This window comes from Erinaceus europaeus, chromosome 12 (assembly GCF_950295315.1).
Source record: "Erinaceus europaeus chromosome 12, mEriEur2.1, whole genome shotgun sequence".
Classification (NCBI taxonomy): domain Eukaryota; kingdom Metazoa; phylum Chordata; class Mammalia; order Eulipotyphla; family Erinaceidae; genus Erinaceus; species Erinaceus europaeus.
Window position 1 is genome coordinate 47,144,087 of NC_080173.1, and position 283,473 is coordinate 47,427,559.

Here is a 283,473-nt window from a genome sequence, read left to right on the forward strand (position 1 = left end):
GGCTACTGCTACCTACCCCCCACATCCCCCCACACACACAGTGAGTGGTGATAATTCACTAAAGGCAGCAGCTCCACTCTGCCTGCCTCTTCCCCTCCTCCCCTTGCTCAGAGCACCCTTGCTCAGATGCGTGCTTTCCCAGCGATGGAAGGGGAGATTAGCACTCGGCATCAAGCAGGCTGCTGCCTGCCTTCCCTCCCTCCCCACCCCCACCCCACCACCCCCGCCCTGCTCTGGGCCCCTGTGCCTCCTGAGGCAGACTGAGTACACCTTTTTCTTTGCTTTGAGCTCTGTCAGCAGGTTCTCCCTCCTTCCCCTCCCCCAAGGGCACCAGAACAACCCCTGAACTAGAGGCACTTTAGTGCCCAGGGTCCAACTGGGGCGAGATGGCCTCTCTTTCCCAGTGGTCAGGGCACGGAGCATTTGAAAGTGCAGCAGTGGGATGGTGCCACCTGCTGGTCTCTGGGAAGAGGCCTCAGAGCCGGGGCCTCCAGACCTAATACGGGCAGCTGGCTGCTGAGGAGCGGGAAGTGGTTTCCCCCATCCTCCTGCCCAGGCCCCTAGGTCTCTCTTCCCTCAATGCCCCTCAGGCCCCTGCTCTCTCTTCCCTCAATGCCTCTAGTCCTAGTTTTTTAGATTCTAAAAAGCATGAATTTTCCTGGGGGTTGGCTGGCAGTCTTTAAAAACCACAGGCTAAGGGAGCAGAGTTGTAGCTTCAGGCAGCACAGGGCATCAGCCACACAGGAGGGAAGGAACACGGCAGCTCCAGCTCCAGAGACCCCTATAACCTAGGGAGCTCACCACTGGTTCTCCAGACCATAAATCACATGAGCAAATTTATGAAAAAAAATTTATTCAAAACATGGTTTACACAAATTGCACGCCCATGTACAAAGTACAAAAGAGCCCTTTTCACCCCTACCTTCCTTCAGAGATGTTTAAATCAAGGATTTCCCTACTTCCTGCCAGCAGCTGCCCCTGGCTACCTGTCACAGAATCGCAGTGTGTGTGAAGTTGGGAGGCTTCTCAGATCACAGCTGGTTGGTTATGTAACTGCAGTGAGGCCTAGTCCAGCTTTAGCCTCCCATAGTGGAGCAAGATCAGTTTTTACAACCCTCACTCCAGATTCCACAGGCATGCCATTAGAGGCTGATCTGCTTTTTTTTTTTTTTTTTTCTTTCCCAGGAGGAGAGGAGATCAGCCCTGCTAGTCTTTGGTCCCCTGTTCATTCACCCTGTCCTAGACCAGCACAAGATCACCCCCCAACCCCCTGTAAGAGGGTGCAGGAAGGCAAGGGCAAAAAAGGCTAGGGCCTTTTTTGATGGAGGGGAAGAGATATTGGGTGGAAAGAGTTGCAGGAACACAGGCAGCAACATCAGATTGGAAGCTTAAGCCCCCTGGCTGGAGGCCAAGAGGTTAAGAAACTACAGACTTGGCAGCTCTGACAAACCTTACTCATGACCCATTTCTGCTGTGTTGAACAGCACAGCCAATCTCGATGAGCTCTTATTTTACACAAAGCCTGAAGTCCATAGTTATTATTAACGTATAAAATATTACTTTACACAAACCCCGGCCTCCCTCCTGAGGAAAACAGACACATGTGCATGAGAACAGATGTGCATACATACATGAGCGCGCACACATGGGGGTGAAGCTGCTAAGTCAGAAAGACAGCCTAAGCCTGGAGTCAGTGCCTGTCTTCATCCCCCTTGGAGAATGTCATTCAGATAGCTGCTGAGCAAAGGCCCTGGCAAGGACAGGTCTGTCTGCATTGAGTACCTGCAACAGAAGCAGCTCCATCTCTACCACAGAGACAGACCCGGTGAGCTGTCAGAACGCTTTTATCTGGAGAAGGTGGCGGCTGTAGCTGCCACAGCCACACACCCAAGCACACCTCATGCAGACACACACACACACACACACACACACACACGCACACACGCTTACATGTGCACAGACATGTGCTGCCCGCAGAAGGGGCACCGATATGCACAGCAATATTAGAATGACAATGAATATGAATCCTTGGTGCTGAGTATGTTCCCAGAGAGGAAGCGTCGTATTCACACATTCAGGAGAGTGAGCCGCGGGCAGAAGTGAAGAGCCCAGTGGGCGGGGAGAGCCGGGGGTCCAGACTGTCCATCGGGCGGCGTAAGAGTTCCTCCACATGCCTCGCCACGTCCATAGTCTCATCCAGGTCAAATTCTCCATCCTGATCGATGACAGGGTCAGGGCTGGTGGAGAGAGAGGGAGGTGTCAGCAACAGCAGGCTCCCCACGCAGACCAGAAGCTCTCGGGGGCAGGACCCGGCTTGTTCTAGCCTCATCTCCTGCCACCGGGTTGAGTGACCTCAGGGTACTCATTCACTCCTTGTCCTCTCAGCTGTCAGAACCAGGTGGTTGAGTCACTGCCCACCTGTGGTGCTATACCACTGAACCAGGCTCCTTAAGTCCCTCCTTAAGTCATCATAGCCACCTGGAAAGCAAGTATTCACTTTCTAGAGAAGGAAATGAGGTCTGGCCACCAGAGGAAACATGTAAGGGATACCTTACACTCCTTACACAGTCAGGATCAGAATTTTTTTTTCATTTTTTAAAATATTTATTTATTCCTTTTTGTTGCCCTTGTTGTTTTATTGTTGTAGTTATTATTGTTGTCATTGTTATTGGATAGGATAGAGAGAAATGGAGAGAGGAGGGGGAAGAGAGAGAGGGAGAGAAAAACAGACACCTGCAGACCTGCTTCACCACTTGTGAAGCGACTCCCCTGCAGGTGGGGAGCCGGGGCTCGAACCGGGATGCTTGTGCTTTGCACCACCTGCTGCACTTAACCTGCTGCGCTACCACCCAACTCCCTCATTTTGTTTTTAATTGCCACCAGGCTTATTGCTGGGGCTCAGTGCCTACACAGTGAATCTACTCCTTCCAGTGGCCATCTTTTATTTTCTTTGTTTCTTTTTTCTCTTTGCTAGAACAGAGAAATTGAGAGGGGAGGAGGAGATAGGGAAAGGGAAAGAGAGACACTGCAGCCAGCCCTGTTTCACACTCATGCAGGTTCGTTCCTATAGGCAGAGACTAGGAGTTTGAACCTGGGTCCTCGCAAAGAGTAACGCGTGTGCTTAACTGTGTGCACCATCACCTGACCCCAGGATCAAGATTTCAACCCAAGTCAAAATCCAAGCTATGGTCACCCCACCATAGCTTGCCACTGCCAGGCACCCAGACATTCATCCTAAGCCTGTCACACATCAGAAGAAGATTAATGTTCTATCCTGGGAACTCCAGGGGACACCACTGGTAGCCTTTTCCCACCCTGGGATGAGCTACCCTGTATCAAGCCCTTACAACAGCCTCACCCATGCTCAGTGGCTTCCCTGCACTCTCTCCATCCCGTGAGGTAGATATTCTTACTTCTATTTTAAGATAAGGAAACAAGAGTCAGAGGTTTGGTAGTTCTCCGAGTATCACAGAGCTGGTTAGCGCCAGTACAAGGATCACTAGCTCTAATTTCTCTCTCACCTGGGCACACACCTGTGATAGTCTTAGATCTAGAGGAGCTGTGGATTCCTATGCCTGGCAGCCCTCGAGGTCCCCAGTCCAATACAAAATGCCCAGCTCTTCTCCAAGGAGTCCCTGCCCCAGGAGAACACAACTTACTTCTGTGGGAACATGTTATAATGAGTCTGGGGGCACACAGCGGGGGAGGGGGCCTGATCCATGTAGGTGGCGCTGCCCCCGGTAGAGTCCGCAGAGGCATTCACAAACCTGGGGGAGGAGACAGAGCAAGAGCCTCACAGCCTTGGGACAGCAGCTGACTGGGGAAGGGGCTCAGGAGCATCTCTACTTAGGAGGACAGGCTGTGCCACTGGGCCTGGGGCTCCTGCTATAGGAGGAGACCCTGGGGACCAACCCACGGAGACCACACCCAGTTCCCCCCCCCAGGGCTGCCCAGTACAGGAAGGGTGAGAAGAGATATGGGAGGGAGGAGGAAGGAGGCCACTAGACACTCAGGGCTGGACCCTGGACCCTGGACACTTACTCAGGTACCACTTGCTTGATCTGTGGCTTCACGTATCCATCCACTGCTTTAGCTGGTGGGGCAACAATGATGAGAACCCGGGGATCGGGTGGAAACCCACTCCATGCAGTCTCTCTCCCACCCATATCTCCACAAGACTTCAGGAATGAAAATTCACAGGGATCCCAATTAAACGCCTGTGGATGGGCCCAGCCTGAGGCTACTCAGAGTCCTGGCTTAGATCTCAGCCCTTCTACTTCCTTCTCTGGCCATTCACTTTCTCTCTCTTTGTTCCCAACCCCAAGAAACAGAATCATCTAGAAGTAAGCCCAGGAGTTGGGGGGTAGTGCAGTGGGTTAAGCACACGTGACACAAAGCGCAAGGACCGGTTAGGATCCTGGTTCAAGCCCCCGGCTCCCCACCTGCAAAGGAGTCACTTCACAGGTGGTGAAGCAGGTCTGCAGGTGTCTCTCTCTGTCTCTCTTCCTCTCTATCTCCCCCTTCTCTCTCAATTTCTGTCTCTATCCAATAACAAATAAATAAATTAATTAATTTAAAAAAAAAAAAGAAGCCCAACCAATGGAGTGGAACCAGGTAGAGAGTAGAAGCTTCTCCATTTTGTTTCCTACAGTCCTAGTCCACATGGGAAGGGTTTGAGGGCAGCAGTGGGGAAAGCAGCTTGATTAAGATGGGAGCAGCACAACATCTTCTGTGGGTTGCAAGCATCCTGGCTCCTCCCCCAGTGCTGCAGCCTCTTCCTTCAAGGGTACAGAAGTAAGATTGGTGAGTGTCTTGCAGAGAAGACAGCTGGGTTGGAGGTTTCACTTTCCCTTGCCTCAACTGAGTTCTGCAGTCCTCTCCATGTGCTTTCCCCCATCCCATGGTCCAAAATACACAGGGGAACTAGCCCTGGACTCTTCCTGGGGAGAGGGAGCATCCCTGTGGCCTGGCCTCCACACCTTGAGCACAGGGCCTACCGAGCACAGGAGTGTAGTACTTGGAGAAGACCTCATCCTTGGGCCGGTCGGGAAACACATAGATGAGATAGCTCAGGTCCCCCAGCCGATCGGCCAGTGACCGGATGGAAAAATCCCTCGTGGTGAATGGCTTCAGGTTCCACAAGTTTCGGTCAGCTACAAAAAGGACAGCTTGTTTCTCACTGCCACTTGGCAGGGTTCAAGGGTGTGGGGCTTCAGGGCAGCTTGTGCTGGCTTTTACCAGCCTGCGCTTCAGTCCCACGGCTGGGCCCCCTCAGCACAGGGCCTGGAAGTGGACTTCCTACCTAGCAAACCAGGCAAGTGGATACCAGTGGGGCTGGGTCTTATCAGAGAAGGGAGAGCGGGAAACTCTGGGACTGCTAAAGGACTTACCTCACCACCTGGTGGCTCTGGGGTCAGTGGCTTGGGCTTCTCCCAAATGGGAAATGATGGAAAAGGATGCGTCTGAGAGTAATAGTCCTCCCACACCCTGAGCAGAGTTCCTACCCTTCCCACCAGGTAAAGGCCTGATAGAAAATGGGGAACAAGGAAATGGGGGTGGGGGCTGGGTTGGGTGAGAGAGCACTCACGAGAGTCAAACTTCCAGGCAATGGTGATCCCCCCAATTTCTGAGTCACTAAAGCGTAACAAGAAGGTCCCATCTGGCTTGTTGATGAGTAAGTCGTGGGCCTGTTGCTTATTCACAAAACCAAGGATGGCCCTGGATATATGGACACACAGCATCACCACTGGGCTAGCAATAATGGTCCCCAAAGCCCCAGACCACCGCTGTCCCCCTCAACCCCCATTCCTTACCCATCATTCCAGTGGGGCTTGTGATGCTTCTTCAGCACCTCCATGACCCCATCGAACCACTGCCAAAAGGTGTAGTTCCAGCCGGGCAAGTTCTCCTACCCAACCCCCCCAGAAAAACCAGAATCATAGGCAGGCCAGGAAAACAGCACCCTCTCATCCTCACCTGGACCTCCCCATTCCTCACTCAACTTGGCCCAGACTCTGTGCACCCCTAAATGGACACGGCTGCCCACTCACATCCCAGGGAACCCAGAGCAAACTTTCATTGTGTCTCTCAGACCCAGGCATCCAAGACAGCTTTATGGGTTGGGGGCAGAAGAAAAGGGTGGTCCAAGTGGGGGGTGGTTGGTGGCACACCAGGTTAAGTGCACATAATACTAAGCACAAGGATCCTGGTTCGAGCCCCTGGCTCCCCACCTACAGCAGGATCACTTCACAAGCGGTGAAGCAGGTCTACAGGTATCTTTCTCTCTCTTTCTCTCCCCCTCCTCTTTCAAATTCTCTCTGTCTTATCCAATAAAAATTTTAAAAAATGGAAAAAATGGCCACAGGAGCAATGGATTCGTAGTGCAGGCACCGAGCCCAGCAATAACTCTGGAGGCAAAAGGGGGAAAAGAATGGTGTAAGCTGGACAAGTCCTCCAATGCCACAGGGGAGAGAAGGGGCTTGGCACATGAGTTAACAGATGCGGGACTAGAAGGGAAAGATCTTGACCCCCAGGGCCTCTCATCATCTCAACTTAGAGGAATGTCTGCTTCCATTCCTTGGGGTCCTTGTCCCCCATCCCTCCTGGTTGTAGAGGAGGTCATTGAGACTAAAGGGTGGGGTGCTGACCTGGCCAGTAAGTGCCCTCTCTCTGAGGTGGGGACAGGGTGGTAGGACAGGTGGTCCCAGGCAAGCAGCCAGCGGCTGGGGTCCTCACCCTGTTGAACTGGGACCAGGACACGGACATGCTGCTGTAGTCCTCGAGGTGGCTGCTGCTGCTGTTGAACAGTTTCTGCGCCAGGAACACGAGGTTCTCCTTGGTCAGGCCCCGGTTGCTCTGCACCTCAGCCTTGAACTTCATGTTGAGGGCTTCACACAGCTGTGGCCACAGCACTTTGTCAGGCACGGCGAATGGCACCCTGCCCTGGGAGGGAGACCAGGAGGAAAAGGTAGATCAAGGGAACTGGAAATATGTACATGCACTATTTAGACACTAGGAGACAGAGGGGACTGAGGAAGAGTGAGGAGACACAAAACACGGGCTAAGAAAGGGCAGGAGGCAGGGCGGAAGGTAAGCAAACAGGGATAGGAACCAGAGAATGGAGGGTAGAGATCAGGGACCTAAGCCTCAATACAGAGTCTGAAGACCCAGTGCACAGACCTAGGAGCCTGAGCCTGAGTGCTGGGCCTTCACACCAGTTTCCACCTCCTCACCTCACCTCACCTCACCTCGCCTCACCTCGCCTCGCCTCGCCTCGCCTCGCCTCGCTTCGCCTCACCTCACCTCACCTCCGGTCTAGTCTTGGCATGGGAAAGACCCGTTTAGTAGGGGACCAAGGGACTGGGGATGACCCTGGGACAATCCTAAGACCAGGGGCGGGGGGAGATGGGGGGAGAAGGAGAGGGGACGACATGCAAGGTAGGACACTCACCGGTTCAGCAAAGGCATTGTCCCAAAGTACAGTGGCAGTAGCATTGTGGTCCTGACTACCATGAACGATGACAACCACGGGAAGGGACAGGGTCTGTGGGAGTCCAAGGAATTTAGGTTGAGATCATCCTCTACTCTGCTCTCTGCACCTAACCTTCCTTGTCCAAACCGCCAACCAGAAAATCAATGCACAAACAAACACACAAACACACACTATATACATTCCTTCTTGGTCCACTGCCCAAGCACTTAAGTGCTGGTGTCCCACTAGAACCTAGTGAATAAGCACCACTGGAGTGAAAGTGAGGCTTCAGGTGCACCGGGGTAACCTGTCCCAGAGGGGAAGACACAGGTGAGCACTCCCAGCTCTTTGGCTTTCCCACACCATCTGGGCAACCTGGAGTAACAGAAGGAATGAGGGGTGGGGGAGGCTGGCCTCACCTTAACCTGGAACACAAGCTCATTGCTGCCAACGCTGAATTGAGATTCAAACAGGACCGTGAACTTCTCCTCTGTCACTGACTCTGCGCCCCGCCTGTCAGCACGCTTGATCCTCTTTAGTGACTGAAGGGTGGGCAGGCAGGGGGTGCACAGGGAGACAACAGCTGGTTATAGGACTCAGATCTGGGCAGACCTCCCCTCCAGGGGCCAGGGCCCATCCTCACCATGTTTCTGAAGTGGGCACTGAGGGTGCCTGTGGCTTGGTGATACTCCATCACACAGCAGTTGTTCAAGATCTCTCCACTACACTCACTGTGAAGGAGAGGGGGTCCTCAGTTCAACATAGACCTTGGGAGTCAGGTCCTGTCTGGGGCTTGGGCTGGGTCTCGGCTCTAGCAATCCTTTCAGCAGCCCTGGCCCCTATCCCTTACCCCCTAAGGGTATCTATCTATCTATCTATCTATCTATCTATCTATCTATCTATCTATCTATCTACCCTTCTCATCACCTGGCTTCATCATACTAGGCTGACTTTTTTGACAGAGAGAAGACAAGGGCAGACACTACAATACTGAAGCTTCCTTCATTGTCATAAAACCTCCCATGGATAGATAGGGTGTGTTGTGGTGTAGGCAGGGGAGCTAGACTCTGAAGGGCACACATGGCAAAGCAGGTGCTTCCTGGGTTAGGTCTGTCACCAGCCCTCTGAGCTCACGTGCACATCAACCTGGAACACCCAAAGTCTTCAGGGGTGGGATCTGATTGTTAGATTGTTAGATCTTGATTGTTAGATTAAAAATTCCAGGAGGAGACTACCTGGGACCGCAACAAGACAGGACTAGAACTACTTTGGGAACCAAATCACCAGAGCATCCAGAGACCACAACTCTGCCCAGACCTCCAGCTCTACCCAGTTGAGAAACTTCTCCAAATAACAAGGACTATCAAAGATCACCTGAGAATGCAACAGGATGAGACTGGGACTACGTTGGGAACCCACCAAGTCACCAGTGAGTGAAAACACGCATGGCTTGTGGACAGAGACAAACCTAAGGAGAGATTCCTGGGGCTAAAGCCCATATCTACTCCCAAGTGGCTGGTAACAGTCCGTCAGTTTGCAAGTTGAGGAGCCACCTCCAGTCTGTTTAACAACAAAAAGACTGCTGAAGGGAGGAGAGAACCCCCCCCTAAGACTCACCAAATGCAACTGTGAGTCTCCATTTGCTACTGCTCTCAGAGGCTGAAGCAGCAGGGGGAGGCCCCTTGCTGGCATCAGGGAACAGAGAACTGACCAGAAAATTCCAGAGAAGATCTACATGGGTGGTCTAGAAGTGGGGCTCTAGAGTGGGAGCCTTTCCACATTGTTCTCCTGATGACAACATGGTGAATAATTGCCTCAGAACCTACAGACTATAAATGGGACTTGTTTAGAAACTCACTGGGTCCAGCAGTGCTGCCTGCTTAGCAGAGAAGCTGAATTGATCCCAGAGCTTTGGATCCTTAGAGTGTGGGAGTCTCCTTGCATAACCACTGTGCTATCTCTCCCACATAACCATAGTGCTATCTTTGCTTTATCTCTTGGTCAGGAGTGAGTAATTAAGCTAAGAAGCCTACTTATAGTTTAAAAGCCCTCAGGCTCCCATAACCTACAGGGAAGAAAAAGAATAAAAGAGGCTTTAACAGCCACTGTACTTTAACTCAGAAATTGAGATAACATTGAAACAACTGTTATTTCCACAACTGTGAACTCTTTAAGTACCTTACTTAGACACAAGTCAATTCAGGCAAGAGTGATCAGTGGACTGCAAAGTACTGAGCGAAGGACCTCATAACACACAGTAATAATGGATAAACCAAGGAGAAACACTGGAGAAATGAAGCAGGACAAAAGTCCAGCTAAAAGCCCCCCCAAAGGTAGAAACACAGGAAAATGACATCAACATCCAAATGCTAGCTAAGGAATTAGTCACAGGAGTGAGGAAAGAGTTCAAAAGAATTGTCATCAGAAATGCAGAAACGGGAGTTAGGCGGTAGCACAGCAGGTTAAGCACATGTGGAGTGAAGCACAAGGACCAGCATAAGGATCCCAGTTTGAGGCTCCCCACCTCTAGGGTAGTCGCTTCACAAGTGGTGAAACAGGTCTGCAGGTGTCTGTCTTTTGCCCTCTCTGCCTTCCCCTCCTCTCTCCATTTCTCTCTGTTCTATCCAACAACAATGACAATCAGTAACAACAACAATAATAACTACAACAACAATAAACAAGGGCAACAAAAGGGAAAATAAATAAATATAAATTAAAAAAATGCAGAAACAACAAATGAGTCTCTGAAAGAAAGCAATAACTATCTCAAGGTAATTAGAGAGCTGAAAGCTGAAATAGCTGAGCTAAGAGCACAACTAGATGAACAAGCCAATACAGTATCAGAACAGGGTAATAAAATAGCTGAGCTACAGAAACGGGAGAGAGAATAGAATAAATGAGGCAGAAAATAGAATTAGCAAGATTGAGGATGAAGTAGAGACTACTAAAAAAGAAGTAAGAGATCTCAAAAAGAGATTAAGAGATACTGAAAACAACAATGGAGACCTATGGGATGACTTCAAAAGAAGTAATACAGGGAGTTGGGAGGTAGTGGAGCAGGTCAAGCGCAAGGACCCACGTAAGGATTCTGATTTGAGCCCCTGGCTCCTCACCTGCAGGGGAGTCACTTCACAGGCAGTGAAGCAGGTCTGCAAGTGTCTTTCTCTCCCCCTCTGTCTTCCCCTCCTCTCTCCATTTCTCTCTGTCCTAACAAGGACAACATCAATAACAACAACAATAATTACAACAACAATAAAAAAAAGACAACAAGGGCAACAAAAGGTAAAATAAATATAAAAAAGTTTTTAAAAAAGAAAATTATAAAAAAGAAGGAAATAATACATGCACTATAGGCCTACCAGAGGAAGAAAGAGGGGTAGAAAGTATTCTACAGGACATAATAGCTGAGAACTTCCCTACTCTAGACAACATAAAGGACATAAAGGTTCAAGAAGCCCAGAGAGTCCCAAACAGAATTAACCCAGACTTAAAGACACTGAGACACATCATATTTAAAATGAAAGGAATATGGGGGTTGGGCAGTGGTGCAGTGGGTTAAGCACATGTGGCGCAAAGTGCAAGGACCAGCATAAGGATCCTGGTTTGAGCCCCTGGCTCCCCACCTGCAAGGGAGTTGCTTCAGGGGCAGTGAAGCAGGTCTGCAGGTGTCTATCTTTCTCTCCCCCTCTCTGTCTTCTTCTCCTCTCTCCATTTCTCTCTGTCCTATCCAACAATGAACAATATCAACAATGGTAATAATAATAACCACAACGAGGCTACAACAACAAGGGCAACAAAAGGGGGAAAAAATGGCCTCCAGGAGCGGTGGATTCATTTTGCAGGCACCAAGCCCAGCAATAACCCTGGAGGAAAAAAAAAAAATGAAAGGAATAAGGATAAAGAAAGCATCCTGAAGGCTGAACGAGAACAACAAAGAGTCACTTACAGAGGAAAACCCATAAGATTAGCAGCAGATTTCTCTACACAAACACTACAGGCTACAAGAGAATGGCAAGATATCTATTGAGTGCTCAATGAGAAAGGCTTTCAACCAAGACTACTATATCCTGCTAGACTGTCATTCAGACTAGATGGAGGCATCAAAACCTTCTCAGACAAGCAACAGTTGAAAGAATAAACTATCACTAAGCCTGCCCTGAAAGAAGTTCTGAAAGGTCTCCTATAAACAATCAGGTCACCATAAACATGACATATATCAGAACATTCCAAAAATGTATAATAATGGCATTAAAATATCTTCAATCTATGATATCAATAAATGTCAATGGTATGAGTTCTCCTATTAAAAGACACAGAGTAGGAAGATGGATCAGAAAACACAACCCAACCATATGTTGTCTGCAGGAATCCCACCTAACTCAACAAGACAAACACAGGGGAGTCGGGCAGTAGCATAGCAGGTTAAGCGCACATGGTGTGAAGCACAAGGACCAGCGTAAGGATCCCGGTTGGAACTCCTGGCTCCCCACCTGCAGGAGAGTCGCTTCACAGGCTGTGAAGCAGGTCTGCAGGTGTCTCTCTTTCTCTCCCCCTCTATCTTCCCCTCCTCTCTCCATTTCTCTCTGTCCTATCCAACAATGTTGACATTAACTACAACAATAAAACAACAAGGGCAACAATAGGGAAAATAAATAATTTTTAAAAATTAAAAAAAAAAAGACATAGACTCAAGGTGAAAGGATGGAAAACTACCATACAAGCCAATGGACCACAAAAATGGGGCAGGAAAAGCTATGCTCATATCTGACATGATAGACCTTAAAATAAATAAAATTTTAAAAGATAGAGGGAGTCGGGTGGTAGCACAGCAGATTAAGCGCAGATGGCGCAAAGCACAAGGACTGGAGTTAGGATCCTGCAGGGAAGTCGCTTCACAAGCAGTGAAGCAGGTCTGCAGGTGTCTATCTTTCTCTCCCCCTCTCTGTCTTCCCCTCCTTTCTTGATTTCTCTCTGTCTTATCCAACAACAACGACAATAATAATAACTACAAAAAAAAACCAAGGGCAACAAAAGGGAATAAATAAATATTTTTTTAAAACTTAAAAGGTAGGGATTAACATTTCTTAGTGCTCAAAAGATCAATCAATCAAGAGGACTTAATGATTATCAATATCTATGCACCCAAGGAGAGGTCATCTAAATACATCAAACATCTGCTGAAAGAGCTACAGCAATATATTAACAGCAACCCAGTAATAGTAGGGGACTTCAACACCCCACTCTCTCAGCTTGACAGATCACCCAGGCAGAAAATCAATAAAGAAATGAAAGAACTAAATGAAGAGATAGATAAACTAAAACTATTGGACATTTTCAGAGTAGAAATGGTGACTTCACCATTTTCAGCCCATCTTGGATGGAGCTTGAAGAAATCATGTTAAGTGAAATAAGTCAGAAACAGAAGGATGAATATGGGATGATCTCATTCATAGGAAGACGTTGAAAAACAAGATCAGAAGAGAAAACACTTAGCAGAACTTCAACTGGAGTTAGTGTATTGCACAGAAAAAAAAGACTCTGGGTTGGGTAGTTTAGAGCCTGGAGCAGGATGGCAAAGGACCTAGTGGGGGTTGTATTGTGTGGAAAAATGAGAAATGTTATGTATGTACAATACAATACAATAGTTATTGTATTTACTGTTGACTGTAAAACATTAATTCCCCAATAAAAAAAAATTTTTTTAAGTCCCAGTGACAAAAAGAGAAAAAAAGTAAGGGGATTTCACTCGTATGTAGAATTGAGAGAATTGAAACACATGAACTTGCAAAAACAAACAAACAAACAAAGCAGAAGTAGCCAAACTTTCTAAGGCTTTGTGAGAACTACAGTGGTTATCACAGGTGTGTGTTGGGGGGAGGGGGAAGCAGATATGGAATGCAACCAAACTTCTTCGGTTGTGGGTACGCTGTGGAACTATATGTATACCTTATCATCTTAGAAACTACTACTAAATCACTAATAAAAAATTATTAAGGGGGTCGGTGATGACGCACCTGGCTGAGCGCACATGTTGCAGTGCACAAGGACCTGGGTTCGAGTCCCTGGCCCCCACCTGCAGGAGGACAGCTTTACAAGTGGTGAAGCAGGGCTGCAGATGTCTGTCTCCCTCCCTACCATCCCCTTCACTCTCGATTTCTGGCTGTCTCTATCCAAATAAATAAATAAAGATAATTTAAAAAATTTTTTAAAAAAATTCCAAGGACTGGGGGGCTGGGTTAAGCACACGTGGCACAAAGCACAAGGACCAGAGTAAGGATACCGGTTCAAGCCCCTGGTTCCCCACCTGCAGGGAAGTTGCTTCACGAGCGGTGAAGTAGGTCTGCAGGTGTCTGTCTTTGTCTCCCCCTCTCTGTCTTCCCCTCCTCTCTTGATTTTTCTCTGTCCTATCCAACAACAACGATAGCAATATCAACAATAGTAACAGCAACAAAAATAGTAACAACAACAATAAACAACAAGGGCAACAAAAGGGGGAAAATGGCCTCCAGGAGCATTGCATTCGTAGTGCAGGCACTGAGCCCCAGGAATAACCATGGAGGCAAAAAAAAAAAAAAAAAATTCCAGGGACTACGAGGTGGCTTAAGCAGTAGAGCACCTTATTACATGTGAGAATCTGAGTTCAAGCTCCCGGCCACCCTATGGGGGCACCTGCAAGGGGAAGCTTAAGGGCAAGTGGAGCAGTGCTACAGCATCTTTTCCTGTTCTCCCTCTGTCTCCCTCACTATCTCTTTCTGTCTTTCACTGACGCTGAGGAATTATTCTGATGCAGTCTCCGCCCCCAGGTTTTACCACTACCCAGGAAATCCTAGCAATGCCCCCTTCAACCAATCCTGGCCCCACACATCACCCCTGGTTGTCGCCCAATAAAAGCCCCCTCACCCCCCCCCTCCCCGCTCTTGGCTCCCCCCCCTCTCTCGGCCCCTCCGGCTCTCTCTCAGATCTCTCTCCCTTCTCTCGCCCCGTGGTCAGGTGGTGGGGACGGCCATTGTCGGCTGACTCCACGTGGCCTGAGCCACCCCCCCCATCCTATAATAAAGATTTGTGTACCCCACTTGCTCTGGACTTCTCTCTTCTCAGCGGTGCAGCCCGACACCTGACCACAACAACAACATTTCACCCTTTATCTAAACAAACAAACAAACAAAAATGTCACTAGGAGCCATGGAATTATGGAGTTGGGCAGGCACCAAACCCCAGTGATAACCCTTGTTGCAAAAAAAAAAAAAAAAAAAAGAACTTTCGGGAGGTGTGGCTATGGAGTAACACCAAAGACCCTCCCCCCAGGGGCTGGGTGGTTGTGCAGCAGGTTAAGTGCACATGGCATGAAATTTAAGGACTGGTGAAAAGATCCTGATTCAAGCCCCTGGCTCCCCACCAGCAGGGGGGTTGCTTTACAAGCGATGAAGCAGGTCTGCAGGTATCTATCATTCTTTCCCCCTCTGTCTTCCCCTTCTCTCTCCATTTCCCTCTGTCCTATCTGATAACAATAACAACAACAAGGGCAACAAAATGGAAAAAATGGCCTCCAGGTGGAGGGTATTCATAGCGCAGACACTGAGCCCCAGCAATAATCGTGGTGGCAAAAAAAAAAAAAGACTCTCCCCCAAACAATAAATATTTACAACTATCAAATTTAACAACCTCAACAAACTACAGGTGAGACATCAGCAGAAGCACTGCAGTCTCAGCCACCAAGTTCCAGATGCTACTATGATTCCTGATTTCCCTTCACAGATGACCTCACCAATATGTCCTAGAATCTCACCTCTCCAGAGCTCTACCCTACTAGGGAAAGACAGAAACAGGCTGGGGTATGGATCAACCTGTCAATGCCCATGTCCAGCTGAGAAGCAATTACAGAAGAAAAACATTCCACCTTCTGCATCCCAAAATAATTTTTGGCCCATACTCTCAGAAGGGTTAAGAAGGCTGGGCTCTAACCTGGGTCACATATATGGCAAAGCAACACATTATCCAAGTGACATATTTCTTTATTATTATTATTATTATTATTATTATTATTATTATTATTATTATTATTATTGGATAGAGACAAAGAGAAATTGAGAGGGGCCAGAGACACCTACAGCCCTGCTTCACCACTCTGACGCTTTCCCCTTGAAGGTGGGGACCAGCGGCTTGACCCAGGTCCTTGTGCACTATAATGTGTGCAGTTAACCAGGTGTGCCACTGCCTGGACCCCCAAGTGAAATATTTTACCAGCCCTTGTAGTGCATTTAAAAATCGTGTGACTGGGAGTCAGGTGGCAGCACAGCAGGTTAAGCCAGGTGGCGCAAAGCTCAAGGACCAGCATAAGGATCCTGGTTCAAGCCCCCGGCTCCACATCTGCAGGAGAATCGCTTCACAAGCGATGAAACAGGTCTGCAGGTGTTTATGTTTCTCTCCCCCTCTCTGTCTTCCCCTCCTCTCTCCATTTCTCTCTGTCCTATCCAACAACGACAACATCAATAATAACTACAACAATAAAATAACAAGGGCAACAAAAGGGAATAAATAAATATTTTTAAAAATCATGTGACTGTGGTCTACAAGGATCTTGGGAACCAAGCTTTGCTTTGCTCCCTGGCCTCACTGGGCTTCTCTCCCCTCGCTCAATGCCAGTGAGCCACTGTGTCTACCTGCAGAACACACAAGCCTGGTACCCACCATGGAACTCTGACACTTACTCTTCATTCAGGTCTCAACTCAATCGCGTGCTCAGAGAGGCCTTCTTCCACCACCCATGTGGTGTTGCTATGATATGTCATGTAATATCACTCAGAACAAATTTGCTTCTTCAAGTCTAACCTTTCCTGACATTGGCTTCTTTCTTTATATAATGCCTTCAGACCTGGGACTTCATATATGTGGAGCATGTGCCCTAACACTGAGGCACCATTATGGGAACAGTCTTATTTTTTAAAAGTATATAATGGTGCGTCTCCCCAACCAAATGGTAACAAAGTGCAATAAGAACTCCTTTGTTGGGAATCGGGCAGTAGTGCAGCGGGTTAAGCGCATGTGGTGCAAAGCGCAAGGACCAGTTAGGAGCCCAGGGCTGCAGGGGAGTCGCTTCACAGGCGGTGAAGCAGGTCTGCAGGTGTCTATCTTTCTCTTCCCATCTTTGTCTTCCCCTCCTCTCTCCATTTCTCTCTGTCCTATCCAACAACGATAACATCAATAACAACAGCAACAATAAAAACAAGGGCAACAAAAGGGAAAATAAATAAATATAATTTAAAAAAAAGAAAAAAAAAGAACTCCTTTGCCTTCACTGTCCCAGCCCTAGTCTACAGTATAGGCAGTAATTCACTCCCTCACTCATTTATTCCTTAGACTTTGGGTGGCCTGTCCTGAGCCTTAGACCTCACCCTGGGTTATTCCATCTACAAAGGACTTCCAGACAAAGCCCACATTCCCCAGAAAGTCTTTTTTCTCTACACCCCATTCACAGCTACCTTACATTCCTTTAGCAACTGAGAATTTAGTTGCTTCTGACACACCCACACCAGGACCATCTTTACTCCAGAAAACAGTAGTAATCAATATCAATTCTCATGTCAGTTCCATTCAAATCACAGGTGTGTCCTCATATTAAACACAAGCCCTAGATACCCCAGCAATGGTAAGCCAGTGGACCTACTATGTGGAGACAGGGGGTGGTGGAGGCACAGAGTAGGAGCATAATTCACACAAGAACAGAGTGATTCGGAATAACATGCATGTGTGCAATGCCAGGACAAAAGGCTGCAGAGAGGGAGGCCTCTAAGTACACATGACACAGAAAATCAGTTGCACCTTAAGAGGGGACTCGGGTTAAGTGCACGTGGTGCAAAGCACAAGGACCGGCGCAAGGATCCCGGTTTGAGGCCCCAGGCTCCCCACCTGCAGGGAAGTTGCTTCACAGGCAGTGAGGCAGGTCGGCAGGTGTCTGACTTTTTCTCCTCCTCTCTGTCTTCCCCTCCTCTATCCATTTCTCTCTGTCCTATCTAACAACAATGACATCAATAACAACAGTAATAATAACCATAACAATGGTAAAACAACCAGGGTAACAAAAGGAAAAAAATGGCATTCAGGAGCAGTGGATTCGTAGTGCAGGCACCAAGCCCCGGCAATAACCCTGGAGGTAAAAAAAAAAAAAAAAAAAAAAAAGAGGGGACTCGAACTCTTGAGACTGGGGAGGCACAGATGGTGGAGAGGGCGCTTACTTGCGGGTGTTCTCATTCTTGAGCAGCGACTTGGCTTGCTGCTCGCTGATGATGGTGGCCTTCACCTGGGGGGGATTCATGTGCACATTGAGCTTCCCGCCCACCAGCAGGCGCACTGTGGCCGCAAACTTGGTCTGCGTCTTCAGGACCTGGGGGGGCTGCTTCTCGATAATGAAGGTGCTGCAGGGACACAAGGGGGCACACGGGCGACGTGATGCGGGCTCAGGAGATGGGGCCCTGGGCCCTCTGTGTGTGGAGGCTGCCTCCCTAGTGGCTCAGCAGGCAGAGGAAGAGCTGCAGGCACAGACCCCGCTGCCTCTCCCCCACCCCCCAGCTCTGTCCACAGAGTCAGGGAGACAGAGCATGAGGGCATTAGAGACAGCAAGAGGAGCTCAGAGAGCAGGGGACAAGGGCAGCCCCCACAGTGGCCACAAGACACACTGGGCAGGGTCACAGCAGGCAGCCGGAGCAGCTGGGGCAGAGGGGAGAGGGAGTGAGGCAGAGAGAAGCGAGGGAGAGCCCCTGTGCCTTCAGCACCCGCTGCCTCCCACACCAAGCATGTAGGGACTGCCCCCTGCCCCCCAACTGGGCCTGTCCAGTGGCAGCAGTCAGTCACCTGGTCACCAGGGCTGAGATGATGTCTGTGATGGTGGCGTTGACCTCTGCCAGCATCTCCTCCACGGGGCCGGGGATGGGCAGCTGCTGGCAGAGGTGCTCGGCTCTGCGGATCTGCTGCCGGTTCTGCCAGATGATCTCTGCCAACTTCTCACACCTGCGGGGGAGCCCGGGCCAGCATCGAGGTCAGCAGCCACGGGCTGGGAGGTGCCCGGCTGGAGAGAAGCCCCCTCCTGGCCAGGCTGCAGTGAGGAGGCTCTGAGCCTCAGTGGCCTCTCCCTCTAGGAGCACTGGGAAACACGCTGGGGGAGGGGCCCTGGTTTGTGCCTGGCCCCTGGTCCCCATCAAGGCCTGCCCCACACCTCACCCCCCTTACCAGGACTGCAGCACATCCAGGCTGCCCTCGGGGGGGCCCCCATTCCCTGCCAGCTGCTGCCGCCTCTTCCACTGGATCAGCTCATCATCCAGAATGATGGTCTGCTGCTTCCGCAACAGCTGCAAGGTCTTCTGGTGCTTCTCAGCCAGCTCCTGGGGGGCCAGGGGAAGGGGCCTTCAGGGCTCCAGAGAGCAAGCCTGCAGGCCTCACTAGAAGCAGGCGAGGGGAGAGGCCTCCCCACCTGCTCTGCTCAAACGCCCCCAACCTGCCCGATGGCCCCCACCCCCCCACCCCCCCACACACAAGAGCTGAGCTGGCCTCCTGCTGCTCTGGGCCCTGCCCTCCTCTGGTTCCTGCCCTGTCAGGTCCAGGGACAGCTCAGCTCAGGACACGCAGCCTCCCTGCTGGCAGGAGGGAGCCACAGCCTCCACTCACCACGCGGTACTGCTGCAGTGTCTGGGCCTCGCGCTGCAGCCAGGCCTCCAGGGACACCTGCTTCTGCTGGAGGGTCGTCTCCCGGCTCAGGCGCTCCTGGGGGGTCAGCTGAGACAGCTGGGTAAACTGAGCTACAGAAGGGACAAGACACCATGACTATCACCTCCCAGCACCCAGCAGGAAGCCCAGAGGAACCACACTTGCTTTTCTGGGAACACCACCCTCAAAGGGACACCTGTGACCCACAACAAGTGAGGGAGTTCTGCAGCCTGACTGGGGCTACACCCTGACTGCCTGACTCTGACCTCCCCTCTGTGGAGTAGGGAGAAGGAAGCTTGTGGGTGCAACAGAGGTGGGTGCTGCCCCATGGCCAGATCTGCCTGCACGCCACACAGATGGTGCCCAGCCCTGCTTGACTATGCTCTGGTGAGTTGGGCAAATGGCCTTTTGCCTCAGTTTCTCTGTGTAAAACTGAAGGATTATGCTGCCTCTCTCAGCGAGTTTCTCTGGGGGGATAAGTAAAGACTCAGGAAAGATTGCTCAAGAAACTACCAGTGACAAGCTATCTCTGACTGAGACTGAGTCCCCATTGTCAATGGGTGAGGAGAGAGACAAATGGCTGCCCAGTCCCAAGCTCACACAGCACAGCCTCCTGAGGGAAGGGCCCTGCTCTGCTGGCTTTGGAAGGTTTCAGCTTCCTGAGCTACAGGAGGGGACAGTATACCCTGGACTATGCAGTTTTCCTCAGAGGAGGGGAGTTCTCCAGGTGTGGGCAGGTGCCCAAGGTGTTTATCCAGGTGGGTCACTGTGAGCTCAGCAGGTGGGGGGAGGGGGGGAAGACAGAATGAGCTGAGTCCAGGCATCAGGGACACAACAGAAGCAAAAGTCTGAGCAGAGCAAATGGGTGGAGAGGAGGTAGCCATGAGCTGCTAAGAACTTCATCAGTGGCAGGAACAGGAGTCAGATATTATCAAAGTATCTATGACACTTAAATGGGACTGGAAAATAGAACAGTGGTTATGTAAAAAGACTTTCATGCCAAGATTCTATGGTCCTAGGTTCCTTCACAGTACCAGCATAAGATAGAGCTGAACACTGCTATGATTGGGGGAGGGAGGATGCCTAAGTCATATAGAATGTAAATACCTAATACAAGGCACATCAGTGTTATCCCATCTGCAACCTTAGGAAATCCACCCTTTCCACAGTAAAAGCCACCTGTATACTCTTCCTCAAATCACAACCTCTCCTCAAAGGTAGCCAGTACCCCAAATGCTGATTATAACACTTTGCCCAATGACCTTTCTTAACCAGTGACTTTACTCAGCTGAGTTAAGATGTGAGTATCAGCAGGGCTTGGTCAAGTTCCTAGCAGGAATCTGAAGGTGGGTCATACTGACCTCAGTTCTGCCTCATGGACACACCAGCAGGGAAGGACTAAAGCAATACTAGCTTTTCTCAGGATAAGTCCAGGACTAGAAAATATATGAGAGACATGGTTCCAACGCCACTGCAGGCAATTAGCAAGAAGCAAGGGACTGTGCAGGCATAACCACAGCACAATTTTCTTGACAGCCACCCTGGGAATCCTGCCACCTTCAGGAGCCAGTGGAGATCCTGACATACAAGCCCAGCCTTGCCATGCACTTAGGTCTCTCCTAACAATTTTCAGAAGCTTCTGGGAAGGAGGCCAGAGATAGAAGGCAATTGTCTGCCTCACTGGAGGGAGCTGAATCTTCCCTTACACAAATGGATCTGATTGGTGTACTTGATAAATGACACAAAGCTGATATTGCCCAGTGGGCACAAACCCTAACCAGAAGCCTAACACAAACTCCAACCCCTAAACTGGGAATAGAAAACCCAGCAACAGGGCCAGGTGGTGGCACACCTGGTTGAGTGCACATGTTACAATGCTCAAGGACCCAGGTTCAAGCCCCCGGTCCCCACCTGCAGGGGGAAAGCTTCACAAGTGGTGAAGCAGGGCTGCAGGTGTCTCGCCCTCTCTATTGTCATCATCCCTCTCAATTTCTGGCTCTCTCTATCCAATAAATAAATAAAGAATAAAAAAAAACCAGGAATAGAATCATTAATATTGTCAGCTAGTCAGAGGTCTTGAGTAGAAAAGATAATCTTATGTCTTCTGTTCTTCAGACTAGGAACTAGGAGACCTCTCTCTGGGTCAGTGGAGGATGGATTCTGATGGAAGGAAGACATGGTAAAATCATCCCACAAAAGTCACTACTGTGTTTCAGGAAAACTACTGTGTTTCAGGAAACCTACTGTGTTTCAGGAAATGTGCTACTCTTAGGGTAAAGTAAACAAAAGCAAACAAACAAACAAAATAGGGCAGGATTAGGAGGAAAGCTTAAAAAACTAAATTATTATTATGATGATTTAAAGTCTATCTTTTTAAAGGCCATTCATTTATTTATTGGGAGGTTGGTTCATGAGTGTCACAGCACCACTCTGTCACATTTGATGCCAGGGACTGAACTTTGGGACTTCATGTTTGAGAGTCCAACACTGTATCCACTATGCCAATTTCCAGGCCACTAACACGGTTAAGTTAGAACAAATTTCTAAGAAAAAAAAATTTGGATAATATTAATCAAAATGGAAAAAGGAACAAAAACTGAAAAGGAATAAAATAAATATAAAATTGTAGACCTCGAGGCAACCTTACTAATAATTTCATTAAATGCTAATGGGGTAAGTACCTCAATTAAAAACAGAGAACACGGGGGAGTCGGGTGGTAGCACAGCAGGTTAAACACACATGGTACAAAGCGCAAGGACCGGCATAAGGATCCCGGTTCGAGCCCCCAGCTCCACACCTGCAGGGGAGTCGCTTCACAGGCAGTGAGGCAGGTCTGCAGGTGTGTATCTTTCTCACCCCCCCACCCCCCGTCTTCCCCTCCTCTCTCCATTTCTCTCTGTCCTATCTAACAACGATGACATCAATAACAACAACAATAATAACTACAACAACAGTAAAAAGACAAGGGCAACAAAAGGGTAAATAAATAAATAAATAAAATAATAAAAAAACAGAGAATAGGGGGCCACGTGGTGGCACACCTGGTTGAGTGCACATGTTACAGCGCGCAAAGACCTAGGTTCAAGCCCCTGGTTCCCACCTACAGGGGGAAAGCTTTGCAAGTAGTAAAGCAGAGCTACAGGTGTCTCTCTCTCTCCCCTTCTACCAACCACTACCCTCTCAATTTCTGGCTGTCTCTATCCAATAAATAAAATAAAGATAATTTAAAAAAATATAAAAGCAGAGAACAGTGGCCTTTGAGGTAACACAAATAATAAATTAAGGTCCTGAGTTTGATCACCAGCTAGGCACAGATCAGAGTGATGCTCTGGTTCTCTTTCTTTCTCTCTCTTCCTCATTGATAAATAATTCAGGGGGCTGGGTGGTAGCTCAGCAGGTTAAGCGCACATGGCAAAGCACAAGGGCCGGAGTAAGGATCCTGATTCAAGCCCCTGGCTCCCCACCTCAGGGGTCTCTTCGCAAGCAGTGAAGCAAGTCTGCAGGTATCTTATCTTTCTCTCCTCCTCTCTGTCTTCCCCTCCTCTCTTGATTTCTCTCTCTCTTATCCAACAGCAACAACAACAACAGCTATGACAACAATAACAACTAAACAAGCACAACAATAAGGGCAACAAAATGGGAAAAGTGGCCTCCAGGAGCAGTGGCTTCATAGTACAGGCACCGAGCCCCAGAGATAACCCTGGAGGCAAAAATATAAAAATAAAAATAAATAAATAATTCAGTCATTTTTAAAAGTTATTGTTTGGGGAGTCGGGCTGTAGCGCAGCGGGTTAAGCGCAGGTGGCACAAAGCACAAGGACCGGCATAAGGATCCCGGTTTGAAGCCCGGCTCCCCACCTGCAGGGGAGTCGCTTCACAGGCAGTGAAGCAGGTCTGCAGGTGTCTATCTTTCTCTCCCCCTCTCTGTCTTCCCCTCCTCTCTCCGTTTCTCTCTGTCCTATCCAACAATGACGACAACAACAATAATAACTACAACAATAAAACAACAAGGGCAACAAAAGGGAATAAATAAATAAAATAAAATATTTAAAAAAAATTTTTTTTTTAAGTTATTGTTTTACCAGAGCATTGCTCAGGTCTGGCTTATGGTGGTGTGGGGGATTGAACCTGGGACTTGATGGAGCCTCAGGCTTGAGAGTCTGTTTGCATAATCATTATGCTATCTACCCCCATAAACAATTCAATCTCTAGGAGGTAAAACTCAGAGAATAAATAGAAAAGCAAGACCCAAGTATATGCTTTCTACATTTTCAATCTTAGAAAAACCACAGATACAAATATCAGCTTTGCCAGTAAAGAAAAGAAGACAGGGTCTCCTCTCCCAGGTCAACTACGAATACCAAAGGAGATCACCAGGGACTGCAACAAGACAGGACTAGATTGACTTCGGGAACCCACCAATCCGTGAGTGCAAAAGCCACTCATCAGTGAGTGCAAAAGTGTGGATCGTGGACAGAGAGGAGCCTAAGGAGAGACTGAGAGGCTGGTAACAGTCCAGCAGTTTGCCGGTAAGGCACCATCTCTAGTCTGTTTTAACAACAAAAAGATGGAGGAGAGGACCCCCCTAAGACTCACCAAATGCAACTGTGAGTCTCCACTGCTACTGCTATCAGAGGCTGGAGCAGCAGGGGGAGGCCCTGTGCTGACTTCAGGCAACAAGAGAATTGGCCAGGAAACTCAGGAGAAGATCAACACCCAGGTGGTCTAGCAGTGGGGCTCTATAGTGGGAGCCTTTCCACATTGTTCTCCTGATGACAACATAGTGAATAATTGCCTCAGAACCTACAGACTATAAACGGGACTTGTTTAGAAACTCACAGGGTCCAGCAGTGCTGCCTGGCTTAGCAGAGAAGCTGAATTGATCCCGGAGCTTTGGATCCTTAGGGTGTGGGAGTCTCCTTACATAACCACTGTGCTATTTCTCCCCCACTCTACTTTATCTCTTGGTCAGGAGTGAGTAATTAAGCTAAGAAGCCTACTTATAGTTTAAAAGCCCTCAGGCTACCATAGCCTACAGGGAAGAAAAAGAACAAAACAGGCATTAACAGCCACTGTGCTCCAACTCAGAAATTGAGATAACATTGAAACAACTGTTAATTTCCACAACTATGAACTCTTTTTCTTTTAATATTTATTTATTTATTTTCCCTTTTGTTGCCCTTTTTTTGTTGTTGTTGTTGTTGTTGTTATTGATGTCGTTGTTGTTAAATAGGACTGAGAGAAATGGAGAGAGGAGGGGAAGACAGAGGGGGAGATAAAGACACCTGCAGACCTGCTTCACCACCTGCGAAGCAACTTCCCTGCAGATAGGGAGCTGAGGGCTTGAACTGGGATCTTTATGCCGGTCTGTGCTTTGCACCACATGTGCTTAACCCACTGCACTACCCCCCTGACTCCCAACTCTGAACTCTTTAAGGACCTTACTTAGACCAAGTCAATGCAGGCAAGAGTGATCAGTGGACTGAAAAGTACTGAGAGAGGGACCTCATAACATACTGTATAGAATGGTTAAACCAACAAGAAGAAATATTGGAGAAATGAACCAGGACAAAGGTCCAGCTAAAAGCCCCCCAAAGGTAGAAACACAGAAAAATGAGATCAACACTAGTTAAGGAATTAGTCACAAGTGAGGAAAGAGTTTGAAAGAATTGTCATCAGAAATGTAGAAACAACAAATGAGTTTCTGAAAGAAAAAAATAACTATCTCGAGGTAGTTAGAGAGCTGAAAGCTGAAATAGCTGAGCTAAGAGCACAACTAGCTGAACAAGCTAATACAGTATCAGAACAGGGTAACAAAATAGCTCAGCTACAGAAAACAACAAAGGGGAGAGAGAATAGAATAAATGAGGCTGAAAACAGAATTAGCAAGATTGAGGATCAATGAGAGAAAACTAAGAAAGAAGTAAGAGATCGCAAAAAGAGATTAAGAGACACTGAAAACAACAACAGAAACCTATGGGGTGACTTCAAAAGAAATAATATAGCTGATAACTTCTCTAGTCTAGACAACATAAAAGACATAGAGGTTCAAGAAGCCCAGAGGGTCCCAAACAGAATTAACCCAGACTTAAAGACACTGAGACACGTCATATTTAAAATATAGTTGAAGGAATCAACTATCACCAAACCTGCCCTGAAAGAAGTTCTGAAAGGTCTCCTATAAACAATCAGATCACTATAAATAAGCCATATATCAGAACACTTTTTTTGTAAAAATCTACAATTGGGGGGTCGGGCAGTGGTGCAGCGGGTCAAGTGCATGTGGCACAAAGCGCAAGAACCAGCATAAGGATCCCAGTTCGAGGACCCGGTTCCCCACCAGCAGGGGAGTCGCTTCACAGGCAGTGAAGCAGGTCTGCAGGTGTCTATCTTTCTCTCCCCCTCTCTGTCTTCCCCTCCTCTCTCCATTTCTGTCTGTCCTATCCAACAACGATGACATCAATAACAACAATAATAACTACAACAATAAAACAAGGGCAACAAAAGGAAATGAATAAATAAATAAATATTAAAAAATTTAAATCTACAATAATGGCACTAAAATATCTTCAATCTATAATATCAATAAATGTCAATGGTCTGAATTCACCTGTTAAAAGACACAGAGTAGGAAGATAGATCAGAAAACACAACCCAACCATATGTTGTCTGCAGGAATCCCACCTAATTCAACAAGACAAACACAGAATCAAAGTGAAAGGATGGAAAACTACCATGGTCCAAGCCAATGGACCACAAAAAAGGGGCAGGAACAGCTATGCTCATATCTGACATGATAGACCTTAAAATAAACAAAATTTAAAAAGACAGGGATGGACATTACTTAATACTCAGAGGATCAGTCAATCAAAAGGACTTAACATCTATGCACCCAAGGAGAGGCCATCTAAATACATCAAAGATCTTCTGAAAGGGCTATAGCAATATATTAACAACAACATAGTCATAGTAGGAGACTTCAACACCCCACTCTCTCAACTTGACAGATCATGCAGGCAAAAAGTCAATAAAGGAATGAGGGAGCTAAATGAGGAGATAGATAAACTAGAAGTATTAGACATTTTCAGAATCATTCACCCCAAGAAATTGGAATAAACACGGTGCCAAGTGCAAGGACCGGCATAAGGATCCTGGTTAGAGCCCCTGGCTCCTCACCTGCAGGGAGGTCACTTCACAGGTAGTGAAACAGGTCTGCAGGTGTCTGTCCTTCTCTTCCCCTCTCTGTCTCCCCCTCCTCTCTCCATTATCTCTCTGTCCTATCCAACAACAATGACATCAATGGCAAGAATAATAATAGCCACAACAACTATAAAAAAGAACAAGGGCAACAAAAGGGGGAAAAATAGCCTCCAGGAGCAGTGGATTCGCCTCAGCCATAACCCTTGAGGCAAAAAAAAAAAAGAAGTGAAAGACTTGTATACTTGAAAATTATGAGTCACTACTTAAGGAAATTGAAAAAGACACAAAGAAGTGGAAAGATATTCCATGTTCATGGGTTGAAAGAATTAATATCATCAAAATGTATATACTACCCAGAGCCATATACAGATTTAATGCTATCCCCATCAAGACCTCAACCGCATTTTTTAGGAAAATAGAACAAATGCAACGAATGTTTATCTGAAACCAGAAAAGACCTAGGATTGCCAAAACAATCTTGAGAAGAAAGAACAGAACTGGAGGCATCACACTCCCAGATTGCAAATTGTATTGTAGGGCCATTGTCATCAAAACTGCTTGGTACTGGAACATGAATAGACATACTGACCAGTGGAATAGAATTGAGAGCCCAGAAGTAAGCCCCCACACCTATGGACATCTAATCTTTGATAAAAGTACCCAACTATTAAATGGGAAAGCAGAGTCTCTTCAACAAATGGTGTTGGGAAAAATGGGTTGAAACATGCAGAAGAATAAAACTGAACCACTATATTTTACCAAATACAAAAGTAAATTCCAAGTGGATCAAGGACTTAGATGTTAGACCAAAAACTATCAGATACTTAAGAGGGAAATAGTGGCAGAACTCTTTTCCACATAAATTTTAAAGACATCTTCAATGAAACAAATCCAATTACAAAGAAGACTAAGGCAAGTATAAACCTAAGGGACTACGTCAGATTAAAAAGCTTCTGCACAGCAAAAGAAACCACTACCCAAACCAAGAAACCACTCACAGAATGGGAGAAGATCTTTACATGCCATACCTCAGACAAAAGGCTAATAACCAGAATATATAAAGAGCTCGCCAAACTCAACAACAAGAAAACAAATGACCCCATCCAAAAATGGGGAGAGGACATGGACAGAATATTCACCACAGAAGAGATCCAAAAGGCTGAGAAACACATGAAAAAATGCTCCAAGTCTTTGATGATCAGAAAAATACAAATAAAGACAATAAGGAAATACCACTTTGGGAGTCAGGCGGGTTAAGCGCACGTGGCGCAAAGCATAAGAACTGGCATAAAGATCCCGGTTCAAGCCCCCGGCTCCCCACCTGTAAGGGAGTCACCACAACCGGTGAGGCAGGTCTGCAGGTGTCTGTCTTTCTCTCCCCCTCTCTCTCTTCTCCTCCTCTCTCCTTTTCTTTCTGGTCTATCCAACAACAACGACAGCAATATCAACAATAACTACAACAATAAAACAAGGGCAACAAAAGGGAATAAATAAATACTTTAAAAAATGAAATACCACTTCACACCTGTGAGAATGTCATACATCAGAAAATGTAGCAGCAGCAAATGCTGGAGAGGTTGTGGGGGTTCAAGGAACCCTCCTGCACTGCTGGTGGGAATGTCAATTGGTCCAACCTCTGTGGAGAGCAATCTGGAGAACTCTCAGAAGGCTAGAAATGGACCTACCCTATGATCCCGCAATTCCTCTCCTGGGGATATATCCTAAAGAACCCAACACACCCATCCAAAAAGATTTGTGTACACCTATGTTCATAGCAGCACAATTTGTAATAGCCAAAACCTGGAAGCAACCCAGGTGTCCAACAACAGATGAGTGGCTGAGTAAGTTGTGGTATATATACACAATGGAATACTACTCAGGTATTAAAAATGGTAATTTCACCATTTTCAGCCTATCTTGGATAGAGCTTGAAGAAATCATGTTAAATGAAATAAGTCAGAAACAGAAGGATGAATAGGGAATGATCTCACTCTCAGGCAGAAGTTGAAAAACAAGATCAGAAAAGAAAACACAAGTAGAACCTGAACTGGAATTGGTGTATTGCACCAAAGTAAAAGACTCTGGGTGTGTGTTGGGGGGAAGAGTACAGGCCCTGGAAAATGATGACAGAGGAGCTAGTGGGGGTTGTATTGTTATGTGGAAAACTGAGAAATGCTATGCATGTACAAACTATTGTATTCACTGTCAGCTGTAAAACATTAATCCCCTAATAAAGAAAAAAGACAGGGAAAAGGGGGGATGTTCTCAAGAGATATCACAGTGGTTTATGCAACAGACTTTCATGCTTGAGGCACCAGAGGTTTCAGGTTCAGTCCCTGGCAACACCAAAAGCCAGAACTGAGCAATGATCTGGTTAATAAAAAAGAAGAGTGGGTACTGATATTAATATCAGACAAAAATAGACTTTAAGGCAAAGGGCATTATGAGTTCAATAAATATATTTCCTGGGAGCTGGGCACTGTCTCACCTTAGAGTACCCTCACTACAATGTGCAAGGACCCAGGTTCAAGACCTCAGCACCCACCTATATGGGGGAAGCTTCATGAATGGTAAAGCAGGGCTGCAGTTGCCTGTCTCTCTTCATACCTTTCTGCTCTATTTCTGTCTTAAAAAAAAAAAAAAAACAACTTGTAATCTTTTTTATACTGTATTTATTTATTTTACTGAGAGATACAGAATGAGAGAGAGAGACCAGAGCACCACTCAGCTCTGACTTATGGTGGTGCTGGGGACTGAACCTGGGGCCTTAGAGCCTCAGACAGGAAAGTCTTTTTGAATAACCACTATGCTATCTCCCAAGCCCTATTTCTCTCTCTCTCTTTCTCTCTCTCTCTTTGTGTGTGTCATAATTAGCAAGACATAAATCAGTCAGAAATCTATAATAACCATAAATCTATGTATATCTAATAACAAATCTTCAAAATATATAAAGTATTTACTGAAATTAGACAAGTCATGTTTCAAGACTCCTCAAATTGCACCTGGTTAATTCCTTTTGAGCCAATTTTTCTTTTCCTACACACCATGGCAGGCACTGGCAAACTACAGACCTAGGAGACAGGGAAAATTTCCACTATCACCACCTTTTCCCCAGCCCCACCACTTACCAGTGAGGCTCAAGAAGAGGTATTCATGGAATTCTACCTCTTCCCTGTCAGATTCAGTCAAGATGCTCCCAACTTAATGCCCCCCCTGGCTAGATAACACTTTGTGATTATATACATTCATTCACTAATTGAACTATTGATGATAATACCCACAATTAGGGCAAGAATACTGGGAGTAAAGAATAGAGCTATTATGACATCTCTCTAAGTAGAGCTAGTTCTGCCACTTACAAGCACATAGACCAAGTTATTTGTTCCCTTTGAACCTCAGTTTTACCATTTGCAAAACAGAGGTGATACAACTATCTACTACTTAAGGTTGCTATGGAAATTGAACAGTGCTATGGAAATTGAACAGGCTCAGCCACTGGGAGACATTACCTCCCAGACTCTGGGTAAAGTGCTGGTGAGAGGAACACCAACCCAGTCCCCACTCGAGTAGCTCATAGAGTAACCCTCAGTTCCATGCTCAAGACCACACCACCTCCACCACACCACCCTACCCTGGATCCTCAGGCTCTCCTGATACTGGATGATGAAGTACTCCTGAGTCTGCTGCAGCTTCTTCAGTTCATTTTCCGTGTCCTGCGTGACCAGTCGCAGCTCCTCAAACGTCTGGTTGATCTGAAGGTGTTTCTGGGACATGGCATCAGCAAGGCTGCCAGCTGGAGAAGTGCCCTGGAGACAGAACAGGGGGAGAGTGCAGGCAGCCATGAGCCAAGCAGTGGGGCTGAGAGATGGCCTTGGCCCCAAGAGAAACCAAAGCCAGCACCTAGGACCAGACTGAAGCTCCAAATGCTAACCAGTGAGTCAGAGGAATGCACACAGCAATTGTGAGAGCCGGGGTAGATGGGGAAGGGGAGAAACAGTTAAATGGCTGCTTTAGTACTCTGGGGAAGGAGGGACAGGAAGGGACAGAAGAGAAGTTTGGGGACCTGGTACATAATGGTACTGTACCCATCTGTCTGTGAATACACTGTAAACCATTAACTCCCTCAGTAAAAGGTAAAGAAAAAAAAAAAGCTGCTTCATGAAGTACAACAAAAACTTTACTGCAGAGCTGAACTCCACCAAGTATCCCAAACATTATGCCCATCTACATGCTCTTTGGGGAAAGCAGAACTCAGCACATGGCAGGAGAGCCCTGGGTTTTCCTGCCAATGACGGCAGCCTTTCGCTTTACATCCACTCAGTGGCACAGCACTGTGAAGTGAGCCAGAGGCTGGGGCACAGAGGGGAGCAGGCTGTCTGTGTCCACATTCAATACCTTCCTGTGGCTGAAGGAGAAGGGCGAGCTTCACCTAGGCAGAGTCTAGAAACCTCAAAATGAAGCCACAGTGTTTGCCAGTCCAGTCATCAAAGTGACCTTGCCAGATCCATTCCTTCTGCACCTGGCTGGAAGTGGGCGAAGTCTTTAGGGCCTCTCCAGTGACCTGTTCTCAGAACTTCAGGCTCTTTCCCACAGCCTCTACTACCTTCACCGATAAACTGCCTTCTTCCATCTCCAGCTCCACTGCTGCTCAAATAAATACACTAGCTACTTCTGTCCCTTAAGTACATAATGTGTTCCTGCCTCTGGGCCTTTTCTCTTATTATTTTAGCTCCCTGAAACATTCTGGCACCAAGTCATATTAAAGCTGGCTCTTTGGATGGAATTTTTTTAGAGTCGTCTTCTCTGATGGGTCAATTCTGAAAAAGCACCATCCTTATCTAGAACCCGTCTGCTCTTGCATCATTTTCTTTCTTGTCTCCCTGCACTAGGATGAGAATTCCCTAAGTTCTATGACCTTGCCTTTATTGTGTATCACAAAATTCCTCAAGTCTAGGACATCAGAGGGATTCAAGAACAACTTGATGACGGAGAAGGAATAATATCACCCAGAGCTATATTTCTTCTTTTTTTTTTTTCTTGCCTCCAGGATTTTGTGACTACACTATTCCAGTACTCCAAAGTGAACTCTTTCCCCCCCCCCCCCAAGACAGAAGGCGAGATACAGAGAAGGAGAGAGAGACACAGGTAGTCTGGGAGGTGATGCAGTGGATAAAGCATTGGACTCTCAAGCACGAGATCCTGAGTTCAATGCCTGGCAGCACATGTACCAGAGTGATGTCTGGTTCTCTCTCTCTCTCTCTCTCCTCCTATCCTTCTCATATTTCTCATAAATAAATAAATAAATAAAATATTTAAAAAGAAAAGATAAAGAGAGAGAAAGAAAGAGCGATACCACAGCACTGTTCTGACACTCGAGAAGCTTCCCCCATGCAGTGTGCTCCCATGTGGTGGCTGAGGGTTCAAACCCATGTCCTCATGAATGGCCAAGTGTGTGCTTTACTGGATGAGCTATCTCCCAGTCCCTTAGAAATGTCTTTTTTTTTTTTTTGCCTCCAGGATCATTGCTGGGGCTCAGTGTCTGCACTATGAATCCACTGCTCCTGGAGGGCATTTTTCCTATTTTGTTGCCTTTGTTGTTGTTATTGTTGTCATTGCTGTTGTTGTTGAATAAGACAGAGAGAAATGGAGAGAGGAGGGGAAGACAGAGAAGGGGAGAGAAAGATAGACACCTGCAGACCTGCTTCACCGCCTGTCAAGCAACCCCCCTACAGGTGGGGAGCCGGGGGCTCGAACTGGGATCCCTACACCGGTCCCTGCACTTCGCGCCACATTCACTTAATCCAGTGTGCTACCACTCGGCCACCAGACATGTACTTCTTAACTGGCACCTAGTTTATTTCCTTTGTTTAAATTTTATTTATTTATTATTTATTAGAGACAGAGAGAAATGGATAAGGAAGGAGATAGGAAGGGATGGGGGAGAACTGTAGCACTGCTTCACTGCTTGTGAAGCTTTCTTCCTGTAGATGGGAACCTGAGGCTTGAACTTGGAACCTTGTACATGGTAATATGTGCGCTTAACCAGGTGCACCACCTCCTGGACATTTCTTAGTTTATTTCTGCATTTATAGATAACTCTGCAAAGAAGTCTCTTTGTAACCTGGCTCCTGCCCTCTCTAGCTTTACCTATGAAGGATTCCTAGCTACACTGCTTATTTACAAATCTTCAAATATAATAAGATGGCTCATGCCTTCTTGCCAGCAGATAAGCCTTGGTTGATTTTTTTTTTTTTGGCTTTGTTTTTTGTGTGTGTTTCTAGTGCTGGGGATGGAACACGGGGCCTTACACATGCATACACGCAAAGCTTTTAATCTCCCACTAGGCTACATCTCTGGCCCCATATTCCAAGTGCTATTTTTGACTGGATCTCATCCCTCTTTCTTCCTCCCCATTGCCTCACTGTAGTTCAGACAGCTCCTTCCTCAGGACACACCTGCCAGCCTGCCCCAATCTGAGTTGGTTACTTCTTCGATTTATGTTCTCTTTGTGTACAGCACATCTTTAGTGAATCTGTCACTTTCTGACTGCCTTTTGGGTAGGGAACTCTTATCTGCTTTCTCTAGTCCCAGTCCAGCATCAGAGACACAGCAGGCCATCTGTCAATATTTATTGAATGAACAATGACATTCCTGAAAGAAGTGTCCACAACAATAAATAAGGAATAAACTGACCTGTGCCTCAGCCATGATTCTATGCTCTTTACCTATGTAAAGAGGTATCATTTCACAAAATTCACTTGACTTTTATTGCAGATAAAAGTCACATCTGTACCACTGATGTTCAGTGCCTTTATTTATTTTCAGAACCTTCTGTGTCTCTTTGGCCCTCACTCCTCTGAGTCAGTTCTTCTGTCATATGCTCTCAGTTCCATTCATCCTCACACACACTCTGAAAGATTATATCTCAATTTAGCACCAGTGCCATTTATTGATGACAAGTCTTTTTCCATGGTGATCTGTGATGCCATTTCTGAACCAGCTGGGCTTTCCAGATTGTGTGTGTGCGCGCGCGTGTGCGTGTGTATGTATGTTCACAGCTTCCTCTTCTGTTTCTTTGGTCTGTCTTATTCAACCCACAGAGGATTTCATTGAATCATCATAGTTCCTTACAAGTTAGGTTCTAGCTCAATCCTCATTTATCATCAAAGAAGAAGAGAGGTAAATAAAATAATTTGCTGATAAGAGGTGCAACCACGATCTGATCTGGAGAGTCATGCTACACCTGCATATGATTCTGCCTCCCACACAGGCCCAATTCTCTCTCTCTTTATTTATTTATTTCCTTTTGTTGCCCTTGTTGTTTTATTGTTGTAGTTATTATTGATGTCGTTGTTGTTGGATAGGACAGAAAGAAATGGAGAGAGGAGGGGAAGACAGAGAGGGGGAGAGAAAGACAGATACCTGCTTCACCGCCTGTGAAAAATTTCCCCTACAGATGAGGAGCTGGGGGCTCAAACTGGGATCTTTCCACCAGTGCTTGTGCTTTGCGCCATCTGCACTTAACCGCTGCACTACTGCCCAGCTCCCAGGCCCAGTTATCTTATCTTGCTGACATGTTCCTCATGCCGAATGTTTAGAAAACAGTTGCATCTGGGAGTCAGACGGTAGCACAGCAGGTTAAGCACACATGACGCAAATTTCAAGGACTGGCCTAAGGATCCCGGTTTGAGCCCCCATTTCCCCGCCTGTAGGGGAGTCACTTCACAGACGGTGAAGCAGGTCTGCAGGTGTCTGTCTTTCTCTCCCCCTCTCTGTCTTCCCCTCCTCTCTCCATTTCTCTCTGTCCTATGCAACAACGATGACATCAATAACCACAACAATAATAACTGCAACAATAAAACAAAGGCAACAAAAGGGAATAAATAATTTTTTTTAATTATTAAAAAAAAGAAAAAGAAAACAGTTGCATCTAAAGAGAAATATGCACAGGAGGATCTTGCTTCCTTCCCACCCTGGACACTCACATTGTTGGCTTCTCGGACCAGCCTCTGTTCATTGTACAGAATGTGGCGGATGCAGCGGACCAGCTCCATGGGGCAGCGGTCATACGTGTTCTGCAAGAATCCAAGAGTAAAATAAATAGCAAAAATAAATAGATAAATAAATAACAAGAATCCAAGAGTAGCTACCAGGACCTGTCCTCTTCCCACCATATCCATCTGTTTCTCTCCTCCAACCCCTGCCTTAGTTTTTCCTGGGAAGCCTTTGGAACTATCACCAGACTAATTAATTAAATCAATTAATTAAAAAGCTTTCTCTCTCTCCTATACTTTGTCCCACCCCATTCCTTTCCCCAAAAGCTAAATCTTTTTTTTTCTGACTCTATGTTATCACTGGGGCTCAGTGCCTGCACTATAAATCCACTGCTCCTGGAGGCCGCTTTCTCCATTTTATTGCCCTTGTTGTTATTGTTGCCATTGCTGTTGTTGTTGTTGTTGGATAGGACAGAGAGAAGTCAAGAGAAGAGAGGAAGAGGGGAGACCTGCTTCACCACTTTTGAAGCTACCCCTGTAGGTGGGGAGCCGGAAGCTCGAACTGGGATCTTTATGTGGTCCCTGTGTTTAACCTGTTGCACTACCACCACCACCCCCTTCTTTTTTAAAGCTAGAGACACACAGAGGCTTAGAGAAACACGCACACAGAAACTACAGCACTGAAGTTTCTTTCAATGCAGTGGAGACCAGGCACAAACCTGGGTTGTGCACATAGAAAACAGTGTACTATGAGAATCTCTATCTTTTATCTAGCTCAAGGCTCTTTCATCCAGCTCTTGCCTCCAGGTCAGTTCTGTTCTTCTCCCTCCTGAGTTAGAATGACTCTCTCAGCTTCAAAAGAGTCCTGGGAGGCATGTTTGGTAGTCTCATTCTTTCATTTCTAGAGTCTGTCAATCTTCATTTCTCCAGCAATGAATGCTTGGTTAGTCCACCTCCATTCTTTCTGTCCAGAATGTGATTCTCTTGACGACACACATGTCCCCACTCCTTGCCTCCTAATGTGTTAAAGGAATCTGATGGGTCTGATTAAGAAAGAGGGGGCGGAGGAAATTGATGCACAGAAAAGTTGCCAACAGGCTCAGGGTCACATAATGAGTCAGTGCCTGAGCCAGGAAAAATAACCCAGGGTTCTAATGCTAGAAAGAGATGGTAGACACGGCTTGCCTGCAGATTAGGCTAGGAGCACACACCCACCTGGAGCTGTGTGGCATAGTGCCCCAGCTTGATCTTCAGCAAGAACCCATCTTCCCCCACCTGGTGTTCCGCCTTCTTCTGTAGCTCCTGCACCAGGCCTTCCAGGAGCTGGGTAGCCTGGGCCCGGTCTTGAGGACTGTCCAAGTCAATGGCATCCCTTAGGGCAAAGCAAGGAGAGAAACCCACTGTGGTGCCACCTTGGGCACAGAGGTCTGGCACCAGGGGACGTGGAAATCCCAGGCATGTGACTCCAAAGCCACAAGACTTGTTCCTAGCAGTACCGCAGGCATCAGAGTCTAGAAACATGCCCTGTCCCCTCCCAGACTCCCATTTCCCTGTTCCCCTTTTCCAAGGACACCACCCCTTCCGCACAGAGAGGGGTACACAGGACCAGAATCACACACCAAACTGCAAGGAGACCTAAAGGCAAGTGGGTCTGGATGGTACAAACCCACAGAGGGAGACACCAGCAGGGTCACCTACCACGGCTGGCTCTCGATCCACTGTGCCAAGTAGTGCCGGACCTCGATGGGGAAGTGCTGCCCATACAGCACCTGCATTTGGCGCAGCGCATCTCCCTGCAGCTGCTGGGCCTGGATCCACCCCGCCATGGCCGGGTACCTAGGGAGAGCAGATGGCTCAACAGGCGCCCCAGCAGAGGTGAGGGCTGGGCCTGGCGGTGCCCACCGGTCCCTGGACCGCGGTCAGGTCAGGCCCCACCCCTCCCACAGACACGCTTTCCTGTGCGGGAAGAGAGATGGTGAGGCGGGGAAGGCCGCCCTTCCCTCCAACAAGGAACCCACAGAGGCTTGGGGAGGGGCTCTTGAAAGTCAGGTGCCCTCCCCCTCTTCCTCTCCCCTCACCCCACCGGGGCTTCCCCAGAGGTGGTGGTGGAGGGGCAGTTAGAAACTGAAAGGAAAACTTGGAGGAGCCCCACGGACCCTCTGGGGAGTGCTCCGAAAGACCCCTCCCCTGTCTCAAGAGAACCCCAAGTCTCAATTTCTAAGAAGGGGGCGCGGACATTCCAAGCCAAAGTTAGGGAGACATCACCGACGGCTCCCAGCGGACTGCCGGCCCCCACGGGCACGTGGTTCGGGCAGTGCAGGAGCGAAGGTGGGGGAGACAGCCTCCCCCTAGGGCTGTGCGCCAGCTTGCGCCCCCAGGTCCCTCCTTGTCCAGCCCGACAGCGCCCCCTATCCGGTGCGGGCGGAGCCGGCGCCCACCCAGTGGGTCCCCCGGCGCCCCCAGAGCCCTGGTTCGCGCTCCTCCCCGGCGGGCACGGTCCCTGCGCCCGGCTCGGCGCTGGACTCCGGGCTCTGAGGGTCCGAGAGCGAGGGGAGCGCCCCCTCGGCGCGCCGTGCAGACACCGCGCCCGGCCACCCACCTGCAGGGCCGAGCCGTCCAGCGGCGGGGCCGGCGGTCCGCCCGGCGGCTCTCGCTCGGGCCCGGGCTCCTGGCGGCAGCAGCAGCGGCGGCTGTTACTACAGGAAGGAGCCGAGAGCGATTTCCTCCTCAAAGGTCAGCTGCCTCCGATAGACCATACACAGCGCGCTCCCTCCCGCCGACACCCCTCCCAGCCCGGGAGGGAGCTCCCTCCCTCTCTTCCACCCTCGCCTCCGCCCTCGGTCGCGGGCTCCCCGGGGAGCGCGCGGCGGGCGGCGGGCGGGGCCCCCCGGAGAGTCTGGGCTGCACCGCGCTGGGGGCTGCCCCGACGGCGGGGACCCCCCGGGAGTCCCAGCCAGCCTTCGCCTGCCGCCGCGCCAAGTGCCCATGAGGGTGGCGGGCCTGAGGCTCCAGGGTGGCCGGAGGAGGGGAGTGGGAGGGCCGGGAAAACCCAGGCTCTGGAAGTCCCAAACCTGGGCCTCAATTTTCTCATCTGTCAAGAGGGAGGAGGGGAAGATTGGACTGACTGAGGAGACCTTATAGCTCTGGCATGTATCACCTATAGAGTGTGAAGAAGGAGAAGAGGAAGGAGAAATGCGCCTGTGACTTTATGTGGGTTGGGAATACAGCTTTTGTGACCTCAGGGGCAGAGCCTTAAGGAGGGGGAAAGACTGAGGATTCCAGTGAAGCCAGCTCACCGCCAGGCCCCACCTCCCCTCCTTCCATTACTCCCACCACACTGCAGTAGAAATAGGAAAGAACCTTAGCAGGCTAGAGTCTCAAATCCCCTTGAGTCCTGTAGATAAGATATGGAAGCCCAGAGAGGGAACGGGGCTTGCCCAGGACCACACAGTGGGCACAGAGCCTAGTAGGCTGTCTGTGATCCAACTCAACTGGGAATACACCTGCTTTACCACACTGGTGGCCCAGGTCCCAGTCCTCCCCTCCGCCCCCCAAACACTGGGTAAGCTGTGGTCGTGTGGTGTGTCTCTCTGTCTCTTTATATCTGTAAAAGCCCGAAGTGGTGAAACCCAGGCAAACACAATGGATGAATGAATGAATGAATGAATGAATATAAACCTGACCCTGTAGTACCCCACTACCCCCAAACCAAGCACTTCTGAGACTGGGCCTTTAAGAAGTCCAAGGAGGTCTGATTTGAATTCTCACTAGTCTCTGATTGCCTATAGCCCCGACCACCACAGGAACACCATTTCGGAGCCTTGCCTGGGTCACAGCCCCCTTCACTGAATGCCCCCAGCTAGTCCTGAGTTGTTAGGCAAGGCTGGACTGGAAGCCTTCCATCCCCTTTGCCCGGCTTCCTTCTCCTCTGGGCCTCCCCTCTGCCTGGCAGCTGATGTTGGCAGCCCCTGGGGAGGGGCCAGCCTGGCCACTAACTCACTTCCCAACTGGGCCAAGGCCTTATGTCCTGGGGGAAAAGCTTTCTTCCCTCCCTAATTACTTCTTAGTTCTGCCCTTTTCTCTCCACTGTCTCCTCTCCTCCATCTTCTCACCCCTTACAACCTCCCCTACTTTCATTCTTTTGGCTTCAGAGGAAGACCAAAGTTTACAGCTGAAGGAGCTAGAATGTCAAGGACTCCCCCACCCCCTTCATGTGTGGCCACAGTCTCTTAACTGAAACGCTCACAAGGAAAGGAATTGGAAACTGTAGGAGGTTTTGAGAAGGACTGGAGGAACCTCATATATTCTGCAGAGTCCTAGGGGGTGGTGTGGGGAAGAGTAGTACCTCTTCTCCCTTGTCCCCCCCACTCTGTGCAGTGGACTGGCAGGAAAGGATCACACACACATTACACCTAGAATAAGTCAAGCTCCAAAGCTAGAAATAATCATAATGATGACTTTACAAATGGGAACAGGCACAGGGACTTAACCAGTGTTGTGCACAGCCTGTCAGTGGCAGATTCAAACCCATTTCTGCACCCAACTTGACCTCCACCCTTTGCTTCCACAGAGGGCAGAGGGGAAGGTAAAGCAGTTGGTGGGTGCAGAGTCATTAAGACTTCCAAGTCCTCTGGGCCAGGTCTGGAGGGGAGAGAATCACCGTAGACATGATCTTCCATGTGGACACCTACAGTGGGTGGCATATGGGTTCCCCTGTCCGTGGGGGGGGGGGGGGGGGGAGGCTACAGTTGCCTTTCCAGCTGTTCCCAGGGGCCCCTGAAGGGGCTGCTGCTTCCGAGGCAGCCTCTCTCAACACACATCTGGTTGAGTGGGGCAGGGTTTGGTTGGAGGATGGGTAGTTCTAGCTCCTAAAAGTTAGAACTGGGGCTCTAGGGAACAAAACTGGAGGGCATGGTCTTCTATAAGGATGTGATTCAGTACCCTACCCCAAAGTCCTTATATACCCCCTGAAATCTTGTACTAATAGTCACAGCTAGTCCCCCAGCCCACTTCCCACTCTCTCTCCATTTGACCTCTCTTGTGTAAGAGGCCCTGAATACCAGCATCTTGGTTATGTTTTCTCCTCTTTCTGTTTGATTCTTCTCCTTACTTTAACTCCTCTCTAGGTCTCTGACTTCCACTCTGATTTAGTGTGGGTTTATCTCTGTTTCTTTAGCCTCTCTCCTCCCTTTGAGATGCAGTGCAAGGGGAGGAGCTTTGGAACTTTCCCAGGATGGGTAAAGGCCACCCCAGGGAGTAGGGGAGGGAAGGGTGTCAGAGTTGGGTTGGGGGCAGAGGTGACTGTGGTCATGACTCCGGATAACACAACTACCCGGAAATGTCAAATTTGGGGTTTCTTTTTGCTTTCAGTGCCCTGGTTTGGTCTCTGCTATTTCCCACCACAAAGCACCTTAGTGGTTTTAGGGGCCCAGACTAGAGAGGAGAAAACTGAGGCCTTAGGGGAATGGAGTTCAGGAAGATGAGAAACTGCCAAGTCTTTGGACTGACTGACTGACTGATTTGTGGTCCCCAACTGCCCCTCATCCCCAGTTCCAAGTAGTATTGCAGTGAGGAAGAATTAAAAAACAATGGGCAAGGGGCCAGGTTGTAGTGCTGTGGGTTAAGCACACATGGCGTGAAATGCAAGGACCAGTATAAGGATTCCAGTTCAAATCCCCCGCTCCCCACCTGCAGAGGGGATGCTTTGCAAGTGGTGAAGCAGGTCTGCAGGTGTTTATCTTCCTCCCCCTGTCTTCCCCTCCTCTTTTGACTTCTTTCTGTCCTATCCAACAACAACATCTTATTTATTTATTTATTTTTCTAATTTTTTATTATCTTTATTTATTGAATAGAGACGCTAGAAACCAAGAGGGCAAGGGAGATAGAGAAGGAGAGACAGAGAAACACCTACAGACCGGCTTTACCACTCACAAAGCTTCCCCCCTGCAGGTAAGGCCTGGGGGCTTGAACCTGGGTCCTTGTACACTATAACATGTGCGTTCAACCAGGTGTACCACCACCTGGCTCCCCAACAATAGTATCAATAACAACAACAACAAAGGCAACAAAATGAAAAAAAAAAAAAGGCCTCCAGGAGCAGTGGATTCATAGTGCAGGCACTGAGCCCCAAAGATAACCCTGGAGTAAAAAAAAATGGGTATGCATTCCCCCAAAGAAGACTGACTGTATATTTTTTGAATAATAATAATCCCTAGTCCAGTCTATAACTAGCACACTTTATACTTCTGCACTGAGTGGCGGCACAATATGTGCAGACATGTTCCTTATATCTCTAGTGCAGCCAGTCCTGGCAGTGTCCTTCAAATTAGGCAGGGTCAAATGCAACCCCTTAGATTAGTGTAGGAAGGAGACCTCACCAAAGCTGTCAGACAGGTAAGTGCAGAGCTGGCACCAGGACGCATGCTGCCTGGCCCTGTGTGCTGGAGCTCAGTACAGGTTTTTTTAAAAAATTTATTTATTCGGGAGTCAGGCGGTGGCACAGTGGGTTAAGCGCATGTGGCGCAAAGCGCAGGGACCAGCGTAAGGAGCCCCCCCCCCCCCCCCGCTCCCCACCTGCAGGGGAGTCGCTTCACGGGCGGTGAAGCAGGTCTGCAGGTGTCTATCTTTCTCTCCTCCTCTCTGCCTTCCCCTCCTCTCTCCATTTCTCTCTGTCTTATCCAACAACAAAGCAGCGTCAACAATGGCAATAATAACCACAACGAAGCTGCAACAACTAGGGCAACAAAAAGGGGGAAAAATGGCCTCCAGGAGCGGTGGATTCATGGTGCAGGCACCGAGCCCAGCAATAACCCTGGAGGGAAAAAAAAAATTATTTATTCCCTTTTGTTGCCCTTGTTGTTTTATTGTTGTAGTTATTATTGCTGTCATTGTTGTTGGATAGGACAAAGAGAAATGGAGAGAGGAGGGGAAGACAGAGAGGGGGAGAGAAAGATAGTCACCAGCAGACCTGCTTCACCACCTGTGAAGCGACTCCCCTGCAGATGGGGAGCTGGAGGCTCCAACCGGGATCCTTACGCCGGTCCTTGTGCTTTGCGCCATCTGCACTTAACCCGCCACACTACTGCCCGACCAGTACAGTTTTTCCCCGGCTTCTCTCAATCCCCACACATGCCTGCAAAATGAAGACATCTCTTTGGCTGGACTGTCCCATAATTGTTGTGTGGTTTCAAGCATGGTGCATGGTACATGCCTCTACTTTGCTGAATGAGGCAGTGTAACTTGGGCATGATAGGAAGTTACCCACCTTCAAGTTTATGGAGCAAGGGAAGAATGATCCCAAGTCAAGTTTTTGTCCTGCCCTTCTGGGGTTTACCCAGAAGGCCCTGCTGAAGCCCCTTGCCTGGGGAGAACAGACTGAGGTCACCTTGACCTAACCGTCATGTGGGGGTGGAGGGATGTGGTACAGAGATGCCTTTGTTCCTCTGTTCAGAGTCCCTTCTTCAAGGAGTGTTCCTATTGTGCAGGAGCCAGAGGGGAGGTGGGGGTGAAGAGTCTTCAGAAGAAAGCCAGAGGCATTCCAGGAAGTCTCTGTGCCCAGCAGAGAGGGGGAGAGCCGAGGCCTTGGGCTCTTAAACATCCTGCTTCACCCCACGTTGCCTTTGCTTGAACTGTCCACCTCCACTCCTGCTTCCCCTGAAGATTCCTGGAAGTAGGTCTACAGACCCAAGCTCACTAGCTCAGCATATATTATATCCCAAGACATGTTCCTGCCTCTTCTGTGTCCTCTCATCTGGGTCCCACCTTGGAGAAATGCTGCTTCCATACTTTGTCCACAGAGACAGAGTAGCACCTCTGTAGTGTGTGTGTGTGTGTGTGTGTGTGTGTGTGTGTGTGTGTGTGTGTGTGTGTGTTGAGGAATTCTGTGTGAAGGAGCTGTGGGAGCCTCCAGTGAAGCGTGTCTACCTTTCCTGCCTCTCTCCCCTGTGCTCCACCACTCTTCAGGGAAGTCCATTTACAGTGAAGTTGCCAAGAGAACAAACACATGGCTATCCCGCCTGAGGCAGAGAGACTGTCCTCCATTTCTGGGAAGGGAGTGAGAGGAGGAGTAGGGAGGGACTGGTGGGGACTGGGGAGAGGGAAGTCTGCCCCTTTTGGCCCAGCTGCTCTGTCTACACTTGGGAGAGAGGCTCACAGGATCAGGGGGAGGGGGCCCTGACTGTACCTAGCGCACATCTCTAGCTTCCTCAGGGGAGCTTGGTGGACTTGTTCTCTTTATACCCTCATTATTGAGGAGCTAGCCCCAGGGCCTAGGTCTGGAAGGAGAGAGGAGAGGTGGGCCACCAGTACAGAGCTGGGTAGAGAGTAGCACTGGCCACTGTCCTTGTCCTGGGTAGAGGCTGTCCTCCCTCTACATCCATGATGACCATCAGCCTTCTGTCCCTACTCAGTTAGTTTCTGCTCCTTGTCCAATAAATCTGTTCCAGAGTGTCCGACCTCAAGCCCTCTGGGGTTGTGTAGGGGAGGGCCATGCCTCTCTTCCCAGGCCACCCCCACCACTCTGCCACTTTTCTTTGTTATGACCAGTGGACATTCCTTTTGCCATGTTTCTCATTGTTGCCTGGTTTCTGTAGTGTACAACCTCCCCTCCCACAGTTCCCTTGCTTCACCCAAAAACCACCCTCACTGTGCACCCCACCTTCACCCTGCCTTGCTCCAAGCCTCAGAAACCAACTCCCAGCCTGGAGGAGCAAACTGGGTATGTAAAAATCAGAATAAACAATGGTTCCTTCCCCATTTCCTCCTGGGGGCTCCAGGTCTGGTTTTCATTTACTGCTGAGATGGTCCCAAGCTTGGGCCTCTCCTTTACTCTGTGCTCCAGCCATGCTGTTCCCCACAGCCATGCTGTTCCCCACACATTGGCCTCTTAACCCTGAGCTTTCCCTCTTCCAGTTCACCTTCCTGTAATGCCATCATCCCTTTCTTGGATGCCAAATGGCATCCTCCTCACCTTTCATAGGAATGAAAGAAAACACAAAGGCTTTGGAGTCCTAAGGGCCTGGTACAAATCCTAGCTCTGCTCTGTGCCCCCAGGCACAGGAGTCTGCCTCTCTGAGATGACCCTCACTTTGTAAAAGCATGTCCCACTGCCCAGACTTGCCACAAAGACTCAATGCACACAGTAGGTATTTGGGGGCCTTGGCCAACTGAGCTTCTTAACAATACCTGAGCTGCAAGCCTCTTCTTAGGGCCCTAACTAGTTGTTTAGAGTGCTGTGTCCCACTGCCTTGTTCCTGAGAGAAGTTTCATAAATATTTCTTGGATTAATGAACTTCCCTTCAAGAGCACAGGTGTCAGACCTGTGAGGTGGCTCAGTGGCTAAAGTATTGGGCCCGCAGGTATGAAGGCCTGAGTTCGATCTCTGGCATCCCATGTGCCAGAGTGATGCTCTGGTTCTCTCTCATACATAAGTAAATCTAAAATTTAAAAAAAAATGCAAGGTGCCCCAAGCTCTGACAGTTCAGGGGCTCACCTACGCCAGAGCAGACTCCTGTTTCCCTTTCATGCACCCTGACCCCCAACACCCAGAAGACTCCTCTGTCTCCCCAGCCTCTGCTGGCTCTACTACTGACCTGCTTCTCCACCCATGGCAGTAGCGGCAGCGGCAGCCTCATCTTTGCCTGATGCTGAGCTGACTTTTGAGTTGGAGACACCAGCTGGAGTGGCGATCTGCACCTTCCTCCGTGTCAGCCCCGCCCTCTCAGGAGAAAGCAGTGCCCCAGGACTTTGGGTGTAGAGGGCAAAATGACCCAGTCCTGGAAGGCAGGCAGGGGCCCTCGGGCGTTCCAGAGCTCTGGCTGGAAGGGTGCCCAGACAGGTGAGGTGCACAGAAGCAGGATGACAGCCCAGAATGTGTGAGAACCTCCAGGTGGGGAAATCTGAAAGGTCTTATGCAGCCCAGTCCCCACGCAACTACCATATCAACCCACCCAGCTGGCAGGGAGGAAGGGAAGGAAAGAGGGAGAAGAGAGAGAGAGAGAGAGATTGAAAGAGACAGATGATGCTCATCTAGGCAGTTTCTGCAATTCAGCACAAGGCTTTTCACACACATACCATCTCTCTACATTTTCCTCTTGAAAGGTGTTCATTTTTGAAAGGTGTTCATTTTCTTGTGGGGTCAGAGGGATGGCTTTGCAGCAGAGGACCTACTTGGTGAGACCCTGGCATTGTGTGAAAGTCAGGAAGACCAAACAAGTCAGAATACCATGGATGATGGAACAGTGCAGTGTTATCTTTCCTTTCCTTTCCTTTCCTTTCCTTTTTTTTTTTTTAATTTATTTATAAAAGGAAACACGGTGGTCCGGGAGGTGGCACAGTGGATAAAGCACTGAATTCTCAACCATGAGATCCTGAGTTCAATCCCCGGCAGCACATGTACCAGAGTGATGTCTGGTTCTTTCTCTCCTCCTATCTTTCTCATGAATAAATAAATAAATTATTTTTTTTTTTAAAAAAAAGGAAATACGGACAAAACCATAGTGTTCTCTTTCTCTCACACTCTTGGGAAAATAAGCAGCCTGGGAGGTGGCACAATGCATAAAGTGTAGGACTCTCAATCATAGGACCTCAGTTCAGTCCCCAGTATCACATGTGCCAGAGTGATGCTCTTGTATTCTCTCCCTCTTCTTTGTCATGTTAACACATAAATCTTAAACAAAATATAATAATTTGATCAAGGTTGTGATTCAGCAGTAGAGTGCATGTCTTGAGACTCTCCAGCACCACATTAAAATTTTTTTAAATGTTGTAGTTATTATTGATGTCGTCGTTGTTGGATAGGACAGAGAGAAATGGAGAGAGGAGGGGAAGACAGAGGGGAAGAGAAAAATAGACACCTGCAGACCTGCTTCACCACCTGTGAAGCGACTCCCTTGCAGGTGGGGAGCCAGGTGTTCGAACCGGGATTCTTAGGTAGGTCCTTGCACTCTGCGCCACGGTGCACTTAACCTGCTGCGCTACCGCCCAGCCCCCCAAAAAAATTAAAAAAAAATTTTATTTATACAAAGGGAACACTGACAAAAAAACATAAGAAGGGTACAACTCCACACAATTCCCATCACCAGAACTCTGTATCCTATCCCTTCCCTTGATAGCTTTCCTATTCATGATGCCTCTGGGAGCATGGACCTGGGTCATTATGGGATGCAGAAGGTGGAAGGTCTGGGTTCTGTAATTGCTTTCCTGCTGAACATGGGTGTTGACAGGTCGATCCATACTCCCAGCCTGTCTCTCTCTTTCTCTAGTGGGGCGGGGTTCTGGGGAAGCGGGGCTCCAGGACAAATTGGTGGGGTTGTCTGCCCAGGGAAGTCCAGTTGGCATCATCTTAGCATTTGGAACCTGGTGGCTGAAAAAAGAGTCAACATATAAAGCCAAACAAATTGGTGACTAATTATGAACCTAAAGGCTGGAATGGTTCAGATGATAAGGTGGGGGCGTCTCTGTTTTGTAGACAGTTAGAAGTCCTATTTTAGTTATATTCCAAAGGGCCCATGACTATACTATTTTTGTTTTGTTTTTTTTTCCCTGAGCCTGACATCTGATATGCAGGTGGATCCAAGTTATTGTCTGGGGAGATGATGTCATGGCTGGAAAAAGGACCAGAATGCTGGATCAGGGAAGAGAGTAGCCTCCAAATATGGGAAAGGTGTATAGATATTGTTGACTGTGAATCCCATTGATTTGATCTGATCTGGGGGGCCTATATTTAGCTTAGGAGCCTGTATGACCTCTGCATCCCTGTAGATCTGAGCTCACATTCAGTGGTCATGAGTAGGAACATTCCAAACTGCCTCAGTTTCTGGACCCATCTTCCTCAGGTGGAATAGAGTATGTTGTCCAGCCTCCCTTTGGAAGATGGAACATTCTCTGCTGTTGTTTATCCATGTTGAGGGCAAGGTCCTATGGGGGCCCACAAAGGGGTCTACTGTATTGTTTCTGATAGAAATGACCGGTAACAAAGGAAAGAGGGATTTATTTGAGGTCTAGTCCCATCATGTCTGTTTGGGAATCTCAGGACTCCCCGAATAGGGCCCCAGCTGATGGGGTGGCCTGATAGTTACTAAAGAGTCATTGTTAAAGTATGCCAGTCCCTTGCCCTTATTCAGCTTTTGCAGTCCTTACTTTGATAAGGTTAGCTTTGGAGTGAGTGAGGGAAGTATAATAGGAAGTAGGTGAGGAGGGTATCTAAATCTACATAGACACTCTTTCATTATGAACTTTATGGTGTCTTTTTAGGTCCTTCTACTTGCTTGCTGCATATACTGACTCACTGCAGGCTATTGTGCACTTTTGCTTTCAGGTATATATTTTGCCCTAATTTATGGATACATGTGAACATATGCTCTATCTCATGAGACCTCATCTATATCTAGGTTTTGGGACTTTGATAGGAAGTATGGAATTAGAGAATCCTATGAAAGGAAAGGTCTCACCTGAGTAATGAGGCTGAAGGGTTGATATTCCATGCCTGATGTCTCTGGACACAGTCTGAAGTGAAGCATGCTGAGGTGGTACTTGTTGAGGAGAAAAAAAAAACACAACATTTTTTGGGGGGAGTGGGGTACGCTTTACCATGTATCAGGACCTGGGTTCAAATTTCCTGTCTCCATGGAATTGTGGATTCATCATGCAGGCACTGAGTCCCAGTGATAACCCTGGTGGCAATTTAAAAAAAAAGTATTTAAGCACACATAGTACAAACTGGTACAAGGATCCCAGTTCAAGCCCCAGCTCCCCACCTGCAGGAGGAGGGGTCACTCCACAAGCAGAGAAGCAGGTCTGCAGGTATATATCTTTCTCTCTCCCTCTCTGTCTTTCCCTCTCCTCTCAATTTCTCTTTATCTTATCCAACAGCAGCAGCAGCAGAAACAGCAACAATGGGCAAAAGATGGCCTCCAGGAGCAGTGGATTCCTAGTGCTGGCACCAAGCCCCAGCAATAACCCTGTAGGCAGAAAAAAAAAAATTAAGGGTCAAGAGGCAACTCCTCTGGTAGAGCTCATACTTTACCATGCATGAGAACCTGGCCCCCACATGGGAGTGGCCTGTACAGGGGAATTTAATGAGCAGTGAACAGTGCTGTCATGCCCCCCTTTCTCTCTGTGTGCCCCTCTATGTTTCTCACTCTCTATTCTTTAAAAGATGCATTTATTTATTTTTTAATACTATTTATTTATTACTGGATAAAGACAATGAAACTGAGAGGGGAGGGGAAGATAGAGAGGGAGAGGATGAGAGACCCCTGTAGCCCTGCTGCACCTGAATTCATGAAGTCTTCTCCCTACAGGCGGGGGCTTGAATCTGCGCCTCTGCACACTGTAATGTGAGCACTTAACCAGGTGCGCCAGCAACTGCTCCCCTCCCTTTTTTAAATTCAATTTTATTTCTTTATTTATTCCCTTTAGTTGCCCTTGTTGTTTTTTATCGCTGTAGTTATTATCGTTGTTATTGATGTCGTTGTTGTTGGATAGGACAGAGAGAAATGGAGAGGAGAGGGGAAGACAGAGAGGGGGAGAGAAAGATAGACACCTGCAGACCTGCTTCACCACTTGTGAAATGAACCCCCTGCAGGTGGGGAACCGGGGGCTTGAACCAGGATCCTAGAGCCGGTCCTTGTGTTTTGTGCCACCTGCCCTTAACCCGCTGCGCTACCACCCGACTCCCTCCCCTCCCTTTGTAAAGATTTATTTATGATAGACGTCAGAGCATCACTTTGGCACATGCAATGCTAGGAATCAAACTTGGGCTCACATGGTTGAGACATCAACATATGATACACTTCCCAGGCTACTTACCCCCTATCCAAAAAAAAAAAAAAAAAAAAAAAGGGTGTCCACTTGGATTCGTTGAATTCTTCTTTAGGCACATAGCCCTGGTGGTGTAAAAAAAGTTTTTACTTTTCTCAGTGTTTTAATAGGTACATGGTACAAAGCCCAGAAGATTCAAAGGAACATATTGTGACTTAGTCTCTCCTTTTTCCTGTACCCCGTGTCCCTTGTGCAAGAGTAACCAGTTACTAGGAGCTGATGTGTATACTCCCATAAAGATTCTATGCATTTACAAACATAAACTACTTTATCTCTTATGACTTGTATAAGGGAAACTGAAACCCTCACAAAAGTAAAGTACAATTGGTAAGCTGCAAGAGCTGAGATTTGGAATCATATCTGCCATAAATTTAACTCTTTAGGTTGGGGAGATAGCATAATGGTTATGAAACACTCTCTTATGCCTGAGGCTCTGAGGTGCCAAGTTCAATTTCCTACACCACCATAAGCTAGAGCTGATGAGTACTCCAGTTAAAAAACAAAACAAAACAAAACAACTCTTTTCACTGTCCCACTAGGGTAGTGGAAAGCCCTGGCACTGACAGAGTCCCTCCCAAAGCACTGGCTTTGACAAATCTATATATTGAGGCCCTGGAGGACTGGGGTCTCTCTACCATCCCATCTGTTGAATCTATGATGCCCCATGGTTCCAGAGGACATGGGTACCTTGGTTCTGACTTAACAGGAAGGAACTATCCCCCTATGGAAGAAGAGAAGTTTCATCAATGTTTTTCCTTGGTTGCTGTGTGGCTGGTGGCCCCTGGAGCAAGCCTCATTCCTGGGATCCAGAAAGGTGTGGAGACGGAAATCACATGAGTGTGACTCTCCTGCTAGAGACTACCTTGATTGTAGTTTCAATTACATTTTCAGAAAATGGCCTCCTGATCACCCTGTGGCTAAGCAGGGCTGAGGGAGGCTGTGGGGTTGAGGAACTCTTCACTGTGATAGCCACATGCTTGCACATGGGAACAAGGGGCTGAGGCCAGAACCAATCAGTCCCTAGTCAGAAGTAGAGCACATGTCCATACAGGGGCTGCCCACTAAATTTCCAGGTGCCACCTCATGCCTCTTTCTATGCTGAGTCAGGCCGTAGGGGCTACGAGATTATGCCAACTCTCTCTTAAGTGGACATCTCGACATCTGTAGAGCTTTCTTTGTGTGTTCTCTATAGAGTCCTTCTGAATTCTGCTTTCCTATCTAGCTTCTTTCTAGAACTCTAAGGCTTTGTCATGGTCAGTCTGATGTATTTTCAACTTGGGGAACAATATACCTGGGATTCAGAAAAGGGTTTCACCTTACCAGAAAGAAATGACCAGGAAGGAGAGGTAGGTGTTGGACCTTCCTTCCTGACTCAGGCAGACAACATTCTTATTCTAATGCAGTGGTCATCCAGAACATTCTATTCTTTATGTCCATGCACACAATCAGCCAGATCTATTCTGATGCCTAGTGGCCAGTTAGAGATGGGCTATGAGATGCAAGAATAAAGAAAGGTCCCTACTCTACCCTCCAGGGTATTCAAACCAGCACCCTGCATATAATGCTCAGTGAAATCTCAGAGAAAAACAAATACCATATGATCTCACTTATATATAAAATCTTAAGCAAACAACTCAAAGCTCATAAATACAGGGGACAGAATAGTGGTTACAAGAGGGAGGGGGTTGGGAGTGTACAAAAAAATGAACAAGGGTCAAGAAGTACAAAGTTTCAGTTACAAAATAAATAAGTCATGGGAATGTAATGTACAGCATGGAGACAACAGTTAACAATGTGGTAGTGCATATTTGAAAGTTGCCAGGAGAGTAATTCTTGAAAGTTCTCATCACAGGAAAAAAAATGTAGCTTAAAAACTTGTGTCCTGGAACATGATGGCAGAGGACCTGGTGGGGGTTGTGTTGCTATGTGGAAAACTGAGAAATGTTATGCATGTACAAACTACTGTATTTACTGTCGACTGTAAAACATTAATCCCCCTTTAAGCGCACGTGGCGCAAAGCGCAAGGACCAGCCGGCGGAAGGATCCCGGTTAAAGTCTCCGACTCCTCACTGCTGGGGAGTCACTTCACAGGCTGTGAAGCAGGTCTGCAGGTGTCTGTCTTTCTCTCCCCCTCTGTCTTCCCCTCCTCTCTCCATTTCTCTTTGTCCTATCCAACAACAACGACAGCAATAACAACAATAAAAGATTGTCCTTCAATTCTTTGAGAGTTGTCATACTAGAGGCACGAACAACGTGTGGTGGGAACCAAGGAGAGCAGAGTTTTTACTGCCTGTGACAAGTGTCACAAAAAGGGCAGACATGTAAATAGATAGTCAAGGTAGAGCATTTCAGGCAGAGGGAACAACATAGGTGCCAGTTATGAAAGCTCACAAGAGAGAGAAATGTGGTATATCCATGTGTCAAAACATCATGAAGTGACTGTCCGAGAGGTTGCCAGAGAGCTCAGGGCTCTTGCTTCTGTCCAACTTCCTGCTTCACCCTGCCCTCCTGCTCTGGCCTCCAAGCTCCCTGCACCTGTTCTGAGCAAAACATTGTGCCAGGTGTTGGCCCAGAGTGTGGGATAGAAACAGTAATTGGAGTAGGGGGGAGAAGGACTTTTGATCCCTTGACAGATACAAAGATCTTTGTGACTATTGTTATTTGGGAGGTGAAAGGAAGGCTGTTGGGAAAAACTGCCAAAGGATGATTATGGGAGAACCTGGGAACTTAAAAAAAAGATTTTGGTTGTCTCTGAATGTGAAGATTTGCAGACTTCTGGGATGTGTGTGCTTGTGTGTGTGTTGGGGACTTTCTCCTCTAGCCTCTGCAGCTTCATTTCAGGGGATCTGCCATACCTTGCTTTGGTGCTGGCCCTTGGAGGGTTGCCAGGGAAACCGTTGGCCAGCTCTGGGCAGATGTAGCCAGAGGAGAGTGGGTGACTCAGGCTGCTTTCTCATACACTGTAACCCCCGCCCCATTACACGGGGGAGAGGGCCTCAGAGGCTCCTTCCCCCTGAATCCTAAAGAGGTGATCCTGCTAATTCTTTCTCTTCTGTATTGAGCCGGCTGTCCCTCCTGCAGCTTTCCCTTCTGGGAGCTAGCAAAACTTCCCCAAGGGGGTGGGTGGGCAGATGGTCTCAGCTGTTCCTGGCCCACCCCGATTTCATTCTTAACAGCAGAGCTGTTACGTCCACTCTCGCCTTCTGACTGAAAAAGTCCTCCGGGAAACAAGCCCCAGATAATTATTGATGGGGCAGCGGTGGACTTCTGACCTCTGCCCAGCAGAGCCAGGCCCCAGACTGAGGGCCTCAACCCAGGAGAAGGGAGGTGGGCGGGCCGCCGAGGGGGGCCAATCACCACGGGCACAGCTGTCCGCGCGAGCCCCGCCAGGGGTGGTCGACCAAACCCAAACAAAGCCGCGTGTGCTCGGGGCCCGCAGGACCCCGCGGGACCCCGCCTGGGCAGAGACGGCTCGCGCGGCGCCATCCCCGGGCTGGCCGAGGGCGGGCGGAGGGCGGGCCGGCTCCCTCCCGCACGGGCGCCGAGGGGGCGCGCGGCACCCCGGGCCCGTGAGCGCGCGCCGGGCGGAACCAGGAAGCGGCGCGCCGGCGCGGGGCGCTGCGCTCGGGGATGCGGGCGGCGCGCGCGCCCGGGGCCTCCGCGAGAGCGGCGCGCGCGCCCCCGCGTGAGGAGAGTCGGCGGCGGGAGCCGTCACCCCAGGCGGGGACCCAGCGCAGGCGACTCCGCGCCGCGGCCCGGCCGAGGGAGGCAGAGAGCGAGCGAGCAAGCGGGCGGGAGGCAGCCGCTGGTGCCCGAGGGGCCGAGCGAGGTAGGAGCGGCGGGGCGAGTCCTGGGCTCGGGGCCCCGGGAGAGAGGCAGGGAGCCCGTCCGGGCGGGGCCCCGCGCCCCGGCCGCCGAGACGCCGGGCAGGGCCGCGGCGCCGCCATCGCTCCCGGGGCCGGGAGGCGGCGCGGCAGCTGTGGCGCGAGGCGTCGTGCGGGGCCGTGCGGGGCCGGGCGGGGCCGGGCGGGGCCGGGCGCGAGTCGGGGGCGGGGCGACCTGCGTGCGCGGGGTCCTGCTGGGGCGCGGGAGACCCTCGTGCGGACCCCTAGCGGCCGCCGCGCACCTTGTGTTGCGGCTCGGAAGACCCCTTTCGCCCCCTGCATTCCCCTTCCTCTGTCTCTGTCTCTGTTTTCCCCAGAGACATCCGCGACTCCTGCGGGAGGCTTGAGTCCGGGGTGCCCGGCGGGGTGGGGGTATCAGCCGGGCTGCGAGGACAGTGCCATATAAGGGAGTCAAGGCATCAAACACGAACCTTTCCTTGAAGCTCCGGGGTGTGGGTCCTCCGTCGGGACCCCCGGGCCTGACTCCCTGCAAACAGCGGTGGGTGCAGCTCCCCACCCCGCCCGGGGCTTCAAGAGTAGAAAGGGCTCTTGGTGTGGGGGTCGATAGGAAGAGTGGGAAGGGGAGTGGCGGAGTCACACAGGCTGGTGTGAGGCTGAAGGAATCTGGCAAGGTGGTCAGGCCGATCAAAGAGGAAAGAACTTGTGTGGCGCGAGAGACGTCTGCAAACACTTGTGGCCAGCAGGGATGGAAAAGACAAAGAAGGAGTTAATGAAAGCCACAGAATTTTAAAGGCAAAACAGAGAGAGACCCATGAGACACGCACAGTTCATGTTCTTGTACCCTGTGATCCTTTTATATCTTCGTATGAAATAAACGGTTCTAGAAGCGAGTCGCAGACCCTTAAGAGCTGGAAAGGACCTTGACGATCTTGCTATATTAAGGGGGAAAAAAAAGTACCTGTTAAGGAAAACAGGTCCAGTTAGATGGAGTAAGTGACCTGCTCAATTCACGCTAAATACAATAGTTCAAACACTGAATACCACTTTGAGGGCTCTCAGGTCAGTGCTCTTCCCAAATAATACACAGTGAAGAAATAGATCTTGCCTAAATACAATTCCCTAAGTTGGCTGTGGAAAGTCTTCAGGAAATGCTCTTGAAAGGGCCGATATGTCAACAAATTAAACTGAGCTTGTGTCATTTTTTTTCAGTCTTCAAATGGTGTTTATCATCTGCTTGTGTCTTAGGTTTCCAAAGCGGTTGGATAGCCGCCTGAACCATAATAAGCTTTCAGCTGTTAAGTGTATTATCTCAAATAATCTTGTTATTGTTCAATTAAGATAACAGAATTTTGCCTCTTTCCTCAACAATCTTCTATTAATGTTCATTTGTTTATACTTACTGACTATAGTGTTGAGAAGAGAATTGTTTAACACACTTTTTTATTGCTGTAACTATTTTGTAACATAATGAACATTGGATAGGATGTGATCATTTCAGCTAGTGTAGAATTCTGTTGCTGGACTTTATTTTGAGGTGTTGGGTTTTTGTTTGTTTTGATACCAATTTCCACCTCATGGAAGATCACAGTTGTTGGGTCTGTTAGTGTAAATAGGAGAAAGGACTGCCAATTTTAAGAAAAATTTACTGTGTGACAATTTGTGATGTCTGTTATGCTTAATTAAATCAGTATCACACCTTTGGTGTCAGATAAGTGTCTAATAGAAAAAATGTTATCTAGTAAATTACTTGTTTTCCATATCCATTAGAAGATTAAATTGTAAGCACCTACTTGAGATATTGGAAGCTATCTATCTATCTATCTATCTATATCCACTGGGGGAAAAAGTTGATTTCTGTGACTGGCAGTTTGGTTATTGCATAACTTGGAGCTAACTGCACAAAATCTTCACTGTACACTCAACTAAATAAATTATCCCACTTTTTTTTTTTTTTTTTAACAATTCTTTGCTTTCTCCATACTCACATTTTTTGCTGACAGGATACTAATATGAGTATGTTAAGAAAGTTGAGGTGGTTATGCTCTTTAAGGTAGTTCATAATATATTTGATAGAAGGGAGAAAATGTGCTATCATTGTTTGGAGTGTTACAACATAAATGTTTGGTCAGAACTTCCTATTGTACCCAACTTCTCATTTCATCTTTGTTTTCTTGCTCTCAATTCATTTTTAGAACTTTTATTTACATACGCAGAAAGCATATTAAGACTAGTAAAATTTGTCATTTATTGCTCTTTGGGTACTTGATCATTTTTTAAAATTTACATTAAAGTTAGTGTTCAAATTATTTGTGATTTGTACTTATAAATATGCTCGTGGTACTTCATTTGGCTTGTTTTTATGTAGGTAGATGATACAGTAATCTTATAAAAGGAAGATGGAAAATGGGTAAATAGCTCAAGATTAAATTGAAGGTTAAAGGCAGAATCAAAGAAAATCTAACTTGTCTAGAAGAATATGAATATATATTTCATAAAGTTATTTACAAGTTTCTGGACACTCTTATCATTGACAATTTTTTCCCTTCTGTAGATCACCATATTATTTCCTACAAAAGGAAGCAAAAGGCCTTCAATTTCTATTAATTTCTGTAGAGTTTCAGAAGCTTATACTTTAAAAAGTCATCTGGAAATTCCAGGCTACTGAACTTTTCACATTGTCAAAGTATCTTATATCCGTTTACAGCATAAAGGAATCAATAAGATACTTTGGAATTTTTTTTAATAAAATTAATGTTTAAAAGTTACACTCTAAAGTCTGTTTCCAAATTTGCATAGTGTTTACATGAAAAAAATTTAATCTGAGCTTTGTTATTAGAATTTTTCTAAAGTCAGAAGTGTATTTTCCCCTACATTGTTGGAAACATAACGGTTGTATACTTATTTCTGGGAATAAGAAAGTCAGATTTAACAATCTAGTTTCCATTGTCAGTATCACAGTACAGTTTTTTTTCTGCATTCAGAATATTTTTATTTATCATGTCTTTCTTTCAAGTAGAATACTTAACATTGATTTTTGTTTGTTTGTTTATTTTTACCAGAGCACTATTCAGCTCTGGCTTATGGTGTTGTGAGGGATTGAACCTGAGACTTGCAAAGTCTAAGGCACATGAGTCTTTTGCATAAACATCATGCTATCTCCATGCTGAATGTTTTGTTGTTGTTATTGTTGTTAATGATGTCCCTTTATTACCTAACCTAGTCTGGCAATTTCATGTAACTAAGTATACTCTGTTTTTACTAGTGAAAAAAGAGGGATACTTCGGAGGTACTAGTTGGGTGAATTAGACCCTCGGTTTTGGTGATATCAGATGACGTTTTATTACTTTTGTTAGTTTTGGTCACACCCATGACTTCCTTGGAAGGTATCTTTGAGGTTTGGCTTCCTTTTTAAAAAATGGTAATATTGGGGTGGGGGTGCTTCCTGTTTGTATTTTTAAAATTGGGTTCACATGTTAACCTTCTTGGTTCACATTTTTATTTTAAGTAAGCATCAAGTGCCTTGTACAGTTTCATAACTTTACGAAGCTAATTCTCCATGTCCAATTGAGAGCACAAGACATTCCTGAACCTTTCCCTGACTTTTTTTCAAGGTGTAACAGCCTTGAAAAGAATTTTAACACAATAACAAAGGTGCAATTAGCAGAAAAACAGGGCTGTTGCTCAGTGATTCTTTCCAGGTACCTGGAAAATGTATAGTAATAGGAGTTGACCTGGAAAAGGGTGACAGAGGAACCTGGTGGGGGTTGTATTGTTATGTGGAAAACAGAAATGTTATGCATGTACAAACTGTTGTATTCACTGTCAAAGGTATAACATTAATGCCCCAATAAAGGGGAAAAAAAGAGTTGAAAGGTTACGCAAATGTTGACTGTCAAAGAGTTAAAGAGGAGTTACTGTAGGCTTATATAGTATAGTGTTTTCTTTCTTCTTTCCTTTTTTTTTTTTTTTTCCAAATTATTATTATGATAGGAATAGGGCAAGAGAGAGACACTAGCAGCCTGCTCCACCACTTTGTGAAGCTTACCCAATGCAGGTCGGGCCAGGGGACCCTGTGCTTTACCTGTTGTGTCATGACCCGGCCCATATAGTATAGTTTTAAGCCATGACTATAGCACTTTTTCTGATCTCATTCCAACCTATACAGAATGTAACAGGAGAGTGAAGTAAGAACTAGGAGAAATTTAGTATATTCTAACAGGAAAACTAGAGGAATTACCCTTAGTCATAAGATCAAGTCCCTTGATCTTCCTGAATAATTTTTACATAGTTTGCCTTTTCTTTTTTATTTCCATCTCTCTGTCTCTACCAGAGCACTGCCCAGCTCTAGCTTGTGCTGGTGTCTGGGACTGAGTCTGGGATCTCAAAGTCCAGGCATGAAAGTTAGTATGCCATTAAAAAAAAAAAAAAATATATATATATATATATATATTCCCTTTTGTTGCCCTTGTTATTGTTGTAGTTATTGTTGTTGTTATTGATGTTGTTGTTAGGTAGGACAGAAAGAAATGGAGAGAGGAGGGGGAGAGAAAGACACCTGCAGACCTGCTTCACTGCCTGTGAAGCGACCCTCCTGCATGTGGGGAGCTGGGGGCTTGAACCAGGATCCTTATGGTCCTTGTGCTTCGTGCCACCTGCGCTTAGCCCGCTGCACTACCGCCCAACTCCCACCACTTTTTAATACAAATGTTGATGCATGAATTATGTGGAACCTTGAGAAGTATATCCTTGAAAAAGAAGTTTACATATAATTGTTTCCACAATTGAAACAAATAGTTTTTCACTGGCCTTCCAACTAACTTTATTCTAAGAACTGTAATGACTAGACTCCTATTTAAATTAGCATTCAAATATGTTTGCTGTTTAGGAACAGTTTGTTTCTCTTTTTTAAATTTTTTAAAAATTTTATTTATTTATTTTCCCTTTTGTTGCCCTTGTAGTCTTTCTATTGTTGCTGTAGTTATTATTGTTGTTGTTATTGATGTCGTCATTGTTAGATAGGGCAGAGAGAAATGGAGAGAGGAGGGGAAGACAGGGGGAGAGAAAGACAGACACCTGCAGACCTGCTTCACCACCTGTGAATGGACTCCCCTGCAGGTGGGGAGCTGGAGCTTGAACTGGGATCCTTATGCTGGTCCTTGTGCTTTGCGCCATGCCCACTTAACCCACTGTGCTACCGCCGGACTCCCTCTCCTAAGTTTTTTAAAAGACTATATTACAGGCCTCGGGGGTGGGGAACTATATTACTAAAAGCTGCACTGCATTAACTCATGACAGAGTTTCTGCAATGCAGTTTGCAAGTGAGGATTAATTATAGGCTTCCCCTTTAAACCCCAATATCCAATAAAGGAAAAGTTATAATCTGTCACACATTGGATATTTTTTTCTTTGGGCTTATTCATAATAATACATCCTTTCTGTGTTTATTATAGTACTACTAAGATGAAGAATACATATTGAATATATTCATTAATAAAGAACATTTATCTTTTGTTAGTTACCTTGTAAAAATTATTCCATCATTCACTTTCCATTTATTCTCCCATTGACTTTGACACTCTGACTTCAAGAATTTTTTTTTTTTTTACAAATTTCTATTATGAAGAAAAATATCTCCATATTCTTCTTTTTTAATGTTTTTAAACATTTTTAATGTTTTGTTTATTTATTATTGTATAGAGACAGAGAGAAATTGAGAGGGGAAGATAGAGAGGGAGAGAGACAGACACCTGCAGCACTGCTTCACCACTTGTGAAGCTTTCCCCCTGCAGGTGGGGACCAGGGGCTTGAACCTGGATCCTTGTGCACTGTAATGTGCGCACTTAACCAAGTGCACCACCGCCTGGCCCCAATATCTCCATATTCTATGCACTGCACTAGTTTTTTTGAGGTGCTATGCTGACTCATTTTTTAAAGTATACTAAGATAGAGAGTATGGCTTAAAAGCAGTAATGAGATTCTCAGAAAATATGAAAACTTTCCTTTCTGACTACTTAGAGAAAGAGAGAAAGGTTGGGGAAGACAAGGGGAAACACATCGATGACCCAATCAATTATTGTTATTTGTTGGGATTAATTTGATGACTAATATTTTCAATACCCACCAAGCTAGTAAAAGTGAAATAGACTTTACCCTGCAATGATAATGGGATAAGCCCAAGTGTTTTCAAATTTTTGCCTGTTTTCCCCCAGTAGGGGATTTTTTTTTCTTTTTACATGTGGGAAACCATGCCAAATTTACCAGTAACCACCACATCCATAATTTGTATTAAAAATAACTATCACAAATAACTTGTGGGCTACAGCTCTACTTACCATTGGCTCATCTGAGAAGCTATATCATAATCTACAGAATAATGACTATGGTGTATTTTAAAAAGTAATCAGGAAATTAAAAGTACTTCAATTTATGTCCGTCACCTTTTAGTAGAAGGATAATAAAATTAGTACCTCACACTGTCCACTGACTGTATGTGTTAAGCAGTCTTGCCCAGTTTTAACTCATGATCCTCAGAGGGGTGGGTATTATCCTCAGATGAAAGATGAAGAAATGGCCACGGAGAAGTTAAGTAACTTTTCCGAGGTCACATTGCTAATAATGGCAGACTGGGAGCCAAACTCAGGCCAAGTTGATCCAGAAACCGCATTCCTGGCCATTGTACTGCAGAGCAGAGCAGACAACTGCAACTTTGGAACATTTGGCTTCTTTAAAGGTCTTTAGATCTTTATTTGTGTTCCAAAATGGGCTCTTGCTTTTCTTTTTTTTTTTTCTTAACTTTAAAAAAAAAACTTAAATTGATATGACAGAGAAATTGGGGGAGAAGGGAAATAGAGTAGGAGAGACAGAAAGACACTTGCAGCACTGCTTCATTGCTTGTGAACTTTTCCCTCTGCAGGTGGGGCTGCAGGCTTGAACGGCTGCAGGCTTGAACCCGAGTCCTTGCGCATGGTAACTTGTACACTTAACCAGGTGTGCCCCTGCCCAGCTCTGCTCTTGCTTGTTTTCAAAAGAAAAAGTTTTGTTTGTCCAGAAACTGTCGATGAAGGTGGTCAGTACTTTTCCAAATAATGTGTATGTTCCTGGTAGAGATTTTATCAGCCAGAGAAAAGTCTCTGTGTTAACTGCCAGGTGCTCTTTGTTGTTCTTTCCACCAGCACTACCATATATACCAGTAAGGAGAACCGTCTCCTGCCTCCTTGGCCTGTTTACAAATGAAAGGATCCTTGTGCCAAGCTGGCCTGTATCATACTTATGAGTTTGCTGACTGAAAATGCAAGTATCCAGGTCGTTTTATGTATAGATTTCATTTTCTGAAATAGGACTCACAGTCCTACTTTTTTGTTGGAGGATATATATGGCTATTAAGTGCAATTTATGAGGTAGAGAAGAATTGTACTTGGGAGAGAAGATAATGCTATGAACTAATGTTATGTTTAGAATAATACAAAGGTCACTAGTAGAAATGTATTCCTTTCTACATCTGATGGCACTTTTTTTTTTCTCTCTCCACACTTTTCCTTGAAAGTATATTGTGAAGTTAAATCTAATTATTAAGTAATTTGAATTGGGCAGATCAAGTCATGGATGAGAAAATTTTCAGTTCCCTGAGCAGAGAGTATAAACTTGTTTAAATAAACAGAGGATGTTAGCTTCCAGGATTGTCAAACTGTCACCTTTGACCAGGGTTGAATTTTCTTTGAATGTTGACAGAAGTTACAATGTCAGTGGAAAAAAGCTTAATGTGAAATATCTGTAACTCAGAATTTCCTCATGTTTGTGTCAGTGAGATCCTACAATTAAAACTTTTTTTTCTTTTCTTCTGTCTGGTGACTTTAAAAACCTTCAGTGGGGTTTTCCAGCCTGTAGAGGAAAGTAAATTAGAAAGTTTGTGAAAAGCTATTTTGTGTTGTCTGAAATTTAGTCTTTAGCTGGTGACATGTCATTAATTTTTTTAAGCATAGGATTTTAAACTCCAACCTGAGGGAAATTTTAAAAAGCTACTTTTTGAAATGCCATTGTAGCATATATACAAACTGTAGAGCTCTTGTTAAAGTTTAAAAAATTTTAATTTATTATCTTTATAATATAGCAATCTACATGATAGTCATAGTTTAAGACAAAATATCTCAAAGATAGTGTCATTTTTTTCATTTTCTTTTCATTTTTCAAAAAAAAAAGCTTCAGTTTTTAACCTGACAAAAGTAAAAAACTAAAGATCTGTAGAAATATACAATGTTTACAAAGTGAGGCTATCTGTTTACCTTGTAGATTTATGTTTTTAGGATTTGTGAGCTATTTCTGACAGTAAATGAGGGAGAGTTATTGGACATTGTAGAGCCTTGCCAGAAAGGGTATGGAAGATCTACTATGTAAGGATGTAGGGCAAATATTCCTCTTCTGTATTTTTTCAGTTATGTCATAATATATGGAAAACATGAGTGGGATAATTTTAAATATGATCTTTTTATTGCAACAAGTTTAAATATCAAAAATAGTGATTTTACTGTAATATGTACAGAGATTTGCCTTTCTCCTTCCTTCTGGCTCATCATGATTCTATCACTCCTGGGATGATTTTTTTTCACTCTTCTTATTATTTCAGAGAGACAGAGAAGGGGAGAGAAAGAGAGAGATACTACAGCATCTTTCTACCAGCTTAGAGCTCTCCCACTCACCCATGGTGCTCCAGTGTGGTGGTGGGGCTTAAGCTCAGAACTTCTTTGTGCTTGGTAAGGCACTCACCCTACTGAGTGAGCTATCTCATGCCCCTCTCCCTTAACTCTTTTTAAAGATAATTCTTTTTATAGAGACAGAGCAACTGAGAGGAAAGTGCCAGAGAGAGGGAGGGAGAGAGAAAGAGAGAGAGAGAGAGGGAGAGAGAAAGAGCCCTCCCCCCACAGGTAGGATGTAGGGGCTTGAACCTGGACTCTTGAGCATGATAATGCTCTATGGGGTGTGTCACTCCATGTCCTAACTCCCTTTCTAACTCTTGAATCATCGAGACAAAATATTTGACTCCTTAAATACATTCTTTTTTTTTTTTTGTAAAGATTTTATTTATTTATGAGAAAGATAGGAAAGAGAAAGAACCAGACATCACTCTGGCACATATGCTGCTGGGGATTGAACTTGAGACCTCAGGCTTGAGAGTTCAGAGCTTTACCACTGCACCACCTCCCAGACCACTCCTTAAATACACCCTATAATTAAAATACTTTGTAATGAAGTCTGATCCCTTGCTTTTATAAAACATAATTTTAAAGATATAAGTCCTTTCTTTTTCTTCTCCTCCTCCTAACTTCTTTTAAGATTTATTTATTGATGAGAAAGAGAACCAGAGCATCAACATGCAAATGCATTGCTGGGGATCCAACTCAGCAGTCTGACACTTTATCTACTGTGTCCCCTCATGGGTTGTAAGATATAGGTTCCTAAGTAAGAAACATTACTTAAAACAATTTTTTCTTTTTATTTATTTAGTTTTTAGCCAAAGCACTGCTCAGCTCTGGCATATGGTGGTACTGGGGATTGAACTGGAAATCTTCGAGCCCAGGCATAGAGGTCTTTTGTATAACCATTGCGCTATTTTCTTAGCCTCTTTAGATACACATTTTAAATTTTGTTCTAAAAATGTGGCATCCTTAAAATTTATGGTTTTAAAATTTTACTACTCAAACCCAAGAAGTGTAGTTTGAATGAATTTTAACAGTATGTTCCAACTATATTGATAAATTTGAACGGGTCAAATAAAAATAGTGACTTTTATAGGCTAGTAAAAATATACAGAAGGGCCGGGTGGTGACGCATCTGGTTGAGCGCACATTTTACAATGCGCAAGGACCCAGGTTTGAGCCCCCAGTCCCCACCGGCAGGGGGACAGCTTCACAAGTGGTGAAGCAGTGTTGCAGGTGTCTCTCTGTCTCTTTCCTTCCCTATCAACCCCTTCCCTCTCATTTTCTGGCTGTCTCTATTCAATAAAGTTAATTAAAAATATATACATATTTATATATATTATTTTTATGCTACCAGGGTTATCACTGAGGTTCTTCACCTGAACAATTGGCACAATTTCAATTTCTCCTTAAAATTTTTTATTTTATTTTATTATTATTTTTTTATAATTTATTTATTCATGAGAAAGATAGGAAGAGAGAAAGAACCAGATATCACTCTGGTACATGTGCTGCCAGGGATTGAACTCAGGACCTCCTGCTTGAGAGTCAGTGCTTTATCCACTGCGCCAACTCCTAGACCACTATTTTTTACTTTTATTTTTTATTATTTTATTATTATTTTTATATATTTTATTTATTTGTTTTCCCTTTTGTTGCCCTTGCTGTTTTCCTTATTGTTGTTGTTGATGTCATCGTTGTTGGATAGGACAGAGAGAAATGGAGAGAGGAGGGGAAGACAGAGGGGGAGAGAAAGACAGACACCTGCAGACCTGCTTCACGGCCTGTGAATGGACTCCCCTGCAGGTGGGGAGCCGGGGGCTCAAACTGGGACCCTTATGCTGGTCCTTGTGCTTTACGCGTGCACTTAGCCTGCTGTGCTACCGCCCAACTCCCTGTTTTTTTTTTTTTAGAGAAAGGAAAAGAGACCCTGCAGCACTGCTTCACTGCTTATGTGGCTTCTCCTGTGCTGATACGGTTGCCTCAGTCTCAAACCTGGGTTGTCACATGTGGTAAAGCGAGCACTCTGCTGGGAAGCCATTTCCCAGTCCACATACTTAAATATTAAGCATTTCTGGGGGCCTGAGGAGATAGTTTACTGGATAGAGTAAGAGCCTTGCCATGCTTGAGGGTGGGATTTGAATGATGGCACCACATGGGAATGTCATAGCACCAAAGGGAAGTTCTGGTACTGTGGTGTTTCTTCTCTGTCTCTATCTGAAAAAGAATAAAAAAGGAAGCTGGGAGCATGAAACTACACATGCACAAGGCCCTGGATCCACAGAAAAATAAAAGTAAAATTCTGTATGCTAAAGACCAGAAAACAAAGGTACAAACATTAAAATATTTTAATGAATCCTGGATTCTTACAATCCATTTTATTCTTGGCAAATAAATGTAGTGTGTGTATGTCTGAGTATCTCTGCCCATATATAAAATTTTTTTTATAAAATTCAGGAAAAACCTACCTTAGATTATACCTTGGAATTTGTTATAATGGAATTTGGTGTAAGAAAATTTTACTTTGAGTCAGTTTTGAGAATACTAAAACATAAATATAGTACCTTTTGATGCTTTTTAAACCTACATTTTCTGATTCATGAAACTAAGCATGTATTTTCATATATATTTTTAATTTTTTATTTATAAAAAGGAAACATTGACAAAACCATAGGATAAGACGGATACAGCTTCGCACAATTCCCATCACCATACCTCGGTATACCATCCCCTCCCCTGATAGCTTTCCTATTCTTTAACCCTCTGGGAGTATGGACCCAAGGTCATTGTGGGATGTAGAAGGTTGAAGGTCTGGCTTCTGTAATTGCTTCCCTGCTGAACATGGGTGTTGACAGGTCGATCCATACTCCCTGCCTGTCTCTCTCTTTCCCTAGCGGGGAAGTGGAGCTCCAAGGCACATTGGTGGGGTTGTCTGTCCAGGGAAGTCTGGTAGCATCCTGCTGGCATCTGGAACCTGGTGGCTGAAAAGAGAGTTAACATACAAAGCCAAACAAATTGTTGAACAATCATGAATCTAAAGGCTGGAATAGTGCAGATGAAGTGTTAAGGGGGTATTTTCATATTTTTAAAAAAATATTTATTTATTCCCTTTTGTTGCCCTTGTTTTATTGTTGTTGGATAGGACAGAGAGAAATTGAGAGAGGAGGGGAAGACGGGAAAGAAAGACACCTGCAGACCAGCTTCACCACTTGTTAAGCGACCCCCCCACACACAGGTGGGGAGCCGGGGCTTGAACCAGTATCCTTGTGCGGGTCCTTGTGCTTTGCGCCATGTGTGCTTAACCCGCTGCACTACCGCCTGGCTCCCACATTTTCATATTTAAAGACGAAATTATAAGGGATTAGGAGATAATTCACCTGGTAGAATATGTCTCTGGCCATGCACAAGGTCCTGGGTTGTTTTTGGTTTATTTTGCCCCCAGGGTTATTGCTTGGCTGGGTGCCTACACCATAAATCCACTGCTCCTGGTGATCATTTTTTTCCCTTTTGTTTCCCTTGTTGTTCCATTATTGTTGTGGTTATTATTATTGTTGTTGCTGTGGTTGGATAAGACAGAGAGAAATGGAGAGAGGAAGGGAAGACAGAGAAGGGGAGAGAAAGACACCTGCAGACCTGCTTTACCGCCTGTGAAGCGACTCCCTTGCAGGTGGGAAGCCGAGGGCTCGAACTGGGATCCTTACACTGGTCCTTGTGCTTCGAGCCACTTGCCCATAACCCTCTCACTCCCCCCATCTCTCTGTCTCTCATATAAATTATGGGGGTATTGGCCCACACGACACCTACCACAGAAGTTCTGTGCAACCTCCCCTCCTACCACTGCTGTTTTCACAAAGATTTTATTTTGACACCAAGATTACTACTGAAGGCAGTGGTCGCTTGGTTTCTGCACAAAAACTCCACCATTCCCAGCAATCATTTCTTTTTCATTTTCTTTCTTGATAGAGGGTGAGACAGAATGATAGAAAGGAGAGACATTTGCAGCTGTGATGCTCACAAAGCTTCCCTACCTGCAGGGTGGGTGGTGCAGGGACTTGAACTCAGGTCCTCAAACGTGGTAATGTGTGCACTCTACCAGGCATACCACCACCTAGCACCCCCTCACAAAGTCTTAGAGCGAGTTTAACTCCTTTTTTTTCAAGTTCATATCATTGAGTTATCTATGTTACGTAGATGAGCAAATCATGTGGTAGTTGTCTGTCACCTCCTTCACTAAAGATAATTACCTCTACTACATTTATTTATTTACTTATTTATTTTTTGTTGCACTTGTTTTATTGTTGTAGTTATTATTGTTATTGATGTCGTCGTTGTTGGATAGAACAGAGAGAAATTGAGAGAGGAGGGGAAGATAGACACCTGCAGACCTGCTTCACTGCTTTGTGAGGCGAACAATCTGCAGGTGAGGAACTGGGATCCTTGTGCGGATCCTTGGGCTTCGTGCCATGTGTGCTTAACCTGTTGCGCTACCACGCGGCCACCGACATCTGCTTTTTTTTTTTTTTAATATTTATTTATTTCCCCTTTTGTTGCCCTTGTTGTTTAACATTGTTGTGGTTATTGATGTCGTTATTGTTGGATAGGACAGAGAAATGGAGAGAGGAGGGGAAGACAGAGGGTGAGAAAAAGACAGACACCTCAGATCTGCTTCACCACCTGTGAAGCGACTCCCCTGCAGGTGGGGAGCGGGGGCTGGAACCGGGGTCCTTAGGCAGGACCTTGCGCTTTGCGCCACGTGCCCTTAACCCGCTGCGCCACCGCCCGACTCCCACATAAGCTTTTTTTAAGGCAAAGTTAAACAACTACCTGACCCATTAAGCTTTATATGCCAGTAGTTCCTAACCTTTTTGGGAATAAGAAGATCTTTTGAGAGTCTCATGAAGCCATTGACACTTTTTCTAGTAATGCTCACATATGGGGGGCCAGGTGTAGCGCCGTGGGGTAAGTGCACATGTTGTGAAGCACAAGGACTGGAGTAAGGATCCTGGTTCTGGCCCCCAGCTTCCCTCTTGCAGAGGGGTCGCTTCAGGGGTGGTAAAGCAGGTCTGCAGGTGTCTTTCTCTCCCACTCTCTGTCTTCCCCTCCTCTCTCAATTTCTCTCTGTCCTATCCAACAATAGCAGCAGCAGCAGTGGCAACAATAACAACAAGGGCAACAAAATGGAAAAATGGTGTCCAGGAGCAGTGGATTCGGAGTGCAGAGACACTGAACCTCAGCGATAACCCTGTAGGCAAAAAAAAAAAAAAAAATATATATATATATATATATATATATATATATACATACATATATATATTTGCATGCATTTCAAGAGAGTTTGATGGGTTCAGATTATACACTCCTAATATAACCAACTGTCCATTAACATAGGTAATGGTGATGGGAGGATATGAAGAAGAGATAGCAAATAGTCCAAATTTACAGTTTAAATCTGTCAACTGGTCTTGTTATCTGGTGGGTTAGAAGCAAGTTGTTTCCCTGACATCTCAGTAACTATTTTCAATTTACTTAAACTTTGTCAGGCATTTATTTTTTCTTACTTGAGAGAGAGGAGGACAGACCAAGGAGCACTGCTTCATCATTTTATGTGGTGCTGGAAATTGAACCGAGGATCTCACACCTCTAAGTCCTTATTTCACACCCTGACCCATAGCTACTTCAACTTTTTTTTCCCCCTCCAGGGTTATCGCTGGAACTCAGTACCCACACTATGAATCCGCTGCTCCTGGTAGCCATCTTTTTTTCCATTATTATTGTTGTTGCTGTTATCCTTGCTGCTGTTGTTGTTGGATAGGACAGAGAGAAATGGAGAGAGGAGGGGAAGACAGAGAGGGGGAGAGAAAGATAGACACCTGCAGACCTGCTTCACCACTTGTGAATCGACCCCCCTGCAGGTGGGGGGGGGCTCGAACTGGGATCCTTGCTCTGGTCCTTGCGCTTGGTACTATGTGTGCTTAATCCGGTGCACCACCGCCTGGCCCCTCCTACTTCAACCTTTTTTTTTTTTTGCCATGTCTGCTATATTATTATTTTAATTTATAAAATGGAGATATTGACAAGACCAGAGGACAAGAGGGGTACAATTCCACACAATTCCCACCACCAGAACTCCCTATCCCACCCCCCTTGAAAGCTTCCCTATTCTTTTAAAAAATGTTTATTTATTTATTTATTCCCTTTTGTTGCCCTTGTTGTTGTATGCTTTACATTGGGTTCTAGTTCTCCCCCGCCAAGAGAATTGGATCAGTCCTGTTAGTTTCGCGGCCTGCTTGGCCCCGCCCCTAGGAACCCGGCCAGAGTTCCAGAGTTCCAGAGTTGGAGAGGGTTCCTAAGTTGGAGAGTTAGAGAGAGTGCTTGCGAGAGGGTTCCTGAGTTCCGGAGTAAGAGAGAGTGCTTGCGCTGCCGCAAAGAGACAGCAGAGTTCTGTTTGGTGATTAGTTTGTTTTAGTTTATGAATCGTTGTTCCTGAATAAAGAAATACAGCTTCCCTGCCCAGCCGTTGTCTCCGCGTCTCTGTTACCCGCCCGTGAAGCTAGCCCGGCCGGCTAGAGCCTCCGAATTTTAACAACACCTTGTTTTATTGTTGTAGTAGCTTCTCTGTTCTTTATCCTTCTGGGAGTATAGACCCAGGATTGTTATGGGGTGCAGAAGGTGTGGGAGTATAGACCCAGGATTGTTATGGGGTGCAGAAGGTGGGAGGTCTGGCTTCTGTAATTGCTTCCCCACTGAACATGGGCGCTGGCAGTTCCATCCTGTCTCTCTTTCCCTAGTGGGGCAGGACTCTGGGGAGGCGGGGCTCCGGGACATATTGGCAGGGTTGTCTGCCTAGGTACTTCAACTTTTTAACTCTATAGTATATATACCCCTCCCTTAATTAAACTGTTAGTAATTTATTTATTAGTGGATTTTTAGGTGGTTTCCAGTATTTCAATTTTATTAGCAACATTGTGGTACAGATTCACAGGCTAAGTGGGTATTTCACATTTATCAAACCATCACCTTAATGTACATCCTAGAAGTGGAGGTGCTGAGTCATTTGCATCAAGTGTGCCAAACTGTACCTCTAAAAGACTACTTTAGTCAGGTCGAGTGTACCCACCAGAAAACAGTGCGTCAAAGGGAAGGCTATGTCCCTACATTCTCCATATCTTGAATATTGACAATCTTTATATCTTTGTCAGTACCTCATATGTGTTTAATTTCTAGCAAGGTTGGAGGTTGTTTCATATACTTGTTGACTATTTTATTTCCCCACTGTAATTTGCTTATTTTTTAAAAAATTTTTTCTTAATTTTTTAATTTTCTTTATTTATGGGATAGAGATAGCCAGAAGTCAAGAGGAAGGAGGAAACAGAGAGGCAAAGAGAGGCAGCACTGCTTCACCACTTGCAAAGCTTTCCCCATGCAGGTGGGGACTGGAGACTCGAACTTGGTCCTTGAACATTGCAACATGTGCGCTCAACCAGGTGCGCCACTACCTGGCCCCAAATTTTGCTTTTTCATATAATCAGATTATTATTATTATTTTTCTCTATTACAGATGGTTTTTCCTCCTAGGATTTGGTGGATGAGTAACCTTTTGTTCTGTATAGTATATTTTACAGTACAAAATGGTTAAATTTTCTTTTTTTAAAAAATATTTTCTTTATTCCCTTTTGTTAGCCCTTGTTGTTTTATAGTTGTAGTTATTACTGTTGTTATTGATGTTGTCGTTGTTGGATAGGACAGAGAGAAATGGAGAGAGGAAGGGAAGACAGGGGCAGAGAAAGACAGACACCTGCAGACCTGCTTCACCGCCTGTGAAGTGACTCCCCTGCAGGTGGGGAGCCGGGGGCTCGAACCGGGATCCTTACGCCGGTCCTTGCACTTTGCGCCACCTGAGCTTAACCCGCTGCACTACCGCCCGACTCCTGATATGCTCAGATTTTAAAATCCTTACTCAAAGATTATAAAGTTTTCAGAGTGGTTCTATGAAAAGTTTTCTCTTTTCTATGGTTCCTATGGTTCTCTTTTTTCACTGTTTGTAGGTCTGTCTGAAATCTATTTCTCCATAAGAAATAAGGTGAGACTCAAACTAAATCAGTTTTAACTAAATTAATTAAAAAAAAACTCCCTCTTTTCCTTACTGATTGGGAAGTCCATGTTTTTTATACATTAAATTCTCATGGGTTCAGATCTATTTCTTGTCTGTTTAGGTCCATAGATGAGTATATCTCTAAATATACCTCATTGTCTTAATTATTGAACACGTTACTTGGGACATGAACATTTTTTTCAGGAATAGGAATAGGCCAGGGAGTTGAGACCATTTCATGAACTTCTTTTGATACATGCACTAGGATAGTTTTTTTTTTTTTTTTTTTTTTTTAACCAGAGGACCATTCAGCTCTAGCTTATGGTGGTGTGGGGGATTGAATATAGGACTTCAGAACCTCTGGCATAGGAGTCTCTTTGCAAAACCATTATCTCCTCCACCCAGGATAGATTTTTTAAATGTTTGTTTATTCCTTTTTGTTGTTTTATTGCTATAGTTATTACTGTTGTTGTTATTGATGTCATCGTCATTGGATAAGACAGAGAGAAATGGAGAGATGAGAGGAAGACAGAGAGGGAGAGAGAAAGACACCTGCAGACCTGCTTCACCACCTGTGAAGTAACTCCCCTGCAGGTGGGGAGCTGGGGGCACAAACCAGGGTCCTTAAGCCGGTCCTTGCGCCCAGGATAGATTTTTAACAGGGACTCAAAAGTGCATCTCACATTCTTTAAATAGAAGACACCATAGCACTAAAGCTTCCTTCAGTGTGGGGCCTGGGTTGGAACCTGGGTTGCACACATGGCAAAGCAGCATCCTATCCAAAGGGAGATATTTTGATGGCCATATTTTATTTTTAAATATTTATTTATTATGAGATTGAAGAGAGACACAGAGACAGAGACAGATACTGACTGAGGCACTGTCCAGCTTTGGCATAAGTTGATGCCAAGGATTGAAGCTGTGGCCTCTGGGATCTTAGTCATGTGCTCTTAACTGTCTGAGCTATCAGAAGATAGCCAGAATAGGACAAGAATGGCCATAAATATATATATTTGTAGCCGCCATAAAAAAGCACAAAATTTTTTTGTTTAATTTTTAAAAATATTTATGTATTTCCTTTTGTTGCCCTTTTTCTTTTATTGTTGTTGTTATTGATGTCATTATTCTTGGATAGGAGAGAGAGAAATGGAGAGAGGAGGGGAAGACAGAGGGGGGGAGAGAAAGATAGACACCTGCAGACCTGCTTTACCACCCGTGAAGCGACTCCCCTGCAGGTGGGGAGCCGGGGGCTTGAACCGGGAATAACCCTGGAGGAAAAAAATTGTTTATAAAAAAGTGGGAATGAGAGGGAGGGAGAGAGAGAGAACCAGAGCATCTCTCTGGCATATGCAGTACCAGGCATTGAACCCAGGACCTCAGGCTTGAAGGTCCAGCAACTTATCCACTGTACCACTTCCAGGACAGCCTGTCTCTATCTGAAAACACTTTGGTGGGCACAAGATTAATTGCTTGATTTAGTTTTTTTTATTATTATTTTTTTATGAATGTCCAAATATGTGTTTCTCCTTGCCCTCCCAGATTTGTGTGGCCAGTTGGAAATGTCTGGTTTGTGTTCATCTCTCCCTCATTCCTTGAGCAGGGGCTGAGACCCCCTCCACATCTTTTATGCTCTGCACCCATACCTGTTTCGGAAGGTAAAGGTTGATTGATGCCTGAAGTGGTGAATCAGCCCTTGAGTTAAAAAAAAAAATGCGCTCAAGTACATATATAAACGCTATTATTTGCCAGGAAAACATCTTCATTTGTTTTAAAGATCTACCATATTCTACAAAAGATTGTTGTGCCAAATTGAGAAACCAGTGGTGGTGTTTTCAAGTATTTCAAACTATTTTTTAATGCCTAGATTTTCACTGTGATGTTTTAGTCAAATTTGACCTGTGCTTTATTCCATGGGAAAAAGAAGAAACTGTTTGCTAGCCAACTTTTCTACCTTGTGCTACTATGCATTGGTGGGTACAAGCTGCAGTCCCATTGTGAAGTTTTATATCAAATCCCATGGACGCTGAGGCCATAGATCATCTTTGAAAGTTGAATGGTTACAGATCCTTGTCACTGGGAGATGGGAAATTGTACCCATGTGTCAGCCCCTGTGCTGTGAATGATTAAACCCTCTCCAATGAAATGATTTAAAAAACAAAAAGGGAAATTTTACTTTGGTTTGATTGTGACACAATGAAAATTATCCTTTAAATAAAATTGTGTCATCAAGAGAAAAAAACTAGACTAATACTATACAGAAATGATCTAGACTGTGGAGTGCTTGGTTACACTGGAGTCATTCTGTACATACTATAGCTCCATAAAGATCATCAGGTTTTAGTGATGAGCAGATGTCTTGGTTTCATCAGAGACTGCTTTCTTATTGTCTGTTGTCTTAAAAAAGTCAGGCATCACCCTTGTTAGTCTGATTTTGTAAAATACTTAAAAAACGTTTTTTCTAAATATCATTTTGAATAAATGGATTTTGCTGCTTACCTGTAAGATTTTAATAGTCAGGAGGTATCCTTTTCCTTAAACAGAAATAAAAAGAATAAAATCAGCAGAAATTTGACATAATGTAGGCTGTATTTCTTAAATTTCAAAGTATTTAATATTGGACATTAGAATCCAAATTCCATAAAAGGTAGCTAGGAGATTGCTCACTGACATACTTTACTTTGCATGAGACCTTGGGTTCAGTCCCATCAGGGGAGTTCCATGGGTGGTGGAGCATTGTTGTGGTGCAGTGGTCTCTGTGTGTCTGCACCTTCCCTCATCCCTCATCCCCAGGCCCCACACGGGAAGGTGCATGGCAGGTGCTATGGCACCTCTCCTCTCTCTGTCTCTCTCCCTATCTCTCTCTTAAGATTAAAGGAAGAAGAAGCCTTCCAGAAGCAGGGGAGTCACAGACAAAGGCCCCAGCACATCACAGTTGTTTTTATTCATTTCACTAGAGAAAGGCCAGAGCACTGCTTTGTTATATGTGGTGTTAGGGATCAGACTTGTGGTTTCAGGCATTCAAGTCCTTCACTCTAAAAACTGAGTTACTTCCCTAACCACAAACTTTTTTTTTTTAGATTTGTTTGTTTATTTATGTGAGAGAGATCAGAGCTCTGTTCAGTCACATGTAATACCAGAGATTGAACCCAGGACCGTATGCATACAAGGCCACTACTTGCTGACTCCTTAGATGTGTGTATCCTTCTCCATTTTAACCATTTCTGAGTGTAAAGTTTAGTGGTGTTGAGTACATGCACACTTTCAATGCAACCGCCACCACCATCTATCGCCACAACTTTTTAATCATCCCAAATTGAACCTTTACGTATTAAATAATAATTTTCCTATTCTAGGTATCTCATATAAATAGACTTACATAATATTTTTCTCTTTGTGTCTATCTTAATTTAATTTTCTTGATGACTATATGCTTTTTATTTCTTCCCTTAAAATTTTTTTCTTGGCGGTAGAGCAGTGGATTAAGCGTGCATGGTGCAAAGCGCACGGACTGGTGTAAGGATCCTGGTTCAAGCCCCCGCCTCCCCACCTGTAGGGGAGTCACTTCACAGGTGGTGAAGCAGGTCTACAGGTGTCTGTCTTTCTCTCCCCCTCTCTGTCTTCCCCATCTCTCTCGATTTCTCTCTGTCTTATCCAATAGTGAGCGACATCAACAACAATAATAACCACAATAAGGCTACAACAAGGGCAACAAAAAAGGGGGAAAATGGCCTCCAGGAGCAGTGGATTCATGATACAGACACTGAGCCCCAGCAATAACCCTGGAGGGAAATAAAAAAAAAGAAAGAAAAATTTTTTCTTTTGTTTTTGCTTTGTACTTAGACCTAGCCAGTGTTGGATACACAGTAAATATCTACTGACAAGTTAACCAAACAGCTTGCTGTATGCCACCAGGTGGTTATTAAAGCTTTGAAAATGTGCTTTCTAATTTATGTATCTGTAGGCTTATGCCCTCCAAATCTTGCTGATCAAAATGCATAGACAATAATATCAGAGATTAGTCTCTCTACATGTTTCATAAAGCAAATTGTTCTCCTTCTTGTAACCTGAGTATGAATAGAAAATTATTAGTATAATGTAATTGTTTATACAGACATTAAGACAAACTCTACATAAGGGACTGCAGGGGTTGTCAGAAAAGTCATGGCACATTTTTTCTTTGAAAACCATAGAAAAATACAACATGACTTTTCTGACAATCCAATACAAGAGAGGTTTTCGACTGCAGCTTCATTGGGAAATTGTGTTTGTACTTGTTTCTTTTCAGTTTTCCATTCTCATTATATGTTCTTCCTTTCCTCTCTCTTTTTCCTTTCTCTGCGTCCCTTCCATTCTGGCTTTCTTTCCTATTTGTCATTTCTCTTAGTAGTTGCTACCTGACCCTGTGTTCCAAATAGAAGTAAAATAGTCTGACTCTCTATTAGTCCACCTGCAGGGAGATAGAAAGAGAGGACTAAAACTAAAGAGGAGATATCCTTAACTTATTTTAAAAGACAGAAACAAACTTATGTGGGGGGGGGGATACTGGGAGATCTAATTGATAAAGAAATAGGGGCTGAGAGGGGGCATAGCTCAGGGGCAAGTATTTGACTGCATATCAAGAAATAGGGGACCAGGAGATAACTCACCCAGTAGAGCGCACTTTAGCAGACACGAGGACCCAGATTTGATCCCTCCCACCCCCAGCACCAAGTGGGAAAACAGTGCAGAGGGGAAGCATCCTGGGTGGCCATACTGCACTGTCTCGCCTTCTTTGTCTCTCCCCCTCTGTCTTTTAAAGGGGAAGATTGGGGTTCCACTGCAAATGGTAGAATCATGCAGATATGAAAGCCCTGGTGATGGTGGTGGGGGAATTAGAGAAAAGGACTAAGAGATAGAGCCATATATGCTTGCTTGAGGTCCTGGGTTTGAGCCCCAGCACCACATGGACGGCATGCACAGTAAGGAGCACTGTGGTGCTCACTAGATGATAGGATGATAGAGTAGTGAGGTGGTGTCTCTCTTTTTTAATGTTTTTTATTTTATTTATTTTTTATCTTTATTTATTGGATAGAGACAGCCAGAAATTAAGAGGGGAGAGGGTGATAGCGAGAGAGACAGATATCTGCAGCCCTGCTTTACCGCTCGCAAAGCTTTCCCTCCTGCAGGTGGGGACTGGAGGCTCAAACCCAGGTCCCTGAGCTTTGTAACATGTGTGCTCAACCAGGTGTGCCACCACCCGGCCCTGATGTGGTGTCTCTCTAAAAAAAAAAAAGACAACTTAAGAAGAAAAGGAGGCATGTGCACACCTTGGAGAATGATGATTTGAAAAAGTAATCTGTGGAATTTAGATTTCAGGCAGGCTCTTTGTCTAAGGGCTATTTTAGAGCCTCCTAAAGAGAACCTTGAGCATAGAGCAGTTAAAATGATTTCCTCCCACTGTATACCCTGTGCGCGGACACTGGGCAGGTCACTTCTGCTTTGCTTCATTCCACTTCCTTAACCTGTAATATGTTTTGACTTAGATTTAGAGCTGTCTGAGTCTGGAACTAAGTCATTCAAATACGAAAGATATTTCTTTAAAGTTTGATTTTCACAGTGTCTGTAAAAGCAGATAGTATGACAGAGAAAAAAGTATTAACAATGAAGTTATCCAAAGCCATGATTACTTCTGTTGCAAAGGTGGACATGGTTGTCATAGAACCTAGCAATTTCAGTGTTCTGGAATTTCTGTGACTTTCAGAATGTTAGTAGAATCTTCTAGTTCTTTCTAATGAAATACAATGGACTTGTGTTGCCATTGTTTATCTCCATCCCCCTCCCTTTTTTTAATAAGCGAGAGGGGCCAGAGCACTCACTGCTTAGCTCTCACATATAGTAGTACTGGGGATAGAACCTGGGGCCTTAGGCATGCAAGTCCTTTGCTCTGACGCTGATATATCATCTCCCCAGCCCTCCAAATTCAGATTGATAGTATTTATAAAGTTTGCTAGACTTACATAGATCCTTGCATTTCCCATTCCTTGTCATAGGGCCTTTTTTCAGTTCCATATGCTTTCCTTGGCACTTGAGTTTTCTTTACAGCAACAGCTGCTAATTAGTGACAGCTTTTGAACAAACAGCTTGCCAGTTTTGGCAGAGGTAGAGGACATTCATGGCAAGTCAAGACTTTATTTTCAATAGCTAAATATACTTTGCCACTTGAAAATACATCTTGAACAGCAACAACAACAACAACAATAATAACCACAACAATGATAAAACAGCAAGGGCAACAAAAGGGGGAAAAATGGTCTCCAGGAGCAGTGGATTCGTCGGAGTCCCAGCAATAACCCTGGAGGCAAAACAAACAAACCATCTTGAATAATAATAAAAAATAGCCAGTAGTCAAAGGTGGTTGAATTTACTGAAATATCTTCCTGAGTTGGTGTACCATTCTGTAGTTGAAGAACTCTCAGGAGATTTAAAAAAAAGTTCAGTTTCTACAGTAAAAAAAAAAAGTTCGGTTTCTACAGACTGATGCCAGTATTCCTGAGTCATTTTATGAATGTTGATCTGCATTCTGGATACAGAACCTAATCGTCTTGTTTTGATATAGTGATAAATCTTTCTGAGTTGTATTTGGTAGTAATTGAAGGATAAATTGTTGGTAAATGTACTTTCCACTTATGCCAAAGTTGTTTTTTGAGAATAATTAAAGGAAAGAAACTGTTTAATTTGCATAAAGGAGAAGCCTTCTTTGGAAATTCGGCTTATGATAATATCATCATTTTTTCCCCTCAATATCATCATATTTTATGTAATTCTCTTTAAATTGTTGCTATGGGGTGTTAGCTCTATTTTACAAACTTGTCATAGTGTTTGTGGAATAGTACAACTCGCGATTATATATTTACCTTGATTAGCACCAATGATGAGTCAAAACCTCCGTCACACTTTCTCTAAAGAGTGATTCAGTCCCATTATTCCTGTAATAAGGATTCAAACTAATGACCTCCACAGTGTTAAAAATAACATCTTGAAGGAAATGACTGACCTACCATTCCATTTCGCCTAATTTAGGTTCTTTTTGTAACATGTAGCTCTGCTGAAAATTATCTTTAATTTAACACGGAATTATTGAATTCCTACCGTGTACTAAGAACTGTGTTGAAGAAATAAAAATGAATAAGACATGGTTCCTGCCCTAGGATAATTTACAGTCTGGTAGTTTGACTAACAGATAACTCAGAATTGCTTTGGTTCTTATGCCCACTGTGTCGGGTGAGTTCTTATTCTACAGAGGTTTTTTTTTTTTTTTTTTTTTTTTAGTATGGGTTGATAAAAGTGATAAAGACAGAGTACAGGTATTTTGGTGATTTTTAAAAATTATATTTATTATATATTGGATAGAGACAGAGAAAAGAGCAGGAAGAGGTAGATGGGGAGGAAGAGAGAGAAGGAAGGGGAAGACATCGGTAGCTCTGTTTGACCATTGTGAAGCTTCCCCCTTCCAGGTATGGACTGGGGGCTTGAACCACAGTTCTTACATGTTGTAACATGTACACTCAATAAGGTGTACCGCCATGCCTCCCCTTTGTTGGTCATTTTTTTATTTAATTATATTTATTTATTTATTTATTTGATAGAGACAGAGAAATTGAGAGGAGAGAGATAGATATCTGCAGCCCTGCTTCACCACTCGTGAAGCTTTCCCTCTGCAGGTAGGGACCAGGGGCTTGAACCCGAGACCTTGCACATTATAATGTGTGCACTTAACCAGGTGTGCTACTACCTGGCCCCCTGTTGATCATTTTTAAAACTAAGAGTGTTAAGGATTATATGAGACATGTAGTAACATCAATTTCTGTATTTGTCATATTCCTATATTATTTGTCACAGGGATTTAAAATTTATACCTTGTGCATAATTTCATATGCATATCAGCATTAGGGCAGTTGATATTTAATATTGGTATACTGTGAACATCATACAGATAACAGTATCCTTTACTATCCTGTTTTATCCCCTAAGGTATTTCACAAGTTGTTTTCTCTTTCATATTGTTATTGTGCCTTTAACAAGAAATATTTCCTGGTAATCTTGGGGGTGGATAATACTGTATCTAATGGAGTCTCATTGGGAATTTGGGAACAAAGAAACTAAATGTAACCACTCTGCGTTTTTATAGGAAATGTCATAGTGTTCATTCTGACCACAAGTGGTCAGGATCAAGGCTCTGGCCTCATTGCACAGTTACCACCCTCAGAACAATTCTCGTTATTCTCCTCCCATTCCCTTTAACAGTCTAAAGCTTTGAGCTGGTTTCTGATTGATTTATAGCAATAAAAATGAACAACCAAACCCACAATATGGTTTCCTTTGGTTGTATTTGAAGGGTTGCCATTATTGCTCTTCTCTGGCCTTAAGAGAAGACCCATTTAAAATAATAATAATAATAAGAAGAAGAAGACCCACTTAAAACATTTTTGAATTGTTGAGTAATTTCTTTCTTTCTTTCTTTCTTTCTTTCTTAATTTCTTTCTTTCTTTCTTTCTTCTTTCTTTCTTTCTTTCTTTCTTTCTTTCTTTCTTTCTTTCTTTCTTTCTTTCTTTCTTTCTTGCCTCCAGGGTTATTGCTGGGGTTCGGTGCCTGCACTATGAATCCACTGCTCCTGGAGGCCTCATTTTTGTTGCCCATGTTGTTTATCGTTGCTGTTGCAATTATTATTGTTGTTATTGCTGTTGTTGGATAGGACAGAGAGAAATCAAGAGAAGACGGGAAGACATAGGGGGAGAGAAAGTTAGACACCTGCAGACCTGCTTCACTGCCTGTGAAGCAACACCGCTGCAGGTGGGGCCCCGGGGGCTCAAGCGGGGATCCATATACTGGTCCTTGGTACATTGTGTCGCTGCGCTACCCCCCAGCCCCTAACTTTTACTTTCTGTTGTTAGTTGTATTTTGTGTTGATTCACTTAGTAACTTTTTGCAAAGTAATCATAAACCACAGGTAAGCATTGCCATTTGGTTAGGCGAGGGTTTTGTTGTTTGTTTGTTTTGTTTTGCCTCCGGTGTTATTGCTGGGGCTCCGTGCCTGCACTGCTGAAAATCCACTGCTCTTGGAGGCCATTTCACCCATTTTTTGTTGCCCTTGTTGCCATTGTTATTGTTGTGGTTATTGCTGTTGTTGTTGCTGGATAGAACAGAGAGATATCAAGAGAGGAGGGGAAGACAGGGAGGGGAAGACAGAGAGGGGCGAAGCGACCATTCTGTACATGGGGACCCAGGGGCTCAAACCAGTATCCTTATGCCGGTCCTTGCACTTCACGCCATGTGCGCTTAACCCATTGTGCTAGCACCTGACCCACAGGTGAGAGGTTATTTTTTTTCTTTTTTCCCCAGGGTTATTGTCGAATCCACTGCTTCTAGAGATTTAAAAAAAAAATTTAATTATTTATTTATTCCCTTTTTGTTGCCCTTGTTTTATTGTTGTAGTTATTATTGTCGTTGTTGGATAGGACAGAGAGAAATGGAGAGAGATGGGGGAGACAGAAAGATAGACACCTGCAGACCTGCTTCACTGCCTGTAAAGCGACTCCCCTGAAGTTGGGGATCCGGAGACTCAAACTGGGATCCTTAGGCCTGTCCGTGTGTTTTGCGCCACGTGGGCCTACCCCTCTGCGCTACCATCCGACTCCCCTGGAGGTTATTTTTTCCCTTTGATGCCCTTGTTGTTTTTATTGCCCTTGTTGTTGTTGTTGTGTTTATTATTACTGTTGTTATTGATGTTGTTGTTGGATGGGACAAAGAGAAATGGAGAGAGGAGGGGGAGACAGAGGGGGAGAGAAAGATAGACACCTGTAGACCTGCTTCACCACTTGTGAAGCGACCCCTGGTGGGGAGCCTGGGGCACGAACGGGGATCCTTGCACAGGTCTTTGTGCTTCGCGCCATGTGCACTTAGCCCTTTGCCCTACCGCACGACCCCCCAGGTGAGAGTTTTAAAAAAGTAAAATGCTGGGAGTAGGGCAGTAGCGCAGCGGGTTAAGCGCACGTGGCACAAAGTGCAAGGACCGGCATAAGGATCCTGGTTCAAGCCCCCGGCTCCCCACCTGCAGGGGGGTCACTTCACAGGCGGTGAAGCAGGTCTGCAGGTGTCTATCTTTCTCTCTCCCTCTCTGGTTTCCCCTCCTCTCTCCATTTCTCTCTGTCCTGTCCAACAACAACATAAGTAACAATAACAATAATAACTACAACAACAATTTAAAAAAGGGCAACAAAAGGGAATATATATATTAAAATGTTGGGGTCCAGAGCATTATTCCTGGAGTTAACAACATGGGTACTAAGCGCAGCTCCTTCACTTGTTTGCCACAGAGCTTTGGCAAGTTTCCCAACCTTTAAGTCTACTTTCTTATCTATAGATTGAGATAACAGAGGCTGGAGCAGCAGACCGGGTTGAGTCTACCTGTTACTATACACAAGGACCCATGTTCAAGGCTCCACTCTTCACTTGCAGAGGGTATGCCTCACGAGCAGCTAAGCAGGCCTACAGATATCTTTCTCTCCCTCTCTGTCTCCCCCTCACCTCAGTTCCTGTCTGTCCTATCCATTAGAATAGAAAGAAAAAAAATAGATTGGGGATAATAGTCGCACTACCTTGCATGCTGTCATCATAGTGAAATGGGTGTGTGTGTGCACATACAAGCAGAGTGGCTATGTGAATAATAGCCCTGAGCTCCCAGGTTCAGTCCCCAGCACTGCCTGCCATAGCCAGAGCTGAGCAGCCCTGGAAAACAAAACAAAACAAACAAAAAAAAACCACATGATGGGCCAGATAGCTGGCTCACTAGGTAGAGTGCACACCTTTCCATGCATATGGCCCAGGTTTGAGCCTCATCTCCCCACATGGGAGGTTCCTATGGAGCCAGAGGAAGTTTCATTGTTGTAATGCCTCTCCCTGCCCCTCCCTGCCTCCACCCATCTCTCTATCTGAATTTTTGAAAATCGAGGTGAAATGTATATGCAGAAGATCCTAGTCCCTTTAATGTCTCTCTCAGCTTGAATGTTTGCTATCCCTGTTTTTGCCATTTTCATTACTATGTCTGTTAATCTTTTTTTAAAAATTAATTTATTTAAAAAAGGAGACATTAACAAAACTGTAGGATAGGAGGGGTATAACTCCACACAATTCCCACCACCAGATCTCTGTATCCCATCCCCTCCCCTGATAGTTTACCCATTTCTTATACCTCTGGGAGTATGGACCCAAGGTCATTGTGGGATGCAGAAGGTGGAAGGTCTGGCTTCTGTAATTGCTTCCCCACTGAACATGGACGTTGATAGGTCAATCCATACTCCCAGTCTGCCTCTCTCCCTAGTAGGGTGGGTCTCTGAGGAAGCGGAGCTCCAGGACACATTAGTGGGTCTGTCCAGGGAAGTCTGGTCGGCATCATGCTGATGATTCCTATGCTGATGTTTAAGGTTTGGTGATTAAGTATAAGAAAGGCTTAGAAATTTAGGGGCTGGATGGTGGCATACCCAGTTGAGTACACACATTACTATGCACAAGGACCTAGGTTTGAGTCTCTGCTTCTCTCCAAAAAGGAGACGCCTCATGAGCAATAAAACAGGTCTACAGATGTCTTTTCTTTCTCTCTATCTCCTCCTCCCCTTTCAATTTTTCTCTGTCTTATCAGATGAAAAAGAAAAGAAAAAAGTGATCCTAGAAACTGTGGACTCACAGTGCTAGTACCAAGCCCCAGGCAATAACCCTGGTGACAATAAGACAAACCAACAAACAAAAAAAGTTTAGGGGAGTCAGGCACTAGTGCAGCGGGTTAAGGGCAGGTGGCGCAAAGTGCAAGGACCAGTGTAGGATCCTGGTTTAAGCCCCCAGCTCCCCACCTGCAGGGGAGTCGCTTCACAGGCAGTGAAGCAGGTCTGCAGGTGTCTGTCTTTCTCTCCCCCTCTCTGTCTTCCATTCCTCTCTCCATTTCTCTCTGGCCTATCCAACGACGACATCAATCACAACAACAATAATAACTACAACAATAAAACAAGGTAACAAAAAGAAATAAATAATTTTTAAAAAAGGAAGTTTAGTATATTATTTAGCTTCCAACATGAAACAGCTTCTAGTGTGGTTAGGAGTAGTTAGTTAATCTAGCATATACAGCAAACTAATAAGTTTTTCCTTTATCCCCAAACCAAACTGCATTTCAAACAGTATATTCTTGCAGTGGAGTTACATACTTTCTGCTGTCAAAGCCTAGTCTTTGATGATTGGAGTGCTTACAATAGAACAGCAACTTGCCTCACAAAAAGCCTTGTGTTTCTGTTGCTACCAGGACCTGAAACTAATGAGTTAGAAACCACACAGAACCCTGTAGCATACTGAAGGCACCTTCCAAAGGACCCAACACATCTTTTTTTTTTTGCCTCTAGGGCTTGGTACCTGCACTATGAATCCACTGTTCCTGGAAGCCATTTTTGTTGCCCTTATTGTTGTTATTGCTGCTGCTGTTGTTGGATAGGACAGAGAGAAATGGAGAGAGAGAGGAGGGGAAGACAGAGAGGGGAGAGAGAAAGATAGACACCTGGTCCTTGCACTTCAAGCTATATGCACTTAACCCACTGTGCTACCACCTGGCCCCCAACACATCTTCTTTTTAAAAAATATGTTTTTGTTTTTTTTGTTTGTTTGCTTGCCTCCAGGGTTATTTGCTGGGGCTCGGTGCCTACACCACAAATCCACTGCTCCTGGAGGCTAATTTTCCCCTTTTGTTGCCCTTGTTGTTATTGTTGTTGTTGCTGTCGTTGTTGTTGGATAGGACAGAGAGAAACGGAGAGAGGAGGGGAAGACGGGGAGAGAAAGACAGACACCTGCAGACCTGCTTCACTGCCTGTGAAGTGACCCCCCCTGCGCGTGAGGAGCTGGGGGCTCAAACTGGGATTGTAGTTGTGCTGGTCCTTGCGCTTTGCGCCATGTGCACTTAACCTGCTGCACTACCACCCGGTCCCCCCAACAGATCTTCTAAGATGTATTTAGGTAATGAAGATAGGAACTGATCTGATTGAGAAAACTTGTCTTCATTTTCCCTTCCTTTCTTTTCTACTTTTATTCTCAACAGAATCTATTTTTATTGCTTTTAGGAAGACTGAATTTATGTGTTGGGTAGTGGGGTGGAGTAGTCTTCCATAACCATTCACTTCCTACTTAAATAAGATTCAAAATCATATTTTCTATCCTCTTCACCTTTTTTGTTACTAGTCATACAGTATTTTCTCTACGTCTAATCTAGAAAAGTATATGTATTATGTATATATGTTTCTTTGAGATTTCAGCACTGAACATGCTAGACAACTAATACTTTTAGTTTGAAAAAGATTAAAGTTAAAGATTTATTTACTTATCAGTCAACTAGAGACCTTATATGCTGTCACATTTATTATAGTCAAGATACCTTTTTATTGTTAGGTAGAAACTTTTGGAGCATTTATGAAGTTTAGAATTGGGCCATTCCTGTCCTTTTCCTTTTGTTGAAGTCCACATTAAATCTTGTAGTTCTTAACAGTTTCACTGCTGCTTCTTAGAAAATGCAACACCATGTGTTTCTGTTGTCTTCAATTTAGTCAAGTGAGACTACATTTTATAGGTTTTGGGTCTCACATTTGCTTTGTTTTTCTTTGGAGCTTTACTGGAAACCAAATGCTGTTGCGTACTAGCTGCATAAACAGGAGGGGAAGTTGGCAAGAATTAACTGCTTTCTGTTTGGTCTGTTTGAGGCAGCTGACCTTTTGGAAGGAAATCGCTGCTCTTTGCTTCTTCCTGTAACAGTGTAGCTCATGTAAGAACATACACACAAGGGTTCTGCTGTTATTCTGGCTTTGGGACACAAGCTGTTACAAGGTGGAAGTCTTTCAGTGCTCTGTTGTGTTTTGTAGGAGCCTACATTCTAGATCATGGTGCTATGTTGTGAAGATAGGTTTCTCAGTAGAAATATAGCAGAAAGAATCTGTTTCTAGAGAAAAAATTGTTTTAGCAAAAAGTAATTGTTTTTTATTGCAGTAATCCCCTGGCAAACATGGACAGTTACTTTGTATGCAGTCTTAATGTTGAATATCTTGTTAGCATTGCTTTTGCTTTTGTTTTGCCTCCAGGGTTTGCTAGAGGTCGGTACCTGTACTAGGAATCTACTGCTCTTGATTCCTACTCTTGGGGGACGTCTTTTTTTCCACCGTTGTTGCTGTTATTGCTGCTGCTGCTGCTGCTGCTGCTGCTGGATAGGACAGAGAAATGGAGAGAGGAGGGGGAGAATTTATGTTCATGTAGCTTTATGCAAAAGTGGAGTCAGTTTTTATTGGCCAGTGTAGAGAACATAGCTGCCTAAACATAATGGACAAAGTGCCATGCTCTTCAGTGCTTACTTACTATAGGTGTGTTCTTTTCCAGCTACTGTAGATACGTAGTATTTTATTTCTTTCTAGATTTAGAAAGTAATCTAGTTAAGAGTAATAGTAAAGATTGTTGGGTGATCTTATCTGTAACCTTGGGAGAACTGCTGTAGTTTCCTGTGAAGGAAGTGGAGATATAGAATTCTGGTGGCTATCTCATAATTTTGAGGATCAATATTAAGTCACTAATAAAATTTTTAAAAGTTTGTTGGATGAGTATTAGTGTTGATGTAAGTGTAATGGTGGAACAAGTAATCCAGTGGGTGATTATTTCAAAACTTTTCCAGTAAGATTGTTCTGTAGTACTGATTTTCTGTTCTTGGTAACTAGTTAGATATGTTCAACCTTCCTGAGATATCCGTGCATTCAGAGGGAGTACACACGTTAATTTGGCTTTCAGAGTGAGTTTTTGACACATAGTAAGTAGGTATCGACAAAATAAAAGTTTTTCCTCTAGTTATGTTGGCTTTTGAGTAGGAGCTAAGTAAGAGGTTAATAACAGACTTTCTGGTCTTTTAACTTTAGACTCTTAGAGGTCTTGAATAGTTATCCTTGAATGATCAGTGACCTTTACCTAGGCCAACTGTCTTTGGGTATTTTATTCTGGATAAGGGATGTATAGTTTCTGAAAGGAATTCTTGAAGTATTATGAATTCTTTTCTGTATATTTCATTCTATTTATACTTGATGCAGGTTTGAAGGGACAATTGCTTAGTCATATCAAAGGTGAAAAAAGAGCCGAACACAAGCCTAAATATTATTTTCTATGTTGAAGTATGAGCTTCCCATATATTCTTATGTTCTTTTCTACTTTCTTCAGTAATAGCGATAAAACCTTCTAACTCTGAAACCTCTAATATTCAGCTTGGTTTAAATTCTAGTTTACCTTTTTGTTGGGTTTGATATGAGCATTTGCTTCCCCAAATTTATATATTCGCTTATTTACTTTACTACAACCAAAGAGACCAAAGCACTGCTGCATCATATGTGGTGGTAGGGATCGAACCTGGGACCTTCACACATGAAAGCCGTGCACTCTACCCACCAGATCACCTCCCTGGTCTCAGTATAGACATTTTAAAATACACACAAAATAAGATAGGATAATAGTAGGTGACTAATTTTCATAAATTCATCACTCTAGTTCAAAAAAACCAAAATTTTTGTTAATCTTTTTTCATCTGCTCTTCACAAACACACTTTTTTGTTTCTTTTGGTTTTCAAAATGTATTTTATGCCATTTGCTTTTAAACTATTTCAAAAAAAGGTTTATTAAAATAACATAGAAAGTCGAGTACAATGCATTTTAATGAATTTTAGTAAAATATTGTGTAAATTGTTGCCACAATTACCAATTTTAGCAGCCGAGAAGGTGACTCAGTAAGTGACATAAATTACACGATGTGGGAGTCAGGCAGTAGCAGCGGGTTAAGTGCACATGGCGCAAAGCACAAGGACCGGCATAAGGATCTGGGTTCAAGTCCCCGGCTCCCCACCTGCAGGGAAATCGCTTCACAAGCAGTGAAGCAGGTCTGCAGGTGTCTATCTTTTTCTCCCCCCTCTGTCTTCCCCTCCTCTCTCCATTTCTCTCTGTCCTATCCAACAATGATGACATCAGTAATAATAATAACTACAACAATAAAACAACAAGGGCAACAAAAGGGAATAAATAAATATTTTAAAAAGAAGAAAAAAATTACACGATGAAGCAATGCTTTGATCTCAAAATAAAGAAAATAATATATTGCAAATTATACTTAGTTGTTAATAGTCTTGAACCACTCTTTGAAAGCATATTAAGTTGAAAGTGATAGAGCTGATTTTTAAAAAAATCTTATTTTGGAGAAAATTTCTCAGATTTAAAGGTTTAAAAAAAGTGAGCTTATACTTTGTCCACTGAGTACCTCCCCACTTGCAGATTTATATTGCTGTTTAAAAATATTACAAGACCTTGGGGAATGTTATGCATGTACAAACTGTTGTATTTACTGTTGAATGTAAAACATTAATTCTCCAATAAAGAAATAAAATAAAAAAATATTACAAGACTTATTTTTGCCACCAGGGATATTGCTGGGGCTCTGTGCCTGCACAACAAATATTCTGCCCCTGGTGACCATTCCCCCCTCCTTTTTGATAGAGATCCAGAGAAATTGAAAGGGGGAGATAAAGAGGAAGAGAGAAAGAGATACCCGCAGCACTTCTACATTGCTTATGAAGCTTTCCACATGCAGCTGGGGACCAGCATGAACTCAGGTCCTTGTGCCTGGTAACATGTGCACTCTACTGGGTATACCATTGCCCAGACCCTAAGAGATTTATTTATTAATGAATAAGAGAGAGGAGGAGAGAGAGAGAACTAGAGCATCACTCTGGCATTTGTAATACCAGGGGTTCAGCTCAAGATCTCATGCTTGAGAGTTCAATGCTTTATCTACCTACTGCTCTAACTCCCAGCCAGCCACTATTTTATTAACATTTTAATAATGTTGGAAGAGAGAGAAGCCTTTTTTTTTTTTGCCTCCAGGGTTATCACTGGGGCTCAGTTCCTGCACTAGGAATCCACTGCTCCTGGTGACCATCTTTTTTCCATTGTTGTTGCTGCATAGGACAGAGAGAAATTGAGAGAGGAGGGGAAGACAGAGAGGGGGAGAGAAAAATAGACACCTGCAGACTTGCTTCACCACTTGCAGAGCAACCCCCTACCCCCGCAGGTGGGGAGCTATGGCTCGAACCAGGATCCTTGCATGTCTGCCCTTCGCACTATGTGCGCTTACCAGATGCGCTACTGCTTGCCCCCAGAGAGAAGCCTTTTAAAGTACTACACTTGCACATGTGGTGCTGGAGATGGAACCTAGAGTCTCATCTCAGGTCTTGCAAGTTCTGCATTCTACCAGCAGAGCTATTTCCCTGGTTGCAAGAATTGTATTTCTTTTAAGAAATTTGTATATTTTTTAAAATTTATCTATTACTGGATAGAAGAAGAAATTGAGAGGGGAGGAGAAGGTAGAGAGGAAAAGAGACACATTTGCAGCCCTGCTTCACTTGTGAAGCTTTCTCACTGCAGGTGGGGACTAGGTGTTTGAACTTGAGTCTTTATGCATTGTAATGTGTGTGCTTAACCAGCTGCACCACTGCCTGACCCAAGAGATTTTTATAATTTTGAATTTTTGCTATTTATGCTTTTGCTTGAGGACTACCAAATTTGTTAGAAAGTACCATAATCTAGATACAGGGAAATAATTTCTTCCTGTGCTTTTAGCATGTCCCTTTGTATCTGGCTCCTGTAAGATAGTGAATTTCCTTCACCTAAATTGACAACTTTTTGTAGTTTTCTTTGATCTTCCTCTGATATGTACATATACATGCCACAGGCATATATTGTATATGCTTTTATATTATTTATTTTTTCTCTTTTTTAAAAATATGTATTTATTTATTCCCTTTTGTTGCCCTTATTGTAGTTATTGTTGTTGTCGTTGTTGGATAAGACAGAGAGAAATGGAGAGAGGAGGGGAAGACAGAGAGGGGGAGAAAAAGACAGACACCTGCAGACCCGCTTCACCGCCTGTGAAGTGACTCCCCTGAAGGTGGGGAGTGGGGGGCTCAAACCGGGATCCTGACGCCGGTCCTTGTACTTTACTTTCCTCCACCTGCGCTTAACCCGCTGCACTACGCCCGACTCCCTCTTATTCTTTATTTTTATGTATGCTTGTTTAAAAGTATGCCCATGGGGGCTGGTGGTAGCGCAGCGGGTTAAGCTCACATGGTGCAAAGTGCAAGGGCTGCAGTAAAGATCCTGGTTCAAGCCCCCAGCTCCCTACCTGCAGGGGGTTTGCTTCACAAGTGGTAAAGCAGGTCTGCAGGTGTCTTATCTTTCTTTCTCCCTCTCTGTCTTCCCCTCCTGTCTCGATTTCTCTCTGTCCTATCCAACAACAACAACAATAGTTATGACAACAATAACAGCCACAACAAGGGCAACAAAATGGGAAAAATAGCCTCCAGGAACAGTGGATTCGTACTGAGCCCCAGCAATAACCCTGGAGGCAAAAAAAAAAAAGTGTGCTCACAATGCTTTGTATTTCAACAGTCGTTAGAGTTCATTAAAGTGCACCAAATGGGGGCTGGGTGGTAGCATACCACACCTGGTTAAGTATACATGTTACCACCTGGATTCAAACCCCCAGACCAAATCTGCAGGGGAAAACTTCATGAATAGTGAAGCGATACTATACATGTATCTCTGTTTATCTCTCCCTGTCTATCTCCCTTCCCTCTCAGTTTCTCAGTTCTCTCTGTCCTGTCAAATAAAATAAGTAAATAAAGTTTTTTTTTTTTAATGTGTGACAAGTGTAGCAGAGGTTGAAGTTGTTCCCATGCTATGGTGTGTCCCCATTTCGCTCTCTTTCTCTGTCTCTGAATAAAAAGAAATGGGCCACCTACATGTCAACAACTGCTCTGTAATCATTAACCTGCTAATTAAGTAAAGGAAAAAGATAAAAAGTGGCCCAGAGTGGTGAAAATGATGCATATAAAAGGTCCTGGTTCCACCAAAATGAACAAGTAAAAGCACCTTTCTGTCAGATAGGTGCCATAGTGCAGCCATCCTTTTGCTTTGGACATGTAGGGTTTTTACCCCCTAAACCTCGCTTCTATGTGCCATTTACTAATTATTGTCCCTCAGAATTAACCTTGGGTAAAATGCTCTTTAAAGCAAAATTTTCTAAGTAGAAACTGAGTACTAGATTTTTTTTTTCTTCCCTCCAGGGTTATCACTGGGGCTAAGAGCTCAGTGCCTCCTGCACTACAAATGGCTCTTGATGGCCATTTTTTCCTTTTTTTTTTTTATTTTGTGGCTAGGACAAAGAGAAATTGAGAGGGGAAGAAGGAAGACAGAGAGGGAGAGAGAAGGATAGACACCTACAGACCTGCTTCACCACTTGTGAGGTGACCCCCCTGCAGGTGGGGACCCAGGGGGTGGAACTGGGATCCTTACACGGATTCTTGTGCTTTGTACTATGTGTGCTTAACCCAGTGCTCTACCCACTCGCCCCCTGAGTACTACAGTTCTTAATGCTGTGAACTTTAATGTAGAAAATGTTGGGGATGTGTGTATATTTATTAATAAATGGCCTTTAGAAAATTTCAGGACAGAATTTCATCTAAATGTGTAGAAACCATTATTGTATGGTTTATATTCTTTATATTGTAGCTGAGGGATTTTTATTTCCCAAATAAAGGATTTGAACTGTACAAAATACACATACTAAGGTGAGTTGTTCTTGATTAACAATATAAAATGGATACAGATATACAGCTTCGTTAGAAACTCTGAGCCTTACCAGCGTTCTCTCAATACAGTGACTAGAAAGAAAACAGAAAGAGAAATTTTGAGGCTAACACAGGGCTGCATGCACTGTTCCATAGTGCATATGGACATTATTTGTGGACAAATGTTTGTAGTCATCAGGCAAATGGTATTGATGTAGTTTCTGCCTCCAAGTGAGTTGTTGAAGTTGCTTAATGGGTTTTGACAGTGAGATAATAATAGCACATTTGCTAGTCACTGGCATTGGGGGGACTCAATGTGTATGACAGCCTTCTACAAGCTGCAATACAAAGCCTAAGAAGTCCAGCTACTGTCAGGGGCAATTCAAAGAGGAGACTCAAAGACCAGCAATATAACTCACCTGGGAGGGTTCTTGTTTTGCCATTCACACAACCAGGGTTCCAAACCCCTACTACACCACATAGAAGTGCTGCAGCACTGGCAGAAGCTTGAGTACTGTGGTGTCTCACCTTCCTGTCACTATCTCAAAAAGTCAGCCTGGAGAGAAGTCCTGGTGAGGACAAAAGAGAGAAGAGAGTCAAACGTCTTTCATTGCTGTGCTCTGCTGTGCTGTGTTGTGTTTGTGGAGTCAGGCCTCACATCTGGTTGATTTTATTGCTGGTGATCGCTCCCTCCCACCCCCCTTTGATAGAGACAGAGAAGCAGACAGGCTTAGAGAGAATGAAAAAGATGAGAGCACTGAAGCTTCCTTCATTGTGGGGGAGCTAGGCCGGAACTTGGGTTGTACACATGGCAAGTGAGCTATTTCACAACTCGCTTGTGACCACCTTTGTTCTCTCGGTATAATTTCATACCGTTCCCACCACCAGAGTTCTGAATCCCCAATCCCTTTATTGTAAGCTATAGCAGTCTTCCTAAGGTTGCAGATATCAATGGGTTAACTATTATTTCTACAACTATCTTGTCTATATTTGTGTATAATTGCTCCCTCCCCCCTTTTTTAAGGTACCATCTTTTCTTCCTTTCCAAGCTACACATAATCCTACTACTACATCCAAATGTCCCTCTCTTTTTTCCTCCTCTCTTTCTGGGTTCTGATGGAGTTGGAATTCAGAGCCCTCTTATCTTTTTCCTCCTATCACTTCTCCCCCACTGGAGTGTAAATCAAAATTATTTTTGGTGCAGAAGGTAGGAGTTCTGGCTTCTGTCATTGCTTCTCCACTGGACACGGTCATTGGTGGGTCAATCCATACCCCCAGCCTGTTTCTATCTTCCCTAGTGAGGCAGAGCTCTGGAGAGGCAAGGTTCCAGGACACCTTGGTGAGGTCGTCTGCCCAGAGAAGTCAGGATGGAATCATGGTAGTGTCTGCAATTTGGTGTCTGGAAGGTGGCTGGATATAAAGCAAGACAAAATGGTTAATGAATAGGAACCAAAAAGAAGGAACAGAGCAGATGAGATTAGGGATTTTAGGGTGGAAAGAAGCTAGAAAGTCCTTTTTAAAAAAATTTTTTAAAATTTCTTTTCCCTTTTGCTGCCCTTGTTTATAGTCATCATTGTTGTTACTGCTATTATTATTGAATAGGATAGAGAGAAATCGAGAGAGGTGGGGAAGACAGAGAGGGAGAGAAAGATAGACACCTGCAGACCTGCTTCACCACCTGTGAAGCGACTCCTCAGCACGTGGGGGGGGGGGCTTGAACTGGATCCTGATGCCTGTCTCTGTGCTTTCCGCACTTAACCCACTGCACCATTGCCTAGCTCCCTAGAAAGTCCATTTTAGGCATGTTTCTAAGGGCCCATGACTGGTAGTTTTTGCTTGAGTTTGATAGCTGATATGAAATTCGATAAAAATATTGTCTGAGAGGCCAGGCAGTAGTGCAAATGGTGCAAAGCACAAGGACCTTCATAAGAGTCCCTGGCTCCCCACCTGCAGAGGTCACCTCACAAGCAGTGAAGCAGGTCTGCAGGTGTCTATCTTTCTCTTCCCCTCTCTGTCTTCCCCTCCTCTCTTAGTTTCTCTCTGTCCTATCCAACAATGACAGCAATAATAATAATAATAATAACAACAATAAACAAGGACAACAAAATGGAAGAAATAGCCTCTAGGAGCAGTGCATTCATAGTGCAGGCACTGTGTCCCAGCAAGAACCCTGGAGGGGAAAAAAAAATTGTCTGAGTGGGTGGGGGAGATAGCATAATGGTTATGCAAACAGACTCATGCATAAGGCTCCAAAGTCCCAGGTTCAGTCCCCTGCACCACGATAAGCCAAAGCTGGGCAGTGCTCTGGTGTTTCTCTTTGTGTCTCTATCTGCATTTCTCTCAAAAATAAATAAATAAAAGAATATTTTAAAAATATTGTCTGAGAAAATGGTGTCAGAGTAGAGAAAAGGCTAGAAAGTTGGATTAGGGAAAAGAGCAGCTCCCATTCTTGAAAAAAAAAAATCTATGAATAAAATTAACTGTTTACTCCCACCCACCTGACCCAGGACATATATATATATATATATCACAAGAGCCTGTGTAACCTCTAAGTCCCTATTGGTCTAAGCTCGCAGCTCATGGTCACAGCTGGGAACATTACAGACTGCACTCATTTCAGGACCAGTCGTCCTTGAGTGGCAGGGCAGGATACCCCAGGCTCCCTTTAAAGACTGGGGCAGTCCCTACCATCACTGCTTTATGGTGAAGGCAAGGTCCTAGGAAGGCCCGTAAGAGGGCTTATAATGACATTCCTGATAGGAGTGACCAGTAGTAGTAAAGAGAGAGGGATCCATTAGAGACCTAGGACCATCATATTTGTGTGGGAATCCAAGGATTCCCTGACTAGGGCCCCAGCTGATGAAGTGGTATGATATTGACGAAAAGGCTATTATTAAGTGAGCCAGTCTCTTGCCTTTTGTTGACTCTGCTTTTCTCTTGCTGCTTTCAAAATTATCTAACTTTGATCTTCACCATTTTAAGAATAATGACTCTTGCTTTCTGTTTTTGTTTGTTTGTTTTGTTTTTATTTCTTGAATCTGGGTCTGGGTATCTGCCTCCTTTCCAGGTTTGGGAAAGTTCTTGGCAATTATTTATTCAAGTAAAGTTCTGCCTCTTTTCTTTCTTCTATCTCTAGAGCCCTCTATTATGTAGTTGTTCTCTTGACACATTTCCTTTTAAACTTTTACTGTTGTTTTCATTTGTTTAGTCATCTCATCTGATGTGTTTTTTTTTGTTTTTTTTTCCTCCAGGGTTATTTCTGGGGCTTGGTGCCTGCACCATGAGCCCACTGCTCCCGGAGGCTTTTTTTTTTTTTTTCTTTTTGTTGCCCTGGTTGTTTTATTGTTGTGGTGGTTATTATTGTTGTTGTTTTTGATGCCATTGTTATTGGATAGGATGGAGAGAGGAGGGGGAGGGAGAGAGGAGGGGAAGGCAGAGAGGGAGAGAGGAAGATAGACACCTGAAGACCTGCTTCATCGCCTGTGAAGCAACCACCCTGCAGGTGAGGAGCTGGGAGCTGGAACCGGGATCCTTATGCCAGTCCTTGCTCTTTGTGCCATGTGCACTTAACCTGCTGCACTACCACTTGATCCCCTCATCTGAGCTTTTTATGTTGATTGCCTTGCTCTCTTGAATACTGATTGGACCTTTGGCTTTTACCCCTACATTGGGGTGAGTGTGTGTGTGTGTGTGTGTGTGTGTGTGTGTGTGTGTTCATTCAGCTATTGTAGTCTTTTTTTAAAAAAATTTTTTATTTATGAAAAGGAAACACTACTAAAAACCATAGGATAAGAGGGGTACAATTCCACACAGTTCCCACTACCAGAACTCCGTATCTCATCCCCACCCCCTCCCCTGATAGCTTTCCTATTCTTTATCCTTCTGGGAGTATAGACCCAGGGTCATTATGGGTGCAGAAGTTGGAAGGTTTGTCTTCTGTAATTGCTTCCCTGCTGAACATGGGTGTTGGCAGTTCAGTGCATACTCCCGGCTTGTCTCTCTCTTTCCCTAATGAGGCAGGGTTCTGGGGAATCGGGGCTCCAAGACGCATTGGTGGAGTGTCTGCCCAGAGAAGTCCAGTTGGCATCTTGTTAGCATCTGGAACCTGGTGGCTGAAAAAAGAGTTAACATATAAAGTCAAACAAATTGTTCACTAATCATGAACCTAAAGGCTGGAATAGCTCAGATGAAGATTTGGGGGGGTCTCCATTTTGTAGATAGCTAGTAGGCATATTTTAGTTATATTCCAAAGGGCCCATGACTATAGTAGTTTTTTTTTTTTTTTCTGAGCCTGAAATCTGATATGCAGGTGGATCCAAGTTATTGTCTGGGGAGATGATGTCATGGCTGGAAAAAAGGACCAGAAAGCTAGATGAGGGAAGAGAGTAGCTCCCAAATATGGGAAAGGTGTATAAATATTGCTGGCTTTATTGTAGTCTTTAGCTCTATAAAGACTACAATTTGTTTCACTGTTTCTCTTATTTTCTCTGACCTTGTTGATTTTTTTCTATTGATCTCATTTTGGTAAGCATCATTAGAGCTGTTTCTTCTGTGTCCCTGTATGTTAGCTTACTTGGATCTGTTTTTGACTTATTTTCTAGGCTGTTGTCTTTTTTTGTCATGATTTAATATTGATTTATAAAATTATGAGATAACAAGGGTATAATTTTTCATACCATTCCCACCTCTGAGTTCTGTGTCCCCATACCCTCCATTGGAAACTGCAGTAGTTCTTCCAACGTCACAGATATGGGTTGACTATTATTTCTATAACTATCTATCTATATATATGTGCATTTTTCCTGTGGTCCTGCCTTCTTTTCCTATCTAAATCACACCAACACCTATTGCTATTTCCAAATGTCCTTTCTTTTTTTCCTTTTCTCTCTCAGGGTCTGATGGAATTGAGGTTCAGATCCCTCTAGTCATCTTCCGCTAACATTTCTTACGTTCTGGAATAATTGACTAAAAATTCTTTTTGGGGTGCAGAAGGTAAGAGTTCTGGCTTCTGTAATTGCTTCTCTGCTGGACATGGGTGTTGGCAGGTTGATCCATACTCACAGCCTGTTTCTATCTTTCCCTAGTGGGGTAGGGCTCTGGAGAGGTGAAGTCATCTGTCCAGGGAGGCCAGGATGGAATCATAGTAGCATCTGCAACTTGGTGTTTGAAAGGCAGTAAGATATAAAGCAGGACAAAATGTTTAGTAAACATGAAACAAAAAGTAAGAATAGAGCATATGAGAATTAAGTATTTTAGGGTAGAAAGAAGCTAGGAAGTGTGTTTTAGGTATGTTCCTATGGGCCCATGACTTTAGTAGTTTTTGCTTGAGCTTGATAGCTAACATACAGGTGGACTAAAAATATTGTCTGGGAAGACCTTGTCAGAGCTGAGGATAAAATAGAACTAGAAAGGCCAGGTGGTGGCACACCTGGTTAAGCTCACACATTATAATGCATAAGGTCCTAGGTTCAAGCCCTTGGTCCCCACCTGCAAAGAGGAAGCTTCACAAGTGGACTGCAGGTGTCTCTCCATCCCTTCTTCTCTTTATCTCTCCCTCCCTTTTCAATTTCTCTCTGTCTCTATCTTTAAAAAACAAAAAAGAATAGAACTAGAAACCTGGGTTAGAGCACAGAGTAGCTCCAAAACTTGAAGAAAGTATATAAATACAATTAACTGTTTGCCCCTTCAATCTGACCCAAGACATGTGTATATATATTTATATATATAATTTTTTTTTGCCTCTAGGGTTATTGCAGGGGCTCAGTGCCTACACCACAAATCCACTGCTCCCAGAGGTCATTCCTTTCCATTGTTGCTGCTGCTATTGTTGTTGGATAAACAGAGAAATTGAGAGAGGAGGGGAAGACAGAGAAGGGGAAAGAAAGACACCTGCAGATCTGCTTCACTTCTTGTGAAGCAACCCCCGCCCCTGCAGGCGGGGAGCCAGGGGCTAGAACTGGGGTGTTAAGCATGTGTGCTTAACCCTGTGTGCTACCACCTAGCCCCCACATATTCATATTTAACACAGGAGCTCTTGTCTGTGATTTCTGAGTCCCTGTCACCCTGAGCTTACAGTCCATCATCACAGCTGGAAACATTTTAGGCCACACTCATTTCAGGACCAGTGTTCCTCAAATGGCAGATTTGTATGACTCACCAGATTCTTGTATTCATCCATTGGCGTGACTAGTACAAGTGGATTCCTCTGTCTTCTCATTATATTAGGTGTTGCGTGAGGACCTGGGCTAAGGGTCTGTGTGTGAGCAGACCTGAATGGCCACAGGGATTCACAGTCATGAGTACCTGGCAGCATTTGTGTGCTGTGTTCACAGGAGCCTGGGGAAACTGAGGTTTGTGGTTTTGCTCAGCAGGAGCTGAACAAACTGTACCCCCTAAGTGCAGTTAGCCTGGGTGGTAGCTAAGAGTTCAGGGTTTCAAGTGCATAATAGTAAGTTTGAGCAGGTCTGGGCAAGGTCTGAGTATACAGTTGTGAGTTTCCAGGGTACCAGGCTGGGAAGCTGGGACGCCAGCACTAGGGCAGATCTGAAAGGAGGCTTGGACCTTAGTTCTGACTGGCTATGGAGTATGTACTCTGTCTCTTGTCTATCTGACTCAGCTTTGAGCTGGAGGTAAATAGAACACTCACCTAAGATTTGCACTTAAGGTCTATTACTATGAAAACAGCTCCAGTATGGTATCTGTAGGCTGCTCTCTCTCATTATGGCTGAGAGTGAGAATTAATATAAATATACTCCATAATTTTCTATTCCCAGGCCAGTGTTGTAGGTATAGGATTATGGGCTTGTACTGACTGCTACCTAATAAGTTGTCTTTCTTGACATGCCATTTCACTGCTCCCTGCCTGGACACTATCTCTTTATCTCTTGCTGTAGAAACTGTCCACAGAGGATCTAGAATGGTTTCTGTGCAAATCATTCCATTTTAGTTTGATTTATCTGTGTCCACTAGAGGTGGTAAAAACAGTTCTTACCATTGATTTGATCAACTCACTGGAAGCCTAAAGTCTTTGTTTCTTCGTTTGCTTTAAGAATACTCTATCAGAAATCTTTCTTTGCATGCCTTAATCCATACTTAATCAGAAATTGATATGGAAAGAAGATAGAGAAACACCGGCAGATCTTCTTTACCATTCATGAATCTTCCCCTGTGCTTCCATGTACTACATCAAAATAAAAGACTCTGGGGTGGGTGGGGGGGAAGAGCACAGGTCTTGGAAAAGGATGACAGAGGACCTGGGGGTTGTATTATTATGTGGAAAACTGAGAAATGTTATGCATGTACAAACTATTGTATTTACTGGTGACTGTAAAACATTAATCCCCCAATAAAGGGAAAAAATCATACTCTAGGTAGCTGTCATGTCTTTTTTAGTCTCTTTTAGTCTAAAACTGTTTCACATTTTTCTGTCTTTATACGAAATCCAGAGGACTGGGCAGTTAAGTGCACATGTTGCCATGTGCAAGGATCCAGGTTTGAGTCCCTGTTCCCCACCAGCAGGAAGGATGGATGCTTCACAAGTGGTAAAGCAAGTCTGTAGGTCTCTCTCTCTCTCTCTCACTCTCTGTCTGTCTGTCTGTCTCCCCTTCCCTCTCAATTTCTCTCTATCCTGTCTATTACAAATAGAAAGTGGAAGAAAAAAATAAAGATAAAAAAGGAAAAAATGGCTGCCAGGAGCAGTGGATTCATAGTGCCAGCACTGAGCCCCATCAGTAACCCTGATGACATTAAAAAGAAAGGGGAGGCGGTAAGAAGGAAGAAAGGAAAGAGAAATCCAGTGACCCAGTGCTAGAGTCTCAAGCACGAGGTCCTTAGTTCAGTCTTCAGCACTGTACATACCCAGCATGTACATGTACCAAACATGTACCAAAGTGATGCTCTGATTCACTCTCTCTCATAAATAAATAAATAATCTATTTTCTTTTCTTTTCTTTTCTCCTCTTTTCTTTTTTTAAGAGCGGGAGAAAAACCCACTTGATTAGTGTGTTGATTTGCTGTCTGCTCCACTCTGGTTCAAGCCCAACCCCTATTACATTGAAAGAACTTCATGTCATGCTATCTTTCACTCTCTGTCTATCTGAGGGGGGGGGAGAGTCAGCATAGAGTAGTGAAGCCCTAGAAACAGAAAGAAAAAAGGAAAGGGGGGGGGAGAGGCACAGTTTGAATTTGTTTTTTTATGATTAGAGATAAAATGTTTAGTTTGTATATTCTTTTTGTTTTGTTTTTGCCTTCAGGGTTATTGCTGGGCCTCATGCCTGCACTACGAATCCACTGTTCCTAGTGACTATTTTTCCTCCCTTTTGTTGTCCTGGTTGTTTTATCGTTGTTGTGGTTATTATTATTGTTGTTATTTGTTTGTATATTCTTTTTCATGTATCATACCTGGAGCATATGTGTGTCCCATGAATGGTGATGCTTGACTGTTTGGTTAAGGTATTGTTAAGGTATTGTCCATTAGCTTTTCCCATTGAAAATGTACTTCTTCCCCTTTGAGAATTAGTAACATGTGAGGCAGTTCTTTAAGATTGTGTGAATATCTTGTTTCCTAGCAACTATGGTTGAATGATCCTTATCAGAGCCTACTCTCTTTATTTCTGAGATTGTATGGTTTTGACCAAAACATCTTATATAAGATGTTTAAATATATAATAATCCACAGGATTAAAATTTTGTCTTTAATGAATAGCTTGCCTGCACTTACTTGCCCTTTCCCCCCTCTTCTTCCAAAGTAATATGAAAAGATTTGGCTATGATAGGAAGATTTATGACTGATTGTCTTCCTAGAATATTATCATCACTGTGTTGCCTGGACAAATTTTTCCTTGTTTGTTTCTTTGTGAGCCAAATACTTTTATCCTTTCTGTTCTCTTCCCATCTGTTTAATAATCTGATTTATTAAAGAACTGCCTTCCTGGTTGCTTATAAAGTTGTATTTATAAATCCTTTTTCATGACCAGATGGCTCTGGTATTGACCTATTTCTAGGTGGGATAGTTTCACTCTATCCTTCTTACTTGATGCTAGGCCAATTTTAATATGGACAGAGTCTTAATCCTTTGTTATTACTATTTAATATTTTTTCAGCCCCTGCAGGGTCCTACTACTAAGTCTCCATCATTGAATACAAGTCATAATGCTAGCGTTGATAGTAAATGAGTAAATGAGTAAATGCAAGCAGAAAACTTGTACTTTATAGCCTAGACAAAGTACTTTAGTCATTTAATGGTGGTAGTGTGTTTAGCAGGTTTTTGTCTGTTTTGTTATTTTTTGTTTTTTTTTTTCATTAGAGTACCACTTGGCATTGGTAGTTGGTGGTGCCAGGGATCAAACCTGGAGCTTCGGGTCAGGCGGTAGCACAGCAGGTTAAGTGCAGGTAGTGCAAAGTGCAAGAACCGGAGTAAGGATCCCATTTTGAGCCCCTGGCTCCCCACCTGCAGGGGAGTCACTTCACAAGCGATGAAGCAGGTTTGCAGGTGTCTTTCTCTCCTCCTCTCTGTCTTCCCCTCCTCTCTCCATTTCTCTCTGTCCTATCCAACAACAACGACATCAGTAATAACAGTAAAACAACAAGAGCAACAAAAGGGGGGGTAAAAAAGCAAAAAGAAAAAAAAAAGAAAACCCTGGAACTTCTTCCTTGCGAGTCCTATGCACTCCCTCTATGCAATTCCCTGGCCCCAAATGCTGGTTTTGGCAGGTGAGACTTCTACCACTGAACCACCAATGCCTTGATTGATGGTTTTGAATTCTGGTTCCCTGCTTTACATTTTTCAGCTCAGAAATGATGCTTATACACCTGTTTCATCTGCCAACTAGCCCAAGCCTTTGCTAAAATCAGAACCCTTCAGTATTGGGTTTCTTATCCTAATCTCTTATTATTTTTCTTTAAGTTATGAGATATAACAAACATGCAGGAAAGTACATAAGGATAATATGAGAAATCCTTGGGACAAAGGCAGCATGATGCAGTGGTAGGAGTATAGCTCCCAGGGCCAGACTGTCCGGATCCAACCCTGATAGTGTCCTTCAGTAGTATGGGACTTGGCATACAAATTTCTTCCCCAAAAGAAACCTGTACTCACCAGCAGTCACTCCCTTTTTCCTAGCTCTTGGAAACCACAAGTGTACCTTTTTTTCTGTGAGTTTCCCAGCCTGGGCATTTTGTATAAATGGAATCTATAGTATATTGCCTAGTATATTGCCTATTAAGTCTAGTTTTTTTTTTAACTTTATTGGGAGGCTTGTTGATACATGGGTAAAATTTCTAATCTCCCTGTGATAGATGTCTATAAAACACTTTCACTCCCAGCTTAGGTCCCATTATACCACTGGCTTTTTTTAACCAGTATAATGATTTCAGGTTCATCCATGTAGCATGATACTGATACGTATTTTGTTCCTTTTCATGTCTGTATTTCATTTTTCACATCTGTGTCTCATGAATGTATTTCATGTCTATATTTCATTAATGTAGTTCATGTTATCTATTTTGTTTATTCACTCAGATCCATATTATCTGTTCATCTATTACAGACATTTGGATTATTTCCACTTCTTGGCTATTATGCATAATGCTGCTATGAACATTTGCATATGCATTTTTTATATATTGTTTTCTGTTTTCCTTGCCATATAATTATAAGTGGAATTTGTGGGTCATAGTAATTCATTGTTTAATCTTTTTAAAATAATATTTTATTTATTTATTCCCTTTTGTTGCCCTTGCTGTTTTATTGTTGTAGTTATTATTGTTGTTGTGATTGATATCATTGTTGTTGAATAGGACAGAGAGAAATGGAGCGAGCAGGGGAAGACGGGGGGGAGAGAAAGACAGACACCTGTAGACTTTCTTCACCGCTTGTGAAGCGACTACCCTACAGGTGGGGAGCCAGAGGCTCGAACCAGGATCCTTATGCTGGTCCTTGTGCTTTGCGCCACCTGCACTTAACCCGCTGTGCCACTGCCCAACTCCCATGTTTATTCTTTTGAAGAACTGCCAGGTTGCTTTCCAAATTGCTATACAGTTTTACAATCCTTTTTCGTCTCGCTGATCCTTAATCCCCTGTTTTATAAAATGGGAAAGGTTAAATGAATTGATACATAAAATCACCTATTGTTATAAGTAGGATTGTAAATAAATTCAGCAACAGTAAGTTTGCATAGTAAGCAATAACACTAACAAATGCTATTTAGTTCATTTATCAATCTTTTTTCCTGAGATTTATTTTGATTTCTCAGAAGAATCAGAATGTTTGTTTCCAGTAATTCATGCTATAATTTGTAGGGCCAGATACATCCTTGGAGGACTAGGCTAGCTTAGTTTTTCTGTCAGAAGGGTATATCTGATTGAATAGTCTTCCTCCCTTTGTTGCTTCCTTCTTTCCTTCCTTTCTCACTTTCTGGTATACTTATGGTAGTATTGTTATAGTTATACCACCCTTCACCCTTCTCAGTTCTCTCATTGAGAGGTATGAGAAGAGTCCATCACCCCCTCCACCCATCCTTTCTATAGAAATTTTTGTGGTAGTGAAATGTATTTTAAAAGGGAAATACTATTTTATTTTATTTTATTTTATTTTATTTTATTTTATTTATAAAAAGGAAACACTGACAAAACCATAGAATAAGAGTGGTACAACTCCATACAATTCCCACCACCAGAAATCCGTATCCCATTCCCTCCCTTGATAGCTTTCCTATTCTTTAGCCCTCTGGGAGTACGGACCCAGGGTCATTATGGGATGCAGAAGGTGGAGGGTCTGGCTTCTGTGATTGCTTGCCTGCTGAACATGGGCGTTGACAGGTCGATCCATACTCCCAGCCTGTCTCTCTCTTTCCCTAGTGGGGCGGGGTTCTGGTGAATTGGAGCTCCAAGACACATTGGTGAGGTTGTGTATCCAGGGAAGTCTAGTTGGCATCATGCTAGCATCTGGAACCTGGTGGCTTTAATATATAAAGCCAAACAAGTTGTTGACTAATCATGAACCTAAAGGCTGGAATAGTGCAGATGAAGAGTTGGGGGGAGGTCTCCATTTTGTAAATAGCAAGTAGGCATATTTTAGTTATATTCCAAAGGGCCTGTGGCTATACTAGTTTTTTGTTGTTGTGGTGGTGGTGGTGGTTTTTTCCCTGAGCCTGAAATCTGATATGCAGGTGGATCCAAATTATTGTCTGGGGAGATGATGTCATGGCTGGATAAAGGACCAGAAAGCTGGATGAGGGAAGAGAGTAGCCCCCAAATATGGGAAAGGTGTATAAATATTGTTGACTGTAAACCCCATCGATTTGATCTGATCTGGGGCCCATACTCAGCTTAGGGAGCCTATGTGACCTCTGCATCCCTATAGATCTGAGCTCACATTCTGTGGTCATGAGTAGGAACGTCCCAAGCTGCCCCAATATCAGGACCCATCTTCCTTAGGTGTAGCATAGAGTATGTTGTCCAGCCTCCCTTTGGAGGATGGAATATTCTCTACTGTTGTTAATCCAAGTTGAGGGCAAGGTCCTAGGGGGGCCCACAAAGGGGTCTATTTTGGGAATACAGCTGATAAAAAGGTAGTTATTATTGAGACAAAATTATCCTGAAATTCCACCCACATCTATTATTTATGTTAGTGTTACGATTTTCAGTAAGCCTGTAACATTTGAAGCTATCAGACACTGAAATTCTTTTCAACAAGTTCCTGAGAGTCTGTTGCATTTTGGACTCTTTAGACATGTATGCTTGTTGTAGATACTTTATGCTTTCAGAAAGTACAATAGCTTGCATCCAAATCTGTTTTAAATTATTTGAATGTTATGAACACTGACAGTACAACTTAGCAGAGTTCAAATAGCTCTCATCTTTGGCCTAAAAATAAGATTCTAAATCCTTTTCCCAGCCTTCAGAGAAGGCCCTGTGATGATTTACCAAAGATACAAACCACTTCCCTTGTCAGAACACCATGCATTGAAAATAGAACTGTCTGTAAATAAACAGAAGAGAGCGTGTATTGAGGACAGAAGTGTAGTCACTGTGAGTGTGGAGCAGCATTTGGTGATTTGATAATCACTCATGAGAAAGAACAGAATCACTTATACCAGGTGAAGACATAGCTAGTAGTAGTGAGTGTGAAGACTTTTGACATACGTGACAAAAAGCACCACTTAGATTCTAGGTCTTGCTGATACATTGCAGTGGGAAGTGAGTTTCTTTTTCTAACTGTGTATTTTAAACCATTACATGATAGGAACAGGGACAGAACTCACCATGTAGACCACACACCTTCCTATGTGTAAGAACTGGGATCCAAGCCCAAACACCACGTGGGAGCACTATAGACGACGCCAGGGGAAGCTCTGTAGACAGTGGAGCAGAACTGTGGTCTCTCTCTGTATATATGTATGCTCTATCTACCTATCTGTCTAATCTGTCATTAAAAAGAGGGAGTCGAGTGTTAGTGCAGTGAGTTAAGCGCACGTGGTGCAAAGTGCAAGGACCGACATAAGGATCCCAGTTCAAGGCCCTGTCTCCCTACCTGCAGGGATGTCGCTTCATAGGCAGTGAAGTGGGTCTGCAGGTGTCTTTCTCTCCCCCTCTTTGTCTCCCCCTCCTCCTTCCATTTCTCTCTGTCCTATCTAACAACGACAATAACAACGATAAAAAAAAGCAACAAAAGGGAAAATAAATTTAAAAAAAATTAAAAAATCAATCCAGGAACAGTGGAATATTGAATATGTGAGGCTCCATCACCCCCCTCACACACACACACACACACACACACACACACACACACACACACACGTCCTCAGTCATCTCACATTCCACCTGTATATAATTCTCAGAAAGTAAAATAAAAGTGAGGGGCTGGATAGTGGTGACCTGCCAGAGTGCATGTCACTATACGTGAAGACACAGGTTCAAGCCCCTGCCCCCCCACCCACCCACACAGGAGATTCTTCATGAGTGATGGAGCAATGTTACCAGTGTCTCTTCTCTCCTTCTCTCTCCCTCACCTCTTATCAAAACAGTAAGAAGAAGATTGCATATTGGGAGTCGGGCTGTAGCACAGCGGGTTAAGCGCAGGTGGCACAAAGCACAAGGACCGGCATAAGGATCCCGGTTCGAACCCCGGCTCCCCACCTGCAGAGGAGTCGCTTCACAGGCGGTGAAGCAGGTCTGCAGGTGTCTATCTTTCTCTCCTCCTCTCTGTCTTCCCCTTCTCTCTCCATTTTTCTCTGTCCTATCCAACAACAATAATAACTACAACAATAAAACAACAAGGGCAACAAAAGGGAATAAATAAATAAAATAAATATTAAAAAAAAAAGAAGATTGCATATTGTTTCTTATATTTTCATTTTGCAGCTTTGACTAATAAGAGCCTATATTTTACAATATGTGTAATTTCTAACTATATCAAGGCATTTTTATGTTTTCCTACAATTTTCCTTCTTTTGTTTCAAATCAATTCTGCTAATGAACGCAGGATACAAAATTATGTTTCTGTCTGTTGGTATTATTCACATGTTCACTAAGAGAGTTATTATGAAGTTCTGCTTCTTTTCAGTCCTTTTTTTTTTTTTTTTTTGCCTCCAGGGTTATGGCTGGGGCTTGGTGCCTGCACTAATGAATCCACTGCTCCTGGAGGCCATTTTTTTTTCCTTTTTTGTTGCCCTTGTTGTTTATCGTTGTTGTTATTGTTGTCGTTGTTGGCTAGGACAGAGAGAAATCGAGACAGGAGGGGAAAACAGAGGGGGAGAGAAAGATAGATACCTGCAGACCTGCTTCACTGCTCGTGAGGATACACCCCTGCAGGTGGGGAGCTGGGGGCTCAAACCAGGGTCCTTACTCCAGTCCTTGCACTTTCCACCATGTGCGCTTAACCTGTTGTGCTACCACCCGGACCCCTTCTTTTCAGTTCTTTATCACTGAAAGAGACAAATATCTGAATTTGTTTCGTACTTCCTTTCTTATTCTGTTTTAATTTTTGTTAGTTATTTATTATTGGATGGAGACAGAGAAATTGAGAATGCAGAGCGAGATAGAAAGAAAAGAAACAGAGACACCTGCAGCCCTGATTCACCATGTGAACCTTTCTCCCTGCAGATGGGGACCAAGGGCTCGAACCTGAGTCCTTGTGCACTGTAATATATGCACTTAACCGGGTGCCTGGCACCTTGTTTCTTACTTCGTTTATAGTCCTTTCATATACTTAAGCACCTCACTCATCCATCCCTTTCCCTTTATTTAAAAACAAAACAAACAAACACAAAAAACCAGGAGACCTGCTTTGGTATCTGTTCCAGTTTTTCAGAATCTTGGGAATGATTCACTTGTCTGAAAATTGTATTTTATTTTCCCAATGTTTGACTATAGAGAATTCTTTATTTTGTTTTTTTTCTTCCTACTTTATTGGGGAGGGAGGGGCTAATGGTTTACAGTACAGTTGTTGACACCTAGGTGGAAAGAACTCTTTTATTAAAGTTTTTCTTCTAATAAATTTTCAGCCATGGAAATGTGATACCTTTGGTGATTTTAGTGATTCCAGCCTTAATGCCCATAATCCCCAAATCAAACTGTGCACTGATCGAATGTTCTATAGCATTGCACAAGTCTAAAATAGGTAACTGGCATCCACCCCACACCTCATTGTTGGCTAACTGACTCGTACCATAAATAGCTCAATGTTGCCTGATGGGACACTTAAAAAAAGAGCAACTTTTGTTTCCTAACACACTTGTAAGTGTTGGTTTGCAACAAATTTAAGGTCTAATCCATTGAATCCTAACTGAAACGTTCTTCTTAGGGGGAACTGTATATCAATAGCCAGATCATTTTGAATGGGATTTGAGATAGCCCTTCCTGGTTTCACATTACAGATCATGGATCAAAATTAGATGTTAGAGCAGCATTCAGTTTTAGTCCCCTCTTCTACATTAGGTCAATCCCAGCAAGTTTCTGTGGAATGAGTTAAAATTTTCAGATAGGGTACCAGGGAAATAGCATATCAGTATATATACCATGGATTTTCATGCTTGAGGCACCAGAGGTCCCAGGTTCAATCCCGCCCCCGCCATCCCCCCCCCCCTGCACCATTTTAAAAGCGGTGAGTCAAGAGCAGCCTCCCACCCTCAACCATCCATTATTGGAACATAATGATTCTTGTTTCTGACTCTTAGCTGGAGTATATTGTTTTTATGGTTGAAAGATTTCTTAAAGCTATAATTTAACAGAATATTGCTTCACAAATTCTTTAGCAGTAACTCAGAAGGTGAACCCTAGGGATATTTTTCCAGTTATATCTGTTCCCTTTGTGTGCAAGCGTCACTTCTTAGCTAACTAGTGATAATATATAGGGCTTAACCTATGCTTTAGATATTTCTTTTCTTTTAACAGGCTTTTTTTTTTTAATGACTGTATGTTTGTTGCATTTCTTTCTTTCTTTCTTTATTTTCCTTTTTGTTGCCCTTGTTGTTTAACATTGTTGTGGTTATTAATGTCGTTGTTGTTGGATAGGACAGAGAGAAATGGAGAGAGGAGGGGAAGACAGAGAGGAGGAGAGAAAGACAGACACCTGCAGACCTGCTTCACCACTTGTGAAGCGACTCCCCTGCAGGTGGGGAGCCGGGGGCTCGAACTGGGATCCTTACGCAGGTCCTGGCAATTTGCACCACATGTGCTTAACCTGCTGCGCCACCGCCCGACTCCCTGTTGCATTTCTTAAAATATGAAATCTAAAACAAGTGATTAAAAAAAAAAACCTGGAGAAAAAAAAAACAACCCTGATCCTAGGTACAGAAAGATAGCATAATGATTATGTAAAAAGACTTTCATACTTTAGACTCCAAAGCCCGAGGTTCAATCTCCAGCACCACCATAAACTGGAGCTGAGCAGTGCTCTGACAAAAAATAAAATAAATAAAAATAAAACCTGATAGTAATTACTTATCATTATTGTTGAAATCCTGCCTACACTTTTTTTTTTTTTTGCCTCCAGGGTTATTGCTGGGGCTCAGTGCCTGCACCATGAATCCACTGCTCCTGGAGGCCATTTTTCCCCCTTTTGTTGCCCTTGTTATTATAGCCTTGTTGTGGTTATTATTGTTATTGTTGATGTCGTTGGTTGTTGGATAGGACAGAGAGAAATGGAGAGAGGAGGGGAAGACAGAGAGGGGGAGAGAGAAAGATAGACACCTGTAGACTTGCTTCACTGTCTGTCAAATGACTCCCCTGCAGTTGGGGATCTGGGGGCTGGAACTGGAATCCTCATGCCGGTCCTTGAGTTTGGCACCATGTGCACTTAACCTGCTGCTACCGCCCGACCCCTCCCCCCTTTTTTTTTAAAGTTAGACACAAAGAGGCAGGAAGAGAGACTAGAATACTAAAGTTTTCTTCAATGTAGTGGGACTGGTTCTAGTTCTTATACATGGCAAAACAGCTCACTATTCAACTGAGCTATTTTGCCAGCCCAGAATCTTGCTTGCTCTTACATAAAGCCTGGAATAAAAATTAAGAATATGATTATGGTGGCTGGGAAATTTGCATAGCTGTAGAACATAGGATCACAGGCATGGGGTCCTGGGACCCTGTTTAGCACCACATATGCCAGAGTGATCTCTGGTTTCTCCTCTCTCTCTGACTTACTCAATATATATTTCTGAAAAATGTCTGTGATATCAAAGTTAACCCTAATGGTTTTGTACTTTTGCTTCCAGGATCTCCATACATTTTGTAACCACAGTTCTGTATACTCTATTACACCGCTTTCCATGACCACAGTGAATATTCACATTATAAATATCTTTGAAAGTCAAAATTCAGTTCAAGAATATTGATCTCTTACCTACAGAAGAGGACTTAAAGTATTAGTCTCTAACTTTGATAGTCATGGAATATTCAGTGATTTTAAAGGGAGAAGACAAAAAATCCTATCCAAAACACTGATTTTTTTTTTTCTTAAGCAGATTATAAATCATGGCTGTGTGGATACAAGCCCAGCAGCTCCAAGGAGATGCTCTTCATCAGATGCAAGCATTGTACGGGCAGCATTTCCCTATTGAGGTGCGGCATTACTTATCTCAGTGGATTGAAAGCCAGGCGTGGTGAGTATACTAAATTTTCTCTACATGCTTTTCTGTAAAGTTCATGGATATTGAAATTTGATTAGAAAGAGTTCCTGTAGGGGAATTAGCAGTGGAGAGTTCATAAAAAAAAAAGCATTAAAGTCTGCAACCCAAGCAGTGACATAATAGATAACCCATTTTTTTTTATTCTTTATATGATAGGACAGATAGAAACTGAGAGGGCAGTGGGAGATGGAGAGGGACAGAGAGACACCTGCAGCATTTGCCTTCCTGAGAGCACCCAGTTTGTAAGCATGAGGTCCTGAGCATTGTATCCCCAGCATTGTATGTTCCAGAGTAAAGCTCTGTTTTTCTCTCACTCTAATAAATATATAAATAAGTATTTCCTTTTTCTTTCTTTCTTTCTTTCTTTCTCTCTTCCTTTTTTGGCCTCTAGGGTTATCACTGGGGCTCAGTGCCTCCACTGCTCCTAGAGAACATTTTCCCCCATTTTTGTTGCCCTTGTTGTTGTTATTATTGTTATTGTTGCCATTGCTGTTGTTGGATAGGGCAGAGAGAAATTGAGAGAGGAGGGGAAGACAGAGAGGGGGAGAGAAAGATAGACACCTGCAGACCTGCTTCACTGCCCATGAAGGTGGGGAGCCAGAGGTTCCAACCAGGATTCCTGTGGTGGTCCTTGCGCATTGCGCCATGTGCACTTAACCTGCTATGCTACTGCCCAGCCCCCAAGTTAATCTTTTCTTATTGAAAAATATTGTTAAATCTGGGCTGGGGAGACAGCATATGATTATACAAAAAAAGACTCTGATGCCAGAGGCTCCAAGGTTCCTGGTTCAGTCCTCGGTATTACCATAAGCCAATGCTGAGCAGTGCCCTGGTTTAAAAAAAAAAAAAATTAAGAGGGAGAGGGAGAGGGAGGGAGAGAGAGAGGGAGAGAGGGAGAGAGAGAGAGAGAGAGAAAGAAATTAAGAATATGTATTAGGGAGTCGGGCGGTAGCACAGTGGGTTAAGTGCACGTGGCGCGAAGCAAAAAGACTGGCTAAGGATCCCGGTTTGAGCCCGTGTCTCCCCACCTGCAGGGGAGTCGCTTCACAGGTGGTGAAGCAGGTCTGCAGGTGTCTAACTTTCTCTCCCCCCTGTCTTTCCCTCCTCTCTCCATTTCTCTCTGTCCTATCCAATGATGACAACAACAATAATAACTACAACAATAAAAACAAGGGCAACAAAAGGGAAAATAAATAAATGTTTTTTAAAAAACCTTTTTTAAAAAAATATATATATATATTAAAGCTGCTTTTCCCAGAAATTTCACGCTTACTGGAACAAGTGAGATATATGTGTGTGTATATATATATATATATATATATATATATATTTTTTTTTTTTTTCCCCTCCAGGGTTATTGCTGGGCTCGGTGACTGCAGAATGAATCCACCGCTCCTGGAGGGCATTTTTTTCCCCTTTTGTTGCCCTTGTTGTAGCCTCGTTGTGGTCATTATTATTGCCATTGTTGATGTTGTTCGTTGTTGGATAGGACAGAGAGAAATGGAGAGAGGAGGGGAAGACAGAGAGGGGGAGAGAAAGATAGACAACTGCAGACCTGCTTCACCGCCTGTGAAGCGACTCCCCTGCAGGTGGGGAGCCAGGGGCTCGAACCGGGATCCTTATGCCGGTTGTTGCGCTTTGCGCCACATGCGCTTAACCCACTGCGCCACCGCCTGACCCCCGATATATGTATATTTTAACAAAATGTTATGTTAATAAATGTAACAATGGAGACACTGTTCTTTAACTTATATTTTGTATATATGCCTGAAGAGTAAAAAACAGTGTTCTTATATACAACAGTTTATGTCACAGAATGACTGGATTTAACAGACATGCTTATTTTCTTATTTCCCAGATTTCTGTCTATGGTAGAGGGAGTTTGGTTTTAGGTGATTTTAGAATTAGTGCAGCGCAATAAACTTAACAACAAAGATAGATTGATATATATATATATATATATATGTATATATATATATACACACATGCATGTATGTGTATGTGTGTGTGTGTGTGTGTATATATATATATATATATATATATATATATTATGTTGGATAGACATAGAAATTGAGAGGGAGAGAGATACCTGTGGCACTATATTACCACCCGTGAGGCTTCCCCACTGCAGGTTGAAACCAGGGAGTTGAACCCGGGTCCTTGCACACTGTAATGTGTGTGCTCTACCAGGTGTGCCACTGCCCAACCCCCAACAACAAAGCTGTTTAGTCAACAACATTATTACACACGAGGCAGCAGGATCCCAGCTGCTGTGCTCAGGGATCAGGAGTGGGCTGGTTGGTTACCAGTCTTGGCTGTAGAAGTTGCACATTGATCAAGATATTGTAGCACCACCTCTGGCAGAGCCCAGGAACCTGGACGTTAGGCTGCTATTTAAGGAGGGCTATACACCCATCCGCAGTGTTGCCTTGGAATAATTGCAGTTGAGTGATTGTAGCATATTTATGTTTAGAACAGCAGAGCACCAAAGGAAGGCAATTTCCTAGGCAATTAAAAAAAATCTCAGCCTTGTGTAATTAAGAGAGAGAAAAAAAACTAAAGAGTGTGTCAACTGCACCTTGTTTAGTGTTTTTCATTTCCTTCTCTTTTTTATTTTATTTTTTCTGTTTTAGTGATTTGGAGAGTTGAAAAAACAGCAGGTTATTTTGATTATTTAAATTTTCATTTCAATAGATTTCTCATGTAGCCATCTTACTGAATACAGTGTTGATATTAAGAAAACCCCAAATTTTATTTAGTTCTGGCTTTCTTTCTTTTTTATATTTAGATAGAGACAGAGGGGTATAGAGAGTGAAATAGACCACAACATTGAAGCTTCCTTTAATGTGGTAGGAACTGGGCTTGAACTTAGGTTGCTGTGTGGCAAAGCAGCACACTATCCAAGTGAGCTATTTCGCTGGCCCTAGTTGTGGTTTGCTTAATACTGTAGAGACTAATTTTTAAAAAATCTTGGTTCTTTGTTTTGACTAAAAAAGGTTTGGAGCTAGAAGATAGCTCAGTGAATGGAACACATATACTTTACCAAGCATAAGGCCCTGGGTTTGAGCCCTGGCATCACATAGGAACAGCATGGTACCAGGAGAAGCTTCACAGATAGCAAAGTAGTGCATTGGTTTCTCTCTCTCCCTTTCATCTTGCTATCTTTTTCTCTTCTCTCTTATCTCCATCCCCCACTCTTCTTCTCTCTGTCCCTCTTCTTCTCCTCTTTCTAGATATACAGAAACAAGAATTTTTGAAAAATTGAGCTGGGAATCTGCTCAGCAAATATTGCATGTGTGCAAGTACCCAGTTCAATTCCCAGCACCAGTTTTTGTTTTTTTTAATTTTTTTTATTATCTGTGTTGGATAGAGACAGCCAGAAATCGAGAGGGAAGGGGGAATAGAGAGGAAGAGAGACAGAAAGACACCTGCAACATTGCTTCACCACTCGTGAAGTTTTCCCCTGCAGCTGGGGACCAGGGACTCGAACCTGGGTCCTTGTGCATTGTAACATGTGCACTTAACCAGGTGCACCACCACCCGGCCCCCCACCAGATAGTTTTTATCAAGCAGAGAATTAAGTTTTCAAATATAAGAGTACTCCCAGTATTTGGGGAGTCCGGTGGTAGCGCAGCAGGTTAAGCGCAGGTGGCGCAAAGCGCAAGGACCAGCATAAGGATCCTGGTTGGAGTCCCTGGCTCACCACCTGCAGGGGAGTCACTTCACAAGCAGTGAAGCAGGTCTGCAGGTGTCTATCTTTCTCTCCCCCTCAGTCTTCCCCTCCTCTCTCCATTTCTCTCTGTCCTATCTTAACAACAATGACATTAATAGCAACACCAATAACAACTACAACAATAAGATAACAAGGGCAACAAAAGGGGATAAATGAATATTTTAAAAAATAATAATAATAAAGAACCAGTATTTAATTTCCACGAGTTTTGCTCACAGACTGGTCTTCCCAGGAGTAGATTTCTCAGATGAGCATTAGATGACAATTGAAGCTGAGATATATATGGGCTGCCTTCGTTCCTTTCAGGAAATTTATTTAATGCATATCCTATTTACTACATAGCACATACATATTTAAAGTTTATCTTGCTCTACTGCCTTCTCAAGGTACAAATTTGATCACATTATTTGATAAAGTACATTGTGCCTCTATATGAAATTAGTTGCTGACTTACTGCAGGGGTTTAGAGATGGAAGTGCCTTTTAGAGATCTCTTGTGTGACTCTAGACCTAATCAGAAGTAATGATTATTATTTCAACCTGACAGCCGTTGGGTTTCTTTCTTTTTTTTTTTTTTATTGGGTTTCTTCAGTGGCCTGAATTCAGTAATTTAATACTAGCCAGTTGCAGTTTTAGTTGTTTTTTTAAAAGAGAGTATCCAAGGAGGAGACTAGTAGAACTCATGCCTTGCATGTGGGAGGCCCTGGGTTTGATCCCAAGGCACCACATATCCCGGCGTGGCGCTTTGTTCTTGTTCCTTCTCTCCCTTTCTCTCTCTGTCTCTCTCTGTCTCTCTCTCTGTCTCTCTCTGTCTCTCTCTCTCTGTCTCTCCCTTTCTCTCCCTTTCTCTCTCTGTCTCTCTCTCGCCCTCTCTCGATAAATCCTTCAAAAATTGACAGTCACTGGGGTCAGGCAAGAGCACAGAGGGTTAAGCATACATGGCATGAAGTGCAAAGACCTGCTAAGGATCCCTGTTTGAGTCCCCAGCTCCCCAGCTTCCCACTTGCAGGGTGCTTGCTTTGTAAGTGGTTAAGCAGGTCTGCAGATGTCTTGTCTTTCTCTCCCCCTCTGTCTTCCCCTCCTCTTTCCATTTCTTTCTGTCCTATCCAACAATAACAACATCAATAACAACAATAATAGTAACCACAGCAACAATAAAACAACAAGGGCAACAAAAGGGAAAAAAATGGCCTCCAGGAGCAGTGGATTCGTGGTACAGGCACCGAACCCAGCAATAACCCTGGAGGCAAAAAAAAAAAAAAATTTGACAGTCACAAAAAGAGCAGAAAGAGGAGAAAAGAAGGGAGATGAGACAAGGGGATGGTCATTGATAATCCCTGTCACTGTTAAATAACTTAACTGAGTCTGTAGATCATTTTCTCTGCTTCACTGAAAGTCGGCATTGCCTACAGGTCTTAAACCTGCAACTAGTGATACAAATGTCTGACTTACACTTACTTGTAGTCAGCTTCTGTCTTAACGTCTCATTTCCAGAACTCTTTAGAAATAGCAGTATAGTTTCCTCTGCTTTAAGAAATATTTGATGTGAAATTAACAATTTAGAAGTAATAAAGGCTGGAATAAAATGTGTAGAACATACATAGCCTTGTGCCCCCGACACCCTTGAGGAGGTAACTATAAATAGGAAGTTATCGCAGTGCTTATTTCCTTCAGAGTACACAAAGCACTTTCCTTTTCCCTTCATTCCTAGAAGCAGATAGCATATATGCCAAAGCAAGTCAGCAGAAGAAGGAAAAAGGACAGTACATTGAAAAAGTTTAAAAATACAAATATATACATATGTGTGTGTGTGTGTGTGTGTGTGTGTAATGAAAGTATATAACATAACGTGGGACCCTAGAGATAGCTCATATGGTGTAGCATGTACTTTCCTATTCATTAGGACCTGGGTTTGAGCTACCACATGGAGCACCATGCAAAGGGGAAGCTACACATGTGTTGTAGTGTTATGGTGTCTCTCATTTCTTTCTTTTTTTTTCCCAGAAATTAGTATTTTTTATATTTTATTTATTTATTAGTGAGAAAGATAGGAAGAGAGAGAAAGAACCAGACATCACTCTGGTATATGTGCTGCCAGGGATTGAACTCAGGACCTCATGCTTGAGAGTCCAATGCTTTATCCACTGTGCCATCTCCTGGACCACTCTTTTTTTTGAATCTTTATTTGTTGGATAGAGACAGTCAGAAATTAAGAGGGAAGTGGGTGATAGAGAGGGAGAGAGGCAGAGAGACACCTGCAGCACTGATTCACCACTTGTGAAGCTTTCCCTCTGCAAGTGAGGACCAGGGGCTCCAACCTGGGTCCTTGCGTGCTGTTAACATGTGCACCCAACTAGGTGCACCACCACCTGGCCCCTGGTGTCTCTCATTTCTATCTCAGTGTCCAGCAGGAGTGATGGAATTGTGCAGACATGAAGCCCCAGCAAAGCCCTGGCAGCAAAAAGAAAAAAAAAAGTATTTAACATATATGTTTATATTGTATAGTTGAAGTAAAGTCATTATTGGATTGGGATTTGATAACATAGGTATTTGGCAGTTTGAATTGGGCTGTTTTCAAAAATTTGCACTATTTTGAAGAAACCACATTAGACAAATAAAAGGCGTGTTGTGTTGAGGCTGCATTTATACAGGCTCATATGCATGTATGTATACATATGTATATAATTTTTTTCCCCTAGGGACTCAATAGATCTTGATAATCCACAGGAGAACATTAAGGCCACTCAGCTCCTGGAGGGCCTGGTGCAGGAGCTGCAGAAGAAGGCGGAACACCAGGTGGGGGAAGATGGGTTCTTGCTGAAGATCAAGCTGGGGCACTATGCCACCCAGCTCCAGGTGGGTGTGAGCTCCGGAACACATTTCATTCTCTTTACTGGAAGGACGTTTTCCTTCATTATGTATTTCCAGTAAAGATTTTCTTCCTTTTCTTCATTATTGTCAAGCTAAATTCTGCATATGTAAAATTCTTTTTTTTTAAGACTTATCTATTTGTTTATTACTGAAGAAAGGGAGAGAGAAAGAACCAGAGCATCACTTTGACACATATGGTACCAAGGGTTGAACTTTGGACCTCATGCTTGAGAGTCCAATGCTTTATCCACTGTGTTACCTCTGTGGACAGAGTGCAGGACTTGCATCTGTAGGGCCATGTTTCTGCTCCCCAGTGTCACATATGCCAGAGTGGTGCTTGAGGATCCAGGTTTGAACTTCTGGCCATCACATGGTAGTACCATGCAAAGGGGAAACTTCACAAGCAGTGGAGCCGTGTTGGGTTATTTCTACCTTCTCTCCCTAGTCACTCTCTTCCTCTCTAGCTCTCATCCTCTAGAAAAAAAGAAAAAGAAAAATGCCATGGGTGTGTCCCAGGCTCAAGCCTGGCCCCTACTACATTGAAGGAGCCTTTGGCGCTGTGGTCTCTTCTTCCCTTTGCCTCTCTGTCTCTGTCTCTAACCTTATCTAAACAGAAAAAAAAAATGCCAGGAATGGTGGAATTACGAAGGCCAAAAGCTTCAGTGAAATGTTGGGGGGGGGGGGGGATAAAGAAAAGAAAAAGATCTAAGATCCTGCCTTTTGTTTTGAGGTGAGAGGAGGTCCCATAGCAGGAAGTGGAACAAAGTGATAGCTACTCTTGGATTCTTGCAGAACACATATGACCGCTGCCCCATGGAGCTGGTCCGCTGCATCCGCCACATTCTGTACAATGAACAGAGGCTGGTCCGAGAAGCCAACAATGTGAGTGTCTGGGTGAGGGCAGAGGGGAAGGGAAGTTCAATTCTTTCTTGGCCCCCTCTCTCTGGATCCAGCCCTATCAAGGGGACTCAGTGGATGCACTGGTCTTTCTGTAAATGGAGGCACAAAATTCAGAGCCGGCCTCTGATCTTAGCTGATTTATAATCTTGGTGAGACTATAACCAAATACACACACACACACCCCAAAAAACACAAAAGAAAGAAAAAGAAATGTGAACAAGTACAAAAAAAATGTAATGCCAACTAAAAAAAATTTTTTTTGAGTGAAGATCTGTTTACATTTTCAGGTGAGATTACTTAAAATTTTCTGTTTAACCCCTTCTTGGCCAGTTGCTAAAGGACTGGATCTGGCCAGGTCACTTTGGTGACTAGACTCGCAAACACTGTGTTGATGCCTCCCCGTGGCTCCATTTGGAGGTCTCTAGATTCTGCCTGGGTGAGGCTTGCCCTTCTCCCGCAGTCACAGCAAGGCCTTAAGTGTGGACACAGACGAATGTTCACACAGCCTGCTCCCCTCTGTGCCCCCAGCCTCTGGCTCACTTCACAGTGCTGTGCCACTGAGTGGATGTGAAGCGAAAGACTGCCGTCATTGGCAGGAAAACCCAGGGCTCTTCATCCATGTGCTGAGTTCTGCTTTCCCCAAAGAGCATGTAGATGGGCATAATGTTTGGGATACTTGGTGGAGTTCAGCTCTGCAGTAAAGTTTCTGTTGTGCTTCATGAAGCAGCCATTATCTGCTAAGTTATCCTTTCTCCCCTTCCCCGTCTACCCCGGCTCTCACAATTGCTGTCTGCATTCCTCTGACTCACTGGTTAGCATTTGGAGCCTCAGTCTGGTCCTAGGTGCTGGCTTTGGTTTCTCTTGGGGCCAAGGCCATCTCTCAGCCCCACTGCTCGGCTCATGGCTGCCTGTACTCTTCCCCTGCTCTGTCTCCAGGGCACTTCTCCAGCTGGCCGCCTTGCTGATGCCATGTCCCAGAAACACCTTCAGATCAACCAGACATTTGAGGAGCTGCGACTGGTCACGCAGGACACGGAGAATGAACTGAAGAAGCTGCAGCAGACTCAGGAGTACTTCATCATCCAGTATCAGGAGAGCCTGAGGATCCAGGGTAGGGTGCTGCAGCAGGTGTGGTCTTGAGCATGGGGATCAAGGAGTAAAAGACACTCAGGTTAGATGGGAAGAAGCTAGGTTCCCAGTGACCTTTTTCTATACTATCATGTGATCATTTGCATTGAAGACAGTGCAGGGAGGGTAAGATTTAACTAGGAGCCAAGAAGACACGCATTCTGTTCTTGAAGAATGTACAGTCTCGGGCCACTCACAGCTAAGGAGCTCCTGGCTTTCTGGGGAAGACACCCGAGTGGAAGGGAATTCACAGTCTATATAAATGGTATCAGGGGCCAGGGGGAGGCTTATCTGGTAGAGTGTACCTATTAACATACACAAAGGCCCAGAATCGAGCCCCCGGCTACCACATAAGAGTGCCTGGGGTGAGGGGGGAAGAGCTTCATGAGTGGTTGTGCTGCAGTGTCTCTCCTCACTCTGCATCTTTCTTTTCCTCTCTTTCTGTCTTTCACCCTCTATCAAAAAGAAAACATGGCCACCAGGAGCATTAAAGTCATGTATGCACTGAACCCCAGTGATAATACTGGTGGTAAAAGTGAATGAATGAAGCCAGACAATACTTTCTTTTTTTAATATTTATTTATTTATTCCCTTTTTTTGCCCTTGTTTTATTGTTGTTGTTATTGAGTTTGTCATTGTTGGATAGGACAGAGAGAAATGGAGAGAGGAGGGGAAGACAGAGAGGGGGAGAGAAAGTTAGATACCTGCAGACCTGCTTCACCGCTTGTGAAGCAACTACCCTGCAGGTGGGGAGCCGGGGTCTCAAACCAGGATCCTTACAGCCGTTCTTTACGCCAGTCTTTGTGCTTTGCGCTACATGCATTTAACATGCTGTGTTGCCCAACTCCCCCAAACAATACTTTCTTTTTTTTAAAAAATTTTTAATATTTATTTATTTATTTATTTCCCTTTTGTTGCCCTTGTTTTTTATTGTTGTTCTTTATTGTTGTTACTGTTGTTATTGATGTCGTCGTTAGATAGGACAGAGAGAATTGGAGGGAGGAGGGGACAGAGGGAGAGAGAAAGATAGACACCTACAGACTTGCTTCACCACTTGTGAAGTGACTCCCCTGCAGGTGGGGAGCCGGGGGCTCGAACCGGGATTCTTACGCCAGTCCTTACACTATGTGCACTTAACCCGCTGTGCTACAGCCCGACTCCTCCAGACACTACTTTCTTAGGATGTATTTCATAAATGTTCACTAAAATAGTAAGCTTTTTGGACAGTGTTCTAAGTGTGAGGGCCAAGGGGTTATTTTTGTGGTGATATACCTTTAATGTTATTCTGTGTGGATTCTCAGGAAGTCTTTAGAAACAAAGGCTTACCTTCCAATGTGCATCCTGTTTGGTACATGGGTACTGAACTTGAGAGTCAGTTTTGATGTTCTAGAGGCCACCAGTGCCACCTGTTGACCTTGTAGGAATCAGGCAGTGGATTTTGACAGTTTCCTTTCTGGGCTTTCATACCCAGTTCAAAATCAGAAGCCTCTACATCACCAACCTGCCATACACACAGACACATGTGCTCTTCTAATACCATGTTTCTGAGTTTGACCTATATTTATTAGCTCTATTTTCTCTGTACCCTGAGACTAGCACATTATCTGAATCATAATCATGGTGTCCTGTCCCTTCTGTAGCTCAGTTTACCCAGCTGTCTCAGCTGACCCCCCAGGAGCGCCTGAGCCGGGAGACGACCCTCCAGCAGAAGCAGGTGTCCCTGGAGGCCTGGCTGCAGCGCGAGGCCCAGACACTGCAGCAGTACCGCGTGGTGAGTGGAGGCTGTGGCTCCCTCCTGCCAGCAGGGAGGCTGCGTGTCCTGAGCTGAGTTGTCCTTGGACCTGACAGGGCAGGAACCAGAGGAGGGCAGGGCCCAGAGCAGCAGGAGGCCTGCTCAGCTCTTGTGTGTGGGGGGGTGGGGGGGTGGGGGAGCCATCAGGCAGGGTGGGGGCGTTTGAGCAGAGCAGGTGGAGAGGCCTCTCCCCCTCGCCTGCTTCTAGTGAGGCCTGCAGGTTTGCTCTCTGGAGCCCTGAAGGCCCCTTCCCCTGGCCCCCCAGGAGCTGGCTGAGAAGCACCAGAAGACCCTGCAGCTGTTGCGGAAGCAGCAGACCATCATTCTGGATGATGAGCTGATCCAGTGGAAGAGGCGGCAGCAGCTGGCAGGGAATGGGGGCCCCCCCGAGGGCAGCCTGGATGTGCTGCAGTCCTGGTAAGGGGGGTGAGGTGTGGGGCAGGCCTTGATGGGGACCAGGGGCCAGGCACAAACCAGGGCCCCTCCCCCAGCGTGTTTCCCAGTGCTCCTAGAGGGAGAGGCCACTGAGGCTCAGAGCCTCCTCACTGCAGCCTGGCCAGGAGGGGGCTTCTCTCCAGCCGGGCACCTCCCAGCCCGTGGCTGCTGACCTCGATGCTGGCCCGGGCTCCCCCGCAGGTGTGAGAAGTTGGCAGAGATCATCTGGCAGAACCGGCAGCAGATCCGCAGAGCCGAGCACCTCTGCCAGCAGCTGCCCATCCCCGGCCCCGTGGAGGAGATGCTGGCAGAGGTCAACGCCACCATCACAGACATCATCTCAGCCCTGGTGACCAGGTGACTGACTACTGCCACTGGACAGGCCCAGTTGGGGGGCAGGGGGCAGTCCCCACATGCTTGGTGTGGGAGGCAGCGGGTGCTGAAGGCACAGGGGCTCTCCCTCGCTTCTCTCTCTGCCTCACTCCCTCTCCCCTCTGCCCCAGCTGCTCCGGCTGCCTGCTGTGACCCTGCCCAGTGTGTCTTGTGGCCACTGTGGGGGCTGCCCTTGTCCCCTGCTCTCTGAGCTCCTCTTGCTGTCTCTAATGCCCTCATGCTCTGTCTCCCTGACTCTGTGGACAGAGCTGGGGAGGGAGGCAGCGGGGCCTGTGCCTGCAGCTCTTCCTCTGCCTGCTGAGCCCCTAGGGAGGCAGCCTCCACACACAGAGGGCCCAGGGCCCCATCTCCTGAGCCCGCATCACGTCGCCCGTGTGCCCCCTTGTGTCCCTGCAGCACCTTCATTATCGAGAAGCAGCCCCCCCAGGTCCTGAAGACGCAGACCAAGTTTGCGGCCACAGTGCGCCTGCTGGTGGGCGGGAAGCTCAATGTGCACATGAATCCCCCCCAGGTGAAGGCCACCATCATCAGCGAGCAGCAGGCCAAGTCGCTGCTCAAGAATGAGAACACCCGCAAGTAAGCGCCCTCTCCACCATCTGTGCCTATCTAAAGTCATTTCAGCAGGAAGAGTGTGATTGTCTAGCAAACATTTATATTCAGCCATTCCTGGTGGCTCTCTCTATATAGCATCATTTTCTTTTATGAACATACTATGATTGTTAAGTAGGGATAGGTTCGCAAAAATTTCTTGTATGTTTTGTACATTTTTTGCAGTTAATATTTCCTCTAAATGACATGTTTTTATGGCCCTCTTCTCACTCCCTCATACCTACATGCATGTTCTGCCCATGTATGGTGAGACCTATCTGGGTATAGAATTGAGTGTTTTCTGGTTTGCAGTGATTACAGTGGAGAGATCTTGAACAACTGCTGTGTGATGGAGTACCATCAAGCCACGGGCACCCTCAGCGCCCACTTCAGAAACATGGTGAGAATGAGAGAAGGGGAAAGACACATTTTTCCTCATTGTTTGAGAGTTTGATCGTCTCATTTTTTCTTTTTTCTTTTCTTCCATCCCTTTCTTCCTTTCTTTCTTTCTGTTTTTCTTTTTTTTTTCCTTTCTCCCTTTCTCCCCCTCTTTCTTTTCCTTCTGTCTTTCATTCCTCCCTTCAGTCCCTGAAACGCATTAAGAGATCTGACCGTCGTGGAGCAGAGTCAGTGACAGAAGAAAAGTTCACAATCCTGTTTGAATCACAGTTTAGTGTTGGTGGAAATGAGCTGGTTTTTCAAGTCAAGGTAAAGCCTTCATTCATGCGTGTGTGTGTGTGTGTGTGTGTGTGTGTGTATGTACATGTGTCTGCTTTACATTGTAAAATACTTTCTAAGGACCAACAAAATAGGTCACTTTGATAGAGTACTGCTTTTCCCTATGTGTCACCCAGTTTCAAGCTTGACCCACCACATTGAAGTGCTGACATCTCTCTCTCTCTCTCTCTCTCACACACACACACACACACACACACACACACACACACACACACACACACACACACTCTTCCTCTATAAAAGTCATCCAAGAGCTGTGAAGCCTTGGAAATAACAAAAAGTTGTTTTTTTTTTTCTTTTTATTATATGGTATCTTCTTTTTGACTACTGATGAACAGAAAGTGGGAAGGTCTCATCCTTAGAAAGGTATATGTTAGGGGGCTGGGTAGTAGCGCAGTGGGTTAAGCGCACGTGGAGCAAAGCACAAGGATCGGCGTAAGTACCCAGGTTCAAGTCCCCGGTTCCCCACCTGCAGGGAAGTCACTTCACAGGCGGTGAAGCAGGTCTACAGGTGTCTTTCTCTCCCCACTCTCTGTCTTCCCCATCTCTCTCAATTTCTCTCTGTCCTATCCAACAACAATAATAATATTAACAAGAACAATAGATAACAAGGGCAACAAAAGGGAAAAGGTGGCCTCCAGGAGCTGTGGATTCGTGGTACAGGCACTGAACCCCAGTAATAACCCTGAAGGCAAAAGAAAAAAAAGGTACCTGTTACAGTCTAAGACATGAGCAAACAAATAGCTGGGGATATAGGTAGAAATAAGTCAAGAGAACCATCACTCATGATGAATTTGAGTAACAGCTGTAGTGTGCTTGGGGCATTTACTACTTGCTGGTTTTTCCTAGAGATGTCTGTTTGTTTTTTTTGTTTGTTTGTTTGTTTTTTAAAAAACTCTATCCTCCAGTAATATCTGGGCCATATCTGTTTTAAAATTTCTAAAAATCTAAGATTGTATCAGTTATATTATTCCTAGAGCCATTTAGAATCTATACTCGAGAGTAATGTTTACTGAAACTTAATAGTATGAACATTTTGTGGTAGAAAAAAAATAACACAAGGAAAGGGAAAGTCTGTGCAGCTCTTGGCACTCAGGCCTTTTCCTGTGTCTTTTCTAGACCCTGTCCCTCCCAGTGGTGGTGATTGTTCATGGCAGCCAGGACAACAATGCAACAGCCACTGTTCTCTGGGATAATGCCTTTGCAGAGCCTGTGAGTGGGTTCCTTATTTCCTGTCTGTCTCATGGGTTGGTGAATCTCTGTTACATGTTATACCTGAAAGAAAACAAAAGTTCCAGAAAGTGAAAAGAGCATAGACTTGGAAATTGTTCCAAGGTTTGAGTTTATTCATTTTTTTATTTCTCTGGAGCTTAAGTTTCCAATGTTGGCACACAAGAATAGTAGTGCTTCATTGTAATGTTACCAATATTAAGTTAGGCTCATCACACAGTTAATAGTAATTGTTACCTTAAATCCTTGAATGAAAATTTGGGGGACTTCAGGAAGAAGAAAAAAATTGGGGGTACTTCCATATTCCATGTAGATATTCAATCTCTCAGGAGGTTACTTTAGCTTAGAAGAAGCTGGTGTGTGTGTGTGTGTGTGTGTGTGTGTGTGTATTAAACATGAGTCTTTTATTTATTAGATAGAAATTTAGAGAGGAGAGGGACATAGAAAGAAACAGAGAAAGAAACAGAGACACCTGCAGCCCTGCTTCACCACTTGTGAAGCTTTTCCCTTGCAGGTGGGGACCAGGGGCTTGAACCCAGGTCCTTGTGCACTGTAATGTGTGCATTAATGTGTGCACTCTAATGTGTGCACTAGATGCACCACCACCTGGCTCCTGCTGCTTCTTATATATGAGTAACATTTACTATCTTTTCCATATTTTAGCTTCTGTGATTCAAATAGCAGGTCTCATGATGAATGAAATGCTTTGTCTAAAGGGTCAAATGTAATTTTCTGGAACCAAAGAGATAGCATATGATCCAAGGTCCCAGGTTCAATCCCTGGCAGCACTATAAAGCAGATTTGAGCAATGTTTTGGTTTTAAAAAAAAATGCTATCTAAATACCACTAGTGTACTGCTTGGTGAGCATTTGGAAAACATTTCAGTTGAATATTTGCAGTCAAGATCAGTCTATAAGTATATGACAGAAAGGGTTATAGTTATTTGCGTTTTTAAAAGATTTTATTTATTAATGAGAAAGATAGGAGGAGAGAAAAGAACCAGACATCACTCTGGTACAGATGCTGTCCGGGATTGAACTCAGGACCTCCTGCTTGAGAGTCTAATACTTTATCCACTCCTCCACCTCCCAGACCACTATAGTTGTTATTTGAGACATAACAATGTGTCTATCTCTAATGTGACTCCAGTGTGAAGAATTTTTCTTAACATTCCCAACAGTCCTTTTTAGAAGAGCAGCATTTTTACTTCAAAAATAAAGTTTTGTAAAGAATTCTACCATGTTTGTGCTCCAAACCATAAGCTTGAGGCTCTTTAAAAAAATATCTGTCAGACAGTAGCACAGCGGGTTAAGTGCACATGGCGCAAAATGCAAGGACTGGCCTAAGGATCCCTGTTTGAGCCCCCGGCTCCCCACCTGCAGGGGAGTCACTTCACAAGCGGTGAAGCAGGTCTGCAGGTGTCTTTCTCTCCCCCTCTCTGTCTTCCTCTTCTCTCTCCATTTCTGTCTGTCCTATCCAACAACAACGACTTCAGTGACGACAACAACAATAGTAACTACAACAGTATACAACAAGGGCAACTAAAGGGAATAAATAAATAAATAAATATCTTTAAATATATATATCTGCTTTGCATCATGTTCTGATAAACCTTCTGGCTTATTCTAGGATTGCCACATCTCTTAGTTTCTTCCTGCTTCTCCACATCTTACTGTATTCCTTTGGCATCTTCTCTAAATAAAGAAGTATTTTTTACATTTTTTATTGCTTTAGTAAGGGAATGATTTACAACACAGTTGTCACATGAGTAAGGCTTTGCTGTTCTCAGTGTTGATGACTAGTATACATACTATGTTTGGGTTTTTTTTTGCCTTCAGGATTATTGCTGGAGCTCGGTGCCTGCATCATGAATCCACTGCTCCTGGAGGCTTTTTGTTTCCCTTTTGTTGCCCTTGTTGTTTTATCGTTGTTATGGTTATTATTATTGTTGTTATTACTGTCATTGTTGTTGGATAGGACAGAGAGAAATGGAGAGAGGAAGGGAAGACAGAGGGAGAGAGAAAGATAGACACCTGCAGACCTGCTTCACCACCTGTGCTACCGCCCGACCGCCATATGATGATTTTTTTAAGGACACATACTTATGAGGATATACAGACAGTCTGGAATATGCATCAAATGACGTAAGTACATTGCAGTGGGCTGGCAAAATAACTCACTTGGATAGTTGACTGCTGTGTCGTGTGTGACCCAGGTTTGAGCCTGGCCCCCACTGAATTAAAGAAAGTTTTGGTGCTGTGGTTTCATTCACTTTCTATTTTCCTTTCTGTATATCTAAAAAAATTAAAAAGTAAATCACAGCATTATTTATAATATATAAAAACTGGAGATTGGGGCATATTTATCCATTTATAGAGGTCTGATTAACTGTATGATTATTCCTTCATACTACAGAATCTTTAGCATCCACCAAGGGGGAAAAAAGATAAATTTATTTATATGCTAATGTAAGGTTTCCCAAACACAGTATAAAATGAAAAAAGAGAGATGCAAAACCTATAGATTTCATGCTATCATATAAATATATAGCTTGTTTATGTAGTGCCAGGCATGAAACCCAGGGATTGACACATGCTGACATCAGCTCTGCTACAGAGACATATCCCCAACCCAAAGAAGAAAAAATAGTGTGTGTGTGTGTGTGTGTGTGTGTGTGTGTGTGTATGAATGAATGTGTGTATCTGTGTATGCACACAAGCACTTTTAGAGGCACACTGAAGAAAGTAGATCCACATACATTTAAAGAGAGGAACTGAGTTGCTATGACTTCACTGTATACTCTTCTGTGTTTTTCAATTTCTCTATTATGTTAAGGAATTTCCTATTCAAAAAAATTCTGTCATTTAAGCTCACATATTGCAAAGCGCAAGGACTGGCACAAGGATCCCAATTTGAGCCCCCAGCTCCCTTCCTGCAGAAGGGTCACTTTGCAAGTGGTGAAGCAGGCCTGCAGGTGTCTTATCTTTCCTCTTCTCTGCTTTTTCCTCCTCAATTTTCTCTGTCTTATCCGACAATAGCAACAACAATGGAAAAAAAGACGGCCTCCAGGAGTAGTAGATTCATAGTGCGGCACCAAGCCTCATTGATAACCCTGGAGGCAAAAAAAAAAAAAAAAGTATATTATTGCCTATCTTTCAATAAAGTCATTCTGCTCACAGTTTCCACTCTTCCACACTAACTGCTTGACTTTGATCAGAGTTCATGGCAGAAGGCATTGAAGGCAAGGATTATACTTGTGTCCACTCATGTGAGTATACATACACACATTCTCTTTCTCTTTTGGTTCTAAATTGCCATTGAGCTGGTAGTACCAGAGCTGACCCTGGCCATGCTTTGTTTTGTTTTGCTTTTGTGAACTGTATAGTCCAGCTCATTTAAGAAACACCACAGATAGTATGAAGTTATCTAGATTGTGTGTAATGAAGGTAAACTGGAATCTTCTGGATTTCACACAACTGCATACCTCAAGAAAGTTGGAATTTATCCTTAGGCTCTAAGAAAAATGTTTGTAATTACTTTCAACCACCACTGTTTTCCTTTTGTGGCTTGAGGGATGTACAACTGTTTTCTCACAGATTCTGATTTCTCTCCCTCCCAGGGCAGGGTGCCATTCGCCGTGCCTGATAAAGTGCTGTGGCCACAGCTGTGTGAAGCCCTCAACATGAAGTTCAAGGCTGAGGTGCAGAGCAACCGGGGCCTGACCAAGGAGAACCTCGTGTTCCTGGCGCAGAAACTGTTCAACAGCAGCAGCAGCCACCTCGAGGACTACAACAGCATGTCCGTGTCCTGGTCCCAGTTCAACAGGGTGAGGACCCCAGCCGCTGGCTAACATTAGATCAGTTCCTCCCAAACATGCCTCTAGCAGCCTCTCTGCCCCAGCCATTATCTTCATGTTGCTAACAGGATATGCCTAAAGTAACTGGAAGCTTCTGAATCAACATCTGCATACTTTTCATGTAGGAAATTGCATCTTTGAGTATTTTAAGGCCACTGACTTGATTTTTTTAAATATTATTTATTTATTTATTATTGGATAGAGACGAGAGAAATTACTGGATAGATGAGGGGGGAGATAGAGAGGAAGAAAGTCAGAGAGACAACTGCAGCTCTACTTCACCACTCATGAAGCTTCCCCCTGCAGGTAGGGACCAAGTGCTTGAACCTGGGTCCTTGTGCACTGTAATGTGAGCATTTAACCAGGTGTGCCACCACCTGGCCCCCTGACTTTTTTTCTTAAGGATTTTATTTATTTATTCATAAGAAAGATAGGCAGAAAGAGAAAGAACCAGTTATCACTCTGTTACATGTGTTGCCGGGGATTGAACTCAGGACTTCATGCTGGAGAGTCCAATGCTTTATCCACTGTGCCACCTCCGGGACCACCTGACTTGATTTTTTAATTTATTTTTTGTTTCTTTTCTTATGGTCTCATGCCCAAGTTTTTCTTTTTAATCTTTTATTTATTTACTGTTGGGTAAAGACAAAGAAAAATTGATAAAAGAGTGGTATGTAAGGAGAGGGAAAGAGGCAGAAAGACACCTGTAGCCTTGCTTCACCGATCATGAAGCTTTCCTCCTGCAGGTGGGGGACCAGAGGCTTGATCCCAGGTCCTTGCACACAGTAATATGTGTGCTTAACCAGGCATACCTCCACCTGGCCCCCAACCCAAGTGTTGTTTTCTTTTGCTTTTCCTTTATTAGGGGGATTAGTGGTTTATAGGCAACAGTAAAAATACAGTAGTTTGTACATGTGTAACATTTCTCAGTTTTTTAAAAAGTTTCCCTTTATTGTATTTATTTTCCTTTTTGTTGCCCTTGTTCTTTTTTATTGTTGTTGTATTTATTGTTGTTGTTATTGATGTTATCATTAGATAGGACAGAGAGAAATGGAGAGAAGAGGGGCAGACAGGGAAGGGGAGAGAAAGACACTTGCAGACCTGCTTCATCGCTTGTGAAGTGACTCACCTGCAAGTGGGGAACCAGGGTTCGCACCGGGATCCTTACACCAGTCTTTGCACTTTGTGCCACGTGCGCTTAACCCGCTGCGCTGCCGCCTGACTCCTTATTTATTTATTTTGCCAGAACACTGCTCAGCTCTGGCTTATGGTGGTGCAGAGGGTTGAACCTGGGACTTTGGAATCTCAAGCATGAGAGTCTCTTTGCATAACCATTGGGCTATCTACTCTTACCCACATTTCTCAGTTTTCCATATAACAATTCAGCCCCCTTTAGGTCCTCCTGCCATCATGTTCCCGGACCTGAACCCTCCCCCCCACCCCACCCCAGAGTCTTTTACTTTGGTGCAATACACCAAACCCATTCCAAGTTCTGCTTTGTGTTTTCTTATTTTTCAATTTTTTTAATTAGTGATTTAATAAAGATTGACAAGATTGTGGGATAAGAGGGGTACAATTCCATGCAGTTCCCACCACCAGAGTACCATATCCCACCCACCCCCCATTGGAAAGTTCCCTATTCTTTATCCCTCTAGGTGTATGGACCAAAGATCTCTGTAGGAGCAGAAGGTAGGAGGTCTGGCTTCTGTAATTACTTCTGCACTGGACATGGGCATTGACAGGTCTATCCATACTCCCAGCCTGTTTCTGTCTTTTCCTAGTTGGGTAGGACTCTGGGGAGGTGGGGTTCCAGGGCACATTGCCACCTAAGTGTTTTAAATGCCCTGATTCAGAGAGCCTTTGGTCTCTGGGTCTAACTTTTAACTGGTTGTCCAGACCTGCTGGTAGAGGAGGTTTGATAGAAGTTAGACTGTCTGTCCCATTGTGGTAACGCTTCTGCCTGCCAATTAAATCAAAGACTCGCATTTTGCTGGTAACTCTTGGAAATAGCTGTGTGATTTAGCAATCTTAGTGGTCTCACAGAATTATCCAGCTCAAGTTTACCTGCACAGCTTAAGATTCAGGCTGTGAGCCTTTGCTTTTCTTGGGAGCTCTCAGGTGATTCTGTTGCTAGTCACAGACCACACGTCAAAAATAGCAGAGAACTAATCAGCCAGGTCCAGGTACAAGTATTTGTAGTGGGACTCACTGCTACTGATAATTGCTCTTAGCACTTTCCTCTTCTTTAGTCTTTTCCTCTCAGTGGTTGTAGGACTATTTGGTAAAGATCAGACATATTTTGTTGTTGTTAGTTTTCTTTTTCTTTTTTTTAGTTATTATTTATTCCCTTTTGTTGCCCTTGTTGTTTTATTGTTGTTGTAGTTATTATTGTTGTTGTCGTTGTTGGATAGGACAGAGAGAAATGGAGAGAGGAGGGGAAGACAGAGAGGGGGAGAAAAAGATAGACACCTGCAGACCTGCTTCACTGCCCGTGAAGCGACTTCCCTGCAGGTGGGGAGCCTGGGGGGCTCGAACTGGGATCCTGACACTGGTCCTTGCACTTTGCGCCACGTGCGCTTAACCCAATGTGCTACCGCCCGACTCCCTTTTTTTCTTTTTTTTTTTTTTTTGCCTCCAGGGTTATTGCTAGGGCTTACTGCCTGCCTGCACCTCGAATCCACTGCTCCTCGAGGCTATTTTTTTCCCCTTTGTTGCCATTGTTGTTTTATCATTGTTGTGGTTACTATTACTATTGTTATTGCTGTCACTGTTGGATAGGACAGAGAGAAATCAAAAGAGGAGTGGAAGACAGAGAAGGAGAGAGAAAGATAGACACCTGCAGACCTGCCTCACCACTTGTGAAGCAACCACCCTGCAGGTGGGGAGCCGGGGGCTCAAACCAGGACCCTTGGCTTCACACCTTGTGCGCTTAACCTGCTGTGCTATTGCTGTGCTAAACCCCATTTGTTTGTTTTCTTAACCAGACCACTGCTCAGCTCTGACTGATGGTGATTCAGGAGATTGAATCTGGGACCTTAGAGCCTCAGACATGAAAGTCTTTTGCATAGCCATTATGCTATAGCTCCCCACCCCCCCTTTTTTTTTATTCTGACAGTGTAGATGTTTGTTTCCCACCTAATTTTTCTAGTTTAAGTAAAAAATATACAGGTAATATTCCAGCTGTTACTCTGACTTCCTTGTGTCCATTGTTTTATCTCCAACCAGGAGAATTTACCAGGACGGAATTACACTTTCTGGCAATGGTTTGATGGTGTAATGGAAGTGTTAAAAAAACATCTCAAGCCTCACTGGAATGATGGGTAAGAACAATTATTTGTTAGATCAGAATGGTGTGTGGAGGTTTTTCTGACAATAAAAGATGACATTGAGTATCTGTTCCTTTGATTTTGTGATCCAGGGCTATTTTGGGTTTTGTGAACAAGCAACAGGCCCACGACCTTCTCATTAACAAACCTGATGGGACCTTCCTGCTGAGATTCAGCGACTCTGAAATAGGTGGCATCACCATTGCTTGGAAGTTTGATTCTCGTAAGTGCCCTAATCCTGGCTTTAGTTAACTGTTTTGTTGCAAAATTAGTTTGACGTTTTGTTGAGTGCTTATATTCAGGGAGGGGGTTCAGTGTTAATTATGGAAAGCACAAACATATAACCATGATACAGCTACTGATAGTATGGTAGTCCGTATCAGAATCTTACTATGAGAACCACAATGCCTAATTTTGAAAAATGCAATTATATAGTTCCTTTTTTTTTTTTTTTCCTCCTACCAGAGCACTGCTCAGCTCTGGCTTATGGTGGTGTGAGGGGTTGAACCTAGGACTTTGGAGCCTCTGGCATGAGAGTGTCTATGCATAAGCATTATGCTATCTACCCCTGCCCCAAATACGTAATTCTGACTGTGATACAGTTTGCTACCTAAAATTTCTGTTGCTGTCCTTTTGAAACGTTTGCCTTCTCTTTACTCAACCTTGAGCTATGTCAGTAAAGAATTAATTTGTTGATTTGGAATTAATAGAGTAGAAAAAATAATGTTATTTTATTATCCTAACAAAAGGATATTACCATTGATTGCTTTCCTTCAAGGATTTAGTTCTTTCTCTGACCCAAAAAATAAGAAAAAGAGTAGCTTGCTAGTTTGTTTTATTGTGACTTAAAGATTTTCACTGCTTGTAACAGTTCTTGTGTTTCTATTGGCTGTGCATAGGTTTCCTACCTCATATGCTTTTGTTCAGGGGATCAAGAATTTGGGTCAATAAGAACTATTTCTTCCAGAAAGAAATGTAATAATTTTTTACTTTGTGTTAATTAAGATCACTGGATCTCAGGGGAAGTGGAGTGTGTATTATCTGCTTATTTATCCAGGACTTAAAAATATATATACAGTGATCCAGGAGGTGGCACAGTGATAAAGCTTTGGTCTCTTAAGCATGAGGTCCCAAGTTAGATCCCCAGCAGCACATGTGCCAGAACAATGTCTGGTTCTTTCTCTCTCCTCCTATCTTTCTCATTAATAAATAAAATCTTTTAAAAAATAAATATAGCGCAGCGGGTTAAGCGCACGTGGCACAAAGCACAATGACCGGCATAAGGATCCCGGTTCAAGCCCCCAGTTCAAGCCCCCGGCTCCCCGCCTGCAGGGGAGTCACTTCACAAGCAGTGAAGCAGGTCTGCAGATGTCTATCTTTCCCTCCCTCTCTCTGTCTTCCCCTCTTCTCTCCATTTCTCTCTGTCCTATCCAACAATGATGACAACAATAATAACTGCAGTGATAAAAACAACAAGGGCATCAAAAGGGAATAAATAAATATTTAAATATATATATATACATATATTTGATCTGTAACCTGTGATTATTTTTAAATGGATATTTGTAGGGGCTAATTTAATTGAGAGTTTAGTGTATATCATGTTTGGGTCTTAAGAATTCATATTTAGAATGTGATTATTCTGTTTATTGATACAGAGGAAAGAATGTTTTGGAATCTGATGCCTTTTACAACCAGAGACTTTTCCATTCGGTCTCTGGCCGACCGCTTGGGGGATCTTAATTACCTTATCTACGTGTTTCCTGATCGGCCAAAAGATGAAGTGTACTCCAAATATTACACACCAGTTCCATGCGAGCCTGCCACTGGTAACAATGTTCGCATACTGATTTGTTTTGTTGTGATTTTGGTTTTAGTTTTGTCTGTCTTGCATGACATTTTTGTCTTTCAAAAAGAGATGGTTTCATTGTCTTCTAAGCATAAAGGTAATATATATAATTTTCTAGAAAAGGATATACCTCACAACAGCCCTTCATCTAGATATTTACCACTGTAAACAATTTAGTGACTATTCTTTCAATAAATATAGGTATGAATTCATTTATTTAGTCAGTAATTACTAAATACTCCCTGTGTAGAGATTACAATCTAGGGGGGGCCAGACAGTGGTGCACCTGGTTAAGCACACATAGTATGAAGTGCAAGGACCTGAGCAAGGATCTGGGTTTGAGCCCCTGCTCCCCACCTGCAGGGAGACCCTTCACAAGCAGTGAAACCAGTCTGCAAGTATCTATCTTTCTCTCTGTGTGTGTTTTCCTTGCCCCTCTCAATTTCTCTCTGTCCTATCCAGTAAAATGGGGGGGGGGGGGATGGCCTCCAGGTGCAGTGGATTCATAGCACAAGCACTGGAGTCCCAGCAGTAACCCTAGAGGCAAAAAGAGAAAGCGAGAGAGTTTACAGTCCAGTAGCAGAAGCAAGACAATAAGCAAGTAAACAAGTATATTGGGTTGTCAGAAAATTCATTATGCATTTTTTGCATAAAAAATACATTATGATTTTTCCAACAACCTTACATAGTAGTGGAGGTATGAACCCAAGGGAATGTGTACAGTGGGAAAGGTTTCCCTGAGGGCCCATTAGAATAAACCTGAATGAGGGGAGGAAAGTAGCCACACAGAGACCTAGAGAGAAAGCCTTCTAGGCTCAGAGAACAAGTACAGAAAACCTGAAGTGGGGAGGAGATTCATGTGTTTGAAACATGTCAGGCTGACTTGGGAGGCTCTAAATGAATGAGCAGAGAAGAAAGTGGTGGGAACACAGTAGGGTAGGTGAACTGAACTAAAATCTAAAGTCCAAGGAAAAAGGTTTGGGTCATGCTGTATATTGTCTTTACTGACCTGATTTTTTTTTTCACTTAAAAATGTGTCATAGGCAGCATAAAAGTCAGTAAGTAGAAGCATACACTATCATTTTAATGATTATATACAATTTCTTTTTTATATGTTTTTATTTATTATTGGATAGGAACAGAGATAAATTGAAAGGGGAGGGGAAGAAAGAGAGGAAGAGAGACAAAGAGACACCTGCAGCCCTGCTTCACCACTCATGGAACTTTTGCCCTACAGGTAGGGACCAGAGGCTTGAACCTAGGGATTGTATACAATTTCTACTGTGTAGTGATTCCATGTTGGTTTTGTTTTTTTAATATTTTATTTTTAATGTTTTATTTAGTTATTAATGAGAGGGATAGGAAGAGAGAGCAAGAGAAAGAACCAGACATCACTCTGGCACATATGCTACTGAGGATTGAACTTGGGACTTCATGTTGGAGAGTCCAGTGCTTTATCTACTGCATCACTTCCCGGACCACTGTTTTTTAATATTTTAGCTTCTACAAGTGACTTTTTTTATTTTAATTTTTTAATCTTTAATTTTTGGATAGAGACAGCCAGAAACTGAGGGTAAGAGGAGATAGAGAGGGACAGAGAGAGACACCTGCAGCCCTGCTTTACCACTCATGAAGCTTTCCCCCTTCAGGTGGGGACTGGGGGCTTGAACCTGGGTCCTTGTGCATTGTAACATGCACTACCCAGCCCCTAGTAACTTTTTTTTTTAATACTAAACTCTCTCAAGCTTGAGTTGTAGTTTTTGTTTTTTAAGATTTTTTTTTTTTTAATGTACTTACTAATGAGAGAGGCAGAGATAACCAGTGCATCACTCTGGCATCTTGAGAGCCCAATTGTTTGTCTATCCATTTTACCACCTCCTGAGTTGCTCCATGTTAGTTTTTAAAGATACTTACCATATAGTCACAGGTTTTGTTTTTATTAGTATTGAAATAACCTGGCCCATGCACCTTGTTCAACTATTTCCTTAGGAGAAATTCCAAAAGTCGATTTGTGTCTAAGGGTGTCTAAGGGTATATGATATTTAAGTTCTTATTTAGTGTAGTCCAGGAGGTGGCGCAGTGGATAGGGCATTGGACTCTCAAGCATGAGGTCCTGAGTTCAGTCCCCATCAGCACGCATACCAGTGTGATATCTGGTTCTTTCTGTCTCTCCTCTTACCTTTCTCATTAATAAATAAATAAAATATTTTTTAAAAAGCCAACATGGAATCACTATACAATAGAAATTTGTTACTGCCCACATTTTACATATGAGGAACTGAGGAAAGAAAAATGAAACAGTTTGAGAGCCAGGCGGTGGTACACCTGGTTAAGACTCACAAGCAGTGAAGCAGGTCTTTCTCTCTCCCTCGCTACCTCCCACTTCTCTCTTGATTTCTCTCTCTGTCCTATCCAATAAAAACTTAAAAAGGAAAAAATGGCCACCAGGAACGATGGACTCGTAATGCCAGCACCAAACCCCAGTGATAACCCTGGAAGGAAAAAAAAATGAAAGAAAGGAAGGAAGGAAAGAAAAAGACAGTTTGCCAGAGTTCATACAGAAAGTGGCCACGCCAAGATTTGAACTCAAAACAGTCTAACCCCAGAGCCTGTTACCAGCCACTTGCATTTTTTCTGTGTTCATGTTTCATACTCATCTCCTCCCCCTCCTTGGGGTGCTTAGTCTCTTGATGTAATGTGATGTGGTGTGTGTATTAAACACTTATTACTATATCTAGTAATTTTTTCTCAATGTGTCATTGTTCTCTTAATATTTGCTATATTTTGCTGAAGTGAAAACTTGTGATTTCTGTATAATCCATCCTGTCAACCTTTTTTTCTTTATAGAGTCTGTCTTTTGTGTCATGCCTTCCCACCCTAAGATGATGGTTGTATTCTGAGGTGAAGAAATAACCCAAAATATTTTTAGAGTTATGTGATATTTTGACCATGTCTTTTTTTTTTTTTTTTTTTTTTTTTAATGCTTTTGAGCAGAGCTCTGCTCAGCTGTAGCTTATGGTGGTTCCAGAGACTGAACTTGGAGCCTCTGGGGTCTCAAGTATGAAAGTCCATTGCCTAAACCACCATGTTATCTCCCCAACCAGATATATGTGCTTTTTTTTTAATTACCCATGTCACTGCTTTTTTTGGTTAGTGCAGCTGATCTGGATTTTCAGATTCATTTTTCAGCATTTCTTTGGTTTTTTTTTTTTTTAAATATATTCTGCTAATCTATAAAAATCCTCTACAGACTGTAAAGCAAAATTGCTGAGCTAGTACATGACACTTAGAGCCCTAGAAGAAGCAAGTTAGTTTGTTAACCTTGTGGCCTTTCACATTCTTGTGCTGTTTCACTAACAACCTCTTCATTATCTGACAAATTAATAGTTAAGATGATACTTTTCCCCATACTCACAGGTCCAGGAAAGACTTCTTACATTGACTTCAGACTGTTACATTCCCACACATACCCATTTAGCTGGATTTTATAGGCAGACTTACAAGGTAATGATGGCTGGCCAGATCACTTTCTGACTAATTCCTTAACCCACCTCACCCTGCTGAGGATTCTCATAACACCAGCATTCTTTTAAACCTGCCATGGAGCACAGATAATAAATACTCGGGGGAGAGTGACCTTCAGATTTCTCCAAATGCAGAAACCTCAGTGCACTGATACTTGGAAGAGTGGCATTCCTCTTCATAACAGAGTAGATCTTTTTTTTTTTTTTTAATTTATTTCTTTATTGGGGAATTAATGTTTTACATTCAACAGTAAGTACAATAGTTTGTGCATGCATAACATTCCCCAGTTTCCCATTTAACAATACAACCCCCACTATGTCATTTATCATCCTTCATGGACCTGTATTCTCCCCACCCACCCACCCCAGAGTCTTTTACTTTGGTGCAATACGCCAATTCCATTTCAGGTTCTACTTGTGTTTTCTTTTCTGATCTTGTTTTTCAACTTCGGCCTGAGAGTAAGATCATCCCATATTCATCCTTCTGTTTCTGACTTATTTCACTCAACATGATTTTTTCAAGGTCCATCCAAGATCGGCTGAAAACGGTGAAGTCACCATTTTTTACAGCTGAGTAGTATTCCATTGTATATATATACCACAGCTTGCTCAGCTACTCATCTGTTGTTGGACACCTGGGTTGTTTCCAGGTTTTGGCTATTACAAATTGTGCTGCCAAAAACATATGTGTACACAGATCTTTTTGGATGGATGTGTTGGGTTCCTTAGGATATATCCCCAGGAGAGGAATTGCAGGATCATAGGGTAGGTCCACTTCTAGCCTTCTGAGAGTTCTCCAGACTGTTCTCCACAGAGGTTGGACCAATTTGCATTCCCACCAGCAGTGTAGGAGGGTTCCTTTGACCCCACAACCTCTCCAGCATTTGCTGCTGTTACCTTTTCTGATGTATGACATTCTCACAGGAGTGAAGTGATATCTCATTGTTATCTTTATTTGCATTTCTCTGACAATCAGAGACTTGGAGCATTTTTTCATGTGTTTCTCAGGCTTTTGGATCTCTTCTGTGGTGAATATTCTGTCCATGTCCTCCCCCCATTTTTGGATGGGGTTATTTGTTGTCTTGTTGAGTCTGGCAAGCTCTTTATATATGTTGATTATTAAACTCTTGTCTGATGTATGGCATGTAAAGATCTTCTCCCATTCTGTGAGGGGTCTCTTGATTTGGGTAGTGGTTTCTTTTGCTGTGAAGAAGCTTTTTAATTTGATGTAGTCCCATAGGTTTATACTTGCCTTAGTCTTCTTTGTAATTGGATTTGTTTCATTGAAACAGAGTAGATCTTAAGAGTCAAAGTAGTCAAAACTCATCAAATCAAGTGAACTTCTCTCTAGCATTATATATGCTAGATATAAATATATATATATATTGCCTCCAGGGTTATTGCTGAGGCTTGGTGCCTGCACTATGAATCCACCGCTCATGGAGGCTTTTTTTCCCCCCATTTTGTTGCTATAGCTGTTGTTGTTGTTGGATAGGACAGAGAGAAATGGAGAGAGGAGGGGAATACAAAGAGGGGGAGAGAAAGTTAGACACCTGTAGACCTGCTTCACCGCCTGTGAAGCGACTCCCCTGCAGGTAGGGAGCTGGGGGCTCCTTACACCGGTCCTTGAGCTTTGCGCCATGTGCGCTTAACCTGCTGCGCTACCGCCCAACTCCCTCTAGCATATTTTTCTATGCAATACCTGACAAGAGTTTATATCTTCCATGTGAAATCCTTCAGTGGTAAGGAAATCTGTTTGTTCTTTTCCAAAATAACCTGTTTCTTTTTGGAATAGTTCTAATTGTGACATTTTCTTCCTTCTATGACTAAAAGTTTGTCTTTTCTATGATTTCCTCCTGCTCCTAATTTTGTCCCCACAGACATGGAACAAATCTTGTTCTTCTGCTACATCTTCAACTCTAAAATTTGAAGTTTTTTTTTCTTAGTGTAATTTATGTTTGATTTAAACTTGTATTGAAGTCTTTATTTTGTGATTTGAAGATTTTATTAACATATCTAAGTCAACTTGGAAGGTATTTTAACTTGTAGTTTAGTATTTCATAGATGCTCTAAGTGTTTGCATCATCTCCTGAGATAAAAGCAGGTGGTTATATCACGTCCTAATAAAGAACATGATCCATAGGAGAAATCGCATTTGTTTCATTTGAGGATTTTGTTTCTCATCACTGTCCCTTCCCCGGCAGCTAAAGCAGTGGATGGATACGTGAAGCCACAGATCAAGCAAGTGGTACCTGAGTAAGTGTCCAGGGTCCAGGGTCCAGCCCTGGGGGTCTAGTGGCCTCCTTCCCCCCCCCATATCTCTTCTCACTCTTCCTGTGCTGGGCAGCCCTGGGGGGGGGGACTGGGTGTGGTCTCCGTGGGTTGGTCCCCAGGGTCTCCTCCTATAGCAGGAGCCCCAGGTCCAGTGGCACAGCCTGTCCTCCTAAGTAGAGATGCTCCTGAGCCCCTTCCCCAGTCAGCTGCTGCCCCAAGGCTGTGAGGCTCTTGCTCTGTCTCCTCCCCCAGGTTTGTGAACGCCTCTGCGGACTCTGCCGGGGGCAGCACCACCTACATGGATCAGGCCCCCTCCCCCGCCGTGTGCCCCCAGACTCATTATAACATTTTCCCACAGAAGTAAGTTGTGTTCTCCTGGGGCTTCATGGGGAAGAGATGGACACTGGCCTGTCTAGACTTCTTTAAAGGGCTAGTAGGCAAAAGTATCTAGAGCTCCTGTAGGTCTGAGACCACCCGCTTGGGGAAAAGCAAGAGGTTTGACCAGGAGATAATCTAGGTGGAGCTGGGCAGCTGTGGTTTGCTCCTCTCTGGAAATGGTTATGTTCCTTGCTCTGTATAAGAGCCAGGGTTTAGCAGTGTCTGAACATCTAGTGTTAGGGAAAACTGTGGTGGGTAGTTTGGTCTGAGCCTCTCCAACAAGCTGGCTAGCAAAAAACTGGCTTCTCAGTGTTCAGAAGTGATCTTCAGATCAGAAGTGATCCTTTGCCCTCACAAAACCTTGGCTGGAGGTACAGGCAGCTCTAAGCCTCTCTACTGCTACCGGTGCAGCTTGGGATGGTCTCTGCTGCTCCCCGTTGGCATCTGACAACCTCTTCTTTCCCCTGTCTCTTCTCTCCCTCCTAAGCCCGGATCCTGTCCTTGACACGGATGGGGACTTTGATCTAGATGACACAATGGATGTGGCACGGCGTGTGGAAGAGCTCTTAGGCCGCCCCATGGACAGTCAGTGGATCCCCCACGCACAGTCATGACCCCCATCTCCATCTTCAGCTTCTTCATCCTCACCAGAGGAGTTACTCTTGTGGATGTTTTAATTCCATGAATCGCTTCTCTTTGGAAACAATACTCATAATGTGAAGTGTTAATACTAGTTGTGACTGTTTAGTGTTTCTGTGCATGATGGTACCAGTGAAGGGAGTATGAGTGTGTGTGTGCGCCCGCGTGTGTGTGAGTTTGCATGTTGTTTTTTTCTCCCCCTTGCTGCCCAGAGTTGAGCTGCATTATTGGGCCACAAACACATTGTGGTTGTTTTAACTTTGTGCAAAAAGGCCATTTATTCCATGAATTCTGGAACTTGGCCATGTGTCTTGACGGAGGCCGAGCCAAACATGTGGCTGTTCAAGTAAGAGAAAGAAAAGGGAGGAGAAACGCCTCCTCTCTGGTGAGTCTTGTCACTGTGTGTGCCAAGCAATTGATATATAACTATGATTATCTCTGCTTTTCTTCTGAAATGTAGAAACTGCCTTTTGACCAAAAAGCCAGTCCTCCCTCCTTCCTCTACCCTCTCTCTCACCCTGTTGTCTTGGGTAGGGATGGGAAGAGAGGAGGCCTACAATAATCGTTGAGGCAGACAGAGGAGTTTTTGAAGGGGTGTAGTGGCTTTTTAAATAACATCCATCTTAATGCTCTTCTCCACCTTCCTTCCTTCTGTACCTATCTCTCTGTCCTTTGCTCTCTACAGAATTGCCACTCAATTCCTATGCGTGTACATAGGTGCAGACTGATTTGATGAACTTAAGGAACAAAAGAGGCTCCCATAGCCAAAGCTTGTATAGTGTTGATGTCCTTTGTGTTTCAGCCACAGTGGAATGCCCAGCACTGACTGGCAGGTGCTGTGGACGTTGCCTTGTTCTCCTGGGAAGCTGCTTTGCAGTCTGCCCATCCTTCCTCTGGGCTGATAATGACTTTTTTTTTTTTTTGGCAAATGTTGAATGGTGTTTTTATTTCTGAATTGAGACTTTGCATTTTTCCCTTCCCACCCTAGTTTCACATCAGGATTCTTTCTCCCCGTGGCAGGCCTTGTGCCATTCGTGCCCAGGCCACCTCATTTCCCTTTCACTGTGCACAGGCAATGCCTTGGGGAGTGGTGGCAGCAGTTTGGTTTGAACCAGGGCCGGTGCCTTCAGCAGGTGTCACTGCCACACAGATACACATCCCCCGCTACTGGGTGTGGGTGCTGAGCGTCAGGCATTGGAAATTTGAGAGGAATGCAGTCAGCAGGTTTTCTGGAAAGTTTGTTAAGCTGCTTAAGGAAAGTAAATGCTTCAGAATAATCTTGCCTGCAGTTTTACACCTGAAGGAAGGCTCTGGCCAGCAGGTGAAAAGGCGGAGAAGCAGGTAGAACTTTGAGGTCCTCGGTGCCCCTCTCCAGAAGAAGGGCACGGACACACCCAGGAGAGAATGGCCCTAAGAACCTTATTTTTATAAATATTGAGTAAATACAGATTTTTTTTTTACAAAAAGAACTTCAGGATTTACCAGTGTTTTGATGTTCAAGGAAAAATATTCCTCTGTAGTAAATTATTTATTGGAAGATGACTTTTTAAAGGCTGCTGTTTGCCCTGGCTTGCTTACCTACACCGATTTATTTTTCTATGTTGGGCAGTAGGATCTTGCTGCCTCTGGAAAGCAGTGACCCTCTGTGGATTATCAGCATTGGCGGGCAATGCTGCTGAGCTCCTTACATCCCCCTCACAATGTGACTAAGAGTCCATCTGTGAGGCTGGACGTGCTGGGATGGTGGAAGGAAGCCTGTCCACCCCTATGCCCAGGCACCTGCCCGTTTCTCAGGCATCACCAGCATCGGCCTGGGTGACAGCCCTGTGTCCCAGTGTCCCCACTGAGGCAGAGTGAACACATTCATAGTGGTGGTGGGCCTGGCGCCCTAAGGCAGGCTGAGGCAGAGCTCTCGTGTTACATTGGTACGGGAGATAGGGGCTTCAAGAGTGGGGCTACCCCAAGCAGGGTGGCTCCTGTGCTTTCTAGAGTTTCAGAGCTGTCCTTAACTTCCTGAGGCTGTGCCGTAGAGGGGAGAGATTTTTACTGAAAGGTGCGCTTGCTATCTGCCTTGTATTTTCTCTCTCCTCCCTGTCCCTACAAATCGCAAGAAGAGGCAATGGCAAGTCTTGACCACCTCAGCCTTTCACTTGCTCCCGGACACACACACACACACACACACACACATCATCAAAGTGTTCTGATTCAGTGTGTGCTATGTGCAGGGTTTTGTAGGGGGTGGGAGGGAGACTCACAGTGACTATAATTTAAAATGGAAATATACTTTTTTATAATTTTTTTCTTTTTAAAACTTTGTGAAATTATTTCAGATACGTATTTTAGTGTCGAGGCAGATTATTAGTAGATAGCCACCCAAAAAAGTATTGTGTACAATTTGGAGCAGTCACAAAATTGTGTATTTTATGTTACAATAAAGACTTCTTCTGAAGGAACAATAGTGAGTCTTGTTTCTACTTTTTCCCATTAGGTGGTGAGAGAGTTATTTTGATAAGGAAAAGTTTGAAGACATCACTGTAACCTTGAAAAGAGGGGCTCGAGGTGGGTATTGGTGTACCCAGTTGAGTATACCTATGACCATGCAAAGACCTGGGTTCAAGCCCCCAATACTCACCTACAGGGAGAAAGCTTCACAAGCAGGTCTTTTCTCTCCCTCTCTGTTTCACTCCGCTTCCTTTCAATTTTTATTTGTCCTCTTAAGGGGGAAAACAAAATAGAGCAGTGGATTTGTCATGGAGGCACTGAGTCCCAGCAATAACGCTGATGGCAAAAAGGAAGAAAAAGGGAGTAGTTGGGAGCTGGCCACCTCAGAGTGCTGTCTGGTACACTGGCAGATGAAGGCATTTCTTAAGTTTCCTGCTCATATGTTTTGAAAATTAAAATGATAATCTTTATTCCCTGGCCTTCTGATTCCACAGTCTCCCTATCAGAAAGTTCATCCTTAAGATTTAGCACATTCAGGGGCCAGGTGGTGGCGCACCTGGTTAAGCACACACATTACAGTGCACAAGGACCCAGGTTCAAGTCCCTGGCCTCCACTTGCAGAGGGAAAGCATGGTGGTGAAGCAGGGCTGCAAGTGTCTCTCTCTCTCTCTCTCCCTCTCTATCACCCCTTCCCCCCCTTGATTTCTGGCTATCTCTATCATGTAAATAAAGATAATAAATTTTAAAAAAAAGATTCAGCACATTCAGTGTGCCAAACCTGAGCCAGGCTTTGTGTGTGAGATAAAAAAAATAGTTCCTGCCCTCAAGATGATTGCTGCTGGAGGGGAAAGACAGCTACCACATCAATTACTGTAAGATTTTGCTTCGTGTTGCAGTTGTTATCTCACAGTCATTACCAAATGGGACATAGAAGAAGGGCACCAGACAGCTTACTTAAACTGTTCCTATTAAAGAGAAAATAGTTTAAAACAACAACGATAACAAGGGCAACAAGAGAGAAAAAATAGCCCCCAGGAGCAGTGGATGTGTGGTGCAGGCACTGAGCCCCAGCAATAACCCTGGAAGCAAAAAAATAAATAATAATAAAAACAAATCTTAAAAAAAAAAAGGAGGGAGTCGGGTGGTAGCGAAACGGGTTAAGCGCATGTGGTGCAAAGCACAGGGACCGGCGTAAGGATCCCGGTTTGATCCTCTGGCTCCCCACCTACAGGGGAGTCGCTTCGCAAGTGGTGAAGCAGGTCTGCAGGTGTCTTTCTCTCCCCCACTCTGTCCTCCCCTCCTCTCTCCATTTCTCTCTGTCCTATCCAACAACGACGACAACAATAATAACTACAACAATAAAACAACTAGGGCAACAAAAGGGAATAAATAAATATTTTTTTAAAAAAGGAAAAGATGGGAGTTGGACAGTAGCGCAGCAGGTTAAGCACAGGTGGGAGCGGTGCAAAGTGCAAGGACTGGCATTAAGGATCCCAGTTCGAGCCCCTGGCTCCCCACCTGTAGGGAGTCACTTCACAGGCGGTGAAGCAGGTTTGAAGGTATCTATCTTTCTCTCCCCCTCTGTCTTCCCTTCCTCTCTCCATTTCTCTCCAACAACAACGACATCAATAATAACAACAATAATAACTACAAGAATAAAAATGGGCAACAAAAGGGAATAAATAAATACTTTTTAAAAAGGTAAAAACAAGGGGCCAGTAGTGGCACATCTAATTAATTGCACTGTGAAGCTACCCCTCCCTTGATCCCCCCCTCAATTTCTCTCTGTTCTATCAAATAAAAGGTGGAATGAAGGGGGCCAAGCAGTGGTGTACCTGGTTGAGCACACACATTACAGTGTGCATGGACCCAGGTTCAAGCCCCTGGCCCCCACTTGCAAGGGAAAAGCTTTACAAGTGTTTAAGCAGGCCTGCAGGTGTCTCTCTGTCTCTTTCCCTCTCTGTCCCTCCCCCCCTCACTTTCTGTCTCTATCCAATAACAAATCAATAAATAAAAACATTTTTTAAAAGTAGGGTGGAGGGGGTTGGGCGGTAGCACAGCAGGTTGAGTGCACGTGGCACGAAGCACAAGGACCGGCGGAAGGATCCCAGTTCGAGCCCCTGGCTCCCCACCTGCAGGGAAGTCACTTCACAGGCAGTGAAGCAGGTCTGCAGGTGTCTATCTTTCTCTCCTCCTCTCTGTCTTCCCCATCTCTCTCCATTTCTTTCTGTCCTATCCAACAACAATGATATCAATGACAACAATAATAACTATAACAACCATAAAAGCAACAAGGGCAACAAAAGTGAATATAAATAAATATTTAAAAAATGGGATGGAAAAAAAATGGCCGCCAGGAGTGGTGGATTCATAGTGCTGGCACCAAGCCCCAGCAACTAGAAGCAAAAGAAAGAAAAGACATCCAACCAGATTATGGCATGCTTGTGATCGATCTAAAGATGTAGAGAATCATCAGAATAGCAGAGACTCCAGAGTTTTAAGTCAGTGGATCTGAGATGGAGCCCAGTTTTCATCTTCGGTGATGCTTCCCCAAGGACCACACTTGAGAAGGATAGTCTTAAATGATGAAGCTAGAGGAACATGCTACCACATTTATAAAACTTGAAATAATTAAACTAAATGAAGCACAAAAAAGGACTAATACTTTATGATTCCCCCAATATGAGAGACCTAGAGTATTCAAATTCAGAGATAAAAAATAAAACGGTGGTTGGGGGGGGTGAGGTGGAGTTATTGTCATATAATTACAGAGTTTCAATGTGGATTAAAAAAAACTGTCCTAGAGAACTTCCGGAGGCAGGGCTATGAGCAGCAGCAGATCTGTTTCCTCCTCTCCTCCCCTCCCCTCCCCTCCCCTCCCCTCCCCTCCCCTCCCCTCCCCTCCCCTCTCCTCTCCCAGATCAACTAGGAATACCAAAGGAGACCACCTGGGACTGAAACAAGACAGGACTAGAACGACTACAGGAACCCACCAAATCACGGGTGAGTGCAAACACGTGGCTGGTGACAGAGGAGCCCAGGGAGAGACTAAGTGGCTGGTAACAGCCCGGGCGGTTTATCAGTTGAGACACCACCTCCAGTCTGTTCCACCAACAAGGGGACAGCTGAAGGGAGGAGAGGACTCCCCAGAGACTCACCAAGTGCAACTCTGGTTCTCCATTGCTACTGCCCTCAGAATCTGGAGCAGCGGCAGGGAGGGACACCGGGGCACAGAGATCTAACCAGGAAACTGGGAGAAGACCTATACCTCGGTGGCATAGCTGTGGGGCTGTGAAAGTCTCTTTGTATAACCACTGGATTGTCTCTGTCACACCCTGCCTTATCTCTTGGTTAGGAGTCAGTGATTAAGTTAAGAAGCCTATCCAACAACAATGACATCGATAATAACTACAACAATAAAACAACAAGGGCAACAAAAGGGGAATAAATAAATAAATAAAATTTTTAAAAAATTTAAGTTAACAAGCCTACTTATAGTTAGAAGCCCTCAGGCTCCCATAGCCTACAGAGAAGAAGAAGAAGAAGAAAAAAGAGGCTTTTAAATCACTGAGCTCCAATTCAGGGATTAAAATACTATTGAAACAACTGTTAACTTCCACCACTGTGAACCCTTTAATTACCTTACTTAGACACAAGTCAATCCAGGAAATAGTGATCAGTAATTTGAAAAGTACTAAGAGAGGGAACTCATAACATAATATATAAAATGGGTAAACCAACAAAAAGAAATATTGAAGAAATGAACCAGGACAACAGTCCAGCTAAAAGCCCCCCAAAGGGTAAAGCACAAAATAATGAGCTCAACATCCAAACATTAGCTAAGGAAATAATCACAGGAGTGAGTAAAGAGTTTGAAAGAATTGTCATCAGAAATACAGGAACAACAAATGAGACTCTGGAAGAAAACACTATCTCAAGGTTATTAGCTGAAAGTTGAAATAGCTGAGCTAAGAACACAACTAGCTGAACAAGCTAAAACAGTATCAGAACAGGGTAACAAAATAGATGAACTCCCCCCACACCTATGGACATCTAATCTTTGACAAAGGGGCTCAGACTATTAAATGGGGAAAGCAGAGTCTCTTCAACAAATGGTGTTGGAAACAGTGGGTTGAAACATGCAGAAGAATGAAGCTGAACCACTGTATTTCACCAAATACAAAAGTAAATTCCAAGTGGATCAAGGACTTAGATGTTAGACCACAAACTATCAGATACTTAGAAGAAAATATTGGTAGAACTCTTCTCTGCATAAATTTTAAAGACATCTTCAATGAAACAAATCCAATTACAAAGAAGACTAAGGCAAGTATAAACCTATGGGACTACATCAAATTAAAAAGCTTCTTCACAGCAAAAGAAACCACTACCCAAATCAAGAGACCCCTCACAGAATGGGAGAAGATCTTTACATGCCATACATCAGACAAGAGTTTAATAACCAAAATATATAAAGAACTTGCCAAACTCAACAGCAAGACAACAAATAACCCCATCCAAAAATGGGGGGAGGACATGGACAGAATATTCACCACAGAAGAGATCCAAAAGGCTGAGAAACACATGAAAAAATGCTCCAAGTCTCTGATTGTCAGAGAAATGCAAATAAAGACAATAATGAGATACCACTTCACTCCTGTGAGAATGTCATACATCAGAAAAGGTAACAGCAGCAAATGCTGGAGAGGTTGTGGGGCCAAAGGAACCCTCCTACACTGCTGGTGGGAATGCAAATTGGTCCAACCTCTGTGGAGAACAGTCTGGAGAACTCTCAGAAGACTAGAAGTGGACCTACCCTATGATCCTGCAATTCCTCTCCTGGGGATGTATCCTAAGGAGCCCAACGTATCCATCCAAAAAGATCTGTGTACACATATGTTCTTGGCAGCACAGTTTGTAATAGCCAAAACCTGGAAGCAACCCAGGTGTCCAACAACAGATGAGTGGCTGAGCAAGTTGTGGTATATATACACAATGGAATACTACTCAGCTGTAAAAAATGGTGACTTCACCGTTTTCAGCCGATCTTGGATGGACCTTGAAAAAATCATGTTGAGTGAAATAAGTCAGAAACAGAAGGATAAATATGGGATGATCTCACTCTCAGGCCAAAGTTGAAAACCAAGATCAGAAGAGAAAACACAAGTAGAACCTGAAATGGAATTGGCATATTGCACCAAAGTAAAAGACTCTGGGGTGGGTGGGTGGGTGGGGAGAATACAGGTCCAAGAAGGATTCAGAGGACCTAGTGGGGGTTGTATTGTTATATGGGAAACTGGGGGATGTTATGCATGTACAAACTATTGTACTTACTGTTGAATGTAAAGCATTAATTCCCCAATAAAAAAAAAAAAGAGAAAAAAATGTTCTAGAGATGGGCTATTAGACCCCTTATTGGTAAAGTGCTCACTACACCAAGTACAGAGACCTAGATTCAAGTCCCTGGTTTCCACCTGCAGGGGGGAAATTTGATAGGTGGTATAGTAGTCCTGCAGGTCTCTATATATCTCACCCCCCACCCACCATTTATCTCAGTCCTATCAAATAAGGGGGGGGAAAAAGAAATGGCTACCAGAAACTAGGTTCTTCATGCAGGCACCCAGCTCCAATGATAACCCTGACGGCAATAGAAAGAAAGGGGGGAGTCAGGCGGTAGCGCAGCAGGTTAAGCGCACGTGTCACAAAGCACAAGGACCAGCGTAAGGACCCCGTTCAAGCCCCCAGTCCCCCACCTGCAGGGGAGTCGCTTCACAGGCGGTGAAGCAGGTCTCCAGGTGTCTCTCTTTCTCTCCCCCTCTCTGTCTTCCCCTCCTCTCTCCATTTTCTCTCTGTCCTATCCAATGACAACATCAACAACAGTAATAACTACAACAATAAAACAAGGGCAACAGGGGAGTCGGGCTGTAGCGCAGCGGGTTAAGCGCAGGTGGCGCAAAGCACAAGGACCGGCATAAGGATCCCGGTTCGAACCCCGGCTCCCCACCTGCAGGGGAGTCGCTTCACAGGCGGTGAAGCAGGTCTGCAGGTGTCTATCTTTCTCTCCTCCTCTCTGTCTTCCCCTCCTCTCTCCATTTCTCTCTATCCTATCCAACAAGGACAACAACAATAATAACTACAACAATAAAACAACAAGGGCAACAAAAGGGAATAAATAAATAAAATAAATATTCAAAAAAAAAAAAACAAGGGCAACAAAAGGAAAAAAATAAAACAAAGAAAAAAAGGAAGGGAGAAAGAAAGAAAGACCACCAGAAGCAGAGGAATTATGCAGGCCAGTGACTACCCTGATGGCAAAAACAAACAAAACCCGAGAGATACATGGTAGTGATGGTTGCGTAACAATGAAACAATATGAATGTGTTTAATGTCCCCGAAGTGGTTACCCAGAAATGGTTAACACGATAAATCTCTCACCAAACTCAGCAACAACAACAAAAAAAAACCCATCCAAAAATGGTAAGAGGATATTAACAGAATATTGACCAAAGAAGATATCCAAAAGGCCAACAGACATATGAAAAAATGCTCTGCAGGTGTCTATCTTTCTCTCCCCCTCTCTGTCTTCCCCTCTTCTCTCCATTTTTGTCCTAACAATGACGACATCATCAACAACAACAATAATAACTACAACAACAATGGAAAACAACAAGGGCAACAAAAGAAAAAACAATGGCGAATCCACCTTCGCCTTTTATACTGCCTCTGCTGACCTCAATTAAATCAACACAACCAGTGCCACCATGCTATGTTATGCTGCCACTTCCTTTTTGCTTTGGACTGTATCTAGAGACACTGAACCTGAAATGTCAACCTTCTAACCAATATATAAATAAATAATAAAATAAAATAAATTGCTATTCTTCAAAGGAAATTATCAAGAAAATAGAGGTGAGATAGTTCACCCAGGAGTGTATACATGCACTGTATTATGCATGAGGCCCTGAATTCAAATTCTGGCCCCATGACAGAGCACTCTGGATGACACTGAGGGGAGTCGGTGGATGGTGGAGTGGTGCTGAAGTGTCTCCCTTCTCTTAGTCTCTCTTTTTATAAGTAAGCAGTTCTGTTTTAAAGTGTTTTTTTTTTTTTTTTGTAATCTTTGTTTATTTGATAGAGACAGCCAGAAATTGAGAGGGAAGGAGGAGATAGAGAATCGCTTCTCGGCCTTTTGGCTAAGATCAAGTGTAGTATCTGTTCTTATCAGTTTAATATCTGATACGTCCTCTATCGAGGACATTATATTAAATGGATTTTTGGAGCAGGGAGTCGGAATAGGGGCTTGCTCCGTCCGCTCCACGCATCGACCTGGTATTGCAGTACTTCCAGGAACGGTGCACCTCCTCCTCATAAAAAAAAATTTAAAAAAAATAGAGAGAAATCCAAACCCTCTTATACTGCTCTTGCAGATGTAAAAATGGTGCAGTCACTTAAAAAAAAAAAAAAAAACTCAGCAATTCCTTGAAGAGTTAGAGAGTTACTATATGGCTCAGCTATTTTACTCGGTTAACATATTCATTGGAATATAATGAAGTCCTTGAATTCCATTTTCATCCAAGAAAACTAAAAGTACCACTATAAAAAAAAAACTTGCACACAAATGTTCATAACATCATCATCATACATACTAGCCAAAGAATGGAGGTTACCCAAATAGTAATGTATCAAATGACAAGTGGATTAACAAATGTGTTAATTTGTTAATATCCCCCCAATGGAATATTATTTGGCCACAAAAAAGAATGAAGCACTGATAAATACTATGTAAAAGAACCTTAAGAACTGTATGTAGGGAGTTAGGCGGTAGCACAGAAGGTTAAGCCCACATGGCGCGAAGCGCAAAGACTAGTGTAAGGATCCCAGTTTGAGCCCCCGGCTCCCCACCTCCAGGGGAGTCGCTTCACAGGCGGTGAAGCAGGTCTGCAGGTGTCTATCTTTCTCTCCCCCCTCTGTCTTCCCCTCCTCTCTCCATTTCTCTCTGTCCTATCCAACAACAGCAACAATAACAACAATAATAATAACCACAACAATGATAAAACAACAAGGGCAACGAGGTGGAAAAAATGGTCTCCAGAAGCAGTGGATTCGTGGTGCAGGCACCAAGCCCTGGCAATAACCCTGGAAGCAAAAAAAAAAAAAAAAGAACTGTATGTAAGGGGGCTGGGCTGGGCAGTAGTGCAGCAGGTTAAGTGCACGTGGTACAAAGTGCAGGGACGGGTGTAGAGATCCCGGTTCAAGCCCCTAGTTCCCCACCTGCAGGGGGTCGCTCCGCAAGTGGTGAAGCTGGTCTGCAGGTGTCTATCTTTCTCTCACCCTTTCTGTCTTCCCCTCCTCTCTCTATTTCTCTCTGTCCTGTCCAACAACAACAGCTATGACAACAATAACAAGGGCAACAAAATGGGGGGAAAATGGCCTCCAGGAGCAGTGGATTTGTAGTGCAGGCACTGAGCCCAAGGCGATACCCCTGGAGGAAAAAAAAAAAAGAAGTTTATGTAAAATGAAAGAAGTCAAGACACAAAAGATCATATTATATGATTTTGTCTATATGAAATACCCATAATGGGCAAGTCTATAGACAGAAAGCTGATCTGTGTTTGCTTATTGCAGGTGTGCTAGGCAAGACCGGGAAGGGCATAGCTAAAGAACATGAGGCTATCACTTTAAAAAAGCATTAACACCCAGTGCCTTCCTTTAGACCCCTTTACACCTCAACTTTGGCCCCTCTGGCAACTTTTTTTTTGTCAGTGCACATTAGTTTTTACTTTGTTTTATTCATTCATCAATGTTATTTCTTTGTATTTCATTTCTGGATATGGGTGATATCCAGCTTATTGTTTATACAAACAATATAATTATGTAAACTCCTCTAGTTTATTTCACTCCCTATTATCCCCTTAAGTTCCTTCCATTTTGCCACAAATGACAAACATTCGTATTTTCTTGCAGAGCTGGGGAGTTTCACCACTCAGGGTCACTTTTTCATTTGGAGAGGCAGAGGAAGAAAGAGGGAGAGGCCAAATACTGGAGCTTTCTCTGGTACCATGTGGTGCCAGGACCATGTCCTACCCAGAGAGCTATCAAACATTTCATCTTCTTATAGCTGGATAATATTTCTTCATATATATATATATATATATATATGTATATATATATATATATATATATCACTTTTTTTTCATCACTGGGGCTTCACTAGTTGGGGTCAACTCAGGAAAAAAGAGAAAGAAGGAGAAAGGAAAAGATACCCCCAGAACCTCCTTCCCCGTGCAGAAGGGGCTCAGTCTGAAGTCATACACATGACAGAGCAGGAACACTACCCAGGTGAGCTATCTCACAAGCCCAGTGAAAGCATCTTCATTCTCTACTCCCTTTGTGGGGAGGGTTTTGGGGTTGAGAGAAAAGGTTTTATAATTGTTCTCAGATTTGAATTTGCTCTGGGAAAGGGCCTTGCCCCACTCCTACCTCATGCTGCCTCCTGTGCTCTTTTACACACTCAGTTTTCTCTTTCTTTACCTGCAGGAGTTTAAGGACTTTGTTAAATCAGATCCCAGTTTCCCCCATCTGCCAACTCTGGCCAGCACCCTTAGGCAGTCTGCCCCTTTAAGAGCACCCCCCCCCCCCCCCCACACACACACACACACACACAGGCTGGAGGCTGGACTTCCTGTCTGCCCTCTAAAGCCAAGGCTCCAGCTTTCTGACTGGCCCTGCAGAGACCTGAGCTCCGAGGGGCCCTGGGTGCTGGAATAGGCAGCCTCGACTGTGACAGGTGCATCAGGACAGGGAACTGCCGCAGCTGGGACTGGGTGAATCTTGGGATGAAGCAGAGCCATTCTGGTGTGGCTGAGAGGTGTCATTTTTTGAGCACCACTGGGCTCCTGATCCCGTGACAAGGCCATTTTGTACCTCCTGGGTGGGTGTGGGCATAGTCATTTCTCTGTTACAGAGCAGCTAGGTGAATCAGCCAGAACCACACAGCAAGTGCTCACAGGGCAGACCCTGCACCCCGACTCAGGTCAGTGTCACCCCAAGCCCTGGGAGCTCTATCCTCTGCACGTCTGCCTGGCAGCACTCTGGCTTCTCCCCCCAGTTTGCCTTTCCCAGGTTTTCCTATGAGCAGTGCAGGATTGGGGAGGAATGGCTGTCTCCTCCTCCATCACCAACACTGGGGACCTTCCTCTTCCCAGGGGCTGCTTGGAGATGCTGCTGCCATTGCTGCTGTCCCTGTTGCTGCTGTCACTGTCTCTATTACTGCTGCTGCCACCGCTGGCCTTGCTCCAGAGGCAGCACTGCCAGGGTGCCAGGCTGCCCTGGCTTGCTGGCCTCCAGCATCATGTGGCACAAAGAATCCTGGGCTTGGCTGCTGCCTGGCAGCATCGAAGACTGGAACAAAGCACGCTACTTGCACACCAGAGTCAGCAGCAGGCTCTGAGGCGGTGTCTTCGGGGAGGCCTGGGTTCCCAGTACCCCTTCCCTGGAAACACAGGTGTGTTTTCCAGGGTCTACCGGTGTGGCCCAAAGAGAAAGAAAACCCACAGGACAGTCAGATCCCAGATCCCAATATTCTCCCTCCTTCTCATTCAACTGTCTCAAAGAGATCCTACCCAGGCTTGGTGCTGTTTAGGGTGGCAGTGCCCACCTGGGAGCCAGGTAGTGCCTCACATCTGTTCTGAGTTCCTTCTCAAGGGCCTCACCAATTGCCAAGTACCCTTGTAAAACCCTGTGACTTCATGAGATATTTATGGTGTCTTTGGGATTATAGACATGGATGTCTTTCGTAATCATCTCCCTCTGACTAAGAGCAGTCTGGCCCAGGAGGAAAACAGTGCGAAGAAGCTTCTGCCCCCTCCCTCAAGCCAGCACCGTGGAGAGGCCTCTCTGCAGGTAAATGGAGAAGGCAGGAGCCTAGGCCCTCCTGAGGCCCTTACTTGCATCAAAGCCTCCTTCTAGGGTGACAAGCCCTAAACAGGGGTCTCAGGGTCATGTCTAGGCCCAAAGCCAATATGCTTTCTTCTTTCCTCCAGGCCACCTTGCTGGGTCTGGCAGCCCTTAATGAAGCCTACCCAGAAGTGCTGGCTCCTGGAGGCACTGCTCGTGTGACCCCCACATCCCCATGGCCCTGCCCACTGCCCTGGCCTTGCCATGCCCTGGGCCAGGTTAGGCCCCCTGGAGCTGAGGACTCCAGGGCACTGTTGCTGGAGGCACTGAGGTCCCCAGGACTGCGGGCACTGGAAGCTGGGACGGCCACTGAGCTCCTGGATGTCTTCTTGGGCCTGGAGGCAGATGGTGAAGAGCTGACTGAGGCAATAGCTTCAGGGAGCCCAGCACCTCTCACCAGACGGGCAGCTGAGCTGCAGGAGGCCCTAGAGCAGGGGCCCCGAGGACTGGCCCTGAGGCTTTGGCCAAAACTGCAGGTGGTGGTGACTCTGGACGCAGGAGGCCAGGCTGAGGCTGTGGCAGCCTTGGGGGCCTTGTGGTGCCAAGGTCTGGCCTTCTTCTCACCTGCTTATGCTGCTTCTGGAGGTTAGCAAGAGAAGTAGTGAGCAGGGAACAGGTGACAGAGGCCACACAGCAAGCTGTCCTGTATTGAACCCTACATGATCATCCTGTTAAAATAATAATAATAATAGCTTTATTTTATGAGGGAGATGAGAGCACTGCTTAGCTCTGGTCTATGGTGCCAGGAATTAAGCCTGGGACTTCTGGGGGTCTCAGGCATGCAAGTGCTATCACTGCTTCATGTCTCCAGCCCAATCAATCATTCCTGTATCTCTTCCCCAACTCTAGAAGTTCTGTTTTTCAAATGAAGAAATTGAGGCAGCATGTCTCATAACCTCCAGTTCCGAGGCTACTTCACAAAAGCACCAGTGGTTCCTCAGCTCTCAGAGTCCACTGTCTCTTCCCAGTGGGCCCCTAAAAGTCATGGAAAGAATCTGAGGTGGGGGGCAGGAAGGGATGGAAGGGCAGCAGTGGGATCAGATACTCAAAAGGAAGGAGCTTGGAGGTCAGGGTGAGGGGCTGTTGCCTGGCAGAAAGCAATGACACCGCTCGGTGAGGAGACTGCTTGTCCCCACAGGGGTGATGGGCCTGAACCTGTGGCCGGAGCAGCCCCACGGGCTCTACCTTCTGTCTCCGGGAGCCCCCTTTATTGAATTGCTCCCCATCAAGGAAGAAACACAGGAAGATGTAACCTCCACCCTCCTGCTGGCTGAGGCCCAAGAAGGCGAGGAGTATGAGTTAGTGCTCACCCATCACACCGGCCTCTCCAGGTGTCTGCCTCCCCCACCACTGAGACCCTGGTGAGGAATGGCCAGTGAGCCTTCGGGGCTGACCTCACCCCCTCTTATCCTGCCAGATGTCGCCTGGGTGACGTGGTCCGGGTGGTTGGTTCTTATAATCAGTGTCCAGTTGTCAGGTTCATCCGCAGGTAGGTAGCACCCCACCCCCCCACCCCAGGGAACTGAAGGCTGTCCTTGGACCCTGGGCTCCTCTGCCTCCCCTCCCTCCTCCCTAGGCTGGACCAAGCCCTGAATGTTCGAGGAGAAGATATTGCTGAGGACACATTCTCCGAGGCCCTGAGTCAGGCAGTGGGGCAATGGCCAGGGGCCAAACTATTGGACCATAGTTGCGTGGAGAGCAGCATTCTGGGTGAGCTCCTCCAGTGGCCCTCTATGCACACACACACCCCAGCCCATCCCCATCCTTCTGGGAAAGGAGCCAGCCTTCATGACTCCTGCTAACTAAATTGTTCTCGTGTCTAACTCACATTTAGGACTGGGCGCTGCACTCCTCTCAGTTCACCTCACTCCTTTTCCCCCCATGTTCCTGCCTCAGTGTGGGGAAGGACAAACAATGGGGACAGGGAACATTAGCTTTAGCAAGCACCCTACTCACCGTGTGTGTGTGTGTGTGTGTGTGTGTGTACGTATATGATGGGTGTTTGTCTGCAGATTCCTCAGAGGGCTCTGCCCCCCACTATGAGGTGTTTGTGATGCTGAGGGGGCTGAGGAACCTGTCAGAAGAAAACCGAGACAAGGTAAAGGAGAGAGGACCGAGCTTGCCTGTTGGGTTCAGAGGTGCTGTGGAGACTGGGGATGGTGGGGAGAGGGAACTTGGACCTCTGGGAAGGCGAGGAAGGGTACACACACATGTACACACACATAACTCTTCACACACAGCCTGGGCACAGCAGTGGCCCCTCATCCACTTGCCTCACTCAGCCCCTTGTGTCCCCAGCTTGATCACTGTCTTCAAAAGACGTCTCCCCGCTACAAGTCTCTGCGCTTCCGGGGCAGTGTGGGACCTGCCAGAGTGCACCTGGTGGGCCAGGGTGCCTTCAGAGCACTCCGGGAAGCCTTGGCTGCCTGCCCTGTGTCCTGCTTCCCTCCTGGGATGCCCAGGGTCATTAGGCACAAGCACCTGGCCCAGCTCCTGCAGAAGAGGGTAGTGTCTTGAACTTGAGGCCACCTCATGTTTCCTTTCCTAAGGCCCTTCATGCTCCTACCTGCCAGCTGCTCACCCCAACTGCTGGGCCTTAGGGATGTTGACTCTGACTGGGCACTTCTGAAGAGTTGACCTCAGGGGTGAGGATACCAGCAGTTGTTGTCCGGATACCCTTGGCCCACCCTGGAGGGCACTGCTGGAGTCCCATCTACGTGTGTCAGCTCTGCGCACCGGGTAGGCTGGGCCACAAGTGCTGGTCATCACAGCTCCCAGAAGCAGTTCTCAGTCAGTAAGAAACAGGACTCTAGATTCACAGCCCCTTGGGAACAATTCTGAACTGTGACTACACTGGTTCACTGGCGCTAACAGCAGCAGCCTTTTCATTAACATACTTCTTCCTGGTTTATTTCCTCCTGATTCTCCTAAACCTACTTCTTTATTGTGCTTTCTGGAATTATCTTCCAAATAAACCTCTTATACCCCAATTCTCGACTCTGGGCCTGATTGGGAGAGACTTGCTCTGCCTGTCTGAGTTACTCAGGTGTCATTTTCAGCACCAGGGCTCTCCCCACCCACTCTCATCCTAGACTGGGGTAGGCCTCATGTGTGTTAGGTACTCAGGAGTCCACCACAACCTAGATTAACCTAAAAGGTAGATCCTCATCTCAAGTTTAACCTGAAAGTAGAAGGGCCACTCCCCCGGGCGTTAGTGCAGCGGGTTAAGCGCACAGGGCACAAAGCGCAAGGACCAGCGTGAGGATCCTGGTTTGAGCCCCCAGCTTCCAACCTACAGGGGAGTCACTTCACAAGCAGTGATGCAGTTCTGCGGTGTCTTATCTTTCTCTCCCCCTCTCTGTCTCCCCTCCTTTCTCCATTTCTCTCTGTCCTATCCAACAATGATGACATCAGTAACAATAATAGCTACAACAATAAAACAACAAGGGCAACAAAAGGGAATATATAAATAAATATTAAAATAAAGTTTAAAAAAAAAAGAAGGGCCACTCCCCAACTCCCCTTGCCCTGACTAAGCACTAGTCCCTTCCTTGGGCCAATATCCTCAAATTACTTTTATGGATGGGAGGGATGGGGGGAAGGGTGGGAGGCAGAGGTAGAGTATGACATGTCTCAGCTGGAAGCAGTTCTGGAATCTAGCTGCATCAGCTACCCATTTTCCAGCGGGGATACTGAGGACTCAGGGCTGTGAGTCTTGCCCCATGACTCCTCTTAAAGTCATCTGTCGGGAGTTGGGCGGTAGCGCAGTGGGTTAAGTGCATGCAGTGCAAAGCACAAGGACCAACACAAGGGTCCTGGTTCGAGCCCCCGGCCCCCTGCCTGCAGGGGAGTCATTTCACAGGTGGTGAAGGTCTGCAGGTGTCTGTCTTTCTCTCCCCCTCTCTGTCTTCCCCTCCTCTCTCCATTTCTCTCTGTCCTATCCAACAACGACATCAATAACAACAATAATAACCACCACAACAAAACAACAAGGGCAACAAAAGGAAATAAATAAATAAACACTGAAAAAAAAGTCATCTGTTTTTGAGCCCCTGGCTCCCCACCTACAGAGGAGTCGCTTCACAAGTGGTGAAGCAGTTCTGCAGGTGTCTTTCTCTCCCCCTCTGTCTTCCCCTCCTCTCTCACTTTCTCTCTGTCCTATCCAACAATGATGACAACAACAACTACAACAATAAAACAAAAGGGTAACAAAAGGGAATAAGTAAATAAATAAATATTTTTTTAAAAAAGTCATTTGTCTGGGAGACCACCTGGGACCGAAACAAGAAAGGACTAGAATGACTTCAGGAACCCACCAAATCACGGGTGAGTGCAAGCATGTGTGGCTCGTGGACAGAGAGGATCCTAGGGAGAGATTAATTGGCTGGTAACATTCTGGCAGTTTACCAGTTGAGACACCACCTCCAGTCTGTTTCACCAACTAGGGGATGGCTGAAGGGAGGAGAGGACTCCCCTGAAACTCACCAAATGCAACTGTGAATCTCCATTGCTACTACCATCAGAATCTGGAGCAGCAGCAGGGAGGCCCTGTTCTGACACCAAGGGACAGAGAACTAACAAGGAAACTCAGGAGAAGATCTATACCTCAGTGGCCTAGTGGTTGGGCTGTGAAAGTCTCTTTGTATAACCACTGAATTATCTCTGCCCCACCCTACTTTATCTCTTGGTCAGGAGTCAGCAATTAAGTTAAGAAGCCTACTTATAGTTTCAAAGCCCTCTGGCTCCCATAGCCTACAGGGAAGAAAAAGAACAAAAGAGGCTTTTAAGCCACTGAGCTCCAAATTAAATAATATTGAAACAACTGTCAATTTACAAAACTGTGAACCCTTTAATTACCTTACTTAGACACAAGGTATCCAGGCAAGAGTGATCAGTAATTTGAAAAGTACTGAGAGAGGGACCTCATAGCATACTATATAAAATGATTAAACCAACAAGAAGAAATATTGGAGAAATGAACCAGGACAAGAGTCCAGCTAAAAGCCCCCCAAAGGTTGAAGCACAAAATAAAGAGATCAACATCCAAATACTAGTTAAGGAAATAATCACAGGAGTGAGTAAAGAGTTTGAAAGAATTCTCATCAGAAATGCAGAAACAACAAATGAGACTCTGGAAGAAAACACTAATTATCTCAAGGTTATTAGAGAGCTGAAAGCTGAAATAGCTGAGCTAAGAACACAACTAGCTGAACAAGCTAAAACAGTATCAGAACAGGGTAAGAAAACAGATGAACTCCAGAAAACAGTAGAGGGCAGAGAGAATAGAATCAATGAGGCTAAAGACAGAATTAGCAAGATTGAGGACAAATTAGAGACAACTAAAAAAGAAGTAAGAGATCTCAAAAATAGATTAAGAGATACTGAAAACAGCAGAGACCTATGGGATGACTTCAAAAGGAATAACATACACATTATTAGCTTACCAGAGGAAGAAAGAGAGGGAGGGGAAGAAAGCATTCTTCAGGACATAATAGCTGAAAAATTCTCTAGTCTAGACAACATAAAAGACAAAGGTTCAAGAAGCGCAGAGGGTCCCAAACAGAATTAACCCAGACTTAAAGACACCAAGACACATCATATTTAGAATGGAAAGGAATAAGGATAAAGAAAGGATCCTGAAGGCTGCAAGAGAAAAACAAAGAGTCACCTACAGAGGAAAACCCATAAGGTTAGCAGCAGACTTCTACACACAAACACTATAGGCTCAAAGAGAATGGCAAGATATCTATCGAGTACTCAATGAGAAAGGCTTTCAACCAAGAATACTATATTCTGCTAGACTGTCATTCAGACTAGATGGAGGCATAAAAAACTTCTTAGACAAGCAACAGTTGAAGGAATCAACTATCACCAAGCCTGCCCTGAAAGAAGTTCTGAAAGGACTCCTATAGACAGTCAGACCACCAAAAATAGGACATATATCAGAACACTCTAAAACTCTACAAGAATGGCATTAAAATATCTTCAATCTATGATATCAATAAATGTCAATGGCCTGAATTCACCTACTAAAAGACACAGAGTAGGAAGATGGATCAGAAAACACAACCCAACAATATGCTGTCTACAGGAAACTCACCTAACTCAACAAGACAAACACAGACTCAAAGTGAATGGATAGAAAACTATCATACAGGCCAATGGCCCACAAAAAAGGGCAGGAACAGCTATTCTCATATTTGACATGATAGACCAAAAAGGAAAACTACAGACCAATATCTCTGATGAACAGATGCTAAAATATTGAACAAAATTCTAGCCAACTGGATACAGCAGTATATTAAAAATATTGTTCATCATGACCAAGTGGGGTTTATCCCGGGCATACAAAGTTGGTTTAATATACGTAAATCAATCAACATGATCCACCACATCAACAAAAGCAAGACCAAAAACCACATGGTCATATCAATAGATGCAGAGAAAGCCTTTGACAAAATACAGCATCCCTTTATGATCAAAACACTACGAAAAATGGGAATAGATGGAAATTCCTGAAGATAGTGGAGTCTATATTTAGCAAACCTACAGCCAACATCATACTCAATGGTGAAAAACTGGAATCATTTCCACTCAGATCAGGTACTAGACAGGGCTGCCCACTGTCACCATTACTATTCAACATAGTGTTGGAAGTTCTTGCCATAGCAATCAGGCAGGAGCAAGGAATTAACGGCATACAGATTGGAAAAGAAGAAGTCAAACTCTCCCTATTTGCAGATGACATGATAGTATACATAGAAAAGCCTAAGGAATCCAGCAAGAAGCTTTTGGAAATCATCAGGCAATACAGTAAGGTGTCAGGCTACAAAATAAACATTCAAAAGTCAGTGGAATTCCTCTATGCAAACACTAAGATAGAAGAAGATGAAATCCAGAAATCAATTCCTTTTACTATAGCAACAAAAACAATAAAATATCTAGGAATAAATCTAACCAAGGAAGTGAAAGACTTGTAGACTGAAAATTATGAGTCACTACTCAAGGAAATTGAAAAAGACACAAAGAAGTGGAAAGATATTCCATGTTCATGGGTTGGTAGAATTAACATCATCAAAATGAATATACTACCCAGAGCCATATACAGATTTAATGCTATCCCCATCAAGATCCCAAGCACATTTTTTAGGAGAATAGAAAAAATGCTACAAATGTTTATCTGGAACCAGAAAAGACCTAGAATTGCCAAAACAATCTTGAGAAGAAAGAACAGAACTGGAGGCATCACACTCCCAGATCTCAAGCTGTATTATAGGGCCACTGTCATCAAAACTGCTTGGTATTGGAACATGAATAGACACACTGATCAATGGAATAGAACTGAGAGCTCAGAAGTAAGCCCCCACACCTATGGACATCTAGTCTTTGACAAAGGTGCCCAGACTACTAAATGGGGAAAGCAGAGTCTCTTCAACAAATGGTGTTGGAAACAATGGGTTGAAACATGCAGAAGAATGAAACTGAACCACTATATTTCACCAAATACAAAAGTAAATTCCAAGTGGATCAAGGACTTCGATGTTAGACCAGAAACTATCAGATACTCAGAGGAAAATATTGGCAGAACACTTTTCTGCATAAATTTTAAAGACATCTTCAATGAAACGAATCCAATTACAAAGAAGACTAAGGCAAGCACATCAAATTAAAAAGCTTCTGCACAGAGAAAGAAACTACTACCCAATCCAAGAGACCGCTCACAGAATGGGAGAAGATCTTTACATGTCATACCTCAGACAAAAGGCTAATAACCAGAATATAGAAAGAGCTTGCCAAACTCAACAACAAGAAAACAAATGGCCCCATCCAAAAATGGGGGGAAGACATGGACAGAATATTCACCACAGAAGAGATTCAAAAGGCCAAGAAACATATGAAAAAATACTACAAGTCTTGACCATCAGAGAAATGCAAATAAAGACAACAATGAGATACTACTTCACTCCTGTGAGAATATCATACATCAGAAAAGGTAACAGCAGCAAATGCTAGAGAGGTTGTGGGGTCAAAGGAACCCTCCTGCACTACTGGTGGAAATGTCAATTGGTCCAACCTCTGTGGAGAACAGTCTGGAGAACTCTCAGAAGGCTAGAAATGGACCTACCCTATGATCCTGTAATTCCTCTCCTAGGGATATATCCTAAGGAACCCAATACACCCATCCAAAGAGATCTGTGTACACATATGTTCTTGGCAGCACAGTTTGTAATAGCCAAAACCTGGAAGCAACCCAGGTGTCCAACAACAGATTAGTGGCTGAGCAAGTTGTGGTGTATATATACACAATGGAATACTACTCAGCTATAAAAAATGGTGACTTCACCATTTTCAGCCAATCTTGGATGGAGCTTGAAAAAATCATGTTGAGTGAAATAAGTCAGAAAAGAAGAATGAATATTGAATGATCTCACTCTCAGGCCAAAGTTGAAAAACAAGATCAGAAGAGAAAACACAAGTAGAACCTGAACTGAAATTGGCATATTGCACCAAAGTAAAAGACTCTGGGGTGGGTGGGTGGGGAGAATACAGGTCCAAGAAGGATGACAGAGGATCTAGTGGGGGTTGTATTGCTATATGGAAAAATGAGAAATGTTATGCATGTACAAACTACTGTTTTTACTGTGGAATGTAAAACATTAATTCCCCAATAAAGAAATATAAAAAAGTAATCTGTCTGATCAGTTACTACGTCTCTGTTTCTGCATCTGTATTTCTTCTAGATTCCATGACCCTCTCCCCCAGACCCTTTATCTGACCTTCACATTAGCCCATCACTCTTCTATACAATCTTACAATCTACCACAAATCCTGCTGCCCACAGGCTGGAAACCAGTTAGCTCAGTCATTCACACACCTCTCTCTCTCTCTCTCTCTCTCTCTCTCTCTCTGGTCTTCATTAACCTGTCCAGAAGCCTCAACAATGAGGACCATACCCTACCCCACAGGAACTGAGCACTGTCACCTGCTCAAGTTGTTCCTTCTATGTAATGCCTTCTTACCTGAATTTACCTGACAGAAACTCACTTCTCTTTGATTTTTCACTGGTTCTTCACCTCTCTGGACTTACTTTTTTCAGATAGACAAATTCAGAGAGTTGGAAGAAGAGAGGGAAAGACAGCACATAGAGAAACAGAGAGAGAAACGGAGAGAGAAAGATGCAGGGGTGCAGGAATGGACTCGAACCCGGGTTATAGGCAATGACAAAGCAGTGAGCTATCTTGCCAGTCCCAGAAACCCAGTTCGTTTCCATGGAGGACTTTTTTTGGAGTCCTTTCTCCTACTTAACTATGATTGTGCTGGGTCATTTTCCAGCCTGGATTTTGATGCTCCTTGAAAACTGGGATAAAGGGAAGCTGGTTAGTGGTGGTAACCCACTTGAGAGAATACACATTATTGTGCTTGAGGACCTGAGTTTGAGCCCCCACTCCCCATCTGCAAGGAGGAAACTTCATGAGTGGTGAAGCAAGTCTGCAAGTGTCTCTCTCCCTTTCTATCCCCCCTCTCAATGTCTATCTGTCCTATCAAATAAAAAAAAAAAGGAGAAAAAGAAAGAAAGGAAAAATGGCTTCCAGGAGCAATGGATTCCTTGTGCAGGCATTGAAACCCAATGATAACCCTGGTGGCAATAAAAATTAAAATAAACTAGAATGGGGCTTGGGAGCTGATTCAGTGGATATAGCCTTGGATTTCCAAGTATGAAGTTCAAAGCTTTGCCCCCAGTTTCCCTGTGCCAAAGTGATGCTCTGGTTCTCTCTCATTAACAAATAAATGGGGGGGAGATACAGAGAGAAATCTCATTTATTTGCTAATGAGAGAGAACTGGGTTATGTTCTATGCAAACAATCACCTCAGTGCCTAGGACAGTGTCCAACATGGAAGAGGCTCTAAACAGGTGACCTAAATAAGAGAGGCTTAGGCCTAGAGATGGCATATGCCCTTTCTTCTTTTCCTAGAAACTTAAGGCTGTCAGGCAGATGGACTGGGACCCCCAATCCTTCCTTCTTGGCAGCTGAACCAGGAAGGAAATCTGGGGAGGTAGGAGGAAAACCCCAGGTTTGGTTGCTTTCCTTCTGCCATTCAGCTTCAGTTTGCAACTTTTGCCAGCTTGGAAGCTGGCAGAAGGGGCAGAACAAAGAAGAAAGCTGGAAAAGCATGAGCTTTTTGTCAAGAAGAAGGCCCTGCAGTGTGACAGAACCCAAGATACAGTGACAAGCAGCAGTGGGGAAGAAGCCTGCTGCTCCCCACCCCCATGCCCACCCTATGTCCTAATTAGCAGTTCCTCACACACATTGTCCCAGGCCCCAGCCAACACCTCTTTTGTAATCCCAGATTCCTGGGTGCAAGGTGGCCTCATTAGCACCCGGAGACCACCTCATCTCCAGGGAGCAGGCAGACAGACAAAGGGCCACCTTGTGATGCAGCTCCAGACTCCCAGCTCCTGGGCAGCCATTCCTTGTGTCCAACCTGGAGACGGCCCCCCTGTGGGGGGCTAATCTTGGACTTGCCTTTGTTTGGCCCCAGAGTGGATGCAAGTGCCACCTCTCCCCCGCCACCACCCCCACCACAGAACACTATAAACCCCAGGCCCCTAGTATCAGGGCACAGACCACGCTCTCCACATTGCTGGCTCTCTGGAGCACTACAGACAGGAACTTTCCTGGATGCCCCACTCTGAGCTCCAGACACCATGAACTCTTCCTCCACAAAGGTAAAGACCCAGGGGCCAAGGAGTGGGATGACTATACCAGGGGCTAACAGAGTACCGACTCAGGGAACCAGAGGGAAGCAAAAGGTGTCTCCACGCTTGGTCTTTTTCCATGTGGACTGTGAGACAGGGGAACACGTAGGTCCTTGGTGGGGAATCTGCCCTGGCTGACACTGGATGAAGTCCTGTTCTAACAGGGCCTGTTTATTGAGCATGTACTATGTACCAGGTGCTGAATTTCCAACTGCCATCTCATTTCATTCTCCCAGCATCCCTGCACCATAGGGATCATTTAGTAAACCGGCTTTCAGACAAGGAAACTACCTCCTGAGAGAATAGGAAGGCTGGTCCAAAGTCATAGAGTTCAGTTCCCATTGCAAGGGAGCAAGATGGAAAAACAACTTAAATCCTGACTGCCTTCATTTTGCATATATTTTCCCTGAGAGATGGCAGGCAGGGGGGTGGGGGTGGGGGTGGGGGGTGGGAGGTGAGATTTAGCAGGGCCTCTTTCTCTGTATGTTCCAAATTTCTGGTATAGGCCCATTCAGGCAAGCCTGTTTTCTTAAAGAGTGTAAGCACTTTAATGGGCCAGAAGGGACTAAAGGACCCAGAGGAGAGAGGGATTCAGCTTGCCCAGGGGCGTCTCAACCGGCCAGACGAGAAAGACGCTGTATCGGGTCTAGAAAGATGAGCAGGGAAGGAGTCAGGACAGGGGCACTGAGCCAGCTGGGCAGGTAGGAACCTGTCTCCCGCCCGCCTAGGTCTCCTTGGCTGCAGTGACGCTGCTGCTGCTGCTGCTGCTGCCGTCCGCGTTGCTGTCACCTGGGGTGGTCGCGCAACCACTGCCCGACTGCTGCCGCCAGAAGACGTGCTCCTGCCGCCTGTACGAGCTGCTGCACGGCGCGGGCAACCACGCGGCGGGCATCCTCACGCTGGGCAAGCGGCGCCCGGGCACCACGGGCCTCCAGGGCCGGCTGCAGCGCCTCCTGCAGGCCAGCGGCAACCACGCGGCCGGCATTCTCACCATGGGTCGCCGCGCAGGCGCAGAGCTGACGCCGCGCCCCTGCCTTGGGCCCCGCTGCCCTGCTGCACCCACCCGGGGGGGACCGTTCGGAGTCTGAGCTTTTGTTCCAGCTCTGCCCTGATCTCGTCCTCTCCCCTCTGCCCGCCCAGAGTCGGCCCCCAAATTAGCGGCAATAAAGACACGTCTCCCTGTTGGCTGTCTGTTGTGCGGCTGGTTCCTGTTCCTGTGTGGTCGCGTCTCGCCCTCCAGAGGGCGCGAGAGTCCTGGGGATGATAAGTCCTGGTCTCTACCCTGAAAGCGCCTCCCAGGGCCCCACAGAGCAAAGACCTATGCGAGGCCGCAGAGTGCAGAGAAGACAGCTAACGGGCCTCTTTGCGGGCGGTGGCGGCAACAGGTAACAGACGTGCCCCGCCAGACTCCCGGGAGTGCAGAGAGAATTAGGCTGGGCAGGGGCTGGGCGCTGAGCCTGTCCAAACTGCACAGACATGGTCCCGAGAGCCTATTGCGAGAGGGAGAGGGTAGGCAGTGGTGAGGGCTCGAAGAGGAGGCAGCAGGATTGTGGAGACCTCACAACGCAGGCTTTGCAGTCATGCTGTAGTCAGCTGGAAATCCCCAAGTATTCTGAAGCAGACACGGGGCGACATTTCCCTGCAACATTAGTTAAATACACCTGTTACTGGTTGAATTGTGAAACCACTTCCCTACCCACCTCCTTCTTACATTTAAATTATAAACATCAGCAGTTCGGAATGTGACCTAATTTATAAATAGGGTCATTCCAGATGTTACTAAGATGAGATCAAACTGGAGTCAGGTGGGCCTCTAATTCAAAATGAATGGTGTCCTGATGAAAAGGGGGTTTGGACACAGGAACACACAAAAGGAAGGACCCAGGTGAACATGAAGGCAGAATTGAGGTGATGCATCCATGAGTAACACCATAGGTTACTAGCAGCCCACCAAAAGTTAGAAAATAGGTATGGGCCAGATTCTTCCTCAGTGCCTTCAGCAGGAAGTAATCTGCCATCATCTTGATCTGGAACTTAACCAGCCTCCAAAACTGAGACTACAGATGTCTATTGTTCAAGTCATTCAGTTTGTGGTACAGTAGCACTAGGAAACTAGCACAACACCTAAAAGTAGAGACACAGAAAAATTAGGTGTTTCAGTAATTAACACCTTCAAATGATGCCCTGTTCAGACCCTAGAGTGAAGTTGAAGCATCCTATCCTACCCATTACCACTGGCTTCAGACACTTTTTCTGGGAGAAGCCACCCTAACTCACCACATTCAACTGCCTCGGGTAACAGTTTGTTCTCATAGTGGAAAAGCCTGTGGTTTCACTTGAGTCTTTCTTGCTGCTGCACTGGTTCTGCCCTGGGGAAGATGGCGATCAAAACCAATCAGCACATCTGTGGAGATTTGCAAACTATCATTCTGCCCACCTTGAGACTATCATTACCCCCCTTTTCAATTTTTAAAAAATTATCTTTATTTATTGGATAGAGAGAGACAGAAATTGAGAGGGAAGGGGGAGAGATAGACAGAGAGACACCTGCAACACTGCTTTACCACTTGCAAAGATTTCCCCCTGCAGGTGGGGACCCAGGGCTTGAACCTGGGTCCTTGCACATTGTAACCTGTGTGCTCAACCAGATGTGCTACTGCCCGCCCCCCCCCCCCTTTTAAATAGAGACAGAGAAAATGAGAGGGAGAGAGGCACCTATTGCGCTGCTTCACCTCTCCTGAGTTTTTGCCCCTGGAAGTGGAGACAAAGGCTTGCACATGTCCATTTTATCAGGTGTGCCATTGCCTGGCCCGAGACTATCTTTGTCTGTGTATTTTTGTTTGCTTGCTTGTTTATTTAAAACCTTCATCCAAGCCTCTCTTCCACTTGAAAAAGAAGCAGAGAGAGTAAGAGAGAGCAAAGGAAGATGTTCATAACTCCAAGTGAGGCCATGAGAGGCTAGGTAACTGAGCTGGGATTCCAGCGGTGGATTCCAAAATTCTCATCACCCAGCTGTGTTTGTAAGTACAGTCTGCCAGAATGCCCTGTGCAAAGCGAGCAACAGGTGAGAATTACTATTTTAATGCATTCTAGAAATCAAGACCCCAGCCTTCCAGTATACCTTCTCCTTCCCCCAACCCCCGCCTCCGCCATCCCCCACTCCCACGAAAGTAACCTCTTAAACCGTTGCTGTCTCTCACTGGAGCCCAGGAAGCTGGTTTGTTGTGGGATATGCCAGTTCCAGCAGGCGGCACTGAGACACCATTCTCAGCGTGGGCAGTTCAGGGAAACCCTAGGGGCGGAGCCGCCAGGGAACCACACGTGGGGGCGTGGCCTACACTGGGAGGAGGGCGTGTCTGACAGACTAGCCCCGCCCACACATTCAGACCTGGGCTCCAAGTGGGCGTGCCCCGGGTTCTCCCGGGGAGAGACACGCGTGGGCCGCTTGCCTGCGGGAGGAGGGTGCGGGTGTTGCTGGCGGCCCCTCCCCGTGCGGGGACACGTGGCGAGCGCAGTCCAAGCCCTGGGGAAAGAACCTGGCCCGTGGGGAGGTGGGGTGCGGGGGAGCCGAGGCGGCGACGAACTGAGCCAAGCCCTGCAAGGTTCTCAGCTGAGAGGTGGCGGCAGCAGCGGCGGAGGGAGGGGAGGAGGCAGGCGGGCGCATGGGGCGCCCCGGCCCAGCCGGTAGCGCGCCCCCTCCGGCCCGGCCGCGCTGAACGCCCCCCCACCCCCACACCCCCAGAGCTGAGCCTCGATCCCGCTCCCTGAGGCCATGCCGGTCATGAAGGGGTTGCTGGCCCCGCAAAACACCTTCCTGGACACCATCGCCACCCGCTTCGACGGCACGCGTGAGTGGGGCGGAGGCTGGGGCTGCAGGGGGTGTCGAATCGGGGGGGCTAAGTCGTCTTGGGCGCCAGCTGGAATCTCCTGGATGCGGCAAGACCCAAGTCAAGGAGAGTGGAGTTAAGAGTCTGAAAACTCCCCAAAACCGCGGTAAAGGAACAGGACGCGGAGAATACTGCGAGGAGATGCCAGGGCTAGGGGGGTGGGGGCGAGGTTGGGGTGGGGGGCTGTGAAAGGCTCTTAGTGCGGCAAAACGGAGGAGAGATCTCGGGAGCCACCCACTCCCAGGCTGAGCACTGCTGGGGGAGTGTGTGTGTGTGTGTGTGTGTGTGTGTGTGTGTGTGTGTGTGTGTGTGTGTGTGTGGTGTGGAGGTATCCCGACTTGGAGGTGGCACTAAGTGGCTGGGCGCTCTGGGTTCTATCCCCCTTCCACCGCAGCTGCAACATCCCTTCCCTCCAGATAAAAGGAAGGGGGGGAAGAGGTAGGGGGGAAGAGAACATGCTTTAGCAGCAGCAAGCTTTGATTAAGGTCACACGCCCCCAAATCGTGGCATGTCCGTGTCTGAGAGAGGTGAGGCTGAGGGAGGGGGCGGTCTGTATGACAGAGGGAACTTTCTACTCGCCTACCCAAACTTGTTCCAGATTCAGCACCTTGGACAGCCAAACTCCTCTTCCTCCCTCTCCCTTCTCTCCCCTTCATCCTACATACCCCTTTTCCTACTTTCAACCCCAGATATAATACCTGCCCTCTTGGGCACCCTGGTCAGGGTCTGGAAGGCTAGGGAGAGTGGTATTGTAGGGCAGAAACCCAGTCACCTCCCAGGGCTCCCCCACACACACACACACCTCCCTTGTTTCCATAGCACCCATCACCTGGGCAACAGGCTCTGGGATGGAAGAAGGAGGCTTCTGCCCAGGGCCCAGCACCTCTCAGACACCTTCAATATCTCCATCAGGCTCCCCACCCCCCAGATTCTTTCCCCGTCTGGCTCCGAGGGACTGATGTGTCTGGGGCCCCTTCCCTCAGCTGAGACTGTTCCTGGATGACCTCCACACACCCCCTGTGTGGCCTCCATCTGCTGGAGATGCAGAGAAATCACTAGTTCTTTTGCAGGTGGTATTGGGACCACAACTACATTGCTTTTCCATGTTAAACTTTGGGTACTGGGGAGGGCCACCCTGAAACTGGCTAATGAGATGGTAAAAAGAGAATCTGTTGTGGTCCAGGAGGTGGCACAGTGGATAAAGCACTAGACTCTCAAGCATGAGGTCCCGAGTTCAATCCCCAGCAGCACATGTATCAGAGTGATGTCTGGTTCTTTCTCTCCTCCTATCTTTGTCATTAATACATAAATAAATGAGAGAGAGAGATTGAACACCTGTCCTGGAAGGCAGGAAATGAGGACGCTGTCTCTCTCCCTTCATAAAGTAGATTTGAGTTTGAATCCCCTTTGCCTTTGGGCTTCCCCTCATGGAAATGGGTATAATAGCCCCAAATGCTGTCCTGTTCACTCTTGAACAGGATGACAGGTTGGCTGTTAAAGACATGCTTGGAAAGCTTGTTATAGAAGGCAAATCACTTCACCTTCTCACTGTAGAACTTTCTGTGTGACAGGGCTAGTTCTTTACCAAATAACTCACATAACTCTCATAGCCCATGTGAGGAGGCTAAATAACCCCCTACTTGGAATACAAGGAATCAAGGCGCAGAGGACTTAATTCATTTGTCTAAGGTCACAGAGTCAAGTGGCAGGGGCGGGGCACTGGAGCTCAAGCTCTTACTCTCCATGTTCTGCTGCCTTCTACGGTAGTAGTTCACCAGCTTGAAGGCTAGGGGATGGACCACATGGCTTCTTGGGGTTTTCTTCTGCAACCCTGTTCTCTCTCCCCACCCCCATTAGTCTCTGTCCCAGTTCCAGGTTACCTTTGAGTTTTTCTCCCTTTGCTCCATTTCTTCTTAGTTTCATTTCAGCAGGATATCCTAACGAGGGACCCACGGAGTCTGGAAGTTTCTTACTCTGTGACTTTTTTTTTTCCTATCATGACACTGCTCAGCTCTGGTGTATGGTGGTGGGGGCATTGAACCTAGGAGTTGGAGCCTCAGGCATAAGAATCCTTTTGCAGAACCACTATGCTATCTCCCCATCCCTATATTTAAAAGCATTCTATTTATGAGACAGAGAGAGAGAGAGAGAGAGAGAGAGAGAGAGAGGGAGAGAGAGAACATGAGCCCAGAGCTCATGCTTATGCTAGTGTGGGGATTGAATTTGGAACCTCAGAGCCTCAGGCACGAAAGTCTTCTTGCATAACTGTTATACTATCTCCCAGCCTTCTACTCTATGACTTCTGGCCACTGCCAGAGGGGGAAGAGGTGCTGCCCACCTAGAAGCTCAGCTCACTTCTTGACCTTGACCTCTTCTTCCCACAGACAGCAATTTCCTGTTGGCCAACGCACAAGGTCCACGGGGCTTCCCTATCGTATACTGTTCTGACGGCTTCTGTGAGCTCACAGGCTACGGCCGTACTGAGGTCATGCAGAAAACCTGCAGCTGCCGTTTCCTCTATGGCCCAGAGACCAGTGAGCCAGCCCTGCAGAGGCTGCACAAGGCCCTGGAAGGTCACCAGGAACACCGAGCTGAAATCTGCTTCTATCGGAAGGATGGTAAGGGGGTCCTGCCAGCTCTGGAGCCCTGCTCAGACCCCAGATCTGCCTCATCCAAAGTCTGCCTGGCAAGGAATCATGGGTGCTGGGTTCCCACACTGCCACAAATGACTGTATGATACCCAGTATACCTTTGATGCTCTCTGGGTCTTGGTTTCCCATCAGGAAGATGAAGTAGTCATTTCTGGGGTTCCTTCCAGCTCCTAACCTTTGCCAAGATCTTTGAATAAGCCTAGGAAGCATGGACATTAGGGGGGAAAGAATTCTCACCCTCACCTTCCCTCTTTCCACACCTACAGGCTCGGCCTTTTGGTGCCTTCTGGACATGATGCCCATCAAGAATGAGACGGGGGAGGTTGTGCTTTTCCTCTTCTCCTTCAAAGACATCACTCAGAGTGGAAGCCCAGGACCTGGCCCCTCTGGAGGTCACGGGGACAGCAATCATGGTAACTGCAAGTCTGGGGTGAGGGCATGAATGGTGAAAGGTCCTTGCTCAATATCTTCCCCTACCCAGACTCACAAATATATGCCCATCCATCTCTGAACTCTTTTTTCCAACAGAAAACTCCCTTAGCAGGAGGGGAACCAGCTCAAGACTTCGATCTGCCAGGAGGCACAGCCGAACTGTCTTACACCGACTAACTGGTCACTTTGGCCGCCGGGGCCAGGGAGGCATGAAAACCAGTAACGTGAGTGAGCTCCCTCCCTTCTCCATTATCCCCTGAGTCCTCCAGCTATTACTAAGGCACACTTGCTATTGTTTCCCTGCTTCTGTCTGTCTTGCTCCAGTGTCTTGCTCTTCTCTCCATCCATTTCCCATGCTCTCTATCGCATGCCCCCCATCTCCTTACATCGCACCTTGGGTTCCCTATTTCTTTTTTTTTTTAATATTTTATTTTATTTATTTATTCCCTTTTGTTGCCCTTGTTGTTTTATTGTTGTTGTCGTTGTTGTTGGATAGGACAGATAGGAGAGAGGAGAGGAAGACAGAGAGGGGGAGAGAAAGATAGACACCTGCAGACCTGCTTCACCGCCTGTGAAGCGACTCCCCTGCAGGTGGGGAGCCGGGGTTCGAACCGGGATCCTTATGCCGGTACTTGTGCTTTGCGCCACCTGCGCTTAACCCGCTGCGCTACAGCCCGACTCCCATGTTCCCTATTTCTTATAACTGACTTTAGTCTGTTGCTGTCAGAAGGATGGGACTCTACCAGCTATTACATCACCTCCCCCAGTACTTCATGTGCCCATGAGGTAACCCTGTCAGTCCTTCATGAAATCACAAGCTGTGGTCCTAAAGAAGAAGCCTTCTTTGAAGGCCTGGTATCTAAATTGTGTACCACTCCTACCACCCTGATAAAGCCACAATGTCAGGGCATTAATATGTAGTTAATGTGTAGTCTCTGAGGGTTATAGGGAATGAGGTGGGTTGTGCCCCTTGTCTCAGGGATATACTAGTCTGGGCCCTGAGAACCCAAGAGGAACTTAAGAAAGAAGTTAGTAACTTGTGGCCCAGGAAGTGGCACACCAGGTATAGCACTGGACCCATATGCATGAGGTCTCAAGTTCCAACCCTAGTATCACATGTGCTAAAGTGATGCTCTGATTCATTTTCCTTCTCTCCCTCCCTCCCTCCCTCTCTCTCTCTCTCTCTCTCTTTCACTCTGCAGGGTTATTTCTGGGCCTCAGTGCCTGCACTACAATTCCACTGCTCCTGTGGATATTTTTCCAATTTTTTTTTTGATAGGACAAAGAGGAAAGGGAAGGTAGAGGGGGAGAGAGAAAGATAGACACCTGTAGACCTGCTTCACCGCTTGTGAAGCGACCCCCTGCAGGTTGGGAGCTGGGGCCTCGAACTGGGATCCCTGCACAGGTCCTTGCACTTTGTATTATGTGTGTTAACTCAGTGTGGCACTGCCCAGCCACCTCTCTCTCACTCTCTTTCTCCTTCATAAACAAAATAAGTAAATACTGGGGACTGGGCAGTAGTACATCCAGATGAAGGCACAGATCACAGTGCCTAAGTACCCAGGTTCAAGCCCCCAGTCCCCACCTACAGGGTGATGAAGCAGTGCTGATGGTGTTTCTCTTTCTCTCCTCTTCTCTGCATTCCTTCCTCTCTTGAGTTTTCTCTGTCTCTATCTGAAATAAATACATAGGTAGATAGATAGATAGATAAGTGCATTTTAAAGAAAGATTTTATTTATTGATTGATGAAAAAGATAGGAGGAGAGAGAGAAAGAACCAGACATCACTCTGGTACATGTGCTGCCAGGGCTTGAACTCAGGACCTCATGCTTGAGAGTCAAGCACTTTATCTACTGCACCACCTCCTGGACCACAGATAAGTGCATTTTTAAAGTAAATACAAAAAATGTAGTGACCCCTCAAGCTAGGGTATATGCCTGATTTGGCATAATCTCCTTCTCAAGCAGGGTGAAGGTCAAATCTTGTAAATTTTCTTACAAAACATGATTGACTCAAAGCAGGTCTGAGCAGTTAGTTTAGCCCACGAGGGAGGTATCAGGTTTTCACTTCTGAGCTCCACTCCTTCACTTTCTGTCTTTTTATTTCTTTTTTTTTTTTAAATAGGAGTCATCAAAGAAAGACTCAATTTTGGATTGCAAATATTTAGTTAATTTTATTTTTTTACCACTGCTCATTTCTGGCTTATGGTGGTGTGGGGGACTGAACCTGGGACTTTGGAGCCTCAGGCACAAGAGTCTTGTGGCATAACCATTATGCTGTCTCCTCTGCCCTTTTCTTTTTTTAAATTTCGTTATTATCTTTATTTATTTATTGGATAGAGACAGCCAGAAATCGAGAGGGAAGGGTGGGATAGAGAGGGAGAGAGACAGAGAGACACCTGCAGCACTGCTTCACCACTCGTGAAGCTTTCCACTACAGGTGGGGTCGGGGGACTCGAACCTGTGTCCTTGCACATTGTAAAATGTGCGCTCAACCAGGTGTGCCACCACCAGCCCCTCTTTTTCTTTTTTAAAGTTAAATTTTATTTATTTTGGATAGAGACAGTGAAGTTGAGAGGGAAGGGAGAGAGAAAGGGAGAGATATCTGCAGCATAATTCCACTGGTAATGAAGCTTCCCCTCTGCAGGTGGGGGCCAAGGGCTTGAACCTGGGTCTTTGTGCACTGTAATGTATGCACTCAACCAAGTGCACCACCACCCAACCCTCCTCCTGAAGTATCCTTTCCTGGTCATGCTTGCAATGCCCACCTCCTCCCACTCCCTATCCCCTGCCTCTCTCTTCCCCACTCTTGATCCTTCTTTCCCCCATGTGTAGCCAACAGACGCCCTTCTCCCCTTAGAACGTCTTTGAACCAAAGCCATCAGTGCCCGAGTACAAGGTGGCCTCCGTTGGGGGCTCCCGCTGCCTGCTCCTTCACTACAGCATCCCCAAGGCTGTCTGGGATGGCCTTATCCTCCTTGCCACCTTCTATGTTGCGGTCACCGTTCCGTACAATGTCTGCTTCTCGGGTGATGACGACACCCCCATCACTTCCCGGCACACACTTGTCAGCGACATCGCCGTGGAGATGCTCTTCATTCTGGGTCAGACCCTCTGCCCCACGTGCCAGGGGGTGGACTGGGGGACCATTCATGCAAGCCTCACTCCACATCCAGCCTGCAGGTTCCAGGCCTTCAAAGCCCACCCACTCCTGGGGCTTTAAATCCTAACTATCCATATGCTGGATCTCTCCTCCCAAAGGCCCAGCCAAAGCCCAATCCATCTTCCCCATTCCTGCCTTCCCCTCGAGCCTAGGTCTCTATGGCTTATTTCCTGCTTGCTCAGCTCCTTGGCCTGAGTGTCTAGGCTAAGCTCCCCAAGTAACAGCATCTCTTACCCTCAGATATTATCCTGAACTTCCGAACCACCTATGTGTCCCAGTCTGGCCAAGTGGTCTCTGCTCCCCGTTCCATTGGCCTCCACTACCTGGCCACCTGGTTCTTCGTTGACCTTATTGCTGCTCTGCCTTTTGACCTGCTTTATGTTTTCAACATCACTGTGGTGAGTGGCATCCAGCCTTCTGACTACAGCAAGGCCTCTCCTGTGAGGGGGGCAACCCCATACCTATAATCAGCTTGTCCTGTCAGCCTGTGAGCATTCACCCATAGCCACTGTGAGTAGCACCCTGTGCTTGGTGCTGAGAAGGACCTGGGGAGCTCAGCTCACCATCTCTGAGGGAAGCTGAGACACATGCAGAGCTAGCTAAGTAGGACTACCAAGGCAGCACTGGGTTGATGCCAAGTCAGTGGTACTTTTCACATTTTTAATTAACAAACAACTGATGAGCATTTAGCTGTCTGCAGAGCACCGTGTGTGTGTGTGTGTGTGTGTGTGTGTGTGTGTGTGTGTGTGTGTGTGTGTTTATGGTCATTGTGAGGAAAAGGCACAGAGATTCAGCTTCCCAGTAGCTAAGCTGGTGAGGGAATGGGGTGATGGGAGGGAAAAGCAGGGACAGAGAGGTGGCTGGAGTCGAAGATGGGGTCTAGGTATTGTTCTGGATGGGAACTGGTCTTGGAATTAGCTGACCTTGGGATTATGGACTGATTTGTGGGCATGAGTAAAAATGGTGTGAAGTCAGGCCAGTGTCTGGGGGGTAGAAGTGCCCCACTTGAGCTACGGTGCCTGGGGAGGGTTCCCCAAGGTAGTGGTGGGAGAAAGATCCAGACCTTAGAGAGTGGGATTTAGCTGAGAGGAGATGAATAAAGAGCATTGGTGGGGGGGGGGGGGTAGTGGTGACTGGGAGCCAAGTCAAGGAAGTAGAGGCTCTGAGGTCACTTAGAGGCAGAAAGGCAGGATATGTGCTTTCCTAGCTCTCCGGATTCTACCTCGAGGCACCCTGAGTGGTCACTCATTGCTTTCCTTGTACCCAGACAGCAGGTAGTAGGTCTTCTCAGGAGTCCTACTCTGTGTCCCCAGGCCCCCTTGGTTGTCGGATGGGGAGGTGGAGAGCAGCTTCCCCGTGTGCGCCTTTCTGCCACACTTAGCTATAGCAGGAAACCACCTACACGCAGCCAGATTTAACTAGCCGCCAACGGGCTGTGGGCCTCCTCTTCTGGCTGTGTACACGTGTGTGCACTCTCCCACACACGTGCATGTGTGTATCCCTGCCCTGTCCGAGCAGAGCTCCCCACCTTCCTCACAAGTGCACCCCCACACACACACACACAGACCTGCCCACTGGGCTGTATCATCCAGGCAAACAGCTGTTGCTGGGGGAGAGGGTGAGCTGCAGTGCGTCCCCTGCCCTCCTTCTAGGCAGTTCCTCCTCCTCTGGTACATTGAAGAGCTCTTTGCAGTTCACACCCATGATCCCGTAGAACCTTCACCAAACCCCTTAGGGGCAGGCTCTTTTATCCATCTTCTCCAGAGCTGCACATTGAGAAGGCTCAAAGAAGTAGGTTGACATGATGAAGGTCACAGAGCTAGCAGGCAGGAGATTAGAGCTGGGGCTCCAGACTAGTCTAGTATTCTTCCCAGCATGCCAGCCTGTGTCCCAGGAAGTCAAGTCCCCTGAGTAGGTAGTCTGGCAAAAAGGGAAATGAGGGATGCTGGGAATAGGGGGAGGCAGAGAAAAGCCACAGGGTGAGCAGGCACAGGCAGACCTATGACTCAGTGGAATCGGGATTGGGACATTTTAGAATGAGGAACGAAAGAGAGCCCCAAGGGAGTGTACCCGAGGGATTGGTGACTTCGGGAAGCTCAGAAAGACTCAAATTTGGAATCAGGAGCTCTGGAAGCTGAAGGCAGGTATTAAGACCTGAGGAGGGTCCATATAGAGGAATCAGGACACCTCCTATCCAGATCCTTTCCCTAGAATCAGAGGGAATGGTAACATGGGAATCACTTAGGGTCAGATCCCAGAAGGGAAATTAGTAAGAAAGTGAAATGAAGTCCCTTCCTAGTGAGTTCCCCAGACAAGGTCCTGGAGTCCCAGCTCTGCCTTTGGCCTCTGAGCTGCCACCACCTAGAGGATCCCAGAGAGATAAGCCTCATCCTCATCTCCAAGGTCTGGAGTGTTAAGGGCCACAATAAAAATAGTAGTGGAGATAAAGCTTAATATACCTAACATTTGCAGAACACTAGCCTGGTGTCTTTAGCTCCCTTGACTTCCAAGGGCTGCAAACTCAGAGCCCAGGTTCCCAACATTTCAGTACCACCCTCTCATGTGCAGCTGATCTACAGAGCAGAGGTCCCCAAACCTTCCCCAGCTCCTGCAACATGCCTCTTTAGTTCCAGAGGGGTGGCTGTCACAACAGCTAGAGTCACTACCTAGGGGACTTTGAACAGGGGCTGAGATCATTCTGTCTGTTTATTTCCCTGATTCTCATTGGCCCATGTTCTTTCTCCAGTTCGTGATGCTAAGAGGTAGTATAGCACAAAATGGACTGGCGTTGGCTTGGATTTGAGCTCCTGTATCATCATTTCGTTGGTCTATGATCTTGAGCAAGTCTCTCTAAATAATTTTTTTCTCAACTGCAAAAAAAAGGAATTATGATAATAATTGGACTTTAGGCAAAAAAAAAAAAAGAGTGGTCCGGGAAGTGGCACAATGAATAAAGCACTGGACTCTCAAGCGTTAGGTCCTGAGTTCAATCCCCAGCAGCACATGTACCAGAGTGATATCTGGTTCTTTCTGTCACCTATCTTTCTTATGAATAAATAAATAAATTCTTTTAAAAAAGAGAGATAGAATTTTTAAAATTTATTTATTTCCTTTTGTTGCCCTTGTTGACAGATAGAAATTTTAATGAGGTGTATAGTAAGTGGTTATTGCTAGTCAATATTGGTATTGCTGTTGTTGTTATTGTTATTATTTCTCTATCTGCATCCCTTGGTTACCTTCTCAGACCAGCAGATATTTCCCCTGCTGCAGTGTCCTCTGGTTCCAGGGCATCTGGGGACACAGGGGAGGGAGGGCATGAGGGCTCTGAGGAAGAGTGCCTGCTGATGGCCTCTTCTGCCTGTTCCTGCAGACATCACTGGTGCACCTGCTGAAGACGGTACGGCTGCTGCGGCTGCTGCGGCTACTGCAGAAGCTGGAGCGCTATTCCCAGTGCAGCGCAGTGGTGCTCACGCTGCTCATGTCTGTGTTTGCTCTCCTTGCCCACTGGATGGCCTGTGTCTGGTATGTCATCGGGCGCCGGGAGATGGAGGCCAATGACCCGCTCCTCTGGGACATCGGTGAGCCACCGGCCCCAGGTTCTCACTGACACATTCAGGTCCCCAAGCTGATGCCTCCCCTGATCCCCATACCCACCACCCCATACCTCTCCTGTCATGCGACAAACATGCTTTGGGCTTCTTCCAGATCAAGCCTGGGAATGCTTATTTAAGACAAGGGTTCGCCACTGGGGGGACATCATGAGCCTCACTGGCCTAGAAGAGGAGAAGCCCAGTGACAAGCACATTGACACTGTGGGAGACAATCTGATGGTGTGTGTGTGTGTGGGGGGGTGTTTTTTGTTGCAGAGGGAGTAGCACCCTGCCTGGTCCCTTCTGATGGCTCCCCCACTGAACTCAAAATAAAGAGTATACTTAGTCCACACCCTCCAGAGGGTTCTGCAGCCCTTTTTAGCCCCTCCTGCCTTCCTTTTCCCGAAAGGAAGCAGCCACGCAGGCCGCCCTCCAGGACCCAGGATGTACTGCTCTCTCACTTGGGACCTTGACCATGTTTTTCTCTCTGGAATCCTCTCCCTTTAGTCTTCGCTCCCCAGGTGGCTTTTCTATTCCTTATAGTCTCATCTCAAATGTTATGTCCTCCAGGAACCATACCTGTACCCCAACTTCCTCTGTCTTCCTTTTTTTAAAAAAAATTTTTGTATATATTTATTTTCCCTTTTGTTGCCCTTGTTTTTTTGTTTTATTTTTTAATTTATTCCCTTTTGTTGTCCTTTTAAAAAAATTGTTGTAGTTATTATTGATGCCGTTGTTGTTGGATAGGACAGAGAGAAATGGAGAGAGGAGGGGAAGAGGGAGGGGGGAGAGAAAGATAGTCACCTGCAGACCTGCTTCACCACCTGTGAAGCGACTCCCCTGCAGGTGGGGAGCCAGCGGCTTGAACCGGAATCCTTACGCTGGTCCTTGCGCTTTGTGCCATGTGTACTTAACCTGCTGCTCTACTGCCCGATTCCCTGCCCTTGTTTTTTTATTGTTGGTGTAGTTATTATTGTTGTTGTTATTGATGTTGTCGTTGTTAGAACAGAGAGAAATGGAGAGAGGAGGGTAAGACAGAGAGGGGGAGAGAAAGACAGACACCTGCAGACCTGCTTCACCACCTGTGAAGCAACTCCCCTGCAGGTGGGGAGCCAGGGGGCTCGAATCGGGATCCTTGTGCTGGTCCTTGTGCTTCCTGCCACGTGTGCTTAACCCGTTGCGCTACCGCCCAACTCCCTGTCTCTGCTTTTTCTAACCCATGGGGAGTTCTGAGGCATGGGGAGTCCTCTCTTTGAGAGTTTACCTTCCACCTGTAATGACAAATTTCATGTCTCTTTCCCCTCTGGGCTGGACGTGACATCAGGGCAAAGGCCACTGACTTAATTGGGTCCACTTCCAGCACCCTGTACACAGGACGTGCTCAATAAACTGTTCTGGGGATAGGAGTCTGGGAGAAGTCAGTAGTGTAGGGAGTTAGTAACCTTGAGCTGCAACTGTAGCCAGTTTACCATAGGGAGGCTGGGCACAGGCTGCTCCTGCGTTTCCTGAACCAGCCTGTGCAAGCCTCCTCTGCCTCTGTCAGTCCTTGCCAAGGTCAATTGCAAGTAGCTTAGGGAAACCCAGTTCTCCACTGCTGACATAGCCCTGGCTCCTTCCATCCTTTTGCCCTCTCTCCACCCCTCCCCTCAGGCTGGCTGCACGAGCTGGGTAAACGGCTGGAGGTGCCCTATGTCAACAGTTCAGCGGGTGGCCCATCCCGGCGTAGTGCTTACATCGCTGCCCTCTACTTCACGCTGAGCAGCCTCACCAGTGTGGGCTTCGGCAATGTGTGCGCCAACACTGATGCTGAGAAGATCTTCTCTATCTGCACTATGCTCATAGGCGGTGAGGCCAGGCTCGCCTCACCCCGGGCAGCCCTCCTTCTCAGTTCAACTTGCAGATGAGGAAACAGCCCCAGAGAGGGCAAGGTGTCCCCTCAAGTCCATGTATAGGTGTCTCTTCAGCACCTACTATGTGCTGGCTCTTGGTGGGGTGGGGGTTGCTGTGATGTTGTCATAGCTTCCTGAGAGGAAGCTGGAAACCCAAGTTCCAGACTTAAATGAGGGGCTCCCTCTCTGGTCTGCCATCTACTTCCTGCCTTAATACAGTGCCAGGCACCAAGTAGGCAGAAGGAAGCTGCCTTGCACTCATGCCCCTCCCTAGAAACACACTGATGTAGCCAGGAAAGTTGGGGTCTAGAGGAGGAGGAGAAGGAGGAGGAGGAAGGGGAAGAGTAGGAGGAGGCCACAGCCACAGCAGCTGGGGATCTAGGGGCGTGACCTTCCCTGAGGGGCTGTCCATGGCTCTGCTGCAGCACTCATGCATGCCGTGGTATTCGGGAATGTGACAGCCATCATCCAGCGCATGTACTCGCGCCGCTCACTCTACCACAGCCGAATGAAGGACCTAAAGGACTTCATCCGGGTGCACCGCCTGCCCAGGCCGCTCAAGCAGCGCATGCTGGAGTACTTCCAGACCACGTGGGCTGTTAACAGTGGCATCGATGCCAATGAGGTAGCGCTGGGGTCCTGGTATGGGGCATTCCCATGGGGAGGGGGTGCCGCCTCCCCAGATTTGGAATGAAAGTAGGCATGTGAGACTCAGGAAGTTGGGGTACTGTTCACAAGGGCATGTGCCCTACCCAAATCCAAGTCCCTTTTCTTGGGTGCTAGAACATGGGAGCTGAGAAGGAGCTCAGGTTTTAGCTGATACATGCTTACCTCAGCACCTGCTTTGTGCCATTCTCTGTACTGCACACAAGGAGCTCAGGGATGATCACACTCATTTCTGGCCCTCAGGGAGATACCAGTCTGGTGGGACAGAAAGAATCAGAGAGGTAGCACAGAGGAGAGGACATTATGAGGGACAAGAAAGAAATCAGCCTGCTATAGGAGTGCTCTTCCAGGCAGAAAGAGAAATAGCAACACAGGTGCACAAGGGCTGTGGAGGGAGAAGGGAGAAGGGAGAGGCCTGGGGCTAGTCTAGGGCAAAGATAGCCTTGAATTTAAATTTTACCCTGCAGAAAGTTTAGGCTGTGGAGTGGCCTGGGGGTCTAGAAGGTGTCTCTGAGAGCAGAAACTATAGAAACTGATAATCAATTATTTGTAGAAGAGCTCAGAGTGACTCTAAGGATCTTAAAAAAAAAAAAAAAAACTTTAAAACTCTACCTTAATAGAGTGACTTTCAGGCTTCCGGTTTAGGCTTAAAGGTGAAAATGAATGTTTAGGGTTGGGCTGTCATGTCTGTGTGAGGCTGCCCCATAAGTGGTTGAAAATATAAGTCTGGGGAGTCAGGCGATAGTGCAGCAGGTTAAGCACATGTGGCGCAAAAGACTAGCTTAAGGATCCCAGTTCGAGCCCCTGGCTCCCCACCTGCGGGGGTGGGGGTCACTTCACAGGTGATGAAGCAGGTCTGCAGGTGTTTATCTTTCTCTTTCCCTCTCTGTCTTCCCTTCCTCTCTCAATTTCTTTCTGTCCTATCCAACAACAATGATAGCAATAATAACAACAACAATGATAAACAACAAAGGCAACAAAAGGGAATTTTTTTTAATTTTAAAAAAAGTTTTAAAAATTAATTAGTTAATTAAAAAAAAGAAAATACAAGTCTGGGCCCAAATATTGGACATTAGGTTCAGAGGAAGTGGGGATCCCATCATGGAGCTGTTTGCCATGATGCAGGAGGGATACAAAAACTGAGAAAAGAAGAGAATTCAGAAGAAGGACCTGGGGAGGAAAGGAAGGAGCAGTGGGGCTGGACAATGGCACACCAGGCTAAGCACACATAGTACAAAGTTCAAGGACCTGTGAAAGGATCCTGGTTCAAGCCCCCAGCTCCCCATCTGCAGGGGGGTTATTTCACAAGTGGTGAAGCAGGTCTGCAGATGTCTTTCTCCCTCTCTATCTTCCCCTCCCCTCTCAACTTTTCTCTGTCCTATCCAAAAAATATAAAATAAAATAAAAATGGCCACAGCAGCAATGGATTTATAGTACAGGAGAGAGAGAGAGCGAGAGAGCAATTAAAAGAGGTGAGAAGAGACCAGGAAGGATATACAGACAAACCAGTGAGCAAGGGACTCTGTAAGACCAGGATGGAACTGTGAGCCTTAAATATGACCCCTAAAGGGTGATAAGTAGCCTTCAAGATCTAGTGTAACCCTGGATTTTGCAAGTGAGAATCCTGAGCCATGGAGAGGGGAAATGGGTTGCCCAAGATCCACAGGGATTTAGAAATAGGGCTAACAGGGGAGTCGGGCGGTAGCACAACGGGTTAAGCGCACATGGCGCAATGTGCAAGGACCTTCATAAGGATCCTGGATCGAGCTCCCGTCTCCCCACCTGCAGGGGAGTCTCTTTGCAAGTGGTGAAGCAGGTCTGCAGGTGTCTTTCTCTCCCCCTCTCTGTCTTCCCCTCCTCTCTCCATTTCTCTCTGTCCTATCCAACAACAATGACATCAGTGGCAAGAATAATAATAGTCACAACAACTATAAAAAACAAGGGCAATAAAAGGGAATAAATAAAATATTTAAAAAGAAATAGGGCTAACAGCAACAACAAAAAAAAAGATGGCCCCCAAGAGCAGTGAATTCATAACTCCGGCACTGAGCCCTAGCGCTAACCCTAGAGGCGAAAAGAAAAGAAAAGAAAAGAAAAGAAAAGAAAAGAAAAGAAAAGAAAAGAAAAAGTAGGGCTGATGTCTAGTTTCCTGAATCCTGGTTGAAGTCTAATCCACCATGAGTGGTGCTTGAATACGTAGGGCTGAGTAACTGGGGCCAGTCTGAGTGACCAGAGTATGTAGCCATGGGGAGTAGACAGACAGGAAAACACTTAGCCTCTGCTCGACAACTTAACTGGCTTGGGTCCACATGCAAGCAAGACTGAGGTTAGACATGCAGAAGCACTCCTGAAGATGAGGTATGAGTAACTTCAAGGTTAACTAAAGGGCAGGTTGGAGCTCTCTTGGTGGAGGCAGGGTAGCACATTTATAGCTGGGGGGATGGCCAGCGTGACCTTTGCCCCTTATGCAGTTACTGCGTGACTTCCCAGACGAGCTGAGAGCTGACATTGCTATGCACCTGAATCGAGAGATCCTGCAGCTGCCACTGTTTGGAGCAGCAAGCAGGGGCTGCCTGAGGGCCCTTTCTCTGCATATCAAGGCCTCCTTCTGCGCTCCTGGGGAGTACCTGTTACGCCGTGGGGACGCCCTGCAAGCACACTACTATGTCTGCTCTGGCTCGCTTGAGGTGCTCCGAGACAACATGGTGCTGGCTATTCTAGGTGAGAACCCCCAGCATTCACTGCCTGTCTCAGAAGCTTCCCCACTGACTCCAGGCCTTGGAAAGTAGGGACTAGGATAATCCTGGTGGATACCTGAAATCCCTGCTAACAGTACTTTTTCTCTGTTCTTTATTCTCACCTCCTTTTCACCATCCCTGTGGTCTCCATTGACCATACCTCAAAGCTTGTCCACAAGGACTGTCTCCCAGTTAAGCTGACCCTTTCCCATCACATCATCTGCCAACTCTACTGTCCCTTTCCAATTGATCCTCAATTCCACTGACTCCTTAACTGGCTTCTCTGGTCATTTTTTTTTTTTTTTTTTTTTACCAGAGCACTGCTCAGCTCTGGCTTATGGTGGTGCAGGGGATTGAACCTGGGACTTTGGAGCCTCAGGCATGAGAGTCTCTTTGCATAACCATTATGCTATCTACCCCTGCCCTCTGGTCATTCTTTATTGATCATCCATTCCTATTGAGCATTCCCCAAGTCCCAGTGAAAATTCCCGTTGACTTTCTCCCAAATTCACCACAATCTCCATGGACTTCTTCAATCCGACTGTGATGATTTCCACCAATCCCATGGATGGACTCACCTTCAGTCATCCTTCAAACACACTGACCATGGCTTAAATCCACTGACCACTTCCTGCTGACACCTTCTCAGTCCCACTGTCCCAGCTGACTGTCCCATCCCTTACCCACAGGTAAGGGGGACCTGATTGGGGCAGATATCCCTGAGCCAGGGCAGGAGCCTGGGGCAGGAGCAGGCCCCAGCTGTGTTCTGAAGACCAGCGCTGATGTGAAGGCACTGACCTACTGCGGCCTGCAGCAGCTGAGCAGCCGAGGTCTGGCTGAGGTCCTGAGGCTCTATCCTGAGTACGGAGCTGCCTTCCGGGCTGGCCTGCCCCGAGACCTCACCTTCAACTTACGCCAGGGCTCTGACACCAATGTATGTAGACCTCCTTTGACTTCCATCTCTCCAGGGTCCCCTCATTCAGAGCAGACCTCTCCTGGCACCCAGAGAGAACATCAGACACCTTCCTCCCTGAAAGCAGCAACTCTGATCTGCAGGCATCCCCTTCCTTTGTTCCTACACACTGAACATCTTCCCACCCCACCGACCCTATCCATCAGCCATCACCCAGCCCTATGGACCAACTCTCACTTCCTCTGCTAGACTAACCCTACGCATGTCTTGTTGCTCACCTCTTGACCTTGCTCTAGACTCTTTCACCTTGGAAACAGCCCCCTAGTGAGTACCCACTCTGGACCAGCACCATCCTCTGAGCATCCTGATTCTACTCAACAAATGTTTCCTGAGCCTGTTTTGTTTCAAAGTCGCACTCAGCTTGTCTTTTATTCCAGGCCTTGTCTTTGACTGATTTCTCAGTTTTACTCTGCCATTCCAAATTGTTTTGAGTCAGAGTGTGTATGTGTGTGTCGGGGGCTGGGGGGGGGGAATCACTGATTCAGTTCCACCAAAAGGCCCCTCACTCTCAACCCCCATAACACAGATGGGTGGGACTACCCCAGGGGAATGGGAAAAGTGTGAGTCAGTCTGATCACTCACCCATCCTGCACCCACCCATGTTCCCACAGGGTCTCAGCCGATTTTCCAGATCCCCTCGTCTCTCCCAGGTAACACTCTCCTCATGGGTGGGTTGCATGCAGGAGAAGTTGGGAGTGGGGGAAGGTACCTTTCCTTGGCTTTTGTGCTGCTGGGAGGGAGGGTAGGGAGCAAAGTCCACCATAAAGATTGTTGCTTAATGTAGGGCTCTGTGCTCACTGTCCTATGACTTCAGCTACCCCTTTGCCCACAGCCTCGCTCGGAAAGCCTGGGCTCCTCCTCAGACAAGACTCTGCCATCCATCAGCGAGACTGAGGGTGGGGCAGATCCTGGGAGCGCTCCCAGGCCCCGCAGGCCCCTCCTGCTGCCCAGTCTCAGTCCAGCACGGCCCCAGGGCTCCCTGGTCAGCCTTTTGGGCGATGACCTACCTCCATTTTCTGCCCTTGTCTCCTCCCCTTCCCTGTCCCCATCTCCTTCCCCTGCCCCAGCTTGCCGAGGCCACAGCCCTTCCCCTCATGGGCCCCCAAAGGGGGCCTGGAAGCCCCCCCAGCTTCTCATTCCCCCGGTGGGCACCTTCGGACCTCTGGACCTCAGTCCTCGGTGAGATGCCAACCTCCCTGCCTTTCTCCTACCCTTACTGACTTCCAGAACCTTATTTTAAGGCTCTGTTGCAAGTATTCCAACCAGTGTGCCTCCCTCTCTGCCAATTCAATGCTTCATGACCTACCATAGCCTGCATGCCCACCCCTTGCGGGCAGCTGCTCCTCCTAGCTCCCTGGCACTACTGCCCTCCTTCACCTGGCTCCCTTTCTGATATGCTCTATTCCTTCCCCTCTTCCACTGGGACTGATGACTGCTGCCCCCATCCCAGGATAGTGGATGGCATTGAGGATTCAGGCAGCACAGCAGAAGCCCCCACATTCCGATTCAGCAGGAAGTCTGAGCACCCAAGGCCCCGCTCACAGGCTCCTTCTACAGGTGAGGGTCAGCAGTGGATATGAATTCAGTCACCCATCCATCCTTACTTCACTCTCTCCCACATGCAGCAAGGCTATACTTTGCCAGCAGCTGTGCTGGGAATCCACAGATAAGCTACAACTGGCCCTCACTCTTAACCAGTTCCTAGTCTAGCAAGGGAGATGCTTATACTCAGATAAACTACTGTAGAATGGGGTGTTGCATTCAGATACCAGAGAGAAGCTCCATGCCCCATGTGGGCTGGGAGGATAAACCAGGGAAGTAACAGGGCTTCCAGACCAACCTGAGGAGTTTGGCTCTCCCATCTCTGGTCCCAGAGCTGCTGCTGCTGCTGCTTCTTCTTCTCCTTCTCCTTCTCCTTCTCCTTCTCCTTCTCCTTCTTCTTCTTCTTCCTCTTTTTTTAATTATTTATTTATAAAAAGGAAACACTGACAAAACCATAGGATAAGAGGGGTACAACTCCACACAGTTCCCACCACCAGAACTCTGTATCCCATCCCCTTCCTTGATAGCTTTCCTATTCTTTAACCTGGGAATATGGACCCAAGGTCATTGTGGAATGCACAAGGTGGAAGGTCCCAGAGCTGCTTTTCTACTTGCTCTCTGCTGTCTAGTAAAGTGAGGGGGCCAGGCCCTAGCTACAGGCTTATGTTTTCTGTACTCATCTTGTATCCTTCCATTCCCTCTCTGCCAGCAGGAACCAGGCCTAGCCAGGAACTGGCCTCTGAGGCTGAGGAGGTGAAGGAGAAAGTCTGCAGGCTGAACCAAGAGGTGGGTTGGGCTGACTCCTCCCCTCCAGCTATTTTTAAAAGTGCTATGCCAGGGAATGCAAACAGAGGCCTCCATCCATTGTGCCATATCACAGCCCAGTTTGTTTATTTATTTTATTTTTATTTTTATTTTTATTTTTGAGACACCCCAAAGCACCATTTTACCATCCATATCCATGGAGGGTTTCCCCCCCACACACAGGGTTATTACTGGGGCTTGGTGTGGCTACTATGAATCCACCACTCCCAGTGGCCATTTTTCCTTTTCTTGATTAGACAGGACAGAGAGAAATTGAGAGGGGAGGGGGAGTCAGAGAGGGAGAGAGAGAGACACCTTCAGACTTGCTTCATTGTGTGAAGCTGCCCCCTTGTTGGTGGGGAGTGGGGGCTCAAACCCAGGTCCTCACTGATAGTAATATGTGTTCTCAACTGTGTGTGTCACTGCTCAGCCCCCCCATAGAGTGTTCTTGGTACTCTCATGTGGTGCTGGGGATAGAACCCATGACCTGAGGTATAGGGAGTTATAAGCATTACTCACTGAGCTATCTCCAGTGTCCATCCCTCCACTTGGGGCCAGCAGAATAGCTCACCTGGATAGTGTGCTGCTGTGCCAAGTGCACAACCGGGTTTGAGCCTAGGCTCCACCACAGTGAAGGAAACTTTGGTTCTGTGGCATCTTTCCCACTCTGTCTTGCACTTTTTATCTGAAAAAATCAACCCAAAGTGGTGAAGTTCTACAGATGATACCTCATACCCCCAGATGAGAGAGAGAAGGAGAGGGAATCAGACATGGGCTTTACATGAAACCATCTCAGGCTTTGGAATGGGAGTCCTACATTGAAATATTCACATGAGCTGGGTGATTTCAGGCAAGTGCCACCACCACTCTAACTTCAGTCTTTCCCAAATGGGGGAAAGAATGCATGAGGATGAAACGAGAGCCAGGCCCAACTTCCTGCCCTTTCTCCTCCTTCCCAACAGCCTCAGCATGAAAAGAGGACCTCTTCTCCCTCCACAACACAGGATTCTCTCCTGCAGGGTTCTCCCCCCCCCCCCTTTGCGCCTCTAGTCTTCTTCCTTATAACAGCTTTAGTCCTGGAAAGTGAATGTTAAGCTGATATAGGGGGATGTAGAGGACAGGGAGGCTGAGAATCCTACAGTCCTGGGGGACCTGGGCCCTGGGCCCTGAGGTCTGCATCTTGGTCAGGAAGAGCCCAGATCCTGTACCCAGGCTCTGCCTCTGCCTCCTCTCCAGGGATCTCAGAGCTGTCACCACAGCACAGCCAGGCCCAGCCCTTGGGAGTCATCTTACCTGGTTCTGATAAACATGGGGCATCCCTGGGGGCTGCACCTGGGCTGGAGGGAGGGGCTAGACTGAAGTCTGTCTTGCATCCATTCACTGCCTTGGCTTCATGAGCTTTATTGTCTCTCACTGGAAAACCTAGGGAGCATGTTGAAATGTAAACTCCAGAGCCTCTCCAGTTTGGAATGTTTGGGGTAGGGCCCAGAAATCTGCATTCTTTATTTTAATTAATTGATTTATTTTTAAGATATATATTTTTTGCCTCCAGCGTTATATCTGGGGCTCAGTGCCAGCATTACAAATCCTCTGCTCCTGGCAGCGATTTTTTTTCCATTTTATTGGCTAAGACAGAGAGAAATTGAGAGGGGGGAGACAGAGAGACAGAGAGATAGACACTTGCAGACCTGCTTTAGCCATCCATGAAGCATCCCCCATGCAGGTAGGAAGCCAGGGGCTCGAACCCAGATCCTTGTATGGGTCTTTGTGCTTAGTACTATGTGCACTTAATTGGATGCACCACTGCCCAGCCCCCAAGATTTATTTGTTTATGAGAGAGGAGTAGAAAGAGAGAACTAGAACATTCCTCTGGCACATGTGATGCCAGGAATCAAACTTGTGACCTCATGTTTGAGGGTCCAATAATGTATCCACTGTGCCACCTCCTGGGCTACCATTATCCTTCTCCTTCCTTGTGATTTTGAAAATATTTTATTTACTTTATTTTAATAAGAGAGAGAAACATAAGAGAAAGGCAGGGAGAGAGACAGAAACAGAGATTAGAAAGACTGAGACCACAGCACTGCTCAGCTCTGATTTATGGTAGTGCTGGGGGATTAAACTTGGGGGCCTCAGAGCCTCAGATAAGAGGGCCTTTTGCATAACCATTATGTTATTTCCCCAGTCTTTTTTTAAAAAATGTATGTATGTATGTATTTATAAGATAGAAACAGCCCACCTGCAAGGGGTCACTTCACAGGCAGTGAAACAGGTATGCAGGTGTCTATCTTTCTCTCTCCCTTCTGTCTTCCCCTCCTCTCTCCATTTCTCTCTATCCTATCTAATAATGATGATATCAAGAACAGTGACAATAACCACAACAACCATAAAAATCAACAAGGACAACAAAAGGGAATATATATATATATATATATATATATATATATATATATATATATATATATATATGGGAGCAGTGATATATATATAACACTGCTCTCGCACATGTGATGCCAGAGATCTAACTTGAGACCCTATGCTTGAGAATCCAACACTTTATCCACTGTACCACCTCCGAGGCCATGAAGCTTGTATTATACCAAGCAGACATTCAAGCCTGTGTGATGGGAACACCTGAGAATAAGGCAGCTGCTTAACAGATATTTGGCCTTGTAAAGCACATTTTTCTACACCTTGTAAGAAGGCAAAGAGAGTAAGGATGACAATTACTCTTATTCTATTATTTATTTATTTATTTTTAGAAAGACGGTAGAGTATTTGCATTTAAACAGAAATAACCCTCCCCTATCTTTTTCTCAGAGTGGCCATGAGCAGAGTGTAGTTGTGAAATGGCTTTGTAAAGTGCAAAAAAGAGCAGCCCAGGAAGTGTCACAGTGGATAAGGCATTGGACTTGAATGTGTGATGTCCTGAGTTCAGTCCCCAGCATGACATGTGTCATAATGATGCTGTGGTTCTCGCTTCTCTCTCTTTCATTAATAAGTAAACAAATCTTTAAAAAGTAAATTATTAAAAAAAAAAAGTAACAGAGAAGAGGCACATTTAGGAGGGGATGATTGCTATGCCTCCAAACAAACTAATGTGTCTTCAACAGATCTCCCGTCTCAACCAAGAAGTATCTCAGCTTAGCCAAGAGCTTCGACACATGATGGACCTCCTACAAGCCAGGCTGGGTCCTCCAGGCCACCCAGTGGTGTCATCTTGGCCCTCAGACCCTCTTTGTACCCAGCAGAGGCCTCCAGGCATGCCTGGAGACCTCTCCAGATCACCCCCTGGCCTCCAGGATACTACTCTTGCTGAGGTCCACTGTCCAGCTGGTGTGGGGACAACAGAGATGGGGGCTGCCACCACAGACCTGAGACCCTCCATGCTGTCACCGTATAACTCTGAACCTGACCCTCTGAGACCCTCTTCAGTGCCAGAGGCCTCACCCTCAACCCCAAGCCTCATGAGCCAGAGCTTCCGTTCTAGGTCGGACACATTCCACTGACCCTGGCCCTGGGCCCAGGCCTGTCTGGGGTGGGCTTTGCTGCCTACCATCCAGGGAAGGGCTGGGCCCCTTGGCCTCCTGCCTTGGGTCAGCAGCCATCAGCTGGTCTTGTTGGCTCTGGATTCTCTGGACATTTTTTTTTTAAAGCAAAGACTGGTGACTTCTGACTCTGTCCCTTATCCAACCTTTCTCCTGCCCTCCTCTATGAGGAGAGTGACATGAGGCTGTGGAATCTGGTGGACGTGAGATGGACTGCAGTGCCACTGGCCGGAGTGGATGAGACCTCCTGCCTTCTCCCCAGCACCCAGAGGCAGGTAGACATCGGGAGTTGTGGGGGAGGGCAGGGGCATTCCCAGCCTGGGAAGTGAAGGTGGCAGTAAGAGCAAGAGGGAACTTGACATATATAGCAAGAAGAAAAGATTGCAAAGTCATTACACAATTCCCACTGTAGAGATAGGTTGGTGATATTGCGATGCCCCAGCCTAGGTTACTGTTAACAGACCTTGAAAGTAACCTCCTAAGGTGTAAGTTTGAAATCTTGTCTGGCATTTCAGCAAGCCCAAACCTCCTCATCTTCCTCCTCCACATTCCTCCCTTCTCCTAAGATTTATTTATGAGAGAGAGGCAGAATCAGAACACCACTTTGGCACATTCAATCCTATTTATTTATTTATTTATATTTTATTTTAACCAGAGCACTGCTCAGCTCTGGTTTATGGTGGTGTGGGGGATTGAACCTGGGACTCGAGAGCCTCAGGCTTGAAAGTCTCTTTGCATAACCATTATGCTATACCCCCACCCTAGCACATTCAATCCTAAGTATCTAACTTGATACCTCCTACTCTTGAATCCAAAAACTTTATCCACTGCCACCACCTGGGCCGCCAAGTGAAGCCTCCTTAGGTCTCCAAGCCTAGGTTTCCAGGGTTTACTCACTCCACAACCCACACAGGAAACAAACTAATTCCCCCAGGAAAGTATTCTTTAGTTCTCACAGTATTTTTGCAAATATGACTCATTTGCCAACATTAAAATTTGTGAGAGTTCACGTAAAAATACATACATTCCAGTTTATCTTTAAAAATGGGGAGGTGACAGGCAGGAGTAGATAGTATAATGGTTATGCAAAGAGACTCTCATGCCTGAGGCTCCAAAGTTGTAGGTTCAATCACCGGCACCACCATAAACCAGAGCTGAGCTGTGCTCGGGTAAAAAACAAAACTTTAGGGAGTTGGGCGGTAGCAGTGGGTTAAGCACACGTGGCACAAAGCGCAAGGACAGGAGTAAGGTTCCTGGTTCAAGCCCCCAGCTCCGCACCTGCAAGGGAGTCGCTTCACAAGCAGTGAAGCAGGTCTGCAGATGTCTATCTTTCTCTCCCCCTCTGTTTTCCTCTCCTCTCTCCATTTCTCTCTGTCCTATCCAACAGCGATATCAATAATTAACTACAACAATAAAACAAGGGCAACAAAAAAGCAAATAAATAAATATAAAAAATGTTAAAAAAAACTTTTAAAAAATGGGGAGGTGATAGGGAAGGATGGCAGGAAGATAGCATAGTAGTTCTGCAAAAAAGAAAAACAATCTTTCATGCCTGAGGCTCTGAAGTCCCAAGTAAAATTCCTGGCAGCATCATAAGCCAGAGCTGAGCAGTGCTCTGGCAAAAATTAATTAATTAATAAAGGGAAGATCATGGTCCAAGAGGTAGCAGAGTGGATAAGGCATTGGACTCTCAAGCATGAGGTCCAAAGTTCACTCCCTGGCAGCACATGTACCAGAGTAATGTCTGGCTCTTTCACTTTAAAAAAAATAAATAAAGGGGGTCGGGCAGTAACACAGCCAGTTAAGCACAAGTGGCGCAAAGTGCAAGGATCCAGGTTCCAGCCCTCCCCCCCCCCCCAAGGGAGTCGCTTCACAGGTGGTGAAGCAGGTCTGCAGGTGTCTGTCTTTCTCTTCCCGCTCTGTCTTCTCCTCCTCTCTCCATTTTTCACTGTCCTATCCAACAATGACAACATCAGTAACAACAACAATAACTACAATAACAATAAAACAACAAGGACAACAGAAGGGGGAAAAAAAGCAAAATAAATAAATAGGGGAAGATCTGCAAATCCTGGACCAACATTCCACCTGACAACAATCAGCTGCAATTGGATGGCCACAGTACTCTTTACACTCTCACTTCTTTGTTCTCTTCTTTCTTGATCAATATATATATATTTTACTATTTATTTATTCCTTTTTGTTGCCCTTGTCGTTTTATTGTTGTAGTTACTATTGTTGTTGTTATTGATGTCGTTGTTGGATAGAACAGAGAGAAATGGAGAAAGGAGGGGAAGACAGAGAGGCAGATCGAAAGATAGACACACCTGCAGACCTGCTTCACCGCCTGTGAAGCGACTCCCCTGCGGGTGGGGAAACAGGGACTTGAACCGGGATCCTTACGCCGGTCCTTGCGCTTTGTGCCACGTGCACTTAACCCGCTGCGCTACTGCCCGACTCCCAAGATCTTTCATTTAAACTCTTTGTTTAGTCTCTGTGGGTATTTAAGTTTGGATTTTCTTCCTTTGAGCATACTGCCAGGCTTCTGTATCCCCGTGGATGCTCTCTGGACCTAGTAATGTCTATTTTTTTTTTTTTTTTTTTAAGATTTATTGGGTCAGGAGGATAGCATAATGGTTATGCAAAGAAAAACATTTTTTTTTCTCTGCCTCCAGGGTTATCACTGGGGCTCGGTGCCTGCACTACGAATCCATTGCTCCTGGAGGCCATTTTCTCCTTTTTGTTGCCCTTATTGTTGTGCTTGTTGTAGTTGTTATTGTTGTCATAGCTGTTGTTGTTGGATAGGACAGAGAAGTTGAGAGAGGATGGGAAGATACAGAGGAGGTAAGATAGATACCTGCAGACCTTCTTCACCACTTGTGAAGCAACCCCCTGCAGGTGGGGAGCTGGGGACTGGAACGCGATCCTTACGCCAGCCCTTGCACTTTGCACCATGTGTACTTAACCCACTGCACCACCACCCAGCCCCCTGCAAAAAAGACTTTCATGCCTGAGGCACCAAAGGTCACAGAACCACCATAAACCAGAGCTGAGCAGTGAGTGAGTGCTCTGATAAAATAAATATCATTTATTTATTAACACCAGAGAAAAGAAGAGGGAGAACCAGAGTATCATTCTGGCATATGCAGTGCTGGGGAATCAAACTCAGTCCCTCATGCTTTTAAGTGCAAAACTCTAGCCACTGCACCACCTCCCAGACTGCATAATGTCTATTTCCTTAAAGATTTATTTATTGGGTAGGTAAAATATATCACTTGGATAATATGTTCTCAGAGTGAGCAAGGTCCAAGCCCAGCCCCCACCACACTGAAGGAAGCTTTGGTGTTGTGGTCTTTCACTCTCTGCTTCTTTTGTATCAAAACAAACAAACAAACAAACATTCCTTTATTTATGAGAGAGAGAGAGAGAGCAAGAGAGATAACCAGAGTATTATTCTGGCATATGTGGAGACTGAATGTGGTTTTTTAAAATAAGTTTTATGTATTTTTCCCTTTTGTTGCCCTTGTCATTTTTCATTGTTTTTGTAATTGTTGTTGTTATTGATGTTGTCGTTGTTAGATAGGACAGAGAAATGGAGAGAGAAGGGGAAGACAGAGAGGGGGAGAGAAAGACATCTACAGTCCTGCTTCACTGCTTGTGAAGCGACTTCCCTGAAGGTGGGGAGCCCTGTGCCATGCGCACGGCCCCAACTTCGTGAATGTGGGGTTTTATGCTTACAAGTCAGGTGCTGTACTTCCTGCCCCACCTCCTGGGCTGCAAGCAATGTCTGTCCCTATCTCTGGGCTTGGGCCTATCAACATTTCTGTTTCTTTCTTTCTGTAGGCTGTCACTGAAGATGGCCTCTTTGGCTGCCAGCAACTTGAAACACTTTCAGCAGCATCCTTTTCCTTCCTATACCCCAAGACCTCAGCCTGTTCTCCCCATTTGCAACATGGTCTCACTCAGGGGTCTGACTTCTCACAAACTCACCATAGTCTCCAGCTCTACTTTACCACCCTACACACTGGACTCACTTTGGGATAGGAAATAAACTTTATTTTTGTAGTTGTTGGCTCTGGCTTATACTTGATGGTTTCTGGAGGTTGATCTGATAGCCCTAGGGAATTGGAGGAGCCTACACAGCAGTCACTCCCCCACAACTCTCCCAGGAACCTGTTGCTGTCTCTAGGAAGGGCAAAGGCGCCAACCAATCCACTTGGCACCACATTCACGCCACCAGAAGCCCCAGGGATGAGGCAGAACCCTTAATGAGTCACTTTGGGCCCCTTATAGCCCCTCCCCCCCCACACAGGTCGTATGTGAGGGACAGAGTACTGGCTCAGGTCCACCTCCAGCCCTGGAAAGGCGATCCCATGCATCCTATATAACTGACCTATACTTGTTGCCGGCAGGTACAACAGGACTTGGGAAAGAATGTGTCACCAGTGCAGAACCTGCTTTGTTATCATTGTTTTTCCAAGTTCCCTTAGCTTTCACTTCTCTAATGATAACTGTGTGTGTGTGCGTGGTGGTGTGGACTTGGAGGGGTATAATGGATGTCATCAGAAAGAGGCACCCTGATGATGAGATGCAGGCATGAGCAGTTTTATGGCAACTTACCGCAGCACCAGTATATGATTGGTGTTGGTGGGTGCTGTAGGAACAATGCCCACGGCTGTCTCTGGTGAGCTTTGATTCCATACAGGTTTGAATAGTGCACCTGGGGTTGGCATGCAGAAGAGGAGGGACTGGTCTGGGGTACGGGCTGGGGAAAAGCAGAAGTGATCTTAATCCATATTGAGGGTAACAGGGAAAAGAAAGAAAGAAAAGAAGATGAAAAAAAAAAAAAGAGGAAATATTCCTGATTCCTATGGATAACTCCTCCCTGATCTGTAGCTAGGATTGAGCAACATTAACTGGGGGTGGAGTAGGGGGCGCAGAAAACAAGAATGGTTCTAACCTGTATTTATAGATGAAGAGAGACAAGGCAGAAGTGGTCGGGCTCTGTATTTGACATGAGACAAGAGTTGGTGATAGCTGGGGGTTGAGGGGGGACGGGGTTCGTGTTCAAGGATCAAGTTAGAGTCGGGGGTCTCGGTTTATGGCTGGGAAGAGTCCGGAGATATCTCGTTGATCTCACCCAGTAATCCCCCAGATAACTGTCCTATAACGCTTCCATCCGCATCACTGAGCGACCCCCCACAGTGGGATTTCCAAAGCGAGCTTGACCCCAAGGTGAAGACTGGGGCGTCTCCGGTTAGCGAATATACGACTGGTCTACGCGGTCTCTTGTGCACACTGATTCACACCGTATTCTCCTTTTCTCGGTTTTGCACACACAACCTTCTGTTTACGCGCTCCCAAAGTTTTGACACCCGGGGTGACGCGTTTGGCAGGCCAGCTCTAAAAAGTTCTCGGCCGGGCTCCGCCTAGCCAGAAGACGGCTCCACCCTATCTGGAGTCCCAGAGCGCCGCCGGCTCATCCCAGAGTCAAGAACTACAAGTCCCGTAAGCCTTTGGGCGCACTCTCCCGCCTCTCTGGCGCCCTCGACTTGCGTCACCAGTGAGGCAGCCAAGAGTGATTTTCATTGGTCCAGCTGCCCTGTCAGTCACCTGGCGGATTGAGGGGCGGGTCGGAGGTGGATATCCGGATCCGGAGCGGCTGAAAGGCGGAAGTGGAGGCCGGAGCCTGGGACACCGCCGGGGGGGGAGAGGAGCGGAGCCGGTCAGAACCCGTGTCCCAAGTAACGCCGCAGTCCCGGAGTCGCCGTGAGTGTGCCTGTGCCGGAACGTGTGTCTCGCTCGCGTTGCAGCCTTTCCGGGACAGACTTTCCTCTCACCCAACCCTGACTTAGGGGGATACTGACCCCTCCCCCGACCCGTAGCCCCCCTTTAAGGGGCTCCCCAGGCATCGGGCCAAAGTGGGGACCCTTCTTTCTTTCCCTTCCCTGGCCTTCATGAGCACCTCATGATTCCCCCGTGACCTGTCCAGTCCAGTTGTGGGAGGAAGAGACCCTAAGTTCCGTTCCCTCTGCTCCCAGAATTGGAGGAATCATTGCCAGGTGTGAAGAAGCCTACCCCTCCTCATTTAGAGGTGGCGAAGTGCTGTGGGTGGGTCATCATTTTCCTTCCCCTCGTCCCACAAAGAAAAAAAAAAGTTGTTCCCTCTAGCTCTATAGAAATTTTATCTCGATTATTTTGAGGGGTGGGGTCCTGGGAAAGACCGTTCCACATGCACATACTCCTACAGCTCCTTACTTCCTCTCTTTCAAGCCAGAGAACCAACTAGAGTCTTAGCAGAATTTAACGTTTGGGTTACTTTTTGGGAGTGAACTCTTTCCCTTTCATGCCCCCTCTGCCCCAGTCCTCTTCTCCAGTTATGTTCTTCTCTAGTTGTGTTGTTCTGAGTATATCTCTCTTCCTGCCTTTGAAGAATTTAGCTGATGTTTGCTTAATCCTAGCCTACAGATCATAGATCAGAGTGGAGCTGCCCATTCATTATCTTCTCTTTCTCCTCCTCCCCCTCCCCCTTGCTCCAGGCTCAGCACTGTCCTCCCACAGCACGTGAGTGGTTTTCAAGCTGCCTCAGAAGGACTGCTCCTCCTGGGACTGCTGTCTGCTGATCTGTAGAGTGTAGAAAAAGACCAAAAATGAGGAGTCTTAAGATTGAAGGACATTGGACTCACACACACACACACACACACACACACACACCATCCTGTTCAACAGGTCCATAGCACTTCTAGTCCCAGAATCTGTTTCCAGTCCCTTGTAGACTTGGACAAATTGTAGATTACAGAGGAAGAAGTTGAGATCATAATGGCACCACTGGCTTCTTAATATCCTAGTTTCTGTAGCTCAAGGAATTGCATACATGCCTCAAAGTGCTAGTGCTTCCAGCCTTTCTTGTTTTCTTTCTTACCAGAGCACTGACCAGCTATGGTTTATGGTGGTACAGGGGATTGAACCTGGGATTTCAGAGCCTCAGGCATGAAAATCTCTTTGCATATCCATTATGCTATCTACCCCTCCCCACTTCCAGCCCTTCCAATGATCTTTGTTGCTTTGGGCTTACATGTGTGAAATGGCTGCTGTCTCAGATCAAGCTGAGGGTTTCTTTATTATATGACCAAAGTACAGGTCACTGACTTACCGCATTGAGAGTAGCCAGACTCTTTGAGCCTTGAATGACCCTTGCTATCTATAGTGGAGGAAGGGAAGGAAAACCATGCAATCTTGGGGCATTTCTGTGGCTCTTCATGTTCTGGGGGCACTTTGGCTGCCCTTAGATGCTACTTTTAAGTGCTAAAGGTTTTTTTTTTTTTTTTTACCTTGGTATTATTTTGGTTGCTCCTGGACAGTCTCACCTGTGTCTGATTCCTACAGTCTTTTGAATTAGACCTGTGATGCATTTCTTTTTTGAGAGAGAGAGAATGGAGAGAGACATTGTTTCATGATAACAGGTTCAAACTCAGTGCCTAGCTCATATTCAACCTGGATGGCTATTTCATTGTTTGTTTTTTTTTCTAAACTAAAAACAAAACAGAACCTTTCTTATAAGGCTTGACAGTCAGATCACAAGCTTTCTGTATGTATGGCCATTGCAGTGGGATTGTAGGAGACTTATGCATCCAACCTGGTTTATCTGATCTGGTTGGCCTGTTCTTCTGAGGGAGAGGACTCATTGCTCACGAGCTGCTGGTCCCCGGCCAAAATGACCTCCTCAGTGGTGGGCTGTCATTTCTGGAACTCTTCAGGAGTCCTAGGATAGAGCTCGCCCGCATTCTGAGGGGACCCTATTTTTCTGCACATCCTCTCTCAGCTCTGATTCTGAATCAAACTAAAACACAACAACAAAAAAACTGTCTCTTTCAGAGAGTTAAAGAAGGCACTATTATGTCAGGTTAGACAGCGCCTCTGACACTTAAAGATGACAGAGCTCAAACAGATATCTCTGACACTGCAGAAGTCACTCCTCTCTGCTGCCATTCCTCTCCTTTTTTGCCGTTTCTAATAAGTTGGTCTTTTTCTGCCTTTATACTATAGAAGGTCAGTAGTGACAAGTTTTTTTTTTTAATATTTATTTATTTTTGTTATCCTTGTTTTATTGTTGTAGTTATTGATGTCATTTTTGTTGGATAGGAGAGAGACAAATGGAGAGAGGAGGGGAAGACAGAGAGGGGGAGAGAAAGATAGACACCTGCAGACCTGCTTCACAGCCTGTGAAGTGACTCCCCTGCAGGTGGGGAGCCGGGGGCTTGAACTGGAATCCTTACGCCAGTCCTTGTGCTTTGCGCCACCGCTGCGCTACCGCCCGACTCCCAGTAGTGACAGATTTTATAAATAATTTTAAAATTGCCAAGTTGTTTTTTTTTCCCCCAGATTTATTTATTAGTAATGACAATGAGAGAAAGCTATCAGAGCCCTGTTCATCTCTAGTGGTTCTGGGGATTGAACCTGCAACCTCTGGGATGCCAAGCATACAAATTTAGTGCTATAACATGCTGAGCTATCTCCCAAGCCTGCAAAGTTCCTTTTATGTATATTCCTCATAAGAGTCCTAGAAGAAAGTGTGGACCTTGTAGCTTCACCTTAGAGATCGTGCTGAAGGAGTTTAAGTAGTTTTGTCTTAGATGGTGTAGTTAGAAGGTGGTAGGACTGGGGCATGGAGTTTGAGATCAGGGATTGAACATGCCTCAGCTTCCCTAATAGTGGGCGCTCATTCAGTCTGCTTAATGAAAGGATGAGCATGCAGGTGAGCACGCACAGGCCAAGTGCATTCTTTCTCATTGGCACTCTTCCTTTGCTTTTGTTTTCTTCCCCACCTCTACCCCACTCTCTGTCCTCTTCACCACTCTCTCCTTTGCCTCTGGGCGCCAAGTTGTGAGTGCCAAGTCAGTGCTCTTCAGAGCCTGAGAGTTTGCTGACATCTGCATGCCATTCATTTCTGGGGAACTTAAAAGTATGATGCCTTGAAAATGAAAGTAAAAGTGGGTAATCTTAGGGGTCCCTCTGAGCAAGCTTATGGGCAAGGCTAAAGGTATAGGAAACAAACAGGCCATTCTCTCCTTAGCCTCCTGCTTTCGTGTTGGTGCTGCCTCCTTGAAGGTGGCAGTCTTACCTTTTACTTGAATTTACATGAAAACAGAGCAGGCCCATATATTTAAAGTTAGCTCCACCAAACAAGTGCTTCCTAGAAAGAAGCTTTTTTCCCCCCTCTAATTCTTGCCCAGTAAACAGAGGCAGTATGATGAGGTGAAAGGCACACCCAGGCCTGTGTTGTCTCTTGAGCTTCCCCATTCACCAGTGTGTAGCTTCACTTAGCCTGTTTCTTCCACTAAAATGGAGAAGCAGAATTAGAAACAAAAGGTAAATGAATCAGTCCACTCTGGCACAGAATAGAGACCCACAAAATAGTCCGTGGGGCTTTGTAAATGCATCAGAATTTTCAGTCAGCTTAGTGTGGCTGTGATACCCTATATACTTCAGTATTTTAAAATGTTGTCTTATTCCATAGATACTGAACAGAGTTGAAGAGAGAGCTAAGGTCATTATTGTACTTCTCCTTTGGGGGCTCGTTGACCCCGTGGAATCATGTGCTGTGGATACCCAAAGCACAGATTGAGTGAGTGAGGTATTAGCATCCTCCAGGCACTCCGCCTTACTCTTTTTTTTTTTTTTTAATTTTTTAATTATATTTATTTATTTATTTATTTATTGCATAGAGACAGAAATCGAGAGGGATAGAGAGGGTGAGAGTCAGAGAGACACGTGCAGCACTGCTTCACCTCTTGTGAAGCTTTCCCTTTGCAGGTGGGGACTGGGGGCTCGAACCTGGGTCCTTGCACATTGTAACGTGTACTCAACCAAGTCCACCACCACCCAGCCCCAGTTTTTTTTTTTTTTTAAAGATTTTATTTATTTATGAGGAAGATAGGAGGAGAGAGAAAGAACCAGACATCACTGGCACATGTGCTGCCAGGGATCAAACTCGGGACCTCATGCTTAAGAAGCCAAAGCTTTATTACTGCACCACCTCCCGGACCACCTTACTTGGTTTTAAGCATCTTCTTACTAACAGTCCTGGATCTATAATAGATGGGAACACAAGTTTACATGAATTTAAGTTAAAAGCAGAAACTTGAAGAAAATGTTTTGGCTGTAGCAGGCTGCTTTAGGTCTGGTTCTCAGATTTCTGGGATTTTGCATTTTCTCACCCCTTGGGGTACATTTTGTTGGAGCTGCTTGAGCTGCACCGCTTCAGGTAAAACTTGTAAACTAGGATGACCCTAAAACCAGGAAATAGTGCTACCTGGAACCTTGCAGAAGGGAATTGAATTTTTCTTTTTTTTATTTAAATATTTATTTTATTTATTTATTGCCCTTGTTGTTTTATTGTTGTAGTTATTATTGTTGTTGTCATTGTTGGATAGGACAGAGAGAAATGGAGAGAGGAGGGGAAGACAGAGAGGAGGAGAGAAAGATAGACACCTGCAGACCTGCTTCACCTCCTGTGAAGCGACTCCCCTGCAGGTAGGGAGCCGGGGTTCGAACTGGGATCCTTATGCCGGTCCTTGTGCTTTGTGCCACCTGCGCTTAACCCACTGCGCTACAGCCCGACTCCCTGAATTTTTCTTAAGGAGTTCTTTGCATCAGTAGCCATGTAATATAAGAAAAAAAAAAAAGCTTCACAATTGGTGAAGCAGGTGTCTCTCTGCCTCTCACCCTCTCTATCCCTCTCGATTTCTGTAGCCATGTAATATATAATGTAATTGGTTTTCAGAGTAAATATTCATATCTCCTACATATAAGACCACCAATGTAAGCAAAAGCTAAGCTATTTAAGGGACAGATATAGTTCAATGGTAGAGTGCATGGTTCACATGTAATGCGGGTTTCAGTTTGTTCTGTGACGCCAAAGGGATAAAAAGGGCTGGCAAAGTAGTATTATCACTTGGATAGTGTGCTACTTTGTCATATGCAGGACCCAGGGTTAAGGCTAGTCCCTGCTCTACTAAAGGAAGCTTGAGTGTCGTGATTTCTTTCCCTCCCTCTCTGCCTCGCTGCCTCTATCTGGAAAAACTTGAAGATGACCCCCCCAAAAAAAAAAAAAGCTTTTTCTTTAACCTTTTACACGTACTGACTCCTTTAGTGTGTGTGTGTGTGTGTGTGTGTGTTTTTCTCCCATGTTTTTTTTTTGTTGTTGTTTTCTTTTTTTAAAATTTATTATTGGCTAGAGATAGAGAAATTGCGAAGGGTGGGGGAGATAGAGAGGGAGAGAGAGAGACAGAGACACCTGTAGACCTGCTTCACTGCTCCTGAAAATTTCCCCCTGTAGGTGGGGACCAGAGGTTTGAACCTGGGTCCTTGCGCACTGTAGTGTGTGTGCTTAACCAGGTGTGCCACTGCTTGGCCCCTACTGACTCCTTTAATCCTCAAAACATTCCTAAGAGAAGAGCTCTGTCAGGCAGGGGTAGACAGCATAATGGTTATGCAAGGAGACTAATGCCTGTGGCTCCAAAGTCCCAGGTTCAATCCCTTGTACCACTATAAGCCAGAGTTGAACAGTGCTCTGGTTGAAAAAAGGGGGCGGGGGTGGTAGCACATTGGGTTAAGTGCACATGGTGTGAAGCTCAAGGACTGGCGTAAGGATCCTGGTTTGAGCCCCTGGCTCCCTATCTGCATGTGAGGTCGCTTCACAGGTGGTGAAGCAGGTCTGCAGGTGTCTGTCTTTCTCTCCAGACTCTTTCTGTCTTCCCCTCCCCTCTGGATTTCTTTCTGTCTTATTCAGCAACAGCAGTAGCAGCAATAACAATAACAGCAACAAGGGCAACAAAATGGGAAGAATGGCCTCCAGGAGCAGTGGATTCATGGTGCAGGCACCAAGCCCCAGCAATAACCCTGGAGGCAAAGAAAAAGAGGGAGAGAGAACGCGAGAGCGCACTGTGTTGAATCCTTGTGTTCTAGTGAGGGGCTCTGGTTAAAATGGCAGAGCAAGGGTCAGAATTGCAAGTCTGTGCTTAGATACTGAATGAGCACAGGCCCTCCTGGTTGCGTCCCTGGGTCTAAACAGCTGCTGGTGTCACTTATTAAGCCCAACCTCACACAAGAATGAGCCTTGGAACTGGATAAAGCTAAGTGACAGGCTGCATGGTTGACACATATGAGGACCGTGTACTACTACGTCTAGCAACAAAAGTTTACAAGAAAGAGGCAGAGGAGAGGAGGAGAAAGAGGAGAAGACTGAGCCTTGCACACTTGCACAGGTACAACCACTTCTTGGCCCCCTTCTGCTTTCCCTCAGCCCAAAAGGCTCACGTCTACCTTACCTGCCAGGGTCTCCTACATCTCCCCATTTTCTCCCAGAGCACATTTCCTCTTTGAAGCCTTCCCTTCCCCCAGGTAGTCTGAGGACTTTCCCTCTTTGTGTTTTCCTCTCTCATTTGGTGTGACTCTCTTAGGAGTGCCGATCCTAATTCTGCTTCATTTCTCTATGTCCCGGACCTGCCCTGGTGACCTCTGTGGTAGACTGCAATCTAGTATTGAAGGAGAGGACAGGACATTCTAGGAAAGGGTGTTCTAACCTGTCCTTCAAGCAAGTGTCAGCCCAACTCCTGTAACACACACTTTTTTTTTTTAAATTTCTTTATTGGGGAATTAATGTTTTACATTTGACAGTAAATACAATAGTTTGTACATGCATACACACACTTGGAAGCTCCCACAGTTTGGATGTTGTAAGCCTGGGAGTCCCCTTACATCTCTCTGATCCCAAAGCTCAGGCCATTTCTTCCATCCATTCACCAGAAAGTCGCTCACAAATAGGAGAACAGACCAGTAACTAGGATGGATGTTGCAGTATGTATTACAGGCACAACAAATTTGGCATCAATCTGATATTGTAAATGTACCAAAAAAAAAAAAATTGTCACTAAAATGTGTTGACTCTAGTAACCTGAGTTTGCTTAAAAACCCAATGTAAAAATAGTTAAGAATCAATATATGAGACTTAAATTCGGTATGAAAATTTTTCTATATAGAGACTGCTACATGAGGTCACATAAGATTACCTTTACACAAAATTATAAAGATACCTAAACCAATTATAATCATTGAGTTATCAGTTGTAGTAAACTTCTAATTTGTTACAAAGTTTTTTCATAAGTAATTGACTACAGCTATGACAAGCCTTCCCATAAAGAAGCATCTGCTCATATAGAATCCCCAGAAATCCATCTTGGACCCCTGACCTCTGACATCACCCACAATTACAGCCATCCCCCGAAACCCATGATGTGACCTGACACGATCTGGAGAACCTGATTCACAGACTCCAAAGGACAAGACTTTCCTACTGCCTTTCTCTCAACCATCGGTGTCTGCTCTTCCTGCTCCTGTTTCGCCCACCATGTTTTGGCGGTTCCAGGTCACTCTCTACAGAGAAGAAAAGTTCCAGTGGCCGTCCTCCTCCATCAAGATAGACGTGTGGCATTTATTTCCTGGCCGTTGACATTGGACTGATGCTCCTATAGAACTTGCTGGACACTCCTTTTATACTGCTGGACTTCTTGAAGAATGACTGTAGCAGTTCATAGAACTTTCTGCCAGCTGACTCGGGAATTTGCAATGCCAGATCACCCCTCTAGCCCCTCGGCTTATCAGGCCCCCACTCCTCCACCCATCAGGCTCACTCTGTCTCTTGCTACTCTTACTTATCCCTCCCTGTCTTGTGCTAGTTCTTTTTGAAGACACTTACACACTATCATTCTGCTTTTTTCCCAACAGGTTTCTGTTCACCCCTACACTGCCATTCCCCTGACAGAGATGAAGCCTTTTACAGACATTGACCCAGTTATATATGGCCATTAAGTAAGAGGAAGATGTTGGGGAATTGTGAGGATATGGTTGAGCTTGGAAGGGCTTGAGCCTGAGGGGTGTGTCAATCCTGTTAGTCTCTCTTTCCACGGAGAGGTTGAGCAAGGAGGGACAGTAGAACCCCCAAAAAGGTGTGCCTCTTATCAGTCTCCCTGCCTCACAAAGTGCCCCGCACTCCTGATACTATGGCAAAAAGTTAAAAAGAAAGGGGGAGATGTTGGGTAGTTGCCACCTCCCCCTGGCTTCTGCTTAAACATATGCCTATATAGGGATTTACTGATCCAAAGCTTTGGTCTATTTACATAAATCACTTTTACATTTACATAAAGCACTCCCTCCAGGGCATTAGTGGTTCAGTGATAGGATTCTTGCCTGTTCCGCCCCCTCCTTGTCACACTCTGATTTTCACCAATCACTTTTCTCTCCACCCTCTCTATATCACATCCTGTTTCCACCCTACTTGGAGAGTATAAAAACAGCTGCTCTTCTGATTAAAGACACTTGGAAATTGCTTTCCGGCTCCGAGAGTTCCAGAGTGTATCTCCTGCGGAAGTTAGTGTGGCACGAGTTCCTGATCCCTCTCCCACGCAGCAGCCTAGATCGGCTCCAGTTGAGTTCTCTCCAAGCCAGAGAGCACTAGCTCGGGAAGAAGTACCCTCAGGCTATCCCGGCAATGTATGATGGGGTGAAGAGGAGCAGGTCACAAACCAGACTTCAGGGGGCTAGAACTTTTGGGACCTCCATGTCCAGTGAAGGTTTCCTGGGAAAAGGCAGGCATAGTCCTGTTGACCAGCTTGTGCAGCATGCGTGTCTGGTAGCTGTGCTCGGTCAACTGTGGTGAGGCCACAACCACCCCAGGCCAGGATTACCAGGAGCCAAGAAGTGGTTGTATCTGTGCAAGTGTGCAGGGCTCAGTCTTCTCCTCTTTCTCCTCCTCTCCTCTGCCTCCTTTTTATAAACTTTTGCTGCTAGATGTAGTAGTACATGGTCCTTATATGTGTCAACCATGCAGCCTGTCACTTAACTTTATTCAGTTCCAAGGCTCATTCTTGTGTGAGGTTGGGCTTAATAAGTGACACCAGCAGCTGTTTAGACCAGCAAGTGGTGAGACCAGCCCTCCCTTGCATAATGCACAACTCTTGAAACTCTCCTGCCCCATGCCTGCAGAGTTTTTCCTTTATTTATTTATTTATTTATTTATTTATTTATTTATTTTGTAATTGCTGAGCCTTGGTGCCTACACAATGACTCCTCTAGTTCTGCTATATTCCCTCCACCATTTTTGTTATTGTTTTGTTTTTTCTGCTAGAGGCAGAGAAATAGGGAGGGAAAGAGAGCCACCTGCAGCACTGCTCCACTGCTCATGAAGTTCCCCATCAGCAGGTGAGAACAGGGGCTTGAACCTAGGTTCTTGTGCATAGTAGCATATACATTCTACCTTGTGTGAAATTGCCCCCCCCATCTTCTTGTCTCAAGACTGCAGTAATCCTCACTTAACACCATCAGTAGGTTCTTGGAAATAGGAACTTTATTGAACAGACCTGCACATAGTGAAGCTAGTTTTGACCATAGTTTTAAACAAAACTGAGTATTTATGGCCACAAAAATATCAACAAGCATACCAATAAAAACCCTGTATATTTTCAGCAGTGCAATAATGTGTTTTTTTTTTTAAATATTTTATTTATTTATTCCCTTTTGTTGCCCTTGTTTTATTGTTGTAGTTATTATTGTTGTTGTCGTCGTTGCTGGATAGGACAGAGAGAAATGGAGAGAGGGAGGGGAAGACAGAGAGGAGGAGAGAAAGATAGACACCTGCAGACCTGCTTCACCGCTTGTGAAGCGACTCCCCTGCAGGTGGGGAGCCGGGGTTCGAACCGGGATCCTTATGCCGGTCCTTGTGCTTTGCGCCACCTGCGCTTAACCCGCTGCGCTATAGCCCGACTCCCAATAATGTGTATTATTTCATTTATTTTCCAACCCACTTACTCCAGTTCAGGGTAACAGGTGGCTGAAGCTTATTCTGATCCCTCAGGGCCCAAGATGGGACTAGCCCTGGACAGGATGCTTTTCCATTGAAGGGTCCCCACACACTGTCACTCAGACTGGGGCAATTGAGATATACCAGTGAGTCTAACATGTGTGTGTTTGGGGCGTAGAAGGAAGCCAGAAAAATCCATGAAGCCAGGAGAGACTTCAGATTTCACAGGCAGTGGTCCTACTAGGAATCAGTGTTTTAATTCTTAGCAGTGTTATAATGAAATGACATTATTTGGAGACCTGCATTGGAGAGTGAGGCATCATTTCTTACAGCTGTATAAAGCTCCATTGTGTACATGTCACAACTTCTTTTTCTTTTCTTTCTACTTTTTAAAAAAATTTTTTAAACTTTTTTTGTTTATTTTCCCTTTTGTTGTCCTTGTTTTTTTTATTGTTGTAGTTATTATTATTACTGATGTCATCGTTGTTAGATAGGACAGAGAGAAATGGAGAAAGGAGGGGAAGACAGAGAGGAAGAGAGAAAGACAGACACTTGCGGACCTGCTTCACCACCTGTGAAGCGACGCCCCTGCAGGTGAGGAGCTGGGGGCTTGAATCAGGATCCTTACGCTGGTCCTTGCACTTTGCGCCATGTGCGCTTAACCCGCTGTGCTGCCACCCAACTCCCCCCCTTTTTTTTTCTTTTTAATCAGAGCACTGCTCAGCCGTGGCTTATGGTGGTACAGGGGATTGAACCTGGGACTTTGGAGTTTTGGGCATGACAGTCTGTTTGCATAATCATTATGCTATTTACCCCTGAAACCTGCTGCATTATTATAACTACTAACAACCTCCTTCCCACATAGTACTCTGCATAAAATTAACTTTTTTTTTTAAAGAATTTATTTATTCATGAGAAAGATAGGAGAGAAAGAATCAGACATCACTCTGGTATATGTGCTGCCAGGGATTGAACTCAGGACCTCATGGTTGACAGTCCAGTGCTTTATCCACTGCACCACCTCCCGGACCACAAAATTAACTCTTTTTAAAAAAAATATTTTTATTTATTCAGTATTGGATAGAGACAGAAATTGAGAGGGATGGGAGACATAGAGAAAGAGACAGAGAGATACCTGCAGCCCTGCTTCACCACTCATGGAGCTTTCCCCCTATAGGTGGGGACCAGGGGCTTGAACCTGAGACCTTGAGCACTGTAATTTGAGCACTTAACCAGGTGCATCACTGCCTGGCCCCTAAAATTAACTGTTTACAAACACGAGTTTATGGTAACTGGGATCCTTGGAGCTCGTTCTGTCACAAAGTGTGCTCCCCCCCCTTTTTTTTTGACATGGTGCCAGGACCTTGCACATGCATGATGTCCCCAAACGGTCTCTCCAGCTCAGTTTCCCAGTCTTTATGTCCTTTAGACAGAGGGAGGAGAGCAGTAGATGGAGAGGAAAGAAACCATATGCTACTTAACCAGCCATGTTGGTTCCGTATGGTGCTGGCTTCAAATCCAGAATCTCTCACATAAGGTCTATGCTTTATTGGGTAAGCTATACCCAGCTTTCACTGTTACTCATATTTTACACTAGTATTATATATTTGTCGCTGTTAATGAACTTGTACTATTTCATTTTAATGAGAGATTGGCCAGAGCACTGCTCAACTCTGGCTTATGGTGGTCCTGGGGATTGAATCTGGGACCTTGGAGCCTCAGGTATGAAAATTTTTGCATAACCATTATTGCTGTCTTCTCAGCCCTCTGACATCATTATTATTAAATATTTAATTTATTTGATAGTGATAGAGACAAATTGAGAAAAAGAGACACTTGCAGCACTGCTTTACCACTTGTGAAACTTTCTTTTCTGCAGGTGGGGCCTACGGGCTTGAACCCAGGTGCTTGCACATGGTAAACTGTGTGTCCAGTTGGGTGAACCACCACCCAGCCCCTGACGTATTATTAAATAAAATCTATCCTTTATTCAGATCTCTTAAGTTTTTATTTAATGTCCTTTTTCTGTTCTGTGACCTGACATTACGTTCAGTTGTCACGTCTCCTTAGACTCCTTTTGTCTAGGACAGTTTTGTAGACTTTTGTTGACCATGACAACAAAATTGGTGAGTTTTTGAGCACTTCTAGCCAGGTGTTTTATAGTATGCCTCATAGGGGATTTGTTTGTTGTTTTTCTCATAATTAGAGTGACACTTTTAAGTTTTAGGAGGAAGACTACAGCAGTAGTCTTTATCATGGTCACAATGTCAAGTGCTAGAGACTACATACTCAGCATGACACGATAATGTCAACCTTGATCACCTGGCCAAGGTGCAGTTTGTCATCTGTACTGTCCTCTTTGGAAGAAAGTCACCGTGTGTACCTCTCTTCAAGGAGTGGGAGATTATCTTCTACTTTTTTTTTTTTGTAAATATTTTTTTATTCCCTTTTGTTGCCCATGTTGTTTTATTGTTGTAGTTATTGTTGTTCTTGATGTTGTCATTGTTGGATAGGACAGAGAAATGGAGAGAGGAGGAGGAGAAGACAGAGGGGAGAAAAAGATAGATACCTACAGACCTGCTTCCCCACTTATAAAGCGACTCCCCTGCAGGTGGGGAGCTGGGGGCTCGAACCGGGATCCTTACACTGGTCCTTGTTCTTCGCGCCACCTGCACTTAACCCGCTGAGCTCCCGTCCAACTCCCTATCTTCTACTTCTTAAGGTCAGGATGGCTAGAGGCATTTGGAATTCTTGGGCTGGAGAGATTTTTCTGTTCTCACTGCTATTTATTTATTTATTTTTAATTTTTATTTTATTTATTCCCTTTTGTTGCCCTTGTTGTTTTATTGTTGTAGTTATTATTGATGTTGTTGTTGTTGGATAGGACAGAGAGAAATGGAGAGAGGAGGGGAAGACAGAGAGGGGGAGAGAAAGACAGACACCTGCAGACCTGCTTCACCGCCTGTGAAGGGACCTGCCTGCAGGTGGGGAGCTGGGGGCTCGAACCGGGATCCTGACGCCGGTCCTTGAGCTTAGCACCACCTGCGCTTAACCCGCTGCGCTACAGCCCGACTCCCTACTGCTATTTATTATTATTATTATTATTATTATTATTATTATTATTATTATTATTATATCCTAGCTATAAATACATGAACTCATGGATATATATTTCACATTTAGGTTTATATTTCATTGCTACTTTGTTTTGTTGTACAAACTGTATTTTATATTTCTTTATTCCCTTTTGTTGCCCTTGCTGTTTTTCATTGTAGTTATTATTGTTGTTATTGATGTCATTGTGTTTGGATAGGACAGAGAGAAATGGAGAGAGGAGGGGAAGACAGAGAGGGGGAGAGAAAGATAGACACCTGCAGACCTGCTTCACCACTTGTGAAGCGACTCCCCTGCAGGTGGGGAGTCGGGGGCTTGAACCAGGATCCTTATGCTGGTCCTTGTGCTTTGCACCACATGTGCTTAACCCGCTGCGCTACTGCCCGACTCCCTCAAACTGTCTTTAACCTTGGTTTGTGGGAGTTCTTTTAGCTCCTTGTGACCTACCTGCATAACTGTTGTTTTGTTTAAATTGTGAGTATTCCCCCGACTTTTCAGCTCTTAAGATCCTCCAGTCTACCTTTGTCTATTCCTGCCCCAGTCTGGGAATCACTGCCTTGTTAAGTAACACTTCCTCTCAGCTATGTTAATAGAGTTCTGGGGGTGAGTTCAAGTATTGTGGAGATGTGCCTGGAAAATTTACCCTGTGAGAATTCTAGCACTTGCTCCTATTTCTTATTTACCAAAGCACTGCTCCGCTCCGGTTTATGGTGGTATGGGGGATTGAACCCAGGACTTGGGGGCTTCAGGCTTGAGAACCTTTTTGTATAACCATTATGCTATCTCCCCCACCCACTTCTTTATTGCTATACATACTTCTTGTTTTTCTGCCTGCTTTTGTTTGAACTGAGCCCACAATGGTCAGAATGGGTAGTTACTATAAGCTTATTACCATGTTTGGGAAGACAGTCATTCTCTTTTTCAGGTGCTAAGTGCTTAGCCAAACTTCCTCTTGTGGCCTGTAAAAAAGAGTCCAGGTGGTCTGGGCCAACATTCTTTTTTAAAAAAACTAGATTTATTTTTAAAATATTTATTTATTTATAAGATAGAGAAATTGAGAGGGAAAGGAGGAGATAGAGAAATAGAGAGTCCTGCAACACTACTTTACCACTTGTGATGCTTCCCCCCTGCAAGTGGGGATTGGGGGCTTGAACCCAGATTCTTGTGCATTGTAGTGTGTCGCTGCCTGACCTCCTAGGGCCAGTATTATTTTGCTGCCATTCAGAGAGTGGACCCATCCACCCACGGTACCACCCTTTGGAAGGGTTTGTGGCTCTAGGTGGGCTCAGAGCAGGCTGTCACTTTGATCCAGGATCCTAAATCATTGACTGGCTTAAATCCTTCTGTTGTATACTGTCATCCCTCTGAAGATGTGTAACTTGAGCCCTGCTGGGAACACAAACTTGGGATCTTAGCAGGAGTTGATTTACAAGCCTCTTGCCTTTATGTACAGCTCTCTGTGTGTCCCCTTCAGGTAGCTCTGTCAGAAGCATCCCAGGTTTGGGGAGGGTGTGCGCGGTCTCCCTAACCCCAACTGCTGTCTTCGTCATCAGTTTGCTGTCAGAGCTACTCAGAAGATGATTAATGAAGCCAGTGTCCAAACCTCTAGCATTTTCAGCCTGGGTTTTTAAAAAGGAACTCCAGTTTCTTTATCTGCTATCCCCTCCCCCTCTCCACAACTGAACTACTCCTTCCCTTTCTTTAAAGAGGCTTTGAGATGAAGGAAGAGTATTTGAACTTTAAGATAAGACTTTGTGTTGTTGACAAACCCCCCCCCCCCTTATTTTTAAGGGGTTATGGCTTGCCTGATTAGGGGCTTCAGCTCAGAGCTGATTGTTTTGGCTGCTGGTGGTGTCCCCCTCCATTCTCATGGTTTTGGAAATCAGTCTGCAGAGAACACAGGTTGGGAGTGTTGACAGGACACAAAACATCAGGTGTGCACTGGCTTTTCTAGGAGACTAGTTTAAGTCATATTTATCTATTTGAACTGCCATAATAAAACACTACGAACTGGGTGACTTGCAAACAACAGAAATGGTTTATTCACAGTTGGGGATCCAAAATCAGGGCTCCTGCTTGGTCAGATTCTGGTCAAGGCTTTCTTCCTTCCTTCCTTCCAGTAGCTGACTGCTGACTTCTTGCTGTGTCCTCACGTGGTAGAAGGGGTGTGGAAATCCTCTGGAACTTCTTTTAAATGGTTACTAATCCCAGTCATGGGAAGCTCTGCCCCTCTGATCTCATCACCTTCCTAAAGCCCCACCTTCAAATATTATCACATTGGGGATTAAGATTTCAACATTTGGATTTTTCAGGGAAACAAGCATTCACACCATAGCAGTTGTCCCGTCCAGCATTTTCTCCAAATGAAAGACACTCAGGATTAGGGTCCAGGGAAGCTGGAAGCAAAAGGAATGTGTGAGTAGCCAGGCTTTGCTAAGAGTATTAACATGTATTGTCTTCCCAACAGCCCTGGGAAAAGAGATGGCTGGTACTTACTGGTCCCCACATTTACATATAAGGAAATGAGTACAGTGACACATCTTAGGGCCAGTCACTCACTAAGTGATGACTCCAGGACTTGAACTGAAGTATGTCTGACTCAGCTTTAGAGCTCTTGAACTTGAATATAGAAGGAACTTGAGAGAGGGGTCTTGCCTTTTGCCATCTGAGCTGTGGATCTATAAGGGGAATCACAGCCATCTGATGGATGTGTGGGTTTTTTGTGTATTTGTTTTTGCCACCAGGGTTATCACTGGAGCTTGGTGCCTGCACTATGAATCCACTGCTCCTGGAGGACATCTTTTTTTTTTTTTTTTTAATTGCTGTTGTTGTTGCTATTGGATAGGACAGAGAAAAACTGAGGGAGGAGGGGAAGACAGAGAGGGGCATAGAAAGACACCTGGGACACCTGGGAGTCGGGCAGTAGCGCAGCGGGTTAAGTGCAGGTGGCGCAAAGCACAAGGACCGGCATAAGGATCCTGGTTTGAGCCCCCGGCTCCCCCTCTGTCTTCCCCTCCTCTCTCCCTCTCTGTCCTATCCAACAACAATGACATCAGTAACAATAACAATAATAACTACAACATTAAAACAAGGGCAACAAAAGGGAATAAATAAATAATAAATATTTTTTAAAAAGAAAGCTAGACATCTGCAGACTTGCTTCACTGCTTGTGAAGCGATTCCCCTCCAGGTGGAGAGCTAGAGGTTTAAATCCGGATCCCTGAGCAGGTCCCTGCGCTTCGTACTATGTGTGCTTAACCCAGTGCGCTACCACCACCACTCCCATTTTGTGTTTTACTGGAGCACTGCTCAGCTATGGCGTATGGTGGTGCTGGGGACTGAACCTGGGATCTTCGGTACCCTAGGCATGACAGTCTTTTTCCATAGCCATTATGCAGCCTCCCTAGCCCTGATTGATGCGTATTTTAAGTCTTTAGGCGCTCCCATTCATTTGCCAAATCTAACTTAAGTCATGCCTGTGTTGTAGGCTTGCTTCACCACATTCACGAGCACATTCAAGCTTCAGGCTTGATGTTTAGTGCTGTTCAAGAAAACGTAGAATGTCCCTTTGAGAATTTTATGGTGTGATCCTTTTCATCCATAGCAAGTGCTACAAATTTCTTTTGCTTTCTTACTCTCAGCCATCAAGTCCCTAAGTTCTCCAACCTCTTCCCATTTAACAATCTTGAGAAAATTTGGGACCATGGGAGTTGAAGTGTGACTCATTCACAAAAACATCTTTAGACCCATTCATTCCCTGGTTTCTTTGCCTGGAACCGACCATTCTTCCTTCTGTTCAGCAAAAAGAAAGAAAATTTTGACCTAAAATATTGTTCATTGGCACCTAGGCTTCTGAGAGCACCCATAATTCCTCAGATCCCATAGCGAGAACCCCCCCCCCCACTTCCTCCCTCCCTTTCTTCCTAACATGGCAGAGAGAGAGAATCAGAGCACCACTCTGGCACATGCAGTGCTGGAGAATCAAACTCAGGACCTCATGCTTTTGGAACCAGCACTGTAGCCATTATACCACTTCCTGGGCTGCTGCCTTATTTCTTTTGAGTTGAGCAGCCTCTTAGCAGTGTGTGGTCTATTAACTAAAGGTTTTCTGGTATCTGATACCTAAGTCACTTTTCCCCTGCTTGTCTCTGCCCCCTGCTTATAAACTGAGACCAAGACAAAGAGAAGGTAGTGGATTAAGTTGATTTCCTTGATTTTTTTTTTTTTTTTTGTAAAGACAGGGTTTGTGAAAGGTGTCAGTTGTTAGCATGAGTAGCTGTTAATAGGTGCTGCTGCTGACTCCAACCTTGAACAGAGGTTAGAGTCTTTCTGGGCCTTGGACAGCAGAAGCAGCAGCTGTCCTGACTGCCATCTCTGGCCCCTTCAGAAACCTTTCTGAGGCAGAGGGAAGTGGACACTCCATTTATAAGATTTCAGTTTGAACTGTCCTAAGTACATAGCAACTGCCTGAGCAAATCAAATACAGAGCACTGGTGAGGCTTGTATCAGCTGAGATCCTATATCCATCCTGGCTGGTTTCCACCTGTTGTGCTCCATCCTGGAGTCAAGGAAGAATCCATGACTTGACTGGATCTCTTGGCCTCCCACATGGCTTTGCATATGAAGAGTTATGAGTTGGGACATGAGCCACTACACAACCTTGGCCCACTCCCCACCACACCCTGGAGCTGAATGTATATGTAGAGTTGTGCTGCAGAAAGTTCCAGGCTTCAGGTCGAGCTTTTGCTCAAGGCTTCTTAGGAGTTGCCCCAGTTAGAACCAGAGAACCTGTTCCAGCCTTGCTGACTGAAGTGTACTGACTCAGAGGCCAGACCTTATTAAGAATGCCACTGTAGGGGGCAGGCAGTAGCACAGCAGGTTAAGCACACATAGGGTGGTGTGCAGGGACTGACTTTAGGATCCCGGTTTGAGCCCCTGGCATCCCACCTGCAGGTGTTTTATCTTTTTTTTTTTTTTTAGACTTTTTTAAAAGTTTTTTTTATCTCCCCTTTTGTTGCCATTGCTTTTTATTGTTATTGTAGTTGTTATTATTCATGCCATCGTTGTTGGATAGGACAGAGAAAAATGGAGAGAGGAGGGGGAGAGAAAGATAGACACCTGCAGACCTGCTTCACCGCCTGTGAAGCAGCTCCCCTGCAGGTGGGGAGCCGGGGCCTCGAACCGGAATCTTTACGCCGGTCCCTGCGCTTTGTGCCACCTGTGCTTAACCTGCTGCGCTACCGCCTGACTCCTGACTTTCCTCCTTTTTGTCTTCCCCTCCTCTCTCAATTTTTCTTTGTCCTGTCCAACAGCAACAGCAACAATAACAACAACAAGAAGGGCAAAAAAATGAAAAAAATGTCGTCCAGCAGCAGTAGATTTGTACTGCAGGCCGAGCCCCAGCAGTAACCTGGAGGCTACATAAATAAATAAATAAACAAATGCCATTGTGAGGTGATCCAGGGGGTGGCACAGTGGATAAAGCACTGGATTCTCAAGTATGAGGCCCCAGGCTGGATCCCTAGCAGTGCCTGTATTACAGTGATGTGTGGTTTTCTTTCTGTTTCTCCTCTTATCTTTCTTCTTTTTTTTTTTTTTAATTTTTTTTTTTTTTTAAACCTGAGCACTGCTCAGCTCTGGCTGATGGTGGTACAGGAGATTGAACCTGGAATTTTGGAGCCGCAGGCATGAGAGTCTCTTTGCATAACCATTATGCTATCCTGTACAATAATAATAATAATAATATGTTGCCTCCAGGGTTATTTCTGGCTCTGCACCTGCACTATGAACCCACTGCTTCTGGAGGCCGTCTTCTTCCCGTAGTTTTTGTGCCTGTTATTCTTTTCTTTTTAAAAAAAAATTTTTTTATATTTATTTTCTCTTTTGTTGCCCTTGCTTTATTGTTGTTGTAGTTATTATTGTTATTGTTATTTATGTTGTGGTTGTTAGATAGGACAGAGAGAAATGGAGAGAGGAGGGGAAGACGGGGGGGGGGGTGGAGAGATAGACACCTGCAGACCTGCTTCACTGCCTGTGAAGCGACTCCTCTGCAGGTGGGGAGCCGGGGCTGGAACCGGGATTTTTACTCTGGTCCTTGCGCTTCGCGCCACATGCACTTAACCTGCTGTGCTACCTCCCGACTCCCCTCTTTTTTTTTTTAAGTTTTTATTTATAAGATGGAAACACTGACAAGACCATAGGAAAAGAGGGGTACAATTCCGCACAGTTCTCGCCACCAGAACTCCATACCCCATTCACTCCCTGATACCTTTCCTATTCTTTAACCCTCTGGGAGCATGGACCCAGGGTCATTATAGGATTCAGAAGGTAGAATGTCTGGCTTCTGTAATTGCTTCCCCACTGCACATGGACGTTGACAGTTCGATCCATACTCCTAGCCTGTCTCTCTCTTTAGTGGGGCAGGGATCTGGGGAAGCAGGATTCCGGGACATATGGTGGGGTTGTCTGTCCTGGGAAGTCCGGTTGGCATCATGGTAGCATCTGGAACCTTGTGGCTAAAAGAGAGTTAAGATAGAAAGTAGAGCGTTCAAGCCCCTGGCTCCCCACCTGCAGGGGAGTCCCTTCACAGGCGGTGAAGCAGGTTTGCAGGTGTCTATCTTTCTCTCCCCCTCTATGTCTTCCCCTCCTCTCACCATTTCTCTCTGTCCTATCCAACAACGACAACATCAACAACAATAATAACTGCAACAACAATAAAAACAACAAGGGTTGTGTTCCAGAAGGTGGCATAGTAGATAAAACATTGGATTCTCAGCCATGAGGTCCCAAGTTCAATCCCCGGCAGCACATGTGCCAGAGTGATGTCTGGTTCTTTCTCTACTCCTGTCTTTCTCATGAATAAATAAATTCTTTAAAAAAACAAAAACAAAAAACAAGGGCAACAATAAGGAAATAAATATAGTTTTAAAAATCTTAAAAAAAAAAGAGCAAATTGTTGACTAATCATGAACCTAAAGGCAAGAATATTGCAGATGGAAATTCGGGGTCTCCGTTTTGGAAAAAGCTAGTAGGTCTATTTTAGGTGTATTCCAAGGGCCCATTACCCAACTAGTTTTTGCCTGAGCCTGACATCTAATGTGCAGGTGACCTAAACTGTTGTTTGGTAGGATGGTGTCATAGTTGGAAAAAAGACTAGAAAGCTGGATCAGGGAAGAGAGTAGCTCCCAAATATGGGGAAAGTATATAAATATTGTTAAATGTATATGCCATCGATCTGATTTGGGGCCCATGTTCAGCACAGGGGCCTATATAACCTCTGCATCCCTGTAGGTCTGAGCTCGCATTCCATGGTCACGGCTAGGGACATTCCAGGCTGTGCCAATTTCAAGGACCCATCATCTCTGGGTGGTAGGTAGAGTATGCTATCCAACCTCCCTTTGGAGAATAGAACATCCCCTACCATTGTTGATTCACATTGAGGGCCAGGTCCGATAGGGGCCCACAGAGGAGTCCATTATGTTGTTCCTGATGGATGACCAATGACTGGTGAGAGGATCTGTTAGAGGTCTAGGCCCATCATGTCTGTGTGGGAATCCCAGGGCTCCCTGACTAGGGCCCCAGGTGATGGGATAGCCTGGTAGTGACTAAAGAGTCATCATTAAAGTATGCAAGTCTCTTGCCCTTGTTATTGTATTCTTGTTGGTGTTGCTGCTGTTGTTGGATAGAGCAGAGAGAAACTGAGAGAGAAGGGGGAGATGGGGAAAGAAAAGACACCTGCTTCACTACTTGTGAAGAAACCCCCCCTACAGGTGAGGAGCCGGGGGCTCAAACCAGGATCCTTACACCAGTGCTACACTTTGCTGTATGTGGGCTTAACCTAGTGTGCTACTGCCCAACCCCCATAAAGTATATATTTTTTAAAATGCCAGGCGGTAGCGCAGTGGGTTAAGTGCATGTGGTGTGAAGTGCAAAGGCCGGCTTAAGGATCCCTGTTCAAGCCCCGGCTCCCCACCTGCAGGGGAGTCGCTTCACAGGCAGTGAAGCAGGTCTGCAGGTGTCTATCTTTCTCTCCCCCTCTCTCTGTCCTCCCCTCCCCTCTCCATTTTCTCTCTGTCCTAGCTAACAATGACGGCATCAATAGCAACGACAATAATAACTACAACAACAATCAAAAACAATAAGAGCAACAAAAGGGAAAATAAATAAATATAAAAAAATGCCACTGTGGGACCTAGAGCCCCTGGTGCCTCTAGAATTAGTAGGCAGGAGGAACCGTGCTTAGTGCAGCTGTAGGCAGTCCCCGGTCTGCCTGGCCATCCTCACTACTACCCAAACTGGTGGCTCCCTGTTGGCCAGCAGAGCCAATGAATGGAAATCCTAGAACTGCCCGTGAGTCCTGAGGGCCCATCCGTGGACAGTCTGGCAGGTCACACTGACCAAGCTGTATCAGCAGATATGGGAAGATGTCTTCCTGTACCCTACCCCCCTCCCCCGCCTCCAGCAATCTTCGTCCCTGTGGGTGCGACAAGGAGTGGGGAGTGGAACTTTCGGTCCTCAGTCTGGAAGTTAGTGCTGACTCTACAGAGCCTGAGGCTCAGCCCATGTGGTGTTGTGAAGAACCACTCAGTCATGTGTCTCCCAGGTTTAGAGCTCTTAGAGCCACAGATGCTGGTATCTTTTGCAGCTTTAGTGGCTTCAGTTGGATATCTTGTGGACTTCATGTGGGCTTCATTGTGGTGCTGAAGTCGAGCTACTCATTCTCAAGGTGCTGTTACTGGGCTGGGGGAGATACCATAATAGCAAAAGACTTTCATACCTTAGGCTCTAAAGTCCCAGGTTCAATCCCCAGCATCCATAAGCCAGAGCTGAGCAGTGCTCTGGTATAATAAATAAATAAGTAAATAACTAAGTAAATTCTATTACTGATGAGTTTCTGTTAGGGAGTGAGCCTGACCTAGTGGTAAGGGACCCAGTTTATTTTTTAGTCCACCTGTGGGATGACTTAGCTCTCTACTCCTGGAAAGGGAGTCATCTTTGCTGTGGCACTTCTACATCCATCACCCCCATGTCTCCCGATTTGCTGGTGGGCTAAGGAGCCCCAGCCCTGGCTTCATGCCCTCATCCACATTCTCCTCCAACCTCAACTTGGGCTGTTTAGCTTCTGCTTCCAGGGACAGGTTCCTCTGTTAAAAATCTCCAAATGAGACATTGGCCCCATGTGGAGCCATTCGGTAATCCAACTCACACAGAAAATGCCCCCCCCCTTTTTTTTGCCCCCTTCTTTTATTCTATCCTCCCAACCTCTATCCCTAAACTCCTTTTCCCTCTGCACATATTCTCCAGACTGGTTAGAGAGCATTATACATTTTAATCCCTTTCTTCCTATTGAAAAGACATAAGCAACCTCTTCCTGTATTATGAAACTCTAAGCAACTTTTAAATTCTTTAATTCATAGTCAAGTGTAACATACATTCTTACTATATATGTATATATATATAATCCATTAACAAATATCATCTTTAATATGTATGCCACATACTGTTCATTCTGAATTCTATTACCTTGCTGCTTATTTGGTTATCTTTGGTTTTATTTGTGTGTGCCTGTGTGTGTGTGTGTGTGTGTGTGTGTGTGTGTGTAGAACCAGAGTATCATTCTGGTACATGTGTTATTAGGGATTGAACTCAGGACCTTGCGCTTGACAATGCACTGCCTTATCCACTTTGCCACCTCCCAGGTCACATATTCATATTTTGATTGACCTTTTTAAAAAATATTTTCCATTTTGTTGCTCTTGTTTTTTATTGTTGTTATTGATGTTATCGTTCTTATAGATAGGACAGAGAAAAATGGAGAGAGGAGGGGAAGACGGGGGGGCGAAGAATGACAACTACAGACCTGCTTCACTGCTTGCGAAGCGACCCCCACTCTCCCGCAGGTGTGGAGCCAGGGGTTTGAACTAGGATCCTTACACGGGTCCTTGCACTTCGTGCCACGTGTGCTTAACCCGCTGCACTACCACCCAACTCCCTTGATTGACTTTTTAAATTCTGAACTTATGCTAAAGAGGTGTCAGGAAGTACTTTATATACAGAGTATACAGATAAGTTTTATGTAATTTTTTTTTAAGATTTTATTTTTGGGCGGGAGTAGATAGTGGTTTATGCAAAGAGACTCTCATGCCTGAGGCTTCAAAGTCCCAGGTTCAGTCCCCCACATCATCCTTAGCCAGACCTGAGTAGTGCTCTGGTTTAAAAAAAAAAAAAGAGGAGGAGGAAGAGAAGAAGAAGATGATTTTTATTTTATTTATTAATGAGAGAGATAGGAGAGAAAAAGGACCAGAACATCACTCTGGTACATATATACTACTATTGGGGATTGAATTCAGAACCTCATGCTTGAGAGTTTAGTTCTCTACCCACTGTGCCACCTTCTGGACCACAGTTTTATGTAATTTTTAATCTTTAATTTTTCAGTGTTGTATGCAAAATTCTATATCAGCAACATTTTTTAAAATTTTTTTATTTTTATTTATTTTTTAATTTTATTTATTTATTCCCTTTTGTTGCCCTTGTTGTTTTATTGTTGTAGTTATTATTGTTGTTGTCGTTGTTGGATAGGACAGAGAGAAATGGAGAGAGGAGGGGAAGACAGAGAGGAGGAGAGAAAGATAGACACCTGCAGACCTGCTTCACCGCCTGTGAAGTGACTCCCCTGCAGGTGGGGAGCCGGGGTTCGAACCGGGATCCTTATGCCGGTCCTTGTGCTTTGCGCCACCTGCGCTTAACCCGCTGTGCTACAGCCTGACTCCCAGAAACATTTTTTTTTAATATATATATTTACCTTTTGTTGCCCTTGTTGTTTTTCATTGTTGTAGTTATTATTGATGTCGTTGTTGTTGGATAGGACAGAGAGAAATGGAGAGAGGAGGGGAAGACAGAGAGGAGGAAAGAAAGATAGACACCTGCAGAACTGCTTCACTGCCTGTGAAATGACTCCCCTGCAGGTGGGGAACCGGGGGCTCGAACCAGGATCCTTGAGCCGGTCCTTGCGCTTTGTGCCACGTGCACTTAAGCCGCTGCGCCACCACCCGACTCCCTATCAGCAACATTTTAAAGACATTTTTATTGCAATAGCATATCAATCTTTTTTTAAAAAGTTTTATTTATTATTGGATAGAGACAGAGAAATTGAGAGGAGGGGGGAGATAGAGAGAGGGAAAGAGAAAGACACCTGCAGCCCTCCATCACCACTTGTGAAGTTTTCCCCCTGCAGGTGGGGACCAGGGGCTTGAACCTGGGACCTTGCAAACTGTATGTGTGTACTTAACCAGGTGCACCACTGTCTGCACCCCCCCCCAGCATATCAATCTTAAGTGGACAACTTGATGGACTTTCTAAAAATTTTTGTATTGGATATTAATGTTTTACAGTTGACAGTAAATACAATAGTTTGTACACACATAACATCTCCCCGTTTTCCACATAACAATACAACCTCTACTAGGTCCTCCTCTGCCATCATGTTCCAGGACCTGAACCCTCCCCCCATTCCAGAGTCTTTTACTTTGATGCAGTACACCAACTTCAGTCCAAGTTCTGCTTAATGTTTTCCCTTCTGATCTTGATTTTTCAACTTCTGTCTATGAGTGAGATCATCCCATATTCATCCTTCTGTTTCTCACTTATCTCACTTAACATGATTCCTTCACACTGCATCTTGACGGACTTTTTAGGTTTGTAGATCTCCATTGGTCTGTGTCTCAAATCAGGATGTAGAAATTTTTCAGAGATTTGAAGATACCTTACCTGACTGAGCACACATCTTATAGTATTCGTGAGAGCTGTGGCATCTCCCCCTCCCCCACCTTAAACACACAGAAATAGAACATTTCCATCCAGCAGTGTTTTTCGTTGTTATTTTTTTATAGCTCCACTCATTTTTCCCGTGAAAAGCCCTCAGGTAAAGCATACTCAAAATCCCGAGACTTAATAGATGTGATGACATTGTTAATTTTCTGGATTTTCTATTTCTGGTGGGGGTACTGTACTGACTCCTGGGTTGGAGTCTATTACTAACTGGTGGTCACCCGGGCAGGTCACCCCACCTCACCTTCATCCCCTTCTTTAGGAAGAGTATGATTAGATATTTAGTGACCTTTGATTCATTGACATTTAGTGAGTCAAAACTAGCTAGCCTGCTTGTATACTGGAAAGCCTGACACTTACTGGAACTTTAACCTTCAGCCTAATACTGTGGTGTGTACACCGTGCATTGTTTCATTTTACCTTTGTAGCAAGCAGTATGATTAATATTAAATAATGCCAACTTCTAGATAAGGGGTTGAAACTGATAATGGCTGCTTGTCTAACTTGGCCAAGACCCCACAGCAAATAAATGGTGGGGCTTGGCTTTGACCAAACCCACTTCAGTTTCTCAAGACCAAACCTAACTTCGTAGTCATGCTGGGGAAGGGCAAATGTGCTTGTGGTTTTCATTGCTTCAGATTCTTTGCTCCAGGTCTGGGTAGTCCTGCTCTTGAGTTTGCCCTCTAGTCTGGTTTGCAGATAGGGATGGTTTCCTATAAAAGAGAAAGAGCTATGATTTTGAGTCTTTGTATAAGCTATCTCCCCAGCTGATCTGAGCTTTTTAATGTTACTCACCTTTTTCAAGCCCAGTTACCTCTTCTGTATTCCTAGCTATATCCTATTTAAGTTAACAGGTTCCTTCTACTGTGGTTTTCTCTTGCCCTAGCTCTTGTGGTGGTAAATATTCAGGAATTCTTATTTCAGAGTCAAATGTAGCTCAAGAAGAATCCCTAGCCAGAGCCCCCTCAGGAGGTCCCGGTGTGCTGACTTGGTTGGTTCTCACATCTTCCCCCGTCCATCTAACCTGACCTTGAGTGAGGCAGTCTTGGTCCAGCCTCTGGTTAACAGAGTCTGCCTGGCTACTCTAGTCAGTTTTCTATCCAGACTGTCAACTTGAGGAAGTGTCGGAAGCAAACAGGAAGCACAAGAGACACCCATCTGCTGGACTTGCTCACCCTTTACAAGAAGGACAATGAATACAAAATGGGTGATCTCATGAATTAGAGAGGGGAAGGGTGAATATTCTTTACGGGGACTGGGGGCAGTAGTGACATTCCAGTTGCATCTGATGTCTTGAAGGAAGAAGGAAGGCTTTATTGTTGAGTGAAATCAAGACTCACCCCAACCTGACCCACTTTGTTTCATCCAAGCATTGATCTGGGGGTTGTCTTTCTCCCTCTTGTACTTTCTCCTTTCCTGTATAAGCCATCTCTTGTGCTAAGATGGGCTGCCTGGAGTCACTTAGGGAACTTATTTTAAAAACACTGATTTTCGGACCCACCTCTAATTCTCGAAGTGATCTAGATGATTCTGATGAAAGAAAAAAAAAAAGTTTGAGACTCAGTGATCTGTAGTGTAGTGTCCAGAGCAAGAAGAATCAGGGTCCTTCTTTTTCTCTTTTCTCTGGCTGGACATGTGCCCATTATGCCTGTTCATGGGATCCAAGTGTTTAGAAATTTGTTTTTTGTTTTTTTTTAATATTTTTTTATTTTATCTTTTGTTGCTCTTGTTTTTTTATTGGTGTAGTTGTTATTGTTGTTGTTATTAATGTTGTCATTGTTATATAGGACAGAGAGAAATGGAGAAAGGAGGGGAAGACAGAGAGGGGGAGAGAAAGATAGACACCTGCAGAGTCGCTTCACCCCTACAGGTTGGGAGCTGGGGGCTTGAACCAGGATCCTTAAGCCAGTCCTTGCATTATGTGCGCTTAACCCACTGCGCTACTGCCCAACTCCCATGGTTAGGAATTTGAATCCTTCCTGCCCTTTCATGTGTCTTGTGGAAAAGGGTACATTGAGCCTCCATCCCCAAGTCCTGGAATTCTCCCCCATTATCTCTGAAATCATAAGGTTGGGACTGGTACTCATTCTTTTGTGGCCTCTGAACAAATCAGGTTCTGACTAAGAGGGTGAGGAATGCAGTTCATGACAAGGAGTCTTTTACATATGGACCTGCAGTTCTCCCCATTTCAACATCAGGAAAATATCCAGGAGGAAATGCATCCTTCTCATGTTTTTCCTGGTGTTAAAGAAACTGTTGGGGGCTGGGAAGACAGCATAATGGCTATGCAAAGAGACTCATGCCTGAGGCATCAAAGGTCCCAGGTTCAACCCCCAGCACCACCATACTAAGCCAGAGCTGATCAGTGCTCTGGTAAGAAAGAAAAAGAAACTGTTGGGTTGTTTTGTTTTGTTTTAAAGAAATTTTTTATCTGTTCTATACTGTGGTGGTGGTGGTGGTGGTGGTGGTGGTGGTGGTGGTGGTGGTGGTGGTGTGTGTGTGTGTTAGTGTGTTATTACAGCTTTAACTGTTAAAGATAATTTGAATTTTCTTTGAAAAAAAGGCATCACTATGCCATTGGTTGTAATTTCATCACCTGACTGCACCCTTGAGTAATTCCTTCTTGGTACAGGAGGAAAGATTTTCCATAGCGAGATTTCTTTACCCAGGTGGCAGGCCAGCTCAGTGCATGGATCACCACTACCACCTGCACACTCGTGTGTTCTGGCTTTCATAGACCTAGGAGGGGAAGATATCTAGCTCTGAGTGTGGCTTTGCCTACTGTATACACCCCCATGTCTGTGGAGCCCTGCACAGCACAGTCAGCTTCCTTCCTGCTTTATGGTTGGGAAGGTTTGATACCTCTGTTCATGTGATCACCTGGTGGGGCCAGGAAAAGCACGAGGCGTCAGGTCATAGAAAGTGCCTGTGTACCTGGAAGGCAGGACCATTTGTCCAGGCAGGACTTGTTATCCGTCAGTTTGTGCCAAGTGGAGTACCTGCAGCAATTAGAAAGAAAACAACACTGGAACCTTGCAAACCCTCATTAGAGTAACTTCATTGGAGGCCTTTTGCAGGAGGCAGACAGACGTAAGGTCTACTGCATGAGTCTCTCCATCTGACTTGTTAAAAAAAAAAATCAGATTCTGTCTTAGCAGGTTTGGAACTCCACTGGTTTGATAGGGACAATACATAGACTTATTTTTTCCCCTCCTTTGTAGCTGCTGGGTACTTAACTTCCCACCCCAGCTGTCTCAGTCACAGCTGCTCTGGGTATTCTGGAATTTCATCTTCTGTTTTTCTTTTCCCATTCACTCATAGCCCCTTCTCTAGTGCCATACTGGTCTACCTGACCAAGATCATGTGTCACATGGATTTGTGTTTGGTAATAACTTTTCATTCCATGGTAGTCTCCCTCTATTGCTATCACTGCCTGGCCCTGGGCAACTCCTCCCGCTGTTGGAAGCACTCAGGGAGAGCAAGAACACTGACTGTCCGGCAGGCTAGCGAAGCCGCTGCTACAAAAAGAGCCTCATTTTCAACCAGAAACCTGAAACCAGACACAGAAGATGGACAGCACCGCCATCATTCTTCCTATAGCTGCTATAATGGTAGGGTGACAGTGAGCTCACAAGCAACTGAGTTCTTGTCCAGGCTTTGTCACTTCTATCTGTGTTAGGTCACTTTGAGTGGGGACTTCAGTACCTAAACAGCAGACTGTTTGAAAAAATGAAAAGTGATATATTTTTTTATTTTGTAGTTGCTCAGTAAATGCTAGCTGCCTCTAAAAACTATCTTATTTGAATTTCCAGTATTTGTGTGGGCATTGTAAAGGAGGTGTCTCAAAGAAGTGGAAAGTACACACCTTGCCTTAAGGACCATAGAATCTTGTAAACATTGGGATGGAGAAAGAAAGCATCTTAGACTATAAAAGATTTCCCACTGGCATTTATCACTGATTGGGGCCCCTTGCCCCTCAATACTTCCTTGTGCTTTTTGGGAAGAGGTGGTCTCCCCATTTCAAACCTTCTTACTTTGGTCCCATCCAGAAAGAAAACTCCTTCCTGGGTTAGTGATTCATTCTTCCTGAAGTGAGTTGCTGGGAAAACTTGGATGTGAAAATCGACATGAGGTTGAACATAACAAGCCCTTTGCTGTCAGAGTCTGTCATGAATGTAGACCATTTGCTTGCTACCAATAGACATCCTTTCTCAGTTAAACTTCCTTTAACAGTGAGGGCCTGAGGGTCCCTTCTGTGCTGCAGACTGTCTACTCTAAATCTTTTCTTTTCCACTTAGGTTGAACATTGAGTGTTTATGGCAGAATACCTACTCACAGTACTTACTTTTAAAACATCCTGTATATGTCTGATATCTTTTAGTATAAAATCTTATATGGTTTCTAGAGATAGGATTCTCACCTTTGCAGGTCTAAAGCTGGGGGGGGCGGCGGCTGAAGCTTTCACTAACCCAGTGATGAAGCTGTTATCTGGGATACTCGCTGTTGAGGTTCCGGTCTTGGTGCCCTCTTTGTCTCTGCCCACTCACACCTCCCCTTTGTTCTTTTTAAAAAATTTTTTTAAATATTTTTATTTATTTCTTCTTTTTTTTTTTTTCTCCTCCAGGGTTATTGCTGGGCTCGGTGCCTGCACCATGAATCCACCGCTCCTGGAGGCCATTTTTCCCCCTTTTTGTTGCCCTAGTTGTTGCAGCCTCGTTGCGGTTATTATTGCCATTGTTGACGTTGCTTTTGTTGTTGGATAGGACAGAGAGAAATGGAGAGAGGAGGGGAAGACAGAGAGAGAGGGGAGAGAAAGATAGACACCTGCAGACCTGCTTCACTGCCTGTGAAGCGACTCCCCTGCAGGTGGGGAGCTGGAGGCTCGAACCGGGATCCTTACGCCGGTCCCTGCGCTCTGTGCCACGTGCGCTCAACCCACTGTGCCACCACCCGACTCCCTTATTCACTTTTTTGTTGCCTTTGTTGTTTTATTGTTATAGTTATTATTGATGTCATTGTTGTTTAATAGAACAGAGAGAAATGGAGAGTGGAGGAGAGAAAGACAGACACCTGCAGACCTGCTTCACCTCCTGTGAAGCGACTCCCCTGCAGGTGGGGAGCCGGGGGCTCGAACCGGTATCCTTAAGCCAGTCCTTGCGCTTTGTGCCACCTGTGCTTAACCCACTGCGCTACCTCCCGACTCCCTTCCCTTTTATTCTTTCCCTGAGGCACCCTCTGCCTCAGCCAGTAGTGAATGGAACTGAGGTCTCTTTTTAAAAGGAAAAATTGGCAGCCATCCTGACTGCTAGCAGAGTTCTGACTTTGGTATGTATTTGGTTTTGTGTGTGTTTGGTTTCTCAATGTGTGTGAGACTTCTGGCCCATCAGAAAATGAGCAAATGGGGTGGGGGAGGGGTGACTCAGGATGAGGGAGTGAAATGAGGCTTTGATTCAGTATACAGTGCAGCCTCAGACTGAGAAAGTCAGTCAGTCGTTCTGGAGATGGCAGGACAAAATGGCTATTTTGATAGCAGATTGCATCGACTAGTCCATAGTTCCCAGGTGCCCTAGAGTTTGGTCAAGCACCTTATCTGAGGAGTTGCCGCCGAGATTCTCTATTCTCTGATGGGCCTCACCACACACTCTGCCTTTGCGCAGAGACCGGCTGTGACCTTAGCCTCCAAAGTGCAGGTAGTTTGCTGAGCTAGAGCCTACTGGGTGATTGTTTAGGCACCCAAAGAGCCTACAGACTGACTTGTCACAAGACTAGTTTATATACCCATTCCTCGTGTGTGTGTGTGTGTGTGTGTGTGTGTGTGTGGGTGTGGGTGTGGGTGTGTGTTTAGGACTGGGTAGTCTGTTTGCTCAGAACCATAAACCCCATGCTCGGAGACAACTTTTTCCTTTACTGTTCAGATAATTGTAGTTCAAATAGCTATGTATAGTGCAGACTAGTTAGGACTCTTCTAACTTCTGAGTTAGACATTGGGTTGGAGTGGGGAGAGGCAGCCAGCTTGGAAGGTAGAGGGAGAGAAGACTCATTGTTACTGTGTCTCTGAACTCACCCATACTTCTGTTTTTTTCCCTTGCAGTTGGAGGTTTCCCCTCCCCACTAAGTGCCTCTCTGCATAGCACCAGCCCCACCCCCACGCTCACTGGTACCATCACAGCAGAGGGGCCATGGCGGGTCGGGGAGGTGCAGCGCGACCCAACGGACCAGCCGCTGGAAACAAGATCTGTCAATTTAAGCTGGTCTTGCTGGGGGAGTCTGCAGTAGGCAAATCCAGCCTCGTCCTCCGCTTTGTCAAGGGACAATTCCACGAGTACCAAGAGAGCACAATTGGAGGTGAGTGGCACAGGGAAGTGGAGGCAACCTTAGGGAAGCCAAAGAAATGGCTTGGTATTGAGGAGAGGGAGCTGCCTGCCCCGTGAGACTAAGCACATCTGGAATAGCAGTGCTGCTTCCCCATCTGGACCCCAGAATCAAATCCTCGGTTGGTCTCCAAGCTAAGAGTCCCAGTAAGCACAAGAATAAGCATGGCTGGGAGTCACAAGCTGGCTTCCTCTCTGGTTTCTGCATCTTGATTATTTGCACGGCCTGGGCTGCGACCTTTCTACTGACTAGTCCTCCAGCACCGTGGAGCTTTGAGACTGGGTCTCCATAGGTCCTTACACAGACAGTGCTTCTGCCCTGGTCTCTCCCACTTTCTGGAATGAGGAGGTCACTTGATGAGTGAGCTGGCCTTTCTGAAGCTGACCTCTAGTTCACAGCTGGCCATGGACTTCCTAGGGGTCAGCATTTAGCATATGAGGGTCTGGGCTCAGCCTCCTTCCTCAGTGGCCGGTACAAACTTCGAGGAGCCAGGGCCGACCTTGGGCCTGAGTCATCCCTTCTCTACCTTCTTGGTTGGTAGGAGGTTTCCAGGCAGCTGGAAACAAAACGGGCCATGTCAGCAGTCTTTTGCTGCCTCCTCAGCACTCAGGAGCTGGAGAGGGGGAAGTGAGGCGTTGTCCCTGCCTCGCAGGAGGTGGGGGGAGGGCAGCAAGGAAAGCAGGTTTCCTGCACAGACTTCTCCATGGTCCTTGCTGGGCCCAGGGGACAGGGGACTCCCACCTGCCAGTCTCAGCTCTGAGCTTCCTCCTGTGGAGTGTCTGTGTGTGTGTGTGTGTGTGTGTGTGTGTGTGTGTGTGTGTGTGTGTGTAGGCACCATATAGTTAGTCCCCTGCCTGCTTGGGCCAAAGATGGGGGTCACAGTGTTCCCTGAAGGTCAAGATACAGGTGGCCCATGAGGAATGAGTCTAGGTCAATGCTAGGGGTGGGGGTGGCGAGTCAGCAGCCTAGAGGTGGCAAGGGTGCTTGGGGAGCTGCCTCCATCTGGCACTGGAACAGTGTGTACTTTCAGGCATCCCCAGCCTAGCTGAGTATGTGAGAGTGTCCTCAGGAAACCAAAGACCAGCGACACCCCTGGGCTTGAGCAAACTGAGGGATTAGTGAGCTTTCCAGCTGTACTGTTCTCTCTTGGGAGGGTAGAAGAGGAAGAGGAGGGGCAGGGGGATCCACCCTTCCGAGCTTTCCCTCTCTGGCCTCTAGCTGCATCCTTTTCAGAGAGAGTGTTCTGCAGTAGCTCAAGAGCAGGCTGCTTGCCCTTCTCCTGCCAGTGCCTCATGACCCCACAGAGCTAGTCCAGTGCCCTTCTCAGTAGAAGACTTCTAAGTACCAGAGCCTGGGTGCAGCAGCAGCTGCTTGTGGGGTGGTTTCTCTCACTCTTCTTGCTTGGTAACACCGCCTTCTTTCTTACAGCGGCCTTCCTTACACAGACTGTCTGCTTGGACGACACAACAGTCAAGTTTGAGATCTGGGACACAGCTGGGCAGGAGCGGTATCACAGCCTGGCCCCCATGTACTACCGGGGGGCCCAGGCTGCCATCGTGGTCTATGACATCACCAACACAGTAAAGAGTTCCCCTTACTTCTCAGCTCTGTATTGCTGGAGGGGGTGTGGGCAGATTTCCTCTGTTGTATGGGGGTGTCTCAGCAAAATTCTCAGACACGTTGGCTTTGCCAGCTCGAGCTTCTCCAGTGGGTGGGCCTGGGAAGAGCACTTCTTGCATCCCATAGATGTTCTGACCTTGTCTCCCCAGGATACTTTTGCACGAGCCAAGAACTGGGTGAAGGAGTTACAGAGGCAGGCCAGCCCCAACATTGTCATCGCGCTTGCAGGGAACAAGGCGGATCTGGCCAGCAAGAGAGCTGTGGAATTCCAGGTGGGGGACAGGCGGGACTTGGGGGGGAGAGGAAGCTAACACCACTCTCTTTCCTTGGGTGGGTCACCAGTTTGGGGACGGGCTGAGTTAAGAGGCAACAAGGGAGCTTTGATCTGCTGTGACTCCAGCTTACACGGAATCTGCCTCTCCTTGTTCTTTTCCTTTGGCAGGAAGGGTGTGTGTGGATGCAGATAGTGAAGCTTCTACTTGTTTTGGGTTTTTCCCCCCTATAAACTGACTTTTAAGGAAACAAGTTAAAAAATTTATTGGGGGGGGCTGGGTGGTAGCGCAGTGGGTTAAGTGCACATGGCACAAAGCGCAAGGCCAGTCCTTACGCCGGTGTAAGGATCCCAGTTCGAGCCCCCAGCTCCCCCCCTGCAGGGCGTTGCTTCACAAGCAGTGAAACAGGTCTGTAGGTGTCTTCTCTTTCTCTCCCCCTCTCTTTCTTTCTCTCCCCCTCTATCTTTCTCTCTCCCTCTCTCAATTTCTTTCTGTCCTATCCAACAACAACAGCAATAACAGCAAGGACAACAAAAATGGGAAAATGGCCTCCAGGAGCAGTGGATTCATGGTGTAGGCACAGAGCCCAGCGACAACCCTGGAGGAGGGGGGAGAGCTGGGGACCAGGTGGTGGCGCACCTGGTTGAGCACATATATTATTACTATGTGCAAGGACCCGGGTTCAAGCCCCTGGTCCCCATTTGCAGGGGGAAAGCTTCACAAGTGATAAAGCAAGGCTGCAGGTGTTACTCTGTCTCTCTCCCCCACCCCCTTCCTCTCATTTTCTGGCTGTCTCTATCTAATAAATAAAGATAATAAAAATATAGTTTTGGGGTGAGGGTAGATAGCATAATGGTTATGCAGAGACTCTCATGCCTGAGGCTCCAAAGTCCCAGGTTCAGTCCCCGCACCACCATAAGCCAGAGCTGAGCAGTGCTCTGGTTTAAAATAATAATAATAATAATGATTTTAAAAAAGAATGAAAAAAAATTCCCCCCATGTAATACATACACACAGTAAAATGTAAACAGTACACAAAGGAAGACATAGAATGAAATGTAACTGTCTCTCTTTTTTTAAATATTTATTCCCCTTTTTTTGTTGTTGCCCTTGTTTTTTGTTGTTGTAGTTATTGATGTTATTGTTGGATAGGACAGAGAGAAATGGAGAGAAGAGGGGGAGATAAAGATAGACACCCGCAGACCTGTTTCACCACCTGTGAAATGACTCCCCTGCAGGTGGGGAGCCGGGGGCTCGAACCAGGATCCTTATGCTGGTTCTTGCGCTTTGCGCCACATGCACTTAACCCGCTGCATTACTGCCCGACTTCCAACTCGAACCGGGATATTTATGCCGGTCCTTGTGCTTTCTGCCATGTGCACTTAACCAACTGCGCTATCACCCAACTCCTGAAATGTATCTCTCATCCAAAAATCTCAATCTCTCCTCCTCCTCCAAGTTCTTCATGTTCCTTATCTTTCTTTCTTTTTTAAAGACTTTATTTATTCATGAAGATAGAAGGAAAGAGAGAGAGAGAGAAAGAACTAGACATCACTCTGGTACATGTACTGCTAGGGATTGAACTCAGGACCTTATGCTTGAGAATCCAACGCTTTGTCCACTGTACCACCTCCCGGTCCACTGTTCCTTATCTTTCTAGAAACATGCACATTTATGAATCCCTTTCTTGCATCCTTGGGCATGTGCTCTACATACTGTTTATGTCACCTTTTTGTTGTTGTTGTTGTTGTTCAAACGAACCTCTAACTGATGGACTCCTAAGTTGTTTTTGACAGTAACAGACTAGAGACAATGATAGAGTCGACATCCACTTTTAAAATATATATATTTATTTATTTATTATTCCCTTTTTGTTGCCCTTGTTTTTTATTGTTGTGGTTATTGTTGTTGTTATTGATGTCGTTGTTGTTGGATAGAGAGAAATGGAGAGAGAAGGGGAAGACAGGGAGAGAGAAAGATAGACACCTGCAGACCTACTTCACCGCCCATGAAGCGACTCCCCTGCAGGTGGGGAACCGGGGGCTCAAACCGGGATCCTTAGGCCAGTATTGCGCTTTGCGCCACCTGCACTTAACCTGCTGCGCTACTGCCCAACTCCCTGACATCCACTTTTTTTTAATAGCACTGCTCAACTTTGGTTTATGGTGGTGCTGGCGAGTGAACCTGGTAATTCCCAGCCTCAGGCATCAAAGCCATTTGTATAACCATTGTATACTCTCTCTCCAGCCCGCGACATCCACTTTTTTTTTTTTTTTTATGCTTGTGTCCAAATGTGCATGCAAGTCTATCTGTAGGGTACTTTCTGGAATTGTTTCCTAGCTTAGTGACCTTGAAGAGCAAGAAGGCAAAATAGACAGAAGGAAACCTTGGGTAAAACTCTGCACCTGAGGAGTGCTGGATGGGGCTGGAATGCAAGTGCCTACGGGGAATCCAGAACAGGAGAACATCAGGGCTGACACCCTGCGTTGTCTCTGCTATGTGAGCAGGGAAGATTTTTATTCTGGGCCCTAGCCCCTGCCAGCTGTCAACATTTACCTCCCACCCACTTTCTCAATTCCATCCAAATCAGGATGCACAAGCCTATGCAGATGACAACAGTTTGCTCTTTATGGAGACATCAGCAAAGACCGCAATGAATGTGAATGAAATTTTCATGGCAATAGGTAAGTTGCCTCTCCCATTCGTTCCTCCTAAACCTGGCTTATATCACATGCCTGCTATTCTCTAGTAGGTCTGTGGGACTGGGTTGCTTTTTCTTTGGTAGGGGGGAGAGGGAGGCGGGAGAGCGTGGTGGTGGTGGTAGTAGTGGTGGTACTGGGATTGAACTGAGGATGTGATACATGCAAAACGTGTATTCTAGCACTCAGCTATATATTCCTGGCCACATTCACCATTCAAAAGTTCAGAAAAATTATTTATTTAGTTGAGAGTGAGCGAGTGAGTGGAAGACCAGAGCATCACTCTGGCACATTTGATGGCAGTGATCAAACTCAGGATCTCATGCTTGCAAGTCCACTATACCACCTTTTAGGTCACAGTTTGTTTTCTTCTTCATTGTACTGACAGTTGATGTAAATAGATCACTCCAGAAAATGTGAAAGACCAAAGTCTCAGCTGACCCTTTAGTGTACCACCCTCTTAAAACCTTTCCTCACCATTCCCCCCACACACTTTGGATTTTTTTTTTTTTTTTCCTTTTGAGATTCTAGGGTCTTCTGGTCTTGAGTTTAGATCCAGGCTCTATCTCATACTGACTCTGTGGTGTTAGGCAAGTTGTTTATCTTCTCTTTGCTTCTCTTAGCATTCAGAATATACCTGGCATGTAAAAGTCCTTTGTTCTTACTTATTGGGTGACTAGTAATGGCATGATTCTGCTCAGTTGAATTTGGGAGAGACTTATTGGAGTATCCTATAAGTGCTTTCCCCTTTCTCCAAACAGCTAAGAAGCTTCCCAAGAATGAGCCCCAGAATGCAGCTGGTGCTCCAGGCCGGAACCGAGGTGTGGACCTCCAAGAGAACAACCCAGCCAGCCGGAGCCAGTGCTGCAGCAACTGAGCCCCCCCTTACCTGCCTGCTGCCCCTGCCTCCTCCGCCTGAAAATGACCCGACTGGAATCCACTCTAACCAATCGCACTTAACAACTCGGGCTACCACCGGGGGCAGTGGGAGGGGTCCACCATAATTTCTCCATATAATTTTGATCATAGGCTGGAGCGAGTTATTCCACCTGCACCTTTCTGTACAAATACTAATTCAATTTTAAGTCTTAAGTCACTTTTTTAATATATATGATCTTCTGTTCTTCCCTCTTCCTCCCCTTTCTACTGCTTTCCTACATTCTTCCTTGCTGGTAGTAACCTCATGCTCCTGTGCCCCCCCTCCCCCTTATAAATGAGGGTGGGGGCGGGTAGAGCAGTTACCCTTCCTCTCCCCCTTGCTGATTAGGAGACTCAGCAGGAGCGTTCATATCCGTACCGTGTTTGGAGTGGGCTTGGTTCTGGGCAGTGGGGCAGGCCTTAGGGGCTAGGAAGGGGAGAGGCAACCCTTCCCTTGGCTGGCTGTCACTAGGCCATAGCCCCCCCACCCCCACCCTCACAACTGGGAGAGAAATCACAGCATTACCACAGCATTATTGTGATAGCCATGATCCCATTGCCCACAAACCTCCCCCATGTCCTTGGTCACCCCGACCTCTGGCTCTGAGCCCTATTCTGACCAAATCACGATGACGAGTATTTGGGGGTGGGTGGGTAAGGGGGGGGAGTGGGAGGGAATGGAACCAACTTTTTCTGTATTTTGTATTGTATGTTTTCTTCAACATGTAACCAATCAGTATCTTGTCAATATAGTCAGCTGATCGATTGACCTCCACCTTGTCTTCCTTGTCTTTCTCTGGCAGAGTTTTATCAGACCACCCCCTCTAGCTTACTGTAAGCTAAAGTAAGATGAACCACTTAATCTTGTTAGGCAAAAGCATCCTCCACTGAACTGTAGGATGTTGATGGTTATGGTGACCAAGAGCTTTTAAGAGGGGTCAAAGTAACTGGTCTTGGGGACGAGGTGGTGGCGCATCTGGTTCAAGCCCCTGGTCCCCACCTGTAGGGGGAAAGCTTCACTAGTAGTGAAGTAGGGCTGCCAGTCTCTGTCTCTTTTCCTCTTTTATCTCCTCCTCCCATCTCAGTGTCTGTCTCTATGTAATAATAAACTAATTGGTCTCAAGAAAGAGGAAGAAAGAAATTGGTCTCTGCTAGACCAGAAACAACCCCTTTTAAGCTTTGGTTACTCTCTGTCGGCTCCCCAGGGGGCTGGTCTTCCCTCCTCTGCCCTGAAGAGGAAGGGGTATGGGGGGCTCTGCAGTGGTTAAGCGCACATAGTACTAAGTGCAAAGACCCCCGCTTCCCACCTGCAAGGGGATGCTTCATGAGCGTTGAAGCAGGTCTGCAGGTGTCTATCTTTTGCACTCCCTCTCTACCTCCCCCCTCTTCTCTCAATTTCTCGTCTATCCAATAAAATGGAAAAAAATGGCCACCAGGAACAGTGGATCTGTAGTGCACGCACTGGGCCCCAGTGATAACTCTGGAGAAAAAAAAAAAAAGGCTATCAATGGTGTCTGGAGTTCGGGATTGGTCAGAGGGTGAAGACTGCAACTCCTGGCTTTCCTGACCAAACCTATCCCCCACAGGAGCACCATACCAAGTCTAAATCAGGTGGGCCTTGGAGCCTGTTGGCCATGGCCCTCTGCTGCTCCCTGCTGGAGCTGTGGAGATAACTGCCATCATGGTGCCAAGAACTGGGGTTATTGGACCAGGCTCAGGGGGCTGAGCTAATTAGAACTGTCCCCACACCTGCCAGCGTTACAGACTTGCTTCTTGGAGGTCCTCCACCCCTTATTATACCTGCACCACTGACCCCACGTTCCAGAAAAGACCAGATACACCAAGGCTGCTGCTTCACACTATGGTTGTTTACTGGGTCAGGTTAATTTACTGGGTTTGGCTGGTTTCACTTTTTAGAGCACTTGCTCCTACGTCTTGAGGACAGTCCTTGAGGAGTCTGGGCTTGCGGGCAAGGTAGTTGCCTGACACTGGCCTTGAATGCACAGGTAGCCGGAGGGGGTCATGCTGCAAGTCATGGCAGTTGGATCCAGGTCTGGTGGCAGCGGCATCTGCCGCTGAACCTTCTGCTGCAGGAAATAGCCACCCCCGTCTGAGCTGCAGCCCTCCACTTGCCGCTGACCAGTCACCATCAGCCACTGGCCATCCACTTGCACCATCAGCTCCTCAGGGGTGAAGCCCTGGGCGTCCATCTTCATCTGGAACCCAGTACCACATGCTGTTGGTAAACTGTCTTTGCATGGTCCCACCTGTGGCGAAGACCCCTGGTTCTGTGGGGTGTGGGCCGCACTGGGACTCCGGGATGCCGCCTTGCTCTCCTTGGAGAGATCGCTACTGACCCTCTGCATCCGAGTGAGCAACTGCTGTTGAGGATCCGCGAGGCTGGAAGCTTGATTGGCGCGAGAGCCCTCACTTGTCTTGCGCCATCCGCTGCACTGCGATGCATGTAGCTCCGCCCTGATTAGAGGCGCTGCCCACGCTTTTGCTGAGTTCCCCTCTTTAAATTTAGAGTCAGCTGTTAACATCCCTTCTCTAACCTGTGGCCGTCTCTGCGAGGTGGGGGGAACCTGGGTGTAACACAACTTCAACAAAGTGAGATGTTCACATGACAGCCAGCTGAGCAGAGCTCAGTTTGAGCCACTGGACTTTTGTCCTCCGGACAAGAAGGGTTGCCTCTAGCAGAACCACCCATTAAAGTGTGACCTTGGGGTTGTGCATTCTCAGAATGCCCGTTTTTCTTGACCCTGTGACAGGTGGTTATGGTTTCCTTAATTTAACTGCCCCTTAGGGGCCTACTGTTCAGGACTGGGCTCCAGGAGCCAAAAATGAAGACGCTGCTCTGCCCTCCCTATTTGCACGGAAACGCTCCTACCCTCCTTGCTCCTTCCTCAGCCCACCACTCCCATCCCTGACCCTCGATGCCTTTATAATAACCTTTGTAATAATAAACGTGTAGAAAAATGTACAAAAAAGGTACAATTGATATATCACAGAGAACACATCCATGTAATCACTTTAAAGGTCAGAAACTAGAACTGTTGTTACTTAATCACCTTTGCAACTCTGTATCTGGAAACTTGTTGGACTGAGCCTTCGCTTGGGTGGAGGGCGGGGGGATGGAAGGGTATGCCTGAAGTCAATGTGACCCCAGTTTCTGGATCTAGCTTATACCCTCTGGCTGGGGAAGTGGGCACAGCCCAGCATGTCTCCTAAACAGAAGCCTGTTTCTGGGATACTTATACTTGTCCTCAAGAAGAAAGTAATCTAGACTATCCCTGGAGCCCTCAAGAGCTATAAGACATGAGGATGGGTCAATCAAAAGTGCTGGCTCAGCTGTCTGGGACCAAGAGCCAGGACAGAGTAGTTTGGAAGCAGGAGGCCAAGAGCGCGGAAGTGAAAAAAACTACAAATCCCATGATGCTGCGGGGCAGGCGACGCCTGCGCGCTGAGCATCGGTTGCCCATGCGGCCCTAGGGCTGGGAGCGCCGCGCTCCGCTGCGGGGGAGACCATGGCGGAAGCTTCCCAGGCCTCGACCCCAGCCCCGGCTTCGCAGCCTCGATCCCTTCAGTCCCCAGCCCCCACCCCGACTCCGACTCCGGCTCCTAGCCCGGCTTCCGCCCCGATTCCGGCTCCTACTCCGGCACCAGCTCCCGCCCCGGCTGCAACCCCAGCCTCCGGGAGCACAGGGACTGGGGGGCCCGGGGTAGGAAGTGGGGGGACCGTGAGCGGGGGGGATCCGGCTCGACCTGGTCTGAGCCAGCAGCAGCGAGCCAGCCAGAGGAAGGCGCAAGTCCGGGGACTGCCGCGCGCCAAGAAGCTTGAGAAGCTAGGGGTCTTCTCGGCTTGCAAGGTGGGGGCGGGGCCTGCGTGAAGGGGTGGGGCTTTGGGCCTCCTAGGATTCGGGTAGGATTCGGGTGGGATTCGGGTGGGGTTCGGGTGGGAATGGAGCAAGGCTCTCCTGGGAAGTTGATTCATGTTCGGGGGCTACAGGGATACCGATTGAGCATTTTGTCTTTAGGCCAATGAAACCTGCAAGTGTAATGGCTGGAAAAACCCCAAGCCCCCCACAGCACCTCGCATGGACCTGCAGCAGCCAGCTGCCAACCTCAGTGAGCTGTGCCGCAGCTGTGAGCACCCCTTGGGTAAGGCAGGTAGTGCCCTTGGAGCAGGGGTGTGAGTGGGAGGCAGCTGCTGGGTCATGTTCGGACATGATAACTTCCAGCGTCACAACGCTTCATGTCTGGCAAACCAAAGATGCCTCCTCATCGGGCATTGGTTTGGGACTGCGTGCCTCAAGGGAGAAGAAAGGAAATCTGTCAGTTTAGAAGAGACTGGGGTTCCTCGCACCAGGAGGGGGTGGACAGGAACAGTCTGGTTGCCGGTCACACTGGTGGGAGGGACCGAGAGTGTATCTTGCCACCTGCTCTTCTTGCAGCTGATCATGTTTCCCACCTGGAGAACGTGTCAGAGGATGAGATTAATCGACTGCTGGGGATGGTGGTGGACGTGGAGAATCTGTTCATGTCTGTGCACAAAGAGGAGGATACAGACACCAAGCAGGTCTATTTCTACCTCTTCAAGGTGAGCTTTCTGTGAAAGGCAATGAGTGCAGGAGGTGAAGAGTGTGAAGCTCAGAACCTGACTGATCTCTTCATTCTTCTTTCTCTTCCTCCAGCTCCTTCGAAAATGTATTCTGCAGATGACCAGGCCAGTAGTGGAGGGGTCCCTGGGCAGCCCCCCCTTTGAGAAGCCTAACATTGAACAGGTGGGGTGAGGAAGGTGGTAAGAGTATTGGGGGCATCTTGGAGGAGTGGGGAGCCTACGTTCTCCATCTTCCCCAAGCTGAAGAACAATTTGTGCCAACCTTGGGGCAGCCTAGGGTGGGGGCATAGTTTCCTCTCCCAGAGAGCCCTAGAGTGAGGGGAGAGTGTTCTGTGCTCTAAAAAGCAATTCTTTTAGTTCAGAACCCCTGCTGACTGCTCTCACCACCTCCTTGGTTCTTCTGCCCCACCGCTCTTTCTCAGGGTGTGCTGAACTTTGTGCAGTACAAGTTCAGTCACCTGGCTCCCCGGGAGCGGCAGACAATGTTTGAACTTTCAAAGATGTTCCTGCTCTGCCTTAACTACTGGAAGCTTGAGACTCCGGCTCAGTTTCGGCAGAGGTCTCAAGCTGAAGATGTGGCTACTTACAAAGTCAATTACACCAGGTAAGTAGGCCCCGCGTAGGGGAGGCTTGTAGGGCCGATAGCTATGGGACTCACCTGAAAGTGCTCTCCAATCTCACTTGCTTCTCCCTCCCTACAGGTGGCTGTGTTATTGCCACGTGCCTCAGAGCTGTGACAGCCTCCCCCGTTATGAGACCACTCATGTCTTTGGACGCAGCCTTCTTCGCTCCATCTTCACTGTTACCCGGCGACAGCTGCTTGAAAAGTTCCGGGTGGAGAAGGATAAGTTGGTGCCAGAGAAGAGAACTCTCATCCTCACCCATTTCCCCAAGTAAGGCTTCATCAGGCCTACTGGGCTGTTCTTGTACCTAGAGTCTTCCTATTATGACCCCCTCCCTTTAGTTTCTTCCTCCAGGAGAGCTTCTTGGATTAGTCCCTCCTTTCCCTCTAGGTGACTGCTTGCTAGACTTGCCCATGATCTAGGCGTACTTGCTCCTATTTGCCTTTTCACTTGCTCCTATTTGCCTTGACACTACCCCTGGTCGTGCCCTAGTAGCCATTATTGTTTCCCCTGGGATCTGGACACAACTTCAGAATCCATTCCTTCCATAGTAGTAATGGAAACTAGAGGTAACACTTGATGTGAAACAGATTTCCACCCCATGTGCTAGTATTTTTAGTCCCATTTTTTCCCCGTGTTCCTCTCCCCTTCATGATTCATAGCTAACTAATAAACCTTTGCTGCCTAACCCAGACCCTCCAGGGCCCCTCCTGTCACCGAGAGTGAATAAAGTCTGCAAAGGAGAGAGAATTCTCTTCACCCTTAGGCTCCTGGTTCCCTGGGAGTGGGGTCTGCCTCTGACCCACCTTGAATCCTTTCAACTGGAAGACAGAGTTCTGGTACCCTGTGTCCTCCCCACAGGTTCTTGTCCATGTTGGAGGAAGAGATCTACGGGGCAAACTCTCCTATCTGGGAGTCAGGCTTCACCATGCCACCTGCTGAGGGGACACAGCTGGTGCCCCGGCCAGGTACACCCCACCACATGGTTCTTCCTGGCCGAGCTGAGCTCTCCACTGTGGAAGAGCCTGACAGCAGGGAACAGAGGAGGGCTCAACTGGGGGCTGGGGACCCAGAGCCTGTGTCCTGACTCCTGTTTCTCTCAGCCACTGTCAGTGCAGCAGTTGTTCCCAACACCCCCATCTTCAGCCCCACCATTGGCGGAGGCAGCAACAGCTCCTTGAGTCTGGATTCTGGAGGAGCAGAGCCCATGCCAGGTGGGTCCTTAACTCCTGACTCCTATCCACCCAGCCCCAACTTTGCTGTCCCTGGGAGACCTTGCCAACACCCCCCAGCAGGCGAGAAGAGGAAGCTCCCGGAGAACCTGACCCTGGAGGATGCCAAGCGGCTCCGTGTGATGGGTGACATCCCCATGGAGCTGGTCAACGAGGTCATGCTCACCATCACTGACCCTGCAGCCATGCTGGGGCCTGAGGTGGGCAGCCTGACTAGCCAGCTGTTGTGGGGAGGGCTCCTCACCAGCCTGGGGCTCACTGCCTCTCCTCTGGTGCCCAGACCAGCCTGCTGTCAGCCAACGCAGCCCGGGATGAGACAGCCCGCCTGGAGGAGCGCCGTGGCATCATCGAATTCCATGTCATTGGCAACTCTCTGACGCCCAAAGCCAACCGGCGGGTGTTGCTTTGGCTTGTGGGGCTGCAGAATGTCTTCTCCCACCAGCTGCCACGGATGCCCAAGGAATATATTGCCCGCCTTGTTTTTGACCCGTGCGTTCCCAAGACAACCCCAAGCCCAGGGCCCCGCAACTAGGCACTTTCTTCCTTGGCCTTCCCACCCCTATCCACACCTCTTCCTTCAACCTTTGGGGAGTCTTAACTTCTCAGTTTCCTGCACCCAACACACCCCTGGAGCTGCAGGTATCTGGGGACCACTTGGGGAACAGGGTGGGGCACTGTAACTTGTTCCCTCGCCCTCAGGAAGCACAAGACTCTGGCCTTGATCAAGGATGGGCGGGTCATTGGTGGAATCTGCTTCCGCATGTTCCCCACCCAGGGCTTCACAGAGATTGTTTTCTGTGCTGTTACCTCCAATGAGCAGGTCAAGGTGAGTGCATCATATCTCCACCCCACCCCAACCCCCACCCACCCCCATCAACATGCCCACCACCTGCATTGAGTTCCGGCCAGATCCAGCAATAGGGCGTGATGATGGAATAGTCCCCAGTACTTCAGTGGCCAGACAGTTCCTCACAGTCCCACCAGGTGGCAGCTGTATTTTGAAAAACCACTGACCAAGAAAACATCTGTTGACAAATGGCGCCCACGAATCAGCGACACTTTTTTTTTTTTTTTTATTGCCACCAGGGTTATCACTAGGGCTTGGTGCCTACATAACAAAGCCTCTGCTTCTGGGAGCCATTTTTTCCCTTAATTTTTAATTTTTTTATTATAGAAGAGAAATTGAGAGTAGATAGGGAGGGAGGGAGGGAGGGAGACACTTGCAGACACCTGCTTTATTGCTTGTGAAGCTTCCCCCTGCAGGTGGGACACAGGGCCTTGAGCATGTGCTCATCCAGGTGAGCACTGCCCCTCAGCAACACTTGTAAATAGACCTGTATGTTCTTCACCGTGAGAACAGGTACACACGAGGAAGCAATTACAGAAGCCAGACCTTCCACCTTCTGCACCCCACAATGACCCTTACTCCCAGAGGGTTAAAGAATAGGAAGGCTCTCGGGAGAGGATGGGACATGCAGTTCTGGTGGTGGGAATTTTGTGGAGTTGTACCCCTCTTGTCCTGTGGTTTTTGTCAGTGTTTCCTTTTTATAAATACAAATGTTTAACCAGGAGGTTGACTTATTTATCTTTCCAAAGTATTGTTCAGCTCTGGCTTATGTTGGCACTGGGAATTGAACCTGCGACTTTTGGTGCCTCAGTCATGAAGGCTTTTGCATAACCATTTTAATGTTTCCTAAGCCTCAGGGCGTTGGTATTTATTCATTTATTTTTCCTCCAGGGTTATCACTGGGGCTCGGTGCCTGCACTAGTGCTCCTGGTGGCCATCTTTTTTCCATTATTGTTGCCGTTTTTGTTAGATAGGACAGAGAAATCGAGAGAGGAGGAGAAGACAAAGAGAGAGTGAGAGAAAGACACTTGAAGACCTGCTTCACCGCCTGTGAAGTGACACCCCCCCCTGCAGGTGGAAAGCCAGGGCCTCGAACCAGGATCCTTACACGGGTCCTTGCACTTCTTGCTATGTGCACTTAACCCGCTGCACTACTGCCTGGCCCCCAAAGTGTTTGTTTGTTTGTTTGTTTTTTGCCTCCAGGGTTATCACTGGGGCTTGGTGCCTGCACTGTGAATCCACTGCTCCTGGAGGCCATTTTTCCCATTTTTGTTACCTTTGTTTATTGTTGTTGTTATTATTGCTGTCATTGTTGGATAGGACAGAGAGAAATTGAGAGAGGAGGGGAAGACAGAGAGAAAAATAGACACCTGCAGACCTGTTTCACCTCTTGTGAAGCGACCCCCCTGCAGATGGGAAGCTGGGGGCTTGAACCGAGATCCTTATGCTGGTCCTTGCACTTTACACCAGCTGTCACCTGGTCAGCCCTCTCCTCATTAGTCTGTCTTGTTCCCCTCCCCCACAGGGCTATGGGACTCACCTGATGAACCACTTGAAGGAATATCACATCAAACACAACATTCTCTACTTCCTCACTTATGCTGATGAGTATGCCATCGGCTACTTCAAAAAGCAGGTGGGTGCTCACTGTGCCCTACACCTGCCTGCTGATTGGGGCCTGGGGTCACTCAAGTCCCAGGTATGGAGGGACCAGGACTTCCTGCTGTATCCAGCACCTGCAGGGGTGTCCTTCATACCTGTCTTCTCCCTCCTGCCTTAGCCCCTGTGAAGAATAGGGTCCTGGAGGGCAGTAGAGCAGGCTGGAATTGGAAGGCTCTTGGGGGTGACATGCAGTCTTCCCAGGGACAGTGATACATGCGATACAGAGCGCTGTGCCCGAGTCACAGAGGGCGTTCTGGGGCTGGGGCGCTCTGGTCCTCAGGTCCGCCTGGAAAGGCCGTTAAAGTTGGTGAAGCCTTGCTGAGTGGTTGCCCCCCCCCCCCCCAGGGCTTCTCCAAGGACATCAAAGTGCCCAAGAGCCGCTACCTGGGCTACATCAAGGACTATGAGGGTGCCACACTGATGGAGTGTGAGCTGAATCCCCGGATCCCCTACACAGAGCTGTCCCACATCATCAAGAAGCAGAAAGAGGTGTGTGTGTGTACACACATAAGCATATGTACACTTGTCTGAGGGACTCTGAGTATGTACTGGTGATGAGAGTGAGTGTATGTAAGGTGGGATGGGTCAAGGCCTTAGTTCTGGCTCCATCGTTTGGGGAAGTTGGGGCTAAGGTGGGAGGTGCCTGGACTCCACAGCAGGGGTTCTACGGCCCTGGGATGAGATTTCTGGACTTAGAGCTGGCCCCTAAGACCCTTCTTTCCCTCAGATCATCAAGAAGCTGATTGAGCGCAAACAAGCTCAGATTCGTAAAGTTTACCCAGGGCTCAGCTGCTTCAAAGAGGGTGTGAGGCAGATCCCTGTGGAGAGCGTCCCTGGCATTCGTGAGCGGGGGCCCTTGGTATGGGAGGGGGCATGCTACTTAGGACTGTGGATAGGCATTCTTAGGGATGTTTTCCCAACTCCCCATTTTTCAGGAGAGACGGGCTGGAAACCGCTGGGGAAGGAGAAAGGGTGAGTATATGAAGGCAAGGAGAGGGCATTGGAAGCACAGGAGATAGGGCTTTCAGACTTGGCATCTTTCATCTCAGGAAGGAGCTGAAGGACCCTGACCAGCTCTACACAACACTCAAAAACCTTCTGGCTCAGATCAAGGTGGGAAGGCCAGGGTCCTTCTTGAGGTGGCGCGTGGGGGGAGGGAGTCCCTGTGCCCGCGACTATGCCCTTGTGATCCAGCCTGGGGTGGATGGCAGGCAGGAGCTGGGCATGGGGTACAGTGGACCTGACCGCAGCTCCTTTTCCCTCTCTAGTCCCACCCTAGTGCCTGGCCCTTCATGGAGCCTGTGAAGAAGTCAGAGGCCCCTGACTACTACGAGGTCATTCGCTTCCCCATTGGTGAGGACTCTTTGCTCCCAAATCTGACTCCTCCTTCACAGGGCCTCACAGCTGCTTTGACCTCTCCCTGGAACAGCCCTGATCTTTCTCCGCAACCTCTGGGGTTTTGTTTTTATTTATTGGATAGAGACAGAGAGAAACGGGGGGGGGGGGGGGGATATAGAGAGGGAGAGACAGAAACACTTGTAGCACTGCCTTGCTTCTGAAGAAGCTTCCACCACAACCCCCCAACTCCTGTCGGGTTGGGAACTGGGCACTTGAGCCCTGATCTTGCACATGGTAACATGTGCACTCAACTGGGTGTGCCACTGCATAGCCCCTGTCCTCAACCTCAACCTCTGAATGATGCCCTCTCCCTCCTGCTGCCCCAGACCTGAAGACCATGACGGAGAGGCTGCGCAGCCGCTACTATGTCACCCGGAAACTCTTTGTGGCTGACCTGCAGCGGGTCATCGCCAACTGCCGCGAGTACAACCCCCCTGACAGCGAGTACTGCCGCTGTGCCAGCGCCCTGGAGAAGTTCTTCTACTTCAAGCTGAAGGAGGGGGGGCTCATTGACAAGTAGTCACAGCTCGGGACCTCAGCCTTGACCTGGACTGGCCACCTAATCTGAGCTCCAGAGTTGCTCTGGTACCTTGTTTTCAGCAGGAGACCCAGCCACCAGGAGCCCTCCAGCCTTAGATCCTGTCTGGACCCTGGGAACCCCCAAGTCTCCAGTCCCAGCCCACCCTGCTTTGTGTCTGACCTTGAGGATAGGTCTCCTAGGTCAGGAGCCTTCCAGCCCCTCCAGAGTGGTCAGTGGCCAGGGACTGAACCCGACCCAGCCCTGATGGCCCCCAGCCCCTGTGTCCACAGAGCTGGAGTCCTGGGTCTGGCCCAGGTGGCTGCTTCCTCAAGGATGAGATTGCCAATTTGCAAGGGGGCCCAGGGCTTGGCAGTTCAATCCAGACTGGAGGAGCTGTGCCTCACCCTGCATTGATTTGTCAGTCTGTCCCCTAGGGGTGGGGGACATGGGGACCACTCATTTCCTGGCATTAATCCCTTGGAGGGAACAATAAAGCTTGTTTGTTGTTTTTCCTGTGTGCCATTGTTTCTTTGATAGAATCCCTAGCTTTTAGCAGGCTGGCTGTGTTTCCCATCCCTCCCACAAACACACACCTGCACCTTCTGGGGTGAGGGGTGAAGGGGCCCTGCCAGGCTGATAGCCTTCCTCCCACAGTGGGTGGCTGGAGGTCCAGGTGCAGGGGGTGGGGCTCAAACTCTGCTTTATCTGTTTGGCCTGGCACAGAGCCTGGGTGGTAGAAGCTCATTCTTGGGGTCTGAGGGGAAGGTTGGCAAGACCCAGATATAATGAACAAGTTCTTCATGCAAGCAGTATCTCTGCGTTTTCCCCAATTGTGATCTTCCCCCGGGAAGGGAGATTCCTAAGGTTGATCTCAGCTGCGCTGGCTCCTCCCCGCAGTTTCAGTTTCCTTTTACGATCTGATCTCTGCAGAGCTAGGCTCTCCCGGAAGCCTGACCAGGATTTGTCAGCAACCCTCTGCAGGGTTGGGCTGAGGGAAACAGAAGGGCCAGGGGTCCGCGTCCTCTGTCATTTCCAGAATGGCACTTAGACCCTACCAGTGGGAGGTGATCATGCCTGCCCTAGAGGGCAAGAATATCATCATTTGGCTGCCCACAGGCACCGGGAAGACCCGAGCTGCTGCCTATGTGACTAAGCGGCATCTAGAGACTGTGGATGGAGCCAAGGTAGTTGTACTGGTCAACAGGGTAAGTGACCTGCCCTCCTCTCAGCCAATCCGGGCTCCTTAGTTGTTGTCACCTCAGCACACCCCTCCTTTTGTCCCTTCAGTCTGTCTTCCCTCCCCAGCTCGCCCTGTACCCTCCTCCCAGGTGCACCTGGTCACCCAACATTATGAGGAATTCAACCGCATGCTGGGTGGACGCTGGGCCATTGCCACCCTGAGTGGAGACATGGGGCCAAGAGCTGAGTTTGGACACCTGACACGCAAAAATGACTTGCTCATCTGCACTGCTGAGCTGCTGCAGACAGCCCTGAGCAGCCCCGAGGAGGGAGAGCACGTAGAGCTCAGTGGTGAGGCCCCAGGGCAGGGGGGAGGGGTGTGCACGGGAAACCCCTTGCCTGCTACTCCTGGGACCCCTCCTCTATTAGCTGTGAAGTTGCTGAGAGAGTGTGTTGGGAGGGTGCCCCTCTGCCAGAGCGTACGCTCTCAGAGAATGAGACCTGCCTATGGCACAGGCTTTTGGGCAGGTTTCTTTTTTCTTTTTTTTTTAATTTTTTTCTTTAAATTTTTTTATTATCTTTATTGGATAGAGACAGCCAGAAGTCGAGAGGGTAGGGGAGAGAGAAAGAGAGACACCTGCAGCCCTGCTTCACCACTTGCAAAGCTTTCCCTCTGCAGGTGGGGACCAGGGGCTTGAACCCAGGTCCTTGAGCACTGTAACATGTGCGCTCAACCAGATGTGCCACCACCCGGTCCCTTTGGGCAGGTTTCTTTCCCAGCTGAATTTCATTTTCACTTTTCTACCAGGTTAGTCGTCTCATCAGCCTTTCTCTGAGGTCTGGCTGCAAGTTAAAGAGGGAGGAAGGAATTCAGATGAGCACACGAAGCAAAGCTTAGAGGAGGGAGGGCTTTCCAGGCTGGTCACTGCTCTCCCTCTGTGTCCCCAGCCTTCTCTCTTATTGTGGTGGATGAGTGTCATCACACCCACAAAGACACTGTCTACAACATCATCCTGAACCGGTACCTAGAGCAGAAGCTCCAGAGGAAACAGCCGCTGCCTCAGGTGCTGGGCCTTACTGCCTCCCCAGGCACTGGCGGGGCCTCCAAGCTGGACAAGGCCATTGAGCACATCCTGCAGGTCAGCTTAGCCCCTGTCACCCCCACCCTACCCTGACAACCTGCACTATACAAGTTTCCCTAGGCAGGGTCTGGGCTCCTTCCTCCCTTAAACTCCAGCCTTTGATGGTACCTTAGAATAAAGGGATTCCCGGGAGTCGAGGGGTAGCTCAGCAGGTTAAGCACCCACGGCGCAAAGCGCAAGGACCGGCATAAGGATCCCGGTTTGACCCCCTGGCTCCCCACCTGCAAGGGAGTCGCTTCACAAGCAGTGAAGCAGGTCTGCAGGTGTCTTTCTCTCCCCTACTCTGCCTTCCCCATCTCTCTCCATTTCTCTGTCCTATCCAACAATGACGACATTAACAACAATAGTAACTATAACAATAAAAAAAAAAGAGGAAAAGAATAAAGGGATTCCCGGCTTCCAACTTTGTCTTCTTACAAAAGTCCACGTGACCCATCACCTCTCCCCCAGCATCCTACTGGCTTTGTTTTTGTTCATTTATTTTTGGATAGAAACAAATTGAAAGGGAAGGGAGAGTTAGGGAGAGACAGCTGCTGCGGCACTGCTTCATCACTCAGGAAGCTTCCCTCCTGCTGGTGGGGACTGGGGCTTTGTACCCAGATCCTTGTATACACAGTAACGTGTACTCTATAGAGTGTGTCACCACCTGGTCCCTTGGCTTCCTGGTTTATTTTTATTTTTAAAATCTTATTAGTGACTTAGCTTCCTGGTTTCTTTATATTTTATTTATATGTTGCATAAAGACAGAAACTGATAGGGAAGGGGGAGATAAGAGAGCAGAGAGAAACAGACCCCTACAGCATCGCTTCACCGTTTGTGAAGCTTCACCCCACTTGCAGGTGAGGACTCAGTGCTTAAACCCAGGTCCTTGTACATTGTAATAAGTGTTCTACCACCAGCCCAACTTCCTGTTCTCCTTTTCATTTTTAGGTTTTTTTTTTTTTTGGTTTGTTTTAGCACATGGAGCTACTGTTCACCCCAGGACCTTTGCACAGATATTGCTTTTGCCCTGAATGCCCCCCCATCCAGGAAATGATTTAAATAGCACCCCTTCAAAGTCTTCCCTGATCATCCCCACTGCAGTCTTCCTCCACTCACTAGAATTCTGCCGTTCCTTTCTGGCCACCTGGCTTCCTAACTCCTGTATAAGTTGCTCTGCATCTGCTGTGTCCAGAGCAGCATCAGACCCAGAGAAGTATTTGCCTGCTGGCCTTGCCTCAGACTCCTTTTTTCAGCTGGGACCCACACTGCCCCCATTGCCCCTCCACCCCCAAGCTTTGCCTATCAATCCCATAGGGTCACCGCCACTCCAGTGAACCTCTCTCTGTTGCCCCAGCTCTGTGCCAACCTAGATACGTGGCGCATCATGTCACCCCAAAACAGCCGTCCCCAGCTGCTGGAGCACAGCCACCAACCCTGCAAACAGTACAGTCTCTGCCAAAGGCGCCGCCAGGTGCGTGGGGCAGGGTGGGTGGGGTCCCTGGGAGGGGAGAGCTCTGGTGTGAAGCAGGAGTCCCTCGGGTTGCACGCTGACTCCATCCTCACTAGCTCTGTGACTTCAGGCGACTTGGTATGTCTCTGAGCCTCTCAGCCTACCAGGTTTGACTCAGGTGTGAGCCGTGAAGCAGCCAAGAGGCTTCACCTGGAAGGAGATCAGCCAATCTAGTTGACAGTTCTGGCACGTGTCTGGGAAAACCCTCATTCTTCCTCTCACTTTTCTCATCCAGGACCCATTTGGGGACATGCTGAAGAACCTCATGGACCAAATCCACGACCACCTGGAGAAGCCTGAAATGAACCGGGACTTCGGAACGCAGATGTACGAGCAGCAGGTGGTGGAGCTGACTAGGGAAGGTGAGAAGCTACCCCTACCCGGCAGGGGGTGAGGGGGGTGGGGCGGGGTGGGAGGAGCTCTGGGGGGCGGGGGCTCTGACTCTTAGGGCCCATCCTTAGCCGCCCAGGCCGGCCTTCAGCAGCTGCGGGTGTATGCCTTGCACCTGCGGCGCTACAACGATGCATTGCTTGTCCACGACACTGTCCGTTCCCTGGATGCGCTGGCCACCCTGCGGGATTTCTATGACCGCGAGCGTGTCACGAAGACCCAGGTCCTGCATGCTGAGCGCTGGCTGCTGGAGCTCTTCGATGGTGAGATGCAGTGGGTTGGCCATGACCAGAGAGCAGCCACGGTGCAGGTGCCAGAAGGATACTAGAAAGGGGACCCATTTTTTCAACCGAGAGAGTCAAGACTTGGGGCCAGGCGGTGATGCACTGGGTTAAGCGCACCATTACCATGCGTGAGGGTCTGGGTTCCAGCCTGTTTCCCACCTTCAAGGGGAAAGCTTCACAAGTGGTGATGCAGGGCTGCATGTCTCTTTCTCCCTCTCCCTCTCCCTCTCCCTCTCCCTCTCCCTCTCCCTCTCCCTCTCCCTCTCCCTCTCCCTCTCCCTCTCCCTCTCCCTCCCCTCTCCTCCCCACTCTCTCCCTTCCCTCCCCACTCTCTTCCCTTCCCTCAGTCAGTCTATCCTATCAAATTAAAAAAAAAAAAAAGGCCACCAGGAGCAGTGGATTCTTCATGCAGGTCCCAGAGATAACCCTGGTGGCAATAAAAATAAATAAACAAAATGTCAAGACTCATGCAGCCCAGGAGCTTTGTGCAGTGGGTAGAGCCTTGAACTTGCAAGTGTGAGGTCCTGAGTTTGATCCCCAGCACTACATGTACCAGAGTGATGATCTGGTTTTCTCTCTCCTTTCTCTCAATAGTAACAAATGAACTTTTTTTTTAAGTCAAGACTGGATATAGCCAGATGTCTAATATATGTAGTTTACAATTGGTGTAAAAACTAACTCATGTTGGGGAGTCGGGCTGTAGCGCAGCGGGTTAAGCGCAGGTGGCGCAAAGCACAAGGACCGGCATAAGGATCCCGGTTCGAACCCCGGCTCCCCACCTGCAGGGGCGTCGCTTCACAGGTGGTGAAGCAGGTCTGCAGGTGTCTATCTTTCTCTCCTCCTCTCTGTCTTCCCCTCCTCTCTCCATTTCTCTCTGTCCTATCCAACAACGACAACAATAATAACTACAACAATAAAACAACAAGGGCAACAAAAGGGAATAAATAAATAAATAAAATAAATATTTAAAAAATAAAAAAAAACAAGAAAACTTAAAAAAAACTAACCCATGTTATTTAGAGATTTTCTTTTATTATTATTTGTGATTAGTATTATAAGATTATAGTATATAGTTCCACATCTCACCCTCCCACCTCCCAAAAATGACCACCATAGTTCTCACAAGTCTTAGAAACAGTTTGCTTTGACAAAGTTATTTTTAGGGGCCAGATGATGGCACCTCACTAAATACACGTTACAGTGTGCAAGGACCCTGATTCCCCCTGGTCTCCACCTGGAGGGGGAAAGCTTTGCAGGGGTGAAGCAGGGCTTCAGCTGTCTTTCCTTCTCTCTCCCTATCTCCCCATACCCTCTCAATTTCTGGCTGTCTCTATCCAGTAAATATTTTTTTAAAAGCATTGCACTTTGATTTAAAAACAAAAATCAAATATTTTTAAACCATTTGAGTTAAAAAAAAAACTGTCCCTGGGTGTGTGGTTTATTTATTTATTTATTGCCTTCAGGGTTATCACAGGGGCTCAGTGCATGCACTACAAATCCACTGCTCCTGTGGCCATGTTTTAAATTTATTTTGGATAGGACAGAGAGAAATTGAGAAGGGAGGGAAAGATAGGGAGAGAGAATGATAGATACCTGCAGACCTGCTTCACCACTTGTGAAGTGACCCCCCACACATAGGTGGGGAGCCGGGGGCGCGAACTGGGATCTTTGCTTGGGTCCTTGCACTTCATACTCTGTGCACTTAATCTGGTGCACCATTGCCTGGCCCCCTATATCTTTAAAGGTGGGAAAATGTGGTCAGAGGCTGGAATTTAAGGCTTGAGGCTTCAGCATATGTTAGATGAGGGAAGGGTTCTAAGAGTTTTTCTGAAGATACTCAAAGTTGAATCAGTCCTGGGTAACACAGTCAGCATGGAAAAGTCAAGGATCAGGATGGGTTGAAGAGAGAGGTGTGCAGTGATCGGGTTGAGTGCAGTAAGTCCTGCTATGAAATGAGGCCGGCTGCTGTGAGGCCAGGCCTGCAGAGACTGTCCTTAACTGTGCTCTTTGTGCTGCCTTGACAGAATCAGTCAGGATGGTATCGTCAGGTCCCCGCTGTATTCCTGCAATTTTATTCCTGAGTGCTTCCCCTACTCCAGCCCTATCCTCCCCCAGATCAGAGTCCTATGCTTCTGTGTTGGATTTTTCTGGCAGATCACAAGAACACGCTGAACCGCCTGGCCACTTGTGGTCCTGAGAACCCCAAACTGGTGACGCTGGAACAGATACTGAAGGAACAGTTCGGGAGCCCTGGCAGCCACCGGGGCATCATCTTTACCCGCACCCGCCAAAGCGCTTTCTCCCTCCTGCTCTGGCTTCAGCAGCAGCCAGGCTTGCAGACAATGCACATACAGGCACAGATGCTGATCGGGGCTGGGAGCAGCAGCCTGAACACCCATATGACCCAGGTGTGGGCTTTGGGGAGGAGAGGGACACAGAGGCGGGCACTCTGAAAGTCTGTCAGGAAAGATATGAGTGATACGTTTACATAGGAGAGACAGTGTTAAATGGTCAACTAGGAAGATGAGCAAGAAGCCAGGGGGGATACTTGGTAATAAAGGTGGAAAGAGCCAAGCTTGTAAGTAAAGGACTGAATCAGAAGAGGCTGGAAAGAACTGAGAGAGAGAAAGAGAGAGAGAGAGAGAGAGAGAGAAAGAGAGCTCACCCAGCAGAGCACACACTTTACCATGAATGAGAACCCAGGTTCAAGCCCCTAGCCATCACATCGGAATATTACACAAAGTGGAAGCTTCATGAGTGGTGGAGTGGTGCTGTGGTATCTCTCCTTTTCTCTCTCTCTCTCTCTCTCTCTCTGTCTCTCGTCTGTTTGGAGTAAAAAGTCTACCAAGAGTTATGGAATCTTACAGGTGTGAAGCTCCAGTGAAGCCCTGGTGATGGGGGAGGGGGAGATTAGACTGGCAGCAGGGTGAGCTGGAACCCGCCTCATGTACCATCTATAATTCTTTGATCCCTTTTCTTCCCCCTTCCTCAGAAGGGGCAGCATGAAGTGATCCAGAAATTCCGGGATGGCACCTTGAACCTCTTGGTGGCCACCAGTGTGGCAGAAGAGGGGCTGGACATCCCTCAGTGCAATGTGGTGGTGTGCTATGGGCTACTGACCAATGAGATCTCCATGGTCCAGGTACTCGGACCAGGACCCTCCCCAGCGGCCCTGGCAGGTACCTTGAAGGACCCTGGCCCCACTCAGGCGCCGCCCCACCCCTCCTTTCCAGATGCGGGGCCGGGCCCGGGCTGCCCAGAGCCTGTACTCCTTTGTGGCAAATGAGGGAAGCCGGGAGCTGCAACGTGAGCATACCAGCGAGGCACGGGAGATGCTGATGGAACGTGCAGTGGCTGCCATACAGAAGATGGACCCGGCAGAGTACCAGGCCAAGGTCTGTGTGCAGCCTACATGCCCTCTGAAACCTCTGTCTGAAAGGTCTCTGGCTACACTCACAGAAACACCCCTGTTCCTCCTCCTCTTGGAGGCTGCTGGGCCTCCCTGGAAAGGTCTGAGCAAAGGGAAGTATGTAGGTCGGGGGTTGTACTGCCAGGGCCAACAAGGGCCGGCTTCCAACAGCCTTTTCTAAGGCTATTAGTTTATCCTCATCACCAAAATACACTGTGTATCTGCAAGAGCTGCCTTAGCAGTTTTTCTGGAATCAATTAGAGGAAAAAAGAAGACACGTGTAAAAAAAAATAATAATAATAATCCCAAAACTAGGACTTAAATCCTTCCCTCACCCCCTCACCTTGCCCAGAATGGTCCCTTCTCACTTCCGTGGTGTCAACATATCATTCAGGCTGCCCTATGTTAGAGTCAGAGAAGCAGCTCTACATGAAATCTTTGAAACAGGTGACAGAAATTCTGTGAGAAAGCTTGTACTATTTGCACACACACACACCCACCCCCGCCACCACCACTCCCCCCTCGTTTTCCTCCACAGAGCTGCTACTAGAAGCTCCAGGAAGAGTTGAGGAAGTCCCCTCTGGATACTAATGATCTGAGATGTTAGGGAGTCCTTTGTTCCCCCCTGGGAGCAATACTGGGATGGGGTCTCTGGGCCCTAGCCATACCCTGCCCCCTTCCAGATCCGGGATCTGCAGCAGGCAACGCTGCTGAAACGGGCGGCCCAGGCAGCCCAGCGTGAGCACCAGTGCCAGCAGTTCCAGCCAGAGCAGGTGCAGCTCCTCTGTATCAACTGCACCATTGCTGTGGGCCACGGGAGTGACCTGAGGAAGGTGGAGGGCACCCATCATGTCAACGTGAACCCCAACTTCTCGTGAGATCTGTGGGGTAGGGGGCAGGGGGGCAGGGGAAGACAGATGGGGCAACTGACGATACATTTCTCCTTGAGGGTTGGAGAGTTCAGTGGGGTTTTGTCACCACCTCATTTTACAGGTGGGGAAGTAGAGGCTCAGAACAGCTAAGTGAATTGCTCAAAGTCACACAGACACTGTGTGGTGGAACAAGAGCTGGAATTCAAGACACCAAGTGCTGAGGGGCCACCAGCTGGCCCCCTGGTCCCAGATACTCTGAAGTCAAAAGATTGGTTGGCTGTCCCTAAGCCATCTTGTTCTCCTCTGCCCCCTAAAGGGTAGTCTCCCTCCATCTTCTATTTATTTATTTATTTAAATTTTATTATTATTATTATTATTTTGCCTCCAGGGATATTGCTGGAGCTCAGTGCCTGCACCACAAATCCACTGCTCCTGGAGGCTATTTTTTTCCCCTTATGTTGCTGTTGTTGTGGTTATTATTGTCATTGGATAGGACAGAGAGAAATAGAGGAGGGGAAGATGGGGTGGGGGTGGGGGGGAAGGACAGACACCTGCAGACCTGCTTCACTGCTTGTGAGTGATACCCCCCTGCAGGTGGGGAGCCGGGGGCTCGAACCAGGATCTTTATGCCGGTCCTTGTGCTTTGTGCCATGTGTGCTTAACCCACTGTGCTACCGCCTGACCCCACCATCTTCTGTCAGTTCATTCACTCACTTATTCATGGTGCACATGGTGTGTTGTGCTACAGGGCCTAGGATCTTTATGCTGGCCCACTCGCTTGAGGAGGCAGTATTTCAATTCAATCTTGGTGCAGGCTTAGGCGGCAGTGTGGACACATGAATGCAGTAGGGACAAATAACATAGCAAGTAACAAAACAATTCTAGGAGACTTGGGCAGAAGGGATCGTGAGAGAAGACAGACTAGACTGTGGAGGGCCTGGAAGGTGAGGCCTGGAAATTTAACTTTCTACTACAAGGCAGTGAAGAGTCGGGGTGGATTCTGAGCAAGGGAACATTCAGGTCGGATTTCCATTTTTAGCAGTCACTCTGTTAGTTTGCAGAATGACGTGGGGTTGGGAGTAAGGATGGAGAAAGGGAGGTAGATCTGTTGGGGGGCTATTGAATTTACCCGGGTGAGTAGTGCTAGGGCCTGAATTTGGACTGAAGGGAGTAGAGTGGGGGCAGCACTGACCAATCGCAGTTGAGTTTCTTGGTCTTGGGTGTGCCCGCCCAAGGCCCAGGAAAATGCTGGGAAAACAAGAGGGTATGAAATCTGGGCGTGGGGTGACACCTGAGGGCTGTGGTCATTTCCTTTTCTCTTCAGGATTTACTACAACATCTCCCAGCAGCCAGTGACCATCCACAGAGACTTCAAGGACTGGAAACCTGGGGGTGTCATTAGCTGTAGGAATTGTGGGGAGGTAAGTTCTGGCACCAGAACCTCAGCTCCAGTCTCTAGAGATCATCATTGTGAGAGGAGGCCCAGACTCTGGCATCAGGGCATCTGTCCCCACTGGGACAGTAGAGGTGGGAGCCCCAACTTTGAAGAAGGTGATCTGACCCCTACTCTTCAATGTAGTGGTGGGGAGGCCCCTCATATTTCTTCCTGACTGTCACAGACCCCACCTTGAAGAGAAAAACCCAGCCTGAGGGTGGAGACCTAGATGTTTCTTTTTTTCTTCTTAATTTATTTTTAAATTCATTTATTTATTTTCTTTTTTGTTGCCCTTGGTTTTTTGAATTGTTGTTGTAGTTATTGTTATTGATGTCATCATTGTTAGACAGGACCGAGAGAGATGGGGAAGACAGGGAGAGAGAAAGATAGACACCTGCAGACCTGCTTCACCAGTTGTGAAGCGACCCCCCCACACACACACAGGTGGGGAGCCAGGGGCTCGAACCATGATCCTTACACTGGTCCTTGCGCTTTGCGCCACATGCGTTTAACCCAGATGTTTCTTTCCACCCCCAGCTCTGGGGTCTGCAGATGATCTACAAGTCGGTGAAGCTGCCAATACTCAAGATCCGGAGCCTGCTGCTGGAGACACCACGAGGCCGGCTCCAAGTCAAGAAGTGGTCCCGTGTGCCCTTCCTTGTGCCTGACTTTAATTACCTGCAGCACTGTGCCCAGAACCTGCCCGACTACTCCTGGGACTGACCACTTGACCCCTGCACTACCTGGCTCAGGCTGCAGGGGGCAGGAGACTCCACAGGAGCCTCCATCTTCTGGCAAAGCTTGCATCCAGCTGCTGCTCCTTCCCTTGCCCCACTTCCTCTCCCCCCCACCACACCCCTCTGCCCCCCTCATCCCTCCAATCTACCTCCCCAGTCACTAGATCCTTCAGAGGGCAGGCCAGCTGCAAGGGTGAGGGGACTGCCAGGTGGGAAAAAAAACTGTGCTGTACTTATACTGCACTATACTGGGAATCCCCACTAGTTTCCTTGGCCCTTGACATATCTTTCTTCACGAAGTCATTTCTTTTTTTTAAGGCCCCATATAAATTACAAACAAAAAATGTAAAACTGGTGTAGAAAATGTGTGGTGTCATAAAAATATGTATTGAGGAGTGATTGACATAAATGTCCGTATTTTTAGTAGGCAATAAGTTTAATATTTATTGCCAGAATATTGCTCAGCTCTTGTTTATGATAGTGTGGGGGGGATTGAACCTGGGAACTCAAAGCCTCAGGCATGAAAGTCATTTGCATTACCATTATGCTGTCTCCCCAGCCCAATATGTTAAGTTTTTTTTTTTTTTTTAATATTTATTCCCTTTTCTTTCCCTTGTTGCTTCATTGTTGTTATTGATGTTGTTAGGACAGAGAGAAATGGAGAGAGGAGTGAAAGACAGAGGGGGAGAGAAAGATAGACACCTGCAGACCTGCTTCACTGCCTGTGAAGCGACTCCTCTATAGGTGGGGAGCCCGGGGCTTGAACCGGGATCCTTCCTCCGGTCCTTGAGCTTTGCATCACCTGCGCTTAATCCGCTGCGCTACTGCCAGACTCTCGTTAAGTTTTTAACAAACACCTTTCCACAATCAGATAATGGACATTTTGTGTTTGTTTATTTTGGATAGAGATAAATTGAGAGGGGAGGGGGAGATAAATAGAGAAAGAGACACCTGCAGTAGTACTGTTTCACTGCTCATAGAGCTCTCCCACTGCAGATGGGCACCAGGGGCTTGAACCGGGGTCCTTGCACACTGTAATGTGTGTGCTCAACCAGGTGCACCGCCACGCAGACCCTCAGATACTGAACATTACCCTCAGAGGTTTTCTTGGTGGGGCCAGAGAGATAGCTCATAGAGGAGCTCAGAGAGAGAGCTACCTTGCGATGCTCTCCGCCTAGGTTTGAGTTATAGTGTGAAGGGGCTCTGGTCCAAGGGGAAGCTCCAGCAGTGTGGAGTCTCTGTCTCACTCTTTGTCTGCGTGTCTTTAGCAAAAAGCAAGCCCCGAAATTGAAACATATGAGAGAACAGGACTCCATCAAAAAAGTTTCTGTAGCAGCTGGGAGGTGGCATAAGTAAACTGCCAGGCTTGTGAGCATGAGGTCCCGTGTCTGACCCTGGCCTCACCTGTGCCAAAGTGATACTCTGGTTCTCTCCCCCCCTCTCTCTATATATACTTATATGTGTACTTTTTTCAAAGTGCACAATACTTTATTAGTATTTTGTTAAGATTCTTTTTTATTACTGGATAGAGATAGAAGAAAAATTGAGACAGGAGAGGGAGAGAGGAAAAGAGATACCTGTAACCCTGCTTCACCACTTGTGAAGCTTACCTCCTGTAGGGGGTACCAGGGACTTGAACCTGGGTCCTTGTGTACTGTAATGTGTGCACTTAACCAGGTGCACTATTGCCTGGCCCCCCAATTTATTTTTTTCATTCTATTTGATAGAGAAATTGAGAGGGGAGGGAGAGAGACAGCGACACCTGCAGCCCTGCCTCACTGCTTGTGAAGCATCCCTCCTGCAAGTAGGGGACCAGGGAACCCAGGTCCTCACACATTGTAATGTGTGCTCAACCAGATGGGCCACCACCTGGCCCTTGTTAACGTTCTTGATATTTCTCTGAAGGTGTTGAAATTTTCTGGTAGGAACGACTATACTTGAAGTTAAAGATATGGGAGACTTAGATTAAATTGAAACTTTTAGCTTAAAATTGCTTGTCTAAAAAAAAAAAATGGGGTCGGGCAATAATGGTGGCGCAGCTTCTATGAAGCCAACATCACCCTGATACCAAAAGCAGACAGGGACACAGCCAAAAAAGAAAACTACAGACCAATATCTCTGATGAACATAGATGCGAAAATATTGAACAAAATTCTAGCCAACCGGATACAGCAGTATATCAAAAAGATTGTTCATCATGACCAAGTGGGGTTTATCCCAGGCATGCAAGGTTGGTTTAATATATGTAAATCAATCAATGTGATCCACCACATCAACAAAAGCAAGACCAAAAACCACATGGTCATATCAATAGATGCAGAGAAAGCCTTTGACAAAATACAACATGCCTTTATGATCAAAACACTACAAAAAATGGAAATAGATGGAAAATTCCTGAAGATAGTGGAGTCTATATATAGCAAATCTACAGCCAACATCATACTCAATGGTGAAAAACTGGAAGCATTTCCCCTCAGATCAGGTACTAGACAGGGCTGCCCACTATCACCATTACTATTCAACATAGTGTTGGAAGTTCTTGCCATAGCAATCAGGCAGGAGCAAGGAATTCAAGGGATACAGATTGGAAGAGAAGAAGTCAAACTCTCCTTATTTGCAGATGACATGATAGTATACATGGAAAAACCTAAGGAATCCAGCAAGAAGCTTTTGGAAATCATCAGACAATACAGTACTGTGTCAGGCTATAAAATTAACATTCAAAAGTCAGTGGCATTCCTCTATGCAAACACTAAGTTAGAAGAAATTGAAATCCAGAAATCAGTTCCTTTTTCTATAGCAACAAAAACAATAAAATATCTAGGAGTAAACCTAGCCAAAGAAAGGGAAAGACTTGTATACTGAAAATTATGAGTCACTACTCAAAGAAATTGAAAAAGACACAAAGAAGTGGAAAGATATTCCATGTTCATGGGTTGGAAGAATTAACATCAAAATGAATACATTACCCAGAGCCATCTACAAATTTAATGCTATCCCCATCAAGATCCCAAGCACATTTTTTACGAGAATAGAAAAAATGCTACAAATGTTTATCTGGAACCAGAAAAGACCTAGAATCGCCAAAACAATCTTGAGAAAAAAGAACAGAACCGGAGGCATCACACTCCCAGATCTCAAACTGTATTATAGGGCCATTGTCATCAAAACTGCTTGGTACTGGAACATGAACAGACACACTGACCAGTGGAATAGAATTGAGAGCCCAGAAATGAGGCCCCACACCTATGGACATCTAATCTTTGACAAAGGGGCCCAGACTATTACATGGGGAAAGCAGAGTCTCTTCAACAAATGGTGTTGGAAACAATGGGTTGAAACATGCAGAAGAATGAAACTGAATCACTGTATTTCACCAAATACAAAAGTAAATTCCAAGTGGATCAAGGACTTGGATGTTAGACCAGAAACGATCAGATACTTAGAGGAAAATATTGGCAGAACTTTTTTCCGCATAAATTTTAAAGACATTTTCAATGAAACGAATCCAATTACAAGGAAGACTAAGGCAAGTATAAACCTATGGGACTACATCAAATTAAAAAGCTTCTTCATAGCAAAAGAAACCACTACCCAAACCAAGAGACCCCTCACAGAATGGGAGAAGATCTTTACATGCCATATATCAGATAAGAGTTTAATAACCAACATATATAAAGAGCTTGCCAGACTCAACAACAAGACAACAAATAACCCCATCCAAAAATGGGGGGAGGACTTGGACAGAATATTCACCACAGAAGAGATCCAAAAGGCCGAGAAACACATGAAAAAATGCTCCAAATCTCTGATTGTCAGAGAAATGCAAATCAAGACAACAATGAGATATCACTTCACTCCTGTGAGAATGTCACACATCAGAAAAGGTAACAGCAGCAAATGCTGGAGAGGGTGTGGGGTCAAAGGAACCCTCCTGCACTGCTGGTGGGAATGTCAATTGGTCCAACCTCTGTGGAGAACAGTCTGGAGAACTCTCAGAAGGCTAGAAAATGGACCTACCCTATGACCCTGCAATTCCCCTCCTGGGGATATATCCTAAGGAACCCAACACATCCATTCAAAAAGATCTGTGTACACATATGTTCTTGGCAGCACAATTTGTAATAGCCAAAACCTGGAAGCAACCCAGGTGTCCAACAACAGATGAATGGCTGAGCAAGTTGTGGTATATATACACAATGGAATACTACTCAGCTGTGAAAAATGGTGACTTCACCGTTTTCAGCCGATCTTGGATGGACCTTGAAAAAATCATGTTGAGTGAAATAAGTCAGAAACAGAAGGATGAATATGGGATGATCTCATTCTCAAGTCGAAGTTGAAAAACAAGATTAGAAAAGAAAACACAAGTCGAACCTGAAATGGAATTGGAGTATTGCACCAAAGTAAAAGACTCTGGCGTGGGTGGGTGGGGAGAATACAGGTCCATGAAAGATGATAAATGACATAGTGGGGGTTGTATTGTTAAATGGGAATCTGGGGAATGTTATGCATGTACAAACTATTGTATTTACTGTTGAATGTAAAACATTAATTCCCCAATAAAGAAATAAATTATTAAAAAAAAAGTAATAGAGAAAAGAGAAAGCAGTGAGATCAAAGTGCAAGATGAAGAAAAAGAAGAAGGAGGGAGAGGGAGAGAAGGAGAAGTTTGACTAAAGTCAGCAAGTAAGCTAAGTGTAACTATAGGCAGATATATTAGGTTGTTCAAAAAGTCATGAAGCACTTTTGCATAGAAAAACATGAAAAAAATACAACATGACTTTTCCAATAGCTCAATATATAGAAAGGGATGGTTTTTCTTTTCTGCTCAACTTTATTTTGAAAAATTTCAAACCTACAGAAAAGTACAATGTATACCTTTTTGCCTTTATCTTCATTGATCATTTACTAACACTTTTCCACATTTCACTCACTCACACACAAACACTCACTCACTCACTCACTCACTCACACATTCATTTGGGATAAATTATGGGATATAAGTTGCAAAGACTCTCAAATACTACAGCATGCTTCTCCTGAGAACAAGTTCATTCTTCTGTACAGAATCAGTAACATCATCTGAACAGCAGATCATATTTACATTTCCCTAACAGTTCAGAAATGTCCTTTAGAGTCACTTTCTTTTTTAATTTTTTTTATATTTATTTATTCCCTTTTGTTGTCCTTATTGTTTTATTGTTGTATTGATGTTATTATTGATGTCATTGTTGTTGGATAGGACAGAAGTGCCACAAGCACTTAACCCACTACGCTACCGCCCAACTCCCCAGAGTCACTTTCTTTTTCCTGGTCCAGATTCCAACTTAAATTCACGCATTCCATTTGGCTGACACATCTATGTAATCTCCTTTAATCTGAAACAGTTCCCCTAGGGTGTGTGTGTGTGTGTGTGTGTGTGTGTGTCTTTTATGACGCTGACATATTAGTTTGGGCCAGTTGTCATGTATCATGTCCCATATCCTGGATTTGTCTGTTTCCTTATGACTGAATTCAGGTTAAATATTTTTGGCAAGAATATCATAATAAAATTAACTTCTCAAGAAAATAAATAAATAAATAATGGTGGCGCAGTGGGTTAAGCACATGTGGGACAAAGCGCAGGGACCAGCATAAGGATCCCAGTTCGAGCCCCCGGCTCCCCACCTGCAGGGGAGTCACTTCACAGGCGGTGAAGCAGGTGTGCATGTGTCTTTCTCTCCCCCTCTCTGTCTTCCCCTCCTCTCTTCATTTTTCTCTGTCCTATCCAACAACGAACAACATCAGCAATGGCAATAATAATGACCACAACGAGGCTACAACAACAAGGGCAACAAAAGGGGAAAAAATGGCCTCCAGGAGCGGTGGATTCATGGTGCAGGCACCGAGCCCAGCAATAACTCTGGAGGAAAAAAAAAAGATAATGGGAGTCAGGTGGTAGTGCAGCAGATTAAGCAGGTGGTGCAAGCACAAGGACCAGCGTAACGATCCCGGTTCGAGCCCCCGGCTCCCCACCTGCAGGGGAATCGCTTCACAGGTGGTGAAACAGGTCTGCAGGTGTCTATCTTTCTCTCCCCCTCTGTCTTCCCCTCCTCTCTCCATTTCTCTCTGTCCTATCCAACAACGATGACATCAACAACAATAACTACAACAATAAAAAACAAGGGCAAAAAAACCCGAGAATATTTTTAAAATCTAAAAAAAAAAAGATACATGAAGCAGCAGACAGTTTGCTAGCATAATACATCTGCTTTGTGGTGCTCATTACCCAGGTTTGACTCCAGCCCCTACAGCCATGGAGGCAGCTTCTGAGCTCTGGTATTTTCATAGAACTCTTTTTTTTTTTAAATGATTTATTCCCTTTATTTGTTGTCCTTGTTTTTTTTATTGTTGTAGTTATTGATGTTGTCGTTGTTGGATAGGACAGAGAGAAATCGAGAGAGGAAGGGAAGACAGAGAGGGAGAGAAAGACACCTGTAGAACTGCTTCACTGCTTGTGAAGCGATTCCCCTGGGGGGGGGGGGGGGGCTCCAACCGGGATCCTTATGCTGGTCCTTGCACTTCACGCCACATGCGCTTAACCCACTGCGCTACTGCCTGACTCCCTTTTTTTTAAGTGTTCTCATTTTGTATTGCAGCCCCTCTCCCCTTCCCCATCCATTTAGTCTGCTTTGTGATATAAATCTAGTATTAAGATTGGAATGGGGAATCAGCGGTAGCGCAGCGGGTTAAGCGCTGGTGGCGCATAGCCCAAGGACCAGCGTAAGGATCCCAATTCAAGCCCCCAACTCCCCACCTACAGGGGAGTCGCTTCACAGGCAGTGAACTAGGTCTGCAGGTGTCTTTCTCTCCCCTTCTCTGTCTTCCCTTCTTCTCTCTATTTCTCTCTGTCCTATCTTAACAACAATGACATCAATAACAATAATGAAACAACAAGGGCAACAAAAGAGAAAATGAATAAATATTTAAAAAAAAAAGATTGGAGTGGAGGACTGCATGATAGTTCAACCAGTAGAGTGCATGCTTACCAGTCACAGGGACCCAGATGTGAGCCCTCAGTACCCACATGGTAGCACCATGCACAGCATCCAGGGAAACTTCACAAATGATAACACTACACTGTGGTGTCTCTCTTCTATCTCCCCCTATATCAGAAATTAAAAGGAGAGAAAAAAATGTTCACTACGAGTAATGTAATCCTGTAGGCCCAAGGCCTACAGAAAGAAAATAAATAAATAAACTTATGAAGATTTTTTTATTAGTGATTTACAAAATTATAAAATAGCAGGGGTATAATTCTGCACTGTTGCCACCACCAAGTTCTGTGTCCCCATTCTCTTCACTGGAAATTGGAGTATTTTTCCCAAGGTCACAGGTATGGATTATTATTTCTATAACCATACTTATATATATTTGCTTATTTTTCTATGTATGGCCTTTCTTTTCCTTTCTAAGTCACACATATACCTGTTACCACTTCCAAATATCTTTCCTTTTTCCCTCTTGTGAAGATTTTTTTTGGACACCCCAGTTCATGGCTATTATATAGCCTTATTTGGACAGAGTGTTGTCTCAGTTTGAGAATGTGAGGTCCTCCTGCCTTCCCCAACTCCAAACTACTCCTTCTCCATCTTTCCCTAACCCTCAGGTCATCTCCTCTGTGCAGGTAGAGAGACTGAGATCCTGGCAGAGGTAGATAACATAATGGTTATGCAAAGAGACTTTCATGCCCGAGGCTCCAAAGTTCCAAGTTCAATGCCCCACACCACCATAAATCACAGCTGAGCAGTGTTCTGGTGAAAACAAACAAAAAAAGGATGGAGAGAAGAGACACAGATCCAAAGTTTGAGGGGTAAAGTACCCATAAACATATGGAGGTGGGGCAAGTCATAAAGGCCTAAATTTTCTGCTCTCATTTAACAAGACAAGATCTAGGTTGATTCTTCAGGGAAAGGGCTATTTCTGTAGTAAGAGGCCCAGCAGGCAAGAGTCACCTTCAAGAAAAAGGGAGGGGAGCGGGGCAGAGCCAGAGAGTAAGATGCAGGTCTTCAGCAGGCTCAGTGCCCTTTCTTGGGGGGGGGGGGGGGAATTGGCCGCCAGAGTCTCACCTCAGAGCCAAAGGGAAGAAGTAGTGTTCTCTCCCTTCTCCCAGCTTCCCAGGTCACCTCCTTCCAGGTTGAGAGCTCAAATTCCAGACTTTTGGACTTCCATCCTCCCAGAAAATGTATCCCTCTTCCCCCTAATTTCCAGTATCCCTTAGTCTTGGGTCCAAGGGTCACCATTCTTCCTGCTGTCCCACCTCCTTCCATGCCCTCTTTGCCCAGCCCTTCCCCACTTTGCCTTCAGCTGTTTTCCCTGCCAACAACGTGCTTGTTACAGGTCAATAAAATTAGTGACTGGGGGGCAGAGGGAGGCAGGCAGGGGTGCTAAGCTCAATGGCCTTGAATGTGGCTGGACTCACGAAGTCCGGACGCCTGTCATTCCTGGACTAAACAGTGACAGCTGAGGGACCTGAGCTGGCACTGGGGGCGGAGGTGGGGGTGTGCGCGTACTGGGCTGCAGAGTGAGCCTGACTAAGGATGATCAGGGCACCTAAACCCCCATACAACTGAGCCCTGGGATGCCCCATCTTGCAGACACTTTACCAGGCTAGGAGAGTTTTCCATTTAAAGGAGGAGGGTGGGAGGATGTTCTACGACTTTCTTCATCAACAGAGGGGCCTTCATGGGTATCTGGGCAAGGTTGCCTGAAGAAGGGGTCGGGATTTGCTGAGATCCTCAATTCCCCATCTCTGAAAAGCCAGAGCTTCAGATCCCCGCGAATGGTCCAGAACCTTCCTCCATACTCCCCACCTGAATCAGCCGGCCCAGTCCTGTTGGGAGGGAAGAAGGGAGGGGCTGCGCTCGCCGCCCCCCAGGCCCCGCCCGCGGGCCCGCCCCTTCCCCGCCGGCCGCAGCCTCCGCGCTCCAGAGAGCGAGTAGAGAGCAGGTGGCCGCGAGCTGCAGCGTCTCTGCCCCGCAGGTAAGTGAGCGACGCGAGTTGGTCCACACTAAGAACCCCGAGGGCAGCGCAAGAGAACAAGACAGCTCCTTCCACCTGTCCAGTCCTCTCGTGTCTAAAGTGGGGACCTTCCCCCTACACCCAAGGATTAGGAAGGACCTCCCAGCCAGCTGGGCACGCAGACACTGGGCATCTAGCGGGAACCACTAAACTCTGGGGAAATTTACAGGGTCCGGGCTGGCTTTTCCTGCTTGCGGCTCTGAGGGATGGAGAAGGGACACAGTAGCGCATGATGTTTTCTATAGGTGAGCAGGTTGGAGCTGGTGACCACAGGCTCCCTCACTGACTCTGCTGCATCCTGCCCCAGCCTTAGAGAGTGATGGGGGTGACCCAAAGGGCTTCTATTCTGTTGGCAGATGAGATCAAGAGGCACAGCATAGCTAAACTGCTGAGGACCCAGGGCACCTTCATCATCTAATTACACTTGGGGGCAATTGTATGTGGACGAGGAGGTCACCCAGATGGCCTGGGGACCGAATGGATTTTTTCTGTGTCCGTGCCCCAGAGCCAGGTGGCAGAAGCGACCCCCAAATGGGCTTTTTGTATAAGGGGTTGTATTTGCTCACTCTGTGTTGGAATTTGAGCTGTGGGCAAAGGGGGGGGGGCTATCCTCTAGGACCTTTAGGAAGGCTTCCTGGAAGAAGAGGTCCTGGACTTACGGCTCAGATATGATGCTTAGAGTCCAGGCCACAAAGAAAAGAACTTTTTTTTTTCTTTCAGTTTTTTTAAATTTCTTTATTGGGGTATTAATGTAGAAGGGAACTTCTCAGTTCTGGGTTGGTGTACAGCAGAATATCTCAGATTGTATTGATAGAAGGCTGTAGCCATCTCCATCCAGCTGGGACTCCACAGACCTTCCAGAGATGCTCACAACCCCACAAGGAGGCCAGGATACAAGCTCGGGTGGGAGGGCTTCTCTGTTCCTTTGTCACACAAACCCTCACTGTGCTCCTTGTCGCTGCCCTTCATCCTTTTTGGTTTTTTGCCTGCTTTTGCATTTGGGAGCAATGTGCTGTGGTGGAAAGAGTGGGTACTCTGGGGTCAGACAAGTCCTATTGCCTTTACCTATGATCCTGACCAAGTTGCTTAACCGCTTGAGTTCACTTTCTCACCTATAAAATGGGGATAATCGTGGAACTCGCCACATGGAGAGTGCTTAGCACTGTGCCTGGTAAGGGCTCAAAAGTTTAAGTGTAACAGTGTAAGTGTCCTCTCACAAGTAGGACAGCAAAGCCGATCTGCAGGAGGTAAGTAGGAGAGGTAGAAGCTTGTTAAAAAGCCTGGCCAGAGGGACTGATCCCTGTGACCACCCTCACCCAGCCCCTGTCCCTGACTGTGCTGGACCTGCCAAGGCTGCCCAAAACTCCCTGCTTTCTCCTCTTTTACTCACTGTGTACTGGAGTCTTTGGTGGTGGTAGTGGCAGGGGAGGGGGGCTTGTAGTGAGAATCCTAGCAGCACAGAGACCAAAGGCAGCAGGAGGGAGGAACACTCTGGGAACTATGCCTCAGGGGAACAGATTCTGACCACTGTCATTACCCCCACACACACACACCCTACCCCCATCTTCAGAGCCCCTACAAGTTAGTATCAAGTTGGACTAAACTTTTCCAGGAAGAGAAATAACACAAGTCCTGTTTGTGGGGTTGGGGTGGAATGGATTGGGTAGATAGCATAATGGTTATGCAAAAGACTTTCATGCCTGATGTTCTAAAGTCCCAGCTTCAGTCCCTAGTACCACCATAAGCCAGAGCTGAGCAGTGCTCTGGAAAAAACAAATCCTATTTGGGGATGGTCCAAGCTGTCCTCCAGTGGACAGACAGTTCAACCTGGCCTAGGCTGCTTGGCAAGGCTGAGTCTACTGAGCACCCTTGAGCCTGGGCAAGGGATGGGTGCTCGAGAGCTAGCTGGGTGCTCTTTTTTAAATTTTTTTTTAGCTCATCTTTTTTTTTTTAATATTTATTCATTCCCTTCTGTTGCCCTTGTTTTTTTATTGTTGTTAATGTCGTTGTTGTTGAATAGGACAAAGAGAAATGGAGAGAGGAAGGGAACACAGAGAGGGGGAGAGAAAGATACACACCTGCAGACCTGCTTCACCGCCTGTGAAGCAACTCCCCTGCAGGTGGGGAGCCGGGGGCTCGAACCGGGATCCTTCCCCCGGTCCTTGTGCTTTGCGTCACATGGGCTTAACCTGCTGCACTACTGCCCAACTCCCTAGCTGGGTGCTCTTAAGGGCTGCAAGTAGGCTTTCCTTGGACCATCTCTCTGCACAGGCTGAGCTGAGCGTCCCCTTCCCCACCATATTGCCCACCACACCTGAGGTCCAGGAGGTGCCTGCTTAGGTGGTTGCCAGCTTGCTGTCATTCTTCCAGGCCTGATATCTTCAGGACTAGGCAGGGTATTAGTGTGGACCCCTGGGTCTTAGGGCCACTTGAAGGCAGCTGAAGGGCAGTTTGTCAGGTGTGAAATGGGAGTAGGGCATGGGGCTGGGTGTCTGCATCAGGAATGTGAGACCTTGAAGTGGTGAGCGGGTTGGACAAAAATGGAAGCCAGGAGTCGTGGACTAGTTGAGCCAGCACTGAGCCCCAGCGATAACCCTGGTGGTAATTAAAAAAAAAGTCGAGAATTCAGAGAATCTAAATTAGGACCTTCTTCCAGGCCATTATGAATGTTTGTTTTTATTTTAACCAGGACTTTCTCTGTTTGTGCCACTCTATTTTCAATATCAGACAGAGAGGAAGGAAGAGCAGAGAAAGTAGGAGCAATGTCACAGCACCACTCCATGAAGCTTCTTCCCTGCTTGCTGCTCCCGTGTAGTGCCAGGGTCCTTGCCCTTCATAAGCTGTGCGCTCTACCCAGTGAGCCATCTCTTCTTGGCCCTCGGAGGTGTATTTTTGTCATGGTTGACTGTTACTTTGATATTTTGCTTTGATATTTTGCTAGTTTGCTTTAACTTAAATGTTTTTTTTTTTTTTTCTTATTTTGCCTCTAGGGTTATTGCTGAGGCTCAGTGCCTGCACTATAAATCCACCGCTCCTGGAGGCCATTTTTTCCATTTTTGTTGGATAGGACAGAGAGAAATGGGGAGGGGCGGGGGAGACAGAGGGGGGTGGAGAAAGACAGACACTTGCAGACCTGCTTCACCGCTTGTGAAGTGACCCTCTTGTAGGTGGGGAGCTGGGGGCTTGAATCAGGATCCTTGCTCAGGTCATTGCACTTTGTATTATGTGCACCTGACCCAGTGAGCCACCACATGACCACCTGACTTTTAAATCTTTAGACATGTATATTCAGGGTCCCCCATTGTCCTCTTGCTCCAGGGTCTGCAGATGTTAGAGGTGACATGGATGGTGTTTTGCCAAAGACACAACCCAGGTTGGAGCTTGTCCCCCACTCCACTGGGTGAATCTTCAGTGCTGTGGTCTCTCTGTCCCTGTGTCTCTCTTTCTGAAAAAGTCAACCTGGAACAGTGAAGTGCTGGCAACGATAAAAGAATATTGGGGTAGGGTAATCAAAACTCTCGTTTGATTGATGCCTTCTTGTTCCCCCACCCCAACAATACAGCCCTCCTCCTCCATAAAACTGAGCTTAGGCTAAGGTAAAATGAAGATTGTCAGCTGTCACCTACAAGCCATCCCCCTCTTGGGCCTACTGACCTCATTCTCCACCTGAAAACTGGAACAAATTTTAAAATGTCCCATGATGCTTCAGAAGAGAGGGCTGGGCTGGGGGTGGGGTGGGTGCTATCTATACTGAGTGTGAGCAAGGGGGAAGCACAGTGAGCCATAGCAGTGGGAGAGAGGGCAGTTAGCTTAGGGGTCACCAGAACTAGCCTCTCCACTCAGGGGAGCTGCGCCCACAGCCAGGAGGGGCCCTGCATATGTAACATGGATTCTCCCATGAATACAGATCTCGGCCTTTGGATGGGGAAGAGTTCGGGGCCAGCTGGCCAGGCAGTGAGAGTTGTCCCTCGCAGGAATGAATGATTCAGTGGTGTCAACTGTCTGTGAGTGCCCTGTGGCACCTGTACATGTCATCTGTTCAGTGGAGACATGCGGCCTTTTGTAGCTATCCCTGACTTGTTGGTGATTCTGGCTGGGCTGTTGGAGGACCAAGCCTGCCACTTTGGCCACTTTTACAGAGTGAGGAGGAAGGGAGTGCTTGTTGGAATTGGACACACACACACACACACACACACACACACACACACACACACACACACACACTCTCAGATGCCCTCAACACCACACTTTTTCCCATACCCAGGCATCCATATACCCTCCACTAACAATGTTGATGTAGACAGTTGTTCCACCCTCCCACACACAACTTCAAGTGCAATCGCAGGTGGGGATCTCCATCCTACCCACCCACAAAGACCCATCCTGGCACATGTGCTCTGCCATCACAGTTCTCACTTCCCTATCAGCGACTTTTCTTTCACCTCAAGTGACCGGCCAGCTCTAGCAGCCAGGGGCTGGCTTACTTGGGCATGGCCAGGGGCCAGATGCTTGCGGTGGTTCAGTGTTGGGGACAAGAGGCTACAGCAACACAGTCCCCTGGGATCCCTTAGAGCCCCACCCAGCTTAGCATCTGCTCCCCAACTTCTCCAGGTCTGAACCTGTCTCACTCTGTCCCTACTGTAGTTCTATGTCCCTTTCTGCCCCTCACCCTGTGGGCAAGTCTGTCCCCTGTGCTCCTTATGTCCACTTGGTTCTTAGGCAGGCCGTTTCCTGCCTTCTTTTCTCTTTCCCATTCTCCCTGTCTTTTAGTCTCTTTTTCTGTGTATCATGTTCTCTTTTCCTTTTTCTCTATATGTGTATCTGTCTCAGTCTCTCTCTTTCTGTGTGAGTTTATACTTCCTGCCTCTGTCTCATAGAAACATACATTTCTTTATTCTCTTTCTGTATTAACAAGAGCACTGCTCAGCTCTGGCTTATGATGGTGCTGGGGATTGAACCTGGTATCTCAGAGCCTCGGGCATGAAAATCTGTTCTGTAAATCACTGTGCTATCCACCAGCCATTTCCTATTTTCTTTTACCTTGTCCCTTGACTTTGTGTCTCTTTGTGTGGCAGCTCTCAAGCTGGTTTTTTAATTTTTATTTATTTATTTATTTATTTAGGAGAAAGAGAACCAAAGCATCATTCTGACACATGCTTGATCTCAGCATCTTGTGCTTGAGAGTCCAACACTTTATTCACTGTGCCACCTCCTAACACTCCAGACCTCTCTGCCATGAACTCTGAACTCCCCCCCCCCATATTCCTCCTGTATTCTTCACCTCACAGTACCAAGTGAGCCAAGGCTAATCTTGGTCTTTGCCCAATTCACCCAACCTCACCCACCCAAAACACACACACACACACACACACACACACACACACACACACACACACACACACCTTCCCCCATGTTTCTTCTGGAGAAGAAGCTGGAGATTGAACTCAAGATCTTGTGCTTGAGAGTTTAATGCTTGCTTAATGCTTTATTCACTAATGCCACCTCCCAACTGTTCTATTTGGCTTTCTTGAATCTTTCTAGACCTTTCTCTCTCTCCATCTCTGCTTCTAGTCTGCTTTACTCTCAGGAAGTGTCTGAAGGGAACAGGACAATCAGGGTTTCTGAGTGTGTAAAGAAGGTGGCAGAACTCCCTTGGCCTGCTGTCACCTCTGGGCCCCTTACATTACCAGGCAAGGACATGGAGGGCACCAGCAGGATCTGTGGAGGACAGATGTTGGTCAATATCCTCCATGTTGAGAGCCTGAGAATTTGGGGGCCTTTCAGCCCAGACTCTGAAATATTTTCCTTCAGTGATAAAGCCCTGGGTGATGGACCTGGGAACAGGGCTAAGGCTCCAGAGTAACCAGGGGAAAAAAATCCCTTGTCTGACTGGTTGAGTTGATTGACTGGGAGCCAAGGCAAGGGTGTGGGGCCTTGGCATTTCCCTCAGAAGAGGCATTGACCAGAGTGAGACTGAATCGACACTTTTCTTTTTCCTCGAAGCAGCCAAATTTAGTGTGCCCACCCCAGGCCCCAACTTCCTGCTCTAAACCACGGGCTGTGCTCCCCACCCTGTTCCAAACATTTCTGCCAACTGCCTTCCACCCCCTGGGTTTGTTCAAACGGCCTCCCTGCCTATGTTCCCCACCTAGGGGCCTCTCCTCACACCCCATGGCTTCCTTCTCGCACAGGAGCTGCTGTGTTGGCTGCTTGTTTATTTGAGTAAGGTTTCCTTGGGTGGGGTGAGGAATGACTCCACAGATACTTGCCTCCACTTCAGATGCCCAGGCTCAAGGCCAGGCCACAGGCCACTTCTGTCACACCCTCCTGGGTCCCCAGTACCTCTCCTACACCCTAGTCTCCAAGCTCCTCTATCCTCCTGACCTGAGGTCTGTCTATTCCTATATCTGGTGTCAGCCACCCCCCCTCACCCACATATACACCATGAACAGGATAGGGAACATTCAGTCCCATGCCTGTACACCCTAGCTGTACACCCTAGCCCTCACCTGGGGGAGGTAAAATGTCCAGAGACAGTGTTGGGAACAGAAATGTTTGGTTCCTCTGGACCAAAAAAGATGACAGAATGTGGGAGAAGGCTTCCTCTACCTATCCACTCCCCTTGAATGAGGCACCAACCAGTGATAGGGTGAGACTTCAACAGAAAATTAGTTCCATTTGTTTGTTTGTTTGTCTTTTGCCTCCAGGGTTATTGCTGGGGCTTGGTACCTACACTATGAATCCACTGTTCCTGGAGGCTATTTTTTTCCTTTTGTTGCCCTTGTTTATCGTTGCTATTATTATTGTTATTGTTATTGCTATCATTGTTGTTGGGTAGGATAGAGAGAAGTAGAGAGAGGAGGGGAAGGCAGAGACGGGGAGAGAAGATAGACACCTGCAGACCTGCTTCACTGCTTGTGAATCGACTCCCCTGCAGGTGGGGAGCCAGGGGCTTGAACCTGGATCCTTAATGCTGGTCCTTGTTCTTTGGGCCACCTATGCTACTGCCCACCACCACACCCCTCCTTCCTTCTTTTCTTTCTTTCTTCCTTCCTTTCTTTCCCTCTCTCTCTCTCTCTCTCTCTCTCTCTCGCCCCCTCCCCTCCCCCTCCTTTTTTTCCACCAGTATATTGGTGGGGCTTGGTGCCTGAATGGCTCTATCATTCCTGGCAGCCGTTTTCCCCCTCTACTTTTCTTTCCTTTTAATTATCTCTCTTGATAGACAGGTAGACAGAGAAGGAGAGAGAGAGAGAGGAGAGACACCTACAGTACTGCTCCAGCATTCATAAAGCTTCTGATTTTCTCTATTTCTCCTCTTTTTTGGCTCTAGCATCTTATGCATATGTCATATGCCATTTACTTCTTCCAGACCAACTTTTTAAAATTCTTTTTACTTTAGCTAAAGAGGGAGAAAGAGAAGGGAAGCAGAGGGGGAAGAAACACCTTAGTACTACTCCACCATCTACAGAGCTTCCCCTGGAATCACAGTGTTCCCATGTGGTGCCAGGGCTTGAACCCAGGTTATGCATGAGAAGACAGCAGCTATTCGATCCCCCTGCCCAGAATAGTAATTTCCTTATGGGTGTGGGTGCCCCCCGGGGATCCATTCCAGAAAAGCCTCCCTGGTAGCCCAGAGGTCCTTCCCTCCCTTGAAGATATAGGGCACCCTGTTAAGCACAGAACTTTCTTGTGTGTGTGAACACCAGAGAGCTAATGAAATCCTCACTGAAATCCCAGAACTTCTCATTCCCCACAGTCAGATGACAGCTGGTCCTTGGGAAGAAAGAGCCTCAGCCACAGCTATTACTAATTTTTTTTTCCTTTCCCTGCAACTCTCTTTCCCCATTTTCCAAGGCCTGCAATGGAACTTTCAGTTCCTTATGTCTTGACGGGGAAGGAAACGCTGTGTTGGGGCAGGTAGTATTCTTGTGACCTTGTCCTGAGATCTGTTGGCCTAGTTAGCAGCTTCCTGAAGGGAGAGGGATATAAGAAGCCTTTGAGGTGGTTTTGACCATCTGGGTGCTAACTGGAATGTGACCTGCTCTAGGTTGGGGCTGGGGATGGCTGTTCCAGCTATGCCGAGGCTGCAGGATGAGGCATGGGGTGGCAGGACCAGAGAAGGGAATCAGAAAGCTTCTCCAAATAGCTAGGCCAGCAACCAAAATGTGGGAGCCTGGCTGGGCCTGGAGGGAGTCACCCAGTTGGGGGGCAGCTTCCCAGTTAGCAGTGGATCTAGATCTTGGAAAACGGGGTGAGGGGGAGCAATAGAGCAGGGCTGTTGTCCTGCCCTTGGTCCTCTCCTGCTGAGATGGTCTTCTCTGGACCTTGGTGTCATGAGTAGGGGATAGTGGCTGAGGTACAAGCATGTCTCCCAGTCCATTTTCATGCTCCCTTACCCCAGTGACACAGATGTAGTCATTTATTCATTCATTCATTCATTCATTCATTCATTCATTCAACTGGTATTTGTTGGTCCAGGGAAATAGCATAGTGGTTATACAAAAGGGCTCTTATGCCTGAGGCTCTGAGGTCCCAAGTTCGATCCCTAGGAACACTATACACCAGAGCTGAGCAGTGCTCTGGTTTAAAACAATTAAAAAAAAAAAAAAAAGGAAGAGGAAGAAGAGGAGGAGAAAAGGTATTAATTAGGGACCATGCATTGTTGCACCTGGTTAAGTGCACATATTACCATGTACAAGGACCTAGGTACAAGTCCCTGCTCCCAACCTGCTGGACACTTCATGAGCACTGAAGCAAGTCTGTAAATCTCTCTCTCTCTACCTCCCCTTCCCCTCTCAATTTCTCTCTGTTCTATATAATAAAATATAAAGGAAGAAAAGGGGAATTGGCATTAGCACAGCGGGATAAGCACAGGTGGCGCAAAGCTCAAGGACCAGCGTAGGGATCCCAGTTCGAGCCCCCAGCTCCCCACTTGCAGGGGAGTCACTTCACAGGTGGTGAAGTAGGTCTGCTGGTGTCTATCTTTCTCTCTCTCTCTGTCTTCCCCTCCTCTCTCCATTTCTCTCTGTCCTATCTAACAATGATGACATCAGTAACAACAACAATCATAACTACAACAATAAAACAACAAGGGCAACAAAAGAGAAAATAAATAAATATTAAAAACAAAAAGAAAAGGGGCCAGGTGGTGGCGCACCTGGTTGAGTGCACATGTTACAATGTGCAAGGACCCAGGTTCGATCCCCTGGTTCCCACCTGCAGGGGGGAAGCTTCACAAGTGGTGTAGCAGGGCTACAGATGTCTCTCTGTCTCTCTCCCTTCCGGTCATCCCCTTCCCTCTCAATTTCTACCTGTCTCTATCCAATAAATGAAGATAATTAAAACAAAAAGAAAAGAAGAAAAGAAGGAAAAAAGAAAGAAAAAGAAAGAGAGAAAGAAAGAAAAAAATGGCTGCCAGGAGTGAGGTGGGGAAAATGAGCACTTACTTGCTGGGAATATGCCCTAGTAATTCAAGGGCATAAGGCAGGGGGGATAGAAAGATTCTGAGAAGGTCGGAAGAAAGTCAACCTTCAGGAGACAAAGGTCTGTTATGGAGGTGATACTTCAGCATCAGGCTCTCTAAGAGGGAGAGGAAGAGGAGGAGCGCCTAGAACATCCTGGGTCTGGAGAAGCTGGGCAGGGAGGGAGATCTCATTGAGCTCCAGGGAGAGAAAGAGCCCACTGTGGCTGGAGAGTCATAAACTGAGTAGGGAGTGGTACAAAAATAGACCTGAGGGGCACAGGATATGTTGACCTGGACATTTTGACCCTAAGGATGTTTTGAATGCAAACATTTTCAACCCAAACATACCAACACTGAAGACTTTTTTTTTTATAGAAAATGTATTCCAGTTGGAACTCTATTAATCCAACTTAATTTCTTGATTAGCTGTTTTCAGTGTTTCCTCTATGGTAGAGCTGAAAAAAAATTCTTACTTTTCCCCATCCCATTTTGATCTTATTGAATTTATTGTATCAATTCTGTATAAATTTTGCTACTGAGATCTGCTTCATCAATCCATGTAACTTCACCATTGTGTAGTTGACTACAGACATCATCTAATTTTTAAAAACATTTAGTTATTTATTAATAAGAGCAAGGAGGAGGGGAGAGAGAGAAAGAGAAAGACAGAGCATCATTTGGGCACATGTAATGCCGGGGATTGAATTTAGGGCTTCATGCTTGAAAGTTCAGAGCCCCAACCACTGTACCACTTCATGCAAATTTTGAAAGATTTAACTTAAAAAAAAATTAAACCAAGATTGGATTCTTCTGGGGGGTTGGACGGTGGTACACCAGATTAAGCTCACATAGTATGAAGTGTAATGATCCTGATTTGAGCCCCTGGGTCCCCACCTGTGTGTGTGTGGGGATCACTTCACAAGTGGTGAAGCCGATCTGCAAGTGCCTATCTTTCTCTTCCCCTCTACCTTTCCCTCCCCTCTCAATTCTCTCTGTCCTATCCAAAAAAAAAAAAAAAAAATAGAAAAAATGGCCACAGGAGCAGTGGATTCATAGTGCAGGCACTGAGCCCCAGCAATAACTCTGGAGGCAAAATAAATAAAAATAAATAAATTAATTAATTAAAAAAATTAAAAAGATGGGATTCTTCTGTCCATTGCAGTCCATTGTTGTTGGTGTGCATGAGACCCCTTCTGTTTCATTTGGTTTAAATCCCCCCTGCTTAACACTATTCTATTTACATAACCACTTCATTCTATTTACATAACCACTGTTAACAAGTTCCACCCTCCCTCCAGGGCATTTGTGGTTCAGTGATAGGATTCTCGCCTGCTCTGCCCCCTCTTTGTCACACTCTGATTTTCACCAGTCACTTTTCTCTCCACCCTCTCTATGTCACATCCTGTTTCCACCTTACTTGGCAAGTATATATAAAGACAGCATTGTGAGTTGTACTTTACCTTGAGTTTAGCTTAGCTCGGCTTAGATTGTGCTGCGTCCTGCATGAATAAAGAGATACTGCCTACAGCTCAACCATGAGTCCCTGGTCATCTGTTACCCACCGATGAAGCCAGCCCGGCGAAAACAACACATTGTGAATTTTTTTGTAGCTGGTTCTAGCTGCCATCAGTGTTATGTATACCAGTAACTATCTTAGGAAAACTTTGCATTTTTACCTCAGTGGGAGGAGTGGGTCAGGAAAGGAGAAGGGTTTAGGAGATGCAGGTAGAAGCCAAATCTTCCAGGTTGAGGTAAAGATTCTCCTAAAGTGGGAGTCGGGCGGTAGCACTGCGGGTTAAGCGCATGTTGCACAAAGCACAAGGACCAGCGTAGGGATCCGGGTTCGAGCCCATGGCTCCCCACCTGCAGGGGAGTCGCTTCACAAGCGGTGAAGCAGGTCTGCAGGTGTCTGTCTTTCTCTCTTCCTCTCTGTCTTCCCCTCCTTTCTCCATTTCTCTCTATCCTATCCAACAACGATGACATCAACAACAACAATAATAACTACAACAGTAAAAAAAAAAAAGGGCAACAAAAGGAAATAAATAAATATTGGAAAAAAAAAAAGATTCTCCTAAAGTGATAGAGAAGCCTTTGGAGGTTTGGAGGCAGGAGAGAAAGGGAAGGTAGATTGAGGCAGAGAGGGTAGTATGGAGGCTGTTATGCTGGTCCAGAGAGTAGAAGAGCAAATCATGTGGAGAGTCTTTCATGCCTGAGGCACCAAAGCACCCAGATTCAATTCCCAGTACCACACAATAAGCCAGACTTGAGCAGTGCTCTGGAAAAAAGAAAAAAATTAAGTTCTTGAAGGAAATTAGGGAGGTACGGGGTGAGCGATCCATGCCCCCCCCCCACCTCAGCATGGCCCTCCCCACGTGCGTGCGCGGTGTAACCTCAGTGTCATTCTGCACACCCTCAGGCCATGTCCCTTCCTTCTGCTGAGGCCCCAGACACCACAGAGTCTGCCCACGAGAGTTTACACAGGGAGGAGACCAATACTAGGGTGTTTTCCTTGGGACTCCCTTCCAGTCTGTCTTCTGGCTGAATGTTGCCAAGGGAAGGTCAGGGATACCCTGCTGAGGTTGAAGTGGAAGGGGACTAGGAGGGTTAGGGGACAGCCCTCAGCCCTCCCCTCCCCTGAGCATGTGACTGGAGCAGCTGAACCTCGCAGTGAAACAGACCCAGACACAGGGTACTTGTCCAGCTGTGGCTCCAGGCTCAGGGTGTGACCTTGGGCAGTAGTACAAAGGGGCTCTGTCTGTGTAGGGCATGGAGCCCACCTGGGCCAGGACAGGCTCCCAGGGAGCAAGGATAGTGAGCCAGGTGTGCCTGGAGGGAGAAGGCTTGAAGTGACACATATCAGAGGTGGTTGGGATGCTTTCTTTTCTTGATCCTATAAAATGGAGCTCACCCTGGGAGAGAAACCACAGAAGAAGCTTCCTCTCTGTACAATGCTCCTATGTGGTTCTGGGGCCTCAAACCCAGGTTCTCATATGTGAAGAAGTGTGTACTCTACTGGCTGAGCTATCTCCTGACCCCTAAAAAGGAATCTTCAAGAGGGTGGGGGTGGTTGAGTGCACATGTTCGAGGACCTGGGTTCAAGCCCCTACTCCTCACCTGCAAGGGAAAAGCTTCATGAACAGTGAAGCAGGTCTTCAGGTGTTTCTTTTCCCTCTTCCTCTCTGTCTCTCCCTCTCCTCTCAATTTCTACCTGTCCTATCTAATACACAAATAGGAGGGGGAGGAAAAATGGTCACAATGCAAGTCAGCTGTTTTTCTGACCCGGTTAGACACTTTATAAATATTGACTCATCTTTTGTCCTCATCACAACTCTCTAAGAGAGGTTCTATTTATCTTTGTTTTACAGATGGGGCAATTGCGGTACAGAGAGAAGGTCACAGAGTTAGGGAGGAGAGGGGTGGATTTGAACCCGGGCAGTCTAACTATACCATTTCCTGAAAGGAAGGGGTGTGCATTACTGAAGAGGGTGCTCTCTGTCTGATTCTTTTTTATTTATTTATTTTTGCCTCCAGGGTTATCACTGGGGCTCAAAGCCAGCACTACAAATCCACTGTTCTTGGCTGCCATCTTTTTTTCCATTGGATAAGACAGAAATTGAAAGGGGAGAAGAAGATAGAGAGGGGGAGAGAAAGATTGACACCTGCAGACCTGCTTCGCAGCTTGTAAGGTGACCCCCTTGCAGGTGGGGAGCCAGAGGCTCAAATTGGGATCCTTGCGCCAGTCCTTGCACTTTGTACTATGTATGCATAGTACTGTGTATGTCACCTGGAGCGCCACCACTCGGCCCCCTTGTCTGATTCTTCAGCAGGATATTCCAGAGCATCTATGCCTGGGGGAACATAATTGTTGTGCGTCACCCCACCCCACCACCCCACCACCCACTCCCATCAGGCTAAAAGTATGGTGGGAATCAGTGAAATAGCTCACTTGGATAGCGCACTGTTTTGCCGTGTTTACAACCGAGGTTCGAGCCTGGCCCTCACCATACTGAATGAAACTTCAGTGCCTCTCTCTCTCTCTCTTCTTCTATGCTTCTATCTATCTATCTGTCTGTCTGTCTGTCTGTCTGTCTGTCTATCTACCTACCTACCTACCTACCTATGGGGAAGTCAGACTACAGGAGAGGGGCCTTGGGACTAGAAGCCCAGAGTGGGAGGAGTGGAACAGCAACTCAAGGAGAGGGTCACACTCCCGCCACCTTTGGCCCAGTTGTGGGAGCAGCTGTGCTCATTGGTGGGTGGATTCAGGATTCCTTCAACAAGCACTAGCCATACAAACCCAGTGGGGTGCCAGGCTCTGAGCCATAGGCTTGGAGGAGCCAGACACAGAACATGGATCCAGGGGCCAGCTAAACAAAGCAGTAGGGTTGAGAGCAGACTGGCATGGGCACTTCAGCTAAGGGACTAAGGTGGAGCAGGGAGCTTGAATCTCCAGAAGCACACCCAGGATGGGTGGAGTGTTCTCACATAGCAGGCAGACACTTGAGGTTGAAGCCAGAGCCACTTCTGGGGGGCTCTGAGGACACATTCTTTTTTTTTAATTTACTTGTAGAATGGAAATATTGACAAGACCATAGTATTAGAGGGGTACAATTCCACACAATTCCACCAAAAGGACTCTGTATCCCATCCCCTCCCTTGAAAACCTCGGGGGGGGGGGGCAGATAGCATAATGGTTATACAAAGAGATTGTCATGCCTGAGGCTCCAAAGTCCCAGGTTTAGTCTCTCGCACCACCAAAAGCCACAGCTGGGAGTTGGGCAGTAGCGCAGCGGGTTAAGCTCAGGTGGCACAAAACGCAAGGACCGGCATAAGGATCCCAGTTTGAGCCCCTGACTCCCCACCTGCAGGGGGTTCACTTCACAGGCAGGAAGCAGGTCTGCAGGTGTCTATTTTTCTCTCCCCCTCTCTGTCTTCCCCTCCTCTCTCCATTTCTCTCTGTCCTATCCAACAACAGTGACATAAATAATAACTACAACAATAAAACAAGGGCAACAAAAGGGAATGAATAAATAAATAAATAAATTAGGAAAGGAAAGAAAAGAAAAGAAGAGAAAAGAAAGAAGAAAAGAAAACCTTCGTATTTATCCCTCTGAGAGCACGGACCCAGGATCACCATGGGGTACAGAAAGTGGAAGAGGCCACACTCTTTTGGACACACCTCTAGACCTGCTCTTCAGGACTACCTGGATGCTAGATGAGAAGGACAGATGCTGGGCCTCATTCTAGGCCCCTGAATCCTCTAGGATTAGGACCAGCCTGCTCCCGGCCTACTCAAGTTGCTCTTGGGCATCCTGAAGGGAAAGGGCTGAAGCTACCCACCCTTTGGCTGAATCACCTAGACAGAACTGAACAGTTGTGGTGCCCAAGCAGCCATGACAAGAGCCTCGGGTGGCTATTCCTCATGTCAGTCAAGTCAGCACCCAACTGTCCCTTCCTCAGAGAGGCCCTCCTGCTCTCATGTGCTTAATGTCTAGTAACTGTCCACTCTCAGTCTCCCTCTTCTCTCTCTCTCTCCCTCTCCCTCCCCCCCCCCAATAAGGGAGAACCTGAGCATTACCAACACATACAGCTCTGGAGATCAAACCCAGGACATCATGCTTGCAAGTTCTGAGCTCTTCAACTGAGTTACTTTCCAGGCCCCCCAATTTTTTCCCAAGGCACCCTTCACTTCTGGCTATTAGTGGTGTTGGAAGCTGAACCTCTTGCATGAAAGTCCTATATACAGCTGCTGCATATCACCACAGTCCCTAACACTTTTTTTAAATGTATTATTTATTTATTTAATGGGAAAGAGAGATCATAGCATCATCTTAAGCATATTCAGTGTTGGGGCCTCATCTTAGATCCCACACAAGCAAGGAATGCACTCCACCCACTGAGCCACCCTCCCAGGCCTCAGAGCTCTCTGAGCAAAGAACAGGGGGCATGGCATATACCTCAGGAGGCAGGAACTGGTGGACTCATTTTGGAAGTCAGAGAGGGGAAGACTATCCAAGCTATATCAGCTCCAGAGCCCAGGCCCCATCCCAGGCCTGGCCCTGCCTCCCAGCCTAGGCCTTTGGGGGTCCTGTTGTACAGGAGTGGCCCCATGACCTGAAGGCTGGACTGAAGGCCCAGGATATATTGACACAGCTCAGCCTTAGGGTGTTTCTTGGAATCTTACTGCTGTTTTTGAAAGGCCTCCTTCATGGCTCCCAATGGCTGTGTGCTTCCCCTGGCCAGAGTGAGCTGACCAAGGACTCCTTGATGTGGTCAGTAACTGCTCCCTGGCCAGCAGGGTGGGCCGTGACCATCACCCCCACTGGTAGACTCAGAGGCTGTCCCCTGCCTGCTACCCCAATGTACCCCCCCCACCCCATCCTCAGGGACATACTCAGCCTCCCTGGACTCTACCCTTTTGTGTTTGTGGTTTGTGGGTGAGCCTAACCCCTTTTCTCATTCTGGGGAAGAGGAAAGGACCCTCAGGTCCAATGGAGTGGGCAGGCAGGGTAGGGTTCTGCTGGACAAACTAACTCAGTAAAAGCGTCAGGAAATGAAGGGTGGGTCAGAGAGACTGGTAGATCTTCATCTCTGCAGGGTTGATCCTGGCCCGCTGTCAGGGCCTCTCCCTACCTCTGCTGAATATAGCTCTTTAAGTAAGAGGATGGATAACCAAGGTGCCAGTGACCCCTGCCCTCAGCCCCAGCCCCAGCCCCTGGCCCTCAGCCTTTCCCACATCTGTGTGGTGAAACACCCCCCCCCCAAACCCCCGTAAACTAATCACCTTCTAGACTGCTGCTATTGCAGTTAGTAGTGAGTGAGGAAGGTGTCATCCCTACCGTGACCACCCCACTCCCACTGCCTCCTCTCCTCTGGCTCAGGTCCTTTTCACACAGCCCAGGCAGCTCTACCAAACCAGGTGAGAAGGTAGAAATAATTTCTGTTATGTTGGCAACAAATATAAATTGGATCCAACTTTCAGCTAGAAAGATTGGGGCAGCCTGGGGACCTTGGGAGGCAGGGGAGCAGACAGGAGGGGGAGGTATTTGGTCTGGCATAGGGATGGGCAGCCAGGCTTGGGATGGGGGACTGCTGGGTAGGTTAAGTTCATCCCAGCAAGGCCTGCTTGTCTTGCTCTCTTCTGACCTATTCACTTCCAATGCCCCAGTGCAAGGAAGTTCTTTCTGTGGTCTCATTACTGTCCCTCCTGCTGTCACTAACCAGGTGTTATCCCTCCCACTGCAGTGGCTCTTTGCAGCTTGGCAGGCTAGCTTTTTCTCCAAGAGATCCTGTTTTATCTTCCCAGCTACCAGCTTTGAGCTGGGGGGGGTCTTTTAAAAAAAATTACTCTATTTATTTTAGATAGATACAGAGAAAAAAAAAAGGGAGGAGAGAGTGAGACACCTGCAGCACTGCTTCACTACTTTCAAAGCTTTTCCCCTGCAGGTGGGGGGACCAGGAGCTTGAACATTGTAACAGGTGCTCTCTACCCAATGCACCACTGCCTGGCCCTTTATCAGTTATTGTTATTGTCATTTCCATGTTACAGGGAAACTGAGGCATGGACAAAAGGGGTGTGTCCCATCCCAATTCAGTCAGTGGCACAGTTGTGATATAGGTGCACGTTTGCTCAATTCCAAGTTGCTCTACTTCTCAGGAGACTTCCCCTGCAAATCACACCCACAGACACACACTCACCCCTCACGCTTGGGTCCTCCCCACCAAAGGAAGCCCAAGCCGAGAGATCATCCCATCCATCCTGCCTCAAGCCCAGGTCAGTGGATACTTCTTGTGGCTGGTATCTCAAGCTCAACTGACCACAGTCCAGGGAAGGGTGACAGTGGCAAAGTCAGGGGAGTCAAGGGTGTCAGCTGCCGCTGCTTTTTGAGCAAAAACTTTTAAAGTTTAATGTGATAATCTCAGACTGATTACTGCAAACTGAGGACCTCAGGCTCATCCAAGAACCCATTATCACAAGCAGAGCAGGGAGACTGGACTAGGCCCTCCTGGCCTCTCCAGCCCCATCCTCACTCTGGAGAAGACTAAACCTTGGTTTGCTTTCTTTAACTGGAAAGAAGGTTTTAAGTCATGTTAGAGGCAACTGGGGTCTCTCATCTCAACTTAAAGTCTCCAATCCTCCCTTTTACATCTGAAAATTTGCTGTGCTATGAGGAGCCTGGGCATGGCTGCCAAAATAGTCTCCTTGGATAATGTGCTGCTTTGCTATGTGCACAACTCAGATTCAAGCTCAGCCCCGCTGCACTGAAAGAAGCTGTGCTACTGTGGTCTTTTTCGCTCTCTCTTGCTCTCTGTCTCAGAAACAAACAAACAAAAATGACAGGACAGTGCTGCTGAATCAATTAAAGCAGCCCAGAGGGACAGAAAATCAGTGCAGCCAGGCACCTGGGCCATGCCATTGCCCACCTCACCATACTGGCTGGGCACCCAAGACCCGTTGTGCCTGTCTCCACAGCATCCTTTCCCAGAAGCAAACCAATTAGCACTGTGTCTAGTTTTGTGTTCCCAGCGCCTGCCTCATTATTTGGGGATTTGTGTCTCGGTCATCTTGAAGGACAACTGTCCTGGTGTCCAGAGTGTGTGTGTGTGTGTGTGTGTGTGTGTGTGTGTGTGTAGGTGGGGAGTGGATCTTGCCAGTCCTGGATCCCAGTGGTGGCTGGAGGTGGTGCCATTCTGCTTGGGGCAGGATAGGGATTTGATTTCAGGGGGATTTGCAACTGGTAGGAAGCCGCCCTGGGCACATGGTGGTTCTGGGCTATTTTAGGAGGCAAAAGGCTGAACCTTCAGGGGAGGGACCATGGCAGACATGTCCAAGTAATTTGTGACCCTGCCCCTATAGTGGAAAGGAACGGGACCCATGATGAATGGTGGGCCTACTAGGTGCTGGGGCTTCTCCTGCTGTCCTGGAGTCCAGGGATCCAGAATTGCACAGCACACCTCAAGTCCAGTCTGGGCTATAAGCAGAATAGGAGCTGCTGGGAACCCAAGGTTCTGAGTCCCCTTGCTTGAGTCCCTCTTACTGTGGCCTTGTTCCAGGTTGGTCCTTGGTGCTACTGTTATGAATGATGAGTGTGACCACTGCTCCTTATTGGCCCCCTAAAATTTTATTATGAATGAGAAATGGGGAGAGAGTCAGACATCACTCTGGTATATGCAGTGTTGAGGATCAAACTTGGGACCTCATGTTTGACAGTTCAACACTTTATTCACTGTGCCAACTCCTGGACCACCCCACCCTTTAACCTCTCTGGTATTATGCACCCAGGGAAGGCTCCAGGAAGAAAAGCATAGCCTTACAGTCAGTTGCTATGAGCTTCTTCTGTTCTGTGTGGGCCACTACCAAGCAGGTAATGTTCTGTAAGTTCCTTCACCTTTCTGAGTCCCAGTGCACCTGTCTCTACAGCAAGGGCTGCCATGGCTCATTAATGGTGCCTGATGGGCACATGCCACACTGGACACTCTCCAGGGATGCTCTCCTACTACCCTTCCTGGTGTGGTTAGAGATGAACTGCCTTGTTTCACAGAGAAGAACACTGAAGCTCAAAGAAGGGAAATGATTTGCCCAAGCTCATGCAGCCAGGACAAGGAAACTCACCCATTTCTCACACCCACATTAAGAAAGCTGGCTCACCCCACCTACAGGGGAGTCACTTCACAAGTGGTGAAGCAGGTCTGCAGGTGTCTTTCTCTCCCCCTCCTCTCTCCATTTCTTTCTGTCCTATCCAACAATGATGACATCAAGAACAACAATAATAATTACTACAACAATAAAACAACAAAGGCAACAAAAGGGAATAAATAAATAAATTAAAAAATATATCTTTAGAAAAAAAAAGGGGAGTCAGGCAGTAGCGCAGTGGGTTAAGCGCATGTGGAGCAAAGCACAAGGACCAGCATAAGGATCCCGGTTCGAGCCCCCAGCTCCCCACCTGCAGGGAGTCACTTCACAGGCAGTGAAGCAGGTCTGCTGGTGTCTATCTTTCTCTCCTTCTCTCTGTCTTCCCCTCCTCTCTCCATTTCTCTCTGGCCTATCCAACAATGACAACATCAATAATAACTACAACAGTAAAACAACAAGGACAACAAAAGGGAATAAAATTAAAAAAAAAAATTTTAAAGAAAAAAAAAAAGAAAGAAAGCTGGCTCATTCCTCAAATCCAGCAACATCTATTGGTTGCCTTTGATGTACCAAGCACCATTCTAGGATTTAGGATTCATCATGGACAAAATCGAGGAAGAAGAGATAAGAGGATGAGACTGAGCAGCAGTGAGGACATAGAGGCCCAGCTAGAGACTTGGTGGCTTTATTTAGACTGTGGCTTGTTTTCCTGGCGGGGTGAGTGGGTGGGTAGGGCAATAAGCAGAGGCCCAAATCCATCACTGGCCAAGTGGGAGATGGGCAAAGGGATGCCAACACCACCTGGCACTCCAGCTCTCCTTACAATGAAGCTTTCTTCCTCTTCACCCTCCTTTATAGGAAAATGATCTCTGGCACACTGCGGTGAGGAGTCAGTGGCACATGTGGAGAGAAAAAAAAGGACCTCGAGTTTGGAGTCTATAAAAGAAAATGTCCACTTTCCAGTGGTTTGAAATTGGGCAGCTTCTCAGGGCTTCTTGGGAGAATGAGAGATGGATAGAGGGGTAGGAAGGACCTGGGGTGCAGACCATCCATGCACATGGCGGTGTTTTCTCTGAAGTAGGGCTGGGTGTGGGAGCATGTTATTTCTAGGTATCTAGGTGAAGCCATGTCTTTGTGGTGGCACTAAGCTGGCACCTGTGGTCCTGCTGAATGATTTCAACAGGCTGGATGAAGTGGATGAGCCTACACAGAAGTCCAGTGTTCATGGCTCATATCACTCTCTTGGCAACTCAGTGGGAGGCTGGACTTTCCAGCCTGTCAAGTAGAAATAGAACTGAAGGTTTCATGGACCCTCGGCACCACATAGAGCTCAGTCCCAGAGTGCAGACAAGTTAAGGGGCAGGCGGTATTGACAGAAGATAGGGCTGGTGATAGGGGTGGGGAGGTGATTCTCTCCCTTGTTCTTTTTGGAGAAGGACATTGGAAAGCCTAAATAACTTTAAGGAAATACAACTGGGATAATAAAAGACTTGTAAGCAAATTTGTATGAAAAGTTCCAGTCAACTAGCCACCACACAAAATACTGGGCAGTGGTCTGGGAAGTAGTGTAGTGGATAAAGCCTTGGACCCTGAAGCATAAGGTCCTGAGTTCATCCCTTAGTTCATTATTGTTTACCAGAGCACTGCTCAACTCTGGCTTATGGTGGTGCAGGGGATTCAACCTGGGACCTCAGAGCCTCAGCCATGAAAGTCTTTTGTTCATAATCATTTGCTCTTTCTTCTGCCTACAAAGAGATCTAAAAAAAAGAAAAAGAAAAGAAAAGTCCTGGACAGAGGGCAATGAAGCCTTGAACTGCATTGCTCAATGCAGTAGGGTAATGGGGGTGGGGAGAGACACAATTTACTATTGTGTCTAAGTGCAGTGTTAGGGCTCATCATGCCTTTGGAGCACGTAGGAGGGCTTCTTAGAGGAGGTGAACTTGTCAGGGAAAGATTAAGGGAGGGTCTCTCAAGTTAGAAAAGAGACCTCTTCAGAAGAAGCTGTCAGGCACAGGTAGCTGACAGGGGAGGTGGGGTGTACTTTTTCCACCTCACCAGGGAGCAGATTGAGCACCCTTAGGGGGACATTATAGGAAAGCCACTTTCAGGCCCCTGCCCATCACTGAGATTTTTTTTTTAACCAGAGCACTGCTCAGCTCTGGTTTATGGTGGTGTGATGGATTGAATCTGGGGCTTCTGAGCCTTAGGCATGAGATTCCTTTTGTATAACCATTATGCTGTCTACCCCCATCCTCACTGAGAACTCTGCCCCAATGAAATGAGCTGTCACATGAAGCCATGGATTCCCCATCATGAGCAAGTTCAAGCTGAGACCAGAGGGTAACATGTCAGGGACAAGTGACTAAAGGGACAGGGTGATCTCTTCTAAGTCTGAGCAACTGCAGTTCTCAGTGGGCAGACACAGGATGTGGATTGTGATGGAGAAAGAGGTGTGCTGGGATCAAGTTCGAGAGTTAATGTGTGATGGATGGCAAGGTGCACACGGAGTTCTGTGACTGTCGTCTCTGCCCTGGATTTATTCTTTTCCAGTTATCACTTCACTACGTAGCTGGAATCCACATACCCTACCAACCACCCAGTAGAAGGGAAGGATTAATTGTGGGTTTGCTTCTAGAATAGAAATGATCCCAGATATTCATTCAACAACTATTTATTGAGCATCTATTTGTTATGCACAAAGTTTTGTGCTGGTGCCTCAAATACCTTGGAGATTAAAGGCCTTGTCTTCCTGGGAAATCCAGATGAGTGACCAAGCAAATGACTGAGAACCCAGAAGAAGTGCAAAGAGGGAAATTAATCAGCAGCTGGGGTGAAGAGTAATGGGGCCTTGGAAACAGGGCCAAGGAGGTGACATCAGAGCTGAGGCTGGAGCGATAAGGAAACAGCCCCATGAAGGTCAGGGAGCCTTCCTGGCTTAGGGAATAGCAGGGGCAAAGGCCTCAACACAGGAATGAAGTGATCAGTGTAAGGACCAGAAGGAAGTAGAGAGAGGCTGGCTGGGTGGCAGTCTAGTGCCCTTCCACAGTGGGTCAGATATTGCCAGGATGCCAGGGCCCCACAGTGGGGCCTTCTCTCTAGAAGGTCAGGTTCCTGTGGAGTAACATAGCACATCTTTGGATACTGGAGCCATTGTTCTGACCTATTGTTCTGGCACTCACTCCGTTGCCCTTTGCTCCTCCCCAATAGTGAGTGAAGGTGGGGTGCTCCTCAAGAGGTCATGCCAACTGCCTCTGCCTCCTGCCCAGGCCTCCTTGGCTTCCTGCTCATGTGCCTTCAGTGTGGGATAGGCCTGCCTGTGGACTCCTGCTGGAACTGAATGTAGCTCCCAGGCCCAGTACCTACTGGTGGTGTCTCCTCAACCCCAGAGCTCTCGGTTTGGCTCCCCTGACTGGTCTCTGAGAGCAGTCTGGAGTCTCCTACTTGATGCTCACTTCGGGTGTGACTTCGAGCCAGTTACCTAATGTCCCCAATCTTTGGCAGATGAAATTTTACAGGAAATGGGGATTAAACTGTTCCTGGAAGAGTGGCCATGAGGATTGAATGTGATCCTTCCTGACACCCAGTAGGTGCTTCAGAAAGTCGGTTTCCTTCTTCCAGAATCCTCCTCCCCCCAAAAAGGGATCAGTTTGAGGGTGAAGGAAATGGCCCCTTGGAAGTGCTCAGTTACGGGTGTTGTTCTTCTAGGACCCAGCTCTCTTGCACTCAGCCTGGTCCAGGCTAAGGGGGAGGTTTAGGAGGATACTTACCACTGGGTTGGCCCCTCACCAGTCTGTGTGAGCGACTAGGTCTCCCTTATCGAAACCCGCTTCCTTAGCTCAGTCCCGCTGTCAGCCTGCGCTCTTCTTCTGGGTGCTCTGGACAGCGTGGCTCCTGGCACCTGCTCCAGAGGGCCGCCCAGGGGCGGGCTCGGGAAGCACGGCCGCCTGGGACTTTTGGGCTGTGGAGATTCTGCCTCTGCTCGGCCTCTTTGGTCCATAAGCCAAGACTCCCGGTTGCCTGGGGGCCACTCTCTGGGGCCGGATTGGAGCTCTTCAGGTAGGCATGGGACCATACTCCAGGCGCCCAGCTGGTGGCCGGGGTGGGGGGTGGGGTGCTGGCTCTGTCAGACTGGGGTAGACAGTCTGTGGGAGAGACAAGAACCCCAACTGACCCCAAAACTGAGGTTGAGAAGGGAGACAGGGTGAAGACAAGAAGGGCTCCTAGCCCTGGTGGGCAGGGGCAAGTTAAGGACCCCCAGCCTGGGGGGAGACTAGTCTTTAGAGTCAGGGGGCTCAACCAAATAAACCACCTTTTCCTAAAGAGTTTAGTGAACTCCCCCAATCAAGTCATCCTGTGTGCCCTGGGATCTCATCAAAACGAAATGTGGGGAGGGAAGATCTCCTAAGCTCTTTTTAGGGGCACAAAGAACACACCACCCCAACCCTCTGCCTCCCC

General features: G+C 46.2%; 9 protein-coding genes and 1 non-coding gene across 22 annotated transcripts; 8 read left to right on the forward strand and 2 right to left on the reverse strand.

Annotated features, from left to right (window-relative positions):
• Window positions 1–836: 836 nt before the first annotated feature.
• On the reverse strand, window positions 837–37,085 carry STAT5A (signal transducer and activator of transcription 5A). 2 transcript variants are annotated; one of them, XM_007534996.3, is made up of 19 exons: window positions 36,963–37,085; window positions 36,062–36,199; window positions 35,579–35,735; window positions 34,355–34,444; window positions 30,001–30,175; window positions 19,130–19,260; window positions 18,695–18,846; window positions 18,320–18,475; window positions 17,704–17,883; window positions 8,115–8,202; window positions 7,891–8,013; window positions 7,451–7,543; window positions 6,736–6,942; window positions 5,814–5,908; window positions 5,588–5,718; window positions 4,998–5,153; window positions 4,042–4,093; window positions 3,660–3,767; window positions 837–2,237 (listed from the first exon to the last, which is right to left on the reverse strand). In XM_007534996.3, the coding sequence occupies exons 2-19, from the start codon at window positions 36,187–36,189 to the stop codon at window positions 2,075–2,077; spliced, it is 2,385 nt and encodes a 794-aa protein (XP_007535058.1). In that variant the 5' UTR covers window positions 36,190–36,199; window positions 36,963–37,085; the 3' UTR covers window positions 837–2,074. The 2 variants fall into 2 exon arrangements, with proteins under 2 accessions (XP_007535058.1, XP_060059469.1); XM_060203486.1 differs by lacking the exons at window positions 837–2,237; window positions 3,660–3,767; window positions 4,042–4,093 and adding an exon at window positions 4,570–4,778.
• Window positions 36,966–138,749, forward strand: LOC103124280 (signal transducer and activator of transcription 5B). Of its 3 annotated transcripts, none has more exons than XM_007534994.3 (19): window positions 36,966–37,096; window positions 106,476–106,613; window positions 113,072–113,228; window positions 114,036–114,125; window positions 115,080–115,254; window positions 116,912–117,042; window positions 117,329–117,480; window positions 117,700–117,855; window positions 118,288–118,467; window positions 118,792–118,879; window positions 119,065–119,187; window positions 120,337–120,429; window positions 124,067–124,273; window positions 127,529–127,623; window positions 127,722–127,852; window positions 129,288–129,458; window positions 135,207–135,258; window positions 135,529–135,636; window positions 136,142–138,749. In XM_007534994.3, exons 2-19 carry the CDS (start codon window positions 106,486–106,488, stop codon window positions 136,266–136,268), a joined length of 2,364 nt encoding a protein of 787 aa, XP_007535056.1. In that variant the 5' UTR covers window positions 36,966–37,096; window positions 106,476–106,485; the 3' UTR covers window positions 136,269–138,749. The 3 variants fall into 3 exon arrangements, with proteins under 3 accessions (XP_007535056.1, XP_060059470.1, XP_060059471.1); XM_060203487.1 differs by lacking the exon at window positions 36,966–37,096 and adding an exon at window positions 51,875–52,014; XM_060203488.1 differs by lacking the exon at window positions 36,966–37,096 and having other exon boundaries at window positions 106,479–106,613; window positions 113,100–113,228.
• Window positions 138,750–145,908: 7,159 nt separating this feature from the next.
• Window positions 145,909–146,098, forward strand: LOC132542171 (U2 spliceosomal RNA). The gene has a single exon (XR_009553293.1). It is a non-coding gene; the product is annotated as a U2 spliceosomal RNA (small nuclear RNA).
• Window positions 146,099–148,414: 2,316 nt separating this feature from the next.
• GHDC (GH3 domain containing) lies at window positions 148,415–152,681 on the forward strand. 4 transcript variants are annotated; one of them, XM_007535022.3, is made up of 9 exons: window positions 148,419–148,768; window positions 148,941–149,239; window positions 149,516–149,637; window positions 149,778–150,276; window positions 150,830–151,022; window positions 151,109–151,180; window positions 151,268–151,401; window positions 151,704–151,789; window positions 151,990–152,681. In XM_007535022.3, the coding sequence occupies exons 2-9, from the start codon at window positions 148,954–148,956 to the stop codon at window positions 152,206–152,208; spliced, it is 1,611 nt and encodes a 536-aa protein (XP_007535084.2). In that variant the 5' UTR covers window positions 148,419–148,768; window positions 148,941–148,953; the 3' UTR covers window positions 152,209–152,681. The 4 variants fall into 4 exon arrangements, with proteins under 4 accessions (XP_060059456.1, XP_007535084.2, XP_060059453.1 ...); XM_060203470.1 differs by having other exon boundaries at window positions 149,778–150,237; XM_060203473.1 differs by lacking the exon at window positions 148,941–149,239 and having other exon boundaries at window positions 148,415–148,522.
• Window positions 152,682–160,399: 7,718 nt separating this feature from the next.
• On the forward strand, window positions 160,400–161,637 carry HCRT (hypocretin neuropeptide precursor). Its single transcript, XM_007535021.2, has 2 exons — window positions 160,400–160,420; window positions 161,179–161,637. The coding sequence occupies exons 1-2, from the start codon at window positions 160,400–160,402 to the stop codon at window positions 161,536–161,538; spliced, it is 381 nt and encodes a 126-aa protein (XP_007535083.1). The 3' UTR covers window positions 161,539–161,637.
• Window positions 161,638–163,918: 2,281 nt separating this feature from the next.
• KCNH4 (potassium voltage-gated channel subfamily H member 4) lies at window positions 163,919–190,397 on the forward strand. 3 transcript variants are annotated; one of them, XM_016193401.2, is made up of 17 exons: window positions 163,919–164,298; window positions 166,722–166,955; window positions 167,255–167,401; window positions 167,517–167,644; window positions 170,280–170,523; window positions 170,823–170,980; window positions 173,953–174,160; window positions 175,823–176,017; window positions 176,487–176,686; window positions 179,199–179,448; window positions 180,155–180,399; window positions 181,050–181,088; window positions 181,271–181,617; window positions 181,889–181,995; window positions 182,690–182,766; window positions 185,898–186,607; window positions 190,176–190,397. In XM_016193401.2, the coding sequence occupies exons 1-16, from the start codon at window positions 164,223–164,225 to the stop codon at window positions 186,291–186,293; spliced, it is 3,051 nt and encodes a 1,016-aa protein (XP_016048887.1). In that variant the 5' UTR covers window positions 163,919–164,222; the 3' UTR covers window positions 186,294–186,607; window positions 190,176–190,397. The 3 variants fall into 3 exon arrangements, with proteins under 3 accessions (XP_016048887.1, XP_007535055.1, XP_060059466.1); XM_007534993.3 differs by having other exon boundaries at window positions 182,693–182,766; XM_060203483.1 differs by lacking the exons at window positions 170,280–170,523; window positions 170,823–170,980.
• A 1,563-nt stretch (window positions 190,398–191,960) lies between these two features.
• On the forward strand, window positions 191,961–229,785 carry RAB5C (RAB5C, member RAS oncogene family). 3 transcript variants are annotated; one of them, XM_060203501.1, is made up of 7 exons: window positions 191,986–192,101; window positions 192,872–192,896; window positions 223,223–223,476; window positions 224,932–225,083; window positions 225,273–225,395; window positions 227,986–228,079; window positions 228,856–229,785. In XM_060203501.1, exons 3-7 carry the CDS (start codon window positions 223,311–223,313, stop codon window positions 228,969–228,971), a joined length of 651 nt encoding a protein of 216 aa, XP_060059484.1. In that variant the 5' UTR covers window positions 191,986–192,101; window positions 192,872–192,896; window positions 223,223–223,310; the 3' UTR covers window positions 228,972–229,785. The 3 variants fall into 3 exon arrangements, with proteins under 3 accessions (XP_007535054.1, XP_060059484.1, XP_060059485.1); XM_007534992.2 differs by lacking the exon at window positions 192,872–192,896 and having other exon boundaries at window positions 191,961–192,101; XM_060203502.1 differs by lacking the exon at window positions 192,872–192,896 and having other exon boundaries at window positions 192,008–192,123.
• Window positions 229,786–230,859: 1,074 nt separating this feature from the next.
• On the reverse strand, window positions 230,860–231,404 carry HSPB9 (heat shock protein family B (small) member 9). Its single transcript, XM_007535020.3, has one exon. The coding sequence runs from the start codon at window positions 231,376–231,378 to the stop codon at window positions 230,941–230,943; it is 438 nt and encodes a 145-aa protein (XP_007535082.3). The 5' UTR covers window positions 231,379–231,404; the 3' UTR covers window positions 230,860–230,940.
• Window positions 231,405–232,459: 1,055 nt separating this feature from the next.
• KAT2A (lysine acetyltransferase 2A) lies at window positions 232,460–240,424 on the forward strand. Of its 2 annotated transcripts, none has more exons than XM_007534990.3 (18): window positions 232,460–232,881; window positions 233,050–233,173; window positions 233,467–233,612; window positions 233,707–233,796; window positions 234,056–234,237; window positions 234,335–234,526; window positions 235,118–235,224; window positions 235,360–235,470; window positions 235,549–235,688; window positions 235,769–235,977; window positions 236,188–236,314; window positions 237,861–237,971; window positions 238,343–238,486; window positions 238,725–238,839; window positions 238,933–238,969; window positions 239,047–239,110; window positions 239,266–239,350; window positions 239,722–240,424. In XM_007534990.3, exons 1-18 carry the CDS (start codon window positions 232,540–232,542, stop codon window positions 239,913–239,915), a joined length of 2,520 nt encoding a protein of 839 aa, XP_007535052.1. In that variant the 5' UTR covers window positions 232,460–232,539; the 3' UTR covers window positions 239,916–240,424. The 2 variants fall into 2 exon arrangements, with proteins under 2 accessions (XP_007535052.1, XP_007535053.1); XM_007534991.3 differs by having other exon boundaries at window positions 235,552–235,688.
• Window positions 240,425–240,846: 422 nt separating this feature from the next.
• Window positions 240,847–251,210, forward strand: DHX58 (DExH-box helicase 58). 2 transcript variants are annotated; one of them, XM_016193404.2, is made up of 12 exons: window positions 240,848–241,120; window positions 241,244–241,445; window positions 242,043–242,233; window positions 243,573–243,689; window positions 243,964–244,090; window positions 244,190–244,381; window positions 246,557–246,810; window positions 247,395–247,544; window positions 247,636–247,797; window positions 248,495–248,685; window positions 250,008–250,104; window positions 250,656–251,210. In XM_016193404.2, exons 1-12 carry the CDS (start codon window positions 240,953–240,955, stop codon window positions 250,839–250,841), a joined length of 2,037 nt encoding a protein of 678 aa, XP_016048890.1. In that variant the 5' UTR covers window positions 240,848–240,952; the 3' UTR covers window positions 250,842–251,210. The 2 variants fall into 2 exon arrangements, with proteins under 2 accessions (XP_060059477.1, XP_016048890.1); XM_060203494.1 differs by lacking the exon at window positions 243,573–243,689 and having other exon boundaries at window positions 240,847–241,120.
• The last annotated feature ends 32,263 nt before the right edge of the window (window positions 251,211–283,473 follow it).

Coding starts and splice junctions, on each gene's coding strand:
- RAB5C (XM_007534992.2), top strand. CDS start 223,311: ATGGCGGGTCGGGGAGGTGCAGCGCGACCCAACGGACCAGCCGCTGGA. Junction 225,396..227,985: donor AGAGAGCTGTGGAATTCCAG/GTGGGGGACAGG, acceptor CATCCAAATCAG/GATGCACAAGCCTATGCAGA. Junction 228,080..228,855: donor TGAAATTTTCATGGCAATAG/GTAAGTTGCCTC, acceptor TTCTCCAAACAG/CTAAGAAGCTTCCCAAGAAT.
- KAT2A (XM_007534990.3), top strand. CDS start 232,540: ATGGCGGAAGCTTCCCAGGCCTCGACCCCAGCCCCGGCTTCGCAGCCT. Junction 234,527..235,117: donor ATCCTCACCCATTTCCCCAA/GTAAGGCTTCAT, acceptor TCCTCCCCACAG/GTTCTTGTCCATGTTGGAGG. Junction 239,111..239,265: donor ACCTTCTGGCTCAGATCAAG/GTGGGAAGGCCA, acceptor TTCCCTCTCTAG/TCCCACCCTAGTGCCTGGCC.
- GHDC (XM_007535022.3), top strand. CDS start 148,954: ATGCTGCTGCCATTGCTGCTGTCCCTGTTGCTGCTGTCACTGTCTCTA. Junction 150,277..150,829: donor TGCTTATGCTGCTTCTGGAG/GTTAGCAAGAGA, acceptor TTGTCCCCACAG/GGGTGATGGGCCTGAACCTG. Junction 151,181..151,267: donor GTTGTCAGGTTCATCCGCAG/GTAGGTAGCACC, acceptor CCTCCTCCCTAG/GCTGGACCAAGCCCTGAATG.
- STAT5A (XM_007534996.3), bottom strand. CDS start 36,189: ATGGCGGGGTGGATCCAGGCCCAGCAGCTGCAGGGAGATGCGCTGCGC. Junction 18,476..18,694: donor CTGGATGTGCTGCAGTCCTG/GTAAGGGGGGTG, acceptor GCTCCCCCGCAG/GTGTGAGAAGTTGGCAGAGA. Junction 8,014..8,114: donor GTGCCCACTTCAGAAACATG/GTGAGGATGGGC, acceptor CCCACCCTTCAG/TCACTAAAGAGGATCAAGCG.
- DHX58 (XM_016193404.2), top strand. CDS start 240,953: ATGGCACTTAGACCCTACCAGTGGGAGGTGATCATGCCTGCCCTAGAG. Junction 247,545..247,635: donor ATGAGATCTCCATGGTCCAG/GTACTCGGACCA, acceptor CCTCCTTTCCAG/ATGCGGGGCCGGGCCCGGGC. Junction 248,686..250,007: donor AACGTGAACCCCAACTTCTC/GTGAGATCTGTG, acceptor TTTTCTCTTCAG/GATTTACTACAACATCTCCC.
- HCRT (XM_007535021.2), top strand. CDS start 160,400: ATGAACTCTTCCTCCACAAAG. Junction 160,421..161,178: donor TGAACTCTTCCTCCACAAAG/GTAAAGACCCAG, acceptor CCGCCCGCCTAG/GTCTCCTTGGCTGCAGTGAC.
- KCNH4 (XM_016193401.2), top strand. CDS start 164,223: ATGCCGGTCATGAAGGGGTTGCTGGCCCCGCAAAACACCTTCCTGGAC. Junction 167,645..170,279: donor GAGGCATGAAAACCAGTAAC/GTGAGTGAGCTC, acceptor TTCTCCCCTTAG/AACGTCTTTGAACCAAAGCC. Junction 181,618..181,888: donor CCTCTGGACCTCAGTCCTCG/GTGAGATGCCAA, acceptor CCCCCATCCCAG/GATAGTGGATGGCATTGAGG.
- LOC103124280 (XM_007534994.3), top strand. CDS start 106,486: ATGGCTGTGTGGATACAAGCCCAGCAGCTCCAAGGAGATGCTCTTCAT. Junction 106,614..113,071: donor TGGATTGAAAGCCAGGCGTG/GTGAGTATACTA, acceptor TTTTTCCCCTAG/GGACTCAATAGATCTTGATA. Junction 127,624..127,721: donor AAGCCTCACTGGAATGATGG/GTAAGAACAATT, acceptor TTTGTGATCCAG/GGCTATTTTGGGTTTTGTGA.
- HSPB9 (XM_007535020.3), bottom strand. CDS start 231,378: ATGCAGAGGGTCAGTAGCGATCTCTCCAAGGAGAGCAAGGCGGCATCC.